This window comes from Gymnoscopelus braueri (genome assembly GCF_963280865.1).
Source record: "Gymnoscopelus braueri genome assembly, chromosome: 3".
NCBI lineage: Eukaryota > Metazoa > Chordata > Actinopteri > Myctophiformes > Myctophidae > Gymnoscopelus > Gymnoscopelus braueri.
Window position 1 is genome coordinate 52,547,706 of NC_137612.1, and position 275,889 is coordinate 52,823,594.

At 42.1% G+C, this 275,889-nt stretch overlaps 3 protein-coding genes across 3 annotated transcripts; 1 reads left to right on the top strand and 2 right to left on the bottom strand.

Annotated features, from left to right (window-relative positions):
* Positions 1–63,166: 63,166 nt before the first annotated feature.
* suclg2 (succinate-CoA ligase GDP-forming subunit beta) lies at positions 63,167–242,295 on the top strand. The gene is made up of 11 exons (XM_080423817.1): positions 63,167–63,245; positions 101,178–101,322; positions 139,188–139,287; positions 142,080–142,170; positions 146,203–146,355; positions 149,272–149,361; positions 151,474–151,570; positions 158,410–158,571; positions 161,035–161,177; positions 222,675–222,795; positions 239,719–242,295. Exons 1-11 carry the CDS (start codon positions 63,168–63,170, stop codon positions 239,832–239,834), a joined length of 1,296 nt encoding a protein of 431 aa, XP_080279943.1. The 5' UTR covers position 63,167; the 3' UTR covers positions 239,835–242,295.
* Positions 242,296–263,898: 21,603 nt separating this feature from the next.
* On the bottom strand, positions 263,899–264,746 carry LOC308082027 (iron-sulfur cluster co-chaperone protein HscB-like; the record flags this gene model as incomplete). Its single annotated transcript, XM_080423635.1, is given in 2 exon segments — positions 263,899–263,948; positions 263,951–264,746. Coding segments are annotated over 2 exon segments (846 nt in total).
* Positions 264,747–269,454: 4,708 nt separating this feature from the next.
* LOC308082028 (iron-sulfur cluster co-chaperone protein HscB-like) lies at positions 269,455–272,954 on the bottom strand (the record flags this gene model as incomplete). Its single annotated transcript, XM_080423636.1, has 2 exons — positions 269,455–270,183; positions 272,889–272,954. 2 exons carry the CDS (start codon positions 272,952–272,954, stop codon positions 269,455–269,457), a joined length of 795 nt encoding a protein of 264 aa, XP_080279762.1.
* Between the last annotated feature and the right edge of the window lie 2,935 nt (positions 272,955–275,889).

Genomic DNA, 275,889 nt, shown 5'->3' on the forward strand with positions numbered 1-275,889 from the left:
CAGAGTTGTGCATGGGGCGCATAAAGTCTGACAGACGCATGAATGCTTTAAAGAATGCCATCGCTTTGGTTATGCATGATGAAATATGAAGTGCTATTCCTGCAATACGTAATCATATAATGGAATGTGTTTTATAGAAACAAAAAAAAATTGATAAATACATACAACTGCAATTTAAAAAAAAGAGAGAGCTTGCAGTTGCTGTTTAACCCATTCAGACCCGGGAACGCATCTGTGTCATTTTTTTGATTTCTTTGGGCTGTTCAAAAGTAGCAGATCTACAAGCTCGTAGCGCGGCACAAGCTTGTACTGTAGATCTGCTATTTTTTGAGAAATCGTGAAAATGTGTGCAAATCTTTGAATTTGTTTAAAATTGCTTTAAAATTTAATTGTTTTAAAGCGAACATTTTTAACTCTGTTACAACTTCTTGGCCGATCTACACGCTCATAGCGCGGCACTCGCTCTACCCGCGCTATGAGCTTGCGGATCTGCTATTTTTCTAATAGCCAAAGTAATCTAAAAATGCCACACAGGTGCGTTCCCGGTCTCAACGGGTTAAACTGATGGGGGTGCTGTGTGATGGAGCATCACCCTGCGGTAGATTGACTAAATGCCTTTATTTTTTTCCATCTTATACTGTAGAAATGGATCTCTGCAGCAAGTCTACCCTCTGTGCTGCAAATTGCGTTTGCCGCAATTACGTTATTGCATGTTACTCACAGTTTCATTTATCAAAATGTGAACATTGTTCCCATAACCTCCAAAACATCATTCAGTCCCTCGTAAAATGGGAGACGCTCAGCAGCGGGGGGAAAATATGATAATAAAAGAAATATCCGTACAGCCGTGTAGAGGCAACAATTACCATAGAGAGCAAAACGTATGACTTCAATGAAGATGAGTGACTCGAATGCGACGACCATGCTGTTTCATTGTTATATTTGAGCTCTCATTATCACAGCACTGATATTGCACGAAGCAAAGCAAACACTGTAGTTGCTTGTTCCATTTTTTTTTGTTTTTATGTCGTGGTTCTCAAAGTGTGGTCTGGGTACCCTCAGGGTTTCGTTGAAGGGGTTCATAATGGACCCTTGCAGGTCTCTAACTCTGAGAGTGGGGGAAAATGTACTGCCATTTTTTACTTAAGTAACAGTGTCAATACCACAATGTAGAAGTACTCTATTACAAGTAAAAGGCCCGAGTTCAAAATGTTACTTGAGTAAAAGTACACAAGTATTGGCATCAAAATATACTTAAAGTATACCAAAAGTAAAAGTACTAAAATGTTTGAAAATAGCAGATCTACAAGCTCACATTTTTTTTGTTTTTGTTTTTTTTGTTCTTTATTTACCCAGGGTAGTAGCTGAGCACAAGTGCTCATTTTCAGCAACGCCCTGCACATAGAAACACACAGACAGACAGACACATTAAAACCTGGGAGCTGACTAGTACAACCACAGTCTTATGCTGTTGGCCACTAAGCAGCTCCACTGGAGCAGTTGGGGTTCAGTGCCTTGCTCAAGGGCACTTCAGCGGTGTTGGGGAAGTGGTGAACATTCACTTCCCCACCCAGAGTTTTTCTGCCGGTCCGGGGATTCGAACCGGCAACCTTCCTGCAACGAGGGCGCTCCTTTAACCGTTAGGCCACCACTGCCCTGTGTGCACCACAATGCACCACAATGTGTCGCGATGCGACGCATTGTGAGCTTGTAGATCAGCTATTTTCAAATAGCCTACATATAAAATAGGGCTAAAGTAGTTAATGTGTGTTTTATAAATACAATAATTTATATCTGCAAAGTAACTAATAACTAAAGTTTTCAAATAATTGTAGTGGAGTAAAAGTACAATATTTTTACCTCTGAGATGTAGTGTACTTAACTCATTGGCCGCCATTATCGCATTAACGCGATCTAATAAATAGCGCGCTTGGCCGCCAGGATCGCATTAATGCGATCTAACGTCTTTATTGATCTTTATGCTCTGATCACGCTATTCTGTTATGAATCAGGCTAAGTTTCGGGTTCCACTTACTTCAACCACCACTGCATCCGGTTCCATGACTTGGGTTCCGTTTTCGGTTTTACATTTTTCCCCCCAGTCATTTTCGACCATAATAGGGAAACAAACGGTTTTTCACACGCTATGAAAAGCGATCGGAGACCTCCCCTCCTATAATCTATGGTCTGGGTGACGAACAGTTATCCCCGTTGTGTATCACAAAGTAATTTTCGCCGATAACAGAATCTGAGACATTTCACTTCCGGTTCATGTGTTTCACTGTGTGAGTGGGTCTGGGAGGGGGCGAGTGTGATCGAGAGGCGATTAAGCTTGGTATGTGCTGCCCTCTAGTGGTGGAACGATCAAAACGATTCAAGTGTCAAGGTAGACTTTCTAGATGTGAATTAAATAACAAAATAACGAAACAAAAAAACACGAAAATCGCTGGCAAGGGCTGCTATGAACGAGGTTTTAACTCTGGCAGTCAATGAGTTAAGTACAGCACTTTAATAAATGTACTTAGTTACTTTACACCACTGAACTCTGTGAGTGTACAATGGTCCCATTTGTACTCTTTCAGAATCACGGGGGTCCTTTAAATTAAATAGTTTGAGAGAACCACTGTTTAATGCATCGTGAATGGGCTATTAAATGTGCCCGCAAAAGAAATCTGCAGCTAAAACTACAGCTCAAAGTCTGAAATAGGCCAAGGGCCTTGAGCATCAATCTGTTCCCATCAGCCTCCAAAAGCAGCGGCAGTCGCAGAGTGAAGCAATGAGATGGAAAAGCATTGGGCCTAATGTTGATGCGAGGATGAGTACGAACGAACGCTAAATGTCCATTTGTCTCTCACACTTAATTCTGGAAATCTGCACTCCTTAGCATTCTGCGTTTGTGTACGCATCTATCACGCCTAATACTGCTGAGCGCTGTTACGCTCTTCCTGATTGATTCTTGATCGCTCGCTCGTGTGTGTGTGTGTGTGTGTGTGTGTGTGTGTGTGTGTGTGTGTGTGTGCGTGTGCGTGTGTGCGTGTGTGTGTGTGTGTGTGTGTGTGTGTGTGTGTGTGTGTGTGAGTTCCTTTGTGTGCGCGCACGTGCGTGTGGGATACAGTGTGTAGGCTATGTGTCATGAGCATACACTGAGTATCACAATGTACAGTTTTTAGGCAATTAGCTTTTCCAGAGTGACTTACAGAGTACCTGTGTATAGTATGTAGTATGTACAACAAAGTAACTAAAATAACTAGTACACAATACTAGAATCTATCTAATAGTGAACAAACAGGTGCGTGCGTGCGTGCGTGCGTGCGTGCGTGCGTGCGTGCGTGCGTGCGTGCGTGCGTGCGTGCGTGCGTGCGTGCGTGCGTGTGCGTGTGCGTGTGCATGTGCATGCGTGCGTTCATGGAGCTTTTGAGAAAGTATGACTAGTATATTCCTTTAATTTTCTCAGAACTCTTTTTTTTTCCTGTCGGATTGAAATATCGTGACATCTGAGGCATGTTTGTGGAAGCCAGACAGCGTTCTATCAAACAGTACGATGCTGTTTGATGTTTAAATGCGTATTCCAGACGCGGAGATGGATAGACTGCTATCAACTTCTGTCTGTCTTGTCAGACTTTGTGACTCGTCACCAAATATTGTTCTTCTTCTTCTTCTTCTTTGTTCATTCATCCTTCATCTCTCATCTGGCATCAATAAAAAAGAACGCTAACTGGCTGGTTTTGCCTGCAGGCAGAGCAAGTGAGCCCTTGTTTAAAAGGTTTATGCGTCTGCACTCTGATAGAGAACGTACACGCCCAGTGGCTTCGATATACCGTTTGAAATTATTTCATCTGTGAAAATAGTGGTCCCAGTCAAAAAAAATTACCTTCACCTTTCTAATATGGAACAAAGACAAACATTCACATTTTGGTGGAGTTGTAAATAGCACCAGTGGTGGAAAAAAAGTACTCAAATTATTTAATTAAGTAAAAGTACCAATACTGCAATATAGACATACTCCGTTACAAGTAAAAGTCCAGAATTAAACATTTACTTGAGTAAAAGTACAAAAGTATTGGCATCAAAATGTACTTAAAGAACCAAAAGTAAAAGTACAAACATTCTTGAAAATAGCCTAGGTATAAAATAGGGCTAAAGTGGTTAATGTAAGTTTCATAATATCATCATTTATATCTGAAAAGTAACTAGTAAATAATGTTTTCAAATAATTGTTGTGGAGTAAAAGTACAATATTTGCCTCTGAGATGTAGTGGAGTAGAAGTAAAAGTATTGGAAATTGGAAACACTCAAGTAAAGTACAAATACCTCAAAATAGTAAATGTACTTAGTTACTTTCCACCACTGAATGGCACTTATCAGAAATATTTACTTAGTGTACATACAGTACATCAATACATTGACTATCAAATTACCTAAATGTAAGTTTGATCGATTTCCTTATTAATTGCTTCAGCACAATGGCAACCTCAAAGTCAAATAAATCCAGAATGTTGGCCTCATATAAGATGGGCAACGTGTGGACATGAAACTCACCTGTGTGTGTGTGTGTGTGTGTGTGTGTGTGTGTGTGTGTGTGTGTGTGTGTGTGTGTGTGTGTGTGTGTGTGTGTGTGTGTGTGTGTGTGTGTGTGTGTGTGTGTGTGTGTGTGTGTGTGTGTGTGTGCAGATCCACAGCCTCAGGAACAGGGACACAGCTGTATGCCCAGTAATATGCGTTGAAGGAGGCATGCATACATTATTTCTCTCCGCCTTTCCTTTGGCTTTCATCTGTGTGGGGTCTGTTGAAGGGAAATCATGCAGTCATATCTGCTGGCTCGTGCTATTTTCACATGCGTTAAAGCTGCAATCCGTAGCTTGTTTTTAATGAATAAAACATTATTTGAACCAATCTGTATGAAAGAGTATGTTAGAATATCGCTGATATTCTTCCTATGAGACATTTTAGACCCCCCATGGCGCCAGGTATAGGGACACCCATACTGTTTGACAAGCGTGGTGCTGCCTGAAGCTCATGGACAGCAATAATATCTCCCCTTGGCCAAGCAAGCGTTGTTGCGGGGGCGGGGGGGGGGGGGTGCTGTGCTCGAATCCTGGGCAGGGACATAAAACGTTACGGAATGCAGCTTTAAGAAAAAAGCACCTCATTATAATTGCTCATTATCACGCTGCCGCTTTCTTTTCGAGGAGAGCTGCATGCATGTTTTTAGCGTATGTGCTGCATGTGCACACGTGCACGCACGCGCACGCACACTCACTCACATTCGTTATTAACTTTCAAAGCACATCTGGTGAAAGAGCGCCTATAGTACTTTACAGTATGTCCAAACACCAATGCTGTAACTAATTGGGTCATACCTGTACATATAGTATCTACTGCACATATACAAGCTGGAAACCACTTTCCATTACATAGATGTTGCTCAAGTGTCTGTCAAGGATGTGCGAATCAGTGCTGCAGACCTCTAATCCACACATGTATGTAAAGCAGTCCGATTGTCGCCTCGCGTGGCCAGACTATATCACCGTGTGGATATGAGTCTTTAGGTGCTTCTATGAGGACGTTTTTTTTTCAAGGGGGCGGGATCAAAAGAATGGCTCTGCGCGCAATCGGTTAGACCTATACGACCAACTACCAATTACGGTCTCCCATATTTGAATACTGGGCCCCGATTGGTCACCCCAGACTTCGGGAGCAGGACATGGATTCACAACGGAGCGGTGTCAGACCCAAATCGCAGAGGGCAATTTTTTTTTTTGCACTGGCAGATTTGTCGGGTCCCAGGCTAGTCCGATTGTGACCTGTCCAAATCAGCAAGAAGTTAACCCATTAAAACCGTGTATAGCAACATACGTTTTTCAGAAAACTCGTCGAATTTTAAACAGTGGTTCTCAAAAATAACTGCGAGCTTGTACATTTTTTATTGAAAGTGAAATGTTTTAATGGTTTTGATTTTTTTTAGACAAATCTTCTCTTCTGCGGGGGTACCTGGCACAAAACAATTTCAGATGGGGGGTCCGCGGCCATATATACGTAGATCAATTTGGGCAAAAAAACTACTGATTTAGAAGGCATTTGTAGAATCGGCCTCAGGTCTTAATGGGTTAAGGGCCCTTTGATTCCATCAATATACTGTTATTATAATTAGAATATACTGCTGCCCCTTCCTTCTATTGATGTCATGTCATCTGTGTTGTTTGCCGTTGTTTACGCTATAGGCAGTTGTCTACCGCTCACGCTCTGTGCTACGGCGTCTGTGTGTTGCACACTAGTGGTATTTGTGAATTTGTGTAAAGTAAGCATGTTTGTGCGTTTACGTGTTGTGTGGCTATATAGATCAAGATATTGATCTGTGTGTGTTTTGAGCACGTTCATGTCGTTTTTTTGTTTGCTTCAGAAAACACCCTTGGGAAATAGTGGGGGGGGGGGGCAGTTGGACGGCAGTGTGTCCGTGTGGCAATTGGAAGGTTCCAGGTTCGATCCCCTGAGTTCGCGCAGTGTCCTTGAGCAATGTACTTAACCCCTGCTCCTGATTGGCCGGTTGGTTGGCCTTGCATGGCTGCCTCTGCCATCGGTGTGTGTGTGTGTGTGTGTGTGTGTGTGTGTGTGTGTGTGTGTGTGTGTGTGTGTGTGTGTGTGTGTGTGTGTGTGTGTGTGTGTGTGTGTGTGTGTGTGTGTGTGTGTGTGTGTGTGTGTGTGTGTAATGCGCACTTTGGGGTTGAAATTACCCAGAATGTATTTTTGACCAACAATTTGTTTTCTTTTTTCTCCGCAATTTAGAATTATGAAAAATTCCCACCACGTGTATTCCTGTCACTGCTAACCCCTGCTGTTGGTCTGAGGAAAACCGCGCCCGACCAACCTCTACGAATCACTAGCGCAGCGGCGGAGCACGCCCACCCGCGAACACGGCCAATTGTCTTTGATGAAACGCCGGAGGAATCAAATTCCCCAGAAATTCGAAGCCCAAACATGAGATGAAAATCAACACGTAAAGGTCAAATTCAAACTTTTCAGAGTTGCCGGTGCAAAGACTAGCAATCATCTTTCTTCTTCCAGACCAGTGCTACTCCCTGGCTGCCAGCCCATCCCATCTGTTTACTTTGCCACCCAAAACATTTGTTCGTTTCATTTGTGGCTTTTACAGGAACTAAATATCCTAGAGATGTTTTGCCCCCTCCGCGTATGATGTTACCATGAGCTCATTAAATATACATGATGTTCATCACAGCATTGGGCTCTTGGACAACTGCTCTCTCTCTCTCTCTCTCTCTCTCTCTCTCTCTCTCTCTCTCTCTCTCTCTCTCTCTCTCTCTCTCTCTCTCTCTCTCTCTCTCTCTCTCTCCAGTATGTAATAAAATAAAATAAATCTCATCAACCAGATTTGCATGTGAAGTATCTGCCTGCCTGCCTGCCTGCCTGCCTGCCTGCCTGCCTGCCTGCCTGCCTGCCTGCCTGTCTGTCTGTCTGTCTGTCTGTCTGTCTGTTATCTATTATCATGTATATATGTATTATGAGGGCTGAACGAGAACTATTTATTGTTTTTTGATATGTACTGGATATATTTTATATTGAATATCTTATACAGTAAACATTGATACATACGAACATTAATATAATGCACTTTAATATTGAATGTTATATCGTTGCTGTCGGGCAGAAACCAGCTAACTCCATTTTGATTTTTGACTTTTTTTCCATAAATCAGTGCTATTGAACACCCATACGTCTGTGTGTTGATTAAGACAATATTGAACCAATGAAAAGTATTAAAAAGCGCTTCTGACAAAATCAGCGAACTCCATTGGATCCTCAAACTTTCTGCTAAACCAGCTAACTCCACCAAAGGGGGGTGGAGTTTGCTGGTTTTGCTGACTCCAGGCTCCACCCTCTTTTGACCTCCAACCTCATTGTGAGCTTGGAGGTCCATTCAGCTGTTCTTATCAATGATGAACAAAACCTCCTAACTACACTTTTTTTTGTTTGTTTTTTTTGTTTTTTTCCTGACAAATGAACATTTTGGAGTTAGCTGGTTTCTGCCCGACAGCAGAGATATCTAACAAACTTTCTCAAATACTGTGCAACTAGTTTTGCTCAGGAACTGTGCTGGCCAGCAGTAGCCTCGCGTTGCCAGACAATATCACACGACAATCTGCCTAGGGCTAAAGTGCAATGCAATTTCGCAAAGGCAGATTCGGCTGGAACCAGGCTAGGCCAGCAGTGTTGGGGAAGTTACTTTTAAAAGTTAAGACACTATATAACAATACAGTATTACTTTCTGTGCCAAGTATTGCGTTTACTTTTGAATGACTTACTCACAAAACACCATCAAATGAAAACAACTAGGCATATTATCAAATGGAGGAGGGTAGGCTAAACGGAATAGAGAAGAATGCCACATAATGTTGTGGGTATTAACATGCTGTGTTAACCCTCACCCTAAATTTCAACAGAAGCTGCAGCACCCTCAATTCAGTGCAAAACTAAATAAAAGGCTTAATGGCAAATGGTCATTATGTTCATGAATTAAAAAATATATACATAGAGTTTCTGGAAGAAATGATATTCCACAATTTGTAAACATAAATGCATATTATTATTTTTGTTCAACCAGTGTTGCGTAGGGCAGTGGTGCTCAAACTTTTTCATGTCAAGGACACCCAAATGAATGAATGTATTTGGCCACAGAGTAGACCCCATACCTGAGAATATTTGCGTTCTAGGGATCCCCCATACAAGATTTGTGTTTCAAATGTTTCAAAGATATTCAAACGTTTTTCAAAGTTTTTCTAGATTGTTTGAAAATAGCAGATCTACAAGCTCGCAACGCGTTGCACGTTGTTGTGGCATGTCTCTCTCACCTACAGAGACCCTACCATAGACAGCCGTTATGACCCTTCAACTTTCCCCATAACTAACGTCTTTACTAGTCAAAAGTCTAATTAAATTTACATTGTGAACATTGATACCGGGCAGCTGTCAAGTTTGATGTATTGTATACCATGTATACCAACGTTTGTTTTATTCTGTAAACGTATAATCCTTATACATTGACTTTTATTTTCTTTATAGGAAGTACAATGAACAATTTAGTCAGGTCAAAATAGACTTTTTCTCACTTTGTGTGACGCGTGCAGTCGGTTCTACTTAGCTTTTCTGTCACAGAATAAGGCAACTCATTCTGCATGGAACATTAAATACCTGGGTAGGGCACACACACACACACACACACACACACACACACACACACACACACACACACACACACACACACACACACACACACACACACACACACACACACACACACACACACACACACACACACACACACACACACACACACACACACACACACACTCTCAGGTTTCAGTACTATTGACATCTCACATTTTCCCCTCCAGGCACCAACCAGTCTGGACACTTTAAGAAAAGCCCCTTTGCAGCAGTTCAGCCGTTGCCTTACACCAACAGAGGAATCTACACCACCCAATCAATGGGCCCCGCTGGCCTAATTGTTTAAAAAGCTTTTGCCTCATCACTTCCAGGTGCAAAGCTATTGCCTCTGACATTGAATAGATGCAGATCATCTTTACCTTGAACTGCCTTAAAGGGGCATTTCACTTCAAAATGCTTTAAAAGTGTAATTTAAACTACATGTTTACATTTACTCTGGTTTTTGTGTGCAGTGCACCCCACACAGTAAATACTGTCAGGTTACTTGATTCAATATTTCCATATTTTATATTCATTTTATCAGACACGCCCCCCTCCTACAGTATATAAACCTATTGTTCAACATTTGCTGCAGCTACTGTAAATGGCAAAGCCTTATTGCACATCCATATGCAGTGGTGGAAAGTAACTAAGTACATTTACTCAAGTACTGTACTTAAGTACAATTTAGAGTATTTCTAATTTTCAGTACTTTTACTTTTACTCCACTACATCTCAGAGGTAAATATTATACTTTTACTCCACTACAATTATTTGAAAACTCTAGTTGCTAGTTACTTTGCAGATATAAATGATTACATTATAAAACATACATTAACCACTTTAGCCCTATTTTATACCTAGGCTATTTGAAAATAGCCGATCTGCAAGCTCACATCGCGTCGCGATGCGACCTTTCCCAGGTATTTAATGTTCCATGTAGAATGAGTTGCTTTATTCTATTTTATACCTAGGCTATTTGAAAATAGCAGATCTACAAGCTCACAACGCGTCGCTATGCGACGCGTTGTGAGCTTGTAGATCTGCTATTTTCAAACATTTTAGTAATTTTACTTTTGGTACTTTAAGTACATTCTGACGCCAATACTTTTGTACTATTACTCAAGTAACATTTTGAACACAGGCCTTTTACTTGTAGCAGAGTATTTTTATATTGTAGTATTGATACTTTTACTTAAGTAAAATATTTGAGTACTTTTTCCACGCACTGCCCTCAGTCCGCTTCTCCGGAACTACTCTGCCGGGACCGGGGGAGGCTCTGGCACGTGGAGGGACTACTAGGCTCTGTGGATGGCCTCCTGTCCGGGCCCCTCCTTCATCTCACCAGGTCCAGGACCTGAGCGTTGCACCAGACTCCTAGCCTGCCATTGGCCAGACTGATAACGTGGATTCACTCTCACGTTCCTCCCCGGTATCAGTCTGGACTTCAGCCCATAGGGAGCGAGTATGAGAAATCAGAAAATGATCGGGCCAATCAGTGACTACGTTTCAACTGCTGTCCGTACAACAGTGAAAAGCATTAAAAAATCATTTTCTGATTTCTCATACTCGCTCCCATATGGGCCGAAGTCCAGACTGGTACCGGGGAGGAACGTGAGAGTGAATCCACGACGTTATCAGTCTGGCCAATGCCAGGCTACCAGACTCCCCCGCTCCAAACATTTCACTCCGGCGAGTACGCTATAGTGACATTTTTCTAAAATTATACATTATTTTAAAAAAGAGCAAAAAAAAAAAAAAAAAAGTCCCCCTCTTGCATTACAAGGCGTCACCTTGCTAAATTAATGGCCTAAGTTTTTTTTTTAGGAAAATGATATTTTTGCCTAAGTCAGCTCCTCATGACACTGGCCACCTCTGGTAAAATCGCCCATCTCCTAATTGAAAAGGATCATGCTGTTCCCTCCCCTTTTAGTATAATGGCCTATCTCCCTAATGTGACTTACGCCAAAATAGGCATTTTTTTGTCCCAAGTCACATGATTTTGTGACTTAGGCCAAATTATTTACTGATTTAGGCAATTTTTTAATTTTCTTTTTGGCCTAAGTCAGATTTAATTATATTTAATCTCTTATGTTACAAAACTGAAAGACAGTGTTATTTCTATTTAAATATTCATAATGGGTGAAATGATTAAGAAATATCATATAGTTTTGTTTTGGATAAGTTTTTTATTGTTCCTGAAAAACTTTTAAAAAATGACATAGGCCATTAGTTTAGCAAGGCGACAAAGGACAATATCAGTCACCAGAACCAAGGAAGTGTGTTTTAAATGAGTCTGACATGGTTAAAATGGAGTTTGAACTTCAATAGGTTTATATAGGTTTATATAGAATATGTACAAGAATATTACTTACTTATTTACTTATCCCCATTACGCCGGCTGGCGCATAGGGCAGCAACAAAGTTTCTCCACTTCCATCTGTCTTTGGCCATCTTCTCTATGGTCCCCCAGCTCTGGTGTTGTTACAAGAATATATTTAGTTGTATATTGTATTGCTGTTGTTGCACAGTCTTGCGGAACCTCAGTCGTCACACCAGCATTTCTGCTGCTTATATGTATGAGTGAGTGACATATAAAGCCTTGTCTTGAAGGATTAACCCCTTTGAAGGGATAGTTCACCCCCAAAAAGATTTTTTTTCACCTTATGGAGACTTGTGGATGTGGATATATATCCATATCCACATAATGTATTTTTTTTGTTTTTGTCACTTTCCTAAGCCAATAATTTGATTACTGGCAGCGGTTCCGGTAGGAGACACAAAGAGTCTCCTTTGTGTCTCCTACCGGAACCACTGCCTATACCGGTCCGCTGGTCACCAAATTAGTGGCTTAGGAATGCGAAAAAAAACGAAAGAATATCCATGAATTCAAGTCTCCATGGGGTGACTAATCAATAGGAGAAAAACAAATGTTTTGGGTGAACTATCCCTTTAACTTGGTGTCCCTATTTTGGGCATGCTATTATAGGTGAATATTTTCCAATATTAGGTTTTTTGGAAAACGTATCGCATCGTGAGCTTAGCTTGTTGTTGCTAGTATACGTAATTCTGCATACAACAAATGATATAGGGCTTAACCTTTGTCTTCTTTATCCTGCACAAACTGTCCCTCAGTACTTGCATGGAGGGTCAGGAGCGCACGCTGGAACGTTGGAGGATTAATAAAACAGTGGAGGTGCGGGGACCCTTTTCCGCTTCCTTGTATTCTACCCATCCATAATGCATGACCCTATATCAAGCGAGAGAGGCCACCGCTGTGAGGGACAGGCCGGGTCACGGCGCAGCATGCCGGCTGGTCAACCCGGGTCACAATTTGCTAATCTATATTTCAGGAGTTTTCTTTGCGAAAGCGAAGCCTCCGTCTGTTCTTTATGATGAGCTATAAAAGATTCCTTTTTGTTTTCCTCTATGCTTTTTTTTAAGCTTACTTTTAAGTGCCTCATCCATCTTTTATGGCCACGGTGCTCCCCTTGTCTTTTGTGTGATGGCTTTGATGTTAGCCTGCACTCACCATACCTGAGTCCTATATATTTTTTATATCTTCCCCGGAAAAGCATGCTATTTATAAGAGATATCCTCAATGCAATGTGTTTATTATTGCCAAAAGTAATGGTATGTGATAATACCTTGTGAGTCTACACATAATCACTCCCAGTGAGTGTGGTAATCAGTAGGAAATTAATCATGTAACCTTTTACACAAAACTACGTTGAACGCATGCAGATGAGGGGTTGATAACAAATTCTGTCCTTTCGAGCTCAAAAGTACCAATTTCACAGCACTTGCCTCTTGGAATGGAAAGCAATTTGCCTGACACTGTAAATGATTCTGCCCTGAAAGTTCTGATAACTTTTTAAGACGGGCGGGGGAGGCGATCACACTGGAAATAATAAGCAAATATTGCTGCAATCATTTCTGGCTCATTTGCTCAAATCGAGGATATAGCCCGTCGTGCAGGCAGTCCAGTATCATGGGTATAAGTCCTCCCCTTGTGGATCCACACTCTTGGCGTTCACTTCAGGGGGTTGGATGGAACCGCCACCGCGCCAAGCAAGTCGCAAAGGGTCAGGTGCCATTAATTAAAAGCATGTGCTGCGTGGAAGTACCTCTCCGCAAAGCGATAAAACACGTTTATAGGCCCTACCCTGCCCACATTTCCTTTCGCTCTCTTCATCTGTATGACAAAATGCCCGCGCTGCGGTCAAGGCATAACTCACCCACCCGGCCGACAGCTCCAGGATTATACGACCCGGGCTTGGGGGGGCCGGGCTGGTAGTGAGAAAAGGGGGCGTTATAACACTCGGAACGCCTCAAAGTCATCGTGGCAGTCAGTCGTAGATTATGGCGGTTTCCTTCTCTCCAGTGGTGTAAAGTAACTAAGTACATTTACTCAAGTACTGTACTTAAGTCCAATTTTGAGGTACTTTTTCTTTACTGGGGTATTTCCAATTGTCTATACTTTTACTTTTACTCCGCTACATCTCAGAGGCAAATATTGTACTTTTACTCCACTGCAATTATTTGAAAACCTTAGCTACTGGTTACTTTGCAGATATAAATTATTACATTATAAAACATACATTAACAACTTTAGCCCGATTTTACCTATGGCTATTTGAAAATAGCAGATCTACAAGCTCACAACGCGTCACGATGTGAGCTTGTAGATCTGCTATTTTCAAACCTTTTAGTACTTTTACTTTTGGTACTTTAAGTACATTTTGATACCAATACTTTGGTACTTTTACTGAAGTGAATTTTGAATTGCGGACTTTTACTTGTAACAGAGTACTTCTACATTGCAGTATTGCTACTTTTACTTGAGTAAAACATTTGAGTACATTTTCCACCACTGCCTTCTTGGCAGTCAGGCAGCGTGTGTGCCGGGTTCACACACACATGCACACACACACACACACACACACACACACACACACACACACACACACACACACACACACACACACACACACACACACACACACACACACACACACACACACACACACACACACACACACACACACACACACCGATCGCTTCGGGAGAAATGATGCGCGACCAGGAGAAAAGGGAGGCAGGACATGATCGTGTATGGCCTCGGTTCTGTCAAAGAAAGGCCACCTGACGCGGTCCCTGTCTCTGCGACCACAGCCGAGGCGTTGTGGGGAGACAAGACGGGGCCTCGGTGGCAGCCTCAAGCTAACTGAGCGAGATGAGTGACTGACGGAAAAGACTGTCTTTTCCCTGCCTCTTGCCGTCTAGCTATCTGTCATGATTCTGTCTTAAGCCCAATCTATACTTTATAATACAACAGTGCTGCTCGCAGCAACAACAAAAAAACAACAACTATATATTAGGCTTTACCTTCTATCAGTGGTGTAAAGTGACTACATTCACTACAAGCTCACAACGTGTCGCGATGCGACGCGTTGTGAGCTTGTAGATCGGCTATTTTCAAACGATTTGTATACATTTTGAAAACTTGAAATGGGACATTCTGCATTAATGAGTACTTTTACTTTTGGTACTTTAAGTACATTTTGATGCCAATACCTTTGTACTTTTACTCAAGTCAATTTAGAATTCCGGACTTTTACTTGTAACAGAGTATTTCTACATTGCAGTATTGATACTTTCACTTAAAGTAAAACATTTGAGGAGTACCACTGCCTTCTATTAGGTCTGTTTATCTCTGTCTGTCTACGTGTTAAGTGGCTATAGCATCAACCCCTTTCTGTATTTTTTGGCGTCAGTCCTTTCTGTTGCTTTCATCTCTTAAGCAGTAATTTTTCTTTCTTGCACTCTGCTTTCTCTTCCACTCTCTCTATGCACAATGACATCGTCTCGTCGGTACCTAACTCTTCTCCAAAAATTCTAAGGTGGATTAGCCCATTAAGACCGGGAACGCATCTGTGTAACCACTTTAATCGTTATCTTATACTTTGGGCTATTCAAAAATAGCAGATCTACAAGCTCATAGCGCGGCTATGAGCTGGTAGATCTGCTTTTTTTTTTGTGAAAATGTGTGCAAAACTTTGAATTTATATGTTTTTTTATTTATTTTTTATTTTTAACTCAAATCTTTGCTTCTGGAGGGTCCTTGGAACAAAATATTTTGAGATGGGGGTCCGCGGACAAATACATATCATTTTGGGGGCCCTTGACATGGAAAAGTTTGAGAATCACTGATTACAGCAACATTAGTTTTTTCAAAGAACTGTTAGGATTTAGAAGACGTTTTGTAGAATCCCCCAGAAGCAAAGATTTGAGTTACAAAGGTTTGCTTTGAAAAATATATACAGTATATTCAAAGATTTTGCACAAAAAATAGCAGATCTACAAGCTCATAGCGCGGCACTCGGTGCCGAGTTATGAGCTTGTAGATCTGCTATTTTTGAAAATATTTTTTGAAAATAATGGTTAAAGTGGCTCAAATCTAAAATGACACATATGCTTTCCCGGTCTCAATGCGTTAACATACATTACACATTTCCACAGTGAATCTAATAAAAAAAAAAGGAGTGAATTCAGCTCGCTTCTCGGGGAGCTGAAAAACCCCCGGTATGTGGGACACCCCAAGGTCACGGCAGACCTGAATAGCTCGCCTTTATTCATTCTGGTGGCGTGCCCGTGCGTTGGCACGCCGTGTATATTCCGCCGTCTTCCGAGCAAAGAGGCCCAGGTGTTGCTTTTAGATTACACTGTGTGCTCGCACGGGCACGGAGACAGGCCCGTAATCACGTTAGTCCCCAATAAAAAGACAGCTCTTCCACCCCTCTTCATAAAATTACAGCCCATTGTCAACACTCAGGGCTACTTATCCCTGAGTCGCTCTGACAAGCAAAGCAAGCGTGGACGCCGGGGCTGGTTTGGGGGGCGCGCTGGCGCGTGGTACAGAGGTGAGGGACGGGACAGCAGGCACCCGGAAGACTAGTGAGCTATTACCAAGGGCCCATGCTTCCTGCTTTGAAATTGAATCAAAGAAGGAAGAGAGTTCAAGTGACAGTTCATATGAATGGCCTGTAGTTTCGCTGTTTTACCCCCTGCTGGTGTCAGAAAGAATTTATCTCAATGCAAGCGGATGGGTTTTTAACGAACTTCAGACTTGATTTTCCTACCTTAATAAACATTGTCATAAATACTATAGTTTAAAGTCTCCTTTCAATCATCATGATATGCGTTTTGGTAAATTATGGTCCCATATATTTTAAAATGTACGATAAAGTAGTCTATGCTCTAGGAGGGGTGGGATGATTTGATTGACTACACAACCAATAGCATTCATTCCCCGCCCCCGCTCTTGATTGACAAGCTACGCAACCAATACTGGTCTGGTGTCATTCTGCAGGATATGACGCGATATTGAAATATGGCGGATTTGAAATTCCTGAACAATCGGCTTCATTTGCGGTCTGTAGAAACCAATGGCCTAGCTTAGTCCATTATTTTTATACAGTCTATGGTTGTTACTGAATTACCCTGATTGCAGGCAGGAGACGTCCTTAAAATCCCCCTCCTCACCTAGAAAGCCTTTACCATTAAGACCGGGGAACGCATGTGTGTCATTTTTAGATTTCTTTGGCTATTCAAAAATATCTTTGCTTCTGGGGGGGCCCTGGAACAACATATTTTGAGATGGGGGTCCTTGACATGAAAAAGCTTGAGTACCACTGATTATAGCAACATAAGTTTTTTCAAAAAACTGTTAGGATTTAGAAGATTTGGGTTACAAATGTTTGCTTTAAAACATATATATTCAAAGATTTGCACAAATGTTTACGATTTATTCAAAAATAGCAGATCTACAAGGGATTAATCTTGACTTCTGGAGGTCCCTGAAACAAAATATTCTGAGATGAAATGATATAGCAACATACGTTTAAAACAAAAAGGATTTAGAAGACATTAGTAGAATCCCCAGAAACAAAGATTTGAGTTACAAATGTTTTTTGAATAGCCAAAGAAATCAAAAAAATGACACAGATGCTTCCCTGGTCTTAATGGGTTAATGGTCAGGTGCAGTACCATCACACGTATCTTAAAGAGGTCATTGAGCCTTATAACACCGCTAGAACACTGCGCTCGCAATATGGAGGCTCAATTGTGCTTAGAATCTCTAAGAGTAGAATGGGAGGTACATAGAGTAGAGCCTTTAGCTATCAAAGCCTCTCCTGTGGAACCTTCTCCCAGTTTTGGTCCAGGAGGCCAAAACGTTTCTCTTAACCCATTTAGACCGGGAATGCATCTGTGTCATTTTTAGATTTCTTTGGCTATTCAAAAATAGCAGATCTACAAGCTCATAGTGCGGCACCGAGTGCCGCACTATGAGCTTGTAGACCTGCTATTTTTGAAAAAATCGTGAAAATTTGTGGCAAAATCTTGGATTATATATTTTTTAAAGCGAACATTTGTAAAATATTTAGTTCCAGGAACCCCGAAAAGCAGAGTTTTGAGTTACAAATGTCCGCCAAAAGAAATAAAATATTTGCAAAACTTTTCATGATTTTTAAAAAATAGCAGATCTACAAGCTCATAGCGCGGCACTCGGTGCCACGCTATGAGCTTGTACATCTGCTATTTTTGAATAGCCCAAGAAATTAAAAAAATTACACACAGATGCGTTCCCGGTCTTAAAGAGTTAATAATCTAAACACTTTCCTTTTTTGATAGAGTTTATATTTAGGACTGGTTCAGGATTTTCTGGGACTATATATATCCCTTATTTGTGCTGCTATAGGCTTAAACTGCTGGCGGACTAACCGTGACTCACCAAGCTCCTATCTCCTTCTCTCCATCTCCGTCTCGCAGGCTTCCATGGATCATGATTGTGGCACCCCCGACTGTGCATCGAGGGTTTCCATGGATTATGGCCGTGGACTGCTATTAGAGTTGTTATTGCTATTATTATTGTTGTTGCTGTACATCTCTGTGTGTGTGTGTGTGTGTGTGTGTGTGTGCGTGTGCGTGTGCGTGTGTGTGTGTGTGTGTGTGTGTGTGTGCGTGTGCGTGTGTGTGTGCGCGCGTGTGTGTATGCAACCCGATCTCCAGAGATTACCGTAACATTGCACGGAACGAGTGCACTTCATTCCGTGGATAGCCGCCTCGGAACTCCCGAATTGCGTGCATATGGTACGGCGCTGCCTTTGTGACAAAACCATTTCGGAGGCGCGCAGTCACAGGCGAATTGTCACCCCGTGAAGGACCACCGAGGGAGCTAAGGCGACCGAGTTGCCGTCCTGAACGGTGTGACATTCGCCTGTGCCTACTCAGCGCCGTTTGAGTTATGTACCGATAGGCACAGAATCGTAAATTTTATTGTGCGGACTGCTCTGCTTCCGGGTTTTTCCGTGTTGCGACTGGTTACGCCCACCGTGGGACTCGCCGTACATATGCACGCAATTTGGGAGTTCCGAGGCGACTATCCACGGAATGGAGTGCACTCGTTCCGTGCAATGTTACGGTATTCTCTGGAGATCAGGCTGGTGTATGTGTATGCACTGCCGGGAAGCCAGTGACATGAAGATACAAAGATATACATCCGATGTTTGTAGCTGCTACAACAGCTACAGAAACTACAACAGCTACAACAGCTACAGTACAAAAGCTACATAGAAGTTGGTTTCAACGTGGGGGGGGGGAACCAATGTTGGGGGGGAGCACCAACGCGGGGGGGGACCAAGGTTGGGAGGGGGTTGCACCAAACGGCAGGGCAAAAGGGAAAGAAGACTCTACTATCGTGCAAAGAGCGCCGAAATATTGAAACAATGGCTGCTGAACAACCAGTACAATGGTGAAACGTGTAGACAGTACCCACTGTTGAAGCGAATACCTCCCACCCCCCACCACCACCATGAAGGGTTAATCCGACACTCTGTCTGTCTGTCTGTCTGTCTGTCTGTCTCTGTCTGTGAGTTTGTGCGTGTGCGTGTGCGTGTGCGTGTGCGTGTGCGTGTGCGTGTGCGTGTGCGTGTGCGTGTGTGTGTGTGTGTGTGAGTGTGTGTGTGTGTGTGTGTGTGTGTGTGTGTGTGTGTGTGTGTGTGGTGTGTGTGTGTGTGTGTGTGTGTGTGTGTGTGTGTGTGTGTGTGTGTGTGTGTCTCTCTCTCTCTCTCTCTCTCTCTCTCTCTCTCTCTCTCTCTCTCTCTCTCTCTCTCTCTCTCTCTCTCTCTCTCTCTCTCTCTCTCTCTCGCTGTCCCTCTCTACCGAACCGTTTAAGGCAGATGGCCTGCCCACCTAGAGCCAGGTTCTGCTCGAGGTTTCTTCCTGTTAAAGGGGAGTTTTTCTTTGCCACCGTTGCCAAGCGCTTGCTCCTGGGGGAACAGTTGGGTCTCTGTAAGAGTATGGTCTTGACCTGCAATTAAAGTGTCCTGAGACAACTTGGCACTACATAAATAAAAAATGGTAAATGGTAAAAGAAAAGAAATACCTACGCACCCTCCACCCTCCCAAAGCATGTTTTTGCAGAGGGCATTTCTTTTCAAAAAGGCCGCATCGCATCGCATAATATGCGGTGCAATTTCCGCATATCTTGCAACTTTTCGCAATTTCACCACATAAAATCACATAAAAACCCCGCATATTTTTATCGCAAAATCTAGGATTTTTGCCCGCGTTTTTCTGGAGGGTCTAGACGATAGAGCATTCTGCCATTAACACTCAAATTGAGTTAAGATGTAGATCTCTCATCGCCACTCAGGCAGTTTGTGTTACGCGCTCGCCACCACCGCAACAATATGCAAAGCATGGATCATGTATACTTGCAAATTGACCTTGCGGCCTGTCTCTCCATTAGGGAAATCGCTGCAACGAAATCCACACCCTGACCTCGCCACCCACGCTCTAGAAATAATTAATAGTGTTGTAGGAAGTGGCGACGCACATCATTAACTTTCATCACAATGTTTCTAAGGGTGAAAACGAAGCAATCAATGAGACATCATGCCTAATAAAATCTGACCCGAGGAAACCATTGGTACAAAACGCTCGCTCTGCCTTCAGAGGATTTAACCCTTTAAGACCGGGAACGCATCCGTGTCATTTTAGCTTTCTTTGGCTATTCAAAAATAGCAGATCTACAAGATCATAGCGCGGCACCGAGTGCTGCGCTATGAGCTTGTAGATCTGCTATTTTTGAAAAATCGTGAAAATGTGTTTAAATCTTATACGTATAATTTTTATTATTTTTTTGCGAACATTTTTAACTCAAATCTTTGCTTCTGGGGGGTCATTGGAACAACATATTTTGAGATGGGGGTCCGCGGCCAAATACATATCATTTTGGGTGGTCTTTGACATGAGAAAAGTTTGAAAACCACTGATTATAGCAACATAATATTTTTAATAAACTGTCAGGATTTAGAAGAGATTTGTAGAATCCCCAGAAGCTAATATTTGAGTTAAAATGTTGTCAAATATAAAGCCTATTCAAAGATTTGCACACATTCTAAATTTTTCAAAGATAGCAGATCTACAAGCAGATCTACAAGCTTTATAATAGCATATCTACTCTACAAGCTATGAGCTTGTAGAGTAGCCAAATAAATCAAAAAATGACACACGGATGCCTTAAAGGTCTTAAAGGGTTAAAATAAGAATTATTGATATTGGCCCTGATCCCATGCCCGCCATTCGAAACAAATATAGTTATGCATGTGCAACACTGTCATTCACAAGCAGATGGGAGGCATGTTTATTCAAGTATACAGTACGTGAGTTTGGCACCCCATACCTTATTCCTGGTGATGACTCTGCAGTATAGGCAACAGGAAAGTTGTCACTGAGCTTTTTGGGGAACAGTTGACAAACAACAGCTCAATATTTAAGTACGGTATACCAAAAGAAAGCCAAGCCGTGGGGCACACACCAGTAGCTGACCGGATAATGCGTTGACCGCATATTAATCACAATGTCCCTTGTTCGAGTCTTCCGTTTCATGTCTTCCCTCCTCTCTGTCCTTGGTTTCCCCCGTCTCTCTGCATATTACAGCATGTCCCGTGTAAATAAAGAAAAAATCTTCCCCAACCACATCAGAGATGTAGTTTGAGGGCATCTTTCAAAGCCGCCCTCAAAACCCAGAATTGTTTTCCCAAACTAACCCCCCACCCCTTAGACTCAATGTATTTTATCATTATATAAGTATAATAATCACAATGTCACAATGTCATCATCATAATAATTATTATTATTATTAATAATATAATTACTAGACCATACCCGTCGGGGGATATGAGCATCCAAAATATGTGCAGTGTGGGTTATGCGCTGTGCGCAGACAGTATTTCAGGGATGGAAAGTGACTTGGTACCTACACACACACGCGCGGCCGCACGCGCGTCCCGTCACCACGTCCTGGACCCACAGTGCACACACACACACACACACACACACACACACACACACACACACACACACACACAACCGTAATAATGTTTTCTTAGTGTACACGGTCCTTTATAAGTTTAAGCATGTTGTCTGTGTGTGCTTGTGCCAGACGGCAACAGTCTAGCAGAGTGGGTCTTTGGATTCGACGCATGCGCAGTTTGATCATTCATCCCATAGCTCAGGGGGGCCAGGATAGGTCCCATAGCCCGAATTATTTTACATAAAATCGCTAATAAACAGCTGACATTTGGAGAAAGTGAAAAACGGGCGTCGCTGGTCCGTGCACATGGTAATGGTCAATGGCTGTGTGCAAATGCAGATCAATTTCTCCAGGCACTGAGAAGAACTGGGCAGAAGGGACAAACAGACACATTCTTGGGGACGGAGCTTTGTTTAATTATTGGAGGATTATTAGTATTATTATTGTTGTTGTTATTATAATTATTATTAATATTATTATTATTATTTAAAAAAAACTGAAAGCCATGATGCAATCTAAGAGGTAAGATTACAGACATGTGGTAATTAATTTAAGGATTCAGTTACTATAGATGGCATACAGTAGCTTCACACGAATAAACAAGAGTACGAGACTAAAGCCCCACTTGCAGCCACTAGAGGCCATTCAGCTCCTTACAACCAATTGGGCAATCGGGCCTTGGTAAATAAATGGTAAATGGTGCATTTATATAGCGCCTTTCCTTTATCCAAGGCCCTTTACAATGTGCATTACATTCACCAACCTGCTCATCGGGAGCAACTAGGGGTTCATGGTGTCTTTCTCAAGGACACTTCAGCACTAACTCTGAGGGAGCCACTGTGGCCTTGCCACCAGGGCGCCTGGACAGTGGAATGACCTGCCTGCAGGAGATCAGGCTATAGCTAATTCACTGTTCTCTTTTAACCACATGAACCCTATAGCTACAGAATATCTCTACAAAAAAATTCGATTGGCTATTTCTGGTGAAAATATATTAGTGCAGAGCAGGGTTCTTCAAGGTTTTTCAGCCCTAGGACCCCTTAGCGGAGAGAGAGATGAAGCAGGGACCCCCAATAAAGTATAATGTGTATTTTCTGACATTTAACCACTGAAACCGTGAATACTTAGTCAACTTGACCTTTCACACTGTGCACTTAGTCTGCGCTGTTTTCCCTCTACACCAAACCTCTTTGCCGAAAATAGCAGATCTACAAGCTCAGCTTGTAGATCTGCTATTTTCGGCTAAAGTTCTCCTCAGAATAGGGATGCTGAGGTACAAGCGGTTAATGCAAAAACTAATTATTCTTTCACGCAAAGATTTGGCGGCCCCCCTGTGGTAACTCTGAGGACCCCCTAAGGGTCCCAGACCCCCTGTTGAAGACCCCTGGTATAGAGGGAAAAGTACAGAGCCGACCCCCGGTCAACTAAGCACTAGTTTAAGTATAGACGGTTTAAGTGGTTGTCTTCATAAAACACACTTTTATATACTTGATTTTACTACCTGATTAAAGTCTGCTGTGTGTGCTTCTTATCTTTTTTTATGCTCTTTTATTATGTTTCTCGCATACTTTGTCCTTTGTTTTATCTTTTGTAACTCTGTTTGAACCATTTAAGCCCTATTTTGTACTTTTTTGTCGTACAATGGTGTTGCGTGAAAATGGCCAACTTAGAAACTCCCGACGCGATGCGTTGTGAGCTTGTAGATCTGATATTTCAGCAATTTTTTTTCAAAAGGATGGAAATATTTGAACATTTTTTAAAATTGTTCTGTATAGAAAATGATTAAAAAGTGCTAAATAAAGATTATTATAAGTGGTTGGAACCTACTGGTGCTTTGAACCACCATATAGATACACACGGGGACTACAAATTTCACGCCCACTTTTGAGACAGCGCCGCTACTCCCGGTCCGTTAGAATGATGAACTGCAGCTGCCAATGCAATCCCTATGAGAGGATATGAGAATTAGCCTACTTTTGAAATATTCCTACATTAACTGGAGACGATATTGATTTAAATAAAAATATGTTTCCAAATGTATGGAGTGTCTTTGTCAACATATCTTCTTGTTTTCTTAATAGTTGATGTGTTTCACATTTAATTTGCCACTTTAATGAGTTACCCATAATGCTAACACTGCAGAGGGTAAACGGCAGACAGGCATTTCAGTGACATCACTGTCTTTACGAGTGCCGAGCGCCGACCAGTGGCGTACCCACTGTAGAGGCAGGAGAGGCGGTCGCCTGCCCAACTAAGATCTCGCCTCCCTTAAAAAAAAACGAAAATGTGTCATTGCGTGCTTAATGTCCTCAAAGTCACGCATCCAACAAGCTTTGAACTGAGCAGATTGGACCTTCTGTTCCAGAGATAATGACCAAAACCTATTGAAAACGGACACTTTCGCCAGTTTTCTGGGTATTGAAAACCTCAAGGGATGCGTCCGTGACGTATATACCATGCGACCACTTAAACTCTGGATCACCGATGCTAGCGGTTTTGACACACTGATGGAGTATATTATAGTATATTGTGGGTAGTATATCGAGATGGCAGATATGGGACACTAAAAAGGACAAATTAAACAAATGGGACAGATTTTTAGAACACAAAAAAAATCGCTACAGCCTCAGTAGTTAACCAGTGAAATGACGGTATTTTACAATGCCTCTCATAGAGATTGCATTGAGAGCTGCAGTTCATCGTTCTAACGGACCCCGAGTGTCAAAAGTGGGCGTGGATTTGTAGGCCTTCCGCTTCCGGCCGTGTGTATCTATAGAGCCCTGTCCTCTCCTTAGTGAGTGAGGCTAACATTTTTAAAGGATTAAAAAAAAAGAATAATTGGGCATTCATTGTTAATTCACTCAAGGTCACACTAGAAAACAGATCATAGAGTCACCAAATACTGTAGGATTCATTCTGCTAACTGCCCATTATATTTTGAGATACGTATCTTGGGTGCAAGTGGAAATTGTGGCCTAATGGTGGCGCTATAGAGGAAACGCCCTGGGGTCTGCAGGGATCATCCACCGGGGCATGAAGGTGCACATAGTACATGGCAATCCAGTCAAAATAACTTTCGAGACTAACAGGGGGTCCGGGACCCCTAGGGGGTCCTCAGAGTTACTACAGGGGGTCCGCCAAATCTTTGTGTGATAGGATTTGTTTTACATTAACCACTTGAACCCTAGCATCCCTTTTCTTAGGCGAACTTTAGCCAAAAATAGCAGATCTACAAACTCACAACGCCTCGCAGCTTGTAGATCGGCTATTTTTGGCAAAGACAAAAAAAAAAAAAAGAGCAGACCAAGTAAACAAAAAAAGTTTAATCTGAAACACAATTTTATACAATATAGAGGGGGTCCCTGCTTCATCTCTGTCTCAGCTAGGGGGTCCTTGACCTGAAGGACCCCTGGGCTAAAGTGTTGGACCGATCAACCAATGTTACCATCCGTAGAGCCCCACTGCTAGTAAGGCTATTAAAAGATTCTAAACTCTAGTATTCTTTTTTTATCCTATTCTCTTTTTTTCTGCTGTTATGTGGTTGTTTTCCCCCTGCATCCCCGGATAGGGAGGGAAAGCCGTGTGAAGTATGGAGCACAACACATGCCACAAGAGATACACATCTGTGACATTTAGCCTCTTAAATTCTTGAGATCCTGTGGCTTTGAGCTTTCTGCCATGAAGCCTGGCTGTGTTCAAATGAAGCAGATAACAAGACATTTATGGGGAATCGGTTTGCAGAGGGGTAAATGAATATTTATAAAATACCAAGATTAAGTGCATCTGTATTCAGAAAGAGAGAGTGCATTAAGTTGTTTTAAATCTTCTGAAATTCAATAAGTTGCTATAATACACAATTTCCAACCCTATTGCCAGAGAAAATGTTGTCATTGAACGTTTCTCCAGAAACGTTCAATGATAATGTTTCTGGACCACAAAAATTGTATTTTTTTACGTACGTTGCATTTCAACGTTTAGGTTTATGGTTAGGTTTATGGTTAGGGTTAGGGTTAGGGTTAAGGTTAAGGTTAAGGTTAGGGTTAAGGTTAAGGTTAAGGTTAGGGTTAGGGTTAGGGTTAAGGTTAAGGTTACATGAAACGTTTTTGGGATAACTTTTTTTTTTATCAGAATCAGAATCAGAATCAGAATCAGTTTTATTGTCACATCACAGGTTTACAAGGTAAAAAAGTGGGTGAAATTCGTTTTTGTACATCGTTCCCATCGCAACGTTAATTTCCATAGAAAGAAGAGGGGGGGGGGGGGGGAGAAGAAGAGGGGTGGGGGGCAAGTGGGAAGGAGATCAAAACAAGAGAGCAACAGAAGGCCAGACAAGTTATCTACATATTTACAAAGTACCTGAGATAATAAAAACTAAGGTACCTGAGCATAGCAGCAATGTATGTATACTGTGCATGTTATACTTATACTGTGCATGATATACATATGGACGTTAAGGTGCTTAGAGAAAAAAAGAGCACAATAAAAAGACAAAAAAGTCAGTGCGTTATACATGGGATTAAGGTGCAAAAGGTCAGTGCGTGTCCACCTAGGGTGGACTGACCCTAGTATAATCCGCAAGTAGCTCCATGAGGGAGTGCAACAAAAAAGTCATTTGTACCTGGTGTAGTCCACAGGTGTGTCCGAGGGGGAGCTAAGTCCAAGTCATTGTCCCTGGTATAATCCACAGGTGTGTTCAGGAAGAGCCAGAAAAGTTTTTGCACCGCCTGCTGTCAGGCTGCTGAACAAGGCTTATGCCTCATTCAGCATCCTGCAACCCGATCTCCAGAGATTACCGTAACATTGCACGGAACGAGTGCACTTCATTCCGTGGATAGCCGCCTCGGAACTCCCGAATTGCGTGCATATGGTACGGCGCTGCCTTTGTGACAAAACCATTTCGGAGGCGCGCAGTCACAGGCGAATTGTCACCCCGTGAAGGACCACAGAGGGAGCTAAGGCGACCGAGTTGCCGTCCTGAACGGTGGGACATTCGCCTGTGCCTACTCAGCGCCGTTTGAGTTATGTACCGATAGGCACAGAATCGTAAATTTTATTGTGCGGACTGCTCTGCTTCCGGGTTTTTCCGTGTTGCGACTGGTTACGCCCACCGTGGGACTCGCCGTACATATGCACGCAATTTGGGAGTTCCGAGGCGACTATCCACGGAATTAAGTGCACTCGTTCCGTGCAATGTTACGGTATTCTCTGGAGATCAGGCTGCATCCTGACAGCAGCCGGATTAAAACTACACCAGTACCTGGTGGTGGAACTCTTGATACTGCGGTAGAGCCCCTTGCCCGGTCGCGGTCGTTGTAGGGGTTTGAACAGTCTGTGACTTGGGTGGTGCTTGTCCTTGATGATGCGCTTGGCTTTGACCACGCACCGCTTTTTGTACAGTTCCTGGAGCGCTGGGAGCTCGATTCCCATTATCCGCTCTGCCGATCGCACTACTCGCTGTAGGCTGATCTTTTCTCGGGCAGTGCAGTTCACAGTACGTATCACGTATCACATGCCACAGTACGTATCACAGTACGTTTCTGCAAATCGTACTGTGACAATATTTTCTCTGGCGACCAGGCTGCAATTTCTTAATATTGTGTTGTGTAAATGCTCTATTGTGTGGAAGAAAAAGAAAAGATGCACACATCTCTCTTTCAAAGTAGCTCCATAATAGTTTTTTATGTCATAAAAGTGTTTCATTATATTCCTCTCTTTGCCATGACCAGAAAAGTTTATCAACCACAAAACAGACGTTTTAAATAGATCAGGGATTTAAGATGAATCACGCAATTTTGTTTACTCACACAACAATACAAAAGACCTGCTGACTACAGATGGCATGCAGTCAGCACTTTATAGGAGAAGGAAGCAAACTTTACTGTACACTGGTGGGGTAAACCATTGATCTTTTCATCAGAGAAATGGCACTGACAGATTTACATTGGGGTCGGAGCATCAGCAAGCTGCCAGCTGGACCATGACACCATTCTGCGATCATGTGTAACAAATCTTTTTGAATCAAATGGCATCAAATTGACCTGTAAGGGTTTAAGAATTATTCCATTCATACCGGGAACGCATCTGTGTGTCATCTTTTGATTTCTTTGGCTATTCAAAAATAGCAGATCTACAAGCTCATAGCGCGGTTCCGAGTGCCGCGCTATGAGCTTGTATATCTGCTTTTTTTTATTTTATGTATGAAAATCCTTGAATACATATATTTTAAAAGCGAAATTTTTTTACTCTACAACTTCTGGGGGTCCTTGGAACAAAACATTTTCAGATGGGGGTCCACGGCCAAATACATACTATTTTTGAGAACCACTGATATTATAGCAACATAATTTTTTTTTTCTCCCAAAAAACTGTTAGGATTTAGAAGACATATAGAACGCCCAGAAGCAAAGATATGAGTTACAAATGCTTGCTTTAAAAAAATATATATATATATATATATTAAAAGATTCGCAAAAAAAAAAAAAAAAAATCTATCTATCTATCTAGCATGTGTAAATACATATACGTACATTGCAGTATTATGTGTTGTACACCAATCTTTTCACCGAAACTTTCATTCTAATTCCCCATAGGAAATGTATTGGTGACAAAGGATGTGACAGGCCCAGAATATCTATGTTACCAAGCAACAATCAATATTTATACATTTACCGAATTCCTCAAAGCAAAATCTCTTAGAAGAAGCTGGTGTTGCCGTGCAGTCTATATGCTTTTATCCATAATCAATCACGATGTTAAATTGATGATAAGATTGTGATGTGCAAGGCCTTTGATTAAATATGCATACCAGCATTGTTTGTGATATTTATGATGTTTGCCCGCAAAGAATAGAGAGGCTTCTTTGCAGCCTGAAGAAAGAAAGTATAGGCTGTGAGATTTCATGTTTATCATCTTCTGGCTCAAATCATCTCTATCTGAAACCCTGTTGAAAGTAAACAGCATTGATTTTTGATCAGCTCTTTCCAATGAGCTAGCAGTCAGACTGCATTCAACAGAATCGTGACCGGCTTTTGAAAAGATGGTTGGTGATCTTTAACCATGCCCCTAAATGCTGTACTTTGGAAATCATCATTTGTGTCATTTCAAGATTTCTTTGGCTATTCAAAAATAGCAGATATACAAGCTCTTAACGCGGCACCGAGTGCCGCGCTATGAGTTTGTAGATCTGCTATTTTTGAAAAATCCTGACAATTTGTGCAAAATCTTGGAATATATATGTTTTTAAAGTGAACATTTAGTTCCAGGGACCCCCAGAAGCAAAGATTTAAGTCACAAATATCCTTTTAAAAAAATAAGAAAAGTTCAAATATTTGCACAAATGTTGATGAGTTTTCAAAAATGGTAGATCTAGGGGGTGCCCGTTGGCCTAGTGGTCCAGGCGCACACCTCATGCGCTGGCAATCCAGCTTGACAGCGTGTCGCGGGTTCAATTCCCGATCCTGACGACCTTTGCTGTGTGTCACCTCCCCATCTCTCTGCCCTTTTCCAGTCAGCCTACTTTCCTATCAATAAAGGCAGAAAAAGCCCCCCGAAAAAATCTTTAAAATAGCAGATCTACAAGCTTGTATATCTGCTATTTTTGAATATAGCCCAAAGAAATCTTAAAATGACACAGATGCGTTCTCCTCGGGATTTCATGGGTTAATATTTTCCCCTGTAACAGCTTGGTACTCTCCTCGATTTAGTGTCACACGAGCATCACTCTAGTTGTCCAAAAAAGCCACTGTCACCTGTACTTGAACCCAGCGCGCGTGATATCATTCAAGCCTGCTCTTTCGAGGGGGAGGATTCATCTGGGACGTCTGGGGTGCAGTGGACCTGGCATTTTAGTGTGCATTCCTTGCTGTGCCGGGCTATAGGACCTCGCTATTGCCCTGTGAGTGCATGCTTGGCCCCGCCGGTCCCCTGTGAGGTCGTTTGGAGGTGAACCCACTGGGCACCTCTTGGCCTCTCTCTGGCGGAGTCTGGTCTATCACCGGCCATGCGAGGAGTGGGAGTGCAACGAACGAGCAGCATTCTTCCAGCGCTCGCTTCTCACTCCACCACACTAGAATAAGTGTCAGTCCCTTGGGACGAGCTGTCATGGAGAGGAAATGTGCCCTGAACTATGAGCTCTCTGGCCTGGAAGGGAGGAGGGGGAGAAAAAAAAGTGTTTCATTCGACCCCCCTCCCCCCCAACCCCCAACCACACTCTCGCTGACCAACAGGCTTGCATATCAAGCTGTGGACAGACAGGGAGCAGGCTGAGGCGCTGTTGGCGTGTGCCAGGGGGGGGAGAGGAGTTTTAACCCATTAAAGCCGGGAACGCATCTGTGTGTCATTTTTTAGATTTCTTTGGGCTATTCAAAAATAGCAGATCTACAAGCTCATAGCGCGGCACGAGTGCCGCGCTATGAGCTTGTAGATCTGCTGTTTTTGAAAAGTCGTGAAGATTTGGGCAAATAATTTTTGTCAAATGTTTGACAAATGACAAATGTTCAGTTTGAAACATATATATATATATATTCAAAGATTTGCGCACATTTTCTACGATTTTTCAAAAATAGCAGATCTGCAAGCTTGATTATCTGCTATTTTTGAATAGCCCAAAGAAATCATAAAAATGACACACAGATGCGTTCCCGGTCTTAATGGGTTAATTAGAAGTTGTTTTGCTAAAAGGGTATTTATCAGATTTTGGACCCGTTTTTTTTTTTTTTTTTTTAGACACAAAATGGATTCTGTTCAGAGTCGAAACCCTCCCTGCCTCAGAAACGGGGGAAAGGAGCAGAATGCCAATTACACACCTGGAGAACTCTGTGGCGCCGATCAGTAAACATTATTAAAAAAGCACTGATTAAATGTGAGGGGGCCTCCCAGTGAATCTCAATGCTGAAAGCACCATTTGTAGTGGAGTTTATTGTTTTATGATCTTTAAGTGGTGTTCAATCTTCCAAATGGGATCTGTAATTGCATCCCTCTCCCGCTTATCATTTTGACATTGTTCCCTCGGTTCACAATTCACCTTCTACTTAAGACGGGCTGTCTACTTTTTGAACCAATCACGTTCGAGGACTGAGAAACGCAACTTTTGAGAGCGGTAGATCAAGTTAAAGAATGAATTATGAAATCATTTAGGAGAGCAGAGCAGGAGACAGATGGAGTGAGACGCACGCTGCCACACAATTGTCTTTCAGATTAAAGATTAAAGCAAACAAAATAAGTGTGGTAATAGCTTTCCTAGGGCAGATATACAGCACTACACACTACCTTACGGCAATACACAGCTTCGAGATGATAAATTACGTATTACAACCAAACACAGTTTCACTGGAAACAGATGGCTTTGTTTACACTTATGTGTAAGTGTTTGTGCATGCTATGTATACAGTACATATATCCACATTTATCTGAACATATTTGGTTATGTGTGCGTGCGTGTGCATTTGTGAATTTGTGTGCGTGTGCGTGTGCGTGTGCGTGTGCGTGTGCGCGTGCGCGTGGTGCGCGTGTGTGCGTGAGTCACTCACAACAGATGCAAACATGGGCATCTTCAGGGATGGGACGATAATCGTCATTATCATTTATCGTGATAAAAAAACGCTCACAATAATCGTATCGCGGAGATTTTAATTTATCGAGAAATTGTCCTCTGTCATACACTAGGATGAATTAGCTTTTGTTGAGCAGCAAATTCAGTTCCAATTAAACCCTCTATATACTTATACAACTCTATATACTTAGATATAAAACAGATCTGTAAAGAGTGCATTTGATTCGCCAAAAATAGCAGATCTACGAGCTCACAACGAGCTTGTAGATCGGCTATTTTTTGGCGAACGTTCCCACCGTAATAGGTATGTTGCGGGTTCAAGTGGTTAACGAAAGTGCCGTTTTAAGCATATTTAGATTAACATCGTTAATTGCAATTATTTTGCCACAATAATCGCGACATGTAATTTTCATATTGTCACATCCCTATAGGCATCTCCTCACAACGTGCAGTATGTGTTGTACTGCATGGCACAGCTGCACTGCTATACGGCAGGAAATAGGCCGTTATACCTGCTGTTTCACATTCAAGGCCGGAGTGTACCATAGCGGAGGCGAGGGCAGCGTGTCAGCACGCTCAGCTTGTTCCACGGGTGACCCCACCCGCCCCCCCCCGACAACCTGCACTCTGCCCACTCATCACCTGCCTCCGGGCTTTCTTTTTTCCACACAGAAACAATAGGCTCTTTCACTCTCACTCTGTCTCTCCTGAGCTGCGGGGCCAGTGGATCTGGCAGCTCCCCAGAAAATACCATGTATAATAAAGTATACCTTATACGTGAAACACCTGCCGGGCAATGGTTGAAAAAAATAAATAAAAAAAAGGCAGCATCGCCACACACACGCACGCACACACGCGCACACACACACACACACACACACACACACACACACACACACACACACACACACACACACACACACACACACACACACACACACACACACACACACACAATGGCTGGGCCCTGTCACACCACATGCTCAGGTGTGGTCTACGGTGACTTGTGCCTGGCATGGAATGAATTAACGAATGCAATTATCTACGTTATCCATACATAAAACAAACATAATTGTAGGCATTTTTTTTACTTAACTCTTGAACTGTATATAGGCCAAAACGTGAATCTGCCTGTTACAGCACTACCATGAGGCTGATTTGAAAAATGTAGGGTGGCATTTCTTCCTTGGCCTAGTGGGGATGTGCGTACAACGTTTCACGGAAATCGGAGGCTGCGTTCATGACTATTTACCAATAGACTGAATGCCCCCCCCCCCCGTTAAAAATCACTAAAATCGCTATTAATGTTTTTTTTAAACATTAACACTCTGTTAATTATTATCATTACAAGCTAATAAAATAACCCTTGTTGTAAAAAAAAACAAAGTTGTCCTTTAAGCGCTATACTTTGTCGTACAACGAATAGTGAAAATATTCTACAATATGTCAGCTTGTAAATCTGCTGTTGGTGATGAATGAGGGAATGAGCATTTTTATTGCCTTAATTTTGGTCCTTGTGTTTCAATCGATGTCATATCTTACATGCAACATGTGGATTCGCCTCCAGCTGTCTTCAATGGCTGCCTCAGATCATGGAATGAAAGAGGAAAGATGAAGATTGATGTTCAATCATACTGATAATCAATTATGACCCCTCCACAGTAGGATGTACTTTCTACGTGAATGATGCGTTGTTTTCTTCTGGTATACGATCAAATGCGTTCCACCATTCAGTAATCATAATCAGAGAGAGAAGGGATAATTGAATGACGCTGCTTGGTGAGAGTGGTGAAGCCAGTTCTGGTTTGTAAAAGCGCTCATATAGCTGAACTGCAGGTTGTTAAAGCCGGAAAGAAAAAGTTGTTTTCTACGTTCTCTCAGACTCCCACACAACGCTCGAAAATTCCCTCTGTTGTCATGTCAACAGCAATGTATTGCCTCGTCTGAGAATGGAAAAAGCCCGGCTCAAATGTCAGCCCTTTAGTGGAACGAAAGCAGCGCAGGCAGGCACGAAAAGAGAGAAATCTTAAAAGAAAAAAGAAAGAGCAGATATAGAGATAGGGAGGGAACATGAGACGAGAGGAGGGCGAGGGACTGGGGAGGGCGCGCAAACACAAAGCCACGTCACAATGATAGCGCCATGCTGGAATCTAATTTAGCCCATTGAGACCGGGGAAACGCATCTGTGTCATTTTTTGATTTCGTTTGGGCTATTCAAAAATAGCAGATCTACAAGCTCATAGCGCGGCACCGAGTGCCGCGCTATGAGCTTGCAGATCTGCTATTTTTTTAAATGTGTGAAAATCTTTTCATATATATATTTTTAAAAGCAAACATTTGCAACAAAATAGCAGATCTACAAGCTTGCAGATCTGCTATTTTTGAAAATGTGTGAAAATCTTTGAATATATACATATTTTTAAAAGCGAACATTTGTAACTCAAGTCTTTGCTTCTGGAGGATTCTACAAAATGACTTCTAAATCTCTAACAGTTTTTTTTTTTTAAACTATGTTGCTATAATATCAGTGGTTCTCAAAACTTTTTCATGTCAAGGACCACCCAAAATGGTATGTATTTGGCCGCGGACCCCCATCTCAAAATATTTTGTACCAGGGACCCCCCCCCCAGAAGGAAAGATTTGAGTTAAAAATGTTCGCTTTAAAAAAAATATATATATTCAAAGATTTGCACACATTTTCCACGATTTTTCAAAAAAGTAGCAGATCTACAAGCTCATAGCGCGGCACTCGGTGCCAAAGAAATCTAAAAAAGTGACACAGATGCGTTCCCGGTACGAATGGGTTAGAGGGCTAATCAGAGCAATGCTAAAGGAGAGAGCCGGGCAGAGGTGAAGTGGAACGGTGTGTCTGATGAGATTCTGTGGGCACACATAATAGCCCGTGTTGTCTATAGCCCCTGCGCTCCAGACATTGTACGCCTGGATGTGGAAAAACCTCTGGCGGGGGGAATCTTGACGTGGTTATTTACCACAAAGGGTCTGATGATATGAATCAGGGATTGGATTTCACAGCTATCATCTCTTTCTTTTCTTGTTTTCACTTTGTGGGCTGTCTGGCTGGCTGGCTGGTTGCATCAGAAGATGACCAGGCTTGCCTCTATACCCCACAATGGACCTGTCTGAAGTCAAATAAACAATGTTCTTTTTCTCACATTTAGAAGTGATTTATTCAAGGTTTATGACTTGAAATGCAATGATCCAGTAGTTAGTATAATAGCTCTATGTTCTGATAGTACTCATTGCTATAGAGTGTGTGTTCAGTCAAAGGAGTCTCCCATGTCTCTCCAGCTCTTTATTAAACAGAAAATGCATTCTCAGTGCTCTCTCCCGATTGGCTTAAATGTTGTCACCTACCTGAAAATGAACTATATTCTGTTTACTAAAGAGCTGGAGAGACCCCTGTGACCGAACTAACGCTCTGTAGCAATGATTACTATCAGAATATAGTACTTTAACCTTTTTAACAAAACAATTAAAAAATACCCAAAGATATCACTTACCCTACCTTTCTACCCTACTACCCTAAGTATCTAATTGAGAGAATACAGTTTAGGTAAATAGATTCCATGTTTGATGTTCAACCTGCTATCCTATAGACAAATCCACAGACGTGCTGCCTGTACGCAGCCATAGCTGCGGTGTCAACGCTCCGCACCGCGACACCGCAGCAATGGCCGCCTACAGGCAGCTACAGGCAGCGCGTCTGTGGATTCGTCTGTTAAATTGGTTCTAACTGTAATTGTATTCTTGCTCTGTGAAGCACTTTGAGCTGCATTTCATGTCATGAAAGGTGCTATACAAATAAAGTTTATTATTATTATTTATTATTTAGTTACGATGTAGCACATACTGTAAGCGCTGTAATTCTTCAACCATTTTCACTGTTGTTTGGTTGACTAGGGATCATGGTGCCTACTCCGACCTTGCACTGTATACTGAAAGTAGCTCTGGATAAGGGTTGTACTGCCTTTTGTTGAATTATATATTACACATTTTTTAAAAAACACATTTTCCATCCCTTGAGCTAAGTAAGTACCCCCCCCCCCCCCATCAGTTTCTGTGATGTAAGATGATATAGTTTCAGAGAACACAGATGTTTTAAAGTGTCTACAAAGTGGTCCACAGTGGGGGGGGGGGGGGGGGGGTTCTGTGAAGCCAACATTCTGTTATGTTTTTTTTTGCTGTCATAACTATTTTTTGAAGATAAGTATTGCTTTTGCTTAAAGGGGCATCAAAAGGGGCTGTTTTTGTCGTACACGGAAAGACACTGCTGCTAATATTAAAATTAATAACGTGTGTGTGTGTGTGTGTCAGTGTACAAGCATCGACTACACTGTTGACTGCCGTCTATGCTTGCACGTTGGCACACGCACGGCTCTAGGCACTCCTATCTAACTCATCCATTATGCATGTTATTAGCTGAGTGCAGATGCTTTTGCGTTCCTTCTATAGTTTTTAACATGTACAGGAAGCCAAACTACAAAATCGGCCTGTAAGTCTTTAGTAACATTTCCAACATACAGTCAAATCAAAGTAACATCAATGACAAAACCCAGTGTTTTTGACATCATTGATACCACCAGTTGATTAACACTGACGATTTCTAACATCATTCTCTCCAAGTCTGAGAGTTGGTGGAGGTACCATAGCCTGGTAAACCCCTCCCTCCGGATATCTCATTGTTTCAGCCTGGCGAGAGTATGTTTTGCACCCTGTCCGTGTGTCCGTGTGTCCGTGCTTCTGTCTGTGACTACCTAATCTCCGGCACTGTTGGCCCGGTCACTGCAAAACTGTGCACACACACTCCCTGAATGCCAATTCAGAACCAATTTTTCAGATTGGCCTGTTATAGTGCCACCAGGAGTCCGATTTGTGCAAAACACATTCTTTGATACTACTCCTACAGATTTTGTCCAAACATCACACAAATCGGTACACAGTATCTCTATAGTCATGTGATCAACACAGATCTGTCACATTCCATCCTAATTGGCTGAGATTGCCTTCCAAAGTTTGCAGGATAGGTCCGTTTTGAACAAAATGCCTCAAATCATGAACGCAGAGTTTTGCACACGCAATCCCACTAGGCCGAGGAAGAAATTCCACTCTTTTCACATTGGCCTGTTATAGCGCCACCAGCAGGTCTAATTTAGCAAAACAACTTTTTGGAACAAGATGCCTCAAATCATGAATGCAGTGTCCGATTGCGGTGAAAGGCCTAAGAAGAAATGGCACCCTTTTCAAATTGGCCTATTATAGCGCCACCAGGAGGCCACAATAACCTCCCTGACCTGGCGGAGACCTGTGCTCCGAGGAGCACTTTTTCTAGTTTCCATTTGATATCAGGAGTGAGTCTGGCCTGCAGGCTTATCTGGGCGTTTCTTGCTCGTCCACCAAATGGACTCGCATATCAGCGTCCTCGCTCATTGTTCTGTGATCGAAGGTTGGCCAATCAGGTGGCGAGTTCGAGTGAAACCGAATGGAACCGAGTGCAGCCGACAAAAATGGAACGGCAGCCATTGTTTTCTGTCCGCTGTTTTTGGTTTTGGTTTTAAAACCTATTTTCGGCATAGCCCTTTCAAAAGTCCCCCTGCGTCACATTGTCTGGTGGTCGGGGAAACAAACTGCTGATTGGCTGAAGGGGTTGTCAGTCAACGGTATTACTCCCGCCTAGCTCCAGCCCACAGCCAAATTGCCCATACAGGTCTGCAGGCCAGACTCCTTCCTGAAATCAAATGCAAAGGAGATTTCCGGAAGATGGGGGTTTACCAGGCTAAAGGAACCAAGCTCCCATTTTTTTTTTTACAATCTTGCAATGGTCACGTTTTTAGATACATTTGAGTCTTCATTTGAAGTGGAGCCAATTCAAATTCACTGCGTGTAAACATGCCCTAACCTCGGAGAAGACCTCTTAGTAATGTTCTTTTAAGTACGTCCCACCTCTCTGGACTCGTACGGTCATATTTCATGATTTTATTGGAAAGAGTGCACATTTGAGTTGATAATCGCCCCTGTTTCGCACCATGGGACCCATTCCTCTCTTGCTTCCTTGATTTATGTTTCACTAATAATCTCTACAGTGTGTGCACTTGTAGAGAGTGTTTGTGTTGCTATACCAGTGGCTGACCTGGATACCAGATAGAATTACGAAGCGCTGCAGGGAATCTCAGGCTATGAGAAAGTTGTGTGGAGTGGGCGATGCAGTGTGTGTGTGTGCATGCGTCCATTCTTAATGCCCGCCCTCTGCCCAGAGGGCCCGCCTTAGGGGCCCCTTAGGGTATCCTCTCTATATTACCTCCAGATCATACGGTATGTGTAAGCCTATATAGGTGGGTTGCAGTCAAAATAGGGCTTCTGGATTTCTCTGCATCACACCAACCTGTTTGCAGTGGTGGAAAGTAAATAAGTACATTTACTTAAGTACTGTATTTGAGTAAAATGTTGAGGTATTTGTACTTTACTTGAGTATTTCCAATTTCCAATACTTTTACTTCTACTCCACTACATCTCAGAGGCAAATATTGTACTTTTACTCAATAAAAATAGTATTTACTATTATTTGAAAACTTTAGTTACTAGTTACTTTGTAGATTTTGATTATTATTACAACACATACATTACCCACTTCAGCCCTATACATTTCGGCCATTTGAAAATAGCCGATCTACAAGCTCACAATGGGTCGCGATGCGACCCATTGTGAGCTTGTAGATCTGCTATTTTCAGATTTTTATTTTATTTTTTATTTTTTTCTATATAATTTTTTATCCGGCCATTTCATAACCCTTATTTTTCACCCGGTGCCAATTTTCTAAGTGATCCTGGGCGCTACACTCCCCACACCAGCCTAGGGAGGCCAGGGCCGAGCTCATGCCTCCTTCAATGCATGAGAGCCAACTGACCTTCTTGTCACCTGACAGGGGGGAGTTTCCCTGGTTGGACGTAGCGCGTGGAAGGAACACGTTATTCCAACCAGTTCCCTTCTCCTCCATCAGGGGCCCCGGTAACAAACAGGGACATTTGAAGCATTTGTGCAAGAGTTGTGGGCCAAAATGTGAAGCTCCCTGTTATAGCGCCATCACAAGGCAGATTTGAAAAAAAATTGGGTGGAGGTTCTTCCTTGGCCTACTGGGAGTGTGCTTGGACAGTTTCACGCTGATCAGTCCAGCGGTGCTGGAGATTAGCTGCTCAGAGGCTCAAAGACACACAGACACACACGCATGCACACGCGCGCGCGCACACACACACACACACACACACACACACACACACACACACACACACACACACACACACACACACACACACACACACACACACACACACACACACACACACACACACACACAGAGACAGGGGTGAAAACATAATCTGAACCTCCCAACTGTTCCAGCCTGGTGGAGATAATAAGTATTAAGTAAGAGAATTTGGGAATTGCCATAATTAACAAAATTGGGAGAAAGGGGAATTAATACTTGGCTACTCTCAAAATTTTAAGGAAAAATAAATGAGGGTAAGCTTGTTTTAATCTTATTTCCATTGAGTTGAGGTTGTTTTTCTACTCTCATTAGACACACACCCAGCTTTGATTGTGGCACTCTGTGTGTTGAGGTGGGCTGGTACTATTTGCGCCGTCAATGTTTTCTTGCATGTAATTTGCAAATCAGGTAGAGCATTCCAGCTGTGATGAAAGGAGGGTGATTCATAATTTATGGAGTTGTAAATGCGGCCACGGCAGGCTAATGGTCCACATGGCATTATGCAATGAAACAGCATAATGATATTTAAAGAATATTTTATCACACAAGCAGTCAGGCTTTCTACAGAAGTTGAAATATATGGCTATACTTAATAAGTTAATTTCACTCCAATCTTACACCCTGGGCTGAACAGACAGTTTTCTCCCCCTTTTTTTCCACAAAATTGTGATCTAGCCTTATATCATCACGTCTTATATAATCAGTCAATATCTGAGATGTGCACTGGCTGAAATTAATCTCCCTCGTGAAGTCACTCATAAACTTGGAGGTCAAATCTTATTACCGAGGAAATGCTCAACACATAGAGATGAAGGTAAATTAACAGGGAAGGGAAGGGGAAGTGAGAGAGTGTGAGAGTGAGAGAAAAGGGGGGTAGGAGGGCCAGAGAGAGACAACTGCACCCTAGGAAGGAAGAACGATGCCTTTGTTCTCACGCCACAGAAAAAGGCCACATATCAGAGATGTTTGCAGTCTCCAGACAAGTCACAGTGGTTCACAAACTATCTTTACTAGTGGCCCCCCCATTAGAATATGTTTTGCAGCTGTAGCCGCTTCACCAGCACAAAATGTTCTTCCTGATCATAGCAGTGGCGGCCATTTTCTGGTGCCATTGATTTTTCCCATAGAGATTTCAGAAAATATTGATATAAATTATTTTAAGCCTGGAACCAAGCCATCCAGGCTCCCGGTGAATCATGACCATAAAACATTTGGTTCTGTGTTAAAGGTAGGGTAAGTGATTTGCTTTGGTTAAAATAAGTGTTAAATAGCTCTATATTCTGATAGTACTCATTGCTATAGAGTGTTTGTTCAGTAAAAGGAGTCTCCCACATGTCTCTCCAGCTCTTTATTAAACAGAAATATGCATTTTCATCACGTTGGTATTATGAATGGTATTACATCGAGCTGGTATTATGAATGCTGCTGCTAGCACTGCAAATGCGGCAAATGGTGCATGGTGCAAAAATGTAGATCCCTCCAGAGGAAGCCTAATATCATTCTGCGCAATTAATGAAGAGGAACTCCGTAAAACTATATCACAGATGACATCATCATCTTGCTCACTGGATGTAGTACCCACCCCGTTTCTCAAAGAGGTTTTAGACAGTGTTATTGGAGATATCCTAAGAATTGTAAACAGCTCTCTACTTTCAGGCGTCTTTCCAGACTCACTGAAAACGGCTGTAGTCAGGCCGCTACTCAAGAAACACAACCTTGACCCATTGGTGCTGGGTAATTATAGACCAATCTCAAATCTGCCATTTTTGGGCAAGGTCTTAGAAAAAACTATCTTTCATCAACTGGATGTGTTCCTACAGAACAATAAGGTTCATAACAAATTCCAATCTGGCTTCAGGAAAGGTCATAGTACAGAAACAGCACTTGTAAAAGTAATTAATGATCTTAGGGTGTCCGCTGACGACAAAAATGTATCTGTTCTCCTACTCCTTGACTTAACCGCTGCTTTTGATACGATTGATCACACAATTCTACTACAGCGTTTGGAGTACTGGATTGGTTTGTCAGGCACAGCCTTGTCTTGGTTTCACTCTTACCTAACAGGCAGAAGCTATTTTGTCAGTCTAGCTAACTTTGACTCAGACAAACACAACATCTGTTCTGGTATTCCACAGGGCTCAATTCTGGGTCCCTTATTGTTCTCCCTGTATATACTACCGCTGGGAGAACTCATCGCCGATCACGGAGTGAACTAACATTTCGATGCTGATGATACCCAGCTGTATCTTTCAGTAGCTCCAGACGACCCCTGCGCTCTAGACCCATTGTTGACCTGTCTGTCCAGTATAAAATGCTGGATGAGTGAGAACTTTCTTAAGCTAAATGAGGATAAAACAGAAGTTCTCATAATTGGTTCCAGTGAGCAGAGAGAATCAATAACAAGTAGACTTGGTAACCTGGCTGTAGAAAGTAACACCACAGTAAAGAACCTGGGGGTGATTATCGATTCTGAATTGAATTTCAATACACACATTAATCATGTCACCAAGATTGCTTTCTTTCATCTTAGAAATATTGCGCGAATTAGAGACTATCTGTCATTAGACGATGCAAAAACGCTGATCCACGCTTTTGTTTTCTCTCGGCTTGATTACTGCAACGCACTCTACTCTGGCCTGCCAAAGAAAACAACTGACAGATTACAACTTGTTCAAAATGCGGCAGCCAGAATTTTAACTAAAACCAGGATGAGAGAACATATCACTCCAGTTCTAGCTTCACTACACTGGCTCCCGGTTGTTTTTAGGATTGATTTTAAAATTCTTTTAATAGTTTATAAAGCTCTAAATGGTCTGGCACCTTCCTACCTCTCTGACTGCCTAGAGAGATATGTTCCAAACCGGGCCCTCAGGTCTTGCTCGAGGTGCCTACAATGACATATAAAAAATACGGTGAAGCAGCATTCTGCTTTTACGGACCGACAGTGTGGAATAAACTCCCATTACACTTAAGACAGGCAGCCTCTGTCGATAGCTTTAAAGCACAGCTCAAGACCTATTACTTCACTCTTGCTTTTAGCTGATTCTTTGGTTGATTTTTAATTCCTCACTGTATTCCCTATTTTAATGTTGTTTTATGCCTTTGCTTTTGCCTTTGCTTTTATTTTATTTTATTTTATTTTTGTTTGCTTTATGTTAAATTGGTTCTAACTGTAATTGTATTCTTGCTCTGTAAAGCACTTTGAGCTGCATTTCATGTCATGAAAGGTGCTATACAAATAAAGTTTATTATTATTATTATTATTATTTTCAGTGCTCTCTCCTGATTGGCTTAAATTTCGTCACCTACCTGAAAATGTACTATATTCTGTTTACTAAAGAGCTGGAGAGACCCCTGTGACCGAACAAACGCTCTGTAGCAATGATTACTATTAGAATATAGTACTTTAACCTTTTTAACATTTTAACAAATTATATGATAGTGTAATCCTGAAGGATACTTGCTTAACTTATAGTTTCAGACATAGTGAAAATGAGACACGGAGACAGGAATTTCATTCAACTCTCTTTGTTGACCGTGTTCCCTCCGTGTTCTATGAAACAGATGATATCATCTTACATCACAGAAAGACAAAGGTGGAAAATTCATCCAGGCTCCCTGGTGAATCATGACCATAACACATTTGATTCTGTGTTATAAAAACAAATTAATGTTTAATTATGATATCATAATAATAATAAACTGTATTTGTATAGCACCTTTCATGACATGACATGCAGCTCAAAGTGCTTTACAGAGCAAGAATACAATTACAAATAATTTTACAATAAAGCGAATAAGAAAAGCAGAAGCATAAAACAAAATTAAAATAATAGCAAAGGGCAGTGAATCAGGCAATACAGTGAGGACATGTACAACAACACAGAGATTTAAAAATCAACCAAAAAATCAGCTAAAAGAGTGAAGAAGTAGGTCTTGAGCTGTGCTTTAAAGCTATCGACAGAGGCTGCCCGTCTTAAGTTTAATGGGAGTTTACGCTGTCGGTCCGTAGAAGCAGAATGCTGGTTCACCGTTTTTTTTATATGTCATTGTAGGCACCTCGAGCAGACCTGAGGGGGCGGTTTGGAACGTATCTCTCTAGGCAGTCATATGTTTATTAAATATATACTATATTTAATTTAAAAAATTGATGGTTTTCAAATATTTTTGGACACATAATCACATGTTTTATCTTCATGGTTCACCAGGAACCTGGATGGCTTGGTTCCAGGCTTAAAACTATTTATATAAATACTTTAGGAAAATGTTTGGGTTTTCTATCTGTGGCACCGCAAAATGGCCGCCACCACTATGTCCTATACTGACACGTTCAGTGTTTCTGTCTTAGCTTTGATTTTCTTTCAAAGCGTATTCTTTTTTTTTTCAGTCGTACGTTTCAACCACTCATCTATTTCTTCTATTTTCTCATGTTTGACTTTCATATTTGAAGCTCCCTCAGGCTGAGGCCATGTCAATAAATGATGCAGCAAGCCGGGGCAGTTTGATTTCTATTGGCGGGTGGCATATTGGTTGGTTCGCCTGTCATTAGGCTGGTCTTGGACGTTTGCTTTTCGTCATGGACCTACCTGCGGATTAAACCAATGAAAGTTACCTTTTGTGGAGATGAAGGAAGGCACTGGAGCGAACTCTGACAATTGAGCCTTTTTTTAGGCAAAATAATGTGACAACGTTTCCATGTCAATACATCTTGTCACTACATCTTCATCAGGTCGTGACCTGATGAAGATGTATTGCCATGGAAACGTTGTCACGTTATTTGCCTGCACCCTGTAAATGAAAAAAAGCTTCAATTGTCAGAGTTTGCTCCAGTGCCGTCCTTCTTCTACACATACCAGTCCCGCATCCTATCGCAACGCATTGTGAGCTTGTAGATTGGCTATTTTCAAATGGCCGAAATGTATATACTGTAGGGCTGAAGTGGTTAATGTATGTTTTGTAATAATAATCCAAATCTACAAAGTAAGAAACTAAAGTTTTCAAATAAATGTAGACAGTGGAGTAAAAGTACAATATTTGAATCTGAGATGTAGCGGAGTAGAACTGAGTATTAGAAATTGGAAATACTCAAGTAAAGTACAAATACCTCAAAATTGTACATAAGTACAGTACTTAAGTGATAGTACTTAGTTACTTTCCACCACTGATAACAATATAAATATCTTATTTTTTTTACCCCTCCTACCCCTAAGTCACATTAGTGGCACTAGTACCCCCATACACACATGTTGGAGAGGAGCAATGCGAAGAGAAACCGACTGGGATCAACTTAAGATTCTGGAACGGACTCCCTTCTCCATCTCCTCGTCCATCTTTCCTGGGGAACACAAAGAGCATTATGCATGAGGCCCAGAAGGTCTCTGCCTGCACATGGCATATGCTGTCACCCTGGCCTGCATGTCACCGAGGTGAGGGGCAGTGGTGGAAAAAGTACTCCGATATTTTACTTAAGTAAAAGTACCAATACTGCAATGTAGAAATACTCTGTTACAAGTGAAAGTCCGGAATTTTACTTGAGTAAAAGTACAAAAGTATTGGTATTAAAATGTACTTACTTACGACGCGTTGTGAGCTTGTAGATCGGCTATTTTCAAATAGCCTATGTATAAAATAGGACTAAACTGATTAATGTATGTTTTATGATATAATAATTGACAATTGCAAAGTAACTAGTAACTAAAATGTTCTAATAGTTGTAGTGGAGTAAAAGTACAATATTTGCCTCTGAGATGTAGTGGAGTAGAAGTAAAAGTATTGAAAAAATGAAATACTCCAGTAAAGTAAAAAAAAATCCTCAAATTTTTACTTAAGTACAGTACTTGAGTAAATGTACTTAGTTACTTTACACCACTGGTGGGGGGGACACTTTTACAGCAATACACAATGCTGCGTAATACAAAAAAATCTATGCAAGGTGATTTATTCCCATCACCACGTTGACCACCGCTCCTGCCTCGCTCAGAGAGTGATTACAACAACCAGATCAAATCGACGTTGTAACATTTTCGCGTCAGTCTGACCTAAACCAGTGCTTCTCAAACGTCTTTGTGTCAAGGATCCCCAAATTGATATATATATATTTGGCAAAATCTTCCAAACATTTTCAGGATAAAAAATTTAAAAAAAGGACAAAACAGCAGATGCACAACCTCGCAGCATAGTGACGCGCTGTGAGCTTATACATCTTCTATTTTTGGATATTTTTTGATTTGATGTTTATTAAGGATCCCCATTAGCTGGTGCCATAGCAACCAGCTAGTCTTCCTGGGGTCCACACAAAAAGCATACAAAAACAATTATTACAGTTGCAAATACAAAATTATTAAATGTCAGTACTCAACACACAATACATCATGAAGCTAACAAATAAGAGAGCTAAAACTACATGCGAGCAATAGCCAAAGTATAAATGGATAAAGTGGTTAAAATGATTGTGATGCTGTATTAACACATTTAGCTGGGGCCCCCCAGAGGGGTAGTGTTATTGGCAGTGGTAGATGGCGGAAACACATACTGCATGTGTTTCTGCCAACTACCACAGTCCAGCAAATGATCTCATCCAAATGTATCACTGATATCTTTGATATCTGATACATTGGATGATGTCCAACAGATCTGTCTAAAAACAGAGATTATTTTAGCGTGTCCCAAGGCTTTGAGGCACCATGTTCAAAAAACGTGAGCGTGATTTTGGATGCCGATCTTAACTATCAGAAGCAACTGATATCTCCAAGATTTTTAACATCTGAGGGATAGATTCTGAGAAATGCACTTTTTGCTGGACTCACAAAGCAGCTTCTTCAGAACGCTGCAGCCAGTAGGCCTAGTATTGGCTAAAACTGATTTATTTTTAAGTACTTCTTAATTTTTTAAATTATGGTATGAATGGCTTAGAGCTTTCCTTCATTGTTGACATGCTCACTGTCTGAATACAGACCCCTTAGATGATCAGAAAAGGTCTCCTAACACATTCTAAATCAGTACCGTCATAGTCATTACTTTCTGGAATTCTCTACCACTTGAATGAAGGTCTGCTACAACAGTGTCTTCTTTTACGTAGAGGGGGAGAGAGCCTATTTCACCAGTGGTGGAAAAAGTACTCACATTCTTTACTTCAGTAAAACTATCGATACTGCAATATACTGTAGAAGTACTCTGTTACAAGTACAAGTCTGGAATTCAAAATGTACTTGAGTAAAAGTACAAAAGTACAATATTTTCCTCTGAGATGGAGTGGAGTAGAAGTAAAAGTATTGGAAATTGGAAATACTCAAGTAAAGTACAAATACCTCAAAAGTGTACTTAAGTACAGTACTTGAGTAAATGTACATAGTTACTTTCCACCACTGTATTTCACCCATGCAATAACCCGGCCAATGGGTACTGAAACCTGAACACGTTGATGGATCAATCACCTTTTTTTTAATGTTACAAAAGGATATTCAGATGCCTGTCATTTCTCCTTTTAAGAAATAAAGTGCTCCCTTGATAATTATACATTTTTTATGATTTCCTTAACAGGGAAGAACTTAAAGGACGACTTCACCCATTTTCAACCTATCTTCATATAATTGGTCCTCACTAATGCTCATTTCTACTCGGACTGTGTCTCAGAGGAGGGCTGTGGACAGTTCAGAGTCCCGTCTACCAGTGACATCATCGATGGGGAATCCAAGCTAATAGAAACTGCAGGCTTTCTATTCCTGGAAAGTTGCAATGCAATAATAGAAGCCATTGTTCTCGCGTTAATAAAAATCTAAATAAAAAAATTTGAAATCTTGTTGGGAAAAAAAACGATGATGTCACTGGTAGACAGGTTTCTGGACTGTCCACAGCCCTCGTATGAGACACAGACCAAGTAGAAAAAACTGGTACCATTTTATCATGAGTACTAGTGAGGACTAATTATATGAAGACAGGTTGAAAATGGGTGAAGTCGTCCTTTAAGAAGTGAGAAACTTTCTTTTCCTCCACTGTTAAATGTAGAGAAGGGGATTACGGTACGCGGTACAGACTTATGCCAGCATTCCAAATATCACGCAGGTGTGTTTCACAGATAAAGCTGGGAATCAAAAAGCAGCATGAGGAGAGGGAAAATAAAGATGGAGATATGCTACACAGAGCCAAATCCGTGTGATGGCGTGTCCAGATAAAGAACCGACGGTGAAGGAGGAGGAGCCACGTGCACATTCATATATTGACGCCACCGCCGGCAGCACATTGAGCTCAGTCAGATAAGACCCGTCATAGCTGTTATAACCTTTGGTTTTGTTTCCTTTATCGTATCAATTTTCATGTATGAATTATCTTATCTTTGCCTCAATTCCCCACGTTCATCACATTTCGACGTCTTTAACGACACTTGCCTTTCAACCCCCCCCCCACACACACACACGCACGCGCACACATACACACACACACACACACACACACACACACACACACACACACACACACACACACACACACACACACACACACACACGCTAAAAGAATAAATAAATAAATACATCTGCAAAGCCTACAACAAAGGCTACAACAACAAAACTGTGGCTTTCCACCGAACTGAAACCCTCCTGCAAAAAGAAGGAGAAAAAAAGGCGGTAATATGATGATTTGTTCCGGAATAACCCTATATAAAATAATCATATATCTCTATAATACTCACTCTATATACAGATATTCAATAAACACCATATATCCTCTTAATAGAGCTGCCAGAGAGACATGGGCCATGCGTGTGATGGGTGAGCCTGGGACTATAGAAGAAACACGCGTGTCACTTAGAATTCAGCCGCCGCGTTCGCGGCCCGGGACCCGCGACCCCGGAGCTCAGACAAATATTGGTTTTGTGTCAGAAAAGCCACGTTGAAAGTTGGATGTGTTAATCTTCCTGCTAATGGCCATGGCAAAGGCCTTCCCTCCTTATTATTCCAGCCCCACAGTCTCTCCCTCTGCAGGAGTGTGTCTCCACAAGGTTAATTAGTGCAGGGTCCCTGGGGGCTTTGCCCACACGATGTGGGCTTAAGATAGTGGAAGAGGTGCCTCTACACACAGCGTTGGCAAACAAGGTTAATGGAACCTCGGATAGCGGCCTCCTTAGCGCTCTCTCCGCGTTCCCCATGTGCACCGACATGGCGAGTGTTACTGTGCTTCAGTTATTCATCAGTCTGTGTGAGGTTGAAGGCACAGCTGTCCTGGGAGTGTGAGCTGTAGGTATACTAACTGTGATGACATTAACCGCTGCTTATTGCGGTCATTGCATTGTTTTAAGTAATCCTTCAGTTGGCAAAAGTGCAGAACGGCAAAAAAAAACACAACAGAGTGCCGTTTTCCAATTCTATTACCAGATGAAGGCATAGAGGTTTAATCTTCAAGTGTCAGTAGTACGCAAGAACAACAAGAACTTAAAAAAAAAAAAGATACATTCGGCTACTAAAAAATGCATACAGTTTTCCAGTGGAACACCATTATACTGTAGGTGCAACAATCCATCAATGGTCTTGTGCTATAACAACTTTTTTCCTTGATATAGGCCACAATGTCCCATTGAGTTGATCTCCAAGCCTCTGGTGTGCATGCTCGTCAGCCTTTCCCCCGGAGATACACATGAGAAGACATGAGCCTTAAATCAAAGAAACAACAGAGGGAACAGGGTCCCCCTCAAAGGTCGCCATGTCGCAAATGACTTTGCATTAAGTAACACCCTGAATCGCACCCTTGAATAAAGCATGTCTCTGAACCAATCCCTGGGGGGAGGGGGGGGGGCACGGAGTGCTTCACGCCACATGACCCTCTCTCTCACATCGCCTCACAGCCCCCCCCCCCCTCCCCCTCCCCAACTCCCACCCCTCCATCTCCAGCCGTATATGATTTATCACCCCAATATCCCCTTCAGCACTAGTCTGATTGTGTTGATACCTCCTTTGACATTTTTCCTCCCATCCCCACCTGCATGCATTTTTCATACCCATCCTGCCAAAAACAAACAGGCACCCGCCCTCAATGATTATCCCATGAAGACCGGGAACGCATCCGTGTCATTTGCAGATTTCTTTGGCTATTAAAAAAATTGCATATCTACAAGCTCGTAGATATGCGATTTTTTTCTGTGATTTTTTTGCAGATTTTTTTTTTATCGTGAATTTGTGCAAATCTTTTTTAACTCAAATCTTTGCTTCTGTGGATTCTGCAAATGTCTTCTAAATCCTAACAGGTTTTTTTATTTTAAACTTATGTTGCTTTATCAGTGGTTCTCAAACTTTTTCATGTCAAGGACCACCCAAAATGAATTTGGCCGTGGACCCCCATCTCTAAATATTTTGCTCCAGGGACCCCCTAGAAGTTGTAACCGAGTTAAAAATGTAACGCAAAAAATAAATAAAACATGTTAAAAAGATTTGCACATATTTTCACGCTTTTTAAAAAAAAATAGCAGATCTACAAGTTCATAGCACGGCACTCGGTGCCACGCTATGAGCTTGTAGATCTGCTATTTTTGAATAGCCAGAGAAATCTTAAAATGACACGCAGATGCGTTCCCGGTCTTAAAGGGTTATTCTAATAACACTGAAAATAGAAAATTATTAGAATAAGGAAATACTATGATGACACACACAGGGATGTCATTTTGGGGGGCGGGGGGGCGGGTATGACACGTCCCCGGTTCATGTTTATACTTCTTGTGACGTCGCGGGGGTACGGCAGGCTGCCCAGCTGCATCTCTCTATCTCTCTTCTATCTCTCCGTCCATGTGGAGGAATTGCCTTCAGAGAGCAGGCCGGATGAGAGGGTCTCCCGCTGCTCGTCTCGAGGTCACAAGCAAGGAGGTCGCTGATATGCCGCGGGTTTCTAAGTGGAATGAAAGGCAGGAGTGGATCGGCTAAGAGTTTTAACCCCTTCAATCCGGGAAACGCATCTGTGTCATTTTTAAGATTTCTTTGGGCTATTCAAAAATAGCAGATCTACAAGCTCATAGCGCGGCACCGAGTGCCGCGCTACGAGCTCGTAGATCTGCTATTTTTGAGAAATCGTGAAAATGCTGTGCAAATCTTTGAATATATATATTTTAAAGCGAACGTTTGTAACTCAAACATTTGTTTCTGGGGGGTCCCTGGAACAAAATATTTTGAGATGGGGGGTCGGGGGACAAATACATATAATTTTGGGTGGTCCTTGACATGAAAAAGTTTGAGAACCACTGATATTATAGCAACACAGGTTATTCAGAAACCTGTCAGGATTTAGAAGACATTTTGTAGAATCTCCCAGAAGCAAAGATTTGAATTACAAATGTTGAATACATAATATTTAAAAACAACAAAAAATAGCAGATCTACAAGCTCATAGCGCGGCATTCGGTGCCGCGCTACGAGCTCGTAGATCTGCTGTTTTTGAATAGCCCAAAGAAATCCTTTTTTTTTTAATGATACAGATGCGTTCCCGGTCTTAAGGGGTTAAAGTCTGACCCCGTCCCCCTTTGGTGATGAAGGTGGCACAGTATGTGAGCTGAGAGGCTTGTGAAGCAACTTGGCTCCACTGACTCTTTCATATGCACATCTAAGCACTTTTCCCTGCCTCTGCTGGCCCTGGCACTGTGTTTATTATGTGTGTTTGTGTGATGTGTGTGTGTGTGTGTAATGTATACACTAGTACAGTAGGTATATGTGCTCTATGCATGTGTGTCAGGGTCCGTGCTCTGTGTATTGTTTTGGTTATTAATTCCATGCTCCCCATGGTGCGGCGAGCCATGCTGGGTGTTATATTGAAGACTGGAAAAATACGGGGGCTATCTTGTTGAAGCTATCATTTCATAGGTCACCTTTCTATGCAGTTGAAGTAGCGAGCATTGGTGTAAAGTATACTAAGTGCATTTTCTCAAGTACTGTGCTCAAGTATAATTTTGAGGTACTTTTACTTTACCGGAGTATTTCCAATTGTCTATACTTTTACTTCTACTCCATTACATCTCAAAGGCAACTATTGTACTTTTACTCCACTACAATTATTTGAAAACCTAGTTACTAGTTCCTTTGCAGATATAAATTGTTACATAATAAAACATACATGAACCACGTTAGCCCTATTTTATACCTAGGTTATACCTAGGTTAGGTATAACCTTTTATACCTAGGTTACTAGATATAACCTAGGATGCGACGCGTTGTGAGCTTGTAGTTCGGCTATTTTCAAACATTTTAGTACTTTTACTTGTGGTACTTTAAGTCAATTTTGAAACCAATACTTGTGTACTTTTACTCAAGTAAATTTAGAATTCCAGACTTTTAATTGTAACAGAGTATTTCTACAATGAAGTATACTAATACTCTAACTTTTTTAACATTTGACTACTGTTCCCACCACTGGTAGCGAGTTCGTCAGTATTACTATTCCAGTGTTTGCAAAACAGCAGACACAGTCCTACCTAAACTCAAGTTGCCCCTGCAATACAGCCAAGATTCGCATATTTCTGAGAAGATCTGCAAAGTATCTCCGACGACGTACCCGTTTTCCTGCAATACCCACAAAGGTTTCTTATATGCATTTCATCTGCTCTCGCCTGCACACATTACAGGCAGATCAATCACCTTCTGTGGGTTCCCTTATAGGTTGTTATCGTGCATCTTTGGTTTTCACACATCCCAGTTATTCTCATCCGAGGATCCTCTGAAAACCCCCCACAGGAACGCGATGCACTTGAAGACACGCGACTTCACAAGCTCCTGTTTGACGTATCTGTCTCCAAGCATGGAGACCCACTGACTATGTTATTCCTACACCACATTAACCCCTTAGAACCGGGAAAGCCTTCGTGTCAAAATAGCAAATATACAAGCTCGTTTTTTAATTTTTTTAATTTAGAATAGCCAGTTATTTTTTACCCCATTTTTCTCCCCAATTTAGTCGTTATGCCAATTGATTCCTCCCCACACACATTTCTGTGTCGTCACTGCTGTCGTATCCTACTGATAGTGAGGAGCCCCCACCAGGAGGACATAGAGCCTTCACGCTACTCCTCCCGCCCAACACTCCCCGCTGACAGGTGCCGCCCCCAGAGCCCGTAGGAGTATACGTGCAATGACCGACATCACCCTCCCTGGAACAAAATATATTGAGATGGGGGTTCGCGGCCAAATACATATCATTTTGGGGGGGTCCTTGAGATGAAAAGGTTTGAGCACTTCATATAGAAACATTATGTTTTTAAGAAAACTGTTAGGATTTAGAAGGCATTTTTTAGAATCGGAACCTCAGGTCTGAATGGGTTAAGTGAAGGCCTCCCGCTGCGTGTGCCTGACAGACGTCTGAGGGGAGAGAGGTTTCTGAAATATGGCGCCTCCCGTCGCCGCGTTGATTCCCCCCTTCTCTCGCAGTGAAGTTCAGAGCCGACACCACCACAAGCCCACCTTTCGCACTCTCATGCCCGATTTATAGGCACTACGTGGCAACGTGTTGCATAATGTGACGTGTTGTACGATTACAGATCTGCTATTCTCGGCGTGCAATGCCGTCTTACTTACGACAGCGCACACATTTGGCGTCATAGTATGTTTGTGGATTCTGAGGTGCAGTGTGGTTGTCAACATTGGATGAGGTTGGGGGGTAATACCCCGTTAACCAATTAAGACCGGGAATGCGTCTTTGTCATTTTTTGATTTGAGCGAGAAAAAAAAGCTTTATTTTACACTTTGGGCTAAACAAAAATAGCAGATCTACAAGCTACGAGCTTGTATATCTGCTATTTTTGAAAAATTGTGAAAATGTGTGCAAAGTGTGAATATATTATTTTAAAGCAAAACAAAATTACTCAAATTTGCTTCTGGGGGGGTCCCTGGAACCAAATAGATATAATTTTGGGGGTCCTTGACAATTATGAAAAAGTGATATAGCAACATAATTATTTTTTTTTTTTACTTTGCAGGGGATTTAGAATTGTAGAATCGGCTTCAGGCTTTTAAAGGGTTAACAGAAAGTCCTGGGTGTCATATCTGCCTTAACTGTTATGGAGAGAACAGAGGGGACGGGTTGGCAGCAGGTTCATACATATGCGACGTATGTGACATTGTAACATCTGTGTAGCGGGGGGAAATGATGACTAATTATGTTTGCCTTCTGTCATCTCAAAAGATGTGCTGCTGGAGCACAAGAGAGGTGGTGCCTGTCAGTCACCCCATCCCCATCCCCATCCCTATATCGCCCATATGCCTCTCTATTTTTTTTATCCCCTCATCTCCATCATGAGTCTTAACCCTTTAAGACCGGGTACGCATCTGGGTCATTTTTTTAGATTTCTTTGGCTATTCAAAAGTAGCAGATCTACAAGCTCGTAGCGTGGCACTATATGAGCTTAAATGTGTGCAAATCTTTTAATATACACTTTCAACTCAAATCTTTGCTTCGGGAGGAGGGGGGGGTTGCTTTGAGATGGGAGTCCGTGGCCAAATACATACAGTATCATTTTTGGTGGTGGTCCTTGACATGAAAAAAGTGTGAGAACCACTGATTATAGCAACATGAGTTTTCTTTTCTTTATAACTGTTGGGATTTAGACGACATTTGTAGAATCCCCCAGAAGCAAATATTTGAGTTCAAAGTTTTCACGCTTTCCCCCCCCAAAAAATAGCAGATCTACGAGCTTGTATATCTGCTATTTTTGAAAAGCCAAAGTATGAAATAATGGTTAAAGCGGTTACACAGATGCGTTCCCGGTTTTAACGGGTTAATGTTACCGCTCTTCTCCATTTAAATGTCTCCTCCGTGCAGTAGGTTTGTTCTCCATGTCACCAAAGCCTCTAGATCTCCAGCCTCCCAGCCTGTTGACTCAGCAGTTAAAGTGCATTCATTCCGTCTCATTTGGTATTCGGGCGGATAGAAAACAAAACCTTCCCCCGGCTGGCTAATGCCACATAAATCCGTGAGCAAATATATAATAAAACAGAGTGTGAAAAAACATTAGCTTTGGCTAGGATCATACAGCACTATAGCAAGACTTGGAAAGCCCTTTTCAGAATACTGGCATATAGCTCACTTGATGCCCCGTGCATTATGTACATATATTCATAGAAGTTCCACACCTCAGCCAAAAGATGCGGTATAAGCGAAAGTCTGCTTGCCATGTCTCTGTGCTTTCCTTACAGACTGCTAGATGGGGCACTGCAAGTGTAGTGTGAATGGAATACACTGTTCTATAATAGGGTCAATTTGCAGCCAAAGGGGTTTGAAATGTGGGAAGGCCGTGCATTGAGCTGTCTGAGTTTACATATACTGTAACAGTCAATGGTGAAGACACAGATGGTCCAGGAGAGGAGAGGAGATTTTTATCTGTGTCTGAAATGTGTACTAAATGGTAAATGGTGCATTTATATAGCGCTTTTATCCAAAGCGCCTTACATAGATTGTGCATTACATTCACCCATTCACACACACACTCATACACCGATGGCGGAGGAAACCATGCAAAGCACCAACCTGCTCATCGGGAGCAATTAGGGGTTCAGCGTCTTGCTCAAGGATACTTCAACAGTAACTCAGGGGGAGCCCGGGATCGAACTGGGAACCTCACGGTTGCCATCCGGCCACTCTACCCCTGAGCCACTGCCGCCCCCCCGTACTAGTGTACTATATACAGTAGGTATAATCAGTTGCATAACACGTAACCTCCTGTCTGTCTACCAGCCCAGTCTCCAGTCTGCAATGGACTAAGCTGTGAGACTTGTTTGCTCTATCCCAGTTGTGCATTGTATTGTAATCTGACAAAAAAAAAAAAGATATCAATCAATCAATCAATCAATCACTCTCCTCTGCTGAACAGCCTTGCTGTAGCCTCGATCTCCAGGCTTTTATTTTCCTACGTGTTGTGCTAGGGCATTCACAAATACTGATTTTTTTTGCATTCGAATTATTCGACCTATAAGTATTCGAATATTCGATTAATCGATTTAATTATAAAAAATTATATATATATATTTTTTCAATGGCATTGATGACTTGACTCAAGGAATGCGAGTTGACGTCACACCAGAGCTCACAGCTGCGTGTCTGCTGTAGAAAAAAAAAAAAAAAAAAAAAATCTAAAAAAATAAATAAATAAATTATAGAATAGTTGAATAGTGATGTCCTGGGGTGATAATTTAATGTGATAATTGTACTTTTATATTTTATTGGTTGCATTAAGGAGCTTTTTTATGCACCTGAGCATTTGTATTTAATGCTGAATCCTGCTGTGAAAAACCCAATAAACAAAGTTTAAAAAAAAAAAAAAGAATAGTTGAATAGTGGTTTGATAGTCGAATAGTCGGTTTGATATTCGAATATTCGAATATTCGACTATTCGGTGAATGCCCTACGTTGTGACGTTCCTGGACTAGGAAGTGGGTGATTTCCCCAACCAACCAGAGTGCAGTGGGCGTCGCTCCAAATGTTGTGACGTCAGGGCTCTCAATGCTGCACATTGGGGGAGGAGGAGGGGCGCGGGGGAGGGAGCACAGATCGGTGAACAAATAGGATCCGACGGATTCTCTCTCCGGAGATTTTGAACCCGCACCTCTAGACAAGATATCAGACGCGCTAGGGCAGCCTAGCCTTGCTGTGACATGTCTCATCGACTTCTACTCAGGGCCGAATAAACTGGACAGCACTTTCACACTTGTGAACCCACAACAGGAGAATTACGGCCAACGTTATTCTTACCTTTATTATGACGTTATGATATCCTAGGACGAGTGGTACTTTACAGAAATTCCATAACTCCATAACGGATCCACCACAGTTAAAAACCCATGCCTATAGGTCTTGCTTTAAATCACGTATTTCAATAGCTTCTTTTTCTGCAGAGATATGATGTTTGCAGTGAGAGAACACTATGCAACTTGTTGTTCTTGAATGCGCTCGACACTTCCGGCGCCTGACCGGAAGTGTTGTGAAAGCTTGGCTTACGGTTCTCCTTTTACTCCTTTAACAGACAGATGGGAGGGAACGTGACTGAGGCAGAGGTACAGAGACCAGAACAGAACAACAGAGGGCAAGCAGAGAAAGCTTATAACCACAGCAAAATAAATAAATACACCTGCCATAGAAGATACGGAAGATACGGAGACATTATGGAGACAGAGCACTGTTTCTCACCGTCAGGTGGTCTGGGGACCACCAGGGGTCTAAGTGGACCCTCATGGGTCTGTAACTCTGACTGTACAAAAGGGACCCTTACGGTACGTTTGGTTCCATTTGTACACTCTCAGAGTTAAATAAACACAGAGGATATTACAGTGTAGAATTGTCCCAGATATAGAAAATAATAATATTTCAAATCCAATGCATACTGTATAAAATAAGGGGTCCTTGAAATGTTAAAGGTTGAGAATCACTGCAGTGGAGTCCAGACCCTGCAGGGTGGTCCAGAGTTGAGTCATCATGAGCCCAGTGGGTCTGTTAGCTTAGCGCTACTAGGCTCTATGCACACAGCAGCCATATTGTGAAGACATTCACAGACCTGTGTTACCAATGATACTAATGAAGGCTCTGTTCCATTCTGGTCAAACAGAGTCAGGGTGCTGATATTGTGCATGTTGGCTCACTGGAAACACTCTGCTGCACCAGTGGGTCTCAAATTTGGGTCCAGGGACCCTCATGGTTCCTTAAGGGGGTTCCAATTGGACCCTTACGGGTGTGTAACTCTGAGAGTGTACAAATGGAACCAAATGGACCTGTAAGGTTTCATTTGTACACTCTCAGAGTTATGGCGGTCGTGGAAATTAAACTAAACTAAACTAAATGGAACAGAGCCTTCATTAGTATCATTGGTAACACCTGTGAAGGAAGTGATAATATGGCGGCTGTGCATAGAGCCTATTGAGTGTTGAGGAGTAGCCTGGGAAGCAAAGCTTTTCGGGTCTATGATCCGATTTTCTAAATATAAATGTGAGTGTACTTTCCGGAGACTATTTAGCGTCTGTATGATCCATATTATCCCACGGGGAAATTCTATTCCATTTAAATAGGGATTGGGGAACCAAAACAAAGCGGCACTGCAAAACCGGATCGCGACAATCCGGAAAGAGGATTCTTTTTTCATTTTTTTTTTTCAGTAGGCGTGGCCTAGACCGGATCATATGGGTCTTTAGTAACGCATACCAGGCTTTCCTCCGAGGTGGAAAGACTGGTGACGCGAGGTTGGTTGAGGAGGGGTTCGGAGCTTACCACAAGGCCTTCTGGGAGCTGTGGTTCTCCATCTAGCATTCCGTGTACTTGTGGCTCATTGAGTGAGAAACCGCAAAGGAGTTTGCTCTGCCTCCACATCAGACCTCCCTCAGGAGAGCGGCGTTTAGGGAAAAAAAGAGAAAAGGGAAAGGCAACATAATTATCACACGTGCAACGAGATGAGGCATAAGGCTGTAGGCACTGCAGTGCTATCAGAAATCCTGAAACTCATATTATCTATGCTTAGGGATTATTTTACTGATGAAGACAGCCATTAGTGCTCGTCAATGTTCTAAGCTCATCATTATATCATTCTTCAAAAGCTGGTGGGTGAAATCAATTACTTTGACTGAAAGATTATATCGACGGCATGCCCACGCACCTTTTTCCCCTTTTAATTTATAGTGTTTCATGTTACCGTTTCCTTCAATATGATTATCGCATAAACTTTCTCTCAATTACCTTTTACATAGGCTACCGTGCGTATATTGTGACTGATGGCAGTAAATGTCTGCAAAACAAAGATTCGGAATATTCAAACACTCTCTAGTCTATCATTCGCATAAAAGTCAGAGCCAGCTGAGTCAATATTAAAATGCATAAATATGCATAAATATCAACCGATGTTGGTTCCTCCATTATTATCATCGCATGACTCACCACCGTTGTTTACGTCACATGTTCTGATTGTGTAAAGTGAATTTTTAGGTGTTTCACAGTATTACTGTTTTGTTTGTTTTCTGATGTTGAGCATACATATTGATGAGGATGTGTTAACGAGATGGTGCATGATAGAAGAAAATAATGAAGCAGGGGCTTGGATGTGCTTGGATGTGCAGCTTATGGAGATTGAAGATTTATGGGAGCTGGGCAGTAATTCCAGTTTTATAGAGACATATATCATTTATTAATGCGTTTTATTAATATATTCTTCACAATTATTTGAATCCTTTTACTATGTTTTAATTTTTTCACTGAATTTTATTCATATATTATTTACTATTATTTGAATCATTTTACTACATTATTGTTTGCTTATTCATTAAATATATGTTCATGTTAATTTAATAGTAGTATAATACTAGAGCAGTACCCGTTGCCATGGGTACTACACTATGACACCAGTAGCCATTGTCAGAGTGCTTGGAGGCAATGACTTGTCTAAAAAAGACAGACACAGACAGACACAGATATTCCTGGAATATATACTGTAGATAGATTGTATGTCGTGTATTGTTTGTGTTTGAATTCCAATAAATGCAATATGCAGTATGGGGGGGGGGGGGGTTAACACCAACACCAAGGGATGACATCAAACTGAACAAGCATGGTGAGTAAGCCTAGCTCTGTATATCTGGAGATAAACTGGACAATCTAGAGGTGGTTGCTGAGGGGAGGATGAGGATAAAGCTGGACGCTAACCCCTCTCATCCTCTCCAGTGTGAGCTAACATGGATGAGGAGGACATTCAGCCCATTCATCCAAAGAGCCTCTCTCTAGGTCGCCCGCCATCAGCGCCTCCAGTCATCCCAGGTTCTTCTTACGTGTTGTTGCCAGCTCGTTTTGAGGTACTTTACTGGAGAATTTCCAATTGTCTATACTTTTACTTCTACTCCACTACATCTCAGAGGCAACTATTGTACTTTTACTCCACTACAATTATTTGAAAACTTTAGTTACTAGTTACTTTGCAGATATAAATGATTAAATTATAAAACATACATTAAAGGAGGAGTTCACCCCAAAAATTACTTATTTTCTATCAATTACACACCCCATGAAGCCTTGATTTCATGGATTTATTTTTGTTTTTGTGGCATTCCTAAGACAATAATTTGATGACCGTGTGTATTTCCGGTAGGAGACACAAATAATCTACTTTGTGTCTCCTACCGGATACATTAGCCGGTAGGAGACGGGAATCAAATTATTAGCTTAGGAATGTGACAAAAACGAAAAAGAATCCATGGATTCAAGGCTTCATAGGGTGTGCAATTGATAGAAAATAAGTAATTTTTTTGGGTGAACTCCTCCTTTAACCACTTTAGCTCTGTTTTATACCTAGACTATTTGAAAATATACGATCTACAAGCTCACAACGCATCGCATCGCGACGCGTCGTGAGCTTGTAGATCTGCTATTTTAAAAAATGTTTGTACTTTTACTTTTGGTACTTTAAGTACATTTTGATGCCAATACTTTTGTATTTTTACTCAAGTACATTTTGAATTCCGGACTTTTACTTGTAACGGAGTACTTCTACATTGCAGTATTGATACTTTTACTTAAGTAAAGCATTTGAGTACTTTTTCCACCACTGAATAGTATTCACTCAATGGTGATAGACTGTACATTTATACTTAGATATATCGTTATCCTGTACTGTACATAAACTCACTCATCACTCATTCAGTGACCCAGAGCGGCTGCCTAGTCTAAGAATCTAAGCCTAACTATAATTGTGATCTTATTTGATCTTATTTTATTGTATTCATTTTATTCTTATCTATCTTGGTCTGGGTCCTGTGTTTCACTTTTACTTGCCGTTGCTGCTATGAATTTCCCTCCGGGGATCAATAAAGGTTTATCTTATCTGGGATAACTCTTACTAAGGCTTTGCCACTGTAATTAATTGTCTTTTTTTTTTACGGCGTGGTACCTAGAGGGATGTGTCGTGTGGAGTGTTTGTATGTACCGATTTTGTGTGTCCATCCATCCGGCCAGGTCTGCCTGCAGTTAATCTCCCAATCGTTACAATGATCAGTGCCAGATTTCAAGTGAAAGCCCTGTATAGTGTTTCATTTTGCTAATACTTTGTGTGTGAATGTGTCTTTTGCCGAAGTGCCTTCATTGAGAATGCACGACCAGCAGTGGTGGAAAAAGTACTCAAATGTTTTACTTAAGTAAAAGTATCAATACTGCAATGTAGAAGTACTCTGTTACAAGTAAAAGTCCGGAATTCAAAATGTACTTGAGTAAAAGTACAAAAGTGTTGCTATCAAAATGTACTTAAAATACCAAAAGTAAAAGTACTAAAATGTTTGAAAATAGCAGATCTACAAGCTCACAACGCGTCGCGATGCGACGCAATGTGACGCGATGTGAGCTTGTAGATTGGCTATCTTCAAATAGCCTAGGTATAAAATAGGACTGGCGAAGGGGCCTTTCTGTGTGGAGTTTGTATGTTCTCCCCGTGTCTCCTAGGGTAGGTAGTAGGTACCCTAAAAAAAACATGCAGTAATCCTGGTCGATACTGCCTCCCCCTGGTCAGCCGGGGTGCCTGATGGAGGGGAAAGGAACTGGTTGGAATAACGTGTTCCTTCGACGTGCTACGTCCTACCGGGGAAACTCTCCCCTCTCAGGTGATAAGAAGGCTAGTTGGCTCTCATGCATTGAAAGAGGCATGAGCTCGGCCCTGGGCTCCCTACGTTGGCAGAGGGAGTGTAGTGCCCAGGATTACATAGACAATTGGCACTGGGTGAAAAAATGGGGTTACAAAATCGTGGGATAAAAAACTAAAGTGGTAAATGTATGTTTTATAACGTAATAACTTATATCTACAAAGTAACTACTGTTTTCAAATAATTGCAGTGGAGTAAAAGTACAATATTTGCCTCTAAGATGTAGTGGACTAGGAGTAAAAGTATAGGAAATTGGAAATACTCAAGTAAAGCGCAAATACCTCAACATTGTACTTAAGTACAGTACTTGAGTACATGTACTTAGTTACTTTCCACCGCTGTGCACGACCAGTGGCTTTACATAGTAAAAAGACCAGCACGACAACACGTGCCAGTCCCCCCAGGGACTATTCCCCGACTCTCGCTCTCTGTCGAAGGACAACATCCTAAATGAGGAAAGTTGAATAGCAAAGAGAAAAGGACCATTGATATTCTGACAGTCATGTCCACCCGAGTGAGAAGAAAGGAAAAAACAGGGCCTGTGAATGTTCATGTCAGTCGGCTGTGCTTGGGAGGGCATTATTGAATTCACAGATTTTAGTTTTGCATTCCAATTCCCACTGACATGATGACGTGAACGGCAGGCGGTTCCGTACATTAGGGAATATTTGTCGACGTGCTGAAATATTGTGCAAGTGCGACACTTTTTTACTCTGCGTGTGCTCTTATGAAATGGTTATAGGTTGGAAAAGGGGCAGCAACCAGAGAATATGTAATTCAGTGTGGTATGGATCACCGACTCTACCAAAAGCTCTCACCAAAAAAGGAGAGCAAAAATATCGAATAAACATGAGGCGTAAATTTCCCCCTCATTTGACATTGTAAAAGTGTGCACGCATCTGCCCCCCCCCCCAAAAAAAAAAGAAAAGGAAAGAAAACTGAATAAGAAAGGTTCATTACCACGCACCACGCGGGCATGTTTATTTAGGAGAGAGAAAACTTGCACGTTCATATTTTTTTTTTGAGAGGCTAGTACGTGAACGTCTCTGCCCCCCCCCCATACCCACCACCCCCCCCACCAACCCTGCATGCTGACACTGATGGTTTCTAAGTGAGAGTCTTATCTCGCTCTCTTTTCCCCTCTCCGTCATAATCGCTGCTCTTTATGATCGCTTTGCCCTTTCAAGATGCGCCGTGTAATGAGGGCTCTGGAGGACCGTATGAGTGGACTATTTAGCTATTCAGACAAGATCGGTTCACCCCCCCCCCACACCTTCACCTCCACACGTTCCTCCTCCGCCTGCACTCCTGCTCAATATCTTCTCCGGTGCCTGGCTTAAGCCTGATTTATATTTTCTACTTAGTCGTGTGATGGAGTATATATATATATATAGGGCTACATGAGGTATTACAAGGTCAAGGAGTGGATTCAGTGGGATTGGCCCCCGAGATAGATGAGGTGCCGGGTGAACCCATGCTATAGGGTTTGATTTGCGAAAAAAGCCCTTAAGCCCTCTATATGTCTTCGTACCACAAATAGCAGAAATAGCAGATCTAGTCACCGGATGTCACATTATGATGCGCTGTGATCTTATCTTACATCAGTTAGCCTATTTTCTCTATTTTGAATAAAAAAAAGAAAAAGAACATCTTGTAAAAAATAATAATATCAACATTTTAGACAGTGTACATTTCCCAAAAGTTAAATGTTTGTCTGACCAGAAGCAGGGATTAAACATATAATGATAATAATGATCTTTATAAAATGCAACTCAACGCGCTTTACCCCCCACCCCCAAAAATATAATAAAAAAACAAGTACATAAAAATAAGAGCAAAATAACAAAAAAGGAAGCATACAAGTTAATCAAATGAGCAGAAAATTAAAACACAGTCAGTAAAAGATGAATTAATCATTGAGATAAGCAACCCATAAACCTTTCAGTTTATGGGTTTAAACATCCACCCGATCAGCTTCCCCTGGTGCTCGTTCTGTTCATGTGAATGATGCTGAGCTGAGCCTGGATAACATTCAGATCATTGTGAAGGTTTACTGGGTACAGTGAGGGATTCACATCTCACACACTGTGTGCATGATCTAATAGCATAGGTGATAGCCTATGTGTGCAGCAATAAATAAACTAAATAACTACTACTAGAAAATTATAATGCTGTGCGTCTATCTATCTGTCTGTCTGTCTGTCTGTCTGCCTGTCTAAAATAATCATATTTGAACTGGGTACCCCCCAAAATAATCATATTTGAACTGGGGGGACCCTCCAAAATAATCATATTTGAACTGGGGGGACCCCCAAAAATAATCATATTTGAACTGGGGACCCTCCAAAATAATCATATTTGAACTGGGGACCCCCCAAAATAATCATATTTGAACTGGGGACCCCCCAAAATAATCATATTTGAACTGGGGGGACCCCCCAAAATAATCATATTTGAACTGGGGACCCCCCAAAATAATCATATTTGAACTGGGGACCCCCCAAAATAATCATATTTGAACTGGGGGGACCCCCCAAAATAATCATATTTGAACTGGGGACCCTCCAAAATAATCATATTTGAACTGGGGACCCCCCAAAATAATCATATTTGAACTGGGGACCCTCCAAAATAATCATATTTGAACTGGGGACCCCCCAAAATAATCATATTTGAAGTGGGGGCCGCCAAAATAAACATAGGCCTATTAGAACTGGAATTGAACAGCAATGCGAGGCGTTGAGACTTGAGAGCTTGTAGATCGGCTATTCTCAAAAATGTTGTCTCTTTCTTATATTATTTGACAATTTGGCCAGTTTTTATTGTACAGTTTGTCGATAACTTTTAATGCATTAGGCCTACATGGTCTTTTTTCTTTTCTTTCTTCCTTTAAAAAAAAAAAGTCCTTAAATTGTCACTTCACTCTTCACTGTCATCTGGGGGACCCCACCACGATGATGTGGTGGGTATGTGAGGGGTCCCGACCCACAGGTTGAGAACCACTGGCGTAGCGTGGCTCTTTGCGCGCCGCCCATTAGCAGACAGACGGACCAATCAGCTCTCACGTCATCCGCTACGTGACCCCTCTACGTCATTCCGTCTTCCTTGGTCAAACTGTCAACATGGCGGCATCCATGGCATCCCAGGCTGCAGTGAGAGGACTAACCACCTCCAAACACCTGTTTCTGGGCAAATTCAAGGTACCGACATTACTTTACATTACCGACGACGCGTTTGTTTAATCATTCGGTGCCCTGTCGCCGTTAGAGCGCGTGACGTCATGCCTCTCTGTCCCAGAGAGAGCTGTTTAGTTACCCTGTTAGCAAGGTAGCTAATGCTAGTGCAAGTGGTGGTGGTGGTTTGTTTGACAGATCAAAGTTACACACTGTGGGTGCGTTCGGAAATACAGCACTGAGCGCACTGGCCAATACAAACTAATAGGCGAGTGCGCTCCGGTGTGCAATATCCGAACGCACCCTAAGTCAACAGCTCGTGCTGTTCTAACAGGACACAGGATAGTGGGCACCTATAGGGACATCTGGGCACCTCGATGGAAAATTGGCATTTTTTTCCCAAAATGTTAGAGAATAATATTTGAACAATTAAGTTATGTAAGGTAATTTTTAACCTTCAACTTCTTGTTTATGCCCCAAAATGACTGGATATACAGGTTTTGTTGCAATATTAGACCCTATTTGTCGAATATTTAAGCATGTTCTAATCATGTATACTCTACTTTACTTAAAAACATTTTCCTAATATTTTATTTGTCAACATTTTGGACAAAATAGCCAATTTTACATTGAGGTGCCCAGATGTCCCTAGTGCCCACTTATCCTGTTACCCTTACGGCATTCAGAGTGCGTCAGTACATTCATTAAACTAACATATTATGAGGTATAGTTATGGCATTTAGTATCACTATAGTCTACACGTTTTCTCATGAATACACTATACATGTGCAACTCACTTGCTATTTTAAAATTCATAAATTACGTCGTTATGCCGACAATGTCTGTGTTAAGGCATTTTCGTACAATCAGCCTTTATGGACTCTACACCATTATACAACCCTCAACCCTAACAAATGAGGGTATTGCTCACATTTTTATCAGTGACTCATGTGCATCAACACTTTGTCCTTGATTTGGTTGTCAATGTCACCTTGATGACTGATGTTATTATTTATTCTAAAATATGAATTATACTACTTGGCTTCTATTTTGGTATGCCATGAGCTAGACATGATCTCAAAATGGTCAAGCATGGCTGATGTAGAAAGGTCTTGCTGACACCTTTGGCCCCAGTTCACAAGTCCTTGACCTGCTTATTGCAACAACACACCATACAAGATAAGAAGATCATTCTGTTAAACGGTAACTCCTGTACTTTGTATCCACCTTAGTGGGCAACTAACTTTTTAGCGCACAACAACATGTCTATACAGAGTGAACAGACTGGCAAGGTTAGGGCTGACATTTTCTGAGTTTTGAGTGACGCAACAAGAAGAAGTAAGTGTCTGTTGACATTGTAAACAAGGGCCCAGTCCTGACTATACACTGCGAGCGACAGTCAGCAGTTCTGGAAGGCTGCTGGAGCCTTAGTGCATTTTGCTCAGAGCGAAAGAACAATAAGTATGCGACTGTTTAACACAAGGGCCCAGTGTTGAAATGCCATTGAGCAAGGCACTGAGCCCCCACATGCTCCAGTGGAGCTGCTCAGTGTCCAACGGTATAAAACTATAGTTGTACTGGTCAGCTCCCAGGTGTGAATGTGTGAAGTAGGGTGTTGCTGCTGCATTCGTGCTCAGCGAACCTACTCTATAAAGGTTTCGGGCATGTCATTGTACTATACTGTAGATTAAAGTAAAAATAAATAAAATACTGACATACTAAAATACTGAAAATAGACACGTTGTGAACTTGTTCATCAGGTATTTTTGCTATTTATGTTTGACATCATTGTATGAAAAAATAAATCCTGTTTATTTACACAAATATGGAGTCATTTTGATAAGTCATAGATACGTCATAGAAGGCTGATGTCACACACATGCTGGCCACATGAAGAATTGGCCTGCATTAACAGATCGGACTATTGCACGTTAGACTGCTTGTCTGGCACCAAATTGGAGTGTTTGTAACATGTTTTTAACATTGAAGGACCATCAGAGTAAGGCTGGGCAATACATTGATATTATCTCCTCCACTGTATCGCTGTTGTGATATGAGACTCGATGGTCTGGGATGTTGGATTTCGTAATCTTGTCATATGGCTTAAAGAGTTTACTTTTCCTCCCTTCCGAACATAGAGAGATAATTGCAACGATGTCTGAACTACAGATGAGTGTCCAATCCAATGCTCTTGTCTGCTTCAAATATTTATTGTAGGGCTGTCAAACTATTAAAATTCGTGTTTTTTTTCCCCCCATCCAGATATAGTCTAGAAGCCTAACCCAATTTTTTTACATTATCGAAACGAAGCGGATAAAAGCGCCACATTTTTTATGAGGCTTCTTTGGGACCTACTGATGGATTCTAGCCTTGGGTACCAAACTTCATTTTGAAAAGTATCCATACAATTATCCATATCAATATCCATTAAAAAAACAGGCCGATTAACTTTTTGGCCTATAACTCTTGAACCGTAGGTCATAGCATCAACAATCTTTTTTCCCTGTACTCCTTGGATCATGACGCAATTTCCCATATAGGTCCCGCCCATTTCCGATTTCAAGATTTTCCGCCATTTTGCGTTATCTTCAAAACACATATTTTGCTATTACTCCTGCAAATTACTACGATTGGCTTCTGCAATTTGTGGGAGGGTCCGTTTGGCAAAAATGGCATAAATCATGAACACAGCATCCTATCTGTCCCAAATGTTTATCATTGAGGGGCCACTAATAAACGCAGAGCCAATGCGATTTCACTTCCACCCATAGGGGGCGCAACAAATTCTACAAATGTCACTGATTTTGCACCAAATTAAATACAAATGGTCTTGTGAGTCATGTGACAATGACCGTCCAACAGGCTTTTTATATTCCATACTGTTTGCCTGTAATTGGCTTCAAAGAAAAAGCATTTGATGAGTATGCAGATGATGTTTTCATCCCTTTTATCTGCTGAAGCAGCTGCAGGAAACCAAGCGGTTGGATGTTGTATGGGACACATATATCCCAGATAGTTTGAAGGAGTCCACCCACGAAAAGAGAGGACAAGGTGTTTGCAGGAAAGTGTCAGGTCAGACAAAGCTACCAGGCAATTGGATGGATTTTCTTCGTGACCCAACAAATAAGAGGGAGCTGTTTGCCTTTTTGACTTCCAAAACTGAAAAGTTCAACTGGCCACCATCCAAAGCTGTACATGTCACATCAGGGCAAGCTCTTTCTTTTTTTGGTTCCAGTATACCATGACCTGTTGCAATCATGAGGAGGCAGACACCAGGATTCTGGTTCATATACGGCATGCACTGGAGCAAGAAGCAAAAACTATCCTAGTGCGTACTGTGGTCATAGTGATCCTTGCAGGCTTGTTCCATGATTTAGTTACAATTCAACCTTTGGCTGACATCTGGGTGGATTTTGGCATGGGCAGAAAATACAGACTTTACCACATCAACAACATGTGTACATTTCTGGGGGAGCCAAAATCTCATGGTCTGCCTATGTTCTGTGCATTGTCAGGTTGTGACACAACATCTGCTTTTCACAGTAAGGGTAAGAAGTCAGCTTGGCATGCCTGGCAAGCCCATGATGATGTCACAGAGATACTTGTCAGTCTGGCCAAACATCCCTTCTAGCTGCTGAATGTTGTAGTCAGCAGTTCCAGAAGCTTGAGAGACTGACGGTTATCCTGTATGACAAATCCAGTCCTTTCAGCTCCATCAACCAGACTAGAAAAGAACTCTTCTGTCATGGGAATAGGTTGATGGAGAAACTGCCACCCACCCAAGATGCACTACTTCAACATGTTAAGCAGGCAGTGTATCAAGCAGGCATCTGGGCGACCAGCCTACAAACAAAACAAGTTATTCCTTCCCCACATGAGTATGGATGGACCAAGGAATCGGAGGCATGGGTGCCAGTTTGGATGACAATTCTAGAAATCTCAAGAGCATGCAGAGAGCTGATCAAATGCTCTTGTAAAGGGGACTGTTCCACCTGCAAATGTGGCAAATCAAATGTGGATTGTTCACCACTTTGCAATTGCAAAGGTTTGACCATTTTGTACTTAATTTGGTGCAAAAACAGTGATATTTGTAGAATTAGTTGCGCCCCCTATGGGTGGAAGTAAAATCGCATTGGCTCTGCGTTTATTAGTGGCCCCACAATGATATGAATTTGGGACGGATAGGACGCTGTGTTTATGATTTGTGGCATTTTTTGCCAAATGGATCCTCCCACAAATTTCAGAAGCCAATCGTAGCCAATCTGGAGGGAATATGAAAACTCGGACTGATACATCTACATCACATGACCAAAGACACAGTGTGTGCCGATTTGTGTGAATTTTGGATTTAATTTGTAAGAGTAATAGCAAAATATGTGTTTTGAAGATGACGCAAAATGGCGTAAATCTTGAAATCGGAAAAGGGGCGGGACCTATTTGGGAAGTTTTTTTGATGCTATGACCTACGGTTCAAGAGTTATAGGCCAAAAAGTGTATCGGCCTGTTTTTTTAATGGATATTGATATGGATAATTGTATGGATACTTTTCAAAATAAAGTTTGGTACCCAAGGCTAGAATCCATCAGTAGGTCCTAAAGAAACCTCATTAAAAAATTTGCGCTTTTATCCGCTTCGTTTCAATAATCTTGCTAAGCTATCCCAAGCCTGTCACAATTATTACATAATCGTCTAATCGTAATTATTTGAGATAATCACAATTATTTTTGCATAATCGTCATAATCGTTTCCATGTTGATGTATTTTCACGCATTTCCGAATATAAAAAAAAAAGCAGAAATAACAGATCTACAAGCTTACAACGCGTCACGAAGTGACGCGTTGTAAGAAAGAAAATTGGCACCGGGTGAAAAAAGGGTTACAGAAATCGTGGGATAAATAAAACATTTAAATTCGTAATAACTGCCAAAAAAAGTAGTCTGAACTTAATAACAATTCCATAATTCTCCCGTTATTGCATCTGCGCCTGCTGCACCGTGTATATAACTTAAATCATCCCCTCTTCTTTAAATGGACCACCAGATTGCATTTACAAAATAATGAATATTTGGCATTTTGGGGAATATGGCTTGTGAAGTTATGACAGCTCAATTATTTATCTATTGGATTTGGTACCCATGTGCAGGCTCCTATAAGCCCACCGATTCATCCGGGTCAGAACAGAACACCTGGGCAGAGTTTGGAGTAAAGTAAAGATAGGAGAAGTAGTACTGTAAGCAGAACAGTCAAGTCCCTTGATTTATCCATCGGCGGTGCTCTGAGAAAAATGGCAGACATATTTCAGCTGCTTTAATTATTCTTTTTTTTTTCTTTTTTTTTTTTTACTTCATTTCATGTTTTGCATGCTGAGTAGGCAGGACAAAGCATAGGCTGAGCATGCAACCAGACAGTAGGGGAGGAATTTCATAAAAGAAAATGGACTTGTAGAGCATCACTCAACGAGGGCTCCTTCAGAAGATAAAAAGGTTAAAGCTATAACCCTGCCTTCCCTTGCCTTAAGCCATTAAGACCGGGAAATAATCTGTGTCCTTTTTTAGATTTCTTTGGGCTAAATAGCAGATATACAAGCTCGTAGCGCGGCACTCTAGATCTGCTTTTTGGAAAAAATATGTGTACAAATCTTTGAGTATACAGTATGTATACATTTTTAACTGAAATATTTGCTTCTGGGGGTCTCTGGAACAAAATATTTTCAGATGGGGGTCCACGGCCAAATACATATCATTTTGGGGGTCCTTGACAAGAAAAAGAGAACCACTGATATATATTGCAACATACGTTTAAAAAAAAAAAACTGTTAGGATTTAGAAGACATTTGTAGAATCCCCCCCAGAAGCAAAGATTTGAGTTACAAATGTTCGCTTCAAAAATATATATATTCAAAGATTTGCACAAATTTTCACGATTTTCCAAAAATAGCAGATCTACATTTTCTGCTATTTTTGAATAGCCAAAGTATAAGACAACGGTTAAAGTGGTTACACAGATGCGTTCCCGGTCTCAATGGTTTAATGAGCACACTCTGTCCTTAGGAACAGACGAGCAGAATGTAAATGCAAAGCCTGTGAATTGCAAATCTCCAGTGACATTCCAAAATATCTAATATCAAAGATCTTTTAAGTGCGCAAGGTCCACATTTTCCTGCAGCCTTATCTGAAAGAATGTGCTCTAACGCTAGGGCTACCTCCTCCACTCAGAAGAGGCTTGGCTCCTCCCCAGAAAAGTGTAAAATATGTTCAAATAAATTAGGGAAATATCAATACATTCGAGACCATTCCAGTTTTGTAGTATGCTCTGTTGATGCATATTTCTTTTTCTTCTTTTTAAGTCTTAATTTCTCTTGTGGCTTTAGCGGAAGCAATAGCTCATAGGAAATCCTTATTCCCGCTAGCTGAAAGTTGCAGATGAATGTCATTGATTTTCCAGACTACTTCTCAAGTACGGCTATATCTGGCCCCTGTTGCAGTTATATCTAAGACCCTTTGACCTGAGATAGAGACGGAGCCCTCCTGATGTTGCAAAGTCCATGCTAAAGACCAGAGTGGCTGACCCCTCATGTCCCTTAGGTTGTACTAGGCCTGGGGAACTTAGGATGGAAACAATCTTTTGCAGTAAATCACTGCTTGACGGTCTTCTTTTTCACTCACAGGATTTAACCTGTTTCTATTTTATTCGTTAGCGGTTTTCATTCTCATAAGCTTGTTTGAATTCATTAGCTGGAAATGTAATTTATTGTGACACTGGTTGACTACATGCAAATTTGTGTTACTAGTACAACTCTTACTCCAGAGATACTGTAGATTTTGTGGTTATCTAAAGGCCCATTTATACTCCCGTTCTGAACATAATATGTAATGTATACTGTCCGTATGCAGTAATGCTCACATAGTTTGCACTATTGCATGTTACGGATGTGTCATTTTTGTATCCATAAGCTTTCAGGAAACGCGCACAACGACAAAGAGATGAAATGAATGCAGAGAATGGACAGATGCATGCGGACACCTATTTAAATGGCGGTGTAACGGTAGTACATATTCATATTAACTGTGCGGTACGAGGCATTTGGTTTGGTACGCACTACGAAACACACACACACACACACACACACACACACACACACACACACACACACACACACACAAACACACTGAGGGAGAAGAGTAATTGTTGCCTACGTGGTTTCCACAGACTGTTTTCATCTGGTTAAAACCAGCATATTCCCCCAGAGGTGATGTCATGGACCTAGTAACAAGCTAATGAAAGCAGCTAACCTGGCCCGAAGGTGGACTGTTATTAAAGTGAACCTGTGTCAATCTCAGCCGCTCTTCGTAACGAGATGACACACGGTAGCTGCTGAGGCTCGCCCGAGTTCAACAAAGCAAAATGAAGGACATTTCTCTGGCATTTCTAATTTACAAAAGAGTCGAATCGTACCATGAATTTTGAGAACCGTTAATGTCGAATATAATTTAGCCTCCCATAACCCATTAAGACCGAGAACGCATCTGTGTAATTTTAAGATTTCTTTGGCTATTCAAAAATAGCAGATCTACAAGCTCATAGTGCGGCACAGAGTGCCGCGCTATGAGCTTGTAGATCTGATATTTTTTGAAAAATTGTGAAAAATGCGTGCAAAATATATAAGATTTGTAACTCAAATCTTTGCTTCTGGGGATTCTTCAAATGTCTTCTAAATCTTAACAGTTTAAAAAAAAAAACATATTTGCTATAATATCAGTGGTTCTCAAAAATGATATGGCCGTGGTCCCCCATCTCAGAACATTTTGTTCCAGGGACCCCCAGAAGTTGTAAGCGAGTCAAAAATTATCGCTTTAAAAATATATATATTGAAAGATTTGCACACATTTTCACGATTTTTCAAAAATAGCAGATCTACAAGCTCATAGCGCGGCACCGCGCTATGAGCTTGTAGATCTGACATTTTTTGAATAGCCAAAGAAATGTTAACAATGACAGAGATGCGTTCCCGGTCTTAAAGGGTTAAGAGTCCAATCATACATGAAAATAGTAGCCTTGGATGTGAAAGTACTAGGCCAGGCGTTAAGTCGTCAAGTCTGTAGACTATAAGCCTGGAGGCCATAACGATTGAAGTTGTAAGACTTTCATTTTTCTGTCTTTAACTTTGTGCCCCCAGGCCCCATGACAAATTGCACTGCCATCTTTGAGAATTGATTGCAGATTCTCATCATGATGATAGTCATTTGCATTATTGACTTCATCTCTCTCTCCCCTCTGATTGTCTGCTTGGAAGTGATACTGGTTGGAAAATGATGAGCAGCGTACCGCTTAGGCTACGCCGTGGCCATTCTAGCAGCGCCAGTCTGATCACACTGTGAAATACTGGTGTTTTTAAAATTTTGTTTATTTAACCACTTACATTTTCTGCACATACCATTATAATAGGCTGAAAAAAGCATTTTACAAACATTTCAAAATGTTCAGTTCACAACGCTTGTAGATCGGCAATTCTTTGCTATTCATCACATGACAAAATATATAGGGCTTAAGTGGTCAACACGCCGAATATTACTTCATACCGAGCCTCGATAGTCGGACGTGTCGGAGATCTCCACCTACCAATATGTCCGGTTTCAATGTAGGGGTTCGAACTGGGTGGAGAGAATTCAGAGATCTAAATAACACCAATGCAAAGACTCTAAAGGTATCAGGATTGTTTATCAAAGCAGATGAGATCTACATTGAAATTATATCTCATCAGACGTAGAGATGTACTGATACCAGTTTTTCGGGTATCTGAACCCTAGTGGCCCGATTCTGGGACTGTCATCATTATACAGTAGGTCAACATTCTGTGCAAATAGGCTGGCATTATTCGGTGAAAAGCTCAAATGTCGTGCTGCAATGTGTAGTGAGCTTGTAGATTTGACTATTTCTGCTATTTGATACTGTATAGGGTGTAAGTGATTAGCCCTGAGCATGTAAAGATTTACACGTTTGATGGTCAAATGTTACACTCAAGAGTTAAACAAACATTTTCACTGTGCAGGCAGGGCCTGGCAGGCACACACACACACTGTGTGACTCTCTTGCTACTCTGGGGTATAGTGCTCACTAAGCACTATATTTTCACATGGTTGGTATAATGAGGCATAGCTTTACTGGTGGGACCAGCTTCATCTATCTGCATCAAGGCTTCTGATAATGAATATTGTATCAATACTGAATAGTTAGCAGAGCTTACTACGAGCTTATAGTGTGCTTTTTAATTATAAAACTTGTACTTAAAATTGTACTCCCGTGACTGTGAGCACTCTAGATCAGGGGTCTTCAACGTTTTCAGGCCAAGGACCCCCTAGCTGAGAGAGAGATGAAGCAGGGACCCCCTCTATATTGAATAAAATTGTGTTTCAGATAAACATTTTCTGCTCTTTTTTCCCTCTACACCTATAACTCTTTGACAAAAATAGCCGATCTACAAGCTCACAACGCCTCGCGCTGCGAGGCGTTCTGAGCTTGTAGATCGGCTATTTTTGGCTAAAGTTCTCATCAGAAAAGGGATGCTAGGGTTCAAGTCGTTAACTCTTTGACTGCCAGAGTATTTTCATAAAGTACTCCCCCAGTGCCAGCAATTTTCGTGTTTTTTTATTTTTATATTTTGAATTTTTCTCATGAAAATAATTTAAGGGCACATAATATAAAGACCCAGCACAAATCCGCCACTAGAGTGCAGCACATGACTGCTTGATCAGGTCGTTAGGTCTCTCTCACCCTTCTTGATAGATTAGACATGAAAAACATGAAAACATGAAAACGGATGTGACGTCCTCCCAGATTGTTTTGATCGCCAAAATTACGATGTGATACACGACGGCGATGACTGATCGTCACCCAGACCATAGATTATAGAAGAGAAACTGTCCGTTTGTCCGTCATACCGTGTGAAAGACCGTTTATTTACCTATTTTGGACGAAAATGACTGGGGAAAAGAATCAAAAACCGGAAACGGAATCCAGGTCATGAAACCGGATGCAGATGTCCGTGAAGTAAGTGGAACTCGAGAATAACATTGAATATTAAGCAGCATAGCGCAATCAGAGATTAAACAATGAACGCGCGTCCAGCGCGTCGAACGCGTCGACGGCCAACTGGACAAAGTAGCACTTGACGCGTTATCGCGTCGTCCGCAGTCAAAGAGTTAATGTAAAAAAAAAAAAAAAGATCCTATCACACAAAGATTTGGCGGACCCCCTGTAGTAACTCTGCGGACCCCCTAGGGGTCCCGGACCCCCTGTTGAAGACCCCTGCTCTAGACGTTGAGTTGATATGCTCGATAAGCCCTCACTAAATATGGGTGTGGTGAACTTTGCCTTTGACTTGCTCACTTAAATACTCTTAAGAATTTCTTTGCTCATGCCTTTTTATTACAGTGGAATATTTTGTTGAGGCTGGTAACTTGAAAGTGTGTTTTCCCCTCTTTCCTGCTCTGTACTAGCAGTCAAATTCTATGTACTGTACGTACATGGCATGCAACACTATTTGAAAGAGGCTGGATATCTGCCAGTGTTCCTAACAATTGATCGGTTTACTCAGTGTTGCGTTGACTTTTTTTTTTTTTGCCGCTCTCCCCCCCAGTGGTAATGCAAAATTTCTAATCTTCAGATTTCTGGATGCAATCCGTACCTCTAGTGGTGTAAAGTAACTAAGTACATTTACTCAAGTACTGTACTTAAGTACATTTTTGAGGTACCTTTACTTTATTGGAGTATTTCCAATTGTCTATACGTTTTACTTCTACTCCACTACATCTCAGAGGCAAATATTGTACTTTTACTCCACTACAATGATTTGAAAACTTTAGTTACTTTGCAGGTATAAATTATTACGTTATAAAACATACATTAACCACGTTAGCCCTATTTTATACCTAGGCTATTTGAAAATAGCAGGTCTTCAAGCTCACAGCGCGTCGCATCGCGATGCTTTGTGAGCTTGTAGATCGGCTATTTTCAAACATATTTTTAGTACTTTTACTTTTGGTACTTTAAGTACATTTTGATACCAATACTTTTGTACTTTTACTCAAGTCAATTTTGAATTCGGGACTTTTACTTGTAACAGACTACTTCTACATTGCAGTATTGCTACTTTTACTTAAGTAAAACATTTGAGTACTTTTTCCACCACTCCCTCTGATGGCTACAGCGCACACACTCACTCTTACTCACACTCCTCTCTCTCTCTCTCCATCTCTCCTACCCTCTTTTCTCTCTCTCTCTCTCTCTCTCTCTCTTCATCTTTTCTTTCTTCCTCCATTTTTTGGGGCCAGCTGCTGAGGCGATAAGAGTAACGATCGTGGGATTCTCTCCGGTCCGCTGCACAGTATCAGAGCCGTGGGCTGATTGGCATGCCCAGGTATCTCCACAATGGAATCAAATCGGCTTTGACAGTACGTCGGCTCCACCGAGGAATTCAATTTGCGCTGATTTGTCAATAACAATGCAATGATAGATCCCAATATTTCAGGACAGTTAGGGCACACGGTACACTCTTGGGGGGGGGGGGGGGGGTAGGGGGGAGATTTATTTATTTATATTTGTGTCTTTTTTTTCTCCTTCTCCCCTCTCTCATAAATCACATCTCCTGAATTCTTGTCTGCACAGCGAGATAATCCTCAGGCTGTTATTCACTGTCGCTGCGCCCGTGCGGAATTTGTAAACATTTGCTAAAGTTTTCTTTTTTTCCTTTTCCTTAACTCATTCCCTGCCTAGAACGACTAAAACGACTTTTGTCCTTTAAGCCCCCTCTGCCAAGAACGACTAAAACGACTTTTAATTTTTTCTTATTTATTTATTTATTTTTTAACCCAAAGACCAAGGAGATATGATTTGTTGAAGATCTAGACTCCCATCCACTTCCTTGTTAACTTAAAACTTAAACATTTTGTATCTCGGCTCCTGAGTACTTTTTTTTTTTAATTAAAAATCTCTGGCAGTGGGCAAACGCAAAAAAATAAAGTTCTGGCAGTGAATGAGTTAAGGTGTCACCAGGCAGCCCCCCCCCCTTGGCCCAGTAGTGCCGCCGCAGCCCCAGTATGGCAGGCAAACAGTGGGGAGAGGAGAATGCATGACTCAATGAGACTCGGTCCTGAATATTTTACAGAGGGGGGGGGGGGGGGTTGGAGGGCCTGTCACTAGCAACGACTTCTGTCGCTGTAACTTCAAACGACTGTCGGGTTTTCTCCATCTGCCTCAGCGAGAACACATTTACATTTCCTCCGCCGCAAGGGATATTGGAGACTCAAGTTATCTCTAACCGGATTTGAATATCACTTCACCAAGGTTAATGGCAATTTCTGTAGCTGGTAAGAGAGGTGTTTAGGCTTTTTCAATAATGTAAGAGGGTCATTAGGGAGAGTTGGCAGCCTCTGAAGCAGTATGCGGCGAGTGGGTAGTCTTTGTAAGAAAGGTGCTCGGGAAGAAGCTATGAAAGAATCTCATGCGTGGGCACTTTGTTCATCGGGAGTGAACTTGGACATTACAGTATCTACTGCTCATCTTTGTGTGGCTTCCCTCCTGTCTTTATCTGACACCTTTTGAATAGAGTTGTTGGATGGAAACCATATGCCTGAAACAGTTACTTTTCAGGAAATGGAAAAAAATTAACCTGTGTTCCAATGAAGCTAGTGTAGTTATTATTTCGGCAGAACTTCTGACTCGATTCTATTTTTTTAGTTTTTCATTTGTTAAATATTCATACACAGACAGACTTAACCACTTTCAACCTACTCTCCCCGTAGCCAGATGGTCCGAGATCTCCGCCTACTGATACGTCTGGTGAGATCTGAATTCAATGAATGGGGTAAAACTGGGTGGAAACAATTTGGAAATTTGATTTTCACGACAATTGTTCAACATTTTCCACATATCTACAGGCTCATGACACGTTGCGTTGTGAGCTTTTAGATCGTCTATTTTCGCTATTTTTGTCTGTCATAAGATGGAAGTAGGGCATTAATTTACGAAAAATACATACAAAGTTGAAACGCAGCGATACGAGGTTTCCGCCCGACAGCGACGATACGATGCCGCACACAGCCTTGCTTATTAACTATGCTAATTGGCAAAATCCCCTATCTGTCGAGACACCTCAGTCAGGGTTTCCTCTGCTAAGCCTGTCTGTGGGAGATTAGACCCAGCCTTCCTAAAGACCTGCCAATGATGCAAATCTCACTGATCTAAATCCTGAAGCCACGCTCCGCTACTCATGCCGCTCTCTCTCTCTCTCTCTCTCTCTCTCGCTCTCTCTGCTCTTCACGTCTAACCCCCTTGTTCCCAAACCAGCAGACGTCATGTCTCTCCAAAGTCTAAGGGAGGCTTCATAGTCAAATCTTTTCTTCCACCACACGCCCCGGGCATGACCTTGGGTTTAATTTTAATCGGTCTAGGACCTAACCAAACGGGTGCAAAGAGTAGGCCACAGACGGCATGATGTTCACATTCTATGTGCATCCTATCCCTAGTGGACTTGGATCCATATCTTTCTCTGTTGCAGATTGGCAACTGTAATGCCATTTTTCTTTTTTTACGGCGTGGCTCTGTAGGAGGCGAGCCATCTATAAAGAGGGTCGGCCTGTCTGTGTATCCGGAGCGAATCTCGCGAAACTGCTCGAACCGATCATCGCTAAACTTCGTGTGCACACTGCCAGTATAGGCCAGAGAAAAGTCTGCAGTCGGAATTTGCGCATGCACGGCCACAGGCCACGCGCATGCACGGCCATGCGCGGCCATGGGGTCCCCACAGTATGTTGTTAGCTGTTGGTGCTAAGCGTTAGCCTGTTGTTTACTCACTGTCTGATACGTGTATGCACGGCCACGTAGCATGCACGGCGGGTCCGCGACTCCGGGTCCACGGATCCCCTTGGGGTTCGCGGCTCCGGGTGTGTGTGTGTGTGGGGTTCGTGGTTGCCAAATCATGTGCGTGAAACAAGTGCCGGTGTTGCCACATCCGCGAAACAAGCGGACCATGACGCGCGCGCGCGTGTGTGTGTTGGAACTGTTGCAGGTACCAAATACAAAGTCACTTTCCATCCCTGATATACTGTCTGTGCACAGTGCATAACCCAAACTGCACATACTTTGGGTGCTCATATTCCCGGACGGGTATGGTCTAGTGTTAACACATTGGCTGCCAAAGACGCATATCTGCGTTCTAATTAATTTCTCGCCTGGCTGCCAAAGATGCAGATCTGCGTTCTAAAAACCCAAAGACCAAGGAGATATGATTTATCGAAGATTTAAACTCCTATCCACTTCCTTGTTAACTTAAAACTTAAAAATTCTGTATCTCGGCTCCTGAGTACTTTTTTTTTCAATGAAAAATCTCTGGCAGTCTACAGCAAAAAATCTGAAATAATTCTGGCAGATTAGGTGTTAATATATTTTTTAAATGTTTTCTTAAATTTTATTATGGACATCAATGGGGCTCAGATCCGGCTGAAACCTTACCAAATTCATTCAGAGTCATATTTCACAGGTACGTCCGATGTCACAGGCTGGCCACATGAAATCCGAGAACCTAATGGGAGCCATTGCTGTTTCATATTGACTCATGCCGTTCTTAGAGTGCCTGCATTTACAGCATTTGGAGAGAAAGCACAATTGACTTTGTCAATGTTAGGTGATCAGTGCAAAAGCAGGGTAAAAAGATGTAGGATGCAGTTGCTGTGGTATCCCCGGGTCCACCTATTCCAGTACTGTATAGGCACTGTGGACAGCGTTGCCAGACTCTGTGACAGAAACAAGCAACCAGGTCTAGGAAAACAAGCCCAAAAGAAGCGACTATGGGCCACATGAGCACTTTAAACATACATCAGCTATTTGAAAATAGCAGATCTACAAGCTCACAACGCGTCGCGAGCTTGTAGATCTGCTATTTTCAAATACAATCTTGGGGGGAAATTACAATAAGCAGACCTGGCAACACTGACTGTGGAGCACTGACACTTCGACCTGACATTTTGATGGTTGGACAGCACGCTGTCTCTCGCACTACGTGAGAACAGTCTGGTTGAAACGCGACTTTAAATGACCTTTTCTTGCTCGCTTGCATCACTGTCCGTTAGGATGGGATTGTTTAAAAAAAAGATATGTTTATTGTAAAAAAAAAATGTAATCAATCGAATAATCGGCTAAGAAAATAATCAATAGTTTCAGTAATGTTTTAACCCATTAAGACCTGGAACGCATATGTGTCACTTTTTGATTTGAGCTAAAAAGCATTATTTTACACTTTGGCTATTCAAAAATAGCAGATCTACAAGCTCATAGCGCGGCACCGAGTGCCGCGCTACGAGCTTGTAGATCTGCTAGTTTTGAAAAATTATGAAAATGTGTGCAAATCTTTGAATATATATCGTTTCAAAGTCAACATTTTGCTTCTGGGGGTCCCTGGAACAAAATATTTTGAGATGGGGGTAGGCGGCCAAATACAAATACTTTTGGGGGTCCTTGACATGAAAAAGTTTGATCACCACTGATATAGAAACATACGTTTTTTTTTCAGAATACTGTTGGGATTTAGAAGACATTGGTAGAATCGGCCTCATGTCTTAATGTTTTAATTCCCTCAAGCTTCCAACTGGGCCTGAAGTTCTGCCTGCATTTGTGAGAGAATAGCATGCACAATGTCCCTGCCATCTCTCTTCATCTCTAAATCTAGGCAGGCAGTGCCAAAGCCGACGACGGAGGAGGGATGTTCTTCTTGCCATCAACACGCACTTACTTCATTAATTAGAGGAGACTGACGGTCTGCTTTTCCAGACTAGACGCTTATCTGCATTAGCCCCGCTTAATGCCTCGCGATGCGTGCTAATGCTGCATGGCTAGCTATAAGTGGAGAATTCACTGATGATTCACGTTGGCTCTGTTTATGCAGAAAATCCACATCACTTCTGCCTCTCTGCTCTCTATCCCCTTGACTGCGTGTCACCTCCGTGGCCGCTAACTCTACGATGTTGTCTGATTGTGGTACAGCCTGTCTTTATGAGTCGCAAATAAGTAGCAAATGGCCACCTCATTAGTAAAAAAATAAACATTCTACTGCAATCGGCAATTTTTATTGCGACTCTACAGCCATTCTGATTCAGGCTCTGGGGTGTGCAAGCGGACACAGATTAACCCCCCCCCCCCCCCCGGCCCCCCCTCCCCCCATGTTAAACGCTACCCGGATGGTTGGCTAAATGGATGTGTAACAGAGGCACAAGTTCAGAACTTAACCCATTCAATCTGGGAACGCGTCTCTGTCATTTTAGAATTATTTGGCTGTTAAAAAATAGCAGATCTACAAGCTCATAGCGCGGCCGAGTGCCGCGCTATGAGCTTGTAGATCTGCTATTTTTGAAAAACCATGAAACTTTGTGCAAATATTTGAAAATAAATGATTTTAAGCGGACATTTGTAACTGAAATGTATGCTCCTGGGGGTCCCTGGAACTAAATATTTTACAAATGTTAGCTTTAAAAAATATATATTCCAAGATTTGCACACATTTTCACGATTAAAACAAATAGCAGATCTACAAGCTCATAGGGCGGCTCTCGGTGCCGCGCTATGAGCTTGTAAATCTGCTATTTTTGAATAGCCCAAAGACATTTTAAAATGACACACAGATGCGTTCCCGGTCTTAACGGGTTAAATGGGAACAAATCAATTAGGTGCAATCGGTGAACGGCCAATCTGTTAATTTCTTAAACATTTGATAATGCCCCTCAAGGAGCATTCTGGTTAATTAACTTTGCAGTCATTTGTCGTCACTAATTAGGTGGAGTCGTTTCAAAGGGGTTACGTTCTCGCCGTGGCTAGTAATGAGAATTTTAACCCCAGCAGACATCTATGAGCTGTTCAGTGAAGAAAATTAGCCCCCTTGAAACCATAGTATCCGCTGGCTCTGCCCTGGGTTTTAACGAGTGTTGTTTTCATACTGCACACAGTATAGTGTTTATTCTCATACCAGCCATTTGTCTTGTCATTTGTGTACCTGCATCTGTCACCAAGTCACATTTGCAGTGCTGTTATTTTACTTGGCAAATGAAGCTCTTCTCGTTCAGAATATTCATCCTCCCATTTGTTTATCCTGGACCAGTGGTTTTCAACCTTTTTCATGCCAAGGACCCCTAAATTGATATACATTTGACCGCGGACCCCCATCTGAAAATGGTTTGTGCCAGGGACCCCCAGAAGCAAAGATTTGAGTAAAACATTTTGCTTTAAAAAATATATATATTCAAAGATTTGCACACATTTTCACGACTTTTCAAAAAATCTACAAGCTCATAGCGCGGCACCGAGTGCCGCGCTATGAGCTTTTCTATCTGCTATTTTTGAATAGCCAAAGCGAAGTGGTTAAAATTATTGTGGACGTTATGTTAACTAATTTAGCTGGGGACCCCCTGGTCCGGGGACCAAGGAGTCCCCGGACCACCAGTTGAGAACCACTGTCCTGGACTACTGTGATCCAGTGCAATATACCGAAGACCATTGGTTCTCTATGAGGGCAGGGTCCAGGGACAGGGGGTTCACAGCTAAATAATAATAATGGATAGTTGGGTTCTGTAACTTTGAGAGCGTACAAATGGACCATTTGGTTCCATTTGTACGCTCTCAGAGTTAAATTAACACTGATCATTTTAGAGCCTAGACCGGGGTCCTAGAGAGAACACAAAATCGTAAAACAAATGGGGGTCTGTCCCCTAACACATTTCAAACTGGGGGTCCTTGAAATTAAAAAAGGCTGAGAAGAATCACTGCTGTGGACCCGCAACTAGGCCACTGGAAAGGACAGCCTGAAAGGACCAAACGCACAAGAGGACCTTGAGAGTATTTATCATCTCAAAGCCACTATCGGACAACTAAAAGCACCCCGATTGGACTCCCCTCTAGAAGCTTCACTTCCTGTTCTTAACCCATTAAGACCTGGCAGGAACGCATCTGTGTGTAATTTTTAGATTTCTTTGGGCTATTCAAAAATAGCAGATATACAAGCTCATAGCGCGGCACCGAGTGCTGCGCTACGAGCTTGTAGATCTGCTATTTTTGAAAAAGTCGTGATTTTTTTAAAAACTCTAATCTTTGCTTCTGGGGGATTCTACAAATGTCTTCTAAATACTAACAGTTTTTTGAAAACAACGTATGTTGCTATAATATCAGTGGTTCTCAAACTTTTTTCATGTCAAGGAACCTCAAAACGCCATGTATTTGGCTGCGGACCCCCCATCTCAAAATATTGGAGATGGATTCAAAGATTTGAGTTAAAAAAAATATATATATATTCAAAGATTTGCACACATTTTCACAATTCTTCTCCAAAAATAGCAGATCTACAAGCTCGTAGCGCGGCACTCGGTGCTGTGCTGCGAGCTTGTAGATCTGCTATTTTTAAATAGCCCAAAGAAATCTAAAAATGACACCCAGATGCGTTCCCGGTCTAAATGGCTTAAAGCAGTGTCAGCTGGGCCAGGTCAATAGAGATTTACAGCGTCCTCATGAATATGCCTGCTTAGGAAAAAGTCAGCCTGCTCCCCCGGTGACAAGCTAGAGCAGCTGTACTTTTTTGTCCTTTTTTTTGTTTTTTCCACAAAGACTCTCTTAGGAATCAATCGCGTATCGACACGGTGCCGCTTTCCCCTAATGGAGCGGCAGTATGTCCTGCCTCTGAGACATGCTAATGATGATGGCCTCTTTGAGAAGGAGGAAGGAGTTCTCTGGTCCTCTGGAGGGAGGGCATCTATTCATTCTGCTCTCTTACTGCTTTAACCCTCTAAGACCGGGAACGCATCGGTTTGTCATTTTTTTCTTTTGGGCTATTCAAAAAATAGCAGAGATACAAACTCATGAGCTTGTAGATCTGCAATTTTTTTGTTGAAAAATCGTGAAAATGTGTGCAAATCTTTGAATATATAAATATATTTCTAAGGTGAACAGTTTTAACTCTGTTACAACTTCTTTGGGGGTCCCTGGAACAAAATATTTTGAAGATGGGGGTCCGCATCCAAAATTCATATCATTTTGGGGGTCCTTGACATGAATACGTTTGAGAACCACTGATATTTTAGCAACATCATTTTTTTTCCAAAAAAAAATTAGGATTTAGAAGACATTTGTAGAATCCCCCAAAAGCAAAGATTTTAGTTAAAAATGTTATAAAAAAAAAGAAATATATATATATATATATATATATATATATATATATATATATATATATATATTCAAAGATTTGCACAAATGTTCACAATTTTTTAATAATAGCAGATCTACAAGCTCATAGCGCGGCACTCGGTGCCGCGCTATGAGCTTGTAGATCTGCTATTTTTGAATAGCCCAAAGAAATCTTAAAAATTACATGGATTCTTTCCCGGTCTTAATGGCTTAATGTAACCCCCTTCATGCTGCAGTTAATCATAAATTATAAAAAGTTAAACCTAAGCACGCCATGAAATAATTACCTCTCTCTCTCTGTCTCTCTCTGTCTCTCTCTCTATTCCCCTCTCTATATATAAATATGCTAGGTAATTATTTCATGGAGTGCTTAGGTGTAACTTTTTATAATTTATGAGTTTTTATCTGGCCTTTGATGGATGAATGAGTGATGAACTTGGCTGCAGTGCAGGTGTCCTATAGGGTATCGATTGACTTACGCGCAGCATCAGCCACTTTGCATGAGCTGTCCGCCTCGTCTTTCAGAGCTCTGTTTCAAACGTGTCCACTGCCGTGTTAGTCGAAGTGCTCTGGGTGCCGTCAGCCTTTTTGAGGCATGCCATTCCTTTAGTGTAAACATCGACCTGAGCTATGCCAAAATGCACTCATCTTGAATAGCATGTGATTGATCTTAAGTTTAGACTTAACCATGCTATCAATGACGACGAACCTCATGTGAGGCCAGTGGTTCACCATAATTTCACCGCAATTATTAATAAATTGAATCGCAGCAATGGAATGAGACGTAGGCACCATGACGCGCACACATGCTGGGTCTGTTCTGGCCTAGCCTCGATCTCCAGGTTTTTATTTTCTTTCGCGTTTAGCTAAAAAAATAAGAGCCTGGACCAGCCTCTTGACGTTCCTGGAATTGGAAGTGTTTCTTTTCCCCAACCAAGTGGGCGTCGCTCCAAATGTTGTGACGTCAGGGCTCTCAGTGCTACACGTTGGGGAGGAGGAGGGGCGCGGGGCGGGGCGGGGGGCCTGACTGACAGATTGATGAACCAATGAGATCCGACGAAACATTTTCTCCGGAGATTTTGAACCCGCCCCTCTATGCCAGATATCAGACACGCTAGGGCCTTCCCCCCTGTCAGGTGACAAGAAGGTCAGTTGGCTCTCATGCATTGAAGGAGGCATGAGCTCGGCCCTGGCCTCCCTAGGCTGGTGGGGGGAGTGTAGTGCCCAGGATCACTTAGCAAATTGGCACCGGGTGAAAAAAGGGTTACAAAATCGAGGGATAAAAAATTAGTAAAATAAAATAAATAAATAAATACAGACACGCTAGGGCAGTCTAGTTCTGGCCCAACTCCAATGTCCCCCCTTACAGACACACTGACTTAGGCGCGCGTTCGCGTGAAGTCTGCAAGGGCTTGAGGGCTGTGTCCCATTTGAAATCGGTAAGTTAGTGAGGGCTCAGGCAGAGCCCTTTATGCACCCGCTCCGTAAGTCAGCATCGATGCAGACTTTGGCTAAGGGAATTGCCCACAGTTCATAACGTTACCAGCAAATTAGTCATGGTTAATGTCAACAAACACGAGATAAGAAATGAGCAGTACATATATATATACAGAATTTGGAAGTACAATCTTTAATTAATAATATTACAATCCCCAATCTAAACACACATTAAAACGAACGGAATAACGTAAATATAATATTAATAATAATCAACAAACAGCCTTTAGCACCGACTGTAAAATAAGGACAGGAAGTCACCCTGATGAAGGCATTGTTTCCACAACGCGTAGGTGTATTTTCTATTCCTTGCCATGCATTAGCCAGACAGAGTGCCTTGGTCTCTTCCCTTTTTTTGCAAGGACAGATAGAGTTTTAAAAGTCATGTAAAGTGTCATGAATGAAGGACTCATCTTGAGTGCTGGTCCCATTCCTCTCCAAGCACTTACCAGCTGACGTCACTTAAGTTTGTGTGGGTGCAGGGCTTGAAGGCTTAGGGAGGACATTGGAATTGGGCCTCTATTCTGTCCACTTTGGTGTACCCTCTTTCTCTACTCTCCATTCCACTTGCACTCCGACCGTCAAAGCTCATCTCTTGAACTTGCGCCTTGAAGTTGCCGTCAAGTCAACAGGGTGCTTACGTTAGTTGTTCTCCTCGTCCATATTTGGACTTTCATTTCTCAAAAGCAAATGTAGAACGTCAAACAAGTGGAAACACATACAGTAAATAGTAGTACATGTACACACTGCAATACAGGTTTGAACTCATCAATTCCTGGATTCCATATACACATTTCTTTGGTGGGGTGGTGTGTGCCCAGCCAGCGTGGACGCTTGTAAATAGAACCGTGCTTAGAGATACGTGTCAGCGGGTTTTTACGCACCCACTTGATGCCTCTATGGTGACTACAGCCATTAACTCTTTAACTGCCAGAGTGTATACATTAAAAAACTCACCCACTGCCAGAGATATTGAGATTTTCTCAATTTTTCAAGTTGTCACAGAATATTTATCTCCAGTATGATCGATCCCCTGATGGTTGCTAATCACTGAGGGTTTCACTGTGTGGTTTCACAAATGTCAACGAGGTAATCGCGACCTCGTTGACATTTTTTGTCCGCCCTTGAAAATAGCATGTCTCGACCAAAAATACATCGTAAAACAAAAGTACACAGGAGCCGAGAATCAGCATTTTTAAGTAATAAGTTAACCAGGAAGTGAATGGAGCAGTACATCTTCGGATCGCGGATTTTTTCAAAACTCGTCCAAACTCTGCGTTGGCAGGCTGAGCCATAGCAGAATTTGACGAATTAACTCGTCCATGGCATGCAATGAGTTAAAAGATAATCGGTGCGTTTCTTGACAAGAGCAAGCGCATCCTTGTTATGTGTCGGGGCTGTTTTCTGGCATCTGTCAGGTTCTACCCCCTCCACTCCGTACGAGAAACAAACGAGAGTCTTTCGACCTGCATTGTCAAACCTAGTGTTTGAGTGACGGATTGACGTCCAGCGAAGCATTGACACTTGACTCCGTACGGGCTTAATCAGGAGGCCATTGGCGCGGCTTCGTAACCTTAGCATGTAAATGAAGGCTTATGCTCCAATAAATCTCTCGTAGAGCCAGTGCTACTCTGTCAGCCAGCTCGCCGCCTCGCATCGTTCAGCTCTCTCATAGTGATAAGGACAACTGCTTTTAAATTAGCCTGAGGATATTGACTCCACATTAGGTTTAACAGAAGGGCGAATGACTAAAAGCAATGCCCTGTCTTGGAATGACTTTTTGCAAACCGCAACGATCAGACATCGACCTTAATGCCTGACATTGCATGTCCAGCCGGTATCAACAACAAAAAAAGACTGCACAGTTTATTTAGTCTCTTAACCCATTTAGACTTGGAACGCGTCTGTGTCACTTTTTTTATTTGAGCTAAAAAAAGCATTATTTTACACTTTGGCTATTCAAAAATAGCAGATCATACAAGCTCGTAGCGCGGCACTCGGTGCCGCGCTACGAGCTTGTAGATTTGCTATTTTTGAAAAATCGTGAAAATGTGTGGAAAGCTTTGAATGTATGTTTTTAAAGCGAACATTTGTAACTCAAATCTTTGCTTCTGGGGGGGTCCCTGGAAAGAAGTATTTTGAGATGGGGGTCGGCGGCCAAATACATGTCATTTTGGGGGTCCTTAACTCTTTCAGTGCCAATGAAATAAAACAATTATTGCGAACGGTGCCAACTTTTTTCTTCTTTTTTTTTCAAAGTAAAAAAAAAGTGCTTAGGAAGCGAGATACAGCCTTTTTCAGTTATAGGTTAAACAAAGAGTGGATGGAGCTGAAAATCTTCAGATAATGATATCTTGGGTTCTGAAAGTAAAAAAAAAAATATATATATATATATATATATATATATATATATATATATATTTTTTTTTTTTTTAAACTCAGGATTTCTCGTTCTGGCACTGAGGGTATTCAGATAAAACTCGGGATAACTCGGGGCCTGGCACTGAGAGAGTTAACATGAAAAAGATTGAGCACCATTGATATAGAAACATTACGTTTATCAGAATACTGTTGGGATTTAGGAGACATTTTGTAGAATCGGCTTCAGGTCTTACAGGGTTAACTTACAGTACACGTGATGGTACTTGTTGCTCTGCCGAATACCATATGGGCTACAGCCAAACCAGGGAGCCAGAGAGACGGGGTGGGTGTGTCACTTGGCTGTGTCCTTCCATGCCACTCTTCTATCAGCGAGCGTGCCACAGGGACTTGGCGACGTGATGAAGCTGCTGCCACAGCACTGGCTGACCTTTCAGTGCCTTTGCGCAGGAAGGACAGTCACTCAGAGTCACTCTAAAGAGAGGGCGGCCGTATGGCCACGGTGCATCCAACGCGTGCTTTACTCAGCACATTGAGCATTCCAAGGATTCCTCTTCGTGTTCCTTTTCACTTTTGAATGTCGCCCACGTGTATTTTTGGCTAATGACTTTGGAAGTGTCTTTCCCATAGTTTTATGAGTTAACGAGCACGAGAGAAAGGTCATAAGCGGGAATATGATGTCATTTCCTTTTTTTGTTTTGTGCTTTCGGGGATCTGGAAGATCGTGAGAGTCCGCAATACTGTGGCGTCGTTAATCAAAAGCAATATCAAAGTCAGGCTGAAAGCGGGGGAAATTGTTTTTTAGCTGTGAGCAATTGGCCCCTACCCGAAGCAGGAAAAAGGAAAAACTTGGCCCCATACAGTATCTTGAGTTATATCGCCATGACATTTTGTGATCAGAGTAAACTCAGCTGGCAGAATAAGTTCTTAACTCCACATGAATCCTGGGTTTTTGTCGTGCCGTAACTTGAAGTGCATTTTTTTCCTCTGCTCTTGTAAAACAAAGAAGAAAAAAAAGCTAAGTACTTATTTGAGTGTAAGATATGTGTGTGTGGGTGCTCTTCTTATTTGACGCATAGTTCTGGCCTCCACAGTATCTCTATTGAATCTCCACTACTAACACTAAGGAGATCTCTGTCTACAGATGATTCATCTGGTGTCCAAGGTAGTTGCTAGAACAGCTAGCGAGAACAGCTGCTAGCAAAACTACGCTCACTGCTTTGGAAACCAATCATGTCACCGCCCCCAAAATGACCAATGCAGTAACTAAACAAAACAACAGCACTACAACGATTGTGTCATCAATGAAAGCTGGGAGATTTAACACCCGTCTCTAGTTGAGTGAATCATTTAGAGCAGGGATGGGCAACTTTGATGATGTAGAGGGCCACTATATTTCCACACTCACTCCAGAGGGCCACATTGCATATACATTCGGGATCAGTGACATACTGTACGCAGGGTGTACTTTTGGCTCCGACCCCCTCAGCCAAAAGTACACCCTGCACATAGTTCAATGTTGAAAATGAGTGTCTTCCCCTTTAATGGGCTAAGTGGTGTAGGCTAATGTGTTGGTTTTGCTACTGTTATTTGTGAGTTTGAATTTGAAATGGTGGTCTAATCGTGCAATCTAGCTTATACATTTCCTTCCAAAATCGTCTGATATTGTCGACTGTTCAAGCAGCCAAAGTTACTAAGGGTTGGTACTCCATGCGTTTTCTAGTGTGTAGTTTTTAATCAAATGTACTTTAGTACACTTAACGACTAATATCACTGGGACCACTGCCGAAAATTGCAGATTAACATTTCATATCCAGGCAGGAATTCACATTAAAGACTCCAGTGCACTGACTATCCCTCTAACAAATTGCCCACAATTTTGCACATTGCCCCATACACGGTCCAGCCATTATACTAGGTTTCACCTAGACGTGTTTCATTTACAGAATGAATGAAACCCGTTTCATTGCCTTGGTTTTTTTTTCACCTCCTGTTAACCCATTAAGACCTGGAACGCATCTGTGTAATTTTTTGATTTGAGCTAAAAAGCATTATTTTACACTTTGGCTATTCAAAAATAGCAGATATACAAGCTCATTGCGCGGCACCGAGTGCCGCGCTACGAGCTTGTAGATCTGATATTTTTTTTAAATCGAAAAATCTTGAATATATATATTTTTTAAGCGAACATTTTTAACTCAAATCTTTGCTTCTGGGATCCTCTGGAACAAAATATTTTGAGATGGGGGTCCGCAGTCATATATATAATTTTGGGGTCCTTGACATGAAAAAGTTTGAAAACCATTGATATTATTGCTAAACATACGTTTTTTCCTAGGATTTTTATCAGGATTTGATAGACATTTGTAGAAGCAAAGATTTGAGTAAAAAAATTTTGGTTTAAAAATTGCTTTAAAAAAAATCCATGATTAAAAAAAAATAGCAGATATACAAGCTCATAGCGCGGCACCGAGTGCCGCGCTATGAGCTTGTAGATCTGCTATTTTTGAATAGCCCAAAGAAATCTTAAAATGACACGCATGCGTTCCCTTCCCGGCCTTAAAGGGTTAAGTCACTGTCATTTTACTCAACCTCTCTCTCTCTCTCTCTCTCTCTCTCTCCTCTCCTCTCCTCTCCTCTCCTCTCCTCTCCTCTCCTCTCCTCTCCTCTCCTCTCCTCTCCCCTTCGCTTTGCTTATGCCCCTGAGAAAGATCTTGAGTGCTTTTGTGTGTTAGATGTAAAAGAGTGCGTTGTGAATACTTAATCTCGTCTTGGGCCCCGCATTAGAACATCCAAGTTTGTTTGTGCCTCAGCATTTATCCCAGTGTTGTGCGAGTTTCTTTTCTTGCTGTGTGTGACTGTCGCGTGTGTGTGTGTGTGTGTGTGTGTGTGTGTGTTATGCTTAATTTATACTCTGTCACATGATGGTGTATAAATCAGGCTTTAGAACCAACTGGTGCTGCAGTCGGGAGCAGAGTAGAGTATACTCTCCCGAGTCCCGAGTGCTGATGAAGATAATTACTGTAGAAAGAGGGTCTCAGGGGAAACCAGCCAGCCCGCCCGGCCACCCGCCCGCCTGCCTGCCTGCCTGCCTGCCTGCCTGCCGCCCTGCCTGGCTGCCAGTCGCCACTAACTGCTCTCTCCTGGGGGAGGCATATATAGCACTTGCCTCATTCCTTCACTGTCATGACCCGGACATTGCAGATGACTTGGCTATCTGCTAGAATTTAACATATGACTGTGACCGTCTGTCTACGACTCTAGAGAGGGCTGTGCGTTATAGCGTGTCGACGGTTCACACCGGCGTGGCTAGGATATATACCATTCACTTTGTGTAGTCATGACTTCAGTGCAAGTCGACTGTGCATTAGACTTAAAGCCTGAAAATAAACACATGTCATAATCAATTAGTCTGTTGATTTTCCCATTGTAATGAATTTAACTACTACTACATCTGATCTGCAGTGGTTGGAGGTGCACTCCCTACTCTTCCATTGTGGGAATTTAGACCCTGGTGTTGGGTAGGACACTGCCTGAATCTCCAAAAGCGCAATATCCCCTTGCACAAGCAGGGATTGCCTCTTAGATGAGCGTTTAGCAATTTGAATCGCGGCTTGATGTAAAAGTGAAGGACTTTTTTTTTTCAGGCTTTAAGTCTAATGCACAGTTGACTTGCGCTGAAGGCATGACTACACAAAGTGAACAGTATATCCTAGCCACGCCGCTGTGAACTGTCGAGTCGACACTAGGCCTGTCACAATTATTACATCATTGTCTGATTTCGCAATTACTTTTACATAATCGTCATAATCGTCTCCATGTTGAAAGATTTAAGCACATTTTCCAAGCAAAAATAGCAGATCTACAAGCTTACGACGCGTCACTTTGTGACGCGTCGTAAGCTTGTAGATCTGCTATTTCTGCAATTTTTATATTAAAAAGTATTAAATATGTCAATAATTTCATATATGTCAATATATGAAATTATGTCATATTTGCCCTGTGCAACTTCTGATTGCGAAGCCTAAAAGGCAAACAGAAATAAAATGTGTATTCCTATGTTCCAAATGTTCAATGGCCAAAAAAACACGATTAAATCGTTAATCGCAATTATGTGTGTCACAATTAATCGTCAACTTGAATTTGTAATCGTGACATCCCTAGTCGACACGCTATGACGCACAGCCCTCTCTCGGACCACAGACCACATGGTTGTTGGTTTTAGTCACCAAGTCATGCTCTAGCAGATTAGATGGCCAAGTCATCTGCATGCCCGGGTGGTGACAGTGAAGGAATGAGGCAAGTGCTACTGTATGCCTCCCCCAGGACAGAGCAGTTAGTGGCGGCCGGCAGCCAGGCAGGGCGGCAAGCGGGCAGGCAGTCTGGTTTCCCCCTAGACCCTCTTTCTGCAGTAATTATCTTCATTTAGAAAATGGGAAGGAGAAAAAAAATAAAAAAATTAAAAATGAAGGGCGCCTCATGCAGTAGAAGGTCAATATCAGTCACCAGCAACGGGATTATGTCTTTTCAATGAGTCTAACATGGTTACAATAGTTGGAAGTTGAATGGGGGGAGGGGGGGTCCGATCAAATATCTAAATATTGAATCAAGCAACTAACAAACTATCTGGGGTGCATACAAACGCCACAGTAGACTTTTAAAAAATCTGTTAACCGACCCCAGAAGTGAAATAGGAGCTTCTTTTTTTTTACCAGTAGCAACAAAATAAAACAAAATCTCATTTTATAATACGGAAGCAAAGACATGCATTCACATCACCTTCGGTGACCCGCTGTTGCAGTAAGAATACAGAAAAGTTCGAGGCTGAATAACAGGCTACATAATGAACCAAGCATCACTATTTTTGTTCGGTTATTCCTCAGGCAGCTTACATGGACATGTTGACTTTATATTGGCCTCACTGGTATCTGTCTGCACTCTGCACACACTTAAGGCCTGCAATAAAAAATGGACCGCTCCTCGCATACTGCTCAGTAAACACAACGGTAAAAGAAAGAAAAAAAAACCCACAGTTACAGACAGGCCCTGCTACGCCACCTATACACCAGAGGCAAAAAGCCCAATAAAAAATAGGTTAGGTTGAAGAAGTATAAGAGCCTATATCTCCATGCTGATGTGTGTGTGTGTAGTGTAGTCCAAGGTAAACTGGGTGCCTGAAGGGACACACTGACAGCCCACTCCACTCCTCCCAGTCAGCACTTGCTCCTATTTAGGATTCATCTCGTTGCACTTTTTTTTTGTTGTCTTTTTTTTCTCCCCCTCCGTCACCTCCCCTATTTTTTCTTGTTCGTCTTTCTCCTTGAGTTTTTTTCTTCTTTTTTCTCTCTCTCTCTCGCTCCCTCGTCGGGGTGACAGCGATGCCATTTTTTCCGCTAGGTGTTCTGAAATGCAGTGGTGTAAAGTAACTAAGTACATTCACACAAGTACTGCACTGATACGTACAATTTTGAGGTACTTTTTACTTTACTGGAGTATTTCTAATTGTCTATACTTTTACTTCTACTCCACTACATCTCAGAGGCAAATATTGTACTTGTACTCCACTACAATTATTTAAAAACATTATTTACTAGTTTTGCAGATACAAATTATTACATTATAAAACATACATTAACCACTTTAGCCCTATTTTATACATAGGCTATTTGAAAATAGCCGATCTACAAGCTCACAACGCGTCGCATCGCGACGCGTTGTGAGCTTGTAGATCTGCTATTTTCAAACATTTTAGTACTTTTACTTTTGGCACTTTAAGTACATTTTCATACCAATACTTTTGTACTTTTACCAAAGTAAATTAAAAATTCAGGACGTTTACTTGTAACAGAGTACTACTACATTGCAGTATTGATACTTTTACTTAAGTAAAACATTTGAGTATTTTTTCCACCACTGCTGAAATGCACTTGCTAGCAAGGCCCAGCTACACCCCTCCTCCTCCTCCTCTCTCCAACGGTTCTGCGAGTTCACACACCGATGCTGCCTATTTCCCCTACAAGGTGTTTCTTGAGTTTGGCAGGAACGGAGATAAAATAAAAACAAACACGGGAACAAATAATACAAAGTTAGCGTCTCCCCATGGACTGGCAGTGGCTGCCGGGTCACATTCATATCAGCCTGCTGCTACTGGTTTTTAGACTACTCTCCAATCCTGTCAAACAACCTATTACTGCGGTTATTGCAATAGTTTTGTATGAGAACAAGATTGTTTTCTTTAAGAAAAGGGCCAACCTTATTCAGGGTTTTTTATTTAATTACTTTTTTTTAAATTTCACAACGTAATTTATTTTGCACTCCCAATGAGAGTCTACCATGGCATCGGGCGATTTTCTTGAGCTGACAGAAATGCACACACACACACACACACACACACACACACACACACACACACACACACTCTTGAATTTCTTCCAAAAGTGCACATTTAACTCATTGGCCGCCATTATCGCATTAATGCGATCTAATAAATAGCGCGCCTGGCCGCCAGGATCGCATTAATGCGATCTATGGTCTTTATTGATCTTTATGCTCTGATCACGCTATTCTGTTATGAATCAGGCTAAGTTTCAGGTTCCACTTACTTCAACCACCACTGCATCCGGTTCCATGACTTGGGTTCCGTTTTCGGTTTTACATTTTTCCCCCCAGTCATTTTCGACCATAATAGGGAAACAAACGTTTTTTCACACGCTATGAAAAACGATCGGAGACCTCCCCTCCTATAATCTATGGTCTGGGTGACGAACAGTCATCCCCGTTGTGTATCACAAAGTAATTTTCGCCGATCACAGAATCTGAGACATTTTTGAGGCAACATAGAAGGGGGGGGGCGGGGGCTTTTTTCTTATTTCCACACAACAGCTCTAAGGTGTATTAAAGACAGTTCAATGTTGAAAATGAGTGGTATTCCCCTTTAAGTGGTTGAATAAATTGACTTGGATTGAAATGGAAGTCAAAACATCGATAATCGGTGGTCTGGGGAATTTCCAAAAGCGGGATCATCGGCTTTGTTTTGACCCAAACGTCTCTGGCATCGGTCGGGGCTCTACTGTGGAACGTTTAAACAAGGACACACAGGTTCCCCTCACACATGCATGCAGGCAGGCGTGTGCACAATGTCTTACAGACTATTACACCACCAGTTGGAAGCTGAGCACCCTCTATTGCGTCGAGGTGCGGGTGATTAGGATGTTTGGTGGGGGGGGGGGACAACAACCCAAAAAACAATCTTGAGTCTCCGACGAAGGTCACATCCTCACTGTTTGTCTTAACCCATTAAGACCGGGAAACACATCTGTGTGTCACTTTATATTTCTTTGGGCTATTCAAAAAATAGCAGATCTACAAGCTCGTAGCGCGGCGCCATGAGATTGTAGATCTGCTATTTTTGAAAAATCTTGAAAATGTGTGCAAATCTTTCAATATATGTATATTATTAAAGCGAACATTTGTAACTCAAATCTTTGGTTTTGGGGAAGCAAAGAGTTTTTTTGTGGTTCTCAAACTTTCATGTCAAGGACCACCCAAAATGATATGCATTTGGCTTTGGACCCCCATCTCAAAATATGTTGTTCCAGGAACCCCCCAGAAGCAAAGATTTGAGTTACAAATGTTCGCTTCAAAGATTTGCAAAAAAGATCTACAAACACAAGAGGTTGTATATCTGCTATTTTTGAATAGCCAAAGAAATCTATAAAATGACACAAGATGCGTTCCCGGTCTAAAAGGGTTAAGCCAGCGAGTAGTTTGAGTGTGAATAAAGGAAATGTTTCCTAAGTAGGCCAGCACAAGGCTTATGGGATGAAGGAGGAGAGAGACATGGAGTGTGTGTGTATGTGTGTGTTAAGAAAAGAGAAGTTCAATCACAGGTGCATTTCATATTTTTTTTTGCCCTGCCATTGAACCCCTCTAGACTGCAGTGAGAAAGACCGATCATCAATATCGCGTGTCGGTACAGAGGGGCTGCGGGGGGATAAACTGGGAAGTGGCAATGCTTTACACACACACACACACACACACACAGTCACACAGTCACACACAGTCTCACACACAGTCACACAAATGGAATGGCTGAAACATATGAATGGTATTTGCTTTGCCGCAGTGCCGGTAGAGGTGACCCACAAATGCCCCTGATTACCGTATTCAGTTATGCAGAAAAAAAAGACACAGACGGACCAACATGTACTGTTCTTTTCTAGAAAACAACCCATTTTGTCTCTAATGAAGTCTCTGGTCTGCATCAGAGGGGAGTTGGAATGGAAAAAGCATGCTAATAACAGTGTGCCGTAGCACCAGAGAAGCGGCGCAGCATGATGAGCGTGACTTGTGGATTAGCACTCGAGCGGGGCCCGTTGTGTATTGGAACTGAAAAAGGGCCCGTGGATGATTATGCTTAGCACCGAAAACAAAGAGAAAGCAAAAACAAACGGGACAGTTTTGGATGGGCTGTCCACTGCCATGCTAGGCTACGGGCGATGTCCTTACTTAGCCCCAATTAACTTTACAGCCTTCATTTGGGGAGACGGCCTCGTTAGAGAGGACCCGGATTTTTGGGGGATTGTGTTGAGCCCCCCTCAAGCTGACCATGGGGTTAGAGGGTCCCTCCTGTCGTTTTTGGAAGGTGGTAAATGACTGCAAACATCCCCTCCTCTTCCTCCCCCCCTCCACTCCCCAGAGCTCCCATTAACCATGAATGATGGGGAAAGTGACGACTCTGGAAGGCACGCGGTGGCCTTGTCAAGTCCCCCCCCCCCCCCCACTACTGTGACTTTGAATTTGAATTTGAGACTTTGAGTTTGAATGGCATCCCGCCCCCCCAGCCGAGGCACCACACACACACACACGCACACACTCTTTCTTGCAGGGCTCTTTCTTGTTATCTAGCTATTTTCTATCATGGGGTTTTCCAAAATGTGACTTATTTTTACTCTTTGTTGCACTTGAAGACACCATCATTATTCATTCATTATCTGACCGTTCTTCTGTTGATTCAGAAATAATCGGGTTAGCCTTGCGTCTAAAATATTTGCGCAAGCGCGCCTGTGTGTGGGCGTGTGGATTAGCGATACGAATCGCGATTCTACCGTTGGACGATTCAGAATCGATTCTCGTTTTCAAAAAAATCAATTTTCTTTTTTTTTTCCCCCAATTTTCTTTTGGGGGGGGAACTTGGATTTACCTTTTGTGTGTTTACATTATTACCAGTTGATAAAACCTTTTCAATTATAACATCTACATAAATGTACTCTGCTCTCATGCCAGCAGACTGGAGTAGATCCTGAAATCCTATGTTTTGAATTGAGAATCATTTTGAATGGAGAATCGTTTTGAATGGAGAATCGTTTGAATCGGAAAAAAACGTTTTTAAATCAGATTTTTTTTTTGAATCGAGAATCGTTTGTTTTGAAAAAATCGGACAAAATCTGAATCGTGACCCCAAGAATCGGAATTGAATTGTGAGATAGCAGAAGATTCACAGCCCTAGTGTGTATGTATTGCACGGGAGGCAGTGGCTCAAGAGGTAGAGTGGCTATACACTGAACCCCTGACTGCTCCCAATGAGCGCACACTCGATTTAGACCTTAGGCCGATTCCAAAAAACGCCTTCTAAATCCTTCTTAGAATTTTAGAATCCTTTTTTTTTTTTTTCTGAAAAACTTTTAAAAAATCCCCCCAAAAAAACAGCTAATGTTACACAAAGGTGTTCCCGGATTGAAAGGTATAACAACGTACAGTATACTGTAGGTGTTCCAGGTCTAAATGGGTTAACCACATTAGCCCTATAGCATCCCTATTCTGGGCATGTTGTAATAGGTTAACGTTAACCCTTTAAGACCGGGAACGCATCCGTGTGTCATTTTTAGATTTCTTTGGGCTTTTAAAAAATAGCGAGTGCCGCGCTATCAGCTTGTAGATCTGCTATTTTTGAAAATTCGTGGCAAAATCTTGGATTATATATTTTTCAAAGCGAACATTTGTAAAATATTTAATTCCAGGAACCCCCAGAAGCAAAGATTTGCACCACTTTTCATGAATTTTCAAAAATAGCAGATCTACAAGCTCATAGCGCGGCACTCCGTGTCGAGCTATGAGCTTGTGTATCTGCTATTTGTGTATCTGCTATTTTTGAATAGCCAAAGAAATTTTTAAATGACACCGATGCGTTCCAGGTCTAAATCAGAGTCCTGCAACGGGCCAGGTACCCGCGGATACCCGACGGGTACCCGCGTTTGACGGGTGAAAACGGGTGAAAATTTTACTTTGATAAGATCACGGGTACGGGGACGGGCGGTACTGAACTAATCGCGGGCGGGTATCATTTTATTGTGAAAATCAGAAAGCACTGTTTCCGCCCAAACAACGTCACTTGTGTAACTTAACACAGCACAACTGCATGGAGCACGATGGTCAGTTATCTTAACTCACAAAAACACATTGAACATCCTGTTAAACCTTCAAATTAAAACTATCTGTCGACGTAAACAACGACACATGTGTGCTGCGTAGATGCGCGTTCGCGCGCGTGGCTTAAGCTCGCTCCTCCGTCTTCACTTGATTTCTGTACGAACCTGACCACTGAAGGTAGCGCTGTTGTTGAAGGCTGCTATCTTTTTCAACACACTTTTCAATAGGATTTACATTTTACTCTGCATCACGGGTAAACGGGCGGACAACGGGTCGTTTATTTGACGGGCGGGTCTGGTTCGTATTTTGAAATAATCACGGGTGATCTGAGAGACAGATCTGAGTATTGACGGGCGGGGCGGGCGCGGGTTCTCAAAATTGGACCCGTGCAGGACTCTGGTCTAAATGGGTTATATGAAAATATGAAAATATTTGGTGTTAATAGTAGATCGACGCGATGCTTTCCGTGCTTGTGGATCGGCTATTTTTGCAGAAGAGAAAATACGAAATATGGAGAAAAGGAGGGGACCAAGTAGACCTCTGTCTAGTACAGGGGACCCCGGTCAACAAGGTTTAAGTGGTTAAATGTATAATGCTGGCCACAAACTCAACCTACAGCTCTATACTTTCACTGTTGCTAGCATAAAACATTTTAAACGATCAAGGCTTTAATGTTATTGTCTCAGTTAAACCCCTTGTTTTACCATCCAGTATTGTAGTTGCGTTAACAATGTGTTAGCTAAGCAGTTTGGTGTCCGTGTAAAATAGTTTATGAGTTTAGTGAATGTCCACAAACAAAGTGGCTCCAATCCATCACGACTGCTTTTGTCCGTCAGTCAGTTGACTGGCAGAAAGTATAGGTTCGCTACTGCAGTAATGTTGGTCATGTTGAGATTAGTCTGGGAGGCATTGCGTCGGAGCTTGGACAGCAGGGGCGCGGCCACTACGTTGTGATTCAAATCAACAGCCAATGAAGAAAAGGGGGCGGGATCCACATGCACTGGGTGTTGCATCTAAATAGGATCGACGGGAAGCAATTTCCCCTTGAGAAATTGCGGCCGCCATCGTTGTGTACTGCTGTTTGCCTCTCGTCGGACTTTTTAGACGAGTTGCACAGCTCTCAGACCGGTAAGAGGCGTGTCCGCTCAGATTCTGAGCGTCAATTACATCCCGCCCACAAATACCAGGGCTCTGGCCCAGAAGTTCCTCGCCGAGCTGGCAAAAACTTCTGGGAACTCAGATTATGTTGAGATAAATCGATGTCTACAAACTATCCATGACTGCAGCAGTCTCAACATATTATGAGACTATTTCTGGCTGCGTTTACCCACTGCCATCGATTTTTCGATTTTCTTTTTCGCTTGTTTTCCCCACAATAGTTTGACCCTCAGGTGTTGTCATAAGAACAGGGTTGTCATAAGAACAGCAAGCTCTTGCTTCATTAACTTTTTGATTTTTTGAGTGGGAAACATTTACTAAAATTGAGTGAATGTCGTGCTTTAAAGGTTCTATGACATTCATTTTCACTTTTTTTTATTTTTTATGTTTTTTGGGGGGTTTTATGACCTCAATTACACCCAACAAAACCAAACTTTGAACATTCAGTGGATTTTCTGTGGTCTGGGGTTTTCTGAATAATTAGGCTGAAAAGTAATCTGAGATTGGCCCTTGGACTGTGAAGTCATAGGCCATTAATCCCGCCTACTCACCTCATTTCCCCTCCCCTATCCTTTCCTTTGGGGGGGGGGGCGGAGCAGAGGTGATGATTGACAGGCAAAATCCCTCAACAGCGACACCCTCAGGCAAAGATTTCTTTTTTCATTGCAGTTGAAAAGGCTTTAGAAATGTGAGAGAAAAACACATGCCATGGATCACTGGAGTGGATTTTTTTTTAAAAACTTTTTATACACGTTTGAAGGACCATGACAAAGACTTTTAATGTGTGGTACAACTGAATGTCATGAAACCTTTAAAACCCTTGATTAAAATCGCCCTTTAACATCTCCCAACTGTAGACCCTGAGCTGAGATAATGAAGAAAAAAACAACTGCTGATGAGATCCTTGGAGTGGACACCTGTAAAACATAAAATTAGTGGAAAAACCTGTCGTTAAGAATGACTTGCATTACATTCTGATTAAGACCAAACTTCCAGACAACCAGACTGTGTAATATTGAAAACTGGTAGCGTTCCTCTTTAACCCTTTAAGACCGGGAACGCATCGGTGCCATTTTAAGATTTCTTTGGCTATTCAAAAATAGCAGATATACAAGCTCACAGAGTGCCGCGCTACGAACTTGTAGATCTGCTATTATTGAAAAATCGTGTTTTTTTTTTGTGCAAATCTTTGAATATACAATATATTTTTAAGCGAATATTTCTAACTCATGTTACAACTTCTGGGGGGTCCCCGGAACAAAATATTTTTAGATGGGGGGGGGGGGGGGGTCCGCGGTCAAATACATATCATTTTGGGTGGTCACATGAAAAAGTTTGAGAACCACTTACAGCAACATTCAATTAAAAAAAAAAACTGTTAGGATTTAAAAGACATTTGTAGAATCCCCCAGAAGCAAAGATTTGAGTTACAAATGTTCGCTTTAAAAATATATATTCAAAGATTTGCAAAATTTCCCCCCCAAAAAAAAATCTAAAAATAGGAGATCTACAAGCTCATAGCGCGGCACTCGGTGCCGCGCTATGAGCTTGTACATCTGCTATTTTTGAATAGCCCAAAGAAATCTAAAAAATGACACACAGATGCGTTCTCCGGTCTTTAGCGGGTTAAGGCGATCTCCTATTGGCTGCCAGTGTTACCAAACAGATGGCATCACACACAAGACACGGCCAAGATTATCATCTCGCCTCTCGCACACTAATCTGCAATGGGTGACACTCGATACACCGTGAAGTCCTGAGTGTTCATTTATCTCTTAGTTGTGACCCTTTTGGGTCGTCTTCTCACACCCGAGAGTGAAATGCTCACCCTGGATCTGGCGGTGCAGCTGTTCACGTTGGCACAACCCCCTTCTTCCACGTAACATGTGGCACCGAGATCCAGGCTCACACTGATGTAACTCAACCATAGTAGTGCAATATCTGAGTTAAGTTCAGCTCTACTTAGCTCAGCAATAACGACACGCCCAATACTTATTTTATTGCCACGTAAGGCAACCCTGCACTCTTGTTCCATTAACCCATTAAGACCGGGAATGAACGGTTATTTTATACTTTGGCTATTCAAAAATAGCAGATCTACAAGCTCATAGCGCGGCACTCGGTGCTGCGCTATGAGCTTGTAGATCTGCTATTTTTTTTGAAAAATTGTGGGAAAATCTTTGCTTCTGGGGACTGGGATAAATGTCTTCTAAATCCTAACAGTAAAAAAAACTAATCAAAAACGTACGTTGCTATATATATCAGTGGTTCTCAATTTTTTTTATGTCAAGGACCCCCAGAATGACATCTATTTAGCCACGGACCCCCATCTCAAAATATTTTTGAGACAAACCCAAGAATTCAAAGATTTGCACACATTTTCAAGTTTTTCCCCCTCAAAAATAGTAGATCTACAAGCTTGTAGATCTGCTATTTTTGAATAGCCAAATAAATAAATAAATGACACAGATGCGTTCCCGGTCTTAATGGGTTAAGTTGGGAAATACACGGTTTGAATTGTGTTATTTACGAACTCCTATCTTCACTGTGTGAGCGTGTGCGACTGCGTGCACAAACACACACACGCACACGCGCGCGCGCACGCATGCACACAGGGATGGTGCTGCAGAGGGGGGGGGAAATCTAACCTTAACGCAACCCGTGTCTCTCTGTCACATTAAAACGCCAATGTCTTTTTAATAGAGGTAACAGCTGGAGCTGACGGGAGGGCCCCGTGTGTGTGTGTCTGCTGACGGAGCAAACAGTCTCTGAAAAGCAGCCCGGGCCTGTCTGGCTGTCTCATTACAGCGTGGAGAGGAGGAGGAAAGAGCGAGGGAAAAGATAATGCTGTGAATGGAGATAGAGGAGGGGGGAGGGGGGGGGGGGGGTAGGGGGAATGCATGTTAGTCCATATACACACAGGCAGGTATTTGACACTGTTTTCCTCTTTGTGTGTATGTGTGTGTGTGTGTGTGTGTGTGTGTCTCGTGTTATGCCAAACGGCCCGCCACACGTGGGCCGCGAAGGAAATGTCACGTTAGAGAGAGAAAAATAAATCAACATTTTTGCGTGTGATTCCCTCACAGCCGTCGTCTTCCCGACGGATCCCTCAAGAACTGAATGTTTGATTACACTGTTAACTACATTGCATGCGTAGGGGTGGGGGGACAGACAGACTCACACTAACGCGCTCTCTTTCTTTTTCTTGCCTGTTCCCCCCCCCTACCTCCCTCCCTCCCCTTCCCCGCCACCCTCTTGTCATTTTTATACCCGCTGCTGCAGTGTGCACGGCTGAGTCCTCCCCGCAGATGGCTCAACCTGCAGGAGTACCAGAGCAAGAAGCTGATGCAGGAGAGCGGCGTGGCCGTGCAGCGCTTCTACGTGGCCTCCACGGCCTCAGACGCCCTGGCGGCCGCCAAGAGACTCGGTCAGTTATATAAGAGCAGGACTCACCCTCCTCCACATACATTATATACACACACACACACACACACACACACACACACACACACACACACACACACACACACACACACACACACACACACACACACACACACACACACACACACACACACACACACACACACGTCATTGACCTATACGCAAGCAATCGTGTACTACAAGCATTAACCCATTAAAGACCGGGAACGCAATCTGTCTGTGTGTCATTTTTAAGATTTCTTTGGGCTATTCAAAAATAGCAGATCTACAAGCTCATAGCGCGGCACCGAGTGGGTGGGTGGTCCTTGACATGAGAAAAGTTTGAGAACCACTGATATTATAGCAGCATAAGTTTAAAAAAAAAAACTGTTAGGATTTAGAAGGAAGACATTTGTAGAAGCAAAGATTCGAGTTAAAATGTAAAATAATATGTAAAAAAATATATATATTCAAAGATTTGCACAAATGTTCACGATAAAAAATAAAAATGAAAAGCTCGTAGCGCGGCACCGAGTGCCGTGCTACGAGCTTGTAGATCTGCTATTTTTGCCATCTAAGACATCTAAAAATTACACCGATTCTCTCCCGGTCTAAATGGGTTATAACTGCTTCCTCCCCCTGGAGGGCCAGTAAGAGGGAGCGTGTCTTTTGAAATGGGATAAGTCAGTGGTGGACAGAACATCAAAGCCACACTGCCCAGAGAAAATCCCCCCTGATCACACACACGGGCTAATAATTTTCTTCCATATACTCTCTCTCTCTCTCTCTCTCTCTCTCTTGCTCTCTTCTGAATTACTTGCATCGCTCGTACTCTCATTCGCCGTGAGACGGTTCTGAGCTTTAACAAGTTGCAAGACTGTGGTTTAAACCGTGCCTTTCCTCCCTATGAACATGAAAAACGTGACTTCTGTTGGTGCCCCCCCTCAACGCACGCACGCATGCACGCACGCACACACACACACACACACACACACACACACACACACACACACACACACACACACACACACACACACACACACACACACACACACACACACACACACACACATACACACACACACACACACGCACACGCCCACCAGTGGTGGAAAAAGTACTGAAATTCTTTACTTAAGTAAAAGTTTCAATACTGCAATGTAGAAATACTCCGTTACAAGTAAAAGTCCAGAATTCAAAATGTAGTTGAGTAAAAGTACGAAAGTATTGGCTTCAAAATGTACTTAAAGTACCAACAGTAAAAGTACTAAAATGTTTGAAAATAGCAGATCTACAAGCTTACAACGCGTCGCGATGTGACGCGTTGTGAGCTTGTAGATCGGCTATTTTCAAATATAGCCTAGGTATAAAATAGGGCTAAAGTGGTTAATGCATGTTTTATAACGTAATAATGTATATCTGCAAAGTAACTACCGTATTTTCCGCACTATAAGGCGCACCGTCAGTGCGCCTTATAGTGCGGATGCGCCTTATAATCCGATGCGCCTTATATATGTATCAATATTGGTAAAATTTAAACAATTGTAGTGGAGTAAAAGTACAATATTTGCATCTGAGATGTAGTGGAGTAGAAGTAAAAGTATAGACAATTGGAAATACTCCAGTAAAGTACGTAAGTACAGTACTTGAGTGAATGTACTTAGTTACTTTACACCACTGCATTTCAGAACCCAGCGTAAATGGCATCGCTGTCACCCCGACGAGGGAGCGCGAGAGAGAGAAAAAAGTACAGTACTTCAGTAAATGTACTTCTAGTTACTTTCTACCACTGACACACACACACACACACACGCACACGCACACGCGTGCGCAAACAGTGCAGATGGCTGTAGCTAATCCCTACTGAAGCCTTATCAAGTTTAATCGTGTCTTCTTGCCATTTGCTTGGGTGTGATATAGCCTTTGTTGGCTTCTTCTCGTGCTATGGCACTCTGTGCCTGCTCACTTTTTCATCACTGCACTCAACCAGGCTAATTTGTTTTCGCACTCTCTCGTGTTCAGTTCCTCACGCTTTGGTTATTTGTTGTATTCTGTTAACGCATTGAGACCGGGAACGCATCTGTGTAACCACTTTAACCATTATTATTATATACTTTGGGCTATTCAAAAATAGCAGATATACAAGCTCATAGCTCGGCACGGAGTGCCGCGCTATGAGCTTGTAGATCTGCTATTTTTGAAAAATCGTGAAAATGTGTGCAAATCTTTGAAATTATATATATATATATATATATATATTTAAGCAAATTTGTTTTACTCAATTCTTTGCTTCTGGGGGTCCCTGGAACAAAATATTTTGAGATGGAGGTCCACGGCCAAATACATATAATTGTGGGGGTCCTTGAAATGAAATAGGTTTGAGAACCACTGATTATAGCAACATTAGGAGGATTTACAAGACATTTGTAGAATCCCCCAGAAGCAAAAATATGAGTTAAAAATACATATATTCAAAGATTTGCAAAAAGAATCATGATTAAAAAAAAAAAAAAAAGCCAAAGAAATCTAAAACTGACACAGGTGATGCGTTCCCGGTCTAAATGGGTTAAATCATCGTCACCCCACCCCAAGCCCCTCGCATACACGCACACCGACTGACTGTCTGACTGACTGACTGGGTCATTCAGACCCTCTCTCTCTCTCTCTCTCTGTCTCTGTCTCTGTCTCTGTCACTGTCTCTGTCTCTGTCACTGTCTCTGTTTCTGTTTCTGTGTCTCTGTTTCTGTCTCTCTGTCTCTGTCTCATCTCTGTCTCTCTCTCTCTCTGTCTCTCTCTCTCCTCTGCTCTCACTTACCGGGCACACTCCAAACTGTGTGGCACACGTACTGTACATATATACACACAAGTACCCTCAAGGAATGAATTTTATTCACTGCCCTCTCCGCTACAACAATGACTCTGGGTTGTGCATCTGGCATTGGTTGCCAGCCGGGCGTGGTGCGATGCTGCTGTTTGCCGGAGTTCCGTTCCGTTCCGTTCTCAGTGGCCCCTGGTCCCCGATGCGAAGGGAGATAATCTGAACACTGGGGCCGAGGAGGAGGATGGAGTGTAATGTCTTTTTCTTAACCCATCTAGACCGGGAAATAATCATTTTTAGATTTCTTTGGCGATTCAAAAATAGCAGATCTACAAGCTCGTAGCGCGACACTTTTGAAAAATCGTGAAAATTCGTGCAAAATCTATGAATATATATTTGTTTTAAAGCGAACATTTTTAACTCCGATCTGTGTGCTTCTGGGGGGTCCCTGGAACAACATATTTTGAGATGGGGGCTCCGCGGTCAAATACAATTTTGGGGGTCCTTGACATTGTCTTCTTGCCATTATGCTTGGGCGCGATATAGCCTTTGTTGGCTTCTTCTCGTGCTATGATGGCACTCTGTGCCTGCTCACTTTTTCATCACTGCACTCAACCAGGCTATTTTGTTTTCGCACTCTCTCGTGTTCAGTTCCTCACGCTTTGGTTATTTGTTGTATTCTGTTAAGCCATTGAGACCAGGAACGCATCTGTGTAACCACTTCAACCATTATTATATACTTTTGGCTATTCAAAAATAGCAGATATACAAGCTCATAGCGCGGCACCGAGTGCTGCGGCCAAATACATATAATTGTGGGGGTCCTTGAAATGAAAAAGGTTTGAGAACCACTGATTATAGCAACATTAGGAGGATTTATAAGACATTTGCAGAATCCCCCAGAAGCAAAAATATGAGTTAAAAAAAAATATATATTCAAAGATTTGCTAAAAATAATCATGATTTAAAAAAAAAATTGTCCAAATAAATCTAAAACTGACACAGATGATGCGTTCCCGGTCTAAATGCGTTAAATCATCGTCACCCCACCCCAAGCCCCTCACATACAGGACAACAAAGTCTTAATTTCTCTCCTTTAATGCACGCACGCACACTGACTGACTGTCTGACTGACTGACTGGGTCAGTCAGTCAGACCCTCTCTCTCTCTGTCTCTCTCTGTCTCTCTCTCTCTCTCTCTCTGTCTCTGTCTCTCTCTCTCTGTCTGTCTCTCTCTCTGTCTCTGTCTGTCTCTCCTCTGCTCTCACTTACCGGGCACACTCCAAACTGTGTGGCACACGTACTTGTACAGTACATACACACAAGTACCCTCAAGGCTCTATATTTTATTCACTGCCCTCTCCGCTACAACAATGACTCTGGGTTGTGCATCTGGCATTGGTTGCCAGCCAGCCGGCGTGGTGCGATGCTGCTGTTTGCCAGAGTCCTGTTCCGTTCCGTTCCGTTCCGTTCCGTTCCGTTCCGTCCTCAGTGGCCCCTGGTCCCCGATGCGAAGGGAGATAATCTCAACACTGGGGCCGAGGAGGAGGATGGAGTGTAATGTCTTTTTCTTAACCCATCTAGACCGGGAAAGAATCATTTTTAGATTAATTTTTTTCTTTTGGCTGTTCAAAAATAGCAGATATGCAAGCTCATAGCGCGGCACCGAGTGCCGCGCTACAAGCTTGTAGATCTGCTATTTTTGAAAATTCGTGCAAAATCTGTGAATATATATTTATGTTTTAAAGCGAACATTTTTAACTCCGATCTGTGTGCTTCTGGGGGGTCCCTGGAACAACATATTTTGAGATGGGGGGGGGGGGGGGGGTCCGCGGTCAAATACAATTTTGGGGGTCCTTGACATGGAAAAGTTGGAGCACCACTGATATAGCAACATACGTTTTTTCCAAAAAACTGTTAGGGTTTAGATTCGTAGAATTTTAGAATATTCAAAGATTTCCACACATTTTCACGATTTTTCTAAAATAGCAGATCCACAAGCTCATAGCGCGGCACTCTGTGCCGGCGCCGCGCTATGAGCTTGTTGATCTGCCATTTTAGAATAGCCCAAAGAAATCTAAACAATGACACACAGATGCGTTCCCGGTCTTTAACGGGTTAACAGTCCCACCATGGCTCGGCCTGGGGGGAAATCTGGAGAGAAGAAAACGGAGCTCGGCAACAGAGGGGAGGTGGGGAAAGGAGACGGAGACAGCTGGACAGAGCTATGGCTCGTGGCACTTTTCATCCGTCTCAGCGGACCTACAGGCTATAGCCGGAGCCTTTTTTGGCTGCTGTGTATAATCTCTGCTTATCTCCACAGACACAAAGGGTCTCTCTCTCTCTGTGCGCACGTGCACATAAAAAAATGTGTCTATGTCCTTCAACTTTAGTGTTTGTATCTGGTGACCAGCACTGCTGGCTCTCGAGCAATGTATCAATGCTCCCGTTTGCCCCCCCGATGCGCACTCTCTGCGTTTATGTGCTCGCGCGTCTGTGTACACGGCGCTCTCGGGCCATGTTAGGTCACACTGTGGTGAATGTGGTTGGCTAGAGAGGCAGAGAACAGAACCTCTTTAGTCAGGCACAGTTAAGCTGGGGAACCTACTGAGTGCGTGCCTTCTAACCCCAATGGGCAGAGTTATGTGTGTGGGGTCCCAGTCCCACAATATGATTGACTGGCCTGTTGATTTGCCTACGCTGCTACGCGTTGTGAACTTGTAGATCTGCTATTTTATAAGTATAAATCACCCTTTTAAAGGGATAGTTCACCCCTAAAATGACTTTTTTTTTAATCGATTACACACCCCATGGAGACTTGAATTCATGGAGTTTTTTTTTTTGTCGCATTCCTTTTTTTCTTTTTTGATTTTGTAACCCTTATTTTTCACCCGGTGCCAATTTTCGATAAAAAACATGAATTCAAGGCTTCATGGGGTGTGTATTTGATAGAAAATAAGTATTTTTTTTGTGTGAACTATCCCTTTTTAAGGGTTTTCGCTTCCGTTATTGAGCATCAGCTCGTTATAACGACGAAGAAAGGGTGTGATATGGCTCGTTGATTCCCTGTCCACTCGGATGACAACTTTTAAGGGAGAGTTAACGTTATGGGAGAGGGGAGATTTGTAACTCGCTAATGGTTACTGAATACTGAAGTCACTTGCTTGTGGCCTTATACATGGGGTGAACTGAGTGTTCCCTGGTCCAGTGGGGCACTATGAGTGACTGACACACACACACACACACACACACACACACACACACACACACACACACACACACACACACACACACACACACACACACACACACACACACACACACACACACACACACACTGATGCTGTCTCTCCAAGCTACAGTAGACACTGAAGTGTCTGTTCACAGTGTATTTGCCCTGGAGGAGGACCCTGATAAAAGGACAGAGAGGGAGATAAGAACTGAATAATTGTCCGGTGATTTATAGTTTATATGTATTGTATACGTTCATCCAGTGCATGGTGGGAAAAAGTACTCACATTTTCTACTTAAGTAAAAGTATCTGGAGGTCGCGATGACATTTTTTTCTTCTTCACAGAAGCACAGTGAAACCCTCCGTGATTAGCAACCATCAGGGGATCGATCATATGAGATAAATATTCTGTGGTTCTTGAAAAATTTGTCGGAATGCTTAAAAATTTGGGAATGACATCATAGGCTTAAAAAAAGGAAAATAGCAGATCTACAAGCTCATCGCTACATTTGAGTGTGTAGAGCGGCTATTTTTGCCACTCAACACCAATGTACTGTATGACGATGTATAAAATAGGGCTTAAAGTCTCCCTGCTCTTCTATTGAGACATTTAGATCCTGTGTCTGGTTTGACATGACCTTTTGACACTTCTGGCTTGACACTAGTGTTGATTTTTACAGCAAACTTTGATTCAGTTTTAGTCCTAGTCTTTTGAATCAAATTCCATTTAGTTTTAGTCATATGTTAGTCATCTGAAATGTTTTACTGTTGGTCCAGTTTTAGTTGACTAAATATCATAAGATTATAGTCTGCTAAATCTACAGTTGATTTAGTCGACTAAAATGTATTTTGGCGGTGCCTTGATAGCGTCGTAATGCCTGATTTTACACTTGGTTGCATGCTGAAAATAGCCGATCTACAAGCGTGGGAGCTTGTAGATCTGCTATTTTCAAAGCGCAACACCTGAGTGCAACCAAACATAAAATGACTTGTCTTTTAGTTCTAGATCTAGACTTGACTAGATCTCTTCTCCACTCGTCCTTCACTAACATGTTAGTCTAGTTTTTATTTGTTGACGATATTGTCAACATATGTAGTCTTAGTTTTAGTCATCATACTGTAGCTTAGTTTTGATTTAGTTTTCGTCAGTGAAAAAAGGTAGTCCACGAAAAAAAATTCTCATAGTTTTAGTCGACAAAATCAACACTGCTTGACACACATTTTTACCTGAAGGTCAAAATTACATTTCTGCCCTGAGCATGCAGTCAGGCGCCATTACCTCAGTGGTAAAAAATATCAACACTTGGAAAGTTACACAAAGTGCGGCTTTAAGTTATTCCTGACTGCAGACTTGATTGCATCTTGTGTGCTTGCCTTTGCATGCAAGTTATTCTCTCATCAAATTTTTCATGACAATTTTGAGTACATACTGTTTGCATAAATTATGGTTACTGATTGGGTCCAATCAATCTGTGACTGATTGAATGACATGATTAATACAAATAATCTTTTTTTAATTAATTAATTTAGCCAATTATTTCTCTCTCCCCCAAAAAGTTTTTTCTCTTTATATCCCAATTTAGTCGTTATGCCAATTAACTCATTCAGTGCCATAAAATACAAAAATATGGTTATACTGTGCCAGCAAGTTTTCAATTTTCTTACCTTTTTCAAGTAGTCACAGAATATTTATCTCCAGTATAATCGATCCCCTGAGTGTTGCATTGTGTGGTTTCACAAATGTCAACGAGGTCAGCGCGACCTTGTTGACATTAATTGTCTGCCTTTGAAAATAACGTCAGGGCCAAAAATACATTGTAAAAAAAAAGTGCTCAGGAGCCGAGATACAGCCTTTTTCAGTAATAAGTTAAACAAGAACTGAATGGAGCAGCAAATCTTCAGATAATGACACCTTGGGTTCTGAACGTTTTTTTTTAAAAAACACGTCAAACACATCATTGGCACGTTGCGCCATAGCGGTAAAACACGTGAAACACGTCAATGGCAACTTAATGAGTTAGCACTCCTCACACATTTCTGTGTTGCCACTGGCGGGGGGCTCCTCACCTGTCAGTTAGGAGCCCCCACCGGGAGGATGACGTACTGTAGCACATCCGTCCTACTACTCCCGTTCAACACCCCTCACTGACAGACAGGTGCCTCCCCGAGCCTGTAGCGCAGCCACAAAGATTGCCCCCCCCCCTGCCCGGCTTTCCTCAGACAAACACGACCGATTGTGTTTGTGCATGCAAGCCGGATGTCACCACAGCGGATTTGAACCCCCTTAGAGTAGACTCTGTGGTGGTGGTGGACAGGTACTTGTCCCCTGCGCCACCCAGAGTGGCTATTTTTGCCACTCAACACCATTGTATGACAATGTATAAAATGGGGCTTAAAGTCTCCCTGCTCTTCTATTGAGACATTTAGATCCTGCGTCTGGTTTGACGTGACCTTTTAAGGGCCCATTAAAATAATATGTTAACGGCGGCGGAGATCCACGACATTTTAGTCCACAACCACACGCTTTGGTACTGGCAGCGCTCTTGCCTGTAAAGGAGGAAGTGGTGGTTACTCAATGTAAAGTGGAGTTAGAAGTTACATTTACCAAATTTCACCCACCAATGTAACACCTCACAAAACTTCATTTAAAGATTTCCCTTAAGCAGTGCTAGCGTCTTCATGCATATGGATGAATGGATTGTCTGAAACGTTCATGCTAGCAGTCTCCCTTCTGAATAGCCTAAATGCCTTATCAGTAATGATATACAGCATCAGTCAATGGAAGACTGAGCTGCCTTTCCTTCTGCGGGCGATGCTATCCAGCTCGCTGTGTATGTATGCAGGGTTTTTGAATGTAGGCCTTCTGCTATCTTTGCACTGTGTGGAGATATCATGGCAACTGTTACGTTTAATGAATATAGATTCCTGTTTTCTTTTTCACGCAGATGTGTTGCACAAAGCTATGTGCACACACACACACACACACACGCACACGCACACACCTGTGCCCAGCCGCAGCCAATGACAAGTGTGATTACATGGTCCACTTTGTGTGTCTGCTCGTGTGACAGATGCATCTGTTGAGCAAATCTTGATGGATTCTTAGTCTGAATTCTAAATCAAAAGCGCAGGCGCCGCTCCTCGTCTTTTCTTCATGTCCCGCGCAGACGTCTCGTCCTCTCCAACAGTGATCGACGAAGCAAAGATGGAGAAAACATTGCCTCAGATGCTTATCTCTCCACCGCCACATGTTGAGCTTGTTTGACGAATGGGGAGCAACGCATATTTCTTTATTTATCCCATTAAGACCGGGAACGCATCTGTGTCATTTTAGGGTGTCTTTGGGCTATTCAAAAATAGCAGATATACAAGCTCATATCGTGGCACCGAGTGCAGCGCAATGAGCTTGTAGATCTGCTATTTTTTGGGAGGGAAAAAACGTAAAAATGTGTGCAAATCTTTGAATATATATATATATATATATATATATATATATATATATATTTTTTTTTTTTTTTTTTTTTTTTAACTAAAATCTTTGCATAGCACGGCACGAGTGCCGCGCTATGAGCTTGTAGATCTGCTATTTTCGAAAATCTTTGAATATATAGTTTTTGAATATTACACACAGATGCGTTCCCGGTCGAAATGGGTTATTTTTCAGAACGTGTGCCGTGTATTCTGTTCCGCCTGCTTGAAATGACACGTTTTCGCTGCGGTTTCACTTCAATTCATTTCCAGCGGCAACAACATGCCGAGTTAGGGTTTCTTTTCACGTTGTCATCTCGTACCAGTGTATCGGCCAATTGTATCACGGATGGAATGTGAATTATAAAGAAAAAGCACGTTAAGACATTTTTGTAATGCATCTCGTACGTAGCTGCGGGGAGAAAAAAAAAGTGTACAAATGATAGATATTTCCTTGTCAGCCTGTCCTTTAGCCCCCCTTTGTCTCCACAGGTTTAGACAGCATGTCGTATTGTACGGAACGCGGCGCTCTTGTCATTTGAAATGAACAGCGGACACAAAATCCAATCTCTTTGCAACATGCCGTAGTCATCTTATTTACTTGCCTTTTGACAACTCGTGTCAAGGCCACAAAGTGCATTCCTTTTCGTGTCTCATTCCCTAGCCCTCCTCCTCACTCTCTTTCTGCCTGGGTAAGGTTTAGCTGTTTTCTTATCTCCTCGTTCACCTGTGGCTCCTCAAATCTCGCCCCCTACTGTACTTCTACTGCATGCACAGGTAGGCCTGTCACAGTTATTACATAATCGTCCGATCGCAATTGTTTGAGATCATCACAATTATTTTTGCATTCCAAGTTGAAAGATTTTCACACAGTTTCCAATATAAAAAAAAGCAGAAATGGCTGATCTACAAGCTTACAACGCGTCACTTTGTGCGGCATAGCGCAGCACTCAGTGCCGCGCTATGAGCTTGTATATCTGCTTGTGAGCTGCTTATGAGCTTGTATATCTGCTTGTATATCTGCTTCAATAGCTAAAGTGTAAAATAATGCTTTTTTTAGCTCAATTAAAAAAATGACACAGATGCGTTCCAGGTCTTAATGGGTTAAAGGTGATTACAGGTGAATAAAAAAAGAAAAGCTGAGTCTGTTGCATTGCGACGTGTTGTGAGCAGCTTGTAGATTGGTAAAAATGTTTTAATGGTTATAGTAGGGCTATAGTGGTTAACGGAGGTAGAATTGTGTTAATTAATTTCCCTCAACTACAGTATGAATATTCAGTGTAAACAGAGCAGTTTTTATGCATGGCAGGCAGTGTTGCCAATGCCATGTCCCAAAGTGGCAAGACTTTGGACTTGTTTTCCTGCTAAGTCGCTTGTAAATATTGATAGTTGCGGGTTACGGTTTTTGGGCTCGTCTCTAAAAGTGTAGAGCCAGTGGTTCTCAAAAAACTAATTATGTCAAGGACCCCAACATGTACCGTAATTTTCAGACTATAAGCCGCAACTTTTTTTCCCTATGCTTTGAACCCTGCGGCCTATACAACAGTGCGGCTAATCTATGGATTTTTACAGCTAACGGCCACTAGGGGACCTTCTAAATCTATGGATTTTACACCTGCGGCTTATACAGTAGTCCAGTGCGGCTTGTATATGTACACATTTTTTTTTTTCCCCTAAATTTAGCTGGTGCGGCTTATATTCAGGTGCGCTTTATAGTCCGGAAATTACGGGTATACGTATTTGTCCGTGGTCCCCATCTGAACATATTTGGTGCCAGGGCCCCCGTAAAAGATTTATGTTGTTAAAATGTAAAAAAAAAAAAGGAAAAAAAATATATATATATATATAATAAACTAAACAAATATTTTTTTGGGGAAAATAGCATATTTACAAGCTTACAACGCTCGTTGATTATAGATTTTTTTTTCTTCAAATAGTCTATGTATACAGTGTTCAAGTGGTAAATCTCGTTGCTTTTGTTTTGGCCTTGTTTCAATACACCCGGCTGCTTGTTTCTCTTTCTCTCAAAAAACCTGGCAACACTGATGGCAGGCAGATGTCTTGTGTGCCTGATATCTTGTTATGTCTGTTCGCCAAGTAATATATGAATATGGAGATGTCATGGCATTGGCTAATTCCCTTTATTGAGGCTTGTTTTTGTGTAAATGCATGCACATGCATGTTTGTGTGTATTTGAAAGAGCGTACAGCCCTGTATGTGTCTTTTGAACGTGTGTATGAGCCTGTTTGTTTTATGTTTGCCTTTATTTGAGGTGTGTGTACATATGTGCGGTGGACGGGAACTCGCTCATCTGACAGGCAAGGCTGCCCATCAAGGGCGGATTTCCTTTGTATTTGTATGGAGTGGATGTGCTGTGTATTTTCATCTTCATGTTTTGCAAGTGCTCAGAAAGCAAAGAGTTGAAGCATGGATCAGTCCTGGCAGTGAATACATAAAACAAGCGTATATACATAAAACACTATACTGTAGGCCACATTCTTTTGAACCTCGTGTCTGCCAACAAACATGTTTGTTCGGGGGGGATGTTTTCTCCACCAAGTGACAGGTGGGCCATTTGTTTGTGTCCGTCGCGTTTCCAAAAAGCCTGTTCAGTCAGAGACAGTGATGCTTGCCTCAGAGATGATGTGGAAAAAGAACGAATTGAAGGCCAAGGACATTGTTATTGTGTCTGCCTTAAAGCCATTGTTTTTTTCAATCAGCCTGTTTAGTTGGCTATGCGATTTGGGTAGAATTTACTCCAGCACGAAAACAAGCCTCCGGCTCTCCAGCCACGACAGACGGCAAGCCTCCAGCTCCTCTGGCCATAACAACCTGTAATGCTGAATGAGTTCACCCTTTTTTTTTAAATCAAGAGCAGGCCACTCTCCCGACCAGTGGTGTAAAGTAACTAAGTACATTTACTCAAGTACTGTACAACATTTTGAGGTACTTTTACTTACTGTATACTGGAGTATTTCCAATTGTCTATGCTTTTACTTTTACTCCACTGCATCTCAGAGGCAAATATTGTACTTTTACTCCACTACAATTATTTGAAAACTTTAGTTACTTTGCAGATATAAATTATTACATTATAAAATACACATTAACCACTTTAGTCCTATTTTATACTTAGGCTATTTGAAAATAGACGATCTACAAGCTCACAACGCGTCGCATGTGAGCTGTTTTCAAACATTTCAGTACTTGTGGTGCTTTAAGTACATTTTGATATCAATACTTTTGTACTTCTACTCATTTTGAATTCCGGACTTTTACTTGTAACCAAGTACTTCTACATTGCAGTATCGATACTTTTACTTAAGTAAAACATTTTGAGTACTTTTTACACCACTGCTCCCGAACACTATAGCTCCAAGATGTACAGCACACCGATGCACTTCTTGTTCATGCCATAACATTACTCACCGTAGGTGTGCCTTAAGTGGCAAGAGTCCTCCTTTTTTGTGTTTGTTTTTTTACAGACAGTTGGGGATTAAAGTCAGTCCTTGAATAAATGCCAGTCGAGCTAAACTCACACTCGAGCAGTCACAGAGCTGAATTGATATACTCCATGACTTAACTTATTTAGTAGCTCAATAATTCAATCTGAAAAGGAAGGAGCGTTGCTTCGCCAAATTGAGGAGGATTAATTCAGTGAGTGAAAGAGAAATCCTCCGAGGAGATATGTTAAACTTCTGCATAATACCGCTATGTCGCTTTAAACTGGCTGCTGAGCGATGGCTCTGACGCCCATGACACACATATTCAATACTTGTCACTTATCACTGATCGTCATCATTACTGAGTCTTAAGGAGGCTTTCAGTGACTGCGTAGGGTCCGCCATTATCTAAGATTCACAGTCCAGAAGTAGATGATCTGGTACTAAACCTAAGCTCATTAAAAGAACACGCAAGCAAGCAAGCAAACACTTGAATCTTAAGTTAGGTTATCCTAAGCGTTTTAGTTATCTTAACAGGCTACATTAGAGTCTTAAGTGCCCGGACCGCTAGGCTAGCAAGCTATCCAGGCCACATCCTAAGTATCTTAACCAATTAAACTTACACGTGTCTATATATACACGTTCTTAACTGGGGTTGCCCATGGGGTCTATACTGCCCCTTCTTTTTTTCCCTCGACATTAAATATCTAAAGTAGTAGTTTGTTTGTAGATGGCCTTTTTTTTGTTGCTGAATGTCACATTTTAACAACTTTGGAGAAAAGGTAAGCAAAAGTGAAATTTAACAATATGACAGTGTTGCTTCCATGTAGATTCAGTCTTCATGTGACCAGTCTATGATGTCAGCGGCCTATGACAGTACCGTGACGCCAGTCGTCTAACATAATTATGTGGGCAAGGTTTCAGACCTAGTGCATGTAAAATCTATGTACAAAATATATTCACAATATGTGGGAAAACTTGGCCTACTGGCATGCGTGCACAAGACATTTGGCGCTGATCGGTTCTCAAGATTAGCCCAGGACACACACACAGACACACACACACACACACACACACCCTCTTCTAGATTGCTTCTAGCAGCCACAGCATAAAAATTAAGCCATTAAGTAACGTTGCTTGTACAATATGGCTGAAGCTGTGAATATACAATGCATTGACGTCAGTATGGGTCCTGTCAAAGAACAATACATTATCACTGCCACCGTAGGTATTTGGAAACTCATACATACTGTACACACACACTCGGTTGGTTAAGTGCCCATGTGTCTGCCAGTGTAGAGGGCGTCGTCGATTTCCCTGGCTTAGATGCAGAGAGAACGTTTACACCTCCGACTGGTGCCTGGCACATTGCTGTATGAGATCAGCTGGGGCGTACCATATGCTTCTCCGCCGACCCGACACACCACCTAGCCAGCGCCATCTGTCAACGGAGAACAAACCGAAAAAAAAAAACCCACTCCGATGGGGTCTCGTCATCCATGCGTGGCGTTTGTTTCTCGCTCCAGTGGCGTTTGTTTCTCGATCCCCCTGTTGGACCGTGTTCTACATATCCGTCGCAAAAATGACCGCCACGGCCCGCCGCACTTTTCTGTTTTTCATACCTAATCTCCCCCACACCTGCCCCGTTGTTTTGGCCAAAGCACGGTTTTTCATTTATTTTACGAGTCGAGTTTGGAGGTGGGGGGTGGGGTTGGTTATTTTTTGTACTGCGAGAACGAGACATTTTAACCCATTTAGACCGGGGGAAGTATCTGTGTCATTTTTAGATTTCTTTGGGCTATTCAAAAATAGCAGATCTACAAGCTCTTAGTGCGGCACCGAGTGCCGCGCTAAGAGCTTGTAGATCTGCTATTTTTGAACATTTGTAACTCAAATCTTTGCAGTTGTCTGGAAAACGTATATTGCTATATCGGTGGTTCTCAAACTTTTTCATGTCAAGGACCCCCATCTCAAAATATGTTGTGCCAGGGACCCCCAGAAGCACATATCAGAGTTTAGAAAAATGGTTTTAAAAAACATAATATATTCAAAGATTTGCACAAAACCTCCACAATTCTTCCAAAAAAATAGCAGATCTGCAAGCTTGTAGATCTGCTATTTTTGAATAGCCAAAGAAATCTTAAAATAACAGAGACGTGTTCCCGGTCTTAATGGGTTAAAGCTGTGTGTGCCAGGACATATGTTTATTCCCAGTTTAGATTGGGATTTTAGTGTGTGTGTGTTTTGTTTTACACCCACTCATTTCCATAAAGCTTGTAGCCAGCTTTAAAAAAAACAACTAATGTCATTTAAAGTGCACACACACACACACACACACACACACACGCACATACACGTACACGTACACACACACACACACACACACACAGTGCTGTATGCTCTGGAGTCATTTATGGGTGACCATTGTGATGAGCCACAAAGAAACAACCAGTGGTGGAAAAAGTACTCCTAAGATATTGTACTTAAGTGAAAGTATCAATACTGCAATGTAGAAATACTCTGTTAGAAGTAAAAGTCAGGTATTAAACTTTTTACTTGAGTACATTTACAAAAGTATTGGCATCAAAACATACTCAAAGTACCAAAAGTAAAAGTACTTAATTATGCAGAATATTCCATTTCGCAAGTTTTCAAAATGTATTAAGATCCTTTGAAATTAGCCGAAGGATGTATAGGTCATGTGGTTAATGTGTATTTTGTAATAAAAAATAAAATCTACAAAGTAACTAGTAACTAACGTTTTCTAATGATTGTAGTGGAGTAAAAGTACAATATTTGCCTTTGAGATGTAGTGGAGTAGAAAAAGTAGAAAAAGTAAGTAAAAGTATTGAAAATTGGAAATACTAAAGTATAAGTACCTTAAAATTGTTTTTGAATTACTTGAGTACATAGTTCCAAGTTACTTTGCACCACTGGAAACAACAACAAAAAAACAGATCTATCACAGAACAATTTGCAACTTCATGGATCGTAAAGGAGGGAAATCACCAGCCATAATTTGTGGTTTTATTTTTTATTTCTAAGCTGAAACAACAGGGGCACCTCTTCAAAGCTTTGGCGAATACATTCTTTTGTATGAGAGGCGCGCTGCGCTGGGACCTCACAAATCAAAATGTAATTTTGGAGTCCTGGCGGGCGGGGGGGGGGCCCTGTATTGATATGGCGCGCAAGCTGGCACATTACTATTACTCATGCTTTAGGGCCCCCTGCCGTGTTGCCCAATGCGGCACCCGGACAATTGTTCAGCTAGAAGGCATCGAACCATTATTTGGCTAATGCTGGTCCTAAATTGCATGTTATATTAGGGCTATTCCATGCTCCATTGAGCAGAAAATGTGTGCGAAAAAATACAATGAATTATGTTTCCATTGCTCGCCCTCTGTGCGTGTCTCACTCCATTCACATCACATTCATTCTAGCCGTTACATTTTCTAGCGTTTTGGATGCCAGCGTGGTGTAAGGGCACGGGCCAATTCTCATTCACTTCTTTTATACTGTTTGTGTGTCTGAGTGCACTTGCATGCCATTCCACCAATGACGGATCGTTTGTTTGTTTGTTTGTCGACTTTTGGACAATCATGCTTATCCCCAGTGTGGTGGGGGTTAACCACAGGTATCCTATGGACTGGCTTAACCCATTCAAACCCGGGAACGCATCTGTGTAACCACTTTAACCATTATTTTATACTTTGGCGATTTTTGAAAAATCGTGAAAATGTATGCAAGTGTTTGAATATATATATATATATATATATATATATATATTATTTTTTTAAATTGCTCAAATCTTTGCTTCTGGCGGGTCCCTGGAACAACATATTTAAATTTTGGGGGTCCTTGACATGAAACAGTTTGAGAACCACTGATTATAGCAAGTTTTTTCAAAAAAAATGTTAGAAGACATTTGTAGAATCCCCCAGAACTAAAGATTTGAGTTACAAATGTTCAATCTTTGAATATATATATTCAAAGATTTGCACACATTTTCAAGATTTTTCAAAATAGCAGATCTACAAGCTTATAGGGCGGCACTGAGTGAGCTTGTAGATCTGCTATTTTTGAATAGCCAAAGTATAAGATAATGGTTAAAGTGAGACCGATATTTTCCCGGTCTTAATGGGTTAAAGCACTTCCCTTCCCTGCTGGCCCACGCTCTCCCAGCTGGAGCCACCATGGAACACTTGGACACTTCAAATGCCTTTTTTTAAATACACTTTGATCTCCCATGTCCATGACACGAGGCAGAGTCTTGAGGTGAAAAGCACTTATGGTGGCAGTTCAGTAGCCAGCGGCGTTGGCTCGCCGAGATAAGAGTGGGCCAAGTGGACCCTATGGCTTTGTGATTTGTTTCTTAAATAGTATCTTTAGGTTAGGAATGACTGTCCTCACTGTAGGGCATTCGCGAATACTGATTTTTAGTATTGGACTTCTAATAGCTGAATATTCATAACCTGTTAAACAAACCGCAATATTAAACTCAGCAATAGTAAGTAAAGTATTTACACTGTTGTCAGCTTTGAGCGTAGAGACATTTTTTAACATCTTTCTGGAGTGAGTGCTGCTGTTTTAGCACTCACCTACATTGAGTCACATCACATACAGTACAGTATGAAATTATTTGATCAACCATGAATGGATTAGGAGAACTACCAACACCAGAGCTCACATCTGCATGTCTGCTGTAGATATAAAAAACAAATATATATATATTAACTCTTTAACTGCCAGTATATACATTAATAAACTCACCCACTGCCAGCGATTTTTGTGTTTTATAACCTTTTCAAGTATTCACATAATATTTATCTCCGTTATGATCGATCCCCTGATGGTTGCTAATCACTGAGGGTTTCACTGTGTGGTTTCACAAAATGTCAACGAGGTCATCGCGACCTCGTTGACATTTGTCGTCCGCCTTTGAAAATAGCATGTCTGGACCCAAAAATACATAGTAAAAAAAAAAAGTACACAGGAGCCGAGATACAGCATTTTTAAGTAATAAGTTAACCAGGGAGTGAATGGAGCAGTACATCTTCGGATCGCGTTATCTCTGGTTCTGTGTGAAAAGAAACCCTGCATCAATGGCCATGTGGACCAAGTACCAATTCACTCGAAAATGCGTCCTTGGCAGTAAAATAGTTAAAAATAATATCAGCGAATACGTTGTCTTGCGGATTGTGGGCGATGCCAGTTTTCTGGTGTGAGTTCATTTGACTTACGTTGGAGTGTTTGGCTCACTGCTAGAAGCCAAATGTGCGAGCTTGTAGATCGGCTATTTTGAAGTGTAAATCAAGCTTCGGAACAATCTGATTCCAATCGGGATAGGCCAATAATGGTATTTTTGGGCTGCCAGAGTGAACATAGCCTCATTTGGGTCACCTCCTAGCTGGTGAAGTGTACAGAGAGGGGACTGAAGCGGCTGCTTGCCTCCCTTGCCTGTATACAAAAGTGTTACTTAACCCTTTAAGACCGGGAAAGCATCATTTGTGTCATTTTAAGATTTATTTTTGTTGTTCAAAAATAGCAGATCTACAAGCTCGTAGCGTGGCACCGAGTGCCGCGCTATGAGCTTCTAGATCTGCTATTTTTGAAAAATCGGGAAAATGTGGGCAAATCTTGGAATATATATATTTTTAAAGCGAACATTTTTTAAATATTTAGTTCCAGGGACCCCCATAAGCAAAGATTTGAGTTACAAATGTCCGCTTAAAAAAAAAAAAAATATATATTTGCACACATTTTCATGATTTTTCAAAAATAGCAGATCTACAAGCTCATAGTGAGCTTGTAGATCTGATCTTGTAGGTCGGGCAAAATCCGAGGTCTTGAGCTCCTTAATGCTACAGTATAATTAGTTACGATTGTTCACCTCAACTGGCTTCAGTCTCCGATCTGCAATCAAACTTAAATTGAGGGGAATTCTCGCAGAGACAGGTTCTCCCTCTCTCTCTCCTGTGTCAGTTTTTGGTATTTACTGTACAAGTAGGTAAGTACAAGCATTTCTTGACACAAGCTGATGTTCTCTCTGTTGTAGAAACCCAATGGGGTTTGATGAACTAAAATGTCCACAATCCCTATGCAGTCATCACTGTCGATGTGTACCAAACATCCAACAAACGCTCTGTTCTCTCCTTCTTCTGTGATCAGACGGTTCTGTCAGGGTAATAGACAGAAAGTGCTATAAACTAGTTACGGCTTACGGGGAAGTTTTGAGATGTTGTGCCGCTGTTGTGGATCCTGCAGTGGTGGGGAAAAGTACTCAAATGTTTTACTTAAGTAAAAGTATCAATACTGCAATGTAGAAGTACTCAGGTTACAAGTAACAGTCCGGAATTCAAAATTTACTTGAATAAAAGTACTATAGTATTGGTATCAATATATACTTAAAGTACCAAAAAGTAAAAGTACTAAAATGTTTGAAAATAGCCGATCTACAAGCTCACAACGCGTCGCGATGCATTACGTTACATTACAGTCATTTAGCAGACGCTTTTATCCAAAGCGACTTACAATAAGTGCATTCAACATAGGTAGGGAACGAAAACTACTAATCACCAGGAGTCTTAAGTGCATTTTCTGCAAAAACAAGCAACCACGACTCACGAGTATACCTAGCGCTAAGGTAAAAGTGCAGTATATCAGCTACCTATTTCCTTAAACAGATGAGACAAAATAGCTAAATCAAATGATGCGACGCATTGTGAGCTTGTAGATCGGCTATTTTCAAATATAGGGCTGAAGTGGTTAATGTATGTTTTATAATGTAATAATTTGTATCTGCAAAGTAACTAGTAACTAAAGTTTTCAAATAATTGTAGTGGAGTAAAAGTACAATATTTGCCTCTGAGATGTAGTGGAGTATAGAAGTAAAAGTATTGGAAATTGTAAATACTCCAGTAAAGTAAAAAATACCTCAAAATTGTACTTGAGTACAGTACTTGAGTAAATGTACTTAGTTACTTAACACCACTTCGAACCTGGACAGGATTACGGAGAGAGAGAGAGAGAGAGAGAGAGACAGACAGGGGAGGGGCATTCTGAGGGATGAAGTGTGAGCAGTAGTATTGGGCGTGAGAGGCGGACGTATTTTGATGGACAAGCTGTTGACAGGTAGAGCCGTTCTCTCCAGAGGGCAGACAGGGAGTTGCCGGGTCACAGTATAGAACCCACTTGTCTGATGGGCATGCATGCACTCAACCAGGACTTCCCTGGCCCCGCAACGTGTTGTTTTGCATGCACATGATTGTTTTGTCGTGCATGGCAACCGCACGTTGTGCATATCATTGCTGTCGTGGCTAATCGTTTTACGTTTTTCTATTTTTTTCCCGTAAAATAACAACCTATTTTGTACTTATTCTTATGATCTATTTATATTCATATTTATTTAACCAATGAGAATAAGTAATTAAAACATTAACAAGTGAATAAATGAGAGCTACATTGGAGATATTCGAACACAAGTTATTTTCTTCCCATTTCCTGAGAAACAAACAGTGACAATATGCAATTTGAACTTCAAACAGTGACAATATGTCATTTGTACTTCACGACATTTTACGATTGCGCTGTTGTTGTATTGTTGTTGTGCATTTTGTAGTTATAGTTTGATACATGTACAGTACTTGAATTGATTGAATTGAAAGTGTATACCCCCCCACCCCCCCCCCCCCCCCCCCCACACACACACACACACACCACACACACACACACACACACACACACACACACACACACACACACACACACACACACACACACACACACACACACACAGTAATCACAAGCCGTGCTGTTGTTTACGTGCTCGGAGTTTAAAACAAGTGCAAGGCTGTTGTGTAAATGGGGCCACATTTACATAGCTATTAACTGGTAATGTCAAGTCGAAGCGGCTTCGCCTTTTCCATCGTGTCCCATCCGTCGTCCACACATTCTGCCCTTTTAGCTCCCTCCATTACACGCCTCCCGTCTCTTGTCTCTCTCCATTCTCCCCTTCGCTCGCTCGCTGCTTCTTCTTGAGTCTCCATATCTCTCACGCCCTTCCACTCTGTCTCACCGAAGCTCCGCACTCTGAAGCAAACTCCAGCCGTAGGAGCCATCAGGTGTAAAGTAACTAAGTATATTTACTCAAGTACTGTACTTAAGTACAATTTTGAGGTACTTTTACTCTACTGGAGTATTTCCAATTGTCAGTACTTTTACTTCTACTCCACTACATCTCAAAGGCAAATATTGTACTTTTACTCCAGTACAATTATTTGAAAACTTTAGTTACTTTTCAGATATAAATTATTACATTATAAAACATACATTAACCACTTTAGCCCTATTTATACCTAGGCTATTTTCAAACATTTTAGCACTTTTACTTTTGGTACTTTAATTCTGGACTTTTACTTTTAACACATTTACCGCCGGGCCCGTAGTTCTACGGGCCGTTAAATCCAACGGTTAAGCGCCGAGCCCGTAGTCCTACGGGCTGCGGTCTTTTCGCGCATGCGCGGTCCGGGTGCACTTTCGGATTTTTTTTGATCCACTTCCGTTTCCGGTTTGATGACAGGAAATAGAATTATTTGGGATCCGGTTTCGACGATCACGCCCGCTCCCATTCTACAGACGAAACTGAAACTCAATTCTCTTCCTGTAGTTTTTTCTCCTCGCATTTCACTGTTTAACGTAATCCGCTCTAACTCAAACATGGATGCCCCGTTTGACACGCGATCTTCACTGGGAGATACAGGGAGATCTCGCGGATGTAAACAGACCGTTCACGGCTCAATCTTAAGGATTTTAACAAGATCTATGGCGACATGAAAAAAACAAAAAAACAACAAAAACACCTTGGCACTGGTGAGTACATTATGAGATTAACCTCTGGCGGTGGATGTGTTAAAGGAGTATTTCTACGTTGCAGTATTGATACTTTCACTTAAGTAAAACATTTGAGTACTTTTTCCACCACTGTCTCTCACGCCCTTCCACTCTGAAGCAAACTCCAGCCGTATAGGAGCCATGCCAGTGTGTCCTCGTTTTCCCTTTTTTTTGTTTGATCAGACAGCAGGGGGGGGGGAATAAATGAGTGTAGCGAGCGAGTGGAAGGTACCTGTACTGCACACCGCCCCGCTCCCAGCAGGGCTCCATGCTGATGGACGGAACAACTGTGCCAACCGCACCACCCCCCCCCACCACCACCCCCCCACCTTCCTTCCGCTCCTCGAGGGACCGGGACCTGTCACACGGGAAAAAAAGACTGATGTTAGGCTGGGAGTTTTCACCGGGCTCTGCTACCTGCTTTTGTGACACGCTTTCAGAGAGAGAGAGAGAGAGGGGGAGAGGGGGAGAGAGAGAGGGGCCCTGGTTAACGGGCTGGTTTTTAAAACTCAAGGTCATTAACATGACCAGGACGGCCCCGCTGACAGGCAGCACACGGCTAGCTTGCGGCCAATCGCACGAGGAGCCCATTGGAGGCGTTGTAATCACTGGTATGACACGTGCGTGCGTGCGCGCACACACACACACACACACACACACACACACACACACACACACACACACACACACACACACACACACACACACACACACACACACACACACACACACACACACACAACGGTTCACGCGCACAACACACACAGGTGCAAAACCACATAAGTCTGTCCTCTCCGAGGGCTTGTTGTCATTGTGTGCATTAGCAGGCTTTAACCCATTAAGACCGGGAACGCATATGTCATTTTAGATTTTTTTTTTAGCCATAACTATTATATCATACTTTTGGCTATTCAAAAAATAGCAGATCTACAAGCTCATAGCGTGGCACCTAGTGCCTACGAGCTTGTAGATCTTCTATTTTTTGAAAAATCATGAACATTTGTGCAAATCTTTGAGAAAAAAAAAAAAAAAAAAAAAGTATATATATATATATATCTTTTTTTGTAACTAAAATCTTTGCTTTTGGGGATTCTACAAATGTCTTGAAAATCCTAATATGTAAAATCCTGATGTTGCTGTAATCAGTGGTTCTCAAACTTTTTCATGTCAAGGACCCCGCCCTCAAAATATGTTGTTCCAGGGTCGCCCTCCCAGAAGCAAAGATTTGTCTTAAAAATGTATATATATATATTCAAAGATTTGCACACTTTTCACAATTTCTTTTTTTTTTTCAAAAATAGCAGATATACAAGCCGGAGCTTGTAGATCTGCTATTTTTGAACAGCCCAAATACATCTAAAGTGTCACGGATGCGTTCCCCCGGATTGACAGGGTTAAGGTCCCTCCGCCGCTCATGAAAAGCCATGCATCTGAAATTGGCTGTAAATAGGCTTTGGAGGGCAAGGCGGCCTGTCTCTCAAAAAGAGAGAGCTGATTTCCTGTAAGCCGCTTAGCGTTCTCCACCTCCTCATTACGCCAGCCTAACCTATTCATGTAGCGGGGGTAACACGTGGAATTATTGCTCACGCATCCCCTTCTCTCATATTAGGATGATGCTAATCTGCCATGTAGAAGTATACATATACAGTAGGATAATATTTGTTGTCGCGATATTTATTTTGCATAAATGACGCCTGCCCTTTTTTGCCTTTTTGATTCTGAATTTCTAGGTTTAGGTCGGGTAAAAAAAAACTAAGAAATGTAAGCACTCCAGTACAGTGACAGACGCACATGCCACACACATTAAAGGGATATTTCATAAAACTTTTGGTCATTTTATCGTCTACTCAGGCCTTTGTGAGCCCCCCAGACAGTTTTTAAGTTGCTCGATTCAGTATTTAGATATTTGATATTCATTTAATCAGACACGCCCCCTTCCTATACAAACCCAATGCAACTTCAAACTCCATTTTAACCATGTTAGATTCATCAAAAATACCCGTCCTTGTTTCTGGTGACTCATACAGCCCCCCCCCTAATACGTGAGGGGGCTGTATTTTTTCAATAACTTTTTTCATTTTTTGGAAAATGAAAAAAAAAAATATATATATATATAATAAAGAAAAAATTATTAAAAAAAATATCGGAACCCCTCACGCATTAGGAGGGCAGGGTGAGTCACCAGAACCAAGGACGGGTGTTTTTGATGAATCTAACATGGTTAAAATGAGGTTAAAATGATTGATTATATTATTATAAATTAAATTGAAGTTACGTTTTTATAGGAAGGTGGCGTGTCTGATTAAATGAATATCAAATATCTAAATACTGAATCAAGCAACTTAAAAACTGTCGGTGGGGCTCAAAAAGGCCTGAGTAGATGATAAAATGACCAAAAGTCATTCACTGCCAGGAATGAATTAGTTAATTCATCCGTCTATACCGTCCCCTTGCCAGCGAAAACGGTGATTCTACTGTACCTTTTGTGATTGGAATATTCTCCGTGACCTCCTTCATCACAGACATCGGCTCGTTACACGCCCGGGTAGCGTCTGACTTTTTTTTCTAGAGCTACAGTATGGCCGTATGAATGTGTCGTGTTTTTTTGAAAAACACCATGTTACAAGTAAAAGGCCTGTGTTCAAAATGTTACTTGAGTAAAAGTACAAAAGTATTGGCATCAAAATCTACTTAAAGTACCAAAAGTAAAAGTACTAATGTGTAGCTTGTAGATCTGCTATTTTCAAATATCCCTGGTATAAAATAGGGCTAAAGTGGTTAATGTATGTTTTATAACATAGTAATTTATATCTGCAAAGTAACTAGTAGCTACATTTTTCAAATAATTGTAGTGGAGTAAAAGTACAATATTTGCCTCTGAGATGTAGTGGAGTAGAAGTAAAAGTATGTGCAAATTGGTACATATATCTTCACAAATGAATTCACTATTGCTAATATCAGCTGTGCATCGGTGTGGCCTATAGAATGGACTACCTGTGATTATATCCATCCTTTTATTGAGCATGCCACAGCCAAGACATTTACTGAGAGTTGTTGAGGTCAAGAGGAATATCCATGGTTGCCGCAGATTGGTATCGGCTAGCTAGGGAGACGCTATATGACATTTAGAATCCTAACGGACTGTAAAAAAAAAAAGACTGGCCTCTACATAATGCCTGACTTTCACCGACTTTCAATGTTGGCCTTGAGTTTTTCCAGTCGAAAAAGAGAAGATACTATACTACAGTATTTGATTAAATCCGGGAACCTCTTTTGGGGTTGTTGTTGCTATGTACGGTATATAGCAACATACATTTTTTGTAATTTATTGAATAAATATTTGAAGTTTTTCAGAAAACTTAGGTCAGGATTTAGAAGGCGTTTTTTTGGAATCGGCCTCAGGTCTAAATGGGTTATGGACTGGTTATCAGATGATTCAGGTTCTAGCACTAGAACCACCCACTCCCCTTCAAAAAAAAAAAGATATCCCATTAGAACACGATCTCTTTTGTGTCATTGTGCCTGTGTGCTAAAACAATCGTCAGTGAACAAGTTATTGTTTGCATTTGTTCTCCAATTTGCAATGAAAAGGTGAAGAAACGGAGGGCAAATGGAGACAAGTCGTGTATGGAGAGACATGGGCGACAAGGACTTGTAAACTTCAATGAAACTGTAACATCGTTTCATCTGTAGGTCTATATGCTGTTGTTATTACCAGGTTGCCAAACCTGGTCTCTGTCTACACTCCAGCTAGTAGTGACTTTTTCCTCATTGGCTGGCCCTTTTGCGTGCCCTTTTCCTCATTGGCTGGTCATTTAGCCAATGAGGGCTCAATGTCCTCTCAGAATATGGGATCTAAAGATGACCCGCAATACTGTATTCGGCCACTGTATGTATCTCTATGAACTCTGGCGCTGTTCCTCATTTGGCCTTTCAACGTTGCCATGGTTGGTGAGAGAAATAAGCAACCAGGTCTAGGAAAACAAGCCTAAAAGAAGCAACTATAAGCCACATGAGCACTTTCAACCGTCGGCTATTTGAAAATAGCCATGCCGCAACCTGGTATAATATGACTGTCATATCTTGTTTTTTAATGTTCACCAGTCATAAAAATCAAACGCGTTTCAAATGGGGGCCCTCCAGCTCCAGACCTGTTTCAATGGCTGACTGTGATTCAGCACGGGCAGCCATGTGCATTCTTGTGTAGCCATCTATATTTAGAGAATATATCCCTTTTTACATCAACAATTCATGCACGTATTAACAGGCAACACCAGTCCCACTTATGCAATAGGCCCACTCAATAATTGATGATCGCTGGTGGCTGTATTCTGCTGGTGTGATCTGCCTCGCAGGAATTTGAAATCTGTTTTTTGAGTTTTGTTGCCATGCATTATGCACATACTATACCGGGTCTGATCTTGTGAATCAGCCGTGATGTCCAAATCATCGCCGTAATCAGCCTCAAAGTCGCATCATTTGTCCGAGGCTTTAAGCATCTCCGTGGAGACTCCCCACGGTTGTCGATGTAGGGTATCTTTTTAATGAGGCCTTCATATATACTATGACTTTAAGTCTGCAGCTAGATTAACCCATTAAGGCCCCGAGGCCGATTCTACAAAATGTCTTCTAAATCCTAACAGTTTTTCTTTTTTTTTAAAACCTGTTGTTATATCCGTGGTTCTCAAACTTGTTCATGTCAAGGACCCCCAAAATGATATGTAATTGGCCGCGGACCCCCATCTCAACATATTTTGTTCCAGGGGACCCCAAGAAGCAAAGATTTGAGTTACAAATATTCACAAAAAATATATATATATTCAAGAGATTTGCGCACATTTTCACGATTTTTCAAAAATAGCATATCTACAAGCTCGTAGCGCGGCACTCGGTGCCGCGCTACGAGCTTGTAGATCTGCTATTTTTGATTAGCCAAAGAAATCGTACAATTGCCACGGATGCGTTCCCGGTCTTAACGGGTTAAGTACATGCCTGGGAATGGCTGTCAGGTGTCAGGGTTGCCTCTCTGTCACCGCGTCGGAGCCCAGGGCCGTCTCAGGAACGTCATTAGAAAACGGCTGGCTGTGTGTCTCTTGCCACGAGGTTGGACCTGTCTAACGAGGTCTCAGCCGTCACGTCGGGCGCCCACTGGAGGCACAGAGGTGTCCTCCGTCAGTCCGGCACACTTAACCCGTTCCGTCCGGGAACGCATCTGCGTCATTTTAGATTTTTTTTGCCTATAAACATTATTTTATACTTTGGGTTATTCAAAAAAATATATATATAGTGAAAATTTGTGCAAATCTTTGAATATATATATATATTTTGGAAACTATATAATATATATAAATAATAAATATAAATATATAATATATAAATATATAATTTTTTTACTCAACTCTTTGCTTCTGGGGGTCCCTGTAACAAAACCTTTTCATGTCGAGGACCCCCAAAATTATATGTATTTGGCTTTTGTTCCAGGAACCCACCTCCAGGAGCAAAGATTTGAGTTAAAAATGTTCGCTTTGAGAAAAAAAAATATATAGCCTATGTTCAAAGAGTTGCACACATTTTTCACGTTTTTTTCCAAAATAGCAGATCTAGAAGCTCGTAGCGCGGCACTCGGTGCCGCGCTACGAGCTTGTAGATCTGCTATTTTTGAACAGCCCAATATGCCTAAAATCGAAAATGACACGGGACGCGTTCCCGGGTCTTAATGGGTTAAGCCTGAGTTATACCTAGTTGCGTGCAGGTGTCGCACACCCGAAACAATAGCCAATTTGTAGAGCTTGTAGATCTGCTATTTTCGGAGCACGCGACCGAGTACAAACAAGGCATTATATAATCTGGTAGCGCCGACCGAGGTGCCACCATTAGAGCTGCTATAAGCATGCTGTAGGCGTAGACTACAGTGGAGTGTCAGGTATGTCAGGTCAAATGGGTCACACCAATTGTTTTTTCGCTTTGTTTTTGCCACGGTTTGTGATACTGTGAGGTCTTTGTTGTTCAGACTCGAGCTTGTTTTTTCCGGGGGTTTGCGTTCTGGAAATGCCAATGGAAAGAGGATCACACAATGCTTAACTCTTTGCCTGCCATGCGGACACGTCGAATTCGGCTATGTCGCCAGCCTGCCAATGACTAGTTTGGACGAGCTTTTGTTTTCAGTGGTTTTCCGACTATAGATCAACGTGATCTGAAGATTTGCTGCTCCATTCACTTCCATTTTAACTTATTACTTAACACATCACCCACCAAGGTATTAAACATCGTTTGTTATCCCCTTGCCAGCGTAATTACCTTCATCCGATGATATTTGAAACGCCGTCATTGTGTTCCAAAAAAACAAAAAAGGCAGAGGGAAGGGGTAGGTGGAGGGATCTGTGTATTCAGACGAACCACAACATTCCAACGGCGATCCGCCATTTTGGGGCTGGGGCCCGCTGAAAACAGTGGTTTTCAATGCAAAAAAACAGCAACTGAGTTACAGCTGTTTTTCTGAAAATCCCATCGCCAGGGTGGGTGGAAGTGACGTTTTTTGAAATGATGTCACATCCACATACTTCTTCTCTGATTGACGATGGATCATCCCAGAGCTGTGTTGCGGTGCCTAAAACAGCGTGGCAATTTTTTTTAATAGAACGACTTTATGCGCGTTGGCGGGCAAGTGCGCTATTTAATAGAACGACTTTATGCGTGTATGGCAGGAATTGAGTTAAAAATGCTGTATCTCAGCTCCTTTGTACTTTTTTTTTACTATGTACTTTTGGCCGAGACATTATTTTCAAAGGCGGACAACAAATGACATTTGTGAAACCACACAGTGACACCCTCCCTGATTAGCAACCATCAGGGGATCGATCATACTGGAGATAAATATTCTTTGACTCCTTGAAAAGGTTATAAAACACAAAAATCACGGGCATTGGGTGAGTTAATTAATGTATATACTCTGGCAGTTAAAGAGTTAAAAGGTAGCTGCGTAGCAGCTAGTCAGTTAGACCCGCTGTGATTGGCCAGTAGTCAACACACTGTGATTGGCCAGTAGTCAACGCGCTTTGATTGGCCAGTAGTCACTTTGAGTGGCAGCGTGCCCCCTCTAATATGGCGGGCCGCGATACAGGCGGCTCCAACGAACTGCAGTGGCCAATGAGGTATCTAGGTTTCTATATCGATGCTCAGCCCTAGCGTCCTCCTCCTGAGGCCATTATATGTCAAGACGGAGGGAAAAGTTCACACGGTTTCCATTCGCCTTGCTTCCTCTTCTATCATGGCTTGAATGAGGGAACTTTTCTTTTTGACCTTTTCCGAGAATTGGAAATGGTAAAAGTTTACAAAGAGATGAGCTTGTATAAGCTTTGACGCTCCAATAATGACGAACTATGAACCGAAACGTCTTAACAATGTCCTCCTATTCCATGCATTTAGATAGCCAGTGCCATAGTAAAACAATAGAGTCATGCGGCTTGCTTATGCCATTAGAGGTGAGGCGAGGTTACAATGTTTCTTTAGTGCGAAAGAGAAAGTAATGAGCATCTCGTGGATCGTCTGTTTTGTTTTTTAATAATTAGGAACGCTCATTAGTTTAGGGTTAGAAAAGAATTGCCCTTTTGAAAGTGGTTAATGCTTCAAATGAAACGCAGTTGAGTTCGTTGAATTAATGTTATGAGCTCTTGTCCCCACAGCGGCTGCGTAGGCTGCACTCTTTAAGATGAAGACAAATGTAGTTTGTGTAATGTGGAAGTCTATGAAGGTCCATCACAGCATAGGCCAATTAGATCACTGCAAAGAGGAGAAACTCATGGCTGACTGTTCTCTCTATTCTGAAATATCCTCTCAGGTGAATATGTGGTCTCATAGCGCGGCACCGAGTGCCGCACTAAGCTTGTATATCTGCCATTTTTGAAAAATCGTGAACATTTATGCAAATCTTTGAATATAGTATATGTTTTTGTAACATTTGTAACTCAAATCTTTGCTTCTGGGGGAGGAGGGGGGGTCCTTGGAACACAATATTTTTAGATGGGGGTCCGTGGTCAAATACATGTAATTTTGGGGGTCCTTGACATGAAAAAGTTTGAGAACCACTGATTATAACGTACGTTTTTTCAAAAAACTGTTGTGCAGAATCCCCAGGAGCAAAGATTTGAGTTGAAACATATATATATATTCAAAGATTTGCACACATTTTCATGATTAAAACAAAAAATCGCAGATCTACAAGCTCATGAGCTTGTATATCTGCTATTTTTGAATAGCCACATTTCAGATGCTTTCCCGGTCTCAATGGGTTAATAACAATGGGAATCTACAGTATGTCTTTGTCAGTTTATGTCTTTTGTTGAATTTCTTCCTGTTTCTTTTTTGTGGTTCTCCTCTCAGGACACAGGAGTCTGTTTTGCCTCAGGCATGGATTAACTCTCTCAGACCTAGGAGGTTTACTTTAATGTTGAAGGAGCAGATGTTGATGTCGAAAAGGTCACTTCCTTTTTCATGTGCTCTCTCGTTTGTGCCATTTATCTGTGCGAAGCCACCGTCTTCTTCGTGTGTGTGTGTGTGTGTGTGTGTGTGTGTGTGTGTGTGTGTTTGTGTGGGTTTTTTCCCTCTCTCCCAAGAGTTTGATTAGCCTTCACCGTTTAGCCGCCACATTACTTTCATTACGAAACGCACACATTGGGGAAAGCCGCCTTGTTCTTTTCCTACATTCTTTGCTCTCTCTCTCTCTCTCTCTCTGTCTGTCTGTCTGTCTGTCTGTCTGTCTGTCTGTCTGTCTGTCTGTCTGTCTGTCTGCATGTGCAGATTGTGGCCATGACTTGTTCTCTCTCACCCCTCCACCCAACTCCACCCTAGCTCCTAGCCTCCATGTCTTAATTAACTATCAGGCTAGTGCTACAGTAACTCTGCCCCTAATCAGCCCTGGGCAGGTGCTCAAAATGGGAGTGGGTGCTTGCGAGAAGGAGCATTTGGAGAGAGGGAGAGACGGAGAGTGGGAGAGAGCCTGAGAGAGAAAATGGGGTGGGCGTTGGGGGTGATTGGATAGAGTAACGTGGAAAAGTAACATCCTCTGTGCCAGCTGCTGCCATGTGTAAATAGACTGGGAGTTGATTTGCTTTCATTACTAGAGAATGAGTTGCGCCCGGGGAAGGCCGTGTAACTGCGGTTTGCGTCTGATAGGATTGGAGATGTTGCGCGATGTTAATCTGCAGCCCCGTTTTTTCCAGACAAAATGAAGTACTGTACATGGAAATGCAAATGTCCCCTTCTCTCTGCTTCTTCCTCACTGTGTGTGTGTGTGTGTGTGTGTGTGTGTGTGACAAATAGATATGTTGAACGGATTATACAAAGACGTGACGGCCTTCCCTTAATTTCTGCTTTAACCCATTAAGACCTGAAGCCGATTCTACAAATGTCCTCTAAATCCCAACAGTATTCTGAAAAAAACATATGTTTCTATATCAGTGGTGCTCAAACTTTTTCATGTCAAGGACCCCCACAATTATATGTATTTGGCCGCCGACCCCCCATCTAAAAATATTTTGTTCCAGGGACCCCCAGAAGCAAAGATTTGAGTTAAAAACTTTCGCATTAGAATAATATATTCAAGATTTGCACACATTTTCACGATTTTTCAAAAATAGCAGATCTACAAGCTCATAGCGCGGCACTCGGTGCCGCGCTATGAGCTTGTATATCTGCTATTTTTGAATAGCCAAAGTGTGAAATAATGCTTTTAACTCAAGTTCCCGGTCTCAATGGGTTAATGGGCGGTATTGGCTCGGAAGGTCGAGCGGCCGCCCGTTTCCGGTTGAGCCAGTCCTCGCGTCCTTGAGCCAGACACTGAACTCCAAACTGCTCTAGATGAGCAGGATGGTGCTCTTGTTTGGTGACCACTGCTATCGGTGTGTGATTGGGTGAATGTGACATACATTGTACATGTGATACAGTGTACAGCACTTTGACTGCTCAGAAGACTATATATATACTGTATTGTAAATGCAGGCCTTAATGTATTATCTCTAGTATTGGATTAATATTAGATAGACTATATTGCATTTTTAAAGGCTATTTTCAGGGTGTCTGTATATTCACATCTCTTTCCGCAACTTTACAGTCTATCATCTCTCACACACACACACACACACACACACACACACACACACACACACACACACACACACACACACACACACACACACACACACACACACACACACACACACACACACACACACACACACACACCCACCCAGAGCAGCCCCAATCAGCCCCACACATACGGTACAAGTTCGGTATGATAGACTGTCGCACACTCGACATAGTGTGACTTTAATTAACACCTGGTGTGTCGTATCTCCACATGACCTTTTTCTAGCTCGCAGGTTTCATTTTGTATCGCTTGCTGTACGAAACGCCGCGAACTCGCCCCCGGTCGGTCGTCGGTCGTCGGCGGCGTGTATCCGCTGATTAGGTCCAGACGCGTGCCCTTTGTTTGCCCTTGTCTGAGCGCCACGTGGTGAAGCTCCAACATGAAAGCTAGCATTTCCTCCTGTGATTTTACACGCCGCCCCTCCTCAGCTGTCCACTGCACACGGCATAGGGCTCATTAAGCAACCAAACTTCTGTGTTAGTTAAGAGGCCATATTACTGTCTGTCTTTTATACCGGTTAATGGCTGACCTGTTCTTCCCTATGTGGCATGTTCCCTGTGATCTTTGAGGACCTTTGTTACCTTCTCCTTGGGCTTGGGGGGGGGTGCTTTTTGCGATTATTACTTAGGTATGCACCGATATGGAAATTCTTTGCCGATGTTTAAATGAACAATTTAGCCGATAGCCGATACTGATATTTGTTTATTTAGTTTTTGGTGTTATTATTTCCCCCTTATGTGCCAGGGAAACAAATACATCTTCATTAGAAGAAATAACTGTTCAGAATCTGCAGAAGCACAACTTAATTGCCTCCTAACTCCTTTTTAAAAACGATGATGACCGAAAGTGGCAAACATCGGCCCGATACCGATATGTGGCCGATATATCCGCGCATCCCGGATTCCCTAATTATTATTACGTTTAATATTCGATAGTAGCAGATCTACAAGCTCACAACGCATCACAATCGCATTGAGAGCTTGTATATTGGCTATTTTCACTATTTTTGGACGCCACCAGTATACAACAAAAGTAGAATACATGGCTACGTCACTACGTGGTTAATCAATTTAGTCTTTTTTTTCCGCCATTGCCACCATTTCTCAGCTGTGCAGCATAGCTGTTCTCGCTACCTTCTTATGCAACTTCCCTTTCACTCTCGCTGTTACTCTTCTGTCACTAACTAAACTCCTGACACTTTCCTTCCATCCGTTCCACCCCGCCTGCACTTCTCCTCCTCCGCACTCCCCCATTACTTTGGGCAGTTGACCCCAGGTACTTAAACTTCACCTTCACCACCTCCTCCTACTCATTGCATCCTCACCGTTCCACCGTCCTCCTTCTCATTCACACACACACACACACACACGCACGCACGCACACACACACACACACACGCACGCACGCACGCACGCACGCACGCACGCACGCACGCACGCACGCACGCACACACACACACACACACACACACACACACACACACACACACACACACACACACACACACACACACACACACACACACACACACACACACACACACACACACACACACACACACACACACACACACACACACACACACACACACACACATTCTGTCGTACTTATGCCATATCACAATTAGGGCTGTCATGATTACAAATTCAAGTTGACGATTGATTGTGACACATCATTGCAATTAACGATTTGATTGTGTTTGTGGCCATTGAACATTGGAACATAGGAATACACATTTTATTTATTTTTGCCTTTTAGGCTTCGCAATAAAAAGTCCCACAGGGCAGATATGACTAATGATTAAATATACAAAGAAATTATTGACATATTTAATCATTTCTTATGTAAAAATAGCAGAAATAGCTGATCTACAAGCTTACAACGTGTCACAAAGTGACGCGTTGTAAGCTTGTAGATCTTACAACTTAAAGGTTCTATGACATTCATTTTCCCTTTTTTTATTTTTATGTTTTTTTTGCGGGTTTTATGACCTCAATTACACCCAAAAAATCTGAACTTTGAACATTCAGTGGATTTTCTGTGGTCTGGGGTTTTCTGAATAATTAGGCTGAAAAGTAATCTGAGCTTGGCCCTTCGGCAGTGAGGTCACAGTCGATTAATCCCGCCCACTCTCCTCCTCGCCCCTCCCCTCCCCTACTCCCCTATCCTTTCCTTTGGGGGGGGCGGAGCAGAGGCGATGATTGACAGGCAAAATCCCTCACCAGCGACACCCGCAGGCAAATATTTCTTTTTTCATTGCAGTTGAAAAGGCTTTAGAAATGTGAGAGAAAAACACCTGCCATGGATCAATGGAGTGGAATTTTTTGTTAAAACTTTCTATACAGGTTTGAAGGACCATGACAAAGACTTTTAATGTGTGGTAAAACTGAACGTCATGAAACCTTTAAGATCTACGTAAGCTTGTAGATCTTACAACTTAAGAGCTACGTAAGCTTGTAGATCTTGTAAGCTTGTAGATTCTGGGAGTCCCTGGTTGTAAGCTTGTAGATAAGCTTGTAGATCTGCTTGTAGATCTTGCAGATCTTGTAGATCTGCTTGTAGATCGTTGTAAGCTTGTAGATCTGCTATTTCTGCTTTTTTTGATTTGTGAAAATGTGCTTACATTTTTCAACATGGAAACGATTATGCAAAAATTATTGCGATTAGACAATTATGTAGACAGGCCTAATCACAATATTATGACAATATCTAGTCTCATATCACAATATCGATATTGCCCAGCCCTAATATACAGTAGTCCCCTTTTAATTGTTTTGCTTTCTGCAGAAATGGGTTCATTTCAGCTTTTTGAAAGGGCAGGGTATGTTTTTTGGTTATACACATACAGGGGGTCATGCTGAGTTAGGTTGAATTAGAGCCGTCATTTTTCTCTTTTTCCGCATTGTGATCAGCAAGTTGTCAATCTTAATTTTTTCTCTTTTTTTCTTTGTTAATGCTGAGGTTGCCTCATGCCACATTGTAGCACTGCATAATAAGGCATTTTCCTATCAATTACTGGTGCAGCAGGCATGAACACCTGCCTTGTTCTCACCCCATTACCCTTCCCTGGCACATTACGTGCCTTTTTAATTCAGCTAATACAGCCGAGCTTGTAGAATCATGTCTTGCTTGTTTTAAGGTTGTCGTCAGTGTCGCATCGCCGGTGTCTCAGCATCCTCCACAATCAATGTGGAGCAGAGTCTCCCGGTGCTGCATTTCCTGTGTGCCCCCCCCCCCCCCCCCTGTGGCACACAGGCCCGCAGGACACCATCATTTCATCTCACTTTGAACTCCTTTTTTTGTATTAATATATTCACTCACCTCTTAAGCACGATGCTTTTGTCGTGCGAGGAATAGCAGAAATAACATATCTACGAGCTCGCAATGTATCACAATGCTTTATGAGCTTGTAGATCTACTATTTCACCTTTTTTTTTTTTACTTTTTGAAACATTTTGAAAATGTTGAATTTTGCCCAAAATAGGGACTCAAGGTTCAAAGTTAAATAATATATTCGTTGACACCTCTCAAAGCTCTTTCAATGTTTTATCTTTGCTCTCTCACCCCCCCCCTCTCTCTCTCTCTCTCTCTCTCTCCCTCTCTCCCTCTCTCCCTCTCTCTCTCTCTCTCTCTCTCCCCCCCCCTCTCTCTCTGACCTGGCCTCTTTCTCCGTCTCTCTCAGTACTCCCCTCTCCAGAGACATAGGGAGAGAGGAAAGGCCTCACTATAAAGCAGTGTTGGTTTGAATCCCTGCCACCCTGTCAAGAGATCGTCCTCTCTGTGTCATGTCCAAAGAAGCAGGCCCCCGGAGATTTTTATTATAGCTTCCTTAGTCTCGCCGGCTCCTGTCTAGACTCTTTACACACACCCTGCCTTGAAGAGCCCAGTTTTCTCTCACCGATTCACGAGAAGACAAGGGCTCCCTCTCTCTCTCTCTTAGCCCAAGGACGAGGCGTCTTTCCAGGCATGGCGTAGTGGCAGCCGCCCCCAATCTCCCCCCCAATCTCCCCCCCAATCTCCTCTCTTCCCCGCATGGTCCACTTCCCCGTCCTGATGGCAGGCACCCGTCAATAGCCGAACTCCCCCTCACCTAGATGATAATAATAACCTAATAGCCAGACAGCCAGCCTCCATCAAGTGCTCTCATCGCTCCATTTTGAATAGAGGGAGGCTGCGGTCGAGGGCAATGGAACGGAATGCAGAGTGGCCCCTCCCTCTTAACCCATTAAGACCGGGAATGCATTTGTGTCATTTTTTTTGTATTTCTTTGGGCTATTCAAAAATAGCAGATCAGATATTATGTCTGCTATTAGATTGTGGAAATGTGAGCAAAACTTTGAATATGAATACATTTTTAACTCAAATCTTTGCTTCTGCGGAGGTCCCTGGAACATGAGGGGGTCCATGAGATGAAAAAAGTTTGAGAACCACTGATGTTATAGCAACAAGCTTTAAAACATTTTTTTTGTAGAATCCCTCAGAAGCAAAGATTTGAGTTAAAAATGCTCGCTTTAAAAAAAAAATATATATATTCAAAGATTTGCAAAAAGAAAAAAATGTTTTTTTCAAACAATTGCAGTTCTACAAGCTTATAGCGCAGCACTTGGTGCTATGAGCTTGTAGATCTGCTATTTTTTTTGAATACCCAAAGAAATCTGAAAATGACACAGATGCGTTCCCGGTCTTAATGGGTTAAAAGTGGTCCCTCTCACCGTGTAGCAGAGATGGGAGCGCGGATGCAAGGTGCCTACGTAATTGAAGCAAAGGTCGTGCAGGTTTTCCTAACATGCATCACACTGTACCGTTGGTTGTTGTTTACCACTCCACCACGTTGAGATTATTTAAACACTCTAGCATTGATGCACCTTGGCACCCTAGTTCCAAAAATAGTTTGCAAGTGGTTAAGGCCATGCAACCACGAGGGACACGAACATGAGCTCCTGTTTATTTCCTGTGTTTCAGATGTTCCATGCACGTGGACTCAAAAGTGTCATATTTTTTTTACGCACACTTTGCACTTTACGGACAAAGTGTAACTCTGTAATTAGGCTAGTAGGACTGGACAGAAACGTACGTGTGTGTGTGTGTGTGTGTGTGTGTGTGTGTGTGACTCCTCTGCGTACCATACAGTAATGGTTCTCAACATGCGGTCTGGGGACCCCAAGTGTCCAGTTTCAGGGGATCCCAAGCAAGTACTTTAACTTACTGTAAATCTACGGTTTTGCAAAAAGTGACAAAACCGGTAATCTACGTGAAATCAATCTTTTTGTTTTTTTCCACAAGGGGGGGGGGGGGGTTAGCACAGCTGCCTCTGAAAAGGAAGGGACAGATGGATCACCGTGCCAAAAAAAATGGCTCCCGTCCACTCCCATTCTATCTCCTTGCAAAAAAACTCAATTTTTCCTTAACTTTTTACAGTGGGGAAAACCACTCATTTTCGATCCGAGATCACTCCGCTGTGGTGACTCGCGTGAGAGATGTTATTGTTCCAGGCGTTAGCCAGGACCATCCACCATCGTGCACGCGTATATTGTTTATCTCGTCGTGGAGTCTGCAGCTGTAAACAGCGTAGCGTTACAAACGGTGAGATCTCTGGGACTCAACGTCACTTTTTTAATACAACTCTGGCACCGAATGTGTTAACTATTATTTCACCAGTCAGAAGAGAGAATGACATAGACAGTTATAATGAACTCTGTGCTAAATCTAGTCTAACGACTAAAATCCTCTCTTATCTGCAGGTTTTGCATTCTAATACCGCATATTGGAATTCTCGCCGTGAAAATGTTTGATATTTCCAGCCGGCTGTCTGAACTCTCTCCCTGTCTCCGTTTCTCTTGTGTGTGACTCTTTGGCTGTGTCTCCGTCTCTCTCAGATGTCAAGGAGATCGTGCTGAAGGCTCAGATTCTGGCCGGTGGCAGAGGGAAGGGCGTGTTTGACAGCGGCCTCAAAGGTGGAGTGCACTTAACTAAGGAGTAAGTATACACCAGTATTTTTTCCCCTTGCCAGCTCTCGCTCATCAAAGGTCTTTGATTTAACCACTTTTAACCCGTTAGGACCTGGAACGCATCTGTGTCATTTTTTTGACATGTAAAAAGTATTATTTTACACTTTGGCTGTGTCATTTAGTCTCGCTCCACAAACAAATGCAAACAAACTCTAGATGCATTAAGACTTAAGTAAAACACAAAAAGACTGATTTATATCTACAATGAAAGATGTAATTATAGTGTTGAAAATGTGGTTAAGACACAAATGCCCATCACATTGTCCTTTTGGCTTTCAGTTAGTCTTGAGCGGTTCCAGTAGGAGACACACTCCTACTGGAACCGCTGCCGGTCATCAGATTATTGGATTAGGAATGCGACAAAAACTAAAAAATATCCATGGATTCAAGTCTCCATGGTGTGACTAATCAATAGAAAAAAAGGGGTGAACTATCCCTTTAAGGCAGGGGTCTTCAACAGGGGGTCCGGGACCCCTAGGGGGTCCTCAGAGTTACTACAGGGGGTCTGCCAAATCTTTCAATTTTTTTACATTAACCACTTGAACCATAGCATCCCTTTTCTCAGGAGAACTTTTGCCAACAATAGCAGATCTACAAGCTCACAACGCCTCGCAGCGCGAGGCGTTGTGAGCTTGTAGATCGGCTATTTTTGGCAAAGAGTTATAGGTGTAGAGGGGAAAAAAGAGCAGCAAAAGTTTATCTGAAACACAATTGTATACAATATAGAGGGGGTCCCTGCTTCATCTCTCTCTCAGCTAGGCGGTCCTAGGCCTGAAAACGTTGAAGACCCCTGAGTTAAGGGGTTAAGAGAGTGTGTTCTCTCCTGCAACTGCTGGCTTTTTAGAAACAAGAGGCTCAAAGAGTCCTCAAGCCGTCCCCAGTCCCCAGACTCAGAGACTCGAGTTAGACGACTCATATTGCAAACACATCTTTCTTTATCTGCATCTTATTTGGATGCAGCAGCTGCCCTCAATTAAACTTTGAAAAGGGGGAATTTTAGTTTTGACAGTGCTGTGCGCCCCTTGCTGTTTTTTTTTATTTATTCGCTGCTGTTGAGGTGTCCAAGCATATTGTAGACTTCTAGTTTTTTGACAGCTACGTATATACTGTACACAGTACTGTATATCTCTGCTGTCCGGCAGAAACCAGCACATTTTTCAGGAAATGGAAAAAAAGTGGAGTTAGGAGGTTTTGTTCATCATTGATAAGAACAGCTGAATGGACCTCCAAGTTCACAAGCCCAGTGCAATTTTGAGCCTGGAGTCAGCTAAACCAGCTAACTCCGGTGGAGTTAGCTGGTTTAGCAGAAAGCTTGAGGATTCCAATGGAGTTAGCTGGTTTTGTCAGAAGCGCTTTTTAATGCGGGTTCAATATTTTTTTTACCAGCACACAGACGTAAAGGGTGTTAAATGGCCCTGATTTATGGAAAAAAGGCGAAAGCGTCAAAATGGAGTTAGCTGGTTTCTGCCGGACAGCAACGAATGCTCCGATATTTAATTCTAGAAGAAATTATTACATTTTTTTAAAGTCAAAACGAGAAAATATAACTAAAAAGCCGTTTGACATCAAGACATGGCTTCAACATTGACAAAGGTTTTTAAATTAGATTTAAAAAAAAAAAAATGCAAGTCTAAGCACAAAAAAACTGCAGAATGTTCCAGAGCCCGTTCCACGTAACAGAAACTCTGTGCCTCAACTGCATCGTTCACCTTAAAGACAAAAAAAAAAGGTGATTTATGACAATTCTCCCCGACATGTATCATTGTCACCCTACTTCACCGTTTCAGATGGCCGGGGAAACTTTTTTTTCCCCCAAAAAGTGAGACTTGCTCAAAATTCGTTGTCCTCAGACAGTGACGGCGTACGTGCGTGCGTGCGCGGCGTGCGCGCAGTTCACCTTGTGCTCATCTATCAAAGGGTGCAGCACAAACCCCTGGGTTCATTTGTATTCACTTTTCAAAAAAGCGGAGAGACTTGGAGAGAGACTCGGCCCAGGCCAGGGAACGCAGGCTGACTTTTTCAGCAGCTGGAATAAGGACAGGCTCATTCAAAGAGTGGTGTCGCCGTATTGCAGATTCTCCTGAAGCTGTGCCTTGTCAGGAATATCTTACCACGGCGACAGCGCCCCAGAAAGTGTCATGTCTCCATTCAAATGAGAAAAACTCTGAAAAAGAAAAAAGTCATTTGTGTGTGTATGTGAGTTCTCCCTCTGTTCTGCTCTCTTGTCTTTGTAGAGATTTTGCAACGTGTGCTTTCATCTGTTGGTTTAACCCATTAAGACCGGGAACGCATCTGTGTGTAATTTTTCAGATTTCTTTGGGCTATTCAAAAATAGCAGATCTACAAGCTCTTAGCGCGGCACCGAGTGTCGTGCTACGAGCTTGTAGATCTGCTATTTAAAAAAAAAAAAAGTGAAAATGTGTGCAAATCTTTGAATATATATATATATATATATTTTTTTTTTTGGAACTCAGATATTTGGTTCTGGGGGATTCTACAAATGTCTTCTAAAAGACAGATATTTTGAGATGAGGGGGTCTACGGCCAAATAACGAAAAACAAAAAACTGTTTGTTTTTTGTTTTTTTACAAGCTTGTAGATCTGCTATTTTTGAATAGCCCAAATAAATCTTAAAACGACACACAGATGCGCTCCCGGTCTCAAAGGGTTAATTCATTATTGTAAAATAATTGGATGCCATTTGAGCCGGTAACCCATCCCCCGGCCCCCCCTTCCCTCTCTCTCTCCCTCTCTCCCCAGCCCTGCAGTGGTGGGCGAGCTGGCCAATAAGATGCTGGGATTCAACCTGACTACCAAGCAGACGCCGAAAGACGGCGTGAAAGTGAAAACGGTGAGTGAGCCCCCACACTACACTACCCAGAACAAAGCAGCAAAGATACACAGATAACACTCTGATCTCTCTCCTCTTTAATATACTCACTGCCTTAGTCTGGGGTTATCTTAGCCTGCTAATGCAGTGCCGTAAAATTAATGACTCTGCGGGTGTGGTTTCGGCTTTGTTGTCTTTCTTTCTTTAGTCATGGCACATACTGTATCTTGGTCACTGTCGCTTGCTGTGGGTATATACGTGCAATTTGGTGTCACGGTTCATCGCCATAAATAATACATGGACGCTCACATCTGCAACTAACAAGCAGGAATAATATTTTTCTCGCTCGCTACACTGCGCCCGCCTCCGAAACCCCTACAAACACACATTTCCAGGTAATGAAGCCTCCCTGGCCTCTAGCATGTCTCTCTGTCTCTCTCCCTCTCCCTCACTTTCAAAACTCTATTCTGCCCACCTCTACTTCTCCCCCCGCTCTGTCCTTCCCCTCCCTATAATTGAAATGTGGCCTTGAGCTCCCCATTAAAATTTGCTTTCATCGCCGCCAGGCGCAGCCAGGCACGTAGCTGTCCCCCCACTCATGGCCCCCACTGCAGAGCTGAGGGGGAATCAAATGATTGTCACTATTTCTCTATCATTATTTTATTTTAGTGTATATATTTGATTTTTTAGCGATGGAAGACACAGCCAGAAGTTAGGCAAATGAATTATAACCAGTGGTGGAAAAAGCACTCACGTTCTTTACTTAAGTAAAAGTATGAATATGGCATTGTAGAAATACTCTGTTACAAAAGTCCGGAATTCAATATTTACTAAAAGTACAAAAGTATTGGTATGAAAATGTACTTAAAGTACCAAAAGTAGAAAGTACTCATTATGCAGAATGTCCCATTTCACAAGTTTTCAAATGTATAAAATGTGTGCAAATCTTTTGAAAATAGCCGATCTACAAGCTCACAATGTGTCGCATCGCGACGCATTGTGAGCTTGTAGATCGGCTATATTCAAATGGTTGAATTGTATATAGGGGCTGAAGTGGTTAATATATGTTTTGTAATAACAATCAAAATCTACAAAGTAACTAGTAAACAAAAGTTTTCAAGTAATTGTAGTGGTACAATATACAATATTTACCACTGAGACGTAGTGGAGTAGCAGTAAAAGTACTGAAAACCGGAAATACCTCAAAATTAAGTACAGCACTCGAGTAAATGTACTTTAGTTACTTTAACACCACCGATTATAACAAAGAACAGCGGTCAAAAAGAAACCAGACGGGATAGTTGAGTCTCGGGGGCCGACTTCAGCACCACCACCACCACCACCACCACCACCACCACCACCACCACCACCACCACCACCACCACCACCACCACCACCACCACCACCACCACCACCACCACCACCACCACCACCACCACCACCACCACCACCACCACCACCACCACCACCACCACCACCACCACCACCACCACCACCACCACCACCACCACCACCACCACCACCACCACCACCACCACCACCACCACCACCACCACCACCACCACCACCACCACCACCACCACCACCACCACCACCACCACCACCACCACCACCACCACCACCACCACCACCACCACCACCACCACCACCACCACCACCACCACCACCACCACCACCACCACCACCACCACCACCACCACCACCACCACCACCACCACCACCACCACCACCACCACCACCACCACCACCACCACCACCACCACCACCACCACCACCACCACCACCACCACCACCACCACCACCACCACCACCACCACCACCACCACCACCACCACCACCACCACCACCACCACCACCACCACCACCACCACCACCACCACCACCACCACCACCACCACCACCACCACCACCACCACCACCACCACCACCACCACCACCACCACCACCACCACCACCACCACCACCACCACCACCACCACCACCACCACCACCACCACCACCACCACCACCACCACCACCACCACCACCACCACCACCACCACCACCACCACCACCACCACCACCACCACCACAAACTGACATAACCAAGAACGTCCTCTTGTCACCCGCGTCGTGCATCTGGAGAGAGGGAGTCCGAGCAGGACAGACTAAGTGGTGATTGACCGGCGGGGGGGGGGGTTGGTGGGGGGGTCCCCCCCACCCAACACCCCTCCAACGCTGGCTGGGTAGAAGCGCTGTCAGACACCGGGGGCCTGTCAGATAAGAACCAGGGCTCAGCTGTCAACCTGCCAGTGGAACCCTCATCTCTACGCCCACTCTCTCTCTGTCTCTCTCTCTCTCTCTCTCTCTCTCACACTGTGCTTCTGCATCCGTGTACTGCAGACATCTACTGTAGTACTACCATGGGGCCCCGATGGATGGATGGATGGATGAATGAATGGACGGGGGGGGGAAGAGAAAGGCAAGAGAGGAGATGAAGGCTTGATAATAGATATAAAGATATAGCCAGTGGTGGGAAAAGTACTCAAACGTTTTGTTTGTACATGTATCGTACATGTATCGATACTGCAATGTAGAAGTACTCCCGTTTACAAGTCTGGAATTCATCATTTCTCTTGAGTAAAAGTACACAAGTATTGGTGCCAAAATGTACTTAAAAGTACCAAAAGTAAAAGTACAAAACGTTTTTTGAAAATAGCAGATCTACAAGCTCACAACCCGCGACGCGTTGTGAGCTTGTAGATCCGTCTATTTTCAAATAGCCTATGTATACAATAGGGCTAAAGTGGTTAATGTATGTTTTATAATGTAATAATTTATATCTGCAAAGTAACTAGTACGTTTTCAAATAATTGTAGTGGAGTAAAAGTACAATATTTGCCTCTGGGATGTAGTGGAGTAGAAGTAAAAGTATAGACAAATTGGAAATACTCCAGCAAAGTAAAAGTACCTCAAACTTGTACTCAAGGACAGTACTTGAGTACATGTACTTAGTTACTTTACACCACTCTAATAGCTGGAAAGAGTGAGTGAGTGACGAAAAGAAGCGTTTCATGAAATGAAAGGGAGGAACGCGCCACACATGCTCACACAAACGCAAGCACTCTCCCCTCTCTGTGTCTCTCTTTCTCTCCCTCTCTCTCACTTTTCTCCCTGCCTCCTCTCTCCTTTGTCCTGTCCTCCTGACCCTGATAGCCATCGCTTCTCTTGCTTCCCATCTGTCTGGTTCACCTTGCTCGCTCACAGGGCTGTATTCTTCCTGTTACTCCTGGCCATCGGGTCACGTTGTTAGCGTCCACTGATAGAGAGTGTGTGTGTGTGTGTGTGTGTGTGTGTGTGTGTGTGTGTGTGTGTGTGTGTGTGTGTGTGTGTGTGTGTGTGTGTGTGTGTGTGTGTGTGTGTGTGTGTGTGTGTGTGTGTGTGTGTGTGTGTGTGTGTGTGTGTGTGTGTGTGTGTGTGTGTGTGTGTGTGTGTGTGTGTGTGTGTGTGTGTGTCTCACATTCAGTGGTGGAAAGTAAACTGCATTTACTTCAGTACTGTACTTAAGTACAATTTAGAGGTATTTGTACTTGAGTATTTTCCAATACTTTTACTACTACTCCCACTACATCTCGGATCCAAATGTTGTACTTTTACTCCACTACAATCGTTTAACAACTTTAATTACTAGTTACTTTGTAGATTTTTATTATTTTTTTCAAAACCTACATTAACCACTTCCAGCCCTATATACATTTCGGCCATTTGAAAATACCAGATCTACAAGCTCACAATGTGTCGCGATGCGACGCATTGTGAGCTTGTAGATCTGGTATTTTCAAAATATTTGCATACCTTTGAAAACTTGAAATGGGACATTCTGCATAATGAGTACTTTTACTTTTGGTACTTTTAAGTAAATTTTGATGCCAATACTTTTGTACTCTTTACTCAAGTGAATGTTGTGTTCCTTTTTTCCCCCTTGTAACAGAGTATTTCTACATTGCAGTATTGATACTTTTACTTAAAGTAAAGCAATCGAGTACTTTTCCCCCACCACCTGGTCACATTCAGGTGATGGTGGCTGAGGCCCTGGACATCACTAGGGAGACCTACTTCGCCATCCTGATGGACCGCGCCTCCAACGGCCCCGTCATGGTGGGCAGCCCGCAGGGCGGCATGGACATCGAGGAGGTCGCCGCCCGCACCCCAGAACTAATCTTCAAGGTACATTTTTTATTTTTTCTACCTGCGTGTGCCGCTGTATTAGCTTTCCTGTGACTCGTGTTGTATGGAATGATTGATGGCTTGAAAGAATGCAAACGCTGTACGGATATATATATATATATAGAGCGTCGCACAACTCGACCATATATACGTTACAAGTTCCTGACAGATTGGGGCTGAAGTGCTGCAGTATTTGAGCAAGATTTGCTGGCCTGCCCCGCGATCGATTCTTGTTTGATATAATGAAACGTGAGCATATTTGAGACACCCCCTCCCACCTTGTTACTAAATGCAGAAATGGCAAGTACGGTAGTTAAGTCATTTTTTTCATTTTTTACTCTACGACAATTTTTAAGTAGATATTTACTTTTTTTTAAAGAACATTTTGCAAGTTATTAATGCTGTCAGCATGTTTAGTCTGGTCAGTGTGTTATTGTTGCCAAGATAGCAGCAGCAGATGAAGCTCTCCCCCGCCTGCAACAAGCATCACCCATATGTAGGAGATACTGTACCTTATGTTAAATTAATTGAAGTAAGGAGGAATTTGTTGTCTGCAATGAGAATGAGAATACAGTACATTTCAGCCTTCTCAAATTCACCCTCAAATTCACCCACCAAAATGGCATTTGTATTCACTCTTTGACTGCCAGGAATTAATTCATTAATTCTTCCGTCTATTGCCAGCTAAAACAGCGATTTTTACTGGACCTTCGAAAAATCATGGAACATTCTCTTTTTTTTAAATATTTTTTGGGGGCTTTATATGCCTTTATTCTAGAGAGGGATGGGGAAAGTAGGCTGACAGGAAATGGGGAGAGAGATGGGGGAGGTGACACGCAGCAAAGGTCGTCGGGAACGTGAGTCGAACCCGCGACACGCTGTCAGGCTGGCATTGCAGCCTAGGGTGTCTGGACCGTCATGCTACCGCCCAGGCCGATCACGTGATTTCTGGGTGGTGGTGCTTGGATCATTCACAGCCGCCCCCCCCCCCCCCCCAAACTGTAAGACAGTACGTACTATACAAAATTGACTCAATAAAGCTCAGAGAGAGATTTTTTTTTAATAAATTTATTTTATATTATAACAGCATTTCATTTCACTTTTGATACTTACTTACATTTCACCTTTACTTTTAAAGTCATTGCCTAGTGAGATATCTCTACTTTTTACTCACGCGCGGCTTTCAGGTATAGCCTACTTCTCTAACCACTGACTAAGGGCATCTCAATGCAAAAACACTAAACGAAACAGAAAATATTTCCCTTCCGTAATTGACCCACCCAGATCTTCCTCTGGAACACATAACAAAGCGTGCGTGTGTCTGGTAGTGTGCCTAACAGATGCAGACCGTGTCCCCATGGTGGTTTTTCAGCCACTCAATTGAATTGCATTGTTGTATGTTTTTTTTTTTATGCACACGATAGCAGCCCTAACGTGCAGACATGAGCAATACTGAGTGCCACTGGAGCCTACTCCATTGTATTTTCTAATTAATTGGATTCTATTTATGGAGTGAAATCCACAGTAATCATTTATTTTTGAACGGCCCGAAGGCGCCAACTGGGGGATTGAGCAGTTCTTATCAGTGCCACTAGATGGGACAGGCACAGCAACACACACACCATGGAGTCCACCGCCTGTGCGTCTTATCTGCATCGACGTTTTTCCTCTGCTACAGATGTTTCTGAATTGATAGTAGAGCTCCAGCTGCTTTGAGTACACCGTTACTGTTCGGTGTTGTGTCTGTTGGTTAGCGGCAGTGTTGATTTCGTCGACTAAAACTATGACGATTTTTTTTTTGTCGACTACCTTTTTTCACTGACGAAAACAAAATAAATAAAAACGAAATAAAAACTAAGCTATGATGACTACAACTAAGACTAAATATACTGACAATTTCGTCAACAAATAAAAACTAGACTAAAATGTCAGTGAGGGACGAGTGGAGAAGAGAACTAAAAGACAAGTCATTTTATTGTGGTTGCGTTCAGGTGTTGCGCATTGAAAATAGCCGATCTACAAGCTCACAACGCGTCGCAGCGCGACACGTTGTGAGCTTGTAGATCGGCTATTTTCAGAGTGCAGCCAAGTGTAAAATCAGCCATTACGACGGCATTAAGGCACCGTCAAAATACATTTTTAGTCAACCAAATGAACTGTAGATTTAGTCGACTATAATCTTATGATATTTAGTCGGCTAAAACTAGACTAACGGTAAAACATCTCGGATGACTAAAATATGACTAAAACTAAACAGAATTTGATTCAAAAGACTATGACTAAAAACTAAATCAAAACGTGCTGTCAAAATCAACACTGGTCAGCGGTGTGTTCGTATTGAGCACAGATGGTCTCTTCCCAAACCGTACTGTGTAGCCTAGACTTATACTGTTTGCGGGTGCCGTGCCCTGAACATGGCCTCAAAGGTCAGAACGCGCCGCCGCGCAACGCTTTGTGAGCTTGTACAGTAGATTGGCAATTTTCTGTATTTAACCATGGGGCAGCCAGTGGTGCGAATTCACTAGCCAACACTATTAGCGATAGCATTTCAGTAGACGTATAATAATGCTCACTACTTGCCATTTGCCCCCCAGCGCACCACAGAGTCCATTAGCTAGTCCTCTAACGTTAGACTTCCCAATACAGTTGAGTGAGCGAGAGCACTCCGCTGTTTATATGAGAGCCATCGGTATGAGGGTCCTGTAATTATAAAACCCCGTCGTTTCAGTACCCTCTCTCCTGAGCTCTTTGCTAATGTCTGGCAGCTTGCCACCACTTAATTGCTATGTCTGTGATTTAATATGAACATCCACTTTGTGTCAAATTACAGCCTGGTGTTTCACACTCCTGCTTTCTCTCGTTCCTCAGCGCCGTCTCCCTCTCTCAACTCTCTTCCTGTGTTGTGTCTCTTTACAGGAAGCCATTGACATATTCGAGGGAGTGCGGGATGACCAGGCACTGCGAATGGCGGCTAATTTGGGTTTCAAAGGATCTCTGGAGAGACAGGTAATGGGTTCCGCTGGAGCCTCCTGAAACCCATTGCGGCAGGCAGCCACACACACACACACACACACACACACACACACGGCACAAGCGGTCTGGCTATCGCAACGCTGAGTTTTCCAGAACTATGCAATTGCTGTAAGTGCCATTGCACAAGGCCCACACGCCAGATGGTCTATTGTCATATTTGGCAACCACACAGAAAAGCGTACCAGCGTAGAGCGTGGCACACGAACGGTGCCATTTATGGGTTTTAAACGTGCTGCGGCTTTTTTTTTGTGTTCGAGTCCAACGCGCGATGGGAATTTACAACCCAACCAGAGCGGGCGTTTGACACAAACAACGTCAAGAGTCTTTTCAAAGTCGCGCGTGACTTCGGGGAGTGTAGACGGGTCACTATAGGGTCGTTCACAAAATCACATCGGATATGTGTACAGTACACTTACTGTAGATTTAAGGGTACATTTTCCAGCCGTTTGTCTCTTGGCATCCCGTCGCTAATTTGTTTTCACTTCCATGGGCAGAGTGGCATGAGGAATCGGATTAGCTCAGAGTCGTAATGCACCGAAAGAGTATAAATCAACTTAATGAATCAGCTTCTGGAGTGCAAACAGAGACTCGCTGCCGAATGGACGTTGATTTAAAACACGACGAGCAGAAAAGAGGAAAGAGTGATGTGATGAGAATCTGTACACTCTGTGTGAAAGCACTTCAGTCGTCATTCCATTCTATTGATGGAATCTTAGCTGTTCTGAAATAACCATATTGTTTTGAAAGAGCTTTGGTATTAACCCTTTAAGACCGGGAAAGCATCTGTAAATTTTTCTTTGGGCTATTCAAAAATAGCATATCTACAAGCTCATAGCGCGGCACCGAGCGCCACGCTATGAGCTTGTAGATCTGCTATTTTTTAACATTTGTGCAAATCTTTGAATACGCTATGTATATTTTTTTAAGTGTTTTTTAACTAAAATCTTTGCTTCTGGGGATTCTACAAATGTCTTCTACAGTTTAAAAAAATATATATTTATATGTTGCTATAATATCAGTGGTTCTAAAACTGTCAAGGACCCCCAAAATGATATGTATTTGGCCGCGGACCCCCATCCCCCAATACGTTGTTCCAGGGACTCCCAAAAGCAAAGATTTTAGTTAAAAATCCCGCTTAAAAGAAATGTATATTTATATATTCAAAGATTTGCAAAATGTTTTTCAACAATTTTTCAAAACATAGCAGATCTACAAGCTCGTATGACAGAGATGTGTTCCCGGATTGAATGGGTTAAAACGGGCTGTGGTGTGTGTGTGTGTGTGTGTGTGTGTGTGTGGGGGGGGGGCGTGTGAGAGAGACAGAAAGAGATAGACAGTAGTACGAGTGTGACTGTGTGTGCATGTGTGAAGAGGACTCTGTAGGCATTAGAATTAGAGTGTGTTCAAATAGGCAACAGCTCTTACAATATTGTCCCAGACAGCTTTCATTATCAAAAGAGCAGCTGGGTTGCGGCGACAGACACATCAATCGACTCCCTTAATCTTTGAAATTCGGATTTATGAAAATGTCAAGTGAACTCGGGTAGATATTCCAATGCTTGTTAGAGTACAATAGACTGTTATCTGGCTACATTTTTCTCCTTCCACATATATCTGTGTCACATATAGCTATGCCATTGGGGAGCGGTAAATAATGACTATTCTTCGAGTATAGTAACAGTTTAGACTGCGTCAGCCAGAAACCTAAATCTCTTTTGGCACGTTCACTGTGCAGAATTCCATTGAACAGCACGTTGTGTACGGAGACATTATTTAGTTTTGTAACCGCATTACACTGGGTCGACAGCCCGGATTCTCTGAGAATGAGCTACTGTATATTTGTCAGTAATCACACCTTGTGGAAAATGAGATGATTACATTTTCCAATCTCGGCTCCCTTTGCACGTGAACACAAACCCCCGCGTTGCGCGCGCACACAAGTAAATATCTTGGAAAAAATGCAACGGTGAAGGTGATTTGCCATGTTTTATTTAACCCACGTGGTGGGCTGAGTGGCCTTGGCGGGGCCCGGGCTGCTCGGAGCTGAACAGTCGAGGTAATTACTGTCCTCTGTGGCTCTCGCAGGCGGCAGATCAGATTAAGAGGCTCTATGATCTGTTCCTGAAAGTCGACGCCACTCAAGTTGAAGTCAATCCCCTCGGAGAGACTCCCGAGGGACAAGGTATGGCGCCCCCCCCCCCCCCCCCCAACCCCAACTTCCCCTGCACTTCTTTATCTAGTGCCTGTTTCAGAGAGAATGCTTATCTGCTACATGTGTGTCTTGAGTGTCTAGATTAAGTTTGCTGCTGGCTGTGGGCATGTCTGTACTACGTGTGTTTTTGTTGTGCGTGTGTGTGTGTGTGTGTGCGACATGTCTGCATTTGTGTGTGTGTGTGTGTGTGTGAGAGGAATACTGTAGGTAGTGGTACTGTGGCTGGGTTGCGTGCTTTGTTTGTATCATTTAATGTTTTTTAGACTATGCCAAACATCTGTGGAATTTAACTAAATCATTGTGGGACTGTGGGAATTTGAAAATGTGAGGCATATACACAGGTAGATTAAATCACATGGCATTCCTTTGATTGTGTCGACGCTCGCACACCAAACCTCCCGAGAGGTGTGAGATGAAACGCATATTGGTTTCAATTTTCTTTTCTACATCGTCCTTGGCAGGTTCACGGGATCCGAGCCGTAACAAGGACTCTATAGTCTCTCTACATTGATTTCCTCATTCATAGCATGTTTGAGGAGCCGTAGCCGAGCGGTTAGAGAGGCCGCCTGGGAATCGGAAGGTCGCCGGTTTGACCCTGAGCAAGTCACTTAACCCCTGATAGCTCCGGCCCATGTGCTCGTCTGAGCCATCTGAGCAGCCACCTGAGCAGCTGGGTGAAGCAGCAATTTCCCCTCCACCAGGGGACCAGAACATGCTCTCTTGTGTATACCGACTGGGGGATGCTAAAGTTGTCTGCGACAGTCTCATCACTAATTGACTCGACTCAAATCTAAATATCCAACCACGTTTCCACCAAATCACCTCGAAGCATCTGACATAGATGACATTACCTTCTTTACCAATTCTGCAAAGGTTACTTTAATCACATTAACCTTGGCATTTTGGGCAGGTTTAACAAAAACAACAACACTTCATTTCATTTGTCATACGATGAAGTATTATACTGTAGGTCGTAAGTGTTGAACACATTGATTGCCAAGATCGCATTGATGCGTTCTTTCCACAAAGGGCACCCTAACACAGCTTTGGAATGATGTCACTCAGAGAAGTAGTATGTGGATGTGACGTCATCGCAAAAAACGTCACATCCGTTCATCCCAACGATGAGATTTTCAGAAAAACAGCTGTAACTCAGTTTCTTTTTTTTGCATTGAAAACCACCCGTTTTCAACGGGTGGTGATCCGCCAAAATGGCGGATCGCGGTTAGAAGGTTGTCGTTCCTATGGATACACAGATACCTCCGCCAACCCACAGGGACTATTTTTTATTTATTTTTTTGTGACACAAATGTCGCTTCCACGGCGTTTCAAATGTCATCAGATCGAGGTAATTATGCTGGCAAGGGGATAGGAAACTATGTTTAATATCTTGGCAATCAATGTGTTAAATGCTGACCTTTTGCATAATGCGGGTTCAGTTCTGTAATGGTAAATCTGCAGATTTTAATCTTTCGCACTGTTGAATCTCTGTCTCCTGAGTCCATCTATTGGTCCCCTGTTCAAATGTACACGATAGCATAGTCTGTTTAATCACGCAACACTAATAGAGAAGGCGTACGTTGTTTATCCGTGTGCCTTCTTCTAGCACACCAGTTCTGCATTTGCCTCCACCCTATGCACAAATAATAATGCATGCCATAGCAGGGCTGGTGAATTAATATTCCAGTATTGAATATTCCTCGAATACGGGGAAAATATGTATATTCGAATATATAAAAATAAAAAAACTTGTTTTTCCTTTTTTTTGTTTATTTGACAGGTACACTATAAAAAACAATGTATCAAGTTATAAAAACAAACAAAATATATGTTTTATTGTATCCGAGCACTTGATACACTGTTTTTTGTATTGTTTCTGTCAAAAAATATATATAAATGTATTTTATTTTGTTAAAAAAAATATATATATATTTTTTTTTATAACGATAATAATAATAATAATATTCGAATATATTCGAATATCTGCCAATTTTTAAGACCAATATTCGAATATCATTTCTGAGGAAAGTTGACAGCCCTATGCCATAGGAAATCCAATACACTACATTTCATGCTGCAACTTTCTTATTTACCGTACTCTTCGTATTTGTATGAAACTACAGCACACGTTTTTTCAGTTACACAGTTTTTGTCCCCGTCGTCTTGAAATAATGTAGTTCCTGACCCGCGGTTGCTTGGGATGGGCAGATTATCACATGACATCAATATTGCTTCGAGGCAGGTGGTGGCGGACCTCCAGCTAATGCTTCCCGGACCACTTGGGTCCCCACTGCGCTAAGCTGTTTGTACTAGACCAGTGGTTTTCAAGGTCCTTGAGCGAGCACCAGGGGGTCCCCAGCGAAATTAGTTAACATAGCGTCAGAATAATTTTAACCACTTAGCTTTGGCTATTCAAAAATAGCAGATATACAAGCTCATAGCGCGGCACCGAGTGCCGCGCTATGAGCTTGTAGATTTGCTATTTTTGAAAAACCTTGAAAAAGTGTGCATGTCTTTGAATATTTATATTTTTTAAAGCGAAAATTAACTGATATCTTTGCTTCTGGGGGTCCCTGGCACAAAACATTTTCAAATGAGGGTCCGCGGCCAAATTTATATCAATTTAGGGGTCCTAGGCAAGAAAAAGGTTAAACCACTGTACTAGACGACAGCATACCGCTCTCTCTCTCTCTCTCTCTCACATACACACACACACACACACACACACACACACACACAGCCTTCTTCTCATTCACAGAGAGAATGCGTTTGCACGCACGTTTATATTATTAATACGTTAAACTATTATTATTCTACATTCTCATTTGTTATTTATAATCATTATTCAAATAAAAGTTGCTAATAATAATAATAAGATACACTAATCCTATATTAAAATTGGCTTAAGGGAGGACACGGGGTTGGACCACGCCATCACACTCATGTCCCCATGACTCAGCCATAACCACATACTAAGGAGTTCCCAAAGCAGCTACGCCCAAATATGGAGTGTGTTGTCTAACCTCAATGTGTCATCATGGCATCAGTCACAAACAAATCACCATATATGGCCACAAAAGGGGCCAAGCCCATATATAGCCAAATACTAATGACATCAGGGATCTCGATTTATGCCCATAAAAGCGACAAGGACTGACTCTCCATAGATGACCATATCAGTCGGATCTGCGGTGCAACGTAGGCGTGGCGGCCCGAACTCTAGATGTGAGGGCCGCGTAGCCGCCTGAACCTCTAGTCTCTATGATAGAGATTCAACAGAGAGTCTGCCAGATTTCAATTCCGTGTTGGCACTTCAATGCATGGGGCATTCACATGGGTGTAAAATGTCAATTGGCTTCTCCCAAGTAAACATTGGAAGAACATTCTGTTCCCTAGCAAACCGCTGTGAGGCTTATATTTCTATTTACATAAATGTATGGTTAATACATTAAACTTGCATGGCAATTGGACGTCTTGCTCAAATACTAAGTACAAGAATGATTGCCTTGTCTGTGATGCTGAACAGTGGCCAACTGTGAGCTGTTACATGCAGACACGGTACAGAACATTGACGCCTCATTGCATCTTTGATGTTATTTTGTCTCCCCTCAAAACTGGCTCTTGTTTCCAGGTATGCGTTATCAAAGCTTGGCAAGAGAAGAGGACTTTTCTGTTGTTTCATAATTGCTTATGAATATTAATGAGTAGGGCTATTCTTTTGTTGCTAACGGCGGACGCACTATGAAGATACAAGTCGACTTGGCTGTCTTTTTAAAACAAGCTAGTCAAGTAAAAAAAATCAGCACATTTTTTGTTTTGTTAAGAATAATATATAATTATTCTTGGGAGTGAGAACATTTCTCTTTGCTGTTTTTATTTGCTGTTATTGTTTGATTAAATGTGTCTGTATAGTGAATGCCTACAACAGCACGCCAGAGGGAGAGCTAATGCGTCTTTAACGGAAATGAAAGGGGTTGCAGAGTCAGACCTGTAGAGATCAAACTGCCAGGAGGATACACCTCACTTCATTTATGTTTTGCTGCGCCAATGCAATTCTTACAGTCTAGAGGAGATTCATGTGGTTGTGTGTATGCAGTGGTGGAAAGTAACTAAGTACATGTACTCAAGTACTGTACTTAAGTACAATTTTGAAGTATTTGTTCTTAACTTGAGTATTTCAATATTTTTACTTCTACTCCACTACATCTCAGAGGCAAATATTGTACTTTTACTCCACTACAATGATTTCAAAACTTTAGTTATTAGTTACTTTGCAGATATAAATGATTACATTATAAAATATACATTAACCACTTTAGCCCTATTTTATACCTAGGCTATTTGAAAATAGCAGATCTACAAGCTCACAACGCGTCGCATTGTGACGCGTTGTGAGCTTGTATATGTGCTATTTTCAAACATTATAGTACTTTTACTTTTGGTACTTTAAGTACATTTTGATACCAATACTTTTGTACTTTTACTCAAGTCAAATTTGAATACCGGACTTTTACTTGTAACAGGGTATTTCTATATTGCAGTATTGATACTTTTACTCAAGTAAAACATTTGAGTACTTTTTCCACCACTGTGTGTATGTGTGTGTTTTGTTAAATCTCATGCGTGGTGTCTGTCTGCTGCCTGTATGTACGGCGTGCGTCTCTCTCTCTGATTGTATTTGTCTGGTCTGTTTGTAATTCTCAGCGTCTGCCCAGTTCTATGTCTGCACAGTGTTTCCTGTATCTCTAATTACGCATCATTACTCTTTGCTAGCATGTGGCGTCTTGGGACATGACATTCATTGCATAATGCATTTCTACTTGGACTATTGCCTAGAGTTGTGCTGTTTTGCACCGTTTTTGATAGCTGAAAGGTTGCAAACTATCCAATGCATTATCTTATATTGGATTAGTTTTACATTTAAATAATTTAAGTACATTTATGTAATGTGAACTACAGTTCAAGTTGTGGAGACACTCGTGCTTCCGACAGCTTAAAGGAATACTATCACGATTATCAACAGTATCTCTATTGGTTGTAGGGCTAATGTTACATTAGCAGCCAATTAAACAGAGTTATCTGTGCGCATCTGATACGCCGTCAAAGTTGTGATAAAAAAGTTTACTTAACCCATTAAGACCTAAGGCCGATTCTACAAATGCCTTCTAAATTTAGTTTTATTCAAAAATAGCAGATGTTTGTAGATCTGCTATTTTTGAAAAGCCAACACTAAAATAAAAAAATGTGCTGTCCCAGTTTTAATGGGTGGTGTCACTGGGGTAGAATCCATGAATGTGAAAACTAAAACCCTTAAAAAAGAAAAAAGCCCTTCATGTTTTTTAGCATCTAACCTCAATGGCCGTGACATTATCCTTGTTTGCTGTGTTTATGGTATAAAATAGTGATCCTGACTCCAGATAATATGAATCAGGGTTATGTAATGGCATCTATAGGCTTGCCCGTGAAATGCATCATGGGATTTGTAGGAACACAGAGAAAGACAAAAAAGCGTGTGTCACTTTTGCACCAGAACATTTTGCAAACCACGACCCATAATTTACATTGGCTACTCTGTCAGTCCTCCCTTTGACTCGGTGGATGCAATCTGGGAACCCATCGACAAAAATAAAATAATCAATGAATGAATTTGCCTCTGGGGGCACCGCCCAATTCCCCTTGTAGAGACCGGATGTCGGCCCGTTTACTCTCCTTCAGCCCTCCTCTTCCGGTGGTGCTCCTTTGTTTTCATTCCTAATAACAACAACTCTACACGTTGTAATGGGAGTTTCCCGACAGATTCAGCTGCGGAGCTCTGAATCCATGTCTTGAGAGATCATAGTGGAAGTGACGTATGGTCATGCTCCTGCTTAAGCTTGTACCCGGTCTGTTTACATTATGTAGCCAGCTAGCTAGCCCACATGTGTAATTTGGAAAAAAAAGTGATAAACTATTCCATCCACCACAGCGTGTCTACTCACATGGCAACGCTCGTTGACGCGCAAGGCCACCGGCTTGAAGTGGGCACTCACTCCTCTGTGGGCCTTGGGCCTCGCTGTCGGCAGGCCTACTTTGTTAAGTGATGACAAAACTCACAGCGATGGAGGTGTGGTTTGTGACGTTTACTGGTGCAAAAGACAAAACGGAAACAGATGACCATCAAAAACGAATTTAAATTCAGATTTAAACGGTGATCGTGTCCCTTTAAGAATCCCGGCGCTCACAGAAATAGAATAAGTAGTAGAAAGTAAAGGGTCTCTGGGTTACTTCTAACAGGAGTAAACTGGACCCACCTGCATGTACTGTACTTAAAAAATAAATAACGAAAACAGTCCATGTGTAAATAAATAGAGCAACATTTTGACTCTACTTTGGCTTCATCGGCTTCAAACAATTTGAAGTTCTGTGAGATTTGGTTTTGCATATAAGCTGGTTAAAAAAAAAACACGTTATGCCTGCCTGCTGTTTTTGCAGGTAGCATTAGGATTGCGGCTGCCTTTGAAATGCATCTTCTTTTGAAGTGTAAAGGCAATGTCCATTTAGCATAATGGCTTCTGCTTTAGAGTGACACACACATGCCTCAGTGTGCCTGTCGCTGATTTAATCAAGACTAATGGGGTGAGCTGCCAGTCTTCGTTTCATTTACTTAAGGTGTTTGAGCTTTTAATGAGTTTCCCCGTTTCCTTCCCGAAGTTGTATGCGCCGTCCCTTGCCCCCCCTTTCCATTTCATCTCGCTTTTTTTCTGTCCCGTCTTTCTCCTTCCTTTTCTCTCTGTCATGTGCTTGTCTCTTCACCATCATGTCTGCTGCAGTGGTGTGCTTCGATGCCAAGATCAACTTTGACGACAACGCCGAGTTCCGCCAGAAGGCGGTGTTCGCCATGGACGACAACGCCGAGAGCGACCCCACGGAGACCGAGGCCGCCAAGTGGGATCTCAAATACATCGGACTGGACGGAAACATCGCCTGCTTTGGTGTGTGGAAACGTCAACCCTGCTTCAAAACACACAAACACATGCACGCAGGCAAACACACTCGCACACCAGTGTTGTTTTTTTACAGCAAATTTTGATTTAGTTTTAGTCATAGTCTTTTGAATACAATTCCATTTAGTTTTAGTCATATTTTAGTCACCTGAAATGTTTTAGTTGATTTAGTCGACTAAAATGTATTTTGCTGGTGCCTTGATGGCATCGTAATGGCTGATTTTACACTTGGTTGCGTGCTGAAAATAGCCGATCTACAAGCTCACAACGCGTCGCAGCGCGACGCGTTGTGAGCTTGTAGATCTGCTATTTTCAGAGCGCGACACCCGAGCACAACCAAACATAATATGACATGTCTTAGTTCTACTGGATCTCTTCTCCACTCGTCCCTCACTAACATTCTAATCTAGTTTTTATTTGTTGACGAAATTTGTTTTAGTCATCGTAGCTTAGTTTTTATTTAGTTATCGTCAGTGAAAAAAAGGTAGTCGCCAAACATTTTTTGTCATAGTTTTAGTCGACAAAATCAACATTAGCACACACACACACACTCGCGCGCGCGAACGCAGAAGCTCACCAATTAATTCAGCCAATGTCTACTCTTGGAGTGCTAGAGCATTAATGTGTCTAAGGAGCTGAAACTCAGTCAAAGCAAAGGCAGTCCAGCCCTCGTATCCAGTCCACGTTACCAGCAGCTTTTCTCAGGACTCCAGAAGGAGCGCTGCCATAACCAATGCATAATAATTAGCCATAATCCTCCCGGAAAGTCTCCAGTGAGCCGGATTGTTAGCATTCTCATTAAAGGTTCCCTCTCTTGTCATAAATCAAAGCTTTAGCAGCACTAACAGGTGCTTCAGTTAGCTACCCTGTAGCCTCATAAACACATTAGAAGTGTTCGGTTAGCACTAGCGCTGCCACCCCCACCTGTCTTAAATGTAATAACGCTTTTAAGGCCCTGGAGATCCTTGAAAGCTCGGTAAGCTACCAACGTAACGGCTGTTAAAGCGATTTTCCCCCGCTTTGATATTGAGATCTCTTTAGAGCTTCCCAGGAACCCAGCTCAGCTCCGCTAATGGGACCGTTTACACGCCGCCTTACGATGGAATCGCGTACCTGCGAATTTCAGATATACAAGTGCCGCGACGCGTTGCATCGCGACTTGTAGATCGGCTATTGTCGGCTCACAACTCTGACGTACAACGAAGTATGAATAGCGTTTAGACCAGGGGTGGGCAACTTTGATGATGCAGAGGGCCACTATATTTCTTACACACTCACTCCAGAGGGCCACATTGCATATACTGTTGGGCAGACACCTCTTGTCTCTGTATTTTAACTTTTTCCGTATATGAATGCCGTACTTAGCCATTCTATGTCACACAAAAGTAGCAAAAATAGCCGATCTACAAGCTCAAAATGCGTCGCACCGCGACAGGTTTTGAGCTTGTAGATCTGCTATTTTAGCTATTTTTGAATTGGAATCCTGATTTTTTTTTTTTTGCTATTTTTGAATAGGAATCCTGAAAAGTAACATTCTTTTTCAATTTCAAATGCATTTAGTTATACTTATGTTAACTTTATGAACTTCAATACAAAAACATTGGACATAAGAAAGACAATAGAAATGTAATACTAGTCATTAAGCAACTAATATAGACTGAAGTAATTAAAGCTGGTCATGTTTGCATGTTAGGAATTGTAACAGCTGAAATCAATCAGTATTCCGATATGAACCTGTGGGCCGCAGTAAGTGAAGGTGGGGGCTGCATGTGGCCCCCGGGCCGTATGTTTCCCATGTATGGTTTAAACAAAATTAAATGAGACTTATTTTTTGTGCGCTGAATCTTTTGGCTCCCATTTAACTTTAACCTTAGCCTTTCTAGTGCCAGGCTAAATATTGGCTAAAACCACATACAAATCCATAGTAGAACTTCCATTAATCAGCATTCCCCTAGTCATTATAATTACATTTCTCTGCCTCGCGCAACATCAAGATTTCAAGCTGATTCTGGAGACCCGCTCTGTACACGTGTTACACTGTATTCATTTAGGCTTATTTGTTCCTCTGTAGTTGGTAATTTACTGCTTGATTTCATTGTTCGTGCTCTTACATTTATATTTGATCTTTCCCTTAGTACTGGTAATGTTCCTTTTAATTAACTGCGCGTTACCTGCGTCACTCTTTTACTCTCAGGGGTTTTGATTCAATCCTGGAGTCGTGCTAGGCCTTAATAGCCATCTCTAGCTTCATTATAGTGTAGGTCATTACCGGGCTACAGTATCATTAGTAGTCCTCTAAGTTATCAAGCAAACACACTTAAAGAAAGTCTGGCTTAAGGACATGGCGTTCATGTAAATGAGTCTCCTCTGGCATAATCATTTTGTATTGGATCTGAGCATTTGCGTACCTTCGTATTATAACGTTTTGACCCTTGACCCCTGTTGACACAGTGAACGGAGCGGGGCTGGCCATGGCCACGTGTGACATCATTGACCTGCACGGCGGGAAGCCCGCAAACTTCCTGGACCTGGGGGGAGGAGTCCAGGAAAGACAGGTGTACGAGGCGTTTAAGCTCCTCACCGCTGACCCCAAGGTAAGAATCAAAGAGTGTGTGTGTGTGAGTGCGCGCGCGTGCGTGCGCATGCATGCACTTCTGCTTTTGTGCAAATGTGCACACTATTGACTTACACGTTGACTCTTCATCTTCTAGTATGAGGGCGCAGATTCCCAAGTATTGTGAACCTAAAAATGCCTAATGCGGGCTTTATACTCACAAAAAAAAGGGGACTACTTCAGACTACAACAGACAGCACAAATTATTATGTAAGCGACTTTGGGCTTGTTTTCCTGTAAAGTCGCTTGTTAATATTCATAGTTGCGGGTTGCTTTTGTTTGTAGTTGATTATTTGGGCTTGCTTTCAAGATAATTTTTTGAAAATAGCTGATGTAAAAGGGCTCAAGTGGTGAAACTGGTCGCTTCTTTTGGGCTTGTTCTCATAGACCTGGTCGCTTGTTTCGCTCACAGAATCTGGCAACACTGGAGCCTCCAGTCTCAGCTCGGACCAAAACTAAAAACAGAGCATTTTTTTGCGCTAGCTTTGCTTTGGAGTTGGTCGATTGGTATAGGAATTGAGAGTTGAGATTGAGAATAATATGGGATCTAGTTAAAATGTGCGATGGGCAAAATGTCTCTGGCTTATTTAAGGCTTGCTCTTGCACCAGTAGCAGACGAGAGCCTTTACCCCCCCTCTCTCCCCCCTCTTCACCACCCGCGGCTATCGACGGGCTCTAGCCTGTCGGGACCCGACCAAGCAAGTTTGGTTGGCGTTCGACTAGAAGTCCCGACCCGACGGCACGACACCATCTACAACAGGTTGTCAGCCACGGACCATTTCCAATGCCTTCTGCGGCCGATGTTCGGCGCGGTGGAGAGCAGCCTTAAGAGCATATCTAAAACACCATCTCCACTATACTCAATAAGAGCCTCTACATGCAACTTTTTGTCACTCCACGGCGCGCCCACTCTACTGCCAGGCAGAGCTGCAGTAACTCCCAGGAACAATGGAAGTACAATACTTGTGTCGGTGCATTCTATAGTGAAAACATCATAAAACAACCCACCAACCACAGAATACACACACACATACCACATTTATACTAGTAGAAACTTAAAAAGTAGCAAAGTAAAAACAGCCTGAACTGCATATCATTGCTGTCAGGCAGAAACCTCCTAACTCTAATATTTTAACTCTTAGTGTTTTTTCGTAAATTAAAACCATACTTAATCATACTACAGTGTCACAAAGGCATCAAAAGTAGCAGATCCACAAGCTCGAAACGCGGTGCGAAGCGACACGTTTGTCGGCTTGTAGATCTGCTACTTTTGCTGTTTTCGAAAATGACGTCATCCGGCCGGAAAACGGAAACGGAAATGCACCGGTTTCCTGTTTGGCCAGGAACTACTGCACCGGTTTCCTGTTTCGCCAGGAACTACCGCGCTAATAACAAAAAGGAATCTCACGCTGTTTTTTTAAGAGATTGTAGGATTTGAAGATGCTGCGCACGTTAGAAAATGCTGCGCACGTTAGAAAATGCTGCGAACATTAGAAAATGCTGCGAACATTAGAAAATGCTGCGAACATTAGAAAATGCTGCGAACATTAGAAAATGCTGTGCACGCTAGAAAATGCTGCACACATTAGAAAATGCTGCACACATTAGAAAATGCTGCACACATTAGAAAATGCTGCACACATTAGAAAATGCTGTGCACATTTGAAAAATGCTGTGCACGTCAGGCTGGACAACCAAACTGCTTAAAAAAATTATCAAATTTACTCTCCTGTGTTTTACTGTTTTCAATTTGCCAGCCAGGTGCCATGTCAAAGCAGGTCTGGCCTCCGTGTCTGTCTAATTAGGAGTTTGTCAGTGTGACAACGGGGCTGATTAGACCAGAGACTGTGGTACTCTCTGCTGGTTTATCCAGGGAAACTGTGAGCCGTGTGTGATTAAGCAAGGCAAGTTTATTTGTATACTGTAGCACATTTCAACAACGAGGCAATTCAGAGTGCTTTACACAAAACATGAAGCGTTGAGACATTATGACACACACGACATTAACACAGTGGAAAAGAGAAACATTGTGAAAGGACATTTCGATAAAACAACAAAAACATTAATTAATTATTATATCGTTGCTGTCAGACAGAAACCAGCTAACTCAATGTTTCTGCTTTTGCGTTTATTTTCATAAATCAGTGCTATTGAACACCCTTTATGTATGTGTGTTTCTTAAAAACATATTGAACCAATGAGAAGTATTAAAAAGTGCGTCTGACAAAACCAGCTAACTCCATTGGATCCTCAAACTTTCTCAAAGTCCACCAAAGGGGGGTGGAGTTAGCTGTCTTAGCTGACTCCAGGCTCTGCCCCCTTTTGACCTCCAACCTCATTTTGAGCTTGGAGGTCCATTCAGTTGTTCTTATCAATGATGAACAACTTTTATTTTCATTTCAGTAGTCGAGTATACTGAAGATGAATGTGGGCACACGTTTCAAAAATCCTGCTGATTACATGGCATCCTTTTATTTCCAGCGGCGCGGTGAATCTCCGCTCTGTGGATCACATCAACCACTTAAGCCCTATACAGTTAGTTAGAATATGGAGAATGGAGATAAGAGGTTTCTGCCCGATCTACAGGCTCAATTTTTATATGTCACTCGCTCATACAGGTGTAAGCCGCGAAATGTTGGTGGAGCCGGCACGATAGGCTCTATGCGCAGACAGACATTCAACAGGTGTTACCAATGATACTAATGAAGGCTCTGTTCCATTCTGGTCAAACAGGTGGGTCTAAAATGTGAGTCCAGGCCTCCAGGGACCCTCATGGTTCCTTAAAAGGGTTTCCAAATGGCCCCTTTACGGGTCCATTTGGTTCCATTTGTACACTCTCAGAGTTGCGGGGGTCTTGGAAATTGAAAAATCTGAGAGCCACTGTGCTACACTAAATGGAACAGAGCCTTCATTAGTATCATTGGTAACACCTTTGAAGGAAGTGATAATATGGCTGCTGTGCATAGAGCCTATTGCGTCTGACCGGGGGCCCTCACCATTGTGTTTTGTGGTGTTTCTACATTGTCATGTGACACTGTACGCCCTGAAATCTATTAACCCATTCAATCCGGAGACACATTGATTTTTAGCTATAACCATTATTGTATACTTTGGGCTATTAAAAAATGGCAGATATACAAATGTCTTCTAAATCCAGTTGAAAAAGATAACAAAATTATGTTGCTATAATATCAGTGGTTCTCAATTTTTTTTCATGCCAAAGACCCCCAAAATGATATGGATTTGTCCGGACCCCCGCCCCCCACCCCCCTCCCCCATCACAAAATATTGTGTTCCAGGGACCCCCACCAGGAGCAAAGATTTGAGTAAAAAAATTATATATTATATTCAAAGATCCTAACCCTTGTTTAATGTTTACACAAGTTTGTTTGACTGTCCAGCTGGCATATTGACTCAAACTGAATGCACAATATTGACCAAAATACATCTATTATATATATATATATATTGAGATAATCCCCAAGAATATTGTGGTGTAATATTCTTTTTTTTTGGCAGCTATGCTCCTAAGTGAAGTACTGTGATTGGCCTCGATGTTAATAGCCGGGGAGTGCTTGGTCTCAGGCCCAGATTGGCCATTGGGAGTTTGGTGACATTTCCCGACGGCCTGGCTCTGCCTGGTGACTGATAAGGACCGCAGCTGATTATAACTTAACCCATTCAATCCGGGAACGCATCTCTGTCATTTTAGATGTCTTTGGGCTATTCAAAAATAGCAGATCTACAAGCTCATAGCGCGGCACTCGCTATGAGCTTGTAGATCTGCTATTTTTGAAAAATCTTGAAAATGTGTGCAAATCTTTGAATATATATATATTTTTAAAGCACATTTGTAACTCAAATATTTGCTTCTGGGGGTCCCTGGAACAAAATATTTTGAGATGGGGGTCCGTGGCCAAATACATATAACTAATATTTGAGTTACAAAATGTATATAAAAAAATATATATATTCAAAGATTTGCACACATTTTCACGATTTTTCAAAAATAGCAGATCTACAAGCTCATAGCGCGGCACATGAGCTTGTGTATCTGCTATTTTTTAATCGCCAAATAAATCTGAAAATGACAGACGCAGATGCGTTCCCGGTCTTAATGGGTTAAACTAATGGGGAAATGAAGCTCTCATATCTTGGTTCATTCAAACTCATAGATTGGCTGGCATCAGTAGTCGAAGCAGCATTTGCCTGTGGCGAAACAATTGGTGAAAAAGCAGTCTGCTTGCCTTGCTACAGCACACGATGGGTAAAGGAAAAAGGAAATGGCAATACTTCACCTCGCTAGGCTCCTATGGTTTTCGATTACAGTCTAGTGCATAAACAGACACTGTGATGGTAGTGTTATTTCTTTCTTTATCATGTATTTATTTATTATTAACAGCAAGAAAATAGAAAACGTCATATGTTGTGACTGTTACAGAATGCTGGTGTGACTTACAGTAGACTATGTGGAAAAAACGGGCTGTTGACTATAAACTGTGGATAGAGCAGTGTTGATTTCGTCGACTAAAACTACGACGAAAAAATTTCGGCGACTACCTTTTCTCACTGACGAGAACGAAATAAAAACCAGGCCATGATGACTAAGACTAAATATATTGACAATTTCGTCAACAAATAAATAAACTAGACTAAAATGTTAGTGAGTGGACTAGTGGAGAAGAGATCCAGTAGAACTAAAAGACTCTGCTTTATGCTCAGGTGTTGCACTCCGAAAATGGCCGATCTACAAGCTCACAACGCGTCGCATTGCAACGCGTTGTGAGCTTGTAGATCGGCTATGTTCAGCATGCAACCAAGCGTAAAATCTGCCATTACGATACCATCAAGGCACTGACAAAATACATTTTCAACTGTAGATTTAGTCGACTATAATCTTATGATATTTAGTCGACTAAAACTAGACTAACAGTAAAACATTTCAGATGACTAAAATATGACTAAAACTAAATGGAATTTTATTCAAAAGACTATGACTAAAACAACACTAGTATAGAGTACTGAAGGCCTGATGTCAGACCCACACTTCATAGTCATATTTGCTGGGGGTCCGCGGACCCCCAGCAAATATATATATATATATATATATATATATATATATATATATATATATATATATATATATATATATATGTATGTATGTATGTATATATATATATATATATATGAATGTATGTATGTATGTATGTATATATATATATATATATATATATATATATATATATATATATATATATATATATATATATATATATATATATGAATGTATATGAATGTATATGCTGGGGGAATGCTTCGCGGACCACTTAGTGGTCCGTGGACCAGTTGCCTCAAAAAAAGATGTATTTAATTTGATAATGTGCCCATTCCACGCTGATCTCTTAACAACTCTCTCCCATAGCCCAAGACTGTCTGTCTCACCAGCTGTGCTTCATCAATGCCACTCTTAACACGCAAGACCGCAACAAACGTGGTCTCCCAAAGTTTAATTAAGCATATAGGCTACTGTGTATAACCCAAAGTCTGCACGTACTTTTGACTGTGCACATCCACGGGTATTATAGTTATTATTATTATTAGAGCGACGGGTTACAAGTCATTTCCAATGGAAGCCAGTGACATGAAGCTACAAAGTGACCCCTGACACTTGTCGCTGTGTGACGGTCTGCCAACCCTGCAGTACATCAGTGGTGGAAAACGTATTAACATGTTGTACTTAAGTAAAAGTATCAACACTGCAATGTAGAATTACTCCATTACATGTAAAGGTCCGGAATTCAAAATTCACTTGAGTAAAAGTACAAACGTATTGGCATCAAAATGTACTTAAAGTACCAAAAGTAAGTACTCATTATGCAGAATTACCCAGTTTTCAAATGCATACAAATCTTTTGAAAATAGCAGATCTACAAGCTCACAATGCGTCGCATTGTGAGCTTGTAGATTGGCTATTTTCAAATGGACGAAATGTATATAGGGCTGAAGTGGTTAATGTATGTTTTGTAATAATAATCAAAATCTAAAAAGTAACTAGTAACTAAAGTTTTCAAATAATTAAAGTAAAAGTACAATATTTATCCCTGAGATGTAGTGAAGTAGAAGTAAAAGTATCGGAAATTGGAAATACTCAAGTTCAGGTACAAATACCTCGAAATAGTACTTAAGTACAGTACTTGAGTACATGTACTTAGTCACTTTCCACCACTGCAGTACAGTACATGACATTATGCTCCAGGGATATGGAAGCTTCTCTTATAAATACATAGTCTAGTCAATCCAGTGCCATTGCAGCAAGTCTCGCAACTTAACTCGGTAGTTAATTGTTTCCTGTGGCCCACTGGTGTTGTTATTGAGCAGCTGGCAGCAGTTCCATTTCCAATGGTCTCTCTCTCTCTCTCCTATACAGTGCAGGGAATGGTGACGTACAGCTTTAACATGATGAATGTTTAAAAAGCCGCCACGTCTTACCGCCCCCCCCCCTAGCAGGTGATGCATTGGCCCACTCCAATATCCACTGTGTGTAAATTCTATTTGGTCTCACCTGAATTCATCAACATGTCCTGTAAGGCGACGGAAAGAGAGAATAATTACACAAACAAACACATGAAAAAAAGTAGATAAATGAAAACGGGGGGAGTAGAATCTAGAAAGACCTGTCCCCTTCCTCCAGCATGGGTCATCATTAGGGGGGTGTTGGAAAAAAATGTATTCATGTAAAAAAAGTGATTTCTTATTATCAACAATTTTAGAATCGATTCACAATTCAAAAGAATCGATTAAAATATATCTCTGCTGTCCGGCAGAAACCAGCTAACTCCTTAATGTTCATTTTTCAGGAAATGAAACAAAGTGGAGTTAGGAGGTTTTGTTCATCATTGATAAGAACAGCTGAATGGACCTTCAAGCTCACGGGTCAAAAGTCAGAAGCGCTTTTTCATGCTTTTCATTGGTTCAATATTTGTTTTACCAACACACAGACGTAAAGGGTGTTCAATAGCACTGATTTATGGGAAAAAATGCAAAAGTGTCAAAATGGAGTTAGCTGGTTTCTGCCGGACACTGGACAGCCACACTTTTTTCCTTTTTTTCCTGGTGAAAGTTACAGGAGCTCTTACTGTATTGTCTGTAATATGAAATGTGAGCTTACCATAATCACAGTAAACATTATGTCATATTCAATAGCTTTAGGGGGAAAACTAATTACGTGGCGTTTCTGCATCAAGTAGAACACCTAATCTAAGATGCCATCAACATCATTTTTAACTAGGCTTGTTTAAGTCCAGATGACAGCAATATCACTATTGCAAATTAAAATGGACTGACCTGTGCCCGTCGGGCACCGGCCTACTCGGGAATGATGCAAGTTAGGAACGATGCAAATAGGGAATGCAAGCCCCACCCTGTTATGCAAATACCCATTATACCCGTCAGAGTACCCGCTGGGACGGGGGTCCCTAGCCAAATACATAATTGATTTAGGGGTCCTTGACATGAAAAAAGTTTGAGAAACGCATGACAAGCAAGACACAGAGGCTGCTCAAAACGAATCTAAATTAATTCCAATCCCAACCCCTCGTAGGCATAGATTAAAATTCAAATTGAGGTGCAGGCGAACCGAACGCGACCAAGCACAACATTCTCATTTCCTGGACCTAGAGCTCGGTCCTTGTGACCGAAACGTTGATGTGTTTTTAATAAACCCAATGCAGAGGTGATCATTGTGTGCCGGAATGCATTTATTATTTGTAGTTCTCCTGTGCCATTTAAACTGTTTTTTTCCCTTGTGTGCGTGAACCTAAAAGGCCATCATTCTTCATTTCGTGCTGTGGCGTCTGACAGCAGATGGAGGAGGGTTATGAGGAGGTTCTCTCCATAGCCCTGCCCTGCACTCATTAGCCTACAGCTTCCGGTAGGTCTGTAGTAGGGGAAGTCGATAATGGCGCTCTGAATCCTTGACGGAACCTGCCTTTACTTTTATGAGGGGGGAAAGCGAGTAATAAGCGATGCAAGCCACACCAACGTAACATCACCGCAGGATATGTCCTACAGTAATGATGCTATCAATTGCCACTCAAAAACGGGAAGAAAAAATCCGACATCATTGCATCTGTCTCTCTTCTCTATTAGTCTTCCTCTCTGACTTGCTCCTGTTGCCAGGTTGCTCTCGCTCTCTCTCTCTCTTTTTTCCCCTCACTCTTCCAGCTTTGATGTCTGGAGCTCATTGTAGTGAGAGCAGAGGCGATGTGAGTGTACAGTTAGTGCTGAATAGCCCAGACAGGCCTTGAGATTGACGATGACTAAGCCTCCTGCATGTTGTTTGCTCACTTCTTCAGCAGCGTCTGTGCTCTCCACTCTCATTAGTGGAATGATTTTATTTATTTATTCATATTTTTTTTGCCCAGCAAATAATTGAAAGGGCGCGTGACATGCAGGGATGATGGTCATGAAAAAGTATACTTTGTGTTTGTGTGTGTATCTATCTATCTATCTATCTATCTATCTATCTATCTATCTATCTATCTATCTATCTATCGATCTATCGATCTGTCTATCGATCAATCTATCATTATACTATGCTATCGATAGATATGGGTTGGGGACCAATAGATCTATCTATCTATCTATCGATCACTATACTAAACTATCGATAGATGTGTTGGGTTGGGGACCAGGGTAAGGCGCTATGTTTTTGAAAAGGAAGTGTTTACTATGTGCGAGGTGTTATGTTTATTTTTATTTATTTCCTTCAAAGCCGGAGTACGAAGCTGGGTTTGAATCCTGGGCCCCTGGCAGGAACATATTTATTTTCAGTGCTAAAATAAATAGCCCCACTTTCCTCATATCCACACAAACAGAACCGTTTGTTGACAGAATGGTTGAATTTATTGAGTACCCCCTCCTTCACTCACATCACCTGTAGGCACAAGGCAGTAGCAGCCAAGCAAAAACCAACAGCCAAATAACCTCGTTATTGCCTTGCGCCTTGTGCCTCCAAGGAAATGGGGTTGGATGGATGTTTTTGCCTTATTTGACGGCCATTTTGTTCCGAAGGCTTAAGGGTGTTCTTCCTGTAATTTTTTTTCCCTTTTTCTGCCCACGAGTGAGTGAGTGATTTTCCTGCAGAATCCACAGAGTTATTCGATGTGAATATAAGTCTTCTTGTGTGTGTGTGTGTGTGTGTGTGTGTGTGTGTGTGTGTGTGTGTGTGTGTGTGTGTGTGTGTGTGTGTGTGTGTGTGTGTGTGTGTGTGTGTGTGGTGGGGGGTAATTGTGGGATAATTGTCACCTGTAGGCATGCAGAGTGTTTCCGTGGCGTGCGCTATGTTTGCTGATGCTATGCGAAAGCAGGCGTGAGACGTTACGGAACGAGACAATGTTTGCATGCCCTGTGCTCTTCCTCTCAGGCGTGGGAAAAAGACAAATTGGCGCATTAACATTAGTTCAGTCCAGTGACCCTCCTCCTCCTTCCAGGCAAAAATAAAGGTGTGTGTGTGTATGTATGTGCGCGTGTTTGTACACACACGTGCGTGTTTGTACACACACGTGCGTGTTCTCGTGTTCCTAGTGAACAAAAGTGCACTAGCCTACTGATGGCGTTCCATATTTACCATTCATTAAGGCAGCTGCGTGTGAGTGATTACACCGTATCATTTAAATTCTCACCTGTGCCCCTTCTGTAGCAGGGTGTTGTACATGTGTTTGTTTGTGTGTTTTTTTTTTGTGCTTGCGTCCTCTTGCTTGTTGAGTTTCCACCTACCAAGTGTGTTTTTGTATGACCACACCACCACCAGTGGTGGAAAAAGTACTCAAATGTTTTACTTAAGTAAAAGTATCAATACTGCATGCAGTCCGGAATTCAAAATGTATTTGAGTGAAAGTATAAAAGTATTGGTATAAAAATGTACTTAGAGTACCAAAAGTAAAAGTACTAAAATGTTTGAAAATAGCAGATCTGCAAGCTCACAACGTGTCGCATCGCGACGCGTTGTGAGCTTATAGATTTGCTATTTTCAAATAGCCTATGTATAAAATGGGGCTGAAGTGTTTAGTGTATGTTTTTATAATATAATCATTTATATCTGAAAAGTAACTAGTACCTAAAGTTTTCAAGTAACTGCAGAGGAATAAAAGTACAATATGTGCCTCTGAGATGTAGTTGCGAACGCAGCGGAAGGATGCGCGCCGTCTCTGTGTGCAGTATGTCTGCACTGCCTGTGTGCAGCCAAGTAAATGTCCAATATAGACGTACCATACATCAAATGAAAGGTCTTTGAAAACTGAACACACCTGTCAAGGTTGTGTTTAAGCCCGCCCCTTCCCCCGGAAGCCACGCCCCGGAGAAGGCTCCTAAAAACTCCCCATTGAAACCCCATGTTAAATGAAAAGTACCCGAATCGCTCCCAAACTTTTTCTACCCCCCCTAAGTGGGGGTCTACGAACAAATACTTCGGCCTCGGATTTTGGCTCCGCCCCCCGGAAGTGGGTGAAACAGGCACTTCAAACACTTTGTTGAATTGTTCAAAAACATTCAAATGTTTTATTTTGTGAATTTGTATTTTTCTAAGATGCTCATTTTAAAGCAGAATTCTTTGGTATTTAAAAAAATATATATTGGTTACTTTTTTTTTATTATTTTTTTTTCATTATTTTTTTTAGTATTGAAAAAGCAAATACTCCAGTAAAGTATAAGTACTTCAAAATTGTACTTAAGTACAGTACTTGAGTAAATGTACTACAACACCGACCACCACTCACTTTAAAAACATCCCACCCAGACGCAGAAAAGCCACTCCTATAAATCCCTGCATGCTAACCATGTCCCATCCTCCCCCTACTATACAGGGAGCTCTCAGGCCACCATCGCTTCCTCTGTTCCTGAACCTGTGCTCTGTTATCATCAGCAAAGCATTCATTCATGAATGGTAGCATTGTCCAAGCCTTGGATTATAAAGGCACACCAACGTGTGCCTGCAGCCTGCCTATTTCTCTCTCTATCTCTCTCTCTCGCTCTCGCTCTATCTCGCTCTCTCGCTCTCTCGCTCGCTCTCTCGCTCGCTCTCTCGCTCGCTCACACACACAGTTGCCTTTGATCTGCCTCAATCCTGTTAAGGCCAATGGTTAGGCGGCTCTCCCTAGCCTCACGGCTTGCTAGTGAAGGCTCTCAAAAGCCAGGGCTGCCCCCCCCCCCCCCATGGTGATGTCTGAGCCCAAGTCCAGTGTGGATGAAGGGGGAAGAAGAGGGAAGATATTCAGTAGTGATGCTTGGACTTTGATCCCCTTTTTCTGTCTGACAGCTCGGGCAGATTACATCAGATGTGTGGGGGGTGGATTGTGTCCTGGGTTTTGCTTTGGTGGGCCATAGAGTTAATTTAACCACATGAAACCCTTAGCATCTCTAATATCCTGGGCATACCACACCATAATAGGCGAATATTCAGCAACAAAAACGATTCAAATATTCGGCATAAATAAGACAGGCTAACATTCTGCGAAAATAGCAGAATGTTCCAAGCTTCTACAACTCCTCATACAGGAGTGGACGGAAGTGATTTTTTTGGGGGCGGATGATGTCACATCCGTCCATTCCTTCTCTGAGACGCGAGGGATCATTCCTAGGTTGCGTTAGAGCGCCCTCTTGTGAAATTTTCAAACATATATATATTTTTTGAAAGGATGTTTTAAAACGTCATTTGGCAGACAATGTGTTAAGCGGTGAGTGATGGAGTGATACAAGGCGGAAACGACTGCCGTTTTATAACCCTTGCATCCTTCTGGGTTTTTTTTTATCACTGCCACTACACGTGATACACGGTGATGGGAAAGCACACGCCTGGAGATACGTGCGTGAAGTGTCACAGGCTTATATATATATATACACGCCCTACTGAAGGGCACTCGCTCGGAGCACACACAGAACGCGTCCAGTCCCCCCCCTCCCCCCCGGGGGAACCCAAACAAACCCACTATCACGAAAGTCACCCGTGACGACGCGGAGGCCCCGCGGTTCACCGTTTCGAAAGGGGAAAAGGAATCATCAGCCGCTCCGCCTTGCAGCCGAGGGCCCGTGGGAGCTGCCAGTCGTCCCCTGTGTCGTAAACACAAACAATGAGAAGCCGTCGAGGAGAAAAAAAACGAGAGAGAGGGAACGGAAAGCCAGCTCCCCAGTAATGGAGTTCATTCCCAGTGCCTGGACTATTAAGCTATTAAGACCGGGAACTCATTTTTCCCCTTTTTTTACCGTACCGCGGACAAATACATATCGTTTTGAGGGTCCTTGACATGAAAAATGTTTGAGAACCACTGATATTATAGCAACATAAGTAAAAAAAATTAAAAAAAACTGTTAGGATTTAGAAGACATTTGTATAATCCCCAGAAGCAACGATTTGAGTTAAAAATTATCCCTTGAAAAAAATTGTAAATTCAAAGATTTGCAGATCTACGAGCTCGTATCGCGGCACTTGAAGCCACGAGCTTGTAGATCTGCAATTGTTTTAATAGCCAAATAAATCTAAAAAATGACACACGGATGCGTTCCCGGGCTTAGTGGGTTAAGCAGATACTAAAGGGAGGGGACTTTGCCATGAAGGAAACCAGAGTCCAGTCTGCTGCGCACTGGGACTGCGACGCCGAGTCCAGGGCTTCGGGAAGCATTGGTCATAGCAAGGCGGCAGGCTATGTGGGTACTGTGTGCAGGCCCTTGTGTGCTTTCTGTGGAGAAATAGCTCTTTGGATTATGTGCAATCCCCCCCACCACCCCACCCCACCAACTCTTATATGGACTCACTGTGTAGGTCATAGTGTGCATTTTTCCATTACGAGAGCAAGGCTGCGACTGCAAGTCATAAAATATGCCTTTCCCGCAGATTTGCTTACAGCGCATTAAATTCTCTCTCACTACAGTGAAAGATATAGGCTTAGGCTATTGTACATCATGGGATCTGTTCTACTCCACTGGCTTTAAGATCATAGCAGCAGTGTGGGCAGCCTCTACTGCACGCTAAGCCCTTTTTGTTCTTACGGAGTGCACTGACTCAGTTAATCCTTGACATGTACAGTAGGCTCCATAGCCTAATCAAATGTAAATTGTGCGTGCGTGCGTGTGTGTGCGCATAGTGTTCAGCTCAAAGTGTCCCTTTTTCTTTGTGTGCTGTGTTACTGTGTGTGCATGTGCACGCATACTGTACATGTACAGTGTTCTGCTCAAAGTGTCCTTTTTGCTTTGTGTGTGTGTGTGAGAGCGCGAGTTCAAGGCTCCAGTGCTTTCAAAGCCTCCGAGATGAAAAGCAACAGTTCAGAACCCCATTGCAGATTTGAACATGCTAGATGGACATTTTGTCTTGTCTTTTGCACTGGAAGCCAAAGTAAAACATAGAGTGAATAGAAGTTTATTTATCAGTTGTCCATATTGCACATGTATGACTTAATAGTTCAGTATGGGATGTGAGGGATATTAGTAATAGCGTTTGGTTGACTCAATCTCTTCCCGGGCTACTTTTTTTAATTTTTTTATTACACTTCCTGCTACGTTATTTAGATGTAATGCAGAGTTTGTTGTTTAATTGTTATCCTTCTTGCTGTACTTACTGAAGCTGAGGCATTTACACTTGGTTGCACACCAGCGTCACACTCCGAAAATAGCAGATGTACAAGGCAGCTCACGACGCGTTGTTCTGTGACAAGCTGTCTCAGGCTCTACTCTGGCTTTACCCTGTTCTTCTTTGACAAATAGTCATGGAACGCTCTCTGACCTTGCACTTTGTAACTCACTTTGGAGTCTGCTAAATACCTAAATTGTAGTAAAAGAATAAATCTGAGGTTGGTTTTGTCATTGTACAGGTGTTGGTTAACCCATTTAGACCGGTGGAAGCATCTGTAATTTTTTTATTTATTTGGGCTATTCAAAAATAGCAGATCTACAAGCTCATAGTGCGGCACCGAGTGCCGCGCTATGAGCTTGTAGATCTGCTATTTTTGAAAAATCGTGAAAATTGGAGTTAATCTTTGAATATATATATATATATATATATATATATATTTTTTTTTTTAAGATTTTTTTTTAACTCAAATCTTTGCTTCTGGGGGGATTATACAAATGTCTTCTAAATCCTAGTTTAAAAAATAAATAAAATATTGCTATAATATCAGTGGTTCTCGAACTTTTTTCATGCCAACGACCACCGAAATTATATGTATTTGGCCGCGGACCCCCATCTCAAAATATTTTGTTCCAGGGACCCCCAGAAGCAAAGATTTGAGTTAAAAATGTATATATATATTAAAAGATGTGCACACATTTTCACGATTTAAAACAATAAATAAATAGCAGATCTACAAGCTCATAGCGCGGCACTCGGTGCCGCGCTATGAGCTTGTATATCTGCTATTTTTGAATAGCCAAATACATAGAAGAAAATGACACGGATGCTTTCCCGGTCTCAATGGATTAACTTTATCAGACTTTGGCATGTTCTACTGTGGCAGAGAAAAAAAAGGGGGAAAAAAGCCCGTCTTTGATTTATAGTTTCTCCACACCGCACAATCGTTTCGTCTTCTCCTGCGTAGTGTAAGAACGTGTCTGCAAGGAACAGGGGGAGAGAGAACGGAGCGAGATAATTGGAGTGAGGGGTGACGGAGAGGTAGTTTCTAAGCTCCTCGTGTTGATGCATTGTTTCCTATCAAACCCAGACTGTGGCTCACAGAGGACATTTGAAGGGGGAAAAAAAATACTGTAAGGCTTTTATTCTCCCAGCGTTTTTATACATAGTAGCTTACATGATGGGATAATGAGAGGTCTTTTCAAATAACAAAGACGTAGCAGCAGCTGTGTGAACACTGTAATTCTCGTTGACCATGGATCTATAAATTACGGCGCCATAATGACTACTAATAATACGAAAGTGGCATATTCTAAAAGGCATTATAATGGCCAACGGCACTCTCTCTTGCCTTTTACTTACATAAAGACCAGAAAAAAACACGTCAGAAAAGCAATACGTGGTCCAGTAACGGTACTCAAACTTACCGTTATTTCTTGATTTTTAAATACAACAAGCTTGTATCCACACGCATGCACGTCATTCGTTTTGGAGAACCGCTGATCCGATCGACTCTCACTCTCAACACATGACTTCCTTGGGGCGTCAGCAAAACACACCAAAATTTGGTGTGTTTTGCTGACGCCCCCAAGGCACATTTAATGTGAAGACGATTGGTTGGACAGCTATGCAAAGGAAAGACATGCGCACACTAACCCTGTCACAATTATTACATAATCGTCTCATCGCAATTAGTTGAGATATTGCATTTATTTGTTGTATAATCGTCATAATCGTTTCCATGTTGAAACAGGTTTCAACACATATAATAATTTCTTTGTGTATTTCAGTTATTTGTCACATCAAAGGCTTCACATGCTCCAATGTTCAACGCCAAACACACGATTACATCGTTAATCTCAATTATTTGAGTGACGATTAATCGTCAACTTAAATGTGTAATTGTGACATAGCCCTAGCAATTTTTACAGATAATTCGGCAGTGTGTTGCTCCTTGTCAGGTGATTTTATTTTCTCTTTTTTTGTTCTCTTTTTTTCCCCCCTGTGTGCTGTTAATGAAGTGGCGCTCTGATCGTTCCTCAACACGGCACGGCACATTGTCTCACTTGAACTGTCATAATTGTTACAGCGTCTCTTTGCCCTCCAGTCATCTCTAATGTCAACTGTACTGTATCTGCAGTACACTCAATGTTGGCACTCACACTCAATGACGCGGATACCGCCCGCTTTAGTGTTGATTTTGACAGCAGATGTTGCTTCAGTTTTAGTCCTAGTCTTTTGAATCAAATTCCATTTGGTTTTAGTCATATTTTAGTCATCTGAATTGTTTTACTGTCATAAGATTGTAGTCGACTAAATCTACAGTTGATTTAGTCGACTAAAATGTATTTTGGTGGTGCCTTGATGGCGTCGTAATGGCTGATTTTACACTTTTGTTGTATGCTGAAAATAGCCGATCTACAAGATCACAACGCAGAGCAGCGCGACGCGTTGTGAGCTTGTAGATCGGCTATTTTCAGAGCGCATGCACCCGAGCGCAACCAAGCATATAATGACTTGTCTTTTAGTTCTACTGGATCTCTTCTCCACTCGTCCCTCACTAACATTTTAGTCTAGTTTTCATTTGTTGACGAAATTGTCAATATATTTAGTCCTAGTTTTAGTCATCATAGCTTAGTTTTTGTTAAGTTTTCGTCAGTGAAAAAAGGTAGTCGACCAACATTTTTCGTCATGGTTTTAGTCGACGAAATCAACACTGCCCCGCTTGCACACCCCTCGCTCCTCTTCTGTTTGGATGTTCCCACAGATGGATCGAGTTCCGCTGGGACAGAGCAGAGATGCTAATCTCAGCAGCATTTCATCTAGAGGTGTTTAATTGAGCTGTGCTGCTCCCTTTCTTCTTGTTGTTGTTGTTGAGTTTGCTAGGCTTTTTTGTTTTGTTGCGTTGTACACGAGTTGGTGATAGCTCCCACCCTGCTTAAACCATTAATAGAATGCAGAACTGCCTTGATTAAGATTGCGTCACGTTGTCTCTGATTTAGATGTCTATATTCAGCATGTGATGTGAGTGTTATATAGGCTGTGATCAGGCTCATATACCTTGTACAGGTAGCTGTAGTTCCATGTGTTCAGACGGTGCCTTCTTCATCTTTCTGTTCTCATTGCTTTTTGTGCTTATTCAGTGACTTTTTCTGTTTCTCTTCACGCCTCGACTGAGTTGTTATTTTTCTCTATCTCACTTTCTCCTTATTAACTGTGATGTGTAAGATGACACGAGAACAGTCCAAGCTTCACACACACACACACACACACACACACACACACACAGACACAGACACAGACACACACACAGTGCCTCTTGATTAGAATAGAATCTTCTCTTATGGGGATCTCTTTTCAAATGGGGGTCCGTGGGCTAATATTATGTGTCAATTTGGGGGCCTTCATATGAAAAAGTTTGAGAACCCCTGGATTAGACACTCTGAAACTGCAATGTACTCAAAACCATCCTGAACACCATCCCCTGCAGACTGAAGACTACCCGTAATCAGTGGTGTACAGTAACTAAGTACATTTACTCAAGTACTGTACTTAAGTACAGTTTTGAGATTATACTTTTACTTTACTCGAGTATTTCCAATTGTCTATACTTTTACTTCTACTCCACTACATCTCAGAGGCAAATATTGTATTTTTACTCCACTACAATTATTTGAAAACTTTAGTTACTTTTCAGATATAAATTATTACATTATAAAACATACATTAACCACTTTAGCCCTATTTTATACCTACCTATCTGCAAGCGCGTTGTGAGCTTGGCTAGTTGTTGTAGATCGGCTATTTTCAAACATTTTTGTACTTTTACTTTTGGTACTTTAAGTACATTTGGATGCCTATACTTTTGTACTTTTACAAGTAAATTTGTAATTATTTTACTTGTAACAGAATACTTCTACAATTGCAGTATTGATAACTTTTACTTAAGTAAAACATGTTGAGTACTTTTTTCCACCACTGCCCGTAATGCACGCGTCAACATGCCGCGATCGCATACGAATACGTTTTGTTTCCTCGCCGCCTGAGGAAGACGTCTCGAACCATACAGTAAGTGAAGGATGAAATGATGCTGTCATGGCTCCGTCCTCTCTCCCCTTTCCTTGTGGAGAGAAGGTTAATTTGGGGGGAAGCAAAGGAATGATCTGAGTGATGCACCAGCGAGCTGATGACCTGTCAGATGGATCTGCCCTTCAGGGAAGCTAACGTCTAACGTCTTTGTAGCCCCCTCCATTTGATCTGGGTAGGACGGCGCAGCATGCCCTTAACCCAGTAAGACCGGGAACGCATCTGTGTGTTTTTTTTATTTCTTTGGGCTGTTCAAAAATAGCAGATCTACAAGCTCATAGCGCGGCACCGAGTGCCGCGCTATGAGCTTGTAGATCTGCTATTTTTGAAAAATGTTGAAAATGTTTGCAAATCTTTTAATATATATATTTTTAAAGCAAACATTTGTAACTCAAATCTTTGCTTCTGGGGGTCCCTGGAACAACACATTTTGAGATGGGGGTCCGCGGCCGCATACGTATCTAAAAATGTTTTCTAAATCGTAACAGTATGTTGCTGTATCAGTGGTGCTCCAACTTTTCCATGTCAAGGACCCCCAAAATGATACGTATGCGGCCGCGGACCCCCATCTCAAAATATGTTGTTCCAGGAACCTCTAGAAGCAAAGATCGGAGTTTAAAATGTTCGCTTTAAAACACAAATAATCATGATTAAAAAAATATATATCAGATCTACAAGCTGGCACAGAACCAAAGAAATCTAAAATGACAAGATGCGTTCCCGGTCTTAAAGGGTTAAAGACTCCTGTCATGTTACACACAGAGCCGTCAATAGACCATAGCGCCATTACTTAACCATCATGTATGCATAAATACTATGGATTATTAAACGCATTCTTCACCTCATCTCAGACCCCACCCCCTGCTGATTCTTATGGACCGCAAACGTGTACTATACCGTACATGCACGCCCATATACACACACACACACACACACACACGCACACACCCCCACACACACACACACACACACACACACACACACACACACACACACACACACACATGTGCTCCCCCAGTCCCACGGGCATGGGTCTGATTGAGCAGTCTCCCTGTCTGCCATTCCTCATCCGTGGGAAATCAATAGAGAGACCTAGGATTGGATCTGGGAGCTAATTGAGCTTCCCCCCTCTCTCTCTCCCTTCTCTTATTGCTGCCAGGGGCGTTTTGTCATCCCCAGCACCTGGTCGCCTCCGTGGGGGGGCCCCGGGGGGAGCCAAGCCAAGCCCCAGCCAGCCAGCCAGCGATCGGATAGGGCCTATACAGTCGCCTAGACCCCATGATGAAAACGACCTTGTGAAGTTTGAGCACCGGCAAGAGCTCATCTGGTGATGGAATGGCTTCTTCTATTCCCATGTACTTACTGAGCAGTATGTACAGGAAAAGCGCTCTGCCTTTCCTTTCCTCCCCCCCCCCCCCCACCCTTCACGTCGGGGATTGAATGTTGCGTTTCAGTCGCGGAGTCTTGGAAGCCGCTAATGGTTAACAGCGGCGATGGTCCCTCCGGGGCTCATCTGGCCGTTTGAAGCCATTGTTGCCCCACATTCTTCTTCTTTGCTTTGTAACGTAGAAAGATGTAGCTCCTCAACAGAGAGCTGCATGATCATCGTTCTATGTAATTCACATCTTACACGTAACCTCAAGGCATTTAGTGAATGCATTAAATTCCACTGCCATATACCATTTGCACCACATATACTATACATAGTATCCACTTGCTATTAATATTGTAGTACAGTATGGATACAGTGTTCCCTTTGTTTCCAGTTTTGCACGCGGTATGAACATGGTCACGGATCGGTAAGCCATTATCATGCCTCGTAGCACTGGCCCATCCGCCTTGGCCCCCGCCATGCGTTACCCACATACAAACCACCACCTTTACCATTCTGAATGGAGCTTTCCTCCGGTGGAGCAATCAGCTGTTCATCTCTCCTCCTTTTTGCCATCCGTAGAGGTGCACAGTTAATCGAACTATACAAAAAAATGGGAATGGAATTTATGTAATGTATGCAAAAATAGCTACATCTAAAAATCTAATTTTTGCCTTTTTTTGCGTGACACTGTTGTACAAAGAAGTATAAAACAAGGCTCAAGTGGTTAACCAATCTAATATATTTAGTTGGTTATAAAAAAATAAATGTTTCACGTTGATTCGTTGATATTTCATTTTTCTTAAAGAAAATTAAAAAACACGCTTCTCGAATTATTCAAATAATCACAAAAGACATCAATAGAGCAATCACTGAGAAGATAATCGCTAGTTGCAGCCCTACGTGCGTCCCATCCTGCATCCACCATCTCCATCTGTCCCCGTTTTCCCCGAGACGTGAGCGAGTGTTGCTGTCGCGCTGCCGGTGTGAAACATTGCGGCAGTGGCGTGACTGTCGAACCTCCCTCATTTCACGCTCGCGTGGCGTTGATGTATACACACGGCGGGGGCTTATGTGAGGCCACCCAAACACCGCCGTTGATGAGATCATCGAGTAACACCGCAACCCTGTGCCCTCTCAGGTCCTCTGGCTGTCTGTGTGGTGGTGGTGGTGGTGGGGGGAGGGGCACCGCAGTGTTTGGAAGCTACTTTTAGGAGGTTAAGCTTCTGTCAATGAAACAGGTTAATTGCAGTGGGAGCGATTGAACGTTTGCTGTAGAAATGTACGCCCCACAATCTAACGAGAGGCTGAAGCCTTTGAAAAATATTTTTGGATTACTAGCCACAATATCGTCCTGAGGATCACACCAGGCCTTACATTGAGGGGTAGGGTGAAGCAGAACTCTGGTACCCTTAACCACATGAACCGTAGTGTCCCTATTCAACAAAAAAAGCCGATCTAAAAGCTCACAACTCGTCCTGAGCTCGCAAATCCGCCATTTTCGTCAGGAAAATATTTGGTGTAGACGGAAAAAAGGAGCGGACCTATTGTAGTATATAGCACCCCAGTATACACCCAAGTATATAGGGTTTAAGTGGTTAAAAGATTCAGAAGAGGACACAGCAACTGCCTGCAAAAAAAAAACGCATAACGTTGCAACACGTCACCATCACATTTCCAACAAGAACACACATCTGCTAAGGTTAGGTCAACATGAACAACAGTTAGTTTTCTTATAATTTGCTCCTGAATTGTTCCAGTGTGTGTTTTTTTTGCCCCGGCACAGACATGTGGGTTTTTAATCCGTGCTGGAAGGGAGGAAAACCTCCGCTGAGGCGCTGCCTTTCCAAAATGTGTTGTTATTCGCCAACGTCATCTTCTGTTGCAACTTGACAGTCTGATATCCAGTACTGTGGGTTTTGGCAGGCAGGCATTTTTTGGCAAAATAATCTCCCCAAGTAAAAGGATAGTCAGTTTGGAATCAGTGTTGATTTTGACAGCACATTTTGATTTAGTTTTAGTCATAGTCTTTTGAATGCAATTCTGTTTAGTTTTAGTCATATTTTAGTCATCTGAGATGTTTTACTGTTAGTCTAGTTTTAGTCGACTAAATATCATGAGATTATAGTCGACTAAATCTACAGTTAATTTGGTTGACTAAAAATGCTTTTGGCGGTGCCTTGATGGCGTCGTAATGGCTGATTTTGCACTTGGCTGCACTCTGAAAATAGCCGATCTACAAGCTCACAACGTGTCGCAGCGCGACGCGTTGTGAGCTTGTAGATCGGCTATTTTCAATGCGCAACACCTGAACGCAACCAAACATAAAATGACTTGTCTTTTAGTTCTACTGGATCTCTCCTCCACTCGTCCCTCTCTGACATTTTAGTCTAGTTTTTATTTGTTGACGAAATTGTCAGTATATTTAGTCTTAGTTTTAGTCATCATAGCTTAGTTTTTATTTAGTTTTTATTCAGTTTTTGTCAGTGAAAAAAGGTAGTCGACAAAACATTTTCGTCATAGTTTTAGTCGACGAAATCAACACTGGTTGGAATGTTTCACGATGTTCAATATCACGGACAGCAGGTCAAACAAGCTCTGAGACTTCTATGGGTTGTTATGTAACTCTGGCATAATAAGCATCTTTACTCTCCTAAACACACACAGTGCTTGGAAGTGTGCATTTGATTTAGTCTTCCCATACTTTCTTTTTAAATTGATGTAGTCATTTGATGTTGTTGCCTACCGGTCCGCTGGTCATCAAATTATTATCTTAGGAAGGCAACAAAATTCCTTTAAAACATGTAATGCATGTGTTCAGGGATGCTTGAAGCTGGGTGCAGGAGGAGAACAAGATGAAGGGTTGAAGGTTGGGGTAGTAGCACGGGCAAGAGCTTCAATCTACCTTCACCCCTGTGGAGGAGTCTGCTAATTTAATTAGACAGCTTCTCCTTTGTTCTCGAAGTGATGTTAGCATGGTTGCTAACTGCCAGACAGTGTCAAAGGAATGAGTAGGAGTTCAGAATTAGCTCATGCTGTGTCGTACTATACATACAGTAGGTGTCTCTGTTTGCGGCGTCAAAGTTTCGGCGTGCATAATATTACCTTTGCGTCCCCGTGTGTTCATTTGATCATTCCCCAGTGTCTCTAGAGGCGGGGCGGGCAACCTTTTGATGAATCTTAATGTAATTTTCCCCTTTTTCAAGGCTGGAGAGATCTAAAATCACCAGCCCAAGCAGAAAGTGAAGACCTCTGTGTCTGAGCAGAATAATGCAAGCATTGAATATGTCAAAGTCAAAATCAAAACATATTAGCATAACCTATATAGTCAGAATGGAAGATAAATTAGTAATGAAAAGCATTTAGTTACATAAACATCTAGCTATTTGTACTCGGATATGGTGTGACAAATCTACAGAGAATTCAGAAAATTTGAGTCTGAGAATATGTATGTGTAATAGGGATTTTGGGTTTATGTGGTTAAAATAAATAGGCGGCATCCATAAGAAATGGCTCCTTGAATGTCTCGCTGTCCTGAAATGCTTCATTGCTTGGTAAGAATGTGGATATCAAAAGAGTAAAGGGTTGCACTAATAGAATATACATATTTTTCTTTTAATAAACCATTCAGGAGAAGGATAGACAATTGTTTCCGCCCTCGGCCTTCATCAGTGTCAAGGCAAGAATATGGCTCACACTGTGGGAGGCTCAAGTCGACGCCTTTCCTTTCACAACCGGCTTTGCGAAAACAAAATTGTTGGGATTTAATTTAATGGTGAACTTTGATAGACAGGCCATGGAGCAAGTCCATTGACATTAATTTGACAATTCTCCTGTGCTCTGTGAGACGGAAACATGGAATAATGTTTTGTTTTTATCTCACCATTCGCTCTCATTGCATAGTGAACAAAATCATACTAAAGCCAAACGTGTGTCTTTTTGGGCGGAATTTTGGTGGAATATCATTCGTCCTTGCCTGACGCAAATGCACCAAGCTGAATTATATAAAATTATACATTCTACGAAGTATACTTTGTGGGAAAGTGAAATGGCAGCCTGCTTAGATATGTTTGCTCACCTCTGGTGTAGATTATATTGTCCACGCATTGGCTTATTGCATGTTGGACCCTAGGGTCCGCATAACTCACATTAACCTTCTGATCTTAGCCCGACCTCATCTGCCCTCTCGTCCACCGCCCACTGCTTTTCAGCAGGAGGTCACAGGGTCAGCCACCAGCTTGACTCCCCGGGCAACTCGCACTGGGACGAGCCGTGTGTGGGTGATTTCTAGCCATCTTTTCACAGTACAGTACAACATCCCACAACTAGCAGAGAATGATGAGAAACACAGGAGGCTCTCGAAAGACCGGAAGAAAGGAAAGGCGGAAAGGCGAAAACACACTGCTGATGAGGAGGGGAGGGGAGTGGAGGGGCGGTGTTTGACAACAGTTTTTGGGCGGTGAAACTGCCCCTATAAGTGAGGTTTGGATATTTGTACAACAAATCCTGCGCTGTGATTGGCCAAAAATGTACCCCGCCTAACCCTGCACCGTGATTGGCCAATCACAGTCTATTCAGGACTGTGATTGGCCAGTGTCACATGACACATGTGCATAGCCCTATATAAGAAACCATAACTTTAAAAAAACCATAAATTTGTTTTTTTTAAGTTATGGTTTCTTCCATCATAAAGAGTGTTTCAATAAATTATTTATTGTTTGTACATGATTGGTTGACTCCATTCAGTATTGTGTTTAGCTAGCAAGACACCGCCCACTTCACACAGGGTGTGATTTTTTTTCTTTTTTTGATCTCTGAAGTTGCCTAGAATCCCTTTAACTATTCGAAGGTGCAATTCTAAACTGTCCTGTATGCTAGTCTATAGATATTCTCTGCACCAATGTCTGTGTATATCGATGCTCTTTTTCGCACACCTGTCAGGTTATTTACATTTTCTACACACTGTATTACTTATGACTATTTTACCTCACTTCGTATTATACATTGTATTGCCCTACTTGTATTACACCTTGTGTTATACAGTACATGTGCAGTATAATTCAGTTTATTGCGGTGTCTGCCATTAGCATTTCACCTCAAGTCTCGAGGACTCCAACTGCTCTGTTGGAGGTATTTTCTAGCTGTGTATGGCACGGCGCACCATCACACTGCCACAGAGAGAGTTTATTGTCAGTGTAATTGGCTTTTCCCGGGCTGATTTGATGGGAGCCTCTTTGTCTGATCCGCCACCTCTTTACCGAACGTAATGGAAAGACGATGAGGCCCTACATGAAAACGTTCGCCTCATCGCGTCCCTGGAGAAATCACCTCTCACGTCTCGTTTTCCACACTCGGGGGGGGGGGGGGGGGGTCAGAGAAGGCATCGCATCTCTGTCTCAACACAGACGTACTTATGCAGGCACACTAGCAGCGCGTTATTATGAATATGTTAAACAGAAGGGAAATTGTATTGACTTTGATAGGAGATGTCACTGATAATGGGCTACTTTTAACTGTACCTGTACATCCAACAAGCATGTACTGTACCATCATGTGTGTTTGCGTGAAGAATGAACACTTACTGTAAAGTGCCGTAGCTATTTGCAGCCAAGAGTTCTGCGTCTCCCTCTCAGCATTCCAGGCATACATGTGTTTTTTTTTCCGTCCCTGCACTCCAGATAACCCATTAGAGACCGGGAAAGCATCTGTGTAATTATAGATTTATTTGGGCTATTCAAATATAGCAGACCTACAAGCTCATAGCGCGGCACCGAGTGCCGTGCTATGAGCTTGTAGATCTGCTATTTTTTTTTAAATCTGGAAAAAAAATTTTTTAAAGCAAACATTTTTAACTCAAATCTTTGCCTCTGGGGATTCTACCAATGTTTTTTTTTTAAACGTATGTTGCTATAATATCAGTGTTTCTCAAACTTTTTCATGTCAAGGACCCCCAACATGATATGTATTTGGCCGCGGACCCCCATCTGAAAATATTTTTTTCCAGGGACCCCCATGAAGCAAAGATTTGAGTTATAAATGTATATATATATCCAAAGATTTGCACACATTTTCACAACTTTTCAAAAATAGCAGATCTACAAGCTCATATCGCGGCAATATGGTGCCGCGATATGAGCTTGTATATCTGCTATTTTTGAATAGCAAAAGGAAATCTAAAGTGACACAGATGCGTTCCCGGTCTTAATGGGATAAGTGGCAACCATTGTGACAAATCTGTTATTTATGTGATCTGATTTTGTCGCCGGCAAGGTGTCGTGGCTGACAGGGTTGCCACAGGTCACCTGTCTCATCCAGCCGGGAGCTGGGGGGGGGGGGGTGGAATGTGAAACATGCCCTCGTCTCGCATTATCTCAGCCAGCATCTACTACTGCCAGCTTAGAGTGGAGATGGACAGGAGATTTGCTGCTAGAGAATGAGAAGCAAAGAGATTGATATGTGCCGTATGTAGCTTGCAGGGCCCTGCGGTTTCTGGTTCGCAGTGGTGGAAAAAGTACTATATATTGTTTTACTTAAGTAAAAGTATCAATACTGTTATATAGTAAAAGTAAAAGTCCGGAATTAAAAATATACTTGAGTAAAAGTACAAAAGTATTGGCATCAATGTGTACCAAAAGTAGAAGGTACTCATTATGCAGTATGTCCCATTTCAGAAGTTTTCAAATGTATACAAATCTTTTGAAAATAGCTGATCTACAAGCTCACAAAGCAACGCAGTGCATTGTGAGCTTGTAGATCTGCTATATTCAAATGGCCAAAATGTATATAGGGCTGAAGTGGGTAATGTATGTTTTGTAATATGAATCAAAATGTACAAAGTAACTAGTATCTAAAGTTTTCAAATAATTGTAGTGGAGTAAAAGCACAATATTTGTCTCTGAGATGTAGTGGAGTAGAAGTAAAACTACTCACAATTTGAAATACTCCAGTAAAGTAAAAATACCTCAAAATTGTACTTAAGTAAATGTACTTAGTTACTTTACACCGCCGCTGGTTCGCAGAGACACACACTCAGGGAAACCAGGATTTGAAAATGCAATTCAAGCGTAAAAAAAAAATGAATGATAGTGTAGTGATGTGTCTTTATTGTAATTGGCGAACTGCAAATAATGAGTATAGAATGGAATAATTGGGCTGTAGATGAACCGTGATGTGTTTTTGGTTTAAATTACGTTGGAGAATTGTGACTTAATTGGTACGTCTTTCTAATGCCAATGCAAATGCAGGAAATGCATATATCTGTTTCATGTCATTTTATATTTAGTTACAGATATGGTAAATGAATGCCTAGGAGCAGTAATAAGTAGAAACACTAAAGTAATGACCTATGTTTGCTCTTAGATGCATACGAGCCAGCAAGTTAGTTTTTCAGATGAAAAAAACACTCTGGAAATTTTATTTGGATAAAAAAACAAAACTAAGATTTTGTCATAGCCTTTGTTTGTGAGACTTCTTTAGGGTAAATACTGTTGTAGTCCACATACCGTACTGCATTGATAATGAACTAGCCCAGTGCCATTCTAGACACTTAATCCATTAAGACCGGGAACGCATCTGTGTGTCATTTTAAGATTTCTTTGGGCTATTCAAAAATAGCAGATCTACAAGCTCATAGCGCGGCACCGAGTGCCGCGCTATGAGCTTGTAGATCTGCTATTTTTTGAAAAATCGTGAACATTTGTGCAAATCTTTGAATATATATTATACAAACACTTTCAACTTATGTTGCTATAATCAGTGGTGCTCCAACTTTTCCATGTCAAGGACCCCCACAATGATATGTATTTGGCCGCGGACCCCCATCTCAAAATATGTTGTCCCAGGGACCCCCCAGAAGCACAGATCGGAGTTCAAAATGTTCGCTTTAAAACCTACTGTATATATATTTTCAAAGATTTGCACACATTTTCACGATAAAAAAAAAAAAAGAGGCAGATCTACAAGCTCGTAGCGTGGCACCGAGTGCCGCGCTACGAGCTTGTAGATCTGCCTTTTTTTTTTTTTATCGAGCTTGTAGATCTGCTATTTTTGAATAGCCAAAGAAATCTAAAAATGACACACCAGATTGCGTTCCCGGTCTTAATGGGTTAAAGCAGACCCGTGTTTGTTCTCTTGTTTTGATTCCGCCGTGGAACCTCTTTAGCTCACTGCTCCTCTTCATTCTCAACTTAATTTGACTTGATTAAGGAGAGAGCGTTAAACCCTCCGTGACGGACATGGGGGAAGCTTCAGTGGTCACATCACAGGCACCTGATTTAAAAAGTGTTTTACAGGAGAGCTCACCGCACAGTTAGCCTTTGATTTAAAGCCGTCCCTCGCCTGTCGTAAAACAGACTTAACTCACACTTCACTCCGTAGTGGATTTGTAGTGTGGACATTCTGTACTTAGTCGTTCATATTTCTTTATTGGTGTTATATTATGAGCATGAAACAAGGCGTCCATTTTAGGTCTGTATCCTTCGTGTGTGTGTGTGTGTGTGTGTGGGGAAACGAACCCCCAGGGCTTTTTGTGTTATCCTTTTAACAATCTTTTGTAAACCGTGCCTCTGTACAGTCTGCAAACTGAGTGTGTACGTCTACAGTAGATTACTACTTTAATCTACTGTACAGTACTTACATACAGTAGTTTAAAAAGGATTGATGCACTGGCTGCATGAGTCCACTGTGGAATGCTACCCTAAACATGGCTCAGGAATAATCAGTAAAGCCTAATCATATTACAAAATCAAACCAATAATCAAGCATTGTAACATTGAATAATTGAATAATTTTCACTCAATAATCATTTAATCATTTATAAATCTATGTATTTAATTTATTCAAATGTTCTCTACCAGTGATGTTCATAGTGCATTTGATCAGCTTTTCAATCTGTAAATTTATGCTGGATTTCCACATGGGTGATGTTGAACAGAACCAAATAATATTTTGTTATGTATCAACATGGTGCTTAAGACAATTAAGTAGGATAAGAATTTAACATTGCTATTCCACTCTCCAATGACTAACATTCTTATCTTTCAAATTGGCAAAGAGCTGCCAAGAGCATTGGCCTTGAGGTCAAAATTGTCAGTTTGAGCGATCATTTCGTCTTCATGAGGGTCGGGTCCAAAGCGAGCATTGATGACTTCCCGCACCGCTTGATTGGCAATGGCGTGCAGCACTGTGGGCGCCCTCTGCTCACCCTGTGGCTTACAGTTGTCATATTCATCGTTGAGAAACACCTCCGCCAGGAAAACCTTGCTGGAAAACTCGGCATCGCAGTTGAGGGAGAAACGATACCTTAACTCTCCGTGCCGTTTGTGCCTCGCTCGTTCGAGGCCAGCTCCTTCGACGTAGCCGAACTTGTCTCGGAACACGGACGTCTCGATGGATCGCACCTCCGTCAAGTTGGTGAGGCGGATGAGGTGGAGACGCAGGTGGTCAGTGAACTGTCCGGCGAGAACGCCATTGACGGCCTCCAAGTCGGTGAACTTCTCTTTTCTGTCCCTATCCAATCTCAAGTTGTGCAACTTCCGGTAGTATCTCTCCGACTCGTCTCTCATCCTGGCGGGGTTGTTGGCAATGTGCGGAACCAATCTTAGATACTCGTTGACCACGGGGACCATCACGTGATGGTGCCCTCCGAGCTCTTTTTTGAAGAGGCCCCCCCAGGCGAGGGGAGAGGCCCACTCTCCCCTCACCTGTTTAGCCAAAATGTCAAACAGCACCGCCAAGGACAGGGCCACCACTCCGACGCCACCCATGGTGACTTTGCCCTCCCTGCCGAAGGTGGCTCTCAGGCGCCGCGTGAAGGCGTCCCGCTGCTCCGGGGTCAGCGCGGCCTGCGCGGACGCGTAGTCTTTCTGCAGGTGCGCGGAGGAGTTGACGGACAGGAGCTGGTTGAAGTGAGGGTGCGGGGTGTAGTCTGGGAAAGGACAGATGTCGCGGGCTAGGGTGAGCAGGTCGGCTTGCGCAGCGGCAGGGCACGCCGTGTTCCACGCCATCGTTCCCAAAGATTCACTTAATTGCTTCAGCAGAGAAAAAACATAAAAAAGGATTGAGGAGAATAGAAGAGTTGTCTCTTCACCTCCAGGCTTGTCTACTCTGAGGAAAATCCCAATGGGACAGGGTGACTTTGTAACAGTAGCGCGGTAATGATTAGCCAAGTCGGTCATTAATCATTAGTGACTGGTTTGGTTACTTTTTACAAAGCGATGTTTGCGCATTTAGAAACTGTTTACACGTAATTGCATGATTTTATTTAATTGTGCAAGTGTGCATATAATACTTTGGACTCTAAAATCACCTCCTACCCATTTGCGGAGAAATGGTAGAATCTATGTTTTAGATTATGCTTGCAAGGTTTAATGTTGATTCCTAAAAGCAATGATTAACTTTGATAGATTCTTGGGTTGTGTACAGCAGTGGTTCTCAAACTTCACTTATTAGCCCGCGGAACCCCATTTGAAAATATATGCCAGGGACCCCCATAAGAGAAGATTGTTACGGCTCTAGCAGTGATTATCAACCATTTTAATTTCAAGGACCCCCCAGTTCTTGACATGGATTAGGTACAAAAGGCTCCATTTGTACACTCTCTGAGTTAGAGACCCATAAGGGTCCATTTGGTTCCTAACCATCATTTAGCTGGGGACTCCCACGAGGACCCCTGGGGGTCCCCGGACCCCACTTTGAGAACCAATGGTGTATAGTAGATAGTTTTTTTCACTTATTTTGCCCGACGTCCCTTACGTTACACAGATATTGTTGACCTGTTGATTTTTGGTGCAATAGAGCAGCCCTTTTCAGGCCGCGACCCCCCCCAAAATAATCATATTTGACCTGCCGCTGATAGGTTAGGGGTGGAATTAACTAGCTATTGTTCAGCTATTGATGGCAGAATTGGCTTTGTTTGTGTATTAGTTTCTGTGCTAAAAGTCAGACTTTTAGAACTGTCTGGCCGTGCAATGAGAATACATTTCTGGTTCCTCAGTCACAAAGCACAGAAGCAACAGATAAAGATGAATGACAATATCTGGTTATATATCATGCCCAGGTAGCTGCAAAACCCAACGTTGTATCATAGTTCAACATGGCTTTAAGCCATTAAGACGGGGAACGTGTCCGTGTAATTTTTATTTATTTATTTGGCTTTTCAAAAATAGCAGATACATGTATACAAGCTCATAGCGCCGCACCGACACCGAGCTCACACTAAGAGCTTGTAGATCTGCAATCTTTTTTTAAATCCTGAATTATTTTCATCTCAAATCTTTGCTTCTGGGTGGTCCCTAGAACAACATTTTGAGATGGGGGGGGTCTGCGGCCAAATACATATAATTTTGGGGGGGCCTTGACTTGAAAAAGTTTGAGCGCCACCGATATAGAAACGTTTTTCTTTTTTTAAACTGTTAGGATTTAGAAGACATTTGTAGAATCCCCAGAAGCAAAGATTTGAGTTACTAATGTTGTAAAAAATATACATTCAAATATATTTATTTTTTTGCAGATCTTCAAGCTCATAGCGCGGCACTCGGTGCCACGCTATGAGCGTGTATATCTGCTATTTTTGAATAGCCAAAGTATAAAATCATGGTGGAAGTAACTTCGACCAGGTTATGTAAACTCCATGGCTAGATTCTGGCTTTGTACTCAGAACAGGGCATTGAGCAATGTTGGTTAGACATACAGTACCATCTGCTGTTGAGTTGTCGTTTACTCTGTGGTACCTGGCATGTCAGTAAACATTGATCATTAAATTAGCACTGCTCCACTGAAATTACATGCTGTATCAAAGCAGCGTATGGTCTGGGCATTGTTGTGGAACTGCTACTAATCACGTAAGCCTATAAACTTTGCCCGTATGAAGAATACCGAAAATAGACGCGATCGCAACGCACTGTGAGCTTGTAGATTTGTAAAAAAAAATTATTTGTTTTATGTGTTAAACCATTAAGACCTGAAGCCGATTCTACAAATGTCTCCTATGAATCCCAACAGTATTCTGAAAAACTGACGTTTCTACATCAGTGGTGCTCAAACTTTTTCATTTCAAGGACCCTCAAAATTATACGTATTTTGCCGCGGACCCCCATCTCAAAATGTTTTGTTCCAGGGACCCCCAGAAACAAGGATTTGAGTTAAAAAGGTTCGCTTTAAAAGAATATAAATATATTAATCTGTGCACATTTTCTTGATTTTTCAAAAATGGCAGATCTACAAGCTCGCTATGAGCTTGTATATCTGCTATTTTTGAATAGCAAAAGTGTAAAATAATGCTTTGGGGCACGGTAGTGCTGTCGCCTCACAGCTAGAAGGTCCTGGGTTCGATTCCCGCAGGGGATGCTGTGGGCGCTGGGGGTGTGTTCTCTCCTCCGCGTCATCAGTGCCCATACCCTAGGTGGGGTTGGTGAAAGGGCCTTTCTGTGTGGAGTTTGCATGTTCTCCCCGTGTCTCCTAGGGTAGGTACCCTCACAAAAACATGCAGTAATCCTGGTCACTATACTGCCTCCCCCTGGCCAGCCGGGGCGCCTGATGGAGGGGAAGGGAACTGGTTGGAATAACGTGTTCCTTCCGCGTGCTACGTCCAACCAGGGAAACTCTCCCCTGTCAGATGACAAGAAGGTCAGTTGGCTCTCATGCATTGAAGGAGGCATGAGCTCGGCCCTGGCCTCCCTAGGTTGGCAGAGGGAAGGTAGTGCCCAGGATTACATAGACAATTGGCACTGGGTGTAAAAAATAGGCTTACAAAATAGTGGGATAAAAATAAAAATAAATAAAAAATAAAATAATAATAATGCTTTTTTTTAAAGCTCAAATCAAAAAGTGACACAGAAGCGTCCCAGGTCTTTTAGAAAATGTCAGTAAATGTCTGATTTCTTTTTACATTTTCTACGGCCAGATTACGGAAGCCAGGTTGAAAATGTTTAATGGTGACAATCTCTGTCCACCATTCCTAATGACCTAGTGGCCTATAGGATGTGTGTGCTCTCTCTCTCTCTCTCTCTCTCCCTCCCCTTGCCGTGGTGTTGCCCCACATCGTACTCATACGTACAAAGCCATGTTTCTCACTGCGTTGTGTTGCTCAGCCCACCACCCAGCACCTTGGATGTTTCATCCCAATTGGCCCTTCCACAGTAATCCCATTGTTCAGGCACCATCTTCCTTTCCCTCCACAGCCTGTCAGCTTGCAAGACATACAGAGATGGGGGGGGGGGGTTGGGGTGTTCAGAGAGAGAGATCAGAAAATAAAGAGACTGGCATGGGGAAGAGAAGGGATTGAACGAGGAATGGTATGAAACGCGTATAAAGCTGGAGCGTGTGCACTTCCTCTGTATGCCTTAACTGTGGGTGCTCAGCTAACGTATAGTCAAAAATAATCCACACTAATTAAAGTGGAAAAAAAGCAGCGCTCCAAAATCAGAATCAGAATCAGAATCAGAATCAGTTTTATTGTCACATCACAGGTTTACAAGGTAAAAAAGTGGGTGAAATTATTTTTTGTACATCGTTCCCATCGCAACGTTAGTTTCCATAGAAAGAAGAGGGGGGGGGGGGGGGGAGAAGAAGAGGGGGGGGAGAAGAAGAGGGTGGGGGGCAGGTGGGAAGGAGATCAAAAACAAGAGAGCAACAGAAGGCCAGACAAGTTATCTACATATTTACAAATTACCTGAGATAATAAAAAAAACTAAAAAAACTAAACTAAGGTGCCTGAGCATAGCAGCAATGTATTGTATACTGTGCATGTTATACTTATACTGTGCATGATAGACAATGGACGTTAAGGTGCTTAGAGGAAAAGGAGCACAATAAAAAAAGACCCAAAAAAAGTCAGTGCGTTATACAAGGGATTAAGGTGCAAAAGGTCAGTGCGTGTCCACCTAGAGTGGACTGACCCTAGTATAATCCGCATGTAGCTCCATGAGGGAGTGCAACAAAAAATCATTTGTACCTGGTGTGGTCCACAGGTGTGTCCGAGGGGGGGCTAAAGTCCAAGTCATTGTCCCTGGTATAATCCACAGGTGTGTTCAGGAAGAGCCAGAAAAGTAAGACAGTAAGACAAAATAAGACAGGTCTCAGTTTATCATTTAGTATGTGACGCGTTTCGGCGCAAATTGCTCGGATGAAGGCCTTGCGCCGAAACGCGCCAGGTTTTAATCTGACGTTTCGCATCACATGTTTAATCTGACCACTTTAATTAGTGCTGTACGAAACGGGCATTGTGCTCAAAAGCTGAACATGATGAAAATGAGAGACAAGTTATGAGCTGAAGAGAGATGGGGGGGAGGTGTATAGAAAGGGGTAGATTGAGGGGGTGGGGGGAAAGTGGGGAGGGGGTTGCGGCGGGTGATTACACTGTCCATCAGGCCACAGGACGGCCTGCTTCAAGCCCCCAGGATTGATGTTTGACAGAATAATTAGAAAACTGTCTCTGCCTGTAATCACTGGAGCTCATCTTGCCAAATAACGCTTCCATTCGCTCACTCCTACGCGCACGCGCGCACACACACACACACACACACATAAAGAGGCCGGTCTCAGCCATCCATGGTTGAGCAGTATATGGGACAGTGTGTTGATAGAGTGGTAAAGTGGGAGTGTTCCTGTTTACTCTGGTGGAACCGAAAGGGTTTATGTGCAGAGACGGCACGGGCGGGGGGGGGGGGGGGGGACCACATTGGCACTTCAGTTGCGGGCTCACAGATGACAGTAGGTGTGGAGCGCGGGCGCTGGTGATTTTTAAGGTGCCGCAGGTACAGTTTATGGTGCGGAAGAAATAAACCAAAGTGGACTTCTGCTATAGCGAGAGATATGAATAACAATGAGCTAATTTAGACTGTGTGTGTGTGTGTGTGTGTGTGTGTGTGTGTGGGGGTGTGTGTGTGTGTGTGTGTGTGTGTGTGTGTCAGACAGCAGTGTGACTGGGTTGCCTCAGTTGTCAAAGTTGGAGTTGGGTGTCAAACCACATGGGAGACAGCCACTCAAAATATTGAATTCCATCACAATACCAACACGTAACATTGAAAAAGAAGGCTTATTAACACCGAGCTTGTATAAACACACCCTACGGTCACACTTATAAACAAACCACAATACAACCAGCTTGAATCGGTGAACATTGAAATTGTGTTTATCCTGGAATCTTGAGTTTTTATGCATGCGTGTAAGAGTTCAATAGTCCTTTTTGAAAAGAAAAAACGAGGATCAATTCTGCTGGCAGTTTGTTTGTGCAATGTGTTGTGAGAGGGAGTACTTGAGTCCACTTTACCAGTGTTGATTTTGTTGACTAAAACTATGACGAAAAATGCTCGTCGACTACCTTTTTTCACTGACGAAAACGAAATAAAAACAGCTACAACGACTAAATATATTGACAACTTCGTCAACAAATAAAAACTAGACTAAAATGTTAGGGAGGGACTATAGTGGAGAAGAGATCCAGTAGAACTAAAAGACAAGTCATTTGATGTTTGGTTGCACTCAGGTGTTGTGCTCTGAAAATAACAGACCTACAAGCTCACTAAGCTTGTAGATCTGCTATTTTCAGCATGCAACAAATTGTCAAATCAGTCATTACGACGCCATCAAGGCACCGCCAAAATACATTTTAGTCGACTAAATCAACTGTAGATTTAGTCGACTATATTCTTATGATAGTTAGTCGATTAAAACTAGACAAAAACTAAAACATTTCAGGTGACTAAAATATGACTAAAACCAAATGGAATTTTATTCAAAAGACTATGACTAAAACTAAATCAAAATGTGCTGTCAAAATCAACACTGCAGTGTACCATGAAGTGTTGACTTGACTTAAAACAAAGGTATTTTTGATATAATCTTTCACTGCCATATTTTTCACAATAACCATTCCACATAAATGTCATAAATCCCACCGCCTCCCCGGCATCCACCTGTAGGCTCTGTTTCTAGATTCCCCTGGGGGGGGTCTTAATTAATTCCCTGTAATTCTATTTGGCATGTAACATTAATTAAAATGTTCATGCTTACAGGGAATGAATAGATACAGAGCCCTGACGCCAAACTATGCTTCATATATCTATGCTCAATTATGCTCAATAAAAATATATATTCTAAAATCATCTAAGAGTCGTCTGACTGAAGTGAAGCAAAGTCATCTCCCAAAAGAAACAATTCAAGGCGTCATCATATTGTAACCTTAAGTTACAGTGTCATTCCTGTCAGTGAGCCTGTAACTGCATGCTGGAGTGAAGCTCTGTTGTTCAGAAGGGGTCAATAGGCACGTCTAGAGTAGCAAAGTAGCAGAGGAGTTACATTACCGAAGGTTAGATCTTCATTAAGATAATAGCCCTAAGAACGCTCCCAGGGATCAAAGGTCACGGTTCATCCACCCTTCCATGTGCTTCCGGCCATATACAGCGAAGACTCATCCAAGATGAGACTTCCATCGATCAGGAATCCACCTTGTAGCCGCTATAGCCTCTCCCCGCCCAGGGCTTCATCGGCCGCTCTGATCCCTCTAATACCCGCGCAAGCCCCTTAATGGCTAATTGATATGCTGGTCCAGTTCCCCAGAGCCTCATCAAAAAGTCTGCAGGTCTTGAAATGTCAACCCGGGAGCGATTGGTCATTCCCAGCTTCCCGGAAAAAGACGGCTTTCTCCAGAGCTCATGAAAGATTCTCTCCTCATCTACATTTTAGAGGAGCTATGGGGGCCTCCTCGTGTTTCTCATTTGGAGATGTGTGCAGACATGGGAAGATGCCATAGAAACGGCTCCCAAGCTCGGGGTGGGTGGGTGGGGTGGTTTCTCTGCTAACGTAACCAATCAGTGTATGTATCCGTATCGGCCGTTTTTTGAAAATTAGATCCTGATTGGGCCCATCTGTTTCGCCCTGCGTTCCACACTGTTTCTGGCAGTCTATCGCCCCGCTTTACCCAGACCCCCACAAGACCCGGGGGATGGTAAATGGGGTCGGAGGCAGAGGGAGCGGAGAACGCAATATGTCTATTCCATCAATTTCTAAATTACTCATTTAGCAGGAGCCCGAGTGGCATCGAAAAGTAGTCATTGCCTTTCAATAACTGCTGTGATTCGGTCATCGAAGGGGATGAATAACAAATTAGGCGGGGCCTCGTGAAAAAGGGGGGCCTCTATATATAGAAAGCATTGGGGAGGGCAGCCATCGGGAGGATGCTGTATCAAAAATAACCTCCCATTTATCAGGATTACAGCTCTCCAGCGTTAGGCCGGCTAAATTGCCTCCTTGGATAAATAGCCAGGAATTACACGGTTCATATTCTCTTCCCTGTCCTTTTATTTGACCCCAACCAACACTATAGTGTTTATTTTGACAGCAATTTTTTATTTAGTTTTAGTCATATTTTAGTCATCTGAAATGTTTTAGTGTTAGTCTAGTTTTAGTCGACTAAATATCATAAGATTATAGTCGACTAAATCTACAGTTGCTTTAGTCGACTGTCGATGTATTTTGGCGGTGCCTTGATGGGGTCGTAATGCCTGATTTTACACATGGTTGCATGCTGAAAATAGCAGATATACAAGCTCATAACGTTGAGCGCTGCGACGCGTTGTGAGCTTGTAGATCTGCTATTTTCAGAGTGCAACACCCAAGTGCAACCAAACATAAAATGACTTGTCTTTTAGTTCTACTGGATCTCTTCTCCACTATAGTCCCTCACTAACATTTTGGTCTAGTTGTTATTTGTTGACGAAATTGTCAGTATATTTAGTCTTAGTTTAAGTCGTCATAGCTTAGTTTTTATTTAGTTTTTATTTAGTTTCCGTAAGTGAAAAAAGGTAGTCGACCAACATTTTTCGTCATAGTTTTAGTCGACAAAATCAACACTGACCAACACAACCCAACCCCACCCCAAACCTGTAGGTGGCGATGGTCCCCACCCCCCTGTCGTCCTTCAGTCTTATACTGTGTGTAACGTGCATGTCCAGGTGCAATGTGTTCAGTGGTGGAAGAAGATCTCCTCCTATAATCCTCCTATAATTTGACAAACCTCTGTCATGGTTGGTGTCATGGTCGGTGGTGAGGCCAAAATTGCTCTGCCCGGTTCTCCTCAGCGGCTGGAGCAATTGATCTGAAATTGCACACAGCCATTGACCATTACCATATGCACCTAACAGCGAAGCCCGTTTTTCGAAATCACCAAATCTCAGCTGTTTATAAGCGTTTGTGTGTAAAACACGGTCGCCATGGTTACGGGGCTGCCCAGCTATGGGACGAAACTGCCTCCCGGGTTGCCAGATCATGTGCGCATATCCCCCCCACGGATGCGTCGACCGGGTATGGACTAGTTAGACTTAAAGGAGTAGTTCACCCAAAAAATTACTTATTTTCTATCAATTACACACCCCATGAAGCCTTGAATTCATGGATTTATTTTTGTTTTTGTGGCATTCCTAAGACAATTATTTGATGACCGTGTGTATTTCCGGTAGGAGACACAAATAATCTACTTTGTGTCTCCTACCGGATACATTAGCCGGCAGGAGACGGGAATCAAATTATTAGCTTAGGAATGCGACAAAAACAAAAAAGAATCCATGGATTCAAGGCTTCATAGGGTGTACAATTGATAGAAAATAAGTCATTTTTTGGGTGAACTCCTCCTTTAAGTAAAATTAGCAATACCACAATATAAACATACTGCTGTATGAGTCAAAGTACAAAAGTATTGGCATCCAAATATACATCCAAAAGTAAAAGTACTAAACTGTTTGAAAATAGCAGATCTACAAGCTCACAACGGGACGCGTTGTGAGCTTGCAGATCGGCTATGTTTTATAATATGATCATTTATATCTGCAAAGTAACTAGTAACTAAAGTTTTCAAATAATTGTTGTGTAGTAAAAGTACAATATTTGCCTCTGAGGTGTAGCGGAGTAGAAGTAACAGTACTGAAAATTGGAAATACTCTATTAAAGTAAAAAAAATCTGTACTTAAGTACAGTGCTTGAGTAAATGTACTTAGTTACCTTACACCACTGAATGTGTTTACCATGCTGCTGGCCTATGAAAATTGCTCCAGTCATTTATCATTTGGCCACGAGGCGATGTAGTATGTGTGGCTGACATCATGCAGTGAAATCTCACCCTGTCTACCAACGTGTGCTACAGCAGCATCTCTGCTATCATGCAGTCGTATAATTGGCTGCCGTTTGGCCTTCTTTCACAGCTCTGTAGGCGCATTCACATGTAAGCTGCCTGTTACCATGAGACTCTCACACGGTTTCCTGCAGGAAATCATCCGTTGGCGGACCCCGGTGAACCTTTCGCTTTGGCTTTTACTATAAAAACATGTATGGTAAAGGAGCATTTATCGTGTACATTTTAACGGCGCAAACGAGTCATATTGTGATTCTTTTTTACATTTGTGTTGTTGGGTTAATAACCCATTAAGACCCGAAGCCGATTCTACATGTCTCCTAAATCCCAAAACTATTCTGAAAAACGTACGTTTCTATATCAGTGGTGCTCAATCTTTTTCATCTCAAGGACCCCCAAAATTATATGTATTTGGCCGCGGACCCCCATCTCAAAATATCTTGTTCCAGGGACCCCCAGAAGCAAAGATCTGAGTAAAAAAAAATCGCTTTAAACAATATATATTCAAAGATTTTTCAAAAATGGCAGATCTACAAGCTCGTAGCGCGGCACCAAAGTAATCATAAAATGACACACAGATGCGTTCCCGGCCTTAATGGGTTAAAATAAATGTGTTTTAACCACATTATCCATGGCTTCCCTATTATGGGTGAACATTTGGCAAAAAATAGCAAATCTAGACGCTCACAATGCGTCATAGCACCACATGTTGTGAGCCTTGTAGATCAGCTCTTTTCGGCAGAGATATTTTTGTTGTAGTGGGGGGGACACCGGTCAACTAAGTACATATATAGGCTTTAAGCGATTATGGGAGAGGCAGTACATGAGCAGCACCAGCGTATAAAGTTGGGAGAAACAGTTTCTTGAGTTGAAACAAAAAAAATGCGCCAAGTAATGCATTAAGGAACAGCTGGTGTGTGAGTGTACAGAGTATATATTAATATATATATATATATTATATATATAGAGAGAGAGAGAATATTGAGAGAGAATATTGCCTTGCGGGGTTCTGCTGCTTGCCATGCATTTTTTTATAAAAGTCCTTTATAACTTTGCACCAACTTGTGCCAGCTCTCTCTCTCTCTCTCTCTCTCTCTCTCTCTGCTGGCTTTTTCATAGTGTCCTACTGTTGTCCCCAAAGCCAGGTCCACCCCACTGTCCCGTAGGTTATGGGACCTTGATCACGGCTACAGATCCCATAGCCTGTGGGAGAATTTAAAATAAACGGCTTAAATTTGGGAAAAGTGAAGAATCGTCTTTCCCACTCCCTGCGTATGCCAGCGGTCAATATACATGTGCAAAATTACGATTGATTGGTCAAGAGGACATCCTAGATCAGCCATGGGTGACTACAATCGGTAGGTTGCATCCCAGGAGAATGCAAAAAAGTCTATTGCAATCCAGCCATGATGGTTTGTCTGCATCCGTTGCCACGCCCCTTTTCATGACAATTCAGCACTGACTGTATTCTTCTGCTCAGTGGTGTAAAGTAACTAAGTGCATTTACTCAAGTACTGTGCGTAAGTACAATTTAATGAGGTATTTTGACTTTACTGGAGTATTTCCAGTTTTCAGTACTTTTACTTCTACTCCACTACATCTCAGAGGCAAATATTGTACTTTTACTCCACTACAATTCTTTGAAATCTTTAGTTACTAGTTACTTTTTAGATTATTTATTTTTTATTATCGCAAAACTCACTAACCTAGCCCTAAAGCCTATATATTTCGGCCATTTGAAAATGGCAGATCTACAAGCTCACAAGAGCTTGTTGATCGGCTGTTTTCAAAATATTTTTTTTAATACATTTTGAACTTGTGAAATTGGACATTGTGCCCAATGAGTACTTTTACTTTTGTACTTTTAAGTACATTTTGATACCAATACTTTTGCGCTTTTACTCAAGTAAATTTTTAATTCCAGACTTTTTTTTTTGCATTTCTACATTGCAGTATTGATCCTTTTACTTAAGTAAAACATGTGAGTACTTTTGCCACCACTGCTTCTACTCTACTTCTACTGTTACTGTATACTATATGGATACACGGTTCTTTTTTTCGGGGGGGGGGGGGGTTTCCTTCTGCTGTAGTGCCATCGGCAACTGCACCCCCCATTCCCCCACCCCACCCTGCAGGATCAATAAAGGTTTATCTGTCTAACCAGTAGCTTTCATCCACAACACTGTTTAGGACCAGTGTTGGATGGTGCTGACCGACATGAGCATCCTTGCGTTGCGATGGGAAATGTGTCGGGTCTAAATCTTGTACCGTTGATCCGTTATCGGCCGCCGGGAGTGCGCCCGCTTTGATTAAACATGTCAGGTTACAACTGAGATACGTCCGGGCTCTTTTCTGTTATGTGTCAGGTTACCAAGTCCAACCTTTTGTATTGTGCGTTGTCTTGTGTGTGTGTGTGTGTGTGTGTGTGTGTGCACAGGTTGAAATATTTATTTGTTGGCCCATTAGTAACTTCTCTTCACCAAAGGTGTGGGACGGTCTGTGCATTTAGACCAGGAACGCATCTGTGTCATTTTAAGATGACTATTGGCTATTCAAAAATAGCAGATATGCCGCGCTACGAGCTTGTAAATCTGCTGTTTTTGAAAAATCATGAAAATATGTGGAAATCTTTGAATATATATATATTATTATTTTTAAAGCGAACATTTTTAGCTAAAATATTTGCTTCTGGGGGGTCCCTGAAACAACATTTTGAGATGGGGGTCCGCGGCCAAATACATATATAATTGTGGGGGTCCTTGACATGAAAAAAGTTTGAGAACCACTGATATAGCAACATACGTTTTTTTATCAAAAAACTATCTATGATTTAGAAGACATTTGTAGAATCCCCCAGCGTGTAGATCTGCTATTTTTGAATAGCCAAAGAAAATAGTGGGTTAAGTATGCAAATGCTATGGGTAACCAAAAAAATAATAATTATGGGGGGATGATTTGCCTTGCAAAGCACACCCAGCTGCCCTTTGGATGGCTCATTGGCTCACAGGATCAGGTGCAATCTGAACTGGAATCATTTGTATAATTGACCTTCTGTGTTGCATGCATTAGAATAAATTAATTTTGATTGGCCGTGTAGCATTAGGAACAAAGCAGGAGACGGTGGCGCTTTTGTATTCGCGCGCCGGTTTGTTGTGCCCGGTCTCTGAGGTGATTATGCATGCCGTTCCTAAACCATTATGCATTCCTTGAATTAAATTAGGTAATTCTCACTCTTGAGAAGAGTAGTGCACGGCACACAGCTACGCACAGAACCACATTGAAGTCTTTATACGCAGTTACATAAAGTTCCACACTGACTTAACCTCTTAACACATTGATTGCCTGAGTTATTTCAGATTTTTTGCAGTTTATTGCCAGAGATTTTTCATTGAAAAAAAAAAAGCACTCAGGAGCTGAGATACAAAATTTTAAAGTTTTAAGTTAACAAGGAAGTGGATAGGAGTCTAGATCTTCGACTAATCATATCTCCTTGGTCTTTGGGTCAAATAAAAAAAGAAAAAAAGAAATTTGAAAAAAAAATGTTTCCTTAAAAACGAGTTAACTCGATCTAGGCAATCAAGTGATGGATTTTAAAAACGAGTAAAAACGAGTTAACTCGTTCTAGGCAGTCAATGTGTTAAGCCGGCATATTTGGAGATCTCTGACTTTTTCCGTCCTTGTTCCTTTTATGCCCATATATGGAGTTCCCTGATGTCACCAGTACATGCCCATATATGTCCATGGTTGTGTGGTTTCTTATAACGCACAAACAATGACCATCCCTGTATTTTTACATGTTGGTAGCTGCCAGCTGGTATATAATGATGTGGTCGAAGTAGCACCGGCCACGCTGTACGAACATGGTCTAACACAGTGCTTCTCAAACATGTTCATGTCACGGTTCAAGGACCCCCAAAAGGATATGTATTTTGCCGCAGACCCCCATCTAACATGTTTTTTTAATGTTCAAAAATAGCAGATGTACAAGCTTGTAGATCTACTATTTTTGAATAGCCAATATATAAATGGATGAAGTGGTTAATATGATTCAATATTCAATATGATCAATGACTTTTGCTGGGGACCCCCTGGAACCCCCCACAGGTCTTAACTCATTGAGTGCCAACCCTCAGTGATTAGCACCCATCAGGGGATCGATTATACTGGAGATAAATATTCTGTGACTACTTGAAAAAGGTATAAGAAAATAAAAAAAATTGCTGGCACAGTTCGCAATTGTTTTTTTTATTTCATTGGCACTGAATGAGTTAACATTTGTGACACTCGGTCTACGGTGCTGCGGATCGGCTCGTAGACAGCCGTCCTCGGCCCTGTCGCACCGAAAGACCCGAGACTCTCACGATGTGGAAATTCCACCCGGAAAACGGCACTAATGGGTGTGGTCACCTTAAGCCAAAGGTGAATGGCCTCCTGGCCACGTGAGATATTAGACATCTTGGCTTCAGGGAAGGGTACTCTGCTACAACTGGCAAAATATCCCCATCTGACCTTGCTGTTCCAGGGAAAGTAGCCATAATATATGTATGTGTGCGTGTGCGTGTGTGTGTGTGTGCGCGTGCGCGTGCGCGGCCCATGTACTGTACAGTATGTCTCATTGCTGGTTGATGGACAGCCATTAACCCCTTGGTGAAGGGGTTGAGGAATATTTATGTCTGCCTGTCAGCACTGACAAGACAGCCTCCGGGGATGAATAATATGCTTGACTGTCTGTCTGCCATTGTTGAGTGTAAAGCGCACGGTAGTTAGTGTGTGCGTGTGGAGTCCGTGGCCATTCTGATATACCTAGAGGTGAGCAGAACTTAGACAGACTGCTACATCCCTGACTGATATCTGACATTTTGTTAGGTTATTTTTGGTTTGGTACCAAGGTTATTTTTCTTTCTGTTTGGTTTGTTATTACCACATTAAGTCTGGAGTCTTACTCTTCACCGAGCATGTATTTTGGTCTGCTCTCTATTTTTTCCCCGTCGACACCAAAATATATTGCCGGAAAAATAGTTGCTTGTGGATGTGATACCCCCCCCAGAATTAGAATGATAGGGTTGAAGTGGTTAGCCATTCAAAATTGGGAAAGATGTTGGCTATATATATATGTATGTATATATATATATGTATATGTATATGTATATGTATATGTATATGTATATGTATATGTATGTATGTGTATGTATGTGTATGTATGTATGTATATGTATGTATGTATATGTATGTATGTATATGTATGTATATATATGTATATATTGTGAAGACTGAACCAGACCAACACTCGGAGACAGTATTTGCGAAGGCCTCACAGGGCGTTTTATTCAATGGAATGGCACGGTCACAGGGGTCCTACCCCTAGTGCCATATTGTTGAGACATTTATAAATCAAATAATTCAAATAAACACTTTTGGTTTCCCCTCGGGGTTCCGTGTTATCAATCGTCTGTGCGTTTCTCCTTCACGCCCTCTGCGAGGTGGTTCCAGTCCATGAACATGGTTAAGTAAGAGGTATCGGGTCCTAGGTTGCCTAGAACAGAAACACTGTAATTAGTCTCCGATATATATATATAACGCCAAGGAATGAGGAGGAGAATAAGTGGAGGTTCGCTTTACCGCCTGTGCACCTGTCTGGTCAACGTGGAGAGTCAGGCCACATTGAGGCAGAGACGGTGCTTTTGGTCTGTCTGTGCGCTCCCCAGCTGGGCAACGCAGGTGTGCTCACTTCAGGTTGATTCCACAGATAGATTGGCAGGTATAGCGCCCGTCGGGGGCGGGGCCTGGCTGGCCGCGCACCGCCTCTGCCCCACTGACTCTCCCTGTTGAGGTGCTTACCTGACAGGCGGTTGCCTAGCGACACTCCACAATATATATATATATATAGCAACGTACGTTTTTCAGAAAACTTAGGATTTAGAACGGTGGTTCTCAAAAATAGCAGATGTACAAGCTCACAGCGCGGCACGACGCTTGTACATCTGCTATTTTTAATTTTTTGAATAATCTTGAAAGTGTTTGAAAAAATTTGAATAATATATATTTATTTTAACACAAATGTTCTCTTTTGAGGGGAGGGGGGGAACACAAAACATGTTCAGATGGAAAGTCTGCGGCCAAATGCATATCAATTTGAGGGTCCTTGGCACGAAAACGTTTTGAGAACCAATGATTCGTAGAATCATCCCTCAGGTCTTAATGGGTTAAAGACTTGCGGACATAACAGGTGAACATTGTGCATGCAAGCATGCGCACGGCCGGCCCCGACGTCAGATACCCACCGCGCCACGGCGGCGTTTTAACACATTGGGTGCCAAAACCGTATATATACGGTTTTGCGCATACTAACGTTGAGTGCCAAAACCGTATATATTTTTTCCTTCAAAGCAACAGGAAATATCACTCGTACAAGATTTAGACTCCAATCCACCTCCTGGTTAACTTATGACTTCAAAAACCTGTATCTCGGCTCCTGTGCACTTTTTTTTTTTACAATGTTAATTTAACTTTTTTGAACTGGCTGCAACTATGGAATGGATTTCCGAATGTTTTAAATTTTTTCCCCCCGATTGTACGAGACCTGTATGTGTGTAATGAGGGGATCACCGTGAGGACGGTGATCACTGAAATTTTTTTGTGACTACTTGAAAAAGGTTCAAAATGTTTAAAAAGTCCTGGCACTCAAAGTATAATATTTTAATAAACCTCTGGCACCCTTAATAGTCACTTCAAACGTTCAGCACCGTTTGAAAAACACTGCACTGTGCCCCCATCTCCATGACAAAGAGGGAGGTGAAGTACACTTCAGTGTGCGGTGGAAAGTACACTTCAGAGGGGGCTCCCAAAGTCAGCTTCTGAACTCATCGGGCCCTCAGGGGGGGGGGGGTTTACTCTGTTAGCAAAACACACATTCACACCCACACACAGTCACCACAGTGCGCCCACACACACACACACACACACACACACACACACACACACACACACAAACACAGGCACGTGGTAAGAAAGGTGACACGGAGGAACTGGGCATTTTGTCAAGTTCTTATCAAAGGTTCTTTTTTTGTAGGAAGTCTACGTTAGCAGGAGAATAACAAATATAAAACACTGACATGAACCTTCACCACCCTATTCACCTGGATAGCTTAATGCGGTGTTTCCTAAGCAGTGGGTCGGGGGCCATTTTTGGGTCGCAGACCATTTTTTTTATGGGTCCCCTTTTTTTATCAGGCTGAAACCTTAGCCAAATGTGTCATCATAAACGTCATAGATACATCATAGGGGACTGACTACATGAGGTCCGAGATCACATGGGAGTATTTTTGGAAAACATTCAAACAGTTGAAGCATTTAAACTGAATTTTCAAGTGTTTTGTTTAGTGTGGCACAGCGGAAATAATCGGAGAAAAATAATGTGTATGATATAAATTATTTGGACTGTTACATGAATTATGTAATAGTATTGTTATTATATTGTTGATCACCGGTTTTTGATATCCCAGAAGTTCTGTGAATGCATAGAGTGTGTTGAAATGACGTGCAATTTCCTCACTTGCACTTTACCTTGCCGAACCGTTAAGATGGATGAAAACTGCATGAAATACTCTTTCTCTGATGGGGGGGGGGACAGACAAGGCTGATGGCCGCTTAGGCACTCAGAGGGACAGACGGAACAGACAGACGGAGAAAGAAACGCCACCGCATGGCAGCCTTGAAAAGCAACGTGTCCACACAACCTATTCACTATTCAGGTGGACTCTGCTTGCTTTTCATCTTTCCCTCTAACCTCTCCTTCACTGCCTGCCTCGCCTCGTCCGCCCACACTCTTATTCCTCCCCTCCGCCGTCATGGAAGCAAAGACATTTCTGCTTTGAATGGTTTCCTTTCTTTGGCTTGTTTAGCCATATGAGTTGCGGTCGGGCAGAAACCTCTTATCTCCGTATTTTGTTGTGTAAATTAACCCTTTAACACATTGAGTGCCAATCGCGTAGATCTACGCGAACCTATTTAAAGCCGCCACGTGCCAATCGCGTAGATCTACGCGAACCGCCGGTTCGCGTTGATTTCACCAAAAGTGCACTTTCGGAAATTTTTGATCTACTTCCGTTTCCGGTTTGACCACCGGAAACGGAATTATTTGGGATCCGGTTTTGCCGATCCCGTCGGCCCTCGTTCTAATGACGAAACTGAAACTCCATTTTCTCCTTGTAGTTTTTTCTCCTCGCATATCACTGTTTAACGTAAACCGTTCTAACTACAACATGGATGCCCCGTTTGACACGTGGTCTTCACTGGTAGAAACAGTGAGATGTCCGCAATGTTTACAAACAGTGCACAGCTCAATCTTAAGGATTTTAACAAGGTCTATGGCGACGTGAAAAAAACAAAAAAACAACAATAACACGTTGGCACTGGTGAGTACATTATGAGATTAACGTCTGGCATGGAATGTGTTAAGACCGGGAAAGAATCTGTGACATTTTTAGATTTCTTTGGGCTATTCAAAAATAGCAGATCTACAAGCTCATATCGCGGCTATGAGCTTGTAGATCTGCAATTTTTTTTTAATCGTGAACATTTGCGCAACATTTGAATATATATATATTTTTAAAGCGAACATTTGTAACTCAAATCTTTGCTTCTGAGGATTCTACAAATGTCTTCTAAATCCTAACAGTTTTTTGAAAAAACTTATGTCGCTATAATCAGTGGTTCCCCCAAAATGCCACGGACCCCCATCTCAAAATATGTTGTTCCACAGACCCCCAGAAGCTCAGATAGGAGTTAAAAATGTTCGCTTTAAAACATACATACATATTCAAAGATTTGCACACATTTTCCACGATTTTCCAAAAATAGCCGATCTACAAGCTCATAACGCGGCACTCGGTGCCGCGCTATGAGCTTTTAGATCGGCTATTTTTGAATAGCCCAAAGAAATCTAAAAATGACACACAGATGCGTTCCCGGTCTTAATGGGTTAATGCCCTACTTCAGAATACTACAGCGTCACACAAAAGTATTCAAAATAGCAGATCTACAAGCTCGAAACGTGCCGCGAAGTGACACGTCTCGATTTTGTCGATCTGCTAATTTTGCTATTTTTTTCTATTAGAATCCCTGAAAAGTAACAGTTTTGGACATATGAGGTTTCCACCCGACGGAGACAAAATGAGTGAGCAAGAGAGAGGGAAGGGGGGAGAGCAAGCTTGCGTTCATATTGACAGGAGGACCTTTTGGCCAGCCATGTGAGTCGGGGCTGACGAGGTCTCCAAAGACCTGAAGTAATCTCTGCAAGACGTCGTGGGGGGGTTACCGAGTTGGGTTCACATTGTGGCTTTCAAATTTAAATTGGTGGACTTGTTAGGGTATGAGCAAGGTTCCATTTGTAAAAACAAAACAAAAAAACGAGACATTTTCTTAAAGACGGGGTGCCGTGATTTTCAGAGATTCCCCCCCCCCCCCAAAAAACATAATCATCAGGTATTATGGTTATACTAGGAGGAAGATTTTTTTCAAAACAGTGTACAGAAAGTGTTAAAATTATGTTTTTATGTGGACACGCCTCCAGTTAATTAAGTATACCTGGTTCTCACCTTAGCACCTCCTCCACCACCTTAGCACCACCCACCTGTCCTAGTCCCTCCTCCTCCTCATGCCCACACCTGTTGTGTTATGATAATGAGGGGGAGGGTATAATTTTACTGTGTCATTAAAGTGCTGTTTTTCTATTGGCACGTTTGACCCTCAAGGTTTCAGCCTCCAGGAAGAAACTCAAAATAGTCAGAGAAGACATAAAACACCCTAAAAACACCACCAGGGGGCTTAATGAAGTTCTATCAACCTCATAGACACATGAAAAACAGAAGTGCAAAAAGCAGAGGCATGGGTTCCCCGTCCCCCATCCTCCCATCCAGTGTTTTTGTGAGGTATGACTATACGTGCTCCCAGTAAAAGGCCTTCTGAAGATACATCGATGATATTCATTGTGTTCATGTGTTCATGGCACCAGATCAGATAATCCACAGATGTTCCCGTCTGATGATGACTGTGCGCGCGTCAAGGAAAATGAGACTTAACGCAAAGACACGGACGGCGTGTTTTTCAGAGATTCCGTCGTGTCTCTCGTCACCCTGGATGCAGCCTCATCTACGCCGTGCATCAAACGGGGGCCGGGGGAAGCTGACAGTCGCGAGGGCTTTTTTTGGCACCAAGCAAGAACTTCAGATGCCTGCTGTCTGTCACCGCGCATCCGCATTGGTGACACGACCCCTCTCTGTGACATAATGCTGGGGCCCTGTCTTACCGTGGGGGCCGAGAGAGAGAGAGAGAGAGAGAGCTGTCACGCTTCAGCAGGCCGGATAATTATTTCCCCCGTTATCCTCCTTGCCAGGCCCAATCCCAGCCTTCAATAGCAGCCGTTTCTCCATTTCCTTCTTTATTTATTTTTAACCCACTAAGACCGGTGATCTGTGTCATTTTAAGATTTCTTTGACTGTTCAAAAATAGCAGATCTACTGTACAAGCTCATCGAGCTATTTTTTGAAAAATCGTGGAAAATGTGTGCAAATCTTTGAATATAAAGCCAACCATTTTTAACTCAAATCTTTGCTTCTGGGGATTCTACAAATGTATTCTAAATCCTAACAGTTTTTTTTTTTTTTACTTATGTTGCTATAATATCAGTGGTTCTCAATCTTTTTTTCATGTCAAGGACCCCCAAAGTTATGTATTTGGCCGCGGACCCCCGTCTCAAAATATGTTGTTCCAGGGACCCCCCCAAAAGCAGATTTGAGTTCTATATAGTTATATTCAAACAAAAATAGCAGATATACACGCTCATAGCGCGGCACTCGGTGCCGCGCTATGAGCGTGTATATCTGCTATTTTGGAATAGCCAAAGTGATCTTAAAATGACACAGATGCGTTCCCGGATCGAAAGGGTTAACCCCTACCATCTCCCACCTTTGCGTCTGGGTCTGCATCGCTCTCTTGACTTCAATACCCTCTCTTTTACTCTGTGGGCCTCTGTTGCTCTGTCTCCTGCCCTCGAGGAATAGATTTACGCTGGCAAAGTAACTTATTTTCCTTTCTTTTTTGTCTTTTTGAGAAGCCTGATGCTCAACAGCGTAGCTGAGAGAAGATCATGGAAGGTTTACCGTCATTAGCGTCACACTGTTGCCGTCGGGCAGAAACCTTGTATCTCAACTTGTATCTCAACTTTTCATGTTTGCGTTGTGAACTCGTTGGTCTGCTGGTTTTGCAAAATTTTGTCTGTGGGTTTTTACAAATATTGAACCAATAAAAAGTATCAACGAGCTCTTGTGACTAAATAATATCAACTTTGGATCGATTCTGGAACACAGGTTATTTTTTCCATTTCCTGAAAAGTAACGGTTTTGGACCTGCAAGGTTTCCACCCGACAGCGATGATATGAACGTCTTCACTACATCGTTGTTTGATGTGCACAGTACCCCTCGCATGCGATTACGCCGTTCCTTTTCTGACACGCGCACAGTCCTAATCGAGCGTGATTTGGCGCTGTGTACAATTTCAAGGAAAGAAGGCTTTTTTTTTTAAGGAAGACGCACGTCTGTTGTCTTCTTTGAACTCCAGAAGCTCTGTTCTGGCAAACGGAAGTATTCCTAGATCTCAGACTCTCCTGTATCTCGCTTTGCTATAGTTACTATGAGCTGTTAGAGATTAAGGCTTTCTGTTTATTTTAGCTTTATTTTTAGTCTGTAATTGTTTTGTGTTTGTATACAAGGTCAGTATCTTTAACAATTAAAGGGCAAGACCACTTTGGTTGAGGTTCGGGTTCTGTAGTTATCTTGCCATGATATAACTCCAAAGGTGGACAAGAAATCAAAAAGAATCGCTCCAAATTGATAATTCAAAATATGCTCCTCATTGACTTACATTGTACGGTAAAACAGCTCTCAAAGTCACTCTTTTAGCACATAAACGAACACAAAGCTGATTCAGACAATATAGAACATCACCAAACCCAGTACTGTTTTTTTTTTTTTTTTTATGTTAACTTCCTGTTGATTTTGCTAGAAGAAAACATCTTCAAATAGTAAAATCAGCAGGAAGTTGACATTTTCATAAAAAAAAATAACGGGACTGGGTTTGGTGATGTTCAATATCAGGGATGGGCAACTGGCGTCACCGTCACTCAATGCGGCCCCAGGCCAAAATCCCCCAAAAGTTACAACGAATCATGTCCGCGCGACGACCTCTGCTGGGCCATTAATAGGAACTGCATGCTGTAAGAGAACCCGGAAGAGAGCTTCAATTCCAGCGCAGGGGGTTTGCCCCTTGGTGGGAAGCCGGGCAGCGACCTCCGTCACTGCACTAGTGACTCCTACAGGTTGGTCCCCAACCAACCAGAGTGCAGTGGGCATCGCTCCAAATGTTGTGACGTCAGGGCTCTCAATGCTGCACATTGGGGGAGGAGGAGGAGGGGCGCGGGGCGGGGGCTGGCGGACAGATCGGTGAACCAATGGGATCTCACGGAATTTTTCTCCGGAGATTTTGAACCCGCCCCTCTAGACCAGATATCAGACACGCTAGGGCAGCCTAGTTCAGCAGAGAAAACTAGGTCTGATGGCTTGTTCCTCCACGTAGGTTACATCCTCCCAGTGATACTCCTCACTGCCACGTGAAAAGAAGCGGATTGGCAGAGGTTTGTCTAAACCCTCCCCAAGAAGACATGTAGGGGTTGGCAGTGACAGGGACTCGCACGCGAGGAGAAAAATCGGGAATTGGCATAACCGCTAAATTGGGTGGAAAAAGATTTGTAATGAATGCAGAATAGCAGCAAAAAAGCCATGGCTTTGACTAAGAACCCGAGGATGAGCTGAGAATATCTCCACCACCATGTTATCCCCATGAGGTTGCACACTACACTCCTAGGCTCCCTCAGACATTGGCGCGAGAGATTGAAATACAACATTCACTTTTCTTCCTCTCCGGTATAGCAGCAACTGTCATCCCAGGACGGAAGATTAGGGCGTGCAGGCCCGTCTTAGTCTGGAAGTGGTGTGTGTTAACCTCTGCCCCGGGACAGAGCTCTGGGGCTCCTGGCGGGGGCAGGGAAGGATAAACAAGGCCTGCCACGGCAGGCGGTGACAGGACAGACTGTTTCCAGCCGATAACGCAACGAACAATGGTCCCTAATAGGCCACAGAGAGACACATGCCCGTCTCCAGCCCTGCCTTTTCCTATGCGCCTGCCTGTTTGCTTCTCACAAAGCAGACGAGATGTCTCTCTCCCTTTCTCTTTCTGTCTCTGTCTCCCTCTTTTCTTCCCCCTCTCTCTCTCTCTCTCTCTCCTGCAGACAGATTAGCGGCGCTTAACAGGAGTATGGGCACACAAAATGTGCGCCCGAGTGATAATTTGGCAACACGCACAAAACGCACCGCGGGGAGCCGGAAATGCAATCCCTCTGGATTCCCGCTGGGCTAAGACTCAGAAGAAAAGTATATCTTTCTTTTCTTTTCCTTTTCTTACCTTTTTAAAATAGTCCAATGCAGGGAATGGTATAAGTCTTCTCTACCTGCATGGCTTTGTAGGCCAACATGTGCAGGTGGTCTGCGTTATCTGTGCATTTACAGTCCAGATCATGCGTTCGGTGAGGAACTGCGAAGTTGAATAGTCGGACTTAACTCGTTACTGTAACAAAAACACACACCCATTACTGTCAAACACAAAGGCTAAATGTTTTTCATACACTGCCGTTTTTTTTTCTCTCCTCTCATTCCTCAGGGGAATGTGCCAACACGGCGCGTTGGCATGTCAAACAGTCTGGGCTAAAGAATTCTCGTCTCCCAATGCATTTAGCGAGGTGTATAACAGCGACCAGAAAAGCCTTTCTCTCCTGTGAAAAGCCCTTGTTTGAGTTTGACGTAAAAGAACATTGACAAGGGGGTAGCGCCGTGCCAGCCACTGTGATCTCGTTCCGTTGAAATTTGAATAATTTCACTGGGGTCCCGGGTAGAAAGTGCCGGCTGACACTCCCTGAAAGGAGCGCACAAAAGACCCTCTAAAATAGAGAGAGAGAGCTGGCACATTTATACCTGATGCCTTTATGCTGCTGCTGTGATGAAAGACATCCACCCCTCTGCCAACGGGGTAGCTTATACCTGGAATGAATGCCTTCAAGGAGAGAGGCTCTACTTAGCTCCATGACACGAGGTAGAACTGTAGTAAAAGCGTGATGTTCAGCTTGATCACGCGCAATTGGGATGTGGAATAATTTCCCAAATTTCCCCTTGGTATGTTGTGACAACCACACATTATTATTGCAATACGCCGTGTGCACTTTGAAAAGCTCATGAATTGTCTTTTAATTGACTCTCTCAGTAGTTTGTGTGCAGTCATTTCCAAATACAAATAACCACTTTCAACCCGATCTAATATCTCTCTTGTAGATACACTATTTCTGCCTTTTTTGGCATTAGTAAGTACAAATATACAGCAGAGTGATAATACGTGTTATAGAGGTCATTGTGCACGGATATGTCTACAGTCGAGCCTTAAGATTTTGACTTGCGTTCCGGCGTTCCCATCGAAAAACCGCTGGTCTAGGATATGATTTCAGACGTGCAGAGAGCCTGAATCAGGCAAAGACCGTTTAAGGGTGTTCTCTTGATTGAAGAGGGCAGGAAACCAAGGTGATTGACCCTCACTTTGACTTCTTCTTCACACCCATTCGTCAGGGTGGCATCCGTGGGCTCCGGGCCAGGGCAAGGCGTTGTCCCTGGAATGGATCCCCGCACCGCTCTCCCAGGAATGTGCCTCACAACCAATGCAGTATAGGCACTTCTGCACAAAATGGCCGATATGCCTGACCTAGGTGTACGCTGTATACCTTTAGTGCAGGACATGGAGATGGTCGTGCAGATTCTTATTTTTAGCTCCAGTAGTGCTGCTGTCTTCTGTTTCTTTTTGTCCTATAGTCGTGTCGGGTGTTTTTTTTTATTAAATGTAGTATATAATATTATAATATATATATATTATATTATTGTTTTTGACACCGAACCAAATGTTTTATGGTCATTATTCACCAGGAGCCTGGATGGCTTGGTTCCAGGTGTAAAATAATGTATATACTTTTTTCCGGAATTCTCTATGGGAAAAATGCATGGGTTTTCTATCTGTGGCACCACAAAATGGCCGCCACTGCTATGCCCTATATTTTATCTCTCAATCCATGTTAGCCTGCTAATTTGCAATGAATCCGCTTTGTTCGTGGTAGCGTTTAACAACATACATCAGCACAATTCTAAATCTTCTCACATCTGAGGTCAAACCCCTTTTTTTTTCTGCCCCATTCTCAGTCTGCAAAAGGAAAATACCTTTTCAAATCCAAACACAAGCAATCATACAGGCGGCCGGAGCATTTCCAGCAAAGTGCAAGACGGCTGTTACATCCATATTTCTATAAACTGCATTTACTTGTGTGCCGGTCGGCATAAATCATGTCTTGTGTATCATTAATATACATGGCTGTCAATAGGAGACGCATGAATGGAAGAAATATGGTGCTTCTCAATAGGGACTGAGTTGGAAAAATGGAATGATGATGGAAAGAGAATAGAGTATTCTCCATAGAGGCTGAGGATGGCATCTAAATCTCTACTGCCCCCCAGTGGCGAGTGGACAGTGTAGCTGGTGCCATCGGTGCTGTGGTGTTGTGGGGTGGGTGTGGGATGTTTATACCCACCGCAGAAAAACACAGGAAGATGTGTCGGTCTTTCCCTAGAGCTGGCCTGTGTTGTTTGTGTGAAGAATATTTTGTAGCGCCTCGTCTTGCCTTCTAAAACCAAACATGTTTAATAATGTTGAAAAGAGTATCAACATGGTTAATGTGGAAAAACTGTATTTTCTCACACCGTGCTAGGTGTTTGGTAATTGCTGCTATTCTTAATAATGTTGGCACTCTATCGCGCACACGCACACACACACACACACGCACGCACGCACGCGCGCGCGCGCACACACACACACACGCACCAGTAAAGCTGAACCTGTTGGCGCTCGATATGTTTCTCTCTGATGCACACACACACACACACACAAACACACCTCAGGCTGTGGACAAGACATATCCAGGCACACACACACACACATCGTTGCTGTCGGGAAGAAACCTCATATCTCCATATTTCAACTTATGGTAAATGAATGCTCTACTTGGTCATACTACAGTGTCACAGAGAAGTATCAAAAATAGCCGATCTACAAGTAGACCGTAGCTTGTAGATCAGGTATTTTTGAAACATTTTGAAGCAGATATATATATGTACAAGCTCATAGTGCAGCCGCGCTATGAGCTTGTATATCTGCTACTTTTAGAAAAATCGTTAAAATGTGTGCAAATCTTTGAATGTTATTTTAAAGGGATTTTTTTTTACTCAATCTTTATCTCAATCTTTGCTTCTGGGGGTCCCTGGAACAAAATATTTTGAGATGGGGGTCGGCGACCAAATTCATATAATTTTGGGGGTCCTTGACATGAAAAAGTTTGAGCACCACTGACATAGAAACATACGTTTTTCAGAATACTGTTGGGATTTAGAAGACACTTGTAGAATCGGCTTCAGGTCATTTCCTGAATAGTAAAGTTTTTGGACATACAAGGTTTCCGCCCAACAACAACGATGTGTTGTGGACCCTTACACACACAGACACACAGACAGAGCATGTGTTTGATACCAAGGCTGGCATTAGAGAACCAGTGAGTGAGTATGTTTTCACACGTCTGTCTGTCTTCCTTTCCTTGCCAGCAACCCAGCGTCTGTTTCTGATACACAACACAGACGTGCAACTGCTGTTTCTTAAAGGTGCAGTGAGTGTTTTCGTTACAATAAGTGTTAAAATAGCTCTATATTCTGATAGCGTTCATTGAGTGTTTGTTCAGTAACAGAGGGTCTCCCGGTCTCTCCAGCTCTTTAGTAAACGGACGATACACTTTCAGGTCGGGATACCAATTGTGTCCAATCAGGTGAGAGAACACATAGGAGGATACAGGTTAAACAAGTTAAAGTGCAAGTGATGCCGCAAAGAAGTGAGCAGGCAAAGTTGGAACGGGAACGCTATAAAAAGCAAGTCTTTTTCACACCTACGAAAGCAACGGGTGCGTAGGACAAGAACGTTGTCATTCCCATTAAAGCCATTGTTGGCATTTGAAGGCGGTGTGCGGGAGTTTTCCTTTTCTATGACGAACGGGAATACTATGAAATTGAAGCTGATAAATGGGTCTTCTCTCCCGTCTTCTTTTTCTGTTTATTAAAGAGCTAGAGAGAAAGGGAGAGCCCTGTAATTTATGAAAAAGGTAGTGCACGCACATCCGTGGCCCAGGTTCTAGACAAACACATTATCATGAAAAAAAGAATAGAGTCTGCACACTGGTAAAGTTGCAAAAAGCTCCACTTGGTAATTTATTACTCGTCAACATTTCGGCCTGTTCAGACCTTCCTATATAATGTCCTGATGAAGGTCTGAACAGGCCGAAACGTTGACGAGCTTTTTGCAACTTTACCAGTGTGCAGACTCTATTCTTTTTTTTTCAGAGCCCTGTAATTTAACATACACTGTTTAGCAGTGATTACTATCAGAATATGTTTTCTTTTTTTATACAAAACTATCACTTACAGCACCTTTAACTCAATTGTGTGTGCGTGTGAGTGTGCGTGTGTGTTTGCAGTGTAGGCTTTCAATTAGGGAAAGATTCTGTTTAGTGTTAGGATTAGGCATTTGGAGGTTAAGTTCAGAGATTGGGATTAGAGTTATGCGTGATTTATACTTGCACACCGAAAACAGCCAATCTACAAGCTCGCAGATCAGACTTTTTTTTTTAGGGTTATGAAAAAGAAAAAAAATTGAAAAATCCTTTATGTATAGCTATAAAATGTACAATTTCGGCATTTAGCAGACGCTCTTAATCCAGAGCGATCTTACCGTAAGCAAGGTACACATACTGTACATACAAACGTGTGTGTATGTGCGTGCGTTTGTTCGTGCATACACATTTGCAATTCTGCATTTTTTGTTTGCACCAATATGTTGTAGAAAAAAATGCAGAATTGCACATACAGTATTGTGTGTGTGCATATGGTTGACATGGGTGGGCTTGTGTGGATACGGCTGGAAGCCACCGTCGCCCCACATGGGGCGTCTCTTGGTCACGCCAGTGTGTGCCATGCATGCATGCATGCAGTGGCTGTATGTAATGAATAGAGTAGCGTCAGCGCTAGCAGTGTGGCATCAGTCCACGGTGACAGTGATGAACAGTCTGTGCACCCAGAAGCCACGCTGCCTCTCCTTGGAGACTGACAGCTGCTCCGTATTAATGGCGGCAGACACACAAAGACTGGTACACAGGCGTTCTCCGACACACACACACACACACACACACACACACACACACACACACACACACTCAGACGCAAATAACCTTTCCTTTTTTTGTTGTATCCTGCCACCAAGAGAGAATGCCTTCCTCATATTGTTGCTATCAGGCAGAACAAACCCTTGTATCTCCATATCTCTGTATCTGTCTATCTACCTGTGTCCGATTCATGGCCATATATGGAGATCTCTGTGTCTGTCAGTCCCTTTTATGCCCATATATGGAGATCCCTGACGTCATCAGTATATGCCCATATATTGGCATGCCCATATATGGGCATATAGGTGAAATAAACATCAAAGACTCTTTGCTACAAGCAAGAAGAATCTGCAAGAGCTACCTATGTTGCAAGGATCGGGGGTTCTGGACAACTGGATATCCATATATGCCTATATATGGACATATCGGTTGGATCGGCGATTCTAGACACCTGCATATCCAGTAGCATGTGCCCATGTATAGGCACATGCTCATATATGGGCATAGGGGTCGAATCTGTGGGTTCGGGTTTGTTTATGGTTATGTCTATATGAGTGTATGAGGTTTGTTTATGGTCATGTGTATATGGGCTTATCAGGTTTGTTCATGGTTATGTCTATATGGGTGTATTCAAGTTTGTTGATGGTTATGTCTATATGAGTGTATGAGGTTTGTTTATGGTTATGTGTATATGGGCGTATCAGGTTTGTTTATGGTTATGTCTATATGAGTGTATGAGGTTTGTTTATGGTTATGTGTATATGGGCGTATCAGGTTTGTTTATGGTTATGTCTATATGGGCGTATCAGGTTTGTTTATGGTTATGTCTGAGTCAAGAGTGAACTGGGCGACTGGCCGTGGTCCTGCCTAATATATGGGCGTATCGGGTTTGTGTATGGTTATGTCAGAGTGATGTCAGAGGTCCGGCAGCCGGCCGGCACTCCCATTAGCCAATTTGAATACAGCATTTAACCAATGAAAAGTATTAACAAAATGTGCTTCATCCATTGAAGTACATTTACTGAAAAGTAACGGTTTTGTACATATGAGGTTTCCACCCCGACAGAGACAATATGGTGGTTCCATGCATGTGTTACGGAAGTAATCAGCCATGTAACACAAAGAAAAGTGCTTTCAGCGTGTTTGGACACATCCCGATTTTTTATATTGTTTTTAATCCTTGTCTTTCCTGGTGTTGATTACCTCCCTGTGTAATATACTTCCTCAGCTCAGACCCAACAGCTTGTACAATTACTTTATGACGGCGACGAGCACTTTAACCCATTAAGACCGGGGAACGCATCCGTGTCATTTTTAGATTTCTTTGGCTATTCAAAAATAGCAGATATACAAGCACGAGCTTGCAGATCTGCAATTTTTTGGGGAAAAAAATATTGAGATTTTTTTTACTCAAATCTTTGCTTCTGGGGGGGTTCCTGGAACGAAATATTTTGAGATGGGGGGGGGGGGATCTGCGGCCAAATACATATAATTTTTTTGACATGAAAAAGTTTGAGAACCACTGATTATAGCAACACACATTTTTTCAAAAAACTGTTAGGATTTTAGAAGAGATTTGTAGAATCCCCCTGGAGCAAAGATTTGAGCAAATGCTGGCTTAAAAATATACACAGATTTGCACACATTTTCATGATTTTCCCCCAAAAATAGCAGATCTACAAGCTCATAGCGCGGCACTCGGTGCCGCGCTATGAGCTTGTAGATCTGCTATTTTTGAATAGCCCCAAAGTATAAGATAATGGTTAAAGTGGTTACAATCTAAAGTGACAGATGCTTTTTCCCCGGTCTTAATGGGTTAAGCTACTCTTCCTACACCCCCCCCCACCCATCCCCCTCCCCCCTCGCTCCCATCCTGTCACACACTGATGTTGTGAGGGAGAGAGGACGGTTTTGGATGTGACACGAGAGGGAGAGAGGACGGTTTTGGATGTGACACAAGAGGGACACAACGCCACTGATGTCACTCTGATAGTGATCAAAGTCCTTGACGTTGTCTCCCTGTAAACATTGTTGCCGCACAATGAACGCGCACACACGCACACACACACACACACACGCACACACACACACACACACACACACACACACACACACGCAAACACACTCAAACAACACACACGGCGCTCATCCAGATCGCTACTAACAGATTAGCTGAGATTATAAACAAACAGAGGATTAAGCCATTAAGACCGGGAACGCATCTGTGTGTCATTTTTTTTTATTTCTTTGGGCTATTAAAAAAATAGCAGATCTACAAGTTCATAGCGCAGCACCGAGTGCTCAGACCCAATTATTTTTTGAATAATCGTGAACATTTGTGCAAATCTTTGAATATATATATTATTATTTTTTTAAGCGAACCTTTGTAAATCAAATCTTTGCGTCTGGGGGTCCCTGGAACAAAATATTTCACAAATGTTCGCTTTAAAAATATATGTGTTCAAAGATTTGCGCAAATCTACGAGCTTGTAGATCTGCTATTTTTGAATAGCCAAAGAAATCTAAAAATGACACAGATGCGTTCTCGGATTGAATGGGTTAATCCTGTGTGCTCTCAGCTACTCTCCACTGAGCTAGCCGGGGTAATTACCAACAGACTAGATTGTTAGTGTAATCACCTCGGCGGCTGCCTGCACACTTTACACAGGAAGCACCTTCATGCTCCTCTTGGCGCGGTGTTGAAGATCTCTGTGGCTGATGAAAAAATAAAGAAAAGACGACTCCAGATGTTGTTTAAAAGCTGCGAGACATAACTTCCCATGTCCTATACCCGGGATTTGAACCCAGTTGGAACCCACAATGTTCTGTTGCTGAGCTAATGCACAAAGGCTGTTTAGTCAGAGGATGAATTGCGTTTTTTGAGCTTCGTGCAATACCACTCGTCAACCAGTAGTGGTCCTACCACGCGGCAAATAGGCCGACTACAACCGCCGCAGTTGTGTTAGTTACATTGTATATTAACATAGTATAACGTTGCTGTTGCACTGCGTTTTGAGCTTGTAGATCTGCTACTTTTGCTTTTTTTTTTTTGCTATTGTTTCAACCCGACAGAGACGAAAAATAACGTTTTATTCACTAAGAAAAAATATTGTATACTTATGACATAGTATCACGCTAAAATAGGTGGTCTACAAGCTCACAACGCAGCGCATTGTGACGTATATCAAGTGTGTATATATATCGGGTATCTTAACCTCATACACTCACTGATTTCGTTATCATTAACCCTTCAAGACCGGGGGACGCATCTGTGTCATTTTAGATTTTAACCACTATAACCATTATCTTATACTTGGGCTATTCAAAAATAGCAGATCTGCAAGCTCATAGCGCGGCACCGAGTGCCGCGCTATGAGCTTGTAGATCAGCTATTTTTTGAAAAATCTTGACATCTTTGAATATATATTTTTAAAGCTATTGTTTTTTACTCAAATCTTTGCTTCTGGGGGGTCCCTGGAACAAAATATTTTGAGATGGGGGTCCGCCAAATACCAAATACATATAATTTTGGGGGTCCTTGACCCCCTTGAGTTTAAACCACTGATATATAGCACATACAACAAGTGTTTCAGAAAACTGTTTTAAACTGATTTATAAGAAATTTGTAGAACGATTTGAGTTAGAAATGTTCGCTTAAAAATAGGATTTGCACAAATGTTCTAGATTAAAAAAAAATAGCAGATCTGCAAGCTCATAGCACGGCACTCGGTGCCGCGCTATGAGCTTGTATATCTGCTATTTTTCAATAGCCAAAGAAATAAAAAAATGACACCGATTCTTCCCCGGTCTAAATGGATTAAAAGGTGTTGAAATGTTTGAGTGGAGTTGACGGTGACGGCACGTTAACATCGCTGGTTCTGGACGCTTCTATTCTCCCACGTCTCTCCTCGACTGAGGAGCTACGACTCGGGGTGAAACGGGTCGCTTTCAAAATGCGCACACCTGGCGAATGCACGCTAGACCTTGAAGCCATATCCAAAAGGCTGTAATTGAATTGGAACTCTATGAATATATTATATGAATTCAGAATTTAGGTTTTGAGGGTCACGCTAATTGAAGCGTGCGACGTTGATAAGGTCACATCTGTCCCGCTAGTAAACCGCCTCTGTCGGGTGGAAACCATGCACGTCCAAAACCGTTACTTTTTCAGGCTTCAAATAGGCTCTTTGCACAGCAGCCATATTGGAAAGAAATTGGGCCGCTTCCTTATACCTTCACAGGTGTTACCAATGATACTAATGAAGGCTTTGTTCCATTTAGTGTGACACAGTGGTTCTCCTTTTAATTTCAAGGACCCCCATAACTCTGAGAGTGTACAAATGGAACCAAATGGACCCATACGGGTCCATTTGGTTCCATTTGTACACTCTCAGAGTTACACACCCGTAAGTGGCCATTTGGAACCCCCTCAAGGAACCATGAGGGTCCCTGGACCACACTTTGAGACCCCACTGGTGTAGCAGAGTGTTTCCAGTGAGCCAACATGCACCAATACTCTGTTTGACCAAGAATGGAACAGAGCCTTCATTAGCATCATTGGTAACACCTGTGAAGGAAGTAAGGAAGGGGCTCAAATGTCTTTCCAGTATGGCTGCTGCGCATAGAGCCTATTCTAAAAATGGCAAAGGTAGCAGATCTACAAGCTCAAAGTGCGTCGCTTCGCGTTTCGAGCTTGCTGATCTGACACTTTTGTGTGACGCTGTAGTATGAACAAGTAGGGCGTTAATTTACGAAAAAAATGTAAAAGTTAAAATATGGAGATAAGAGGTTTCTGCCCGACAGCAACGAAACTCTACCGAGGGGACAACCGCGTGTCGTGTCCTGTCCTGTCATTGAGCCTCCTCTCTGTCCATCCTCAGGTGGAGGCCATCCTGGTCAACATCTTCGGCGGCATCGTCAACTGCGCCATCATCGCCAACGGCATCACCAAGGCCTGCCGCGAGCTGGAGCTCAAGGTGCCGCTGGTAGTCAGGTTGGAAGGTGAGTAAAATGGGCGCCGTGTTTTTTTTGATCAATCGATTGATTCGGATACTTATATTGACAAAGTGTGGTGACGGCACAGGTAGTACAGTCAAAGGTTAAGCTAAAAGGATAACACTAAAAGCCCTAGGGTACTCAATTCATCAGTAATACATATGATGCAATCAGTGGTGTGAAGTAACTAAGTACATTTACTCAAGTACTGTACTTAAGTACACTTTTGAGGAATTTATACTTTGGTGGAGTATTGCCAATTTTCAATAGTTCTCCACTACATCTCTGAGGAAAATATTACTTTTACTCCACTACAATTATTTGAAAACTTTAGTTACTAGTTACTTTTGAGATGTAAATTATGATATTATGAAACATACATTGAGCCTTATTTTATACCTAGGCTATTTGAAAATAGCCAATCTACAAGCTCACAACACGTCAAAAATCCAAAAAAAAACATCAACAATTCACAAAACTTGAAATGGAACATTCTGCACAATGAGCACTTTCTACATTTATTATTTTAAGTACATTTTGATGCCAATACTTTTGTACTTTTACTGAAGTACATTTTGAATTCTGGACTTTTACTTTTAACACTTTCTCCACCACTGGTGAACGTACACACACACACACACACACACACACACACACACACACACACACCTCGGACCCTATTAGCCAGGTACACCCCCCCCCCCCCACACACACCCAAACCCAAAGCCAATAAATGCACAGTGAAAATCCTCAGTGTTATTGTAACTCCGGGAGTGTACAAAATGAAACCGAATGGACCCTTTGCTCTATGTGGTTAACACAGGAGGATAGTGCGGTGTACTAAACCTGTTATTATCTCGCTCACGATACTTGACAAAACATCGAGTGCAGAATTGGCTGAAGACACATTAGCTTTAATGAGGCCCTTAGCACTCCACCCCCCAAAAAAATTAAATGCCTTAATTAAATTGCACATGTGAGCGCCGTAGTATTTAGAGCAGCATGTATCTGTCCAGTTTTAACCCATTTAGACCGGGGAAGAATCTGCGTTATTTTTAGATTTATTTGGCTACTATTTTTTTTTTTTTAATATGTGCACATCTTTCATTTTTAACTAAAATCTTTGCTTCTGGGGGTCCCTGGAACAAAATGTAATCAGATGGGGGGGTCCGCGGCCAAATACATATCATTTTGGGGGTCCTTGACATGAAGAAGTTTGAGAACCACTGATATATATAGCAACATACGTTTTTTCAAAAAATAAACTGTTAGGATTTAGAAGACATTTGTAAAATCCCCCCCAGCAGCAAAGATTTGAGTTCAAAATGTTCGCTTTGAAAAATACATACATTCAAAGATTTGCACACATTTTCACTATATTTCTCAAAAATAGCAGATCTACAAGCTCGTAGCGCGGCACTCGGTGCCGCGCTACGAGCTTGTAGATCTGCTATTTTTGAATAGCCCAAAGAAATGAAAAAAAAAAAAAATGACACAAACGCGTTCCCTCCCGGTCTTAGCGGGTTAAGGCCCATGGAAGGACTGTGTGTTATTAGCGCAGCTGGTCCCAGCGGCCGATCTGTCTTCATTGCGGCCCTCGTGTCCCGGTGAGAAGAGGAGGAGGGCATTTCTCACACATGTCACGTTCCTCGGCGCCCATCGTTAGCGCCGGCCAGCATAACAATACCGACAGAGCTGATTGCCTCACCTCTCACCTGCGTATGCTAATAAAGCTAGCTGACTCTACGCAGCGTTTTTAGGACGTGCGCGTGTCCGTGCACACGTGTGTGTGTGTGTGCGTGTGGGAGGGGGGTGTACGTGCATACAAGTGTGCAAGCTGTTTTATACACACACACACACACACACACACACACACACACACACACACACACACACACACACACACACACACACACACACACACACACACACACACACACGTGTGTGTGTGTGTATACAGTCCGTGGGTTCCGTGCGTGCCTCTGTGTTTGGTGCCATTGACTCCCCCGGAGGCGCAGGGCCAGCTGGTGGTTAGGTTAATTGTCAGGAACCTGCTGAGTGGCGTGTCCTAAGAAGGGAGCAGAGGAACGTCTGTGCATAAGCCCCTCAGCGTTTCATGTGTGCCCACACACACACACACACACACACACACACACACACACACACACACACACACACACACAGTTTGTAGGTCAGGCTGTGGTGTGTTTTATAATAGCACTGACAAAACTGAACTACCAGTTGCTCTGGTATTATGATAAAGTGTAAAAATATCCCTCTGTGCAAAAATGCCATCACATCTGAATGTATGAATTCAGAATGAAGATTCGGGTACCCAAAGAGACTGTGGTCTTTAACACAATAATGCAATATAATAATAATACAGTATAACAAGATAATAAAAAAGTGATACTACCTGATATTATCCTAATGTTAAAAGTGGCTAATGGGAGGACCGTCCGGTGAGCCACGTCGTAACACTCATGTCACTATGACTCAGCCATAACCATAAAAGGAGTTGCAGCTACGCCCAAATATGGAGTGTGTTGTCTAACCTCAATGTGTCGTCATGGCATTTTTGTATTGTTTATTGGTCAGCTGTAGAGTTGACGCTCTTTAACTGCCCGAGTAAAAGTGTAATAGTGTCACCCCAGTGCCAGCGAAAATAAGTGTTTCTACCTACCTTTGAAAAATCATGCATTATTTTCCGTGATCGCTGTCCGCACAGAAATCGCCTCATTACGCGCCCGCGGATCGCGGGAGTCTAGGGGAAAAAAATCTGCAGTACACAGCGACATTCTCCGTGTTAATGCATCCATTTGTAACTCTGAGATTTTACAAATGTTAAACTAACACGGTTCATTTTGACTGTATAGTAATGAAGACAGCCTGCTAATTGGCCCGCCACACACTCCCCTGAACAGCCCCGCCCCGTTTCAACGCTGTACTCCAATAGGCTGCGCCCGGGAGGTTACGGCCGGTGACTACCCTGACCCGTTTCTCCTGGTCCAAAGTCTAATCCAGGCTTTAGCAGCAGGTCATTACACACGGGGGGTTCAGACTCCAGATTGCTGCAGAATCAATCAGCTAAGCAAGCCAAACTGACCACAGGGCACTGGGAATGGCCCCGGGATCAGAACGGATTAGCTGGCACACTTTTTAATTGGGGAGGCTTTCATTTATTTTTTTGTACTTAACCCATTGAGACCGGGAACGCGTCCGTGTCATTTCTTTTTATTTCTTTGGGTTATTAAAAAATAGCTGATCTACAAGCTTGTAGATCGTGAAAATGTGTGCAAATCTTCTTTTTTTTTAGCGAACATTTGTAACTCAAATCTTTGCTTCTGGGGGTCCCTGGAACAACATATTTTCAGATGAGGGTCCGCGGCCAAATACATATCATTTTGGGGGTCCATGACATGAAAAAGTTGAGAGAACCACTGATAAATGATATAGCAACATCCGTTTTTTTTTTTTTTACTGTTAGGATTTAGAAGACATTTTGTAGAATCCCCCCAGAAGCAAAGATTTTAGTTATAAATGTTTGCTTTAAAAAATAATATCTTCAAAGATTTGCACAAAATGTTCACGATTTTTCAAAAATAGCAGATCTACAAGCTCGTAGCGCGGCACTCGGTGCCGCGCTACAAGCTTGTAGATCTGCTATTTTTGAATAGCCCAAAGAAATCTTAAAATGACACACAGATGCGTTCCCAGTCTTAATGAGTTAAAGGAGGCCTGGTTGATTACACTTGGGAGAGAGCTGTGTATTCCTGTGTGCAGACGGAAGGTGTGGGGGTCGATTTAGGACTCTGCTGAATGCAGAGGGTTGTGTTAAATGGTAACTGGTGCTGCTGTGTGGTGTTGCAGATTGTAATGGCAACACAGACACAGTTACGATTACTATTGCAATTTAGGCATGTAGCCAGTGGTGGAAAAAGTACTGACATTTTTCTACTTAAGTAAAAGTATCAATACCACCATGTAGAAGTACTCTGTTACAAGTAAAAGGCCTGTGTTCAAAATGTTACTTGAGTAAAAATACAAATGTTTTGGCATCAAAATATACTTAAAGTACCAAAAGTAAAAGTACTAAAATCTTTGAAAATAGCAGATCTACAAGCACACAACGCGTCGCGATGCGACGCATTGTGTGCTTGTAGATCGGCTATTTTCAAATAGCCTAGGTATAAAACAGGGCTAAAGTGGTTAATGTGCGTTTTATAAAATAATAATTTGCCTAGTAACTAAAGATTTCAAATAATTGTAGCGGAGTAAACGCATAATATTTGCCTCTGAGATGTAGTGGAGTAGAAGTAAAAGTATTGAAAATGGGAAATACCCCAGTAAAGTAAATATTCCTCAAAAGTACAGTACTTGAGTAAATGTACTTAGTTTACTTTACACCACTGCATTTAGCAGACGACCTTGCGTCCAGAGCGACTTACAATAAGCAAGGCAATAATCACATACTGTACAGCATGCAGACCAAGAACCTAGCATCAGTCTAGAGTCAATATACGATCAAAATAGCAATCTGTGCATTGAAACTATAGGATATACCAGGTAAACAATGAACCTAGCATCTGTTTAAAGAAGTGTGAATACATGAGCACATGAGTGACAATGTTGTCACTCATGGTGATTTATCACACAGCCATGTTTGCTTGCTCAAGCACTGCGACAGACACACATGAGCACGCTCGCACATGCTTTCACATTAAGGGAGACATGTGCATGTACACACACACACACACACACACACACACACACACACACACACACACACACACACACACACACACACACACACAGTGTGGTGGAAAAAGTACTCAAATGTTTTACTTGAGTAAAAGTATCAATACTGCAATGTAGAAGTACTCTGTTACAAGTGAAAGTCAGGAATTCAAAATTTTCTTGAGTACAAGTACAAAAGTATTGGTATCAAAATGTACTTAAAGTACCAAAAGTAAAAGTACTAAAATGTTTGAAAATAGCCTAGGTTTAAAATAGGGCTGAAGTGGTTAATGTATGATTTATAATATAATATATATATAATTTATATCTGCAAAGTAACTAGTAACTAAAGTTTTCAAATAATTGTAGTCGAGTAAAAGTAAAAGTATTGACAATTGGAAGTACTCCAGTAAAGTAAAAGTACCTCAAAATTGTACTTAAGTACAGTACTTGAGTAAATGTACTTAGTTACTGTACATCACTGATGCTCAGGCACACACACACACACACACACACATACCCCTGTGCTGTCCAGAATAACACTTTGTGAGGACAGAGATAATTGAGCGACTACTGCCCCCTTTGGCCACAGTGTGAATTACCAATTCCCACACTGGCACACGCTGATGTAAACATCGGTGTGGCTGCCCTGCCACTGTGGAGGAAAGTATATAGATCTGGTCTGGAGAGATGGGGTGGCTGCATTCCAGAGCGTATTGATTTGCAAAGGCCCAATTCCACCACTGTCTGTCAAGCAGTGGGACAGCTGTTTTCTTTAAGGACAATTTGGCCGTTTTCCCCGTAATTAAGGAAAAGGACAGTGGATCCTGCAGAAGGGGTGAGATGGCTCCTTCAGCCCTGACAAGGTCTTTATGGCTTAAATAGAGTCATGTACTGCAGACACGCGTGCATGCACGCGCGCGCACACACACACACACACACACACACACACACACACACACACACACACACACACACACACACGCACCCACACACACACCTGTGCAAAGAGAAGTCCAACGCGCTTCAGCCAGTTAAAGGTAGGAAGGGTTGGGTGCTCAACAGGCACTACTTGAATCAGAAAGAAAAATACCTGGGCACTTCTGAAGAGACTGCCCAAATAAAATACTGGAGCACTCGACTGGTCTGCACGTATTTATTATTTTGCAGTAATCCAGTATTTTACTTGGGTAGTCTCTTCCGAAGTGCCCAGGTATTTTTCTTTCTGACGCATACATACCTGTAAGCACAGGCCTTTCAGACAGCGGTATGCACTGTATGCAAAAGACGAAAATGCATCACATAGCCTACTTTCGCTCTACCTCTTTATATCATCAGCCTCTTACTAGGCTTTGACATGCTGGTTGTAAATGTTTCATATACTACTAATACCACTTTTTGCTACCTTATTTCTTGGCTTTCTGAACGGAAAACAAACAACCGATATCCGTCTAATGTAGAAGATTATTTAGTGTATATGTCAAGGCCCACTCAACATCATTTGGTAGGTAATGAACTAACCAAAAGCTCATTTCACTTCGTCTCCAGAGGTATTTGAGTCTTTGATTGATTCACATACTGCAGGGGTAATGGGTCAGGATTAAGAAAAGCTTTATTCCTGCAGACTTCTAATATGGCATATAGTGTGTGAAGTCACTCTGGATAAGAGCGTAGAGGCTAAATGCTGAAATTGTAATTGAAGTTTGTATTTACATACAGACACATTTTATGGGCTTAAATGTTAAGCTTTTCTTTGTCTCCAACACACATTTGTGTGTGTGTGTGTGTGTGTGTGTGTGTGTGCGCGTTTGTGCGCGTGTTGAGGTGGAGCACAACACCTTCCAGTACGTACCGCCAGTGGTGTAAAGTAACTACGTACATGTAGTCAAGTTTTAGGTATTTTTACTTAACTGGAGTATTTCCAATTGTCAGTACTTTTACTTCTACTCCACTACATCTCAGAGGCAAATATTGTACTTTTACTCCACTACAATTATTTGAAAATGTAAGTTACTAGTTACTTTGCAAATATCAATTATTATATTTTAAAACATACGTTAACCACTTTAGCCCTATGTTATACCTAGGCTATTTGAAAATAGCCGATCTACAAGCTCTCAACGCGCCGCATAGTGACGCGTTGTGAGCTTGTAGAACTGCTATTTTCAAACATTTTAGTACTTTTACTGTTGGTACTTTAGGTACATTTTGATACCAATACTTTTGTACTTTTACTCAAGTAAATTTTTTATTCCGGACTTTTACCTGTAACGGAGTATTTCTATATTGCAGTATTGTTACTTTTACTTAAGTAAAATATACTTAAGTAACATACTAATAGTACTTTTTCCACCACTGCATGCCGCACGTCTTAGTTATGCAAGCCGTTTTACTCATACGCTGAGTTGACGGTGCCCAGTATCGAACCCAGAGGCGAGTGCTCCACCGACTGAGCTACCCCAGACACTTTTTTTTTTTTTTTTGTCAGCCTATTGGCCATAATAGGCTGACAAAAAAGTTCCCAATGTTATTTTGAGATTGCCTTTGTGACTTTGTGTGCCAGCGAAATATGGCTGTGTGGGCATTTCTTAACCGAACACATAATAGTGGCAAAGTCTGTATAGTCGCAAAATGAGCTAGCATTTTGCCCTTCCTGATTCTCTCCCTCAAAGTCTGTGTTTCGTGAATGGGTGTTTGTTAATCCATTTAGACCGGGAACGCAGCTGTGTCATTTTAAGATTTCTTTGGGCTATTCAAAAATAGCAGATATACAAGCTATAGCACGGCACCGAGTGCCGCACTATGAGCTTGTATATCTGCAATTTTTTTTTAAATCTTGAACATTTTGTGCAAATCTTTGAATATATATATTTTTAAAGCGAACATTTGTAACTCAAATCTTTGCGTCTGGGGATCTCTGGAACAGCATATTTTTACATTTTATTTATTTCATATTTTTTGTATTGTATTTTTTGTATTTTTTTGTATTTTTTATATATGTGTAGAATCGGCCTCAGGTCTTAATGGGTTAAATGCCTGAAATAAGGTCTGTGGTTAACAGTACACAGGCTTAAGGGATTTTCACGTTTTGTTCTATGACATAAAATGCATTAGTTAACACATTCATTGCCAGGTATTAATTAATTAATTAATCCGCCACTGCCAGCCGTTTTACCTTACTTTGGGTCTTTTTGACGATCCACAGAATATTTTTTTGTTCAACCCGGACGTAAACAAACGATGTCTCGGTCGAAAGATGAGTCTCTTACAAAAACATTGTAACGGCGATCGTCCATTCTGTAGTTATCGGCAGTTGAGTATAGCTTGTTTTCACCAAAAACCCAATCCTTGGCAGTCAATGTGTTAAATAGAAGGAAATAGATAGGAAACACCAGTGGGTCTCAAAGTGTGGTCCAGGGACCCTCATGGTCCCTTGAGGGGGTTCCAAATGTACAAATGGAACCAAATGGACCCGTAAGGGTCCATTTGGTTCCATTTGTACACTCTCAGAGTTATGGGGGTGCTTGAAATTAAAAAGTTTGAGAACCACTGTGCTACACTAAATGGAACAGAGCCTTCATTGGTAACACCTGTGAAGGAAGTAAGGAAGAGGCCCAATTTCCTTCCAATATGGCTGCTCTGCATAGAGCCTATTGCACAGTATGGTATGGTTAACTTGGTACACTATGAAACAATACCAGTCAGAGAATCCTTTAGACCAGAGAGTTGCATATTAAAAGAACTGAGTCCAGCATAGGCTACATGCAGTTATATCTGTAAGTATACAGTAGCAGGTGGGCTGGGCTCACAGATCAACAATATTGTCAACAGACAACACTATAAATCTACTGTCACCAGTATGGCTAATACAGTGCAAATACATCATCCTATAAACATATGAACACTGAATAAAAAACGGCACCCCATCATCTGCAAAGTTAACCTTCTTAAGCCAATAAAACTATTAATCTAGCAGACAGTTGCAAAGTAAGCAAAATAAACAATGTAACAGATAATGTAACAGTCCATGTAAGTGTCACAGCTTGCTTACGTGTTATATCCTTAACGCATATGTCAGAGTGATAGACGGTCATTATTGTAGTTTGATCGATTTTCAGAGGAAAAGGCTATGCTCGTTAACTCCTGCAGGGCAGAGATCAAAGAGAACGAGACATCTCCATCCATGACGTCACCTTATTAACGCCTTGTTATAAGTACCTGGCAGGCTTTCATTTCATACACAATCTATGTACAGTAATGCCATTGTATGCAAATGACAGATCCGTATGAGAACTCAATAACAAGCTAGATTAATCAATTAATCGATAGATAAATCAAAAAACATATATAAATATATATTATTTTAGCATAGTTTTTCTACTCCTGGTGATTGCATTTAAGCCTCAAAAATAGAAAGAATGGCTGTTCAGTTGTGAAGATTACCTTGTGGAACCAAGGTGCTAATTACCTGCTTTACGGCGACATAAATATGTCATCCCTGGACCACTTTATTGAGTGCTACCAGTTTGTAGTGCTAAAAGAAGTGAGCTTGCAACAGACCTTTTTCATGCAGCAATTTTTGACATACGGTAAAAACAACTCAGGTCTTACCAATGACGGTAATTAAAGTTCCGTTCCATTTAGTGTAGCACAGCCCTCTCCAGTGAACCAACGTGCACAAAATAGCAGCTCTGACTCTGAATGGAACACAACCTTAATTAGTAGTATTGGTAACACACCTGTGTTTACTCTGCTATTTAATACAGTAGGATTCCCTCATCAAAATTCAATTCAGGCAATAGCTGTACTCTGAATCAGTGATCGAAGAAGTACTCTATTTGTTTTACTTAAAAGTATCAATACCACAATGTAAAAATACTCTGTTACAAGAAAAGTTCAGTATACAAGATGTACTTGAGTAAAAGTACAAAAGTATTGGCATCAAAATGTACTTGGAGTGCCAAAAGTAAAAGTACTCATTATGCAGAATGTCCCCATTTCAAGTTTTCGAAATATATAAAAAAGTGTTTTAAAAAAATTGCAGATCTACAAGTTTAAAACGCGCTGCGATGCAACGCATTTTGAGCGTGTAGATCGTCTATTTTCAAATAGCTGAAGTGGTTAATGGTGTTGTGTAATAATAATCTAATTCTGCAAAGTGACTAAAGTTTTCAGATAATTGTAAGTGGAGTAAAAAGTGCAATATTGGCCTCTGAGATGTAGTGGAGTAGAAGTATAGTAAAGGATTCAAATTCTAAAACATCAAAAGTAGCAGATCTACAAGCGACACGTTTCGAGCTTGTAGATCTGCTACTTTTGATGCTTTTATGTGACGCTGTAGTATGATCAAGTAGGGCGTTAATGTATGAAAAAAACACAAAAAGTTAAAATATGGAGATAAGAGGTTTCTGCCCGACAGCAACGATATATATATAGGCTCTGATGCAGCCTGACAGCGAGTCCCGGGTCAGATTCCCGAGTCTGACGGACCCTTGCTCTTTCCTCCTTTCCTGTCAAATCTCCACTGTACTATCAATAAAAGACGAAAGAATGAGTTAATACCGATAGCATCGAACGTTTTAACAACACAAATCTTGTAAGGGGGTCCCTGGCACAAAAACAGTTTCAGATGGGGGGTCCACAGGGGGCCAAATACATAGTATTTTTGGGGTGTCCTTGACATGGACACATGGTTTGAGAGCCACTGGTCTGTATGCTGTGAATAGAGCTCTGGCAGCACCTAGTGGCTGCTGGTGGAACATACACACACACACACACACACACACACACACACACACACACACACACACACACACACACACACACACACACACACACACACACACACACACACACACACACACACACACACACACACACACACACACACACACATACACACACACCTAGTGGGGGCTGTATCCATTCCATGCCAGGCAGGCAGTGTGACTCGCCTCTGCTGCTGAGAGAAAAGTCATCAGTGCCCCCCCTACTGCTCACAGTGGAACTGCACCCAGCCTGTCTGCACACAGAGAGGCACGTATGCACATACTGTACGCGCGCGTGTGCACACACACACACACACACACACACACACACACACACACACACACACACACACACACACACACACACCAGTGGGGTAAAGTAACTAAGTACATTTACTCAAGTACTGTACTGAAGTACAATTTTGAGGTATCTTTACTTTACTGGAGTATTTCCAATTTTCTGTACTTTTACGTCTACTCCACTACATCTCCGAGGCAAATATTGTACTTTTACTCCACTACAATTATTTGAAAACTTTAGTTACTAGTTACTTTTTAGATTAAGATTATTATTACAAAACATACATTAACCACTTCAGTCCTATATACATTTCGGCCATTTGAAAATAGCCGATCTACAAGCTCACAATGCGTCGCATTGTGAGCTTGTAGATCTGCTATTTACAAAGGATTTGTATACATTTGAAAACTTGTGAAATGGGACATTCTTAACCTAACCTCTAAATGTCTAATCCTAAACCTAACCCCAACCTGAATCTTTGTCTAATTGTAAACTCTAAAAAACACACACACACACACACACACACACACACACACACACACACACACACACACACACACACACACACAGACACACACAATGCAAACTCTCACCGTGCGGTGCACATACTCAGAGGTACACAATGATAAAACAATGCCCCCACACACACACACAAACACACACACTATATACACGCTGCTGCTGCTCATGAATATTTATGAAGTTTACAAAATAGATGTGTAAAAGTGCATTTATTTTCTCCCTTTGCCATACACAGTTTCCATAACAGTAGGTGTATTTGTTTAAAAAAAAACACAAAATCCCTTGCATTATGCATCTGCAGTGGGGCCATGGTGGCACTTAACTGTGTGTGTGTGTGTGTGTGTGTGTGTGTGTGTGTGTGTGTGTGTGTGTGTGTGCGCTATATCTCCACGGTTTAACCTATTCAATCAATCTATGTCATTTTAGATGTCTTTGGCTATTCAAATATAGCAGATATACAAGCTCATGAGTGTGTATATCTGCTATATATATATATAAATGTATATATATATCATTTTTTAAAGCGAACATTTGTAAGTCAAATCTTTGCTTCTGGGGGGGGGTCCCTGGAACAAAACAATTGAGATGAGGGGCCGGGGCCAAATACATATCTAATGCTGTTTTCTAAATCCTAACAGTATGTTGCTATATCAGCGGTGCGCCAACTTTTCCATGTCAAGGACCACCCAAAAATGATATATTGTATTCGGCCACGGACCCCCATCTCAAAATATGTTGTTCCAGCTACCCCCCCCCCCCCCCCCAGAAGCACAGATCGGAGTTAAACATGTTTGCTTTAAAACACACATATTCAAAGATTTGCACACATTTTTCCAAGAATATTTTCAAAACAAATAGCAGATCTACAAGCTCATAGCGCGGCACTCTGTGCTATTTTTGAAATAGCCAAAGAAATCTTAAAATGACACACAGATGATTTCCCGGTCTTAATAATGGGTTAAGTTTAGACAGGTATTTTTTTTTCTTTTTTTAATCGTCTCTTTTAGCAGTGTTTCCCTATGATGGCAGTGATTTGTCAAACCCAATGAAGTTGATAGGTCAGCCTATTGAACATAAGACCCCCCCCCACACACACACACACACACACACACGCACACACACATTCTCTCCGTGAGTGAAAGCGTTACCCTTTGAGAATATGGATTTGTCCGAAGGGAGGGGTGGTGGTGGGGGGGGGGGTGAAGGCGGGAGAATATGCTGTGCCGTTTGATTAGAAAATGACTGTGTGGACACTCTATCCTCCTGTTTATATATCAGAACAAGGTCTCTTCCTCCTTCCTATTCTAATTAATTACATTGCACAATTGATTGTTTGCAGCGCGCGGGGGGCCCCTAGAAATCTGTTTGGAATGATTTATCTGGCTGGACAAAAGCGATGAAATATTAGGCGTTAACCCGTTAAAACCGGGGAGAACGCATCTGCGTATAACCACTTAAACCATTGTTTTATGCTTTGGTTATTCAAAAATAGCAGATCTACATGCTCGTAGTGCGGCACAGAGTGCAGCGCTACGAGCTTGTAGATCAGCATTTTTTTTTTTTTATCGTGAAAATTTCGTGCAAATATTTTAATACATGTATATTTTTAATGCACATTTTTTTTAACTAAAATGTTTACCTCTGGGGATTCTACAAATGTCTTCTAAATCCTAACAGTTTTTTTGGGGGGGAAAAAACTTATGTTGCTATAATATCAGTGGTCAAGGACCACCCAAAATGATATGTATTTGTCCTCCGCGAACCCCCCTATCTCAAAATATGTTGTTCCAGGGACCCCCACAGAAGCAAAGATTTGAGTTAAAAATGTATATATATATATTCAAAGATTTGCACACATTTTCAAGGTTTTATTTTCTCCAAAAATAGCAGATCTACAAGCTCATAGCGCGGCACTCGGTGCCGCGCTATGAGCTTGTATATCTGCTATTTTTCGAATAGCCCAAAGAAATCTTAAAACGACACACGGATGCGTTCCCGGTCTTAAGGGGTTAAGTGGCAGTGGTAATAGAATTCCTCATGAAAGGCCTATTGATTAGGGTGTCCAGACCTCGGGAGGATTGGCATATCATGCAGTCTTAATTACACGCCAGCCAAGAGAGGTAAGGTCGAGCCTTAAGCATGTGCACGTACACACACAACATGCACACTCAATGAGAAGTCACTAGAACACCTACGGTGTCTTTGCTGTCGGGCAGAAACCTTGTACAGTATGGACAAGTACTGTACTTAAGTACAATTTTGAGGTATTTTTTACTTTACTGGAGTAATTTCCAACTGTCTGTACTTCTACTCCACTACATCTCAGAGGCAAATTATTGTACTTTTTACTCCACTACAATTATTTGAAAACTTTAGTTAGTTGTTACTTTGTAGATTTTTATTGTTATCACAAAACATACTTAAGCCCTATATACATTTCGGCCATTTGTAAATAGCAGATCTACAAGCTAGCAAGTATTTCTACATTGCAGTATCGATACTTTTACTTAAGTAAAAAATGTTAGTACTTTTTCCACCACTTACAGTATTCAGTATTTCCACCACTTACTTTCCAATGTAGTTATTATTTAGCCACAAGCTATTCTTAATACTTTCCATGTGTTCAATATTTATAAAACCCACAGACACACTTTAACTTATATATTTTTTATAATTTTTTTAACTGGCAGACAAACATTCAGTGGGTTTTCAGTTAAACTTTTTAGAGAATTAGGTTACAGAGTCTCATAAACTTAGGCCGATGTCTCAATATTCCACTACAAAAAAACATTGAATCAAGTGAATCTCGGGCATGGCTCTACATGGGACTCTCTGACTTCATGTTGAAAGCCTGTGATGTCAGTCATCGGACAGACTCGCAGACTGAATAGAAAAACTCTCGCAATCAAGAATTCCATAAATATATGATTGTAAAGTTACACCGCACCCCAAAGATGATGACAAAACTCACTGAAAGCAATGGGAATCCTGCACAATTAATGGTTGACCGTTGGCTCGGGTGGAGATAGCGCTGCAATTTGTAACGCATATAGAAGCCGGTTCTTTAAAGGTTTCCTGACATGCTGGTTTACAAAAACATTTAATGGACATGGGGCAAATCACAGCACTTTTCTGAGCCAAATTATTCATAAAACCCAAGACCACAGAAAATCCTCTGAATGTTCAAAGATCATTAGTTTTTTTTTTTTTTTGAGGTAGATGAAATTTGATGTCATGAAACTATTGTACTGTACAGCAGTGTTGATTTTGACAGCACATTTTGATTTAGTTTTAGTCAGTCTTTTGAATAAAATTCCATTTAGTTTTAGTCATGTTTTAGTCATCTGAAATTGTTTAGTTTTTGTCTAGTTTTAGTCGACTAAATATCATAAGATAGTCGACTAAATCTACAGTTGATTTAGTCGGCTAAAATGTGTTTTGGCGATGCCTTGATGGCGTCATAATGGCTGATTTTACACTTGGATACATGCTGAAAATAGCCGATCTACAAGCTCACAACGCGTCGCAGCGCGACGCGTTGTGAGCTTGTAGATCTGCTATTTTCAGAGCGCAACACCCGGGCACAACCAAACATGAAATTACTTGTCTTTTAGTTCTACTGGATCTCTTCTCCACTCGTCCCTCAACATTTTAGTCTAGTTTTTATTTGTTGACGAAATTGTCAATATATTTAGTCTTAGTTTTAGTCATCATAGCTTAGTTTTTATTTTGTTTTTATTTTGTTTTTGTCAGTGGAAAAAAGGTAGTCGACTAACATTTTTCATCATACTTTTAGTCGACGAAATCAACACTGCGACACGGGCAACAAGCAGTAAATTGCGTTTCGCCCCCAAACCTCACGTTTCTTGTGATAAAGCGTAGCCGTAGCGGCCCTTTCCACTGCTGTCTGCAGCATCTGTGCTGTAGTCACCGGTCTCACCTGTGTAATGAGAAGATCACTCAGCAGCCACACAAACAGCTGGCTGCTGATGTTTTAGAGGGGAATGGGCATGGTTTCTGCTTCATTTGACCCCCTCTCTCTAACAATCACTCCCCCTCCCCCTCCCTCCTCGCTCCTCACTCTTGTCTCTTTGCCCGTTTCATGCTGGTGGAAAAAGCACTCACTTTTTCAATACTGCAATGTAGATATACTCTGTTAAGTAAAAGTCCGGAATTCAAAATGTACTTGAGTAAAAGTACAAAAGTACTGGTGTACAAAAGCGGAAAGTACTCATTTTGCAGAATGTCCCGTTTCACAAGTTTTCAAATGTAATTGTTTTTATAAAAATCAATAGCCGATCTACAAGCTCACAATGCGTCGCATCGCGACGCATTTTGAGGTTGTAGATCGGCTATTTTCAAATGGACAAAATTTATATAGGGCTGAAGTGGTTAATGTAATTAAGTAGTTAAGTTAAGTAATAATCAAAGTAACTAGTAACTAAAGTTTTCAAATAATTCTAGTCGTGTAAAGTCTAGTATTTTCCTCTGAGATGTAGTGGAGTAGAAGTAAAATTATTGAAAATTGGAAATACTCCAGTAAAGTAAAAAATACCTCAAAATTGTACATAAGTACAGTACTTGAGTAAATGTACTTTGTTACTTTACACCACTGTCCGCCACACGCCGAAAACAACCCCTCTCTCTCTCGCTCTCTCTCTCTCTCTGCCACCCTTCCATTGCCGTGCCCCCCTGCCCTGTGTTGTGACAGCGTTGTCAGGGCTGCTTTTTGCCTGTGCAGTCCACTGGGCTGGGAGGCAGCCAGCCAGTCTGCTGTCTGTGTGTGGAAGCCCCAGGGCGCGCTCTCTCTCTCTCGCTCTCTCTCGCTCTCTCTCTCTCTCTCTCTCTCTCTCTCTGTGTCTCTCTTGCTCATTCTCTCTATCTTGCTGTCTGTCTGTCTGTCTATGCTTGGTTGCAGCTCTAAGGCACCACCTAAAGCCCAGCAGCTGCTTCCCCCCTCCACACACACACACACACACACACACACACACACACACACACACACACACACACACACACACACACACACACACACACACACACACACGTGGATATTATGCACACAACGCTAACCTGTTACATTGTCCTTCACAGAGAAACGCTGCTTTCGGATCAGTGATTGAATTTTGACGCCACTCACCCACAACTCTATCCATCTGTCTGTTTGTGTTTTTGAGTGTGCGTGTGTGTGTGTGCGTGCGTGCGTGTGTGTGAATTGATTCTTCTTTTGTCTCTAGCACAGTGTTGCAGTGGTGAAAAAAGTACTCAAATGTTTTTCCACATTGCAGTATCAATACTTTGCTCAATACTGCAATGTGGAAGTACTCTCTTACAAGTAAAAGTCCGGATTGTATGTTTTATAATATCATATTTTATATCTTAAAGGTAACTAGTGACTAAAGTTTATATAAAATAAGTAAAGTAAAAGTATTGGAAATTGGAAATACTCAAGTAAAGTACAAATACCTCAAAATTGTACTTAAGTACAGTACTTAAATAAATGTACTTAATTACTTTACACCACTGGTGTGTTCGTGTTGTCATCAGCATGCGCGTGTGGTGGCCGTGGTTGAAATAATTCCAATATTTGTGTGTTTGTAGGGACCAACGTCCAGGAGGCCAAGAGGATCCTGTCTGAGAGCGGTCTGCCCATCACCTCCGCCGAGGACCTGGACGATGCGGCCAAGAAGGCCGTGGCCGCCATCAAGAAAAAATAGACCCTCCTTCCCCCCCTTCTCTGTGCTGTTAACCACGCCCCCTCCTCGTCCCTTCAGCCAATCACTGACGAAACCAGCATAACTTCAGCCACCACAGCCTTCTACGCTGTAAAATCCTGTTTTACAGCTAATTTAACTCCGAGAGTGTACAAATGGAACCAAATGGACCCGTACGGGTCCATTTGGTTCCATTTGTACACTCTCTGAGTTATAGACCCCGTGTTTTGGCTCTGTTTGTACATTCTCAGAGGTGAAATAATACTCAGGACTTAACAGTGTATGCTTACAACCCCTCGCAGTCAATTACCAAGCTTTACTTTAACTCTCAAGAGTGCACAAACGGACAGGTACGGTTCTCTCTCTCGAGTTAAATTAACGCTCAGGTTTTGACTGTGTACACTGAGTTCTCGGGGGGGTTAAATAAGGGTTAAAGTGGGTCTTAGTGATATGTTTTTGTAAAAAATAAGTGCTAAATAGCTCTATATTTTGACAGTAATCATTGCTATAAAGTGTTCGTTCTGTAACTGCGGTCTCTCCCTATCTCGCTAGTTCTTCGGTAAACCGAAAATCGGGATACCAGTTTCGTCCAATCAAGAGAGAGAACTCATGCAGGATGCAGTCCTGCGAAATTTGCAAGCGATAAAACGGAAACATTTGCAGATCTTTGTGGGGTTCTCTCTCCCGATTGGGTGGAATCTGTAACCCAGCTGAACATGTGTTTTCTGTTTATTAAAGCGCTGGAGAGACATGTGAGACCCCTGTTACTGAAGACACTCTATTAGAACATAGAGCTTTAACTTCTTAACAAAAAACCTTTTTGTTTTAAACCGAAAAATATCACTTAATGCGCCTGTAACATGTCCCCTGCCATAATTGATTTGTCTGCTTCTTTTATGCAAGTGTTCCCCTGTGATTACGTCCATATTCATCAGATTCATTAATTCGTCGGTATAGATCTTTTTGTTTTCCAGTTGTTTTATATGCACATGGCGTGAAAGAAATCACGTAATCTTGTACTCTGCCGTCTTAAAGCTCTTTATTGTTTGTCGGCGCTCTGAGATTACCCGGAAGGCCTGTGGCGCCTCTTTGTTCAGCATTCCACTTTGCAAGGCGAGATTTGACGCGGATTTGCCGCCGCTAATTATGGGCTTGTGTGTTGAATATTAATTAATGGGTCCATTTCCACTTTCTGCTAAACATGTATTTAATAGCTTGGCTGACGGCAACAAAGGAAGTACACACGAGAGAGCCCTTTTCCCAAGGCGTCAGTGTGAAATCGTTAGATTAGCGCTTAGCCACAAGCTAATGACAGCGTGGCGTTGGGTTTATGATGCACTGTGTTGATGGAGAACGCCACGCGAACGCGTTCTGAGCGGCTCATACTGAAGTTACATGAAGCCCCCCCCCCCCCCCCTGTGTTGCCTCTATTGGTGTCAATGCCTTATATTACCGGTGCATTGCCATTCGACCACTTAAATCACATTGAAGGAGAATTCCGCCCAACGTTTTTCCTACGATTTTATATGATATTATGATATCCTAAAACAAGTGGTGCAGTAGAAAAAATGCGGAATTCTCCTTTAACCCTGGTGTCCCGATTTTGGGCATGTCAGTTTAGCTGAAAATAATCAAAAGATAAAAAATAAATAAAAAATAGTCATAGATCTACAAGCTTCACAGTGTGTCTGTGAGCTAAGTATGTACAGGTTAAATGCGCTTCTCAGCCTTTTGGCTAAGATCAAGTGTAGTATCTCTTCTTATGGGTTTAATATCTGATATGTACTTTATATGGTGTTTTTAGCCTCAGGAATTGAAACGGGGGCTTTGCTCCGTTCACTTCATGCATCGCCATCCACTTTTTTTTTTTACAATGATTGTAAGGCGCTTTGGATGAAGGGACTATATAAATGCACCATTTATTTAACATTTAAGTGGTTACGGGGTCAACATTTTTCAAAAACGGCGTAAATAGCAGATCTACAAGTCCTCGATGCGTCCGCATCACGTTGTCGTGAGCCTGTGTGGGTCTGCTATTGAAAACGTTTCACAATTTCTGCCTGGAAATTGACAACATGCACCTTTAAAAATAGGGATGCCAGGTTGACGGTGGTTAAAAGTACTCATCCACTACATCTATACATCTGATACAAGATGTGTGACTGTTTCCAATATCAGGCACTGTGAAAGTCCACTTACTGTGTTTGTGTGAAGTGCTTCTTCTCTCTAAAACGTTGTGCCTATTTCAATGAAGGAAGGAAAACTGCTTTGTAAACTTCACTTGCCAATGACTTGAGTCTGAAGAACAATTTCATACAGATCTGTTTAAACGTATATAAACTCTAAAACATCCGTTATAATTACATTTTGTAATCATGAATGTGTATTGATTGCATATATGTTGGATACAGTGTATCGGCTGTGTAAATAAGTTGAGAGATTAAATAAACGGCAATAATTTCAACGATAGCCTAATGTGTCTTAATTGGTTGGTTTAATACCCTGGGGGGAGGGGGGGATCACAAAAAGCCAAACAAAAGTAAGAGAGGTGAAAATAGTATAAACATATTCAAGTCTAGTCTTGCCATTGGCTTTTTCCGGGGAGAGTTCATTTGTAGAATAAATGGTCTGTCGGGTGGATATGTCCAAATATGTCCAAAACTGTTACTTTTCAGGATTCAAATTCAAAAGTAGCAGATCTACAAGCTCGAAACGCACCGCTTCGCGCCGCGTTTCAAGCTTGTAGATCTGCTACTTTTGATGCTTGTGTGTGACACTGTAGTATGATCAAGTAGGGCTTTCATTTATGGAGATTATGCCTGACAGCAACGATATATATAGCAACCTAGTTTTTTTCAGAAAACTGTTAAGATTTAGAAGGACTTGGAAAATCGGCCTTAGGTTTAAATGGATTAATTCACGAAAAAAAAAGAAATGGAGATAAGAGGTTTCTACCCGACGTCGACGAAATGCTATGTCTGTGTGTGGAGAGAGAGAGAGAGCAGATGTGTTGCACTTTGTGTGGCTGTGAGCCCTGTGAGCAGTGCACGCTATCGACTTGTTATCCCGGCAGTGGAACAATGCCATCAGGCCTCCAGATAACCTTTTTCCACAGATGCCGATTCCAGGCGTAATGAATGTCTGCACCCGCTGCCGTTCCCTCGGCCCGAGCTGCCATTAACTCTGATAAGTCGGTGTGAGAATGAGATGCTTTATCAATACGCGCCGTTTGGAAAATGTATTTACAACTACCGGGGATATTCTCTATAGTTTGAAAAGAAATGCCCCGCAGCCATTCTACGACAACGTAATATGCCAGCTTTACAATCAGACTTGTCTTGAACGGCCAATCAATTGGGAGTGTTTCGCGGATAGTCCATTAATCCATTAAGACCGGGAACGCATCTGTCATTAAGATTTCTGTGGCTATATTCAAAAATAGCAGATATACAAGCTCACAATGAGCTTGTACGTGTAATTTTTTGGAGTCCTTGACATGGAAAAAGTTTGAGCACCATTGATATGTCAACCAAACAACAAAAATGATATGTATTTGGCCGCAGACCCCCATCTCAAAATATTTTGTTCCAGGGACGACCCCCAGAAGCAAAGATTTGAGTTAAAAAAAATTCGCTTTAAAATAATATAATATATAATCAAAGATTAAAAAAAAAAATTTAAATAGCCAAAGTATAAAATAATGGTTATAGCTAATTTTGGATTTTTCACGATTTTTCAAAAACAATTGCAGATCTATGAGCTTGTAGATCTGCTATTTTCGCATAGCCAAAGAAATCTAAAATGACACAAGATGCGTTCCCGGTCTTAATGGCTTAATTAATACTGGTACCAATATGTCATTTATGGACAAACTCTGTCCCATTGGATCTTGAAGGGCCAGCAAACAGTCAAATCCTGTGAGTATATTAATGTAACCTGAAGTTTGTTGGTCCATTTGTTTCAAAAGTGTCAAATTGACAAAGGAACATGATTGGGATGAATTTAACAAAAATAAAAGATGACCCTCCCCCCCAAACCATTGGCCTGACATCGCCAGACTAATACACAAATCTGCCAGCGCAAATGATTCGTTAGATTTAGGCTGCCATGTTCACATGTGAAGCATTATGTTGTGATATTTTTGTCATAATCTTATGATTCAGAATTTGGTGTAGCACATTCCTGCATTATTTCTTTGTTGGGTAAAGTATTGACTAAATATATCAAATCAAAGCATACATAATTTTTCCAAAGATGTAGTTTGAGCGACATTGTGAAAGTCATTGGTAACACTAACAGCCTGGGGAGAGCCCCGAACTGAGCTCATGCTTCCTTCAATGCATGAGGAGTGAGCAGGGGGGGAGTGACGGGGGGGGGGGGGGTAGTTTCCCCGGTAGGACGTGGAGCGTGGAAGGAACACGTTATTCCAACCAGTTTCTTTCCCCTCCATCAGGCGCCTGGCTGACCAGGGGGAGGCAGTATAGAGACAAGGATTACTGCATGTTTTTGTGAGGGTATCTACATGCAAACTCCACACAGAGTAGGCCCTTTCGCCAACCCCACCTAGGGTATGGGCATTGATGACGCGGAGGAGAGAACACGCCCCCAGCTCCCACAGCGTCCCCGGTGGGACTCGAACCCAGGACCTTCTATCTGTGAGGCTACAGCGCAACCGACTGCGCCACCATGCCCCCCCCCCCCCCCCCCGCCCATCTGCTATTTTTGAACATTTTTGAAAAATCTTGAAAGTGTTTGAAACATTTTGAATCATTTAGATTCAACACAAATCTTCTCTTCTGGGGGTCCCTGGCGCAAAACATTTTCAGATGGAGGGGTCTGTGGCCAAATACATAGACATTTGGGGGTCCTTGACATGGAAAGGTTTGAGAACCAGTGGTCTAATGGTTAGGAATTCAAAATGTATTTGAGTAAAAGTACAAAAGTATTGCTATCAAAATGTACTTAAAGTATCAAAAGTAAAAGTTCTAAAATGTTTGAAAATAGCAGATCTACAAGCTCACAATGCGTTGCGACGCGTTGTGAGCTTGTAGATCAGCTATTTTCAAATAGCCTAGGTATAAAATGGGGCTAAAGTGGATAATGTATGTTTTATAACGTAATAATTTATATCTACAAAGTAACTAGTAACTAAAGTTTTAAAATGATTGTAGTGGAGTAAAAGTACAATATTTGCCTCTGAGATGTAGTGGAGTAGAAGTAAAAGTATAGACAATTGGAAATACTCTACTAAAGTAAAAAATACCTCAAAATGTTACTTAAGGACAGTACTTGAGTAAATGTACTTAGTTACTTTACACCACTGGCCAGTAGCCACTTTGAGTGGCAGTTGGGGCAAACGCTCTCCCCAAAACATGATTTGCGATTCTGTCCCTAGCGGTACATAACTCGGACGGCGCTGAGTCGGCTCAAGCGAACTTCGCAACGTTCGGCACGGCGACTCGCTCGCTTTAGCTCGGTCGGCGGTGCCTCTCGTGGCTCAAGTTCGCTTGAGACGGCGCACCCCCGTCGTGGTCAAAAAAGTCTATCGTCCAATTCTTTTTTCCACAGTTGTTGTAGGCGAGCGGCAGTTCCGCGTGCGTCACAGAAACGGGCCGTGGTTATAGCACAAGCGTTATAGGCTTTGGTATGTCGCCGCTGGACGCCATAACTGCTCGCCTGTACATTGAACATGACCATCTGAGCAGCCATCAGCGGGGTGAAGCTGAAACTGAAGTTCCCCTGTGGGATCAACACCAGTCTCTAAAATGATTTGGGTTTTTTTATGCAATTTTTTTTTTTTCAATCATCCCACTAGTTCCAGCGTTCAGTGTTAATTTGCTGTGAAATGCACACGCACTCATGCATGCACCCACGTGCAAACCCACAAACGTCAACTCATCACGCACCTTCAGTCTGCTTTTTAACCCATTAGAACCGGGAACGCATCTGTGTAACCACTTTACCCTTTATTGTATACTTTGGCTATTCAAAAATAGCAGATCGATCTACAAGCTCATACGAGCTTGTGGATCTGCTATTTTTGAAAAATCGTGAAAATGTGTGCAGATCTTTGAATATACATTTTTTCAAATCTTTGCTTCCGGGGGGGTCCCTGGAACAACATATTTTAAGATGGGGGTCCACGGCCAAATGCATATCATTTTGGGGGTCCTTGACGTGAAAAAGTTTGAGAACCACTGATTATAGCAACGAAGGATTTTAGAAGACATTTGCACACATTTTCACGATTTTTCAAAAAAATTGCAGATATGAGCTTGTAGATCTGCTATTTTCGAATAGCCAAAGAAAATGTAAAATGACACGGATGCGTTCCCGGTCTTGATGGCTTAATGAAACTCAAGTGGATGTGATCCCAGGAGAGGACCAAGAGGAGTGACTGTCCTACATAAGGCCCAGTGTGTGTGAGGAGTCACAGCAGCAGCAGCAGCAGCTGTAGTAGTAGAGAGAGACACACTGACAGTGTGATGGATTATCTGTCAGGAGGATCTGAGAGGATGCCCAGAGACATACAGGATCGACTGCCATCTCCACCACACACACACACACACACACACACACACACACACACACACACACACACACACACACACACAGAAAGCAGATCCACTCCCTCACTCACCGGGGAGGAACACTCAGAAACTCCATTACTTTCTCTGTCCACATCTCAACCCACAGCCTGTCCCACACACACACACACACACACACACACACACACACACACACACACACACCCACCCAGAACATGTTGGGGTCAAGCGCCATTGAGCCGTTAGATAAAAGGCTGAGAAGTGGTGTAGAAGTAACTAAGTACATTTACTCAAGTACGCTTTTGAGGAATTTTTACTTTACTGGAGTATTTCCCATTTTCAATACTTTTACTTCTACTCCACTACATCAGAGGCAAATATTGTACTTTTACCCCACTACAATGATTTGAAAACTTTAGTTACTAGTTACTTTGCAGATATAAATTATTACATTATAAAACACAAATTAACCACTTCAGCCCTGTTTTATACATGGGCTATTTGAAAATAGATCTACAAGCTCACAACACGTCGCATCATCATGACCTGTTGTGAGCTGAGCTTGCAGATCTGCATTTTTGTACTTTTACTCAAGTAACATTTTGAACATTTACTTGTAACAGAGTACTTCTACATTGTGGTATTGATACTTTTACTTAAGTAAAAAAATTGCACTTTTTCCACCACTGAGGCTGAGGGGGAAAAGACCCACAGCAAATGCCATAACCCAGAAAGACCGGGAACGCATCTGTGTCATTTGTAGATCTCTTGGGCTATTCAAAAATAGCAGATATACAAGCTCACAGCGCGGCACCGAGTGCCGCGCTGTGAGCTTGTAGATCTGCTATTTTTTTTAAAGTTCGTGAAAATGTGTGCAAATCTTTGAATATATATTTCTTAAAGGAACATTTGTAACTGAAACCTTTGCTTCTGGGGGGGTCCCTGGAACAACATATTTTGAGATGGGGATCCGCGGCCAAATACATATCATTTTTAGGGTCCTTGCCATGAAAAAGTGTGAGAATATAGAAACATAAGTTTTTCAGAAACCTGTTAGGATTTAAAAGACATTTTTTGATGCGTTCCCGGATTGAATGGGTTAAAGTACAACATGACATCAACCTACTTCTGCTGCCCTCTAAAATGTCAAATCTATTCACCTGTTTCTTAGGCTGTGTGTTTTCCACTTCCTGTCGATTTCATTGGATATCATTGGTCATCTGACCAGTTTCATTGGATTTCATTGGATCAAATCGACAGGAAGTGGAAAACACACAGCCTAGGAAACAGGTGAATAGGACGGTAAAAACATGCTACGCTGACCATGGTATACTGATGTGCAGCTGATGTGCATTAAAGGGGTAGTTCACCCAAAAAATGACTTATTTTCTATCAATTACACACCCCATGAAGCCTTGATTGAGATTAATTTGATAACCGTGAACTACCGGGGGGGGGGGGGGGGGGGGGGGTGCTGCACGAGAAAAAAAGGACACTTCACCGGCGCGTTTCAATGTTGTTGCGCCCTGCTTCAAAATTCCGCTGTTTTTCGCCGTTTTTTTGTTTTCTTCACGCCGTTTGGTGCCCCCCCCCAAGGTTGGTGCCCTGTGCTGCGCTGCTTTTATCGGCCAAATTGGGACGTTCACGGCATATTTTGCACCATCACGGTACGTTCATCATCGGTGACGAGTGCCTGTAACACAGCCAGCAGCGTACTGCGTGCGAGTCGTGCGACTGACTGTGTCTGTGTGTCAGGATTCGAGGCCACACTCACACAATCACGTGCAGCATGCGTCCCCTCCGCCTAATGGCTGTGTATGGGGCCGACGTGTGATTGTGTGAGTGTGGCTTCAGGAAGTAAATTCCTGTCCCAGCGGTCCCAGCTGTTGGTACGCGAGAGCGCTTCCCTTCATCTGATGTGCCGCGCAGCATGCATTTTGACGACGCATGCGCACCTGCGCACCAGTTATGCAGGGCCGGATTAGTACTATGTAGTGCCCCAGGGCGACCTCAAGTTGAAGTGCCCCCCCCTGCTCCCTGGGGCGGAGATATGGCTTGAGGCTGGGGGAGGTCGGCCACGCGCAAAGCGCGCTGGTGCCGAAATCGTGCACTCGCGTGGAAAATTTTGTTTTTTTTACAGATTTTGTTAGTTTCTTTCCGGTTTTTGCTTACTTTATTTTAGTTTTAGGGTTAGGGTTAGGGTTATGTTATTTCATTCTTATAAAAAAAAGGGCGAAAAAAATCAGTTATGTGCACCCACATTAACCACTTTAGCCCTATTTTATACATAGGCTATTTGAAAATAGCCGATCTACAAGCTCACAACGCGTCGCATCGTGACGCGTTGTGAGCTTGTAGATCTGCTATTTTCAAACATTTTTGTACTTTTACTTTTGGTACTTTAAGTACATTTTTATGCCAATACTTTTGTACTTTTACTCAAGTAAATTTTTTATTCCGGACTTTTACTTGTAACAGAGTACTTCTACATTGCAGTATTGATACTTTTACTTAAGTAAAATATTTGAGTACTTTTTCCACCACTGCCTACCGGAGACATTAGCATCTTTCCGCCAGTCGTCAAATTATTGTCTCAGAAATGCGACAAAACCCCAAAAAATCTCCATGAATTCAAGGCTTAATGGGGTGTGTAATTGATAGAAACATTTTTTTTGGGGTGAACTATCCCTTTAAGTACGATTGGATTCAACACAAATGTTACCTCCATGTGCCCTATCATGCCAGGCGGCCCAGCCACATAGAAATGAACTCCAAGGGTTCAATAATTGCCTTATTTCATGCTCTTCAGAAAATATCCCCGCCTGATGGATTGGACAGAGAAATTTAAGGCTTGTTAGAGCGTGCTTCTTGGACGGTGAGATTGTTTAATTCAGAATGGAGCCATAGAGGTCACCAACAAAATGTGCACACTGATTTACAGGGCAAAATTAGTGCCGCTCCCTCATATAAATATAGATGAGCAGAGAGGGGGGCCTCTCTCTGGAGGTCAGCCTGAAGACTTAGATATCATTTAACTGGACTAATACCTCAGGAGGTGAAAGGACAGTGAGCTTTTTTTTTAAGGCCCCTTGGGCAGATTGCTCCGTTAATGCATTAAGACCGGGAACGCATCTGTGTGTAACCACTTTAACCATTATTTTACTCTTTGTGCCGCTCTATGAGCTTGAAGATCAGTTTTGCAAATCTTTGAATATATATATATGTATATATTTTTTAAGTGATATTTTTTTACTCAAATCTTTGCTTCTGGGGGGTCCCTGGAACAACATATTTTGAGATGGGGGGGGGGTCCGCGGCCAAATACATACCATTTTGGGGGTCCTCGAAACAGTTTGAGTACCACTGATTATAGCAACATACGTTTTTTTCTAATGGTTAGGATTTAGAGGACATTTGTAGAATCCCCCAGAAGCAAAGATTTGAGTTAAAAATGTTTGCTTTGAAAAAATATATATTCAAAGATTTGCAATTTTTTTTTTCAAGAAATAGCAGATCTACAAGCTCATAGCGCGGCACTGGGTGCCGCCCTATGAGCTTGTAGATCTGCTATTTTTGAATAGCCAAAGTAGGTTAAAATAAAAAAATAACAGATCTTTTCCCGGTCTTAATGGGTTAATTAAACTGAATTATTATGCCCGGGGAGTATTATTTTTCACCTCTGGTGGCTCGCTTTATTTGTCTCTGTAATTGTCCATTTTGCCTTCCGAAAGCTACACAGTTTTTTTTTCTAGTTTTTTTACGCGGCTCAGAATTGATGTCAAAGCCGTATAATTGCCACTTTGTGAAGCTGCCTTTTGTGCTTAGCCGCAGCGGCAAACGGCGCTCGTGGAAAAAAATGTCTAAAACAGGCTCATGGCTATCTCTCAGGAAGGTATTGGATATTTATTGAGTAATTTGGAGGCAACAGCTACTAACATATTAGTTCATAAAAAAGGCAGCAGAAGCGTGAATCTTCAACACCTATATTGTGCTTCATCTTTTAAAGACGAGGGCTGTTTAGTATTTAGGACACTAGTCTTCTTCCTGTGTCTTACTATCAAACATGGAAGACCGATATTAATGGCAAGGCCCCAGTGTGTGTGTGTGTCTGTCTTACTATACTTGTGAGGCCCAAATGTCCCTAATAGTAGAATACAAAAAAATTACATTAGAGAATGGATATTGTGAGGGCCGTTTTCCTGGTCCTTACGAGAACAATTGTTGTTCTTTTTTCTTTAAATTATTTATCCCACGATTTTGTAACCCTTTTTTCACCCGGTGCCAATTTTCTAAGTGATCCTGGGCATGAGAGCCAACTGACATTCTTGTCACCTGACAGGGGGGAGGTTCCCCGGTAGGACGTAGCCCGTGGAAGGAACACGTTATTCCAACCAGTTCCTTTTCCCCTCCATCAGGCGCCCCGGCTGTCATGGGGGAGGCGGTACAGCGCCCAGGATTACTACATGTTTTTGTGAGGGTATTAACTACCCTAGGAGACACGGGGAGAACATGCAAACTCCACACAGAGTAGGCCCTTTCGCCAACCCCACCTAGGGTATGGGCGCTGATGACGCGGAGGAGAAGACACGCCCCCAGCGGCCACAGCGTCCCCGGCGGGAATCAAACCCAGGACAGCTAGAAGAGCTGTGAGGCGACAGCGCTACCGACTGCGTCTTATCGCGACGCATTGTGAGCTTGTAGATCGGCTATTTTCAAATGGCCGAAATGTATTGGGTTGAAGTGGTTAATGTATGTCTTGTAACGATAATCAAAATCTACAAAGTAACTAGTAACTAAAGTTTTCAAATAATTGTTGTGGGGTAAAAGTACAATATGTGCCTCTGAGATGTAGTGGAGGAGAAGTAAAAGTACTGAAAACTGTAAATACTCCAGTAAAGTAAGAATACCTCAAAATTGAACCTAAGTACAGTACAGTAAATGTACTTAGTTGCTTTACACCACTGTGGTCTTCTCAAGTTTCGTGTGTGCGTGCGTGCTTGCGTGCGTGCGTGCGTGCGTGCGTGCGTGCGTGCGTGCGTGCGTGCGTGCGTGCGTGCGTGCGTGCGTGCGTGCGTGCGTGCGCGTCACACATGTTTGGGACAGCATGTGATCAGTGTCAGCATATGGCTAAACCATGCATGCAGATACCTGTGTCTCTGTGCTGCTGGGTCTGTGGCAGCATGCAGAGGTGTGAAGTCTGTGGCGCCTGATTCATACTTAGATCATGTCGCGCGCATGCAATACATTAATAACAGGTGTACAACTGTCATGTGCTGTGTATATGGGCCCTACCTCTCTCTCTCTCTCTCTCTCTCTCTCTCTCTCTCTCTCTCACTCGTCGCAAAACCTCATATGTCCAAAACTGTTACTTCAGGATTCAAATAAAAAAATCGCAAAAATAGCAGATCTGCAAGCTCAAAACGAGCTTGCAGATCTGCTATTTTTGATGCTTTTGTGTGACGCTGTAGTGTGATCAAGTAGGCCGGGTGGGCAACTTTGATGATGGAGAGGGCCACTATATTTCCACACTCACTCCAGAGGGCCACATTGCATAATATACTGCCGGGCCATTCTATGTCACACAGAAGTAGCAAAAATAGCAGATCTACAAGCTCAAAACGTGTAGTAACCCTCTCATACAGATGCACAGCTCACAGTAACAGTCTCTCATCCATAACCAGTATACAGTAACCCTCTCGTCACAACATTTTTATATAATTTCAAATGCATTTAGTTATAGTTATGTTAACTTTATGAACTTAAGTACAAATACATTGGACATAAAAAAGACAATAGAATTTTAACATTTGTCGTTAAGCTACTAATGACTGAAGTAATTAAAGCGGGTCATTTTTGCAATTGTAACAGCTGGAATCAATAATATATCAGTATTCCTATATTAACCTGCGGGCCGCATTAAGTGAGGGTGGGGGCCGCGTGTAGCCCACGGGCCGCCAGTTGCCCATGTATGAAGTAGGGCGTTACGAAAAAACACAAAAAGTTAGAATATGGCGATAAGGTTTCTGCGTATGTGTATGTAGTTGTTTGCTTAAAGTGATGGCAAACATCTTTCTTCCCCCATATGACAGTCCTCCTGCATGCAGCCACACTGTCTCACACAGAGAACTGGTCCATTCAGCGTACGATCTCACCACCACATCGAACCATAAACATCTGCGGTTGACAGGTTTTATGGAAGAGAACCAAACACACACCTCTCTGGGAAACGGAAAATAAAAATGTCAGGCACGTTGGAGGCAGGTTGCGTTGTGTTTTTGTACACATTAATGGTCAGGTGTGTGGAGAGGACCTCACGTTTGGCCTTGGCTCCGAGATGGTCCGAAAAATTCATTTCCCTCTCCCCCCCACACACACACACACGGGTTTCAGCTTTTCTGTAATTGAAGGACTTAGAATCGATCTAAATTGCCTTGTCTGGCGCTTAACAAGAAATTGAGGGTAGAAAAGAGAAGGCTGCTTTTAAAAAGTTGCAATAAAGAGACACACTTCTTGAATCTGGCCATTTCTTCACAATTACCCCCCCCCCCACCCTCTCTCTCTCTCTCTCTCTCTCTTTCCCTCCATACTTCTTTCACAATCAATATAATTCACATGGCAGCTTTTTATATGATGTATATTTTATGATGGTCTCACAATGTTTACTACAATAAAGTATCGACCAAAGCCAAAGGACCCAGATGTTGTCAAAGTGCAGCGCAGTAGCAATATACACAGTCAAATCCTGATTGTTAATGTAATTCCAAGGGTGTACAAATGGACCCAATTAACACTCAGGATTTTACTGTGTGGACTTAAAGGTCGGTGTAAAGGTAGGTTAAGTGATGTTTTTTGTTAAAAAGGTTGAGCACTATTTTCTGATAGTAGTCATTGCTATAGAGTGTTTGTTCAGTAACGGGAGTCTCCCTGTCTCTCCAGCTCTTTAATGAACACAAAATACATTTTCAGGTGGGTTGCAAAATTTCAGCCAATCAGGAGAGAGAACCCATTTATCAGCTTCATTTTTATAGTGTTCCAGTTCAAATGCTGCTCATTTCTTCGTGCCATCACTTCCAATTTAATTTGTTCTCTATCCTGATTGGAAAAAAAATATATCCCGATCTTGAAAGTGCATTCTCTGTTTACTAAAGAGCTGAAGAGACAAGGATACTCCTGAACGAGCACTCTATAGCAATAGTACTATCAGAATATAGAGCTATTTAACAGTTATTTTAACCAAAGAAAACCACTTACCCTACCTTTAACTTAAACAATGGAAGAATGTGTGAGTCTCTGGGTTGTTTGTGTTTTACTGTAGTCTGCTATGAGGACAAGTGCCCAGTAGTTTTTAGTCCTGCCCACCTTCAATCTCTTTCCTGCGTTCCCTGTCTTTCTCTCCATTCCATCCTTCCTTCCTCCTATTCCTTCTTTCCATTCCATCCTTCCTTCCTTCCTTCTATTCCTTCTTTCCATTCCATCCTCCCTTCCTTCCATTCAGCGCCTCCTTCATTGCATAGTGCAGAGGTTCTCACATCTTTTCATGTCAAGGAACCCCCAAATTGGCATGTATATTGGCCACGGACCCCCATCTGAAATTGTTTTGAGCCAGGGACAAGATTGCAAGGATACAAGATTGGTGTTGTTAAAATATATATATTTTTTTTTCAAGATTTGTTTAGAAAAGATAATCTACAAGGTCAAATAGACAAATGTATAAGTTAAACTGGTAAAACAGATTTTGATGCTATACTAACACATGTTGCTGGGGACCCCCTAGGAACCACCTGGATCCCTCTGGGTCCCCGGACCCCACTTTGAGAACGACTGGCATAGTCATATATATATATATAAAAAATCAAAACATTTTTGCATAATGTGCCTGTTGTTGTTGGTCGTTATTTGGGGGGGATTTACAGCAATATGTGTTCTGGAACCGAATTAACCGAATTAAAGTAGCCAAAAAACGCTAAATCTTCTTGTGCGCACATAAGGCACGCATGGACGCGCATACAGCACCCGTAACCTATAACGTCTTCCCACGGCCCTGGGCATAGTGCATCCTCTATTCCTTTCATCCTCCTCTATAGGCCAGTACTTTGCCACCATGCCTTGCCTGGCATGTCTTTTTCATCTGTGCGTCCGCACTCTCTTTACATTGCTAGCAGTTAATGACCCGTTATTAATTTAACTAGGGATGCACCGATATATTGGCCACATATTGGTATCGGCCAATATTTGCCGTTATCGGTCAATATCGTTTTTTGCTTTTTTGCTGGTTAAAGTTACAGGAGTTTTTACTCTATTAAGCTTACCATAATCATAGTAAACATTATCATGTCATATTCATGGGCTTTTTTTTAAAGGTAGGGTAAGTGATTTTCTTTGGTTAAAGTAAGTGTTAAATAGCTCTATATTCTGATAGTACTCATTGCTATAGACTGTCTGATCAGTAACAGGAGTCTCCATGTCTCTCCAGCTCTTTATAAAACAGAAAATGCATTTTTGTTTCAGATTCAGTTTAATTTCCAGTTTTAGCCAATAAGGATAGAGAACTCAGTCAGGATACAGATTAAACAAGTGAAATTGGAAGTGATGACACTAAGAAAAGAGCTGACAAAATTGGAACTGGAACACTATAAAAAATTAAGCTGATAAATGGGTACTCTCTTCTGATTGGCTGAAATATTGTCACCTACCAAAACATGTATTTTCTGTTTATTAAAGAGCTGGAGAGACGGGGACGCCCCTGTTACTGAACAAACACTCTATAGCAATGATTACTATCACAATATAGTGCTTTAACCTTTTAACAAAATACTTTTTGTTTTAACCAAGAAATATCACTTACCCTACCTTTAACTAACTCAGTGACTTTCAGTTCAGCACAGCTGAGGTGTGTGTGTCACTGTCCAGCTGATGCCCGTTGACACTCGTTAATGTTACTTGCATCAAGGCAATTATGTTGTGTTTCTGTAGATTCTGAACAGTTATTTCTTATAATGAAGATTTATTTGTTTCCCTGGCACAAAAGGGGGAAATAATAACACCAAAAACGAAATAAACAAATTCAGGATAATTCCATATCGGTGCATCCCCATTTCCTCACATGTTTTTTTTTTTTTGCAAGGCAACCTGTGATCCCATCAACTTCAAAGTGGCACCCAGGAGAGCAGGCTTCAATATGGATGGAATCCACCCCTAGGATGACAGTAATTAAAAGCTCGTTTGGTGTGACCCAACAGCAGCAGAGAGGCAACAGAATGCAGCTTTAAATTGCTTGATAATTAGGCGACCGAAGCTATCCCGGTGAAGCACTCGGCAGGTGTTCCAAAGACGTGCAGAGAGACTTCCATGGACCACAACAATTCAGCACTCTCAAGATGACAGACAGTAACTCTATAGAGGTGAGCGGTGGACTGAAAATGCAATGTGGCGATTGCAACACAATGCCAGGTATAGCCTATCATTGCTGTCGGGCAGAAACCTCATATCTCCATATTTTTTTTATAGATATATATTTAAAAAATCTCGTAAATTAACATCCTTTTTTATTTATTTTTTTTATCCCACGATTTTGTAACCCATTTTTTCACCCAGTGCCAATTGTCTAAGTAATCCTGGGCGCTACACTCCCTCTGCCAGCCTAGGGAGAGCCTAGAGCCGAACTCATGCCTCCTTCAATGCAATGCAAATGAACATCCTACAGTACTTGATCATACTACAGTGTAGTATGATCAATAGAAGTAGCAGAGCCAGCTCGAAACGCGGCACGAAGCGGCTGAGCTTGTAGATCTGCTACTTTAGCTGTTTTTGAATTTGAATCCTGAAAAGTAACCCGACAGAGACAATATTATGTTTGCTTATACTTCACATTTAACTGTATTCTTCTCAAACAGGTCACGATGCGACACATTATGAGATTGTAGATCTCCGAATAGTCGGAATATAAAAGAGGCTTAAGCTTAAGTGTTTAAACTTTTTTTGCTCATTTTGCTCAAGGTATACTGTATGTTAGGGGAAGAAGAGTAGCCTACGGTTTCAGTTCTTTTAAATCTCCCAGTTTCACCTTGGAAGCCTACTTCACATTTAAAAGTAAAATAACATACTGTATACTCACAGCAATGACTTAATGACATGCCAACGTTCAGGAGTGATGCCAGTCTGTGTGTGTGCGTGTGTGTGCTTGTGTGTTTCATGTAGTGTTTAGAGGGGACTATGTTTCAGGGTGAAGGTGACTTTGACAGTTAATAGCGATAACCGTGGGCTTTCGCTGCCTCTTTCCCTCCCTTTCCCTCCTCATGCTCTCGGTGTGAATATATGAAACCGCGTGTCGAGTACCATCGCCATCAAATCAGTGTGTGTGTGTGTGTGTGTGTGTGTGTGTGTGTGTGTGTGTGTGTGTGTGTGTGTGTGTGTGTGTGTGTGTGTGTGTGTGTGTGGAGCACCCAAGAAAAGTGGCCTGTCACCGGTGATTTTGCCAATGTGGTAATAAAGCAAAACAGTAATGGGTAGATGAAGCACACACACACACACACACACACACACACACACACACACACACACACACACACACACACACACACACACACACACACACACACACACACGTCACTGACACAGTAAACAATGTGATGAAGTTTGGCATGTACGGCTGTGCAGAGATCTCCCCCGTGGCTTAAGATTTTTTGATGTTGGAGCTTTGAGCAATCAGTGTGTGTGTAGGTGTGTTTGTTTGTGTGTGTGTGTGTGCAAGTGACAGAGGCTGCGTGGTGATCAAACGTATACACGCCTGTGTGTGTGTGTGTGTGTGTGTGTGTGTGTGTGTGTGTGTGTGTGTGTGTGTGTGTGTGTGTGTGTGTGTGTGTGTGTGTGTGTGTGTGTGTGTGTGTGTGTGTGTGTGGCCTCTGTTTACTCTCTATGGAAAGACATGAGCTGTTTGTGCAGTGGAAGATGTCTTGGTGTGTTTGCATCCAGGGGCTGCCAGTGAAGTTGCCTGTCTAAAAGTGTAAACTCATTTTAAACGGTGTCTCTAATGCCTGGCATATTTAAGCATGGCTGCAATTAGAATGAACTAAATAACTTTTGACAATCTCATGACTAATCATAACTTTGTGTTTCAACCTTTGTTGTAGTTTTGCTGAGCGTGCATTCTCCTATTCGGTGCCTGGGTGATGAACATTCTTCTTCTTGTATTGTTGTTGGCCACCGAGAGGCTCCATTGAAACAGATTAAATCTTAATGCCTTGCTTAACCCATTAAGACCGAGAACGCATCTGTGTCATTTTCAGATTTCTTTGCCTATACAAAAATAGCAGATCTACAAGCTCATAGCGCACGGCACTTATGAGCTTGTAGATCTGCTAAAAGAAATAACCTTCAAACCTTCTGGGGGTCCCTGGAACAACATATTTTGAGATAGGGGTCTGTGGATCATTTTTGGGGTCCTTGACATGAAAAAAGTTTGAGAACCACTGAAATTATAGCAACATAAGTTTGTCCCAAAAACTGTCAGGATTTAGAAGACATTTATAGAATCCCCAGAAGGAAAGATTTGAGTTAAAATGTTTGCTTTAAAATACACATATATTCAACGATTTGCACAAACTTTCTAAATTGTTCAAAAATAGCAGATCTACAAGCTCATAGCGCGGCACTCGGTGCCGCGCTATGAGCTATGAGCTATGAGCTGCTATTTTTGAATAGCCCAAAAATCTACAGTAAAATGACAGATGTGTCCCCGGTCTAAATGTGTTAAAGCCATACTTTGGTGGAAATTGCTCTTTATCACAGAGGTGCAACTTTAAAAAAATATATAGAATAACACAGTACAGCACATTAACAGTAACCTGTTTGTCATTGTCAGATGAATAGTGCTAACTAGGTCCCCTTAGACCCCATAAGCTGCTTTCCTTACTTTGCCAAGAAAAACATTTTTTTTACAAAATGTATTTCCAGTGATAAGAAACTCATACTTATGGGAACTGCCTCTGAATCAAACGATAGCAACTTGATGGGGACATCGAATTGTCTCTGTGGGATGGAAACCTCATTATGTTCAAAACTGTTACCTTTCAGGATTCAAATTCTACAAGCTTGTAGATCTGCTACTTGTGATGCTTTTGTGTGACGCTGTGGTATGATCAAGTAGGGCAGTGGTTCTCAACCAGTGGTCCGGGGACCACAAGTGGTCCTTGAGGGGGTTCCAGGTGGTCCCCAGCTAAATGATGGAGAGTTGGTAACCAAATGGACCCTTATAGATCTTTAACTCTTGAGAGAGTAAAATGAAACCAAATGGACCCTCATATTACTCTCTCAAAAGTTAAATTATTGTTAAACATCTGCATTACTCAATTTACAAGAAGTCTCTACACAATTAGAGAATGTAGAAGAATTGTTATTTTGATCAACGTCTGCCTGTTATCTCTCCTATGGTACCAACATCAATACAGCATGGAATTGCTGTATTGATTTGTATTGTTTTGGTTAAAGTTTTGGGTCTGAGAGGCTAAATTCTATCAAACGGTGGTTCCGTGGCTCAAATGCCGTATAAGAAATTGGACCTTGATATGAAAAGGGTTGAAAACCACTGAAGTAGGGCGTTCATTTACGAAAAAAACACAAAAAGTTAGAATATGGAGATGAGAGGTTTCTGCCCGACAGCATTTAAAACAAAAACATTTTAAGACTTGCCAGGAGGCAGGACCAGAGAAACAGGACCATGTAACTTTCACTTTTCAGCAAATGGAAGAAAAAAAAAGAACCTGTGTTCCAATGGATCCAATGTAGTTATTATTTAGTCACAATCTCTTTTTAATACTTTTCATTGGTTCAGTATTTATAAAAACCCACACAGACTCAGCTCAGTGGCCTGGTTCGAGTGTCCGCCCTGAGACTGGGCGGTCGGGGTTCAATCCCCGGCCAGGTCATGCCAAAGACTCTAATAATGGGACCCAGTGCCTCCCTGCTTGGCACTCAGCATCAAGGGTTGGATTGGGGTAAGTCCCTGCGACATACAGTACTAGTGTCATGTCCAGGGGGTGTACTTGTACACCAAGATGCCTCACGCTAAGGAAACAGGAGACAGGCTCCTGCCCCACAGGGCAAGAGCCTGGCCTCGGCAAGTCTTACTTAACACAGACTTTACCACTTTAAAAGTAGCAGATCTACAAGCTGTGTTGTCAGGTGTACATCTGCTATTTTTGCTACTTTTGTGTGACACTGTAGTATGACAAAGTAGGCCTAAGTCATAAAAAAAGTTGCAACATGGAGATGCAAGGTTTCTGCCTGACAGTGTGCCATTAGGCTACAGAGTCCATCCCACACAGGCTCTATGTTTATGGTGTCCATATTAATCAGTTGTCACAGACAAATCCCCATTACTTATCAGTGTAGTCAGACCAACTCTCTCAATCCTGAGACAAAACTCCATCTATCGGTTGTCGGGCAAAACTCCATCAGCCAGCAGTTGTCAGTCGTCAAGCAAAACTCCCTCCCTCTGACTATGGTACCTTGACGTTGTACTGTGTCAACGCCAAGGAGGTAATGTCTTCGCCTTGGTCTGTAATTTAGTCTGTCTATCAGTTATGAATTCATTTGCAAAAACCACGGTGCAAAGGTTGCTGCTCGGCCAAAGAAGAACTGATTATCTTTTCATGCCAAAATGGGGTGTGGCGGTGGGTGTGGCAAAGGCACATCACTTCTTAATAGATTACACCACAATACAATGACAAACAGGTTTACCACGGGCCCATGAAGAGCTAGCTGATTAACTGGTCACACCGCTTCATTGTCAACCTCCAGAGATCCATGAGTCATAGTCATAGTGTTATATTGGGTAAGTGTAAGCGTTATAAAGGGTACGTGGCACCAGAAGCACCGCAACAACACCTCGCAGACAAACTGCCACCTTGGCAGAGGTCTGTCTGTACTCTACTGAGCACATTTCCTAGCCTTATTTATGTTTTCTTTAGCAATTACGGTCAAATAAATGTTGACAGGCCTTTGAAATAACCTCGTTTAATCACCCAGAATATGATTAGAAATGACAAAGCCCCGCCCGCCCAGCCAGCCTTTGGACCACAGTTGGTTCGTGTTCCAGCTCGGCCCCTCGCCCTCCATGCCCAAGACATTCTATCAGCCCACACAAGGGAAAACGAATCGCCATTAAAAGGTATCATCTCATGCAAAACCGGTAATGCGATATATAAATGCCCCTGTCTGTGGACTTGCATACATAGGCAAAACGTCCGGAGGCCTCAAAAACAGAATGTCAGAACACATGTGCTATCAGACACCATGACCAGGGTTGGAAAAAGTACTCAAATTCTTTACTTATGTAAAAGTACCAATACTGCAATATACAAATACTCTGTTACAAGTAAAAGTCCAGAATTCAAAATTTACTTGAGTGAAAGTACAGAAGTATTGGCATCAAAAAAGTACAAAAATATTTGAAAATAGCAGATCTACAAGCTCACAACGCGTCGCGATGCGACGCTTTGTGAGCTTGTAGATCTGGTTAATGTATGTGGTTAATGTGGTTAACCACATACATTAGTGGTTAATGTATGTTTCATAATGTAATAATTTATATCTGAAAAGTAACTAGTAACTAAAGTTTTCAAATAATTGTAGTGGAGTAAAAGTACAATATTTGCCTCTGAGATGTAGTAGAGTAGAAGTAAAAGTATTGGAAATTGAAAATACTCAAGTAAAGTACAAATACCTCAAAATTGTACTTAAGTACAGTACTTAAGTAAATGAACTTAGTTACTCTACACCACTGACCATGACCATACGAGCCCTGTGGTGAAACCACTTCATCCTAATGAAGCTATATTGAAATTCATTGAATTTCAATATTCAACATGTTCAATCTCCACGGAGGACAAAATGTCATCTATTCGGGATGTATGTACACCTTAAAATGCAATCCGTACAGGGCCGCATTAAGGCCCCTCAGGGCCGTGGAACTACACCAAATCAAAGGCCCCCCCTCAACATTAATCGGACAATATTGGGTGCGTTCAACCTTTTTACCACCTCAGAAAATAATATTATGGCTCACCATTATGACCGACTGAAGCTAAGCTAAACCTACTTCAAACAAACACACACACGCACACACACACACACACACACACACATCTTCATTGTCAGCTTAACTCACCATGCTGCGCCAAGGTTCAAAGAGTTTAATGCACGGCACTTCCAAAGTTTGTACAATGTTTAAGTCACAGGAGCTGGTTTTCATATCGTAAATATGAACGTTGGCCCAAATCTTGCGTTTAATCCACATGGCTCTTGTTTATTTGTGTAGCTGTCACAGACCATGATAGCAGAGTCATACAGTTACTGGTTAACAGAAAAAAACTTATCCTAAAAGCGGAGGATTTCAAAATAAGAGCCGCTTGTAAAGATTAGTCGACAGTAGTTTTATTTTTTTGTCTACTTACAGGAAGTAGAAGTGACACATCAGTACCAGCGGCAGCGACGGTATGCAAGAGGTTTGCATCTGTTCTGCCGCGCAACATTAAAAATAAAGCAACATATGTTTCTAAATATATATAATTCACACAGCAGGGCCCGAATATATACATTTTTATAAATAATAAGAAGAAGAATATATATAATATTATAATAAAATAATATAAATTTAAATTTTTTTTACAATAATATATATATTTTTAAATACATAATTCACACAGGGCCCCTGGAGGCTCAGGCCGTGGAACACAAGTTCCACTAAGTTCCGCGGTTAATGCGGCCCTGAATCCGTAACGTTGTTTTAGCGAATAAATTAATATTTTAACCAATGTACAATATAACCCAATACAACTGCAGTGGTCAGACATGGTTTAGCTGCTCCTCTGTAGACATTTTAGATCCTGTGGTTGGGAAGGACACCTGCTGGTTGTAAGCAATTATACTGAACGTAATGATAAACAGACTCTGGACCTGAGCTAATAGCAGTGGTGTAAGAAGTACTCACATGTTTTACTTAAGTAAAAGTATCAATACCACAATGTAGAAATACTCCAAATTGACATGAGTAAAAAGTATTGGCATCAAAATATACTGAAAGTACCAAAAGTAAAAGTACTCATTACACAGAATGTCCCTTTCCACAAGTTTTCAAAAATCATTTGAAAATAGCCAATCAACAAGCTCACAACGCGTGGCGTTGTGAGCTTGTAGATCGGTTATTTTCATATAGCCAAAGTGTTTATAGGGCTGAAGTTGTTAATGCATGTTTTCTAGTAATCCGAATCTACAAAGTAACTAGTAACTAAAGTTTTCAAATAATTGCAGTGAAGTGAAAGTGCAATATTTGCCTTTGAGGTGTTAGTGGAGTAGAAAGTAAGAGTATTCAAAATTGGAAATACTCAATTAAAGTAAAAATACCTCAAAATGTAACTTAAGTACAGTACTTGAGTAGGCTACATGTACTTAAGTTACTTCTGAACTGACCCAGTTTCAAGTGGTCTCCATAAATGGGCATGTCATTCCTGTGACGTAACCCAAGATCGTGTCCCAAGACATCACAATTTGCACCTGTTAACATTGAAACGCGAAAGAGACGGATGATTTAACACATGGAATGCCAGAGTTATTTCAGATTTTTTAGCTGTTTTATGCCAGAGATGTTTCATTGAGAAAAAAAAAGTACTCAGGAGCCGAGATACAGAATTTTTAAGTTTTAAGTTAACAAGGAAGTGGATGGGAGTTTAAATCTTCAAAAAATCATATCTCCTTGGTCTTTGGGTCAAATTAAAAAAAAAATGTGGAAAAAACGCATATATGCGTTCTTGGCACTCAAGTGATGGATTCAAAAGAACGCAAAGTCTTGGCACTCAATGTGTATAAAGAGGAGGATGTCTTCCCAGACATAATAGCAATCATTCTTCTCTGTTACCACATCAACGGGGGCTGAAATCGTTATCGTTGCTGTCGGGCAGAAACAACCTATCTATGTTCTGAATAAATCAGTGCTATTGAACACCCTTTACGTCTGTGTGTGGGTGTTACAAATATTTATACAAATGAAAAGTATTAAAAAGCGCTTCTGACTAAACCTCCTAACTCCATTGGATCCTCAAAACTGTTGTTCAAACCAACTCCAACGTACTTTTTTCCCCCCGTCTGCCTTCGTCATTCTAATCAATGATGGACAAAACAACTATATCTCCACATTAATGGTCAAAAACCTCCCGACTTTGAGCTGTATTTGGGTAAAGTGATGATAATATTGGAAACCATTCAAGTATCTGACAATGTACAAAGTCACCATGCAAACTTTGATGAGGCAGTATTGTGTTGTTTTAAAATCATGTTTTTTTTTCGTTTGTTTTTCAAGAAAAGTTAATATTTTGGACATAGGTTTCTGCCCGACAGCATGATATGTCATAGATAACTTACATCATAGACCGTCTACCTGAAGTCTGAGATCCACATTGGACCCACACCGTTATTTGACCTCAGCTTGTTAAGCAGCGAGACGTTTTGAAAAGTGCCACGTGACGCTACATAAGCTCTGAAAGTTTTTCCTTGACTTTCACTTCAACATTTGTAAGTATTTCATCTGCACCAGGAGCGCCTTAGCAGCTTGGAGCTCTCCTTTACGCAGGGCTGTATCTATTCGCTCCGTCAACTCTTTCAGTTTCACTTCTGTGCTTTGGCCAATGTCGCTGGCTTCCTGCGAGCTCTGGGCTTCATCCAGAGCTTCAGCGATCTCTATCAGCTCCGATAAAAAGCGACCGTCAACCCCAAAGTCGGCCCCCTCCTCTATATGCACGCCTTCCAGCTCCAGCATGTACAGGCCTCGACTCAGAGGCTCCAGCAGAGTCCTGTAGGCTTTGTTCACCAGAGCAGACTGGCACTCCGAATATTCTCGTTCTTTTGCGGTTTTCTGGACGAAGTTGTCAGGATGTAGAGATTGCTGGAGTTGTACGTATCTTTTCCGAAGCTTCTTTGTGTCCAGTGTGAAGGCCTGGTCACATTCCATGATCTCAAAGTACGAGGCCCTTTCACTGGCGGGCTGCACTACTTTGCAAGACACGCAGAAGAAGGCAGGAGTTTCTCTAAGAGGCTCTTTGCAGTTCCAACAGTTTGGCTTGACGTGGACCGAACAATAAGCCCTTGATGAACTAAGATTAGTCTGGTACGTCGCCTCTCTCTCCTTGAACGGTTGTCTGGACATATTGCTGCTGCTGTGCTTCGTGACCTCGGCTCTACGGGTGACAGACTTGGACTGTGTCGCAGAGGCAGAAGCTTTAACAAACAGGCAGCGTCTGTTTGTCGTTATCAGCCAGTTTGAACGCCGTAAACCACGACATGCGCAAACAACCATCCGACTGTGCACTGACAACATTGCTACGAACCACGGCTATCGCTGTTGCGGTACAAGACCGTGAGCATGAACCATGGATGTGGACTGATGAACGCTATCTCAAGCTCCTTGTTAATGATCAGGTTGCGTGCTCTGCTCACTCACTGTGATATCCTCTACATACACTCACCAAGCTATGGCCTACACGGTCACATGTGCAAATCGGCGTTGTTGGGCAACAGTTGCTGTTGTGTCTGACATCAGTGCATGCTACATTTTGTGATGTCCATCGTCAACCCAATGTCGACCCAAAATTGACCCAATGTCGACGTTGGGAGTGGTTCTCAACCTGTGGGTCGGGACCCCAGATGATTTAGCTTAATGTGCAACATTGTTTTCTCACTCAGCAGTAAACAAACCCCAACATACAGTATGAGTGTATACAGGGTATCTGCACATTTCTAAAGTGACAATTGAACGACTTTTAAGACCTTTTTAATACCTCTAAAATGAAAAATTCTAATAATAAATATGACCATTACTGCATCAACTGTAAAAGTAATCAACAAACTATACTATATAAAAACATTGGCTAAATTGTTTAATATTACCGAACAAATGAAGCAAAAAGTTTTCAAACTAATCTATACATCATTCTGATGTATAGTAGCATATAGCAATTTTAAAAAATAGTAGATATACAAGCGGCACGAAGTGACCAGCTGCATGCTATTTTTTAACATTTTTGAAAAATCTTGAAAGCGTGAGAACTATACTGATTTAGACGCCATTTGTGTAGAATCGGCCTCAGGTCTTAATGGGATTTTAGAAGATGTTTTGTGCGGGTCCCTGAGCCAGTAGGGTCACGTGCGGTTTTTCTGGGGGTACAATGTTTTTAACGCTTCCGGGGGTTTATAGATCCCATAGTGAGTGTCTCACGACTCAAAACGAAGAAGAACTAGAGGTTACGTAGGTAACCCCGGTTCTTTTAGTTTAGGAGTGAGACACTCACCAAACACCCCTTTGTTTCGCCACTGCGAACAGAGGACCTGTGTGAAAGAGGAAGTGGACGTCACGGCCGGCGCCTCTTATGCCCTTCCGCTGAGGGGAGGGCATGGCCGGTCACGTGACATACCCTCTAGCCCAATGAATGGGTCCCGTGAGCGTATTGTGTAGCTCTGTTACATCGCCAGATGGCGCTGTTTCCCATAGTGAGTGTCTCACTCCTAAACTAAAAGAACCGGGGTTACCAACGTAACCTCTAGTTTTCACACACCTTCAGGACACCTGTAATAGAGTACGCTGACGTTGTTTTGTTTATCTCCCTGATATTTTTATGATACTTATGTTGAGGGATTCTAGTGGCGATCCCCCCTATTATTTAGACCCTGTTTAAACAATTACAATCTCATGTCCTATGCTGCAGCATGTCACTGTGTCCCCCTTTGTTTTTTGAGTACCTATTCTATATATTTATAACTAAATGTATTAAACTTGGGAAACTTTAAATGTATTTTTGTTTATTGCTATTCTTGGATCCTGGGATGGGTACACACTGTTTATCTCCAGATATTCTTGACTTTATACATTCACTTGCCCTATTGGGGTGAGCCTATCATTGCATAGTAGTACCTATATAAACCCCTCTGTGTATGCCCTTTTCCACTATATATGTCCTGATGAAGGCCTGAACAGGCCGAAACGTTGACGAGCAATTCTGGAGCTTTTTGCAACTACCAGTGTGCAGACTTTATTCTTTTTCAATATCTATAAAACCCACACAGACTCAGCTCAGTGGCCTTGTGGTTAGAGTGTCCGCCCCGAAACTGGGAGGTCGGGGTTCAATCCCCGGCCAGGTCATGCCAAAGGCTCTAATAATGGGACCCAGTGCCTCCCTGCTTGGCACTCAGCATCAAGGGTTGGATTGGGGTAAGTCCCTGCGACATACAGTACTAGTGTCATGTCTAGGGGGTGTACTTGTACATCAAGATGCCTCACGGTAAGGAAACTGGCCTCGGCAAGTCTTACTTAACACAGACTTTACCACTTTAAAAATAGCAGATCTACAAGCTGTGTTGTCAGCTTGTACATCTGCTATTTTCGCTACTTTTGTGTGACACTGTACTAGTATGACAAAGTAAGTCATAAAAAAGTTTAAACGTGGAGATACAAGGTTTCTGCCTGACAGTGTGCCATTAGGCTACAGTCGGGCAAAGAGTAGTCAGACCAACTCTCTCAATCGTGAGACAAAACTCCATCGGTTGTCGGGCAAAACTCCATCAGCCAGCAGTTGTCAGTCGTCAAGCAAAACTCCCTCCCTCTGACTATGGTACCTTGTCGTTGTACTGTGTCAACGCCAAGGTAAGGAGGTAATGTCTTCGCCTTGGTCTGTAATTTAGTCTGTCCAGCTGTCTGTCTATCAGTTATGAATTTATTTTCACAAAACCCGGTGCAAAGGTTGGTGCTCGGCCAAAGAAGAACTGATTATCTTTTCATGCCAAAAGGGGGTGTGGCGGTGGGTGTGGCATCTCACACAAAAAGCACATCACTTCTCAATAGATTACACCACAATACAATGACAAACGGGTTTACCACAGGCCCATGAAGAGCTACTGTAGCTTATTAACTGGTCACACCGCTTCATTGTCAACCTCCAGAGATCCATGAGTCATAGTCATAGTGTTATATTGGGTAAGTGTAAGCGTTATAAAGGGTACGTGGCACCAGAAGCGCCGCAACAACACCTCGCAGACAAACTGCCACCTTGGCAGAGGTCTGTACTCTACTGAGCACATTTTCCTAGCCTTATTTATGTTTTCTGCAGAAATTACGGTCAAATAAATGTTGACAGGCCTTTGAAATAACCTTGTTTAATCACCTAGAATATGATTAGAAATGACAAAGCCCCGCCCGCCCAGCCAGCCATTGGACCACAGTTGGTTCGTGTTCCAGCTCGGCCCCTCGCCCCTATCATCTCATGGTATCATCTCATGCAAAACCAGTAATGCGATATATAAATGCCCCTGTCTGTGGACTTGCATACATAGGCAAAACGTCCGGAGGCCTCAAAAACAGAATGTCAGAACACATTGTGCTATCAGACACCATGACCATACGAGCCCTGTGGTGAAACCACTTCATCCTAATGAAGCTATATTGAAATTCATTGAATTTCAATATTCAACATGTTCAATCTCCACGGAGGACGAAATGTCATCTATTCGGGATGTATGTACACCTTAAAATCCAATCCGTAACGTTGTTTTAGCGAATACATTTATATTTTAACCAATGTACAATATAACCCAATACAACTGCAGTGGTCAGACATGGTTTAGCTGCTCCTCTGTAGAGACATTTTAGATCCTGTGGTTGGGAAGGACACCTGCTGGTTGTAAGCAATTATACTGAACGTAATGATAAACAGACTCTGGACCTGAGCTAATAGCAGTGGTGTAAGAAGTACTCACATGTTTTACTTAAGTAAAAGTATCAATACCACAATGTAGAAATACTGTTACAAGTAAAAGTCCTGCATTCCAAATTGACATGAGTAAAAAGTATTGGCATCAAAATATACTGAAAGTACCAAAAGTAAAAGTACTCATTACACAGGATGTCCCTTTCCGCAAGTTTTCAAAAATCATTTGAAAATAGCCAATCAACAAGCTCACAACGCGTGGCGTTGTGAGCTTGTAGATCGGTTATTTTCATATAGCCAAAGTGTTTATAGGGCTGAAGTTGTTAATGCATGTTTTCTAGTAATCCGAATCTACAAAGTAACTAGTAACTAAAGTTTTCAAATAATTGCAGTGAAGTGAAAGTGCAATATTTGCCTTTGAGGTGTTAGTGGAGTAGAAAGTAAGAGTATTCAAAATTGGAAATACTCAATTAAAGTAAAAATACCTCAAAATGTAACTTAAGTACAGTACTTGAGTAGGCTACATGTACTTAAGTTACTTCTGAACTGACCCAGTTTCAAGTGGTCTCCATAAATGGGCATGTCATTCCTGTGACGTAACCCAAGATCGTGTCCCAAGACATCACAATTTGCACCTGTTAACATTGAAACGCGAAAGACGGATGATTTAATATAAAGAGGAGGATGTCTTCCCAGACATAATAGCAATCATTCTTCTCTGTTACCACATCAACGGGGGCTGAAATCGTTATCGTTGCTGTCGGGCAGAAACAACCTATCTATGTTCTGAATAAATCAGTGCTATTGAACACCCTTTACGTCTGTGTGTGGGTGTTACAAATATTTATACAAATGAAAAGTATTAAAAAGCGCTTCTGACTAAACCTCCTAACTCCATTGGATCCTCAAAACTGTTGTTCAAACCAACTCCAACGTAGTTTTTTTCCCCCGTCTGCCTTCGTCATTCTAATCAATGATGGACAAAACAACTATCTCCACATTAATGGTCAAAAACCTCCCGACTTTGAGCTGTATTTGGGTAAAGTGATGATAATATTGGAAACCATTCAAGTATCTGACAATGTACAAAGTCACCATGCAAACTTTGATGAGGCAGTATTGTGTTGTTTTAAAATCATGTTTTTTTTTTTTTGTTTTTCAAGAAAAGTTAATATTTTGGACATAGGTTTCTGCCCGACAGCATGATATGTCATAGATAACTTACATCATAGACCGTCTACCTGAAGTCTGAGATCCACATTGGAGCCACACCGTTATTTGACCTCAGCTTGTTAAGCAGCGAGACGTTTTGAAAAGTGCCACGTGACGCTACATAAGCTTTGAAAGTTTTTCCTTGACTTTCACTTCAACGTTTGCGAAGTATTTCATCTGCACCAGCAGCGCCTTAGCAGCTTGGAGCTCTCCTTTACGCAGGGCTGTATCTATTCGCTCCGTCAACTCTTTCAGTTTCACTTTTGTGCTTTGGCCAATGTCGCTGGCTTCCTGCGAGCTCTGGGCTTCATCCAGAGCTTCATTGATCTCCATCAGCTCCAATAGAAAGTGAGCGTCAGCCCCGGAGTCGACCCCCTCCTCTATATGCACGCCTTCCAGCTCCAGCATGTACAGGCCTCGACTCAGAGGCTCCAACAGAGTCCTGTAGGCTTTGTTCACCAGAGCAGACTGGCGCTCCGAATATTCTCGTTCTTTCGCGGTTTTCTGGCCGAAGTTGTCAGGATGTAGAGACTGCTGGAGTTGTACGTATCTTTTCCGAAGCTTTTTCGTGTCCAGTGTGAAGGCCTGGTCACATTCCATGATCTCAAAGTACGAGGCCCTTTCACTGGCGGGCTGCACTACTTTGCAAGACGCGCAGAAGAAGGCAGGAGTTTCTCTAAGAGGCTCTTTGCAGTTCCAACAGTTTGGCTTGACGTGGGCCGAACAATAAGCCCTTGATGAATTAAGATTAGTCTGGTACGTCGCCTCTCTCTCCTTGAACGGTTGTCTGGACGTATTGCTGCTGCTGTGCTTCGTGACCTCAGCTCTACGGGTGACAGACTTGGACTGTGTCGCAGAGGCAGAAGCTTTAACAAACAGGCAGCGTCTGTTTGTCGTTGTTATCAGCCAGGTTGAACGCTGTAAACCATGACATGCGCAAACGACCATCCGACTGTGCGCTGACAACATTGTTACGAACCACGGCTATCGCTGTTGCGGTACAATATCAAACACAATACCTCATATTTCCCTGATGTGGACTGATGAACGTTATCTCAAGCTCTTTGTTAATGATCCGGTTGCGTGCTCTGCTCACTCACTGTGATAATATCCTCTACACATGCTATGCCAGATATCGCAACTCACCAAGCTATGGCCTACACGGTCACATGTGCAAATCGGCGTTGTTAGGCAACAGTTGCTGTTGTGTCTGACATCAGTGCATGCTACATTTGTGATGTCCAACGTCGACCCAATGTCCACCCAACGTTGACCCAATGTCGACGTTGGGAGTGGTTCTCAACCTGTGGGTCGGGTCCCCAGATGATTTTGCTTAATGTGCAACATTGTTTTCTCACTCAATTGTAAACAAGCCCCAACATACAGTATGAGTGTATACAGGGTATCTGCACATTTCTAAAGTGACAGTTGAACGACTTTTAAGACCCTTTTAATACCTCTAAAATGAAAAATTCTAATAATAAATATGACCATTACTGCATCAACAGTAAAAGTAATCAACAAACTATACTATATAAAAACATTGGCTAAATTGTTTAATATTACCGAACAAATGAAGCAAAAAGTTTTCAAACTAATCTATACATCATTCTGATGTATAGTAGCATATAGCAATTTAAAAAAAATAGCAGATATACAAGCGGCACGAAGTGACAAGCTGCATGCTATTTTTTTATTTAATTGAAAAATCTTGAAAGCGTGAGAACTGATTTAGACGCAATTTGTGTAGAATCGGCCTCAGGTCTTAATGGGATTTTAGACGATGTTTTGCCTGCAGACCTGAAGCCTTTTGCTCTGATGTGTGAGACCTATAGCACTGGAGTCTGAGCACTGACTGCCAGGAGGACTCACATACAGGATGTGACTACGGACGTATTATAGAAGATAGAGACGATATCGCAGGCCAAACACAAACAACATCGTGTGTGTGTGTTCGTGTGTGTGTTCGTGTGTGTGTGTTCGTGTGTGTGTATATACAGAGAGAGAGACAGAGAGAGAGACAGCTGGAGCAGAGGGAGATCAACACGGGGCCCACTCCAAGATGAGCATATTACCCACATTCATGGGATGTTTCAAACGCAGCTCTTTGAAAAAATTCTCTATTACGTGGGTCAACAGAGGGCAATGGAAGAAGAATAAGTACCCATACCTCATTCAAAGGCCTATAGCCTTCATACCCCCCCCCCCACACACACACACATACACACACACACACACACACACACACACACACAGGTACACAAGTACACACATACTCATGCGTATGTACACACACTCTCGGGGACACTCGCTGTCAGCCAATCTGATTGCCTGTTAGGAAGTCTCACCCACCACTTCAAGCGGTACTTTTTTTATTTATTTTTATTTCTGTATTTCTTTTCTTCCCGGTGCCAGGAACCATTTTGTTGGCCATGTCAAATATGGGGATATTAACCCATTAAGCCCGGGAACGCATCTGTGTGTCATTTTTAGATGTTTTGGCTATTCAAAAATAGCAGATATACAAGCTCATAGCGCGGCAAAATCTTGGATTATATATTTTTTAAAGCGAACATTTGTAAAATATTTAGGTCCAGGAACCCCCAGAAGCAAAGAGTTGAGTTACAAATTTCCGCAAAAACAAATACAAAAATTCAAATATTTGTACAACTTTTCATGATTTTTCAAAAATAGCAGATCTACAAGCTCATAGCGTGGTGCCGCGCTATGAGCTTGTATATTTGCCATTTTTGAATAGCCCAACGAATGACGCACAGATCCGTTCCCGGTCTTAAAGAGTTAATGAATGCACAATGACAGCCCTTAGAGGGGGGCCAGCGCCGCTATCCCTGCCTTGGCAAATTTACCCACCGGTCCCTTTCATATACGACAAGGAAAAGGAGCTATGAAAACAAATAGGAGCGGGTCACAATCTCATCTCCTCCCCGAGATTAAAAACTCATCTTTCAAAGCAGCGTGCCGTTATTGGGGCTGATTCCCAGGGCTCTGCATGCAAATGGAGATGTGATTAGGTGCAGGGGTGGCGTGCGCATGTGCGTGTGTGCGTGTGTGCGTGTGTGCGTGTGAGTGTGAGAGAAGGACACCGTGTCCCTCTGTCCAATTACCTCTGCCTGGATAACAGAAAGAGAGAGAGAGAGAGAGAGCTGGTCGTGTAGGAAACACTCATTAATGGATGGAGTTCTGTACGTGTTTGACACAGTACACACATGCACACACTTTAACAGAGGGCTGCATTAACCACAAAGACCACACTAACTATGCAGTACCAGGCTATATGCTTACATTATATTGTTGCTGTCTGGCAGAAACCTATGTATTTTCATCAATTAATTCCTTCAGTCATACAAAGTGGATTTCCAGACCTTCCATAGTTAAATGTTTGAGGCTAACATACAAATGAATACTTAAAAACTACTAGGTGTTATTGTGTCTATCATGTTCAAGACCCAATTACCTTAGTTAAATTTTGAGGCTATAAAGAGAAAATAATACCTACGCTAGGGGGCACCTCCGAATGTGGAAGTTCTGACAGTGCAGCGGTCTAGTCCTCTGTGTCGGAACACAGCGCTTCCATGTTCAAGTCCCAGGCTGCCCATGGCTACATTTTGAGGCTAACATAGAACATAACACTTCAAAAACGATAGCAGACACTTCAGTTCAGTGTGAAATGTTTATAGTGCAGTGGTCTAGACTCTAATGTTTATTTTCTATTTTTTCACAATGTGTTATCCCTCGATTTTGTAACCCTTTTCTTTTCACCCGGTGCCAATTTTCTAAGTGATCCTGGGCACTACACTCCCCCCACCAGCCTAGGGAGCCCAGGGCCGAGCTCATGCCTCCTTCAATGCATGAGAGCCAACTGACCTTCTTATCACCTGACAGGGGGGAGTTTCCCCAGTTGGATGTACAGTAGCACATGGAAGGAACACGTTATTCCAACCAGTTCCTTTCCCCTCCATCAGGCACCCCAGCTGACCAGGGGGAGGCATTATAGTGACCAGGATTACTACATGTTTTAGTGAGGGTATTAATTACCATAGGGCCTAGGAGACACGGGGAGAACATGCAAACTCCACACAGAGTAGGCCCTTTCGCCAACCCCACCTAGGGTATGGGCGCTGATGACGTGGAGGAGAAGACACGCCCCCAGCGCCCACCTTGGGCTACATTAGCCTACATCTGGTTGAAACTTCATTTCTGATCGAATTACGACTTTTAGTCGAAAATGGCCGCCATCTTGAAAACTAGATATATTACAATATATCATATTGAATCTTTATTGGCACGAGTAGCGGCCTGAACCTCTAGTACAATCAACATTCCCTTTCCCTTGGATTCCTTGGATCATTACGCAACCCCCCAATATGACCACCTGACATGTTTTCCACTATGTTGTTGTTTTTCTTTTTCTTTTTTACTTTGCTCACCCACAATAAGCTACCTGGCCTGGCGGGTACCTGTCCTTCGAGGTGCACATTTAGCATAGTGTCAGTATTATTTCAGTATCGTGTCAGTGTCATGTTCAGTATCATGTCAGTTTAAAAAAAGAAAAACATTGTCATCTTTGCCAACCCCATTTTTGTCTCTGAACCTAACACTGTTTAATCATTAAATATGACAGTAAAATAAATGTGTTCCCCCTGTAGGACCTCTGAGTACCCCTTAGGGGTACACGTTAGCCCCATTTGAGAAGCAATGCTATAAAAGATACAGATTACATTACTACCATTCTGCCTGGCTGTAGAGTGTACAGGAACGAATAAAATGGCTCCTACATTTTACCCTTAAGGCATTAACACATTAGTAGAGCCCTGATGTTTAATCAAAGGATGGCATATTAATGTATGTATTTCCACATTAATGTTGATAAGTGTTAAGTTCATGCAGGCATCAATAGGTCGTTGAATATGAGCTCTGCGATCAAATAAGAAGGCACATATCTCTCTGAAGTGGAAATATGCTTCCCCACGTTCGCATTTGTGATATTAAATATGGAATTAAACTAAACTTTAATGATTTGGCGGTCATTAAAGCGAGGTGCCTGATGTTGTTTTAATGAAGGCTGCCGTGGCAGAGCAAGAGGCCAACTGGTATGAAAACCACAGAGGTTTTTTTTCTCTGCGTTTGTTTCCTCATTAACCTTAAATTATTCAAGCTAATACAGCTTAACCCGTTCAATCCAGGGTACGCATCTCTGTCATTTTAGATTTCTTTGTGCTATTCAAAAATAGCAGATCTACAAGCTCATAGCGCGGCACCGAGTGCCACGCTATGAGCTTGTAGATCTGCAAAAATATATATATATCGTGAAAATGTGTGCAAATATTTGAATATATGTATATTTTTAAAGGGAACCTTTTGGACTCAAATCTTTGCTTCATGGGGTCCCTATAACAAGATATTTTGAGATAGGGGTCCGCGGACAACTACATATCATTTTGGGTGTCCTTGAGAACCACTGATATAGAAACATACGTTTAAAAAAAATAAAACCTGTCGGATTTGTAGAATCCCCCAGAAGCAAAGATTTGAGTTAAAAATGTTCGCTTAAAAATATATATATATGTTCAAAAGATTTGCACAAACTTTCAAGATTTTTTCACAAATAGCCAAAGAAATCTACAAATTACACAAATTATTTCCCGGTCTGAATGGGTAAACTGTGGATTGTGGACAGCTCCTTTCATCCGACACAAAACTTAAGTTACTAGTTACTTTTCAGATTTAAATTATGATATTATGAAACTTCAGCCCTTTTTTATTCATAGGATATTAGAAAATAGCCGATCTACAAGCTCACAACGCGTCGCATCGCCACCGCGTTGTAGATCTGCTATTGTAGAGCTTGTAGATCTGCTATTTCCAAACATTTTAGTACTTTCCCTTTTGGTACTTTAAGTACATTTTGATACTAATACTTTTTCTATTCTAGACTTTTTTCTAGAATTCTAGACTTTTACTTGTAACAGAGTATTTGCATATTGCAGTACTTTTTCCCACCCCTGCGTGTGTCCATGCGTGCGTGCGTCTGTGCGTGCGTGTGTGGCCTGCTCCATACTTGTTCATCGACCTGTATCGTCAAGTCGCACAGCTGTCACCGAGGTCAGTGAAAACAGACTCCCATCTGCCACCCCCCCCCCCCCCCCCGCCCCCCACATCTTACAGCACATATTACCCCCCCCCCCCCCCACACACACACACACACACACACACACACACACACACACACACACACACACACTTCTCCCCCAAGAGACTACACTTATACCTGTGCCGATATTAGTCGATGCCCCCACATGTGGCCTGGGGGGTGGGGGGCGTAGCTTTTAACCCATTAAGACCGGGAACCGCTATGAGCTTGTAGATCTGCTATTTTTTTAAATGTTTTAACATTTGTGAAAATCTTTAAAGATATATAGTTTAAAGCAAACATTTGTAACTCAAATCTTTCTTTCGGGGGTTTCTACGAATGTCTTCTAAACCCCCCAAAATGATATGTATTTGGCCGCGGACCCCCATCTGAAAGCATTT

What these genes read in the sequence shown, in the direction of transcription:
- suclg2 (XM_080423817.1), top strand. Translation starts at nt 63,168, where the DNA reads ATGGCGGCATCCATGGCATCCCAGGCTGCAGTGAGAGGACTAACCACC. An exon ending in GGCGGCCGCCAAGAGACTCG is followed by an intron (nt 101,323 to 139,187) that starts GTCAGTTATATA and finishes CGTCTCTCTCAG; the next exon opens with ATGTCAAGGAGATCGTGCTG. An exon ending in AGAGACTCCCGAGGGACAAG is followed by an intron (nt 151,571 to 158,409) that starts GTATGGCGCCCC and finishes TGTCTGCTGCAG; the next exon opens with TGGTGTGCTTCGATGCCAAG.